Consider the following 218702-nt stretch of genomic DNA (forward strand, 5'->3'; position numbering starts at 1 on the left):
TTTGGAAGAGAGAGTTTCAAGTGGCAGAAGCAGTAGTTACTCCTTAGACTGAACAGGAACTGATTTTTCTCTTGATCTTCCAAATTGATGTTGACTGTTTGATGTTGACTATTGAACTCAGCTTAATGCACTGATGATGTTTACTGTCTTAGCAAATAACATCTGTCCACCTGTAATGGACATGAAATACTCTGTGTGTTACGTGACCAAACTTTATAACACTGATGCTCTTAGTTCTAACATTTGGGCTTTTTTTCCTGAAATTCAGTATATTGTTACAGATAGATAACGACACTGTGACTGAAAAATAGCAGTTGACTTGTAAAACTCAGCTGCATTGAGCAATGTTTATTGACAATTTTGATATACTGAACTGATTCTTCGTACCAAACCAGCTGGTAACTAACATTAAGCTTACATGTATCAGCGTATCTTGTTTTGCAAAGCACAGTAGCTTTGAAATATTTAATGTATTTCATTTGTTATTCATGCTGCAGTCAAGCACTAATTTGTGTCTTTATAGTTCAACTTATTAAAGAATTTTGGTTTAAATACAACTTTTCCCAGGCATTTCTTGGATTTTGTGTTGCAGAGGGCTGGCTGGTTCCTCCCGACGCTGTTCACTAGGTGGGTGGTTGTGTGTCTTAGCTCGTGGGTGCACAAGTAAACAGCAGGATTTGCATGACCTGCACTGATGGGGAGCTGCCTGCCTGCAACCACAACAGTCTGAGCCCCTGTGGTACTAGCACAGAGCTTGGTCATCTTGGCTTCTCGCCTGCAGCCACCCAGCAAACACAGAAACATTTTAAAATGAAGGGAGATGTGATGGCATTCATTTTGAACTCCAGTGCAAAGCTCTGGGGTTCCCCAATCTTTACAGCTTTGTGCTGGGGCCCTCTGACCACTGGACCTTGCTCCAAGGTGTAGTGCTGACTGCAAATAGTGCAGGATCTTCTCACCTTCAGAGGCCTTTCCCAGCACACACCAGTTAGAAGGGAATTCAGGTGTTTGGCGTTGGTGGGAGAGAAAAAGACAAGAGTCAAGTGAACGTGCTGTTAGCTTGGAGCGTGCAGCTTGCACACCCTTTGCCTCATCCTTTTCCTGTTTCTTTCAGTGAGAGAGGAGGATAATCACTGCAGGGCAGAACCTCTCCAGCCAAAAATCGTGGACCAGTAGGGACCTACTCAGCAAGTCTCATCACACCTCAGCACCCAGGGTCAGGTAGTGACCGTCGGGCATTTCCCCCACTTCCAGCAGCTCTTCCAGGTCCTACTCAGAGACACCATTTTTTCCTGCTTGTGTCTGTTGCAGCTGTGTCTCTGCAGGGACATCCTTGAACTAAATATTCAGGGGCCAAACCACAGGGCAGGAAACCTCATAGCCAGTGGTGTAAATGTCTGGGGGATCCAATGCCACCTTCCCTTGGTGCTCACTCGGTGGTGCTGCACACAGAGGCACATCCAAACTCCGCAGACAAGCATTGCCTTAATGCTGGGCTGAGTGAAATCCAGCTTTGCATTTTGAGCTTGCGGCTAGCCTGGAACTGAGTAATACTTTGAAATTTCCCTGGGGATAAAAACATTGCAGTTCTGCCAAAGACCTCCTCCCAGCCAAAAAATTAAATTTTGAGCTTGACAATTCCCTTTCAATACTGCCAATTTACTTGCAGCTTTATTAATTTCCCATTACTTCTTCCCCTGCCACTTCCCCCTTGTTTTTTCTTCTTTTAGCTTGTTCAAAGGCTAAAACTGAAGCTGTGTATTTGCAACACTTTAATCGCAGTGACTCTAACCAAAGACCTGGTTGTGCCCAGTGCTGTACCCGTAATGGGGACAGTTGCTACCAGTTTAGCAGAGGAACTGGTGATCCAGTCTGCACCTTTGGTGCTGCGTGCATGGAGATAATGTGAGTCACTAACGGAGCCATGATGGATCTGTCCCCTCTGTGGGTCAGTGGGTGACTCCTTTTTGCTGTGAATGTACCTCAGGCAGCCCAAGTGATTTTGACTTGGCTCTCACCCAGAGGCTCCAAGCAGTCAACATGATTCTGTTGAACACATTTAGGTTATCTCCTGACCTTACGGAAAAAAAGATGAACTGGCTGAAGGTGAGATTGGTGATTTGACACTACCCAGGAGAGCTCTGTGTCCTCAGAGAACATCTTCAGGGCCATCTGCCCTGTCTCTGCCTCCCTAAACAGCCCCTTCTCCAACAGCTAAGACAGGGCAAACTTGGGTTGCCTGATGGGGTAGGTCCAATACCAGACAGGTTCAGCAGGGCTCCTCTGGTGGGTTCCTGTGGGGACAGGACAGACAGACAACTCTACCACGGTTGTGCTGACACGGGAGGGAGAATCAACAGAGGCAGGGCAAGGAAAAATGTCTGGATTTGGCCTCAGTCGCCTGAGAACCCGTGAGGAGATGATGTGGTAAGACCTGGAGCTCGAGGAGGTCCCTGCACCCTGAGCAGGAACGAGCTGGGGTGATGTGACCATTCCGCTTGTGCACGTGCGGGACCCTGTGTCTGCCAACATGGAACCAACGTGTGGAGCACCATGTGTGATGGATAGAACATCCCAAGCTGCAAGCAGAAACTGCACAGGTTTACTTGAGACCTATTTTGCAATCTATAGTTAATTCAGCATGCTGGCTCCAAAATTCCTTACCAAGGTGAGATACCCCCAAGCTGAGTGGACTGTGCACCCACAGCAGGCAGTGATACCTTAAGACATCGAGGGCTGTGACTCAGTGGTTTCTCATTGCTGAGATCAGGTAGGTGAATGCTAATGAATAGCAGCTCTCATGATCCCACAGAAATTGAATTAATTGAGTTATTCCGCTGATGTAAACTGATGTCAAACCCCTAATATTTATAGGCTGGCTGAGCATCAGAGCTGCAGTGATTTATGGGGATGCCTAACCTTAGCACTGCTTCTTCCTCATAGCTGGTGTGTTGACTCACTGCCGAACAGTGGAATGGAGTAAATTTGTTAAAGTATTGCAGTATTGTAGAAGCCTGGGGACAAGTCCAATTTCTCAGGTAAGAGAAGTGATGAACAGGACAGGCAAATCCACTCTGCACCCAGGCAAACCTGTCCAGGCACTTGTGAGTCATTCCTTAACAGGATTGTGTTCATTTGGAGTCCTCCAAGGGTTTGGTGGTTTTATTTTTTTAGGGTTTTTTTTTTCTTCTATTTGTTTGTTTTTTTCTTTAATGTTCTTATTTTTAACATCTCACCTTGGCTGGAATGAAAATGAGATTAAGTGCTACTTACAAGATGAAAACCAGCAATGAACCCGCGAGCAACAGTGCCAAAGCGGAGCTGTTACAGAAGGGATATTTTTATACAGGTTATCTGAAAAGCAAACAAACCCCAGCTGTGTTTTCTTGCTGCTGGCATTAATTGAAGCAGGAGGGCAGATTAACATTGTGGACTTGTTTCTGCTGAAGATCTCTCTGCTACGTCCCCCCTGAATTTGACAGTTCACTATCAATTTGCTTTGCAGCCCATGCGTTCACGTGCGCTCCCCTGGAGCAGTTGTGGCTCTTCAGTAACACCCAAGACATCCGATACCTGGGTCTCTCCACATGCTCACATCACGTGGTGTTCATGTTCAGGATGGAGTAAATACCAGGTATGGTTCCCCTACCATGAGCTGTGTTACATCCCAGCAGACCTTCCTCTCCAGTAAGCATCACAGGGCACATCAGCAGCCCCACGTCGGGTTTCTACAGCCATCACAGTAACAACCACAGCCCAAACCCACGATGAGATCGTGGCACAGATCAGGCTTTAGGGGAAATCTGTGTTTAAACACCACTTAGAACATACTCTTTTAAAGACAGAACCCCAAATCAACATAAAAATCTGGCCATTCTTGCCTGAAGTAGATTTAAGCACTACACGGAGTGCTGGAGGTAATTAACTCCGGCACGGGTGGTGATGAGTATCTGGAGCAGAAGCATCCTCAGGTGGGAAGGTTGTAGGTGGAGAACATCCCTTTACAGCCTCTGATTTCAAATTAAACCCTGGTGTTTTCCTGCCTGAATTCATGCCCAGCTTGGCTATTTCTGCTTAGAGAGTTATATTTTAAATATATATACAGTCTGATAATACCAGAGATGGCTCCTGCAGCTTGAATTCAGAAGTCAGCAAATTAGCAAGAGCAGAAGGAGTCTCCAGTGTTATCCATTAAGGTGTGACAGTAGTTGTAAATCTCATACTTCGATCCCAGAAAGTAACATATATCTATATGAGCTGTGAAGGTATGGTCTATGTCAATGTGAAGAGTAAAATTCTACTGCACTTGCATTAAAGACCTCGTTTCTTTTTTTTTTTTTTTTTTTTGTTCTTGACTTGGCTAATGAGAAGTAGCCCACCTGGTCCTTCACAAGCGGCCGACCTGATTTCTGCAATCACTTGCACTGACCCGGATATGAACCAGTGGGATTTCTCCCAGCAGACCCCGGTTTGACAACATCAATCTGTGGGTACGACTGGAGCGACACCCCACTAAAGGTGCCCAGAGGAAGGGATGATGCCCCCTGTCCCTGGCTGAGCTATTTCACTGATTAACTCCCCCCCACTAGATAAAAACTGGCACGCAGCGATGCTGTGGCAGTGGGAGCTGTACCTGAAAGCACAGGGGTGCTTGTGCCTGGGGGTCACCCAGTTTCCCCTTGCTAACGGGGGGATGGGGTGAGCCAGTTAGGGTCAGCATGATGTCCCATCCCCCTGTTTCCCCCCCCAGCTGCCATGCCCTAGCACAGCACAGCCTTTCCAGGATGATGTTTGAAACCTCTAGGGACAGGGATGCTACAGCTTCTCCTGCCTGCCTGCTCCAAAGCTGGACTTGCAAAGTTTTCCCTAATACCTCAATTAGGTACAAGCCTTGGCCCTCCATTGGGCTTTTCTCCTAGTAAGAAGCTGAATGTGAGGGGGATTTCCATATTCCTTTGTTTTTTTTCTCTAAAATATCTGTCACTGAACCGGGATTTTTTTTTTTCCCCCGTCCTCAAAGTTGAAACAGAAACTTTTGAAGTTTGAAACCCTTTTTCCCCTCTATCTCTTTTTGACATCAATGCCCTCTTTTTGGCAAAGGCATTTTATTGACTGCGTATATCATTAGACTTATTAAAATATCATGTGCAAAGAGGTTGGATGCTTTGGGATGGGTTTATACCCTTGGGCAGTATGATTCTCCAGCCTCGTACATGGCGGTTGTTTTTTTTGTGCTGTATGACCACTGCTGTGTCTGGGTTTTCTCTTTTTTCCCCTTTAAAACACAGTGATACCCGTATGAGACGGCATCATCCCCCTGGGAACCAAAGACCAAAGGCTCCCGAAGGATACAGCACCCAGGTCAGGCATCGCAAGCCCATTCCAGTGGTTCCATGCAGCAGCAAATATCTCCTTCCACAGCCCAGACCACCTGAGGTTCACTGAAAGCACCACAGCCAGTCCCAGAACTGGATTTAGGCTGGAAACACTTGCCCAGAGGAAACGAGAGGATCCCCTGAGAGTTTAAGGCGAAGCTAACGATTTTGTCTTCGCTTTTCTTTACCAAATGCTTCACACAATGCACTTGTTTGCTAATTAATACAGCCCTTTCTTCACAACTGACAAGTAAGTGAGATTACTTGAGTTATTAAAAAATAAGGAGGACCTTGGCTTGTAAGGAGGACTGTATAATTATCTAGCTGGCTGCTGTCCCCTATTGCTAGCCTGAGATATTAATTATTTTCCTGCTGATTCAGAGGGAAGATAGCCAAGCTGTGAATCAGCCCTGCCACTTCTTGCAACACCTGTCTTTTCCCTAGATCTCCTCTCCAAATCCCAGCCAGCTCTGGCAGCGCTTTGTTAATGGGATCAGGCGTAATTGCAGCACAAGCCGGTCAGGTTGTTGAGTTGGGAGAGAATTGGAGTAGCTGCTCTTCCTTCCGCTTTGCAAAACAGAAAATGCTAACTGTGAGTTGGATATATTTTTCTCCGAAAGACAAACTGACGTTTGGGTTTTTTGCAGGATCAGGAGGTTCCTGGTTGCTTCTCCATTGCTCTTCCCATGGACTGCGCAACACTGACTCCTTTAAAAAAAACACTGAGAATGTGAAACACAAAAAAAGCCCAAATTCTCAACTTGTGTATGCTGCCCAGCAGCCAAGACGTGTATCCTTGTGTGAGTGAAAGTAGATATGAGACAGATTTAATGAGGCAACAACTTCTTGGCAGCACCATGGCTCTGCTCAGAAACTGTATTGTTATTCATTTCCTTGACTAATGCAGTTGTGTTGTGCAAAAGAGGGAGGAAGGATATCTGGAGGGCCAAGTAAATGAGGTTTAAAAAAACCAAACAATAGCATAGCTAACTCAGCAGGGTTTGATGAAGCTTTGGTGGGCCTTGGGCCTATTGTAGTTTTGGAGTCGGTGAAGAAGCCTTCCTGGGAAGCCTCTGAAGATTTAGGAAGCCTCAGCACCATGTATGCAATGCCTGAGCCTGCTCTGGCTACACAGAGCTTTTAAAATTAGTGTCACATTTTCCTCAAGATTTCTGACTGAGACATCCCTGTTCTCTAAAACTTGGAAAAGGAGGGGAATCAAGGCACACAAGATGCCACTGGTATCGTTGTCTTCTGTATTACTGGTGTGTGAGGGGGGAGTATCTGCACAATGCAGGTGGTAACCAGCAGTCGTATCATCAGTGCTGAATAATTGCTGCTTTTCCAAGTATATGACAAAAAGGTCTATCCAGGGCTTTTAAAACTATGGTTGAGTCTACTTCACAAACTGACAGCAATGAATAACTACTGGTGTCAGAGATCTCTTGGAAAAAAGTACATTTGGGAACATCTTCTCCTGCACACTCATTTTGGCTACAGTACAGTATTTTCCCCTAAAAAATATAAAACCTGCAGAGGAGGAAGGGGCAGAAGCCAATCGCTAGACACTGCAAGAATGGAGGATGATTTCTGAGCATGCATTGAGGGGCTGCACGCAAGTCAAGGCGCTTGTGGACTCTCAAACATGGCAGCTGAATTACGGTTGGGGGGTTAGACAAGGATGCTGAGCAGTGCCTTGCTGCTGGGGTTTACACGAAGAATTACCTCGCTGTTTTTTCCACACCCTCGGCTCCACCTTTCCAGTCAGTCTGTACTGCAGCAAATAAATCTTGATTGCGTTAATGGTTTTATGCTTCCATAGTGCTTGAAGCTAAGCCCAGACGAAGCTGAAATGTAGAGGTGACCTCTCTAATTAATACTCAGGCAACTTCCCCGAGCTCTGTAATCGAAGACAGTCCGGGAGCAGAAGTTGGAGTTGGCTTCCTCACCAACTGCAGGAGTCAGCACAAGTGCTGGAGTTACTGCCTGCTGATGTTGGGGTCAAGGTTAGGCTAATAAGCAATACGTAGAACAAAATACCATAGAAGCCTGCAGGACATGTCCTAGAGATGTTCCTTTCAGGAGAGTAGGTTGTAGAGTGAAAATACCTGCCTTGGAGATGGTGGGGAAATTCCCATATGACAATTTCTCAGTGGGTGAGAGTGATGGAAACATGGGTGGATCGTTCCTGGTGCAGGGGGATGAAAGGACAGTTGGGACACGTGGCCACCATGGCAAATTATCAGCCCCTCTGAAATCTCTGTTTCCTTGAAATGCAATGGATGAGAGTGGCCAACCCACAGGTCCTGGTGGGTGTTGGAGGCAGCTCTGTCAGAAATCTATTGCACAAAATAAGTAAATCCCTGGAGAAATTTGTCCTTTCAGATCCACTGGCTATTCCTGTTACTGTCTTGTCTTGCAGGGAATCATCTGAGTCATTTTTTCTTCTGGGAGCTTTGCTTTACATATGTAGTAGCGAGGACTTGGTCAAGGGTGTTCCCATGAGGTCCAACATCTGCCTGCTCCTCCTCCTCAGAGTTGGCCGCTCCAAAAGCTAAGGAGGGCAGTCCAAAAGTGACATCTGGGGATCAACAGCTGGAAGGACAAAGTCTTTTCTGAAACAGGAACCAGGTGGTGCATTGATGTATCTACACATTCTAAATAGACAGTATTGTTAGGCAACTGGGAAACAAGGATCAAAACACAGCAAAATTCTAATTTATTTTTTTCTTAGGAAAAGAAAGTCCTGCCTTTCTGTGAGTCCTTCATAAACCAGCCACCAGTTTGCAGAGTGAGCATGACTGGAATGAGAGGGAAGCTGTTACCAAGGAAATCTCGGTCTCAGTTACACCAGTGTAAACCCAAAGTCATTCCACTGATCCAGCGTTGATTTAGGCTTGTGAAGCCAAGATCAGAATTTGTCCTGTTATCACAACAAGGAGCTTATCTGCAAGAAGAGTTGTGTGGAAGGGCCTTGATGTGCGGCTCTGCCTTGACCAGCTCGCAGTGTTCTTGGGGGCTGCTGGAAATGGGAGCTTCAGATGTCTTTCTGTTGGGAGCTGAAGGCAGAAATGGTGACATTTTTTTTTTTTTTTTGTCTCTGGGGTGAAGAGAATCAGCAGTAAAATTGCCTAAAAAGCTCTTGGCAGGACTGTTTGGAGTCAACATTTGTTAGGGTGGCTCCTGACCCATCATAAATAAAGAGCAGCTGAGATGACAGTGGTGCCATTTGCTCCTTTCCTTCCTCTCTGCTCCAGGGAACATGGGATTGCTGGCAACCTGCTTGTTTTCCAAACCATGTTGCTTCTCACTGTGGAAAACCCCATGGAAAAATCAGGTTCATCGACTGAACTCCTGTAACGCTGCCTGCTCCCAAGCAGAGGTGTGTCCCTGCCAAAGCAGCTGAGCTCTGGTCCCCTCCAGCTGGGTGGTTGTGGCTGAATGATGACCAAAGTCCTGGAGGGTTTGTGGCCAGGAGATGTTATCGACTTCCAAGCTCTCCAGTGCTGCTTGTGCCATGAGAAACCCTGGCGAGGTGGGAGCTCTTGGCCAGCGCCTTTATCTGCTGCTGTCTCGAGGCTTTGGCAGAGGGCAGCACCTGTAGGTTGTTATCTCCTTGTTTTCTATATTACTCCAGCAAAATGATGGATGGCAGGTAAGATGCAGGTTCACCACTGGCTGTTACTCAGTTCTCTGCTATTCCTGGGTCCATCAAATTATGTCTGGAAGCCTTTAAAATTTTAGAGTTTCTCTGCTTTGTTGGGAAGATGGGTTGAGACTCTTTGAAAGCCCAGGAATAGAGGGGCCACATCACAGTCAGCTCCTGGAACCCAGAAGGAATTACAGTGGGTTAAGAGGGTGGGAAATGTTCACATCTGATTCCTCGAAGCTGCCCTTTAGGTGGTAGCTCCCCATTCTGCACAGCAATTTAGCGGTTCAGCCACCCAGCTGCAATCCCAGCTGGGGTTTAGCCAGGATGCTTGCTCCAACCTCATCTCCTGAAGTGCAGATTACCCCAAAGTGCTGCAGGGTGGGGCTGGCACATTTGACTTTAATATTGCAGCGCATCCCTAGACCAGGCTTTGCAACGTCATCTTTTTTTCAGCACTTGGGCATATTCTTCTGAAGTCGCTTATTCATAAGCAGGCGAGTACTTGCGTAGGAGAGCAGATCGATGTGGGGTAGGAAAGCTGTTAGAGAAGCCCAGCTCTCCTCTAATTATACGCTGCTGAACAAAAGGCTGCTCAGGTGGCCAAGGACCTGAGCCCCATTTCCCACACTTGTGTCACCTGGTGTCACCCCCGAGGAGGAGAATTCAAGGAAGGGTCAGGATGAAGGAGAAGATTAAATGCTCAAGCAACCCTGTGCTGCCAGAGCTTGATTTGTGATACCCGAGTTACCTTCTGTAGATACAATCATGGATAACCTTTCTTTTGCTGATTTATGTTGATAGCTTTTCAGGGAAAGGCCAATTTCTTAGCATCTCTCTGGGCCATGGCTCTCACCCTAATCTCAGCTCCAACATCAACTCTCCTGCAGTATAAACCCCGATATCATGTTTTCATTCCTCTTCAAGCAAGCTTCTTGCTGGTTGACTTTTGTCTTGCTTAATAGCAGCTGGCCCATTAAAAAGCTGCCCGATTTGTGACTGTGCAGAAGCAAGCGCTGATACAGACAATTAAGTGGAGAATTTAATGGTATGGATTTCCCAGCAGAGTTATCAATTAGCGTAAGCTGTTTGCCAGCTGGCTGCTGTGTGGATCACGGCGTGGGCACAACCCGAACCGTGGCTGATGTGTTCAGCTGAGGCAGAGGGTAGGTTTCATCAGGGCTTATGGTTTCCACCTTGCATTTTACACAGAAACAGGGGAAAAATGGGCCTTTTCATGATGAAAGGTTATGATATTGATCTTTGGATGGAAACGTCTCTTCTGGCCAGGCACTGCTATCATTAAAGACCTGGTTGACAGGATCATGCTGCTCTCCTGTGGAAGGTCATGAAATAAGCTACAAGGTGTGGATTTATTGGCTCCCAGTGACTTCAGGTCATACCTGCCTAGTTTACTTACTGATTTTCCTGGTCCATGGTAGTGTGTGGTAGAAGAGAATGGAAAGAGAGATGTTGCCTGATACTAGGGAGCTCTTAAACTAGGAGGAAAAGGATACTGCAAGGGCTAATAGCTGCAAGAAGATGCTGGTGAAGTTCAAATGGGAAATGAAACACAAGTATTAACAGAGAGCAGCTACTAGACCATCTGCCAAGAGACATGGCAACATCTCGGACAAGGCAAGGACCTCTCTGCGTGAGTGACCAAAGTATCTCAGATGCCCTCTGAGACCTCCATCCCTGCCAAGCATCTCCCCAGCCGCTACCCAAGGGTCTTTGTGGAAGAAGCATCACCAAGTTCAGCCCCAAGCTGGACTCTGCAAGGGGGAACTCCCTGGTCCGTGCCTTGCGGGGCTCCACAGGGTCTCCATCAGCATCACAACGCTGCCCTTCGATAGCCTTAACTTCTCCATCGTGGTCAAAGGCACCAATTTGGCTTCTCATCTAAGAGCTGCTTCTGCCAAAAAACAAGAAGAGTTGCTATAGTTTCCCTTTTCATTACCAACTTTGGTCACGATGACCCCAATAAATAAAACAGCTAATTAACGCCCTTCTCCTCCCATCAGTGATTGACTCTGACCTTGAACAACCTTGCTTAATTTAACTTTCTCAACCAGCTATTTTTGACAGTGAATAATTTAACGTCCTTGTGACCCCAGTCTTGTCTCTCTCCTGCCAACTGGCTCTGCAGTTTAAATGAACAGCAATAAATAAATACATATCTGCAGAGGGACCTAAATGACTCCCATTACTGGAGCATCTGAAGGCCTGCTTAAATAAATCAAGTGAGTAGGAGATTATGCTGCAATCATGTGGAGAGGGAAAGGAGAGAATACATTACTGGTATTCCAAAGCCAGCAACCGGGGTGAACAAGTTTGTAGAATTCAGAAAAATGACATTTAATTCAAGTGCAGATGGACGTCCAGAGGAATTGTAGTAGGCTTGTTTCTTGATATCTTCAAAGAGGAGCAGAAGACTGCAACTTGATGGGATCAGCAGTGCCCAGCTTTCCCTCACCAGGCGGCTCCTGAATTGGGGATGGGGCCATCAGAGGTTGCTCCCTGCATCTCCAGGGTGTGGAAATGGGGATACAGGCACCAGCCACCCACCTTTTCTCACTTTTCTCCCTCAAAGGGGAGAGATGGCCCTGTACGAGTGGGCAGTTTTTCACCTCCCACTGCCCTGGGCAGGCAGACCCTCACCTTGACCCATCCACGACCAAACCTCACCTTGGGGGTCCCCTGCATTAGCAAGAACAACAATTTTTTCCTGGGAGGAAGGAAAATGTCACTAAGTCACCTGCTTTGAAATCCCAGAAGGAATAATGAAATCCCATTTGTTGGAGGAATCACCGGCTGCAATTTTCCTCCTCCACTTTGCCTTTTACCTTATTCCTACTTATTTTTGGGGTCCAATTTTAAGGCGTTGCTATTTCTTCCTTCCCCCCCGCGCAGCCCTCGCATCACCCCCGACACCGCGGCTTAATTTGCATCACGCTGAGGAGCAACGAAGTGTCGTTATAAATCGCATTTACATATTTTTCCTTCCCCTGCTGAGGCTGAAATCGAAAATGCAACTAAGTTAATCAGCAAGATCTGGGCCTGTGACAAGAGCAGGCTTGGGCTCCACGGCCCTGCGGGGAGATGGGAGCTGCTGGGACCCGCTCGCTGCCTTAATTCAGTGAAGCAGCTTTTCCCTAATGCTTTCCAGCCCGTTAACAAAATAAAATCCAGGCTCCTGCTGCTGATTCGTCTCAAGGGTAAGCCCATTTCCTCCTGATTTTTGTTTTTCCTTCCTCCTCCTTTTCATCCCACAGCATCACCCATCACCCCTGCGGGTGACAATCTCCCGCCCCGTCCCCCGTGTCCCCAGCAGCGAGATGTTTCCCCTTAACATCTTTGGGGTCAAATAGGTGAAACAGCACAGTAGGAATTTACTTATTTGCCTCCATTGCCGTTAAAGCAAGCCCATGGTGGCTAACTGGGTGGGAGGAGTCTGTACTGGTGGGAGGAATGATGGATGATGATATTAATTAATTAACGCTGATGGAGCGTCTCTCCAATTAAGGACATTGCAAATCAAAACAGTCTCTGTGCTCTCCCTGCCTTCCCAGGGAACAGCAGCAGCATCCGTCCCTGCCCTAGCCTGCCTCGTGGCTGGTTTTAGGGCTGTTACTGATGATTTGGGGCTTGGAGATCTGTGTAGGATCTCCTCTTCCCCTTTATAAACATCCAGAAACTGAGGGTTTGTCTAGTTTTTCGGAGTGGGTTTTTTTTTGGTTTCTTTTTTTTCTTTTTTTTCCCTTCAGTCTTTGCCATCTGCTGCTGGAGTTTCCCACCAGGGTTAGGGTGATGGTCAGCACTGCGCACCGACGGGCACCACACCTAATATAGGGTCCTAAATATGGGCTATTAGAAATACCCCTAAATATTAGGGATATTTTCCTAGGTCATTTTTGATAAGGGGAGAAAAAAGCAGGGCACGAAACACGACCCTTGCACTGACCTGGTTTTGAGCACAACCAGATCACAGCAGCCCCAAGCTCCATGGGGGAGTGGGGAAAAGAAGCAAAGAGAAGGAAAATATTTGAAAATTACTTTTGCTGCCACAGAATTCGTGGAACTAGTTGGCTTTCCTATTCTTTTAATTGATAAATGAATTAAAATAATTGTAACACAAACACTGCATGAATTGAGTAAGTAATGAAATTATCATATTAACAGGAAAATACCAAGAACCTTCATATGAAAAGTCCAAAAGGGTTTCAGATAATAAGAAACCAGAGGCAGTGGCAAGCCCAGAGGGGGTGATTCACCCACATGATTCGTGGTGACCACATATTCACAGGTGACACCTCGGTGGAACCAGGAGCTTGTGCCAGGCCGATGCTGGTCCAGGCACAGCCCCCTTTCTAATTTTCTCACCAAAATTTCACTGCATTACCATAAATGTGCCAAGCAGATGTCCTTCAGCATTCACTCTGTCAGTGGCAGGCAGCTAAGCCTTAGCCCGGATTTTTTTGGTTGTCTAAAAGAGTTGGATGGCTCGTCATTTTGAATATGAAAAGTTTATTCCCATCACTTACAACCGTTTTCTTTAACTGTTCTTCCCTTGATGTCTCTTTTTGGCCTAATTTACGCTAAACCCTGGATACTGCCCGTAAAGCTTGTGCATCAAGTCAGAGCATCAGCTCCGAACTGCCCACGACACGGGGTCTGTAAAACCCCACCGGCTCCTTCTCGCCGTAGGGGATGCGTTTTCGGTTGAGTCAAGTTTATTTTGCCACTTTTGGATGTATTGTTGGGGGCTCGGAGTGTGAGTTTTCCACCACGGGGACACAGCCGGTCCGGCCACCTCAGCCCCATCGCCAGTCCCGTGACACCCGTTGCGTGTCCACCTCTGTGGATGCGTGGGGGGGGCCAAGCGCCTGCCCAGCCTTTGACCCCCTCTCTCCAGTGCCTCAGTTTCCCTCTTGCAAAACAGAAAAGCAGAATAACTTTGCCCTTGGGCTGGAAAACACGTCTCCTTTAGCCCCCGTGATCCTGCCCCACACCATTCCTGATGGGGTGAGGGTGTCCCCTTCGCACCCAAATCCTGCAACCCCTGATGATTCTCCCCCCACATCCTCCACAGGTGATGTCCTCACGCACCCCAGCTGCCTGGAGCCTGGGTGGCCCTGGCAGGCAGTGCCCAGCTGGTGTTGGTGCATGGTGCTCCAGTTTGCCCAGTTCCCAGTCCCAGTGCAAGTTCATGGGCAGAGCCAGCGGGACCTTGTCCCAGTACCCAGTGCCAGGTCAACGCTGGTCCACATGCCAGTGCCTGGGAGGCCCCAGTGGCTGGTGCCCAGGTGATCCAGGCACTGATCCCAGTACCCAGCCGGTGATGCCGGTGCCTGGGCAGCCCCCAGTTCCCCGTTTCCCACCGAGGATCCCAGATCCCGATTCCCAGTTCACCACGCCGGTTCCCCCCAGTGTCCCGCTGGCAGATCCTGGACCAACCCGCTCCCATTATCCCGCTGCCGGGCGGTGCCAAAGCCTCGGTTTCCCAGCGGTGGGGAGCGCCCGTTCCCAGCCCCGCTGCCCGGTTCCCAGCTGGCGGCCCCGGTTCCCGGTGCGGTCCCAGCGCAGGCGCGGCGGCGGCGGCCGCTGCCCGCCCCGTCGGGGCGGTGCTTTTTGGGGGGAGGGCGGGGGGGGGGGGGGGGAGGCGAAACGCTGCGGGCAGCGGCCGCACCGATCACCGGCATCGGGCGACGGCACCGGGTAGGTGAGGGGACCCCCCAGTCCCGGGGAGTTGGAGGGGTGGGGGGGATGTGGGGGGTGTCCCTGAAGTGCTCCCTCACCCGCCCCCCCCCCCCCCCCCATCCCCTTCCGCGGGGACGCAGCGCCGCGGGTCCAGCCTCCCCCTCGGGGGATGCTCAGGGCACCTGTGGCTTTGGGAAGCAGGGGGGGGGGACACACACGTGCGATGTGTGTGTGTGTGTGGGGGGGTGTGTATGGGCTTATTTGGGGAAAAAAAAAAAAAAAAAAAAAAGAGCGAAAAGCCGGCATTCGCTTGCTCCCTTGCGTGGAGCGCGTTGCTGCCCTTGCCTTGAGTAAGCGCTGGTGGGAAGATTTAATTTGGGGGGGTTCTGGAAGTCAGGGTGCTTGAAGGTATCTGAAAGCAGCACCCCGGATGGTTAAAACCCCGCAGCTGCTCCCAGTCTGTTTTTTTTTTCTGCTGGCGGAGCCAAGCTGGACAGAAACTTTGAGCGGGGAGGCCTCAGGGCTGGCTGGAGAGCAGGATTTCTGTGCCGGGGGGGAAAAAAATGTGGAGGTTTCAATATTGTTCTTTGTTCCATTTTTCTGGGACAAACCCAAGGGCTTTTAGTAAATTGCAGGGAAAGTTGAGTCGAGGGAGAGCTCCTGCCCCCGGGGCAGGCCAGGCTGCTGCGGGGGTGAAGGGAACTGATGGCTCTTGGATCCCTTCTAGGCAGGGATATGAATCTGGATTTCACTTATCCCCTGGGGTAAGAAGCACCATCTCTTTCTCCCTTTCTTCCTGCCCTGAAAATGTTATTTTGGACCTAAGAAGCCAGCCTGGTGCTTTCTAACGGCGGGTGTCTCATCAGAAGTGGCTCCGGTCCTCTGTCCCTCGCCTCCCACTCCAGTAGCTGCCAGGTGAGCCCAGGCTGCTTGCCTGGCCCTGCAGATCTACCCGTGAGCAATGCTTGGCTGTATTACCAATTATTTATTACCAATTACCATTACGTTTCTGCCTGGAAGCTGCCTTTGCTCTGAGCTTGGTGGGGAGTGCGGGCAGACATGGCAAATGGAGACGAAAGCAGAGCAGTGAGCGCGGCGGGTAGCGGAGGATGCTGTTAAATCCTCAGCTGCTTTTCTTGCTGCCGCCAACAAGGACCGTGCTGCTGACTTTCCCTGGGGTGCCTTTCATCTCCATCCCTCTCACGTTTTAGGGGGGATTGGATCCCCCTTCCAGGCTCAGCCTGGTGTGTTGAACTGGTGTTCTACTGGTGTGAGGGCAGCACAGGGTCCCTGCAGCTGCACCTCCCGCGCCGCACTCTGCGCATGGGTGGTGGGTAGCCCAAGGCAGATGCAGAGAGCCTGGCTGGCCATGCTGCTCAGGGTAGCAGTGAATTGAGGAGGGACAAGCTTACGGAGGGAGGGGAGAGCAGCTATCACCTGTTGGGAGCATTATTGGGGCTGCAAGAACCAGGGAGGGGGAAAAGCAGCAAAGCCAAGCATGGGTGGAGGAACGGTGCGTGGTCTGGGTGCTCACCACTTTGCTCCTGCTCATCGTGCTATAGGCACATCTGTCTTGGTATGATCTACTTTTCTCCCTGCCCTTTCCCGAAACATCATCTGCCTCCTAGTTAGTTAAGTAATTCTTTAACATGAATTGCCTGGAGCTCAGTTCCAGCCCCTGAGCCAGGCAGCAGGGTTGTAAAACCCAAGAGGGAGCGATGGCTGCTCTCTGAGAGACCCTCCACCTTTGGGAGCTGGATGTGAGGTCTCAATCCTCCCCTGCAACAGGTACATGTGTACAAATGCTGCTGCATGCGTGGGGGCTGGCTTGCTCAGCGCCTGGTGCTTGTTAGGAGCCCTGTGCCAGAATTGGCTGGGAAAAACTTTATCGTTGGCATCAGAGTTGAGGATCAAGTGATTAGTGAGAAGAAAAAGAGGTGCTGAGGAAGGCAGGGAGGCTTGCTGTAGGAGCCCTGCTCAGAGCAGAAATCGAGCCCCTTTGTCATGTTCTAGGGACACCTCGTGGGACATGCAGAAGTAATAATCCCGTCTGCAAAGCGGTGACGCATAAAAAAAGGGGGCAGAAGTGACACAACTAAGGCACTTGGAAGGCTCGTGGCAGAGTCAAGTCCAACCCTGCTCCCTACCACCAGCCCCCCATCCTTGCTTGTTCTGGGAAGAAATTATTTAGGTGAGGTTTTGATATGGTCGCAAGCCCGGCAAAATCCCTGCTCGGCTGCTGTCTCCCCCACTGTGTTATCTGTTCAAGAGAGCTCTATCAGGTGGTGATGGAGGCCCATGGAGAATTACTGTGGCCATCCGCAAGCCCCCAGTATGGAAACCCAGGACTGTTACCGAAGGGGCCGGTGTTGGACTGACCTGTAGTTTCGATCTCGTTTTTAAGCAGAGAAGATGTTACAGGTCCCCTTTACCTGGTCTTGATAGGGCTTTACACACTTAGTGCATGTGGGAATATGTCAGTGGAGAAGACTTCTGCTGGGGGCTAGGGGAGGTGGCGAAGGGCACGTTAGCCCCACGCAGGAGAGCTTAAATCTGCTTAAAGCCTTTAAGGGAAGATCTGAGCCCATTTTCATTTTTCATGCCAAGATTCGCCTGCAAAACCAAGCTGAGAGGCATCATCTGTACGGGGTGGATGAGATGCTCGGCCAAAGGGAATCAGCTGACCTCGAGGATGAGTTGCAGGGTGTGGGGAGGTCCCTTAGGCCATAGAGCATACAGTGGAGTGCTGTATGGCTGGGGTTTGTGCCATGTTGGGAGGTTCAATCATGTTGGGACGGCTGAGAATGGGGTTTCGGGGCTGTTTTAGTCGTGGGTGCCTCTGGGAGGGTTGTGAAAAAGCGAAGGGAACCAGGCAAAGGGTGTTGGTGGGACAAGGGTAGGGAAGAGTTAACGTGGAAGGATGGGGCTCTGAGATATCTTGTGCTTGAGAGGGATTAACTCAGCCTGGAGCAGGTGCAGGGAAACAGGGCTCTGAGGCTGATCGGAGGGATGGAGAGCTATTATACGAGGCTATAAAAGCCCAGCGAAACAAAGGCGGAGAGGGGATGTGCTTGCTGCCTATAAATACATCTAAGGGGTGAGCACCGGGGAGGCAGAAGAGCTATTTAAACTGGAGGACAGTGCTGACGTGGGGACGAATTCATGTGAATTCATTCATTTTAGCTTGGGAGGTTTATCTAGAGGCTCTGCAACTGCACCCCATCAGAGGAGGGAAGGAGAGTGGGAATTGGGGCACATCACCCCTCTTCTAAGGTGCTTGACTGTGATATAAAGAAGATTTAGGGCTTGTTGAGGTAGGAGGCTGGGACTGTCTGGTCCAGCCACCCTGTCCTGGTATCTCCTTTGGGAAGGGCTGTGTTAGCCAAGCAGGTCTGTCTACCACACCAGGCATGAAGTCGATGAAGTCCAGCCATGTCACCAAGCTAATTTTTTCTCTTTAATTACACCTCAGGAAAAAAAAAAAAAAATTAAAATCCAGCTCTCCTTCCCTGGCCGCTTCACAGATTAGTAATGAAGCATCGATGCTTTAAGGCGGCTTTGGATCTGATCCCAAGAGCAGATTTAGACAGCGTTTGTGCTGAGGTATGATGTTACTAAGAACGGGTGCATCCTCTAAATCTGCTTCTGCTTGTGCATTCATTACCAGATAATTTTGGCTGGTCCAGAGGTGCCAAACCCCTTCTCCTAACGCTTACTCCAAGCAGGGCAGCAGCAGGTTAATATGTGGAGAATGAGAAGGATGCAGCTGTGCCTTGAAGGCCGGGATCAGGCACGGTCCCTCCTCCTCCTCCTCACTAGTCGGTAGAAGTGTCAGCTCCTTTCTCTGCAGATTTCCAGAGGTGAAACCTCTTCCATACCTGCAGGAAGGTTTCAGCCCGTACAGAGCCATCCATCATCCCTTGCTCACACCGTGGTGCCATGGGGCACACTCAGGCACCGTTTATTTGCTGAGATCTTCATGCCTGAGCCTTCACCTGCTTTTCTGAGCTGCTTGTGGAGCACAAAGGCTTGCGTTGACCTGCTTCAGGCCAGGCGGTGCTCCTCCATCTCCTGACCCTGCGGGATGGGGAGCGAGGTGCGAGCGATTACTCTGGCTCTGCTCCCTTCCAGTTGATTACCCAGGAAGAAAGGGCCAGGCTCCGGGCGCTGCAGAAAGTGGACACAGGCCCACTGGCTTCATGGGGGCTGCTTTTTTCACCAGTCGGGCATCTGTCTGGATGCAACATTAACCCTCCCCCTGCTCTTTGCTCCCCGCTTCGCACCGTGGAGCCTCTTCATCCACGGGTTAATTCCTGCTATATTGGCTTATGCTGTAGGTGAGAACCCCATTCTGGTGCCTCAACAGAGGGGTAACTTCTTGAGGTCATGGTGGAAATAGGAATGGTTGCCATTGAGTTTTACTACCCCTCTGGGAAAAAAATCCTTTCCGCTCCACACTCTGCAACTGGGGAGGCTTCAACAGCTTTTGCATTTCTGCATGATGTAGTAATTTTTATCCGGTATTGCAGATCTTTATGCTTTGGGGATCCTCCTGTGCTGGAGACATGACAGATGATACCCCTGCAAAGCCGTGCTGGGAGCCCGCAGGGTTTGCAGCATGTAGGTCAGAGAACCAGCTCCTTTGGGCCTGATCCAGCCCTTCAGAGGGGGCTGGGCTGAGCTCCTCAACCTGGTTGAACTGAGCTCCTCACCCCCCGCCTGCTCCTGCATCCCCTAGGCAGCTTTCATGTGCTCTAGGGGGTATGTCCCAATTCAATAACGTTTTGACACATTTTACCTTAAAATACTCTTCCGGAACAGAAAAGGGCTCTCTGCCCCTTGGTTTGCCCTTGTGCAAAAACGACCAGTTTTAGTCCATCGTCCATGTGAGCATCATCTCTGCTCTCCCATATCCTGCGATTGAACACAGGTTAAGAGGAGAGGGGACTGTAAAGCATCCCAACCACCTTGGCACTGGGAGGCTGGAAAACCCGAGTGAGGAGCTCAGAAATGATACGTGGGAGAGGGTTTCATCTCCCCACTGTACAGGGACCTCCTTAGCGTATCAGGCAAATTGTCTCCTTGGCTGGCTGCAGCCCTCGTTTATTCGAGGTTTATCCTGTAATCTGGCCATAACTAATCAAACAAGACTGCAGCAGCCCAGGGCAGGGCTGTGCTTTTACCATCAGGGAAAGGGACAGGTAATACAGCTTTCCACGGAGTTACACCATGACAGGCAGCAGGTCCCTCTGATCACCGGGTGAAAAGGGCAAGGCTCCAGCTCTGCTCCTGCCTGGAACCAAGGTGCTTTTCCCCCCACTACGCTTTTCTTGTCGTTGCTGGGTTTTTTGTTATATCTCCAGATAATTCACACAGTGAATTTCCTGGGTGGGAAAACACATCCCGCCCTTGCAGTGAGCACCCTCCGTCCCAGTTTACATTGCATTTCTGCTTCTTTGAGGTTCCCTGGCTCAGTGGTGTGGGATGCAGATGGCTCTGGTTGACTCCATCTCCTCCCAGCCTGTCCTGAGCTGTTCCACCATTGCCCCCACTCCCCTTACAAAGTAGAAGGAAGCATGCCTGTTTGTTGCTCAGTTTGGGGTTGGTTGGTTTTACTTTTTTTGCAAGCCACACCCTGGTAGGCAAGAGCTCCCTACAAAGTATTTGCAGGCTTGCTGCTCTGAAAGCCTTGCAGAGCTGGTTCTACCGGTTGTCTGAGCATGTGTAAATACTGTCAGGATTGCTCCTGCGTGATTACGGCAGGTGATTTTTCAGCCAAGCAAAGGGAAGTCTTGCACTGGTAAAAGATGCAGCTGCAAACTCTGCTTTTGCAAGGAGCCAGGCCACCCGCTGCTGCGTGGGTGTGTTGGATGGGGATGGTGTCTGCTGGCTGCTTGCCCGGCAAGTCTTGCCTTCAGCTGCCCGGCAGGTCTTGGTGCAAGAGCAGGAGAGCAGTGATTTATTGCATCTAACACAGGGGCTGTGACCAGGGCTGCGGCAGGTTTCTGTCCCATGTGGGGAGGTGAAACTCTTCCCCATGTCATGGGATACGTCTTGTACGTACCCTATGACTCGTTGCTCCAGCCCAGGGCTGCTGCAGCACGATATCTGAAGAGATACGGCGCAAGGGCTTCCAGCAGGATGCTTGTTGGGAGAGGATGCAGGGATTTAATTCCACCCCAGAGCCCTGTGCTCAAGCCGCGCTCTCCCACTCACCGTGGACCATGCGGTAATGACCTGCCCTGAGCCACCTCCTGCAGACAAGCCAGTGCCTAGTCCAGCTTCGGGGCAGAGTTTCCCGACAGACATCGGAGTGGTGAGAGGTATTTTTGCTAGGATGAGAGCAGGGATGATGAATCCAGCTGCCAGCCATGGCAGCAAGAGCAAGCAGCAGCCATGCAGGGCTGCAGCAAAGCAAGAGGTCTTCAAGAGAGGAGAAGAATCTCATGTGGAAGAGATCTTTTGACCTGGGTGGACGGCTGCTGTTTATCCTATATGTGTAGGGTGTCCCCCAATGCTGCTGCCTGTAATCCCAGCCTCGGAGGTTGTCCTTTAGTGGCAGCCCCAGGAGGATGAGTGCCACAGGGCAGTGGATGCTCTCAGAGGAGTGGGGATTTGGGATTTTTGCCCCCAAACATGAGGTTGGCGTTGCAGCATGAGGAGCAGGGTTTTGGTCTCACCATTCCTGTTTGTGGCTTGGTGATGGGTTCATTTGACTCGGGGAGCCTGCCTGAGGGCACAGCTTGGGATATTAAGGGCTAGGAAGGGTCAGGGTCTTCTTTTGGGTTACCACAGGAAGGGCCCCAGAGGATCCTGTGGAGCCCCATGGGTTCAGAGGTCCTACCTTGCCCACTGGACTATATTGAGCAGCATGACATGGGGAATCATCACATTCTGTTGGCTGATCCCGTTACAGAGTGTGGGGAAACAAAAGCGAACAAAGTTGAGCGCCGCACCGGAGCATGACCCCCTACCAAAGGTCATATTGTGTTGGTGCATGGAGACCTCCTACACTTTCTGGAGCTCACCGTCCCTTGTAAAATGGATCGGTCCCTTCTTGAGTATTTCTGCTATGCACAAAGAGCAGAAAGCATCTCCATGGCTGGAGGTGGCCCATCCCTGCCCCAGCGAACACTGCGATGCCTCGGTGCGTGTCAGCCACGGCGCACAGCAGCAGCTCTTGTGGTGCTGATTGGCTTTGACCATCCGTGTAGGTCATGGACCAGTTGCAGTCCATGGGAGGTGTCCATCCAACATCCAACGTCCTGCTACTTGAAAGGCAAGATGCTTGATAGGGATGTGAGGCTGAATGGAGATAACCTGTGATACTCAGCATCGTGGCCGTGGGGAAGGAAAGCTGGTGTCTAGTCCCTGCCTGGTTAAAGGCTGCAGCCTTTCAGCTCTGAGACAAACTCTTGCCTCTCTATTAGAAAAGACCATTGCTGCTGAAATGAAGGAATAAGGGGGAAATAGTTGGCTGGGAGGTGGGGGAGTTGCAGCATCCAAGGCAGAAACACAACTTGGAGAGCTCAAACTGGGACAGCAGGAATTTAGGTTCAGGCCTTTCAGCTTGCAAGAGCCAGATGGATCCAGTAATAAAGATTTCTAATAAACCTCACCATCTTGAGGTGGTCCAATCTACCTAAAAGAGGCTTTCCTCTTCAAAAGCACTAGCAACTTGAGTTGGTACAGGCCTTTAAATATGACATCTGTACTCATGATGCTTTAGAAGAGTCACAGAAAGAAAAGCTCATTAAACACAGGGAGGAGGATGGAGGTAAATGAGGAAAAAAAAATAAACAAACCTCAATTTAAGGCAGATCTTGCTGGCCCATCCTGAAGGTTTTGCAGATAAGGGGAATGCTCTTCTGAAGTCAGACAGTACCCAGGTGTGGTCTGGATATTTGCTGTTGTGGCTATGGGATTTATAGGATGTGCAGCTCAGCAAGGGGTTACAGGCCTATCAAAGGGGAAAACTGAAAACGGAGGACCCAAGCTGGAGGAAGGCAAGGAGCAGTGCACCTCAGTGCTTTTATTCAGGTCTAGGTCAAGCAGAGAAAATACTGTTTATTAGGCAAAGCTAGGAGATGTTGTCTTGGCAGAGGTTTGAGTCCTGACTGTGGACCAGGAGCTTTAGGGTTGGGGCAAAGCCTGGCGCCCATCGCCAGAGGCAGTGGGGAGCTGTCGTTGTCTGAAATTGCAGGTGGTGTTTGGATCCCACTCGTTTTGAACTGGAGCAGGTCAAGGGACACATTCCTGGTATGGCCAGGAGTCTCTCATGGGGAGATCTGAAGGACTTGATTGTATCTCCAGGCCTCCAAAGGGACGGAGTTTTGGGTTCTGCCTGTCCCAGGGGGTGAAGGTGAGGGAGAGAGAAGAAACCCGAAGCCCTGGGGACAGCATCGGTGCTATGATGTGATCTGGGCTGAAGCTGCAGGAGGGATGCTTTGGATCAGCCAGGGGGACGAGCCGCACAGCTAGTCTGGGAAGGACGAGCTTGTAGGATCCAGCTGCCTCCATTCAGTCTCCTACAGAGTAGCTGCAGCCCCATTATCTCTTCTGCTCCTCCGGCATGCTTCTCCACATCTTTTGAAGTTCAATTGCTTTAATTATCCCAGAGGCTGCAGAAGCTATTGAAGGCAGAGCATTTGCATGGAGACGTGCTGCATTTTATCAGTGCTAATGATGAGTTTTCTGAATGACTTTGCCAGTTACCCAAACTTCCTAAGGAAGCAGCTCTGTGACCTGTAATGCCCAAGAAAAAGGCTCTCCAGGGCACCTCAAGCAATGCCCTGTGACCCTTCTGTCCTTCCCTCTAGCCACATCACATAGGTACAGGTCTGTCTTTAGACGATAATATTTTTGTGCAGCTGGCAAGAAAACCAGTGCAAGTATACTGATGTGGTGCAAGGCTTTCACTGGAGCCAGGGTGACTGGATTTAAAAGAAGTTGGTCCAGATGTTCAATTAGAAGTCCTGAATAAAAACCAGAAATATATGTTCAGTACACTCCTACAATGATAGCATAATTAAAAAAAAAATATTTTAAATACAAAAAGTGATCAAAATAGATGCTGAGAAGGGCACAGAACTCCTGTTACCTCTTGAGGTGGGTGGTCTGTGTTCAACGCCGATGCACCTGTAGGGTGACAGCCCTCTTGGGATAAGGAAGGCTGGACAACCACAGCTGGAAGTGCCTCGGTTCTGCATGTGCAACTCTGCTGTTCTAGGCTGTATTTCTCCAATGCCTGAAAACCTGCTCTGTGTGAGCAATGCCATGTTTAAACATCAGCCTTGCTAGATGATACCAACCCCACGTCCCTGTTTACTTCATCCCGGTTCTGGCTGCCATATATAAACCCAGGGGAACCCTGGAGAAGGTTCCTGCTGTCAACAAGGTTTTGTTGGGAAGCCCCAGGGCTCCTTAGTGAGCTTGGGAATGCTTTGCTGTTGCTGGTGCTCTGTGCTTCTCCTTTGCAATTATTAACCAGGGTCACGGTCAGGGTGCTGGGGCAGTGGAGGGTTAGAGAAGCAATGGCTGCCTCCAAGAGCTGGTGGGCATTGGCAAAGCCGGTTAATTCAGTGCTTGTCCTGCAACTTCTGCTGATCTGCAAGGGTTTTTAATGCTGCTGTGGCCTGGGGAATGAGCCTAAAGTAACCACTTACGTCTGCCACAGTAAGGCTGGCTCAGGGCTTGAACAGCAACCGGGGACGTGTCGCGGGGTACCCAGAACTCTGTTCTCCCCAAACCTTGCGGGGGGTTGGCATGAGTTAGACACAGAGTGGTGAACATCCCCAGGTCCCCTCTGCTTCCCTTAGCCAAGGCTGGCTGCCCGGTGGGATGTTACAGCCTTCTTCTTCCCACTGCTTTTGGGTCTGTCCTTCTGCCATCTCCTTTTGCTGTTCGTCCGCCCCCGCCCCTGCTAGTCCTGCGTCTCTCCAGCCTCCTGCATTTGCTGGTCGGGTGGAGGATGCTGCCACCAGCTTTGCTTTGAGCTTGTTACTCCTGCCTGTGCCAGGATGCCTTCAGACATATGTCCTGGTCCCATCTGACCTTAACGTCAGTGCTGAGCAGAAGGGCCAGGCTGGCTGCTGCCACAAACCCATTCTGTGTGCAACGCTCTTGCCAGGCATTGCTTGCCGCCAGGGCAGGGTTATTATGGTGTTTACAGTGCAGGGCTGCCCTCTCTTCCTCCAGCTCCAACAACTCTGCAAATGGTGACTCGTCTCCAAGGAATGAGGAACTCCTGAGGCCAAAGGTGTCCCCGGTGTGAGTTATCCAAGTGAAAGGGAGCTCCTGGCTATGGAACCTAGCTGGCTCCTGCAGGAGATGGATGTCCAAAAATGTCCAGACCCTCCTGTTAACCTCAGCTTTCCCAGGAAAAAAACATCCTAATGCTGCACCCCCGTGCAAACCCACTGGGTCTCTCCCTGTGCCTCCTTCTTGCCGTTAAGCAGCAAAGGAGCGATGTCTGGGAGGAAAAAAACAGAGAGAATAAAGCAAGCATGATAAAAATCACAGTGCTTTGCTGGAAACAGCCTCCAAATGTGACACCTGACCTTGACTGTTGATTTTGTGGCAGATATTGCCAGCCGGTCTCTATTTGGTGATACAGAGTCACTTGCAGTAGTTTTCTGCCAGGCTGAGTGACCCTGGCCATTTCCCTGGCTGTGCTGCAAATGCACTTTTTAATGACAGATCACTTTTTTCTTGAGGTTTTTGCAGTAATAGCCAGCTGTTAGACAGCACCTTTCTCTGTAGGTCTCAGATTGCTTTGCAGAAGGGACCAGGATCCCTGCAGATGGAGAGCAATGCTTTTTCCCACTCCACAGAGGAGCAGGGGATATCATCAGGGAACATTTGCCATATTTACATGCTTGCAAAAAGCCATGTCAATGCAGCAGGTTTACTCACTCAGAACAAACAGCCCTTAACCCATCAGGATTTTTTTAAGACTAAATCCACTCCATCTACACCAAGTTTTTGAAGGGGGACAGCTTATCCCTGTGTGTGTGCAGGCAAGATTAACCCTCTGGCTGAAAGATGCTGTGTTCAGGTGTCTGGATTCAGACCCCAGCTGTGCTGCAGCAAATCACTGACAAACATCAGAGCTTGATATAAATATAATTAAGAACAAAAACTGTTGTTTCACCTTTGGCCTACATGGAGTTTATAGCTCTTAGATGAGAACAGAGATACTCCCAGATAAAGCGGAGAGATAAAGGCCAGAAAGGAACATTCAGTCTTCCATTCTTCAGCAGTTTTATTTCAGCAAGTAACCGCTGTAAATGCTCAGTAATTTGCATTTTGGCTAAAGCAGCTACTCTGGAAAGACATCCAACTCTGCTCAGAAACACCTGGAGATGAACTACCTATGACTTCCCATAGGAATTAGCTCCCGTGGTTAACCGCAGTCAATTTCAGAAGAAATGATGCCTTGTTTACTAGTTTTCTATCAGTGTGGCTTCACCTTCCAGTCCTTGCAGACATTGCTGATGCAGGATGCTATGCAGTGCTGCTGTCTCTGGGCCGTGCCACTTCAAGTCCCAAGCAAATCTATGGTAGATGCAGCTCAGACCTGCTGTGGACCATGTGCTGCTGGTCCTGATGGCCTTTCAAAGGGACTGTCACGTTGTAGCCCATGACTCAAGGCTTTTTTGTTCGTAAAGATGTTGTCTAAGAGGTGTGGAGTGCTTATCTCATGTTCAGTGTAGATAGTGATTTGTGGTTCAACTGCACCTTCTCTGGGTCCTGAAGAAAGGGTATAAAGCTGTCCTTGTGTCGGCAGCATTTCCTCTGCTGAGCTGGACTTTTGTGTTGGCGGGTGGAAGGGCAACCCCAGTGTTGTCCCATGTCTGTCAATAGAAGCACCAAAGGACGCTGGAAGAAGTTATTTAAATAACATTTTTAGGAAGACCCTGGCTGTTCTGAACACCTTGGTACTGGGCTGCAGTGTTGTAGGTTGCCCCGGGTCTTGGCCAACCACATGCTTCATCTTCTCCTTGGCTGATCCTACGCCTTTGTAATGTGATACTGAAGATATCTCCTGTTTAGTGAGAACAGAGCTGGATAACATGAGCCAGCAGATCCTGTCCTCTAAGGACAAAGTGTTTTGTCTGACCTAGAGACAGACAACTGTAGGATGTACAAGCAAGGAGCCCTTTGCTCCTGGATGGGGTGCAGCCTTGCAATAACGCAAGCGTGGCGAGCCCCTGCCAGCTAGCCGTGGTACAGGAGCCTCTGAGCTGGAAGAGAAGGAGAGGAAGCGGTTTATGGGGGAGGAAGGAAGAGCCTTTCAGCAAGTGCTTGGAGCTGGCCAACTCAAGCACTTTCAATCCTTCTCCCAGCTGCAGTGCTCGGAGCCGTGATCGTTAGCAGCTGGCAGGAGCTGGAACGTCTGGACGATGCTGTAGGTGAAAAGGGGGAGTCCACAACACCCTTGAGTCATAAGACTGGCTGGGTCCTCCAAGAAAATAATTTCCTGTTTAACTCCTTCGTGGCTGCACTGAAGTTGGGCTCAGAGCTCTCTTGCCAAAAATTCAGCTCTGCTAAGAGTTGGGAGTGCAAATACCTCTCCCTGCTCACACACAAAGGCATACACGTGAAAGTGTAGGGTTGTTAACTGGGACCAGGCATGAAAATGCCCAGTTCTTGTGCTCCTGGAGTGTCCTAGCTTAGTGCAAGAAGGCGAAGAGTAATTAGGCAGCCCTTGAGCATTTTAATGTGGCAGATCTGAAGTTCAGCCTGGTAAGCATGAAATGCTGCAAATTAGAGAGTAATGAATTTTAACACTGCCCCAAGAACATTCCCTCCACCCCTTCCTTTTAATTATTTTGCAAGTTTGTGTTTTGGTTTTTTTTTTTTTTTTTAAATGATCCTGAACAGTGTGCCTTCTCATTCTGCTTGGCACTTACTTTGCAACTCAAATCCATCTCCACCCTCTCATGTGAGAGCAGCCCCGCAGTGAGGACAGATGGCTGTCGAGGTGACAGTCACCGTGAGGTGGGATAGCAGGGCAAGGAGTTGGCCCTTTTCCCCCAGGCAAATTTGGGTGTCAAAAAGGCTGGAGCTGCTTGGCCGAGAGGACCGCGGTCCTGTTCTCATAGGGATGGACGTTGCCCCGGGTGGCTCGTGGGAGTCGGTGTTGCAAGGGTCATTGGAAAACACAGCTCCAAGCTGTTGTTGCAGAGCTGCCTGGGGAGGAGCAGTAATTTTATGAATGAGCAGCCAAGTGCCAGCCCTCGGCCACGGGACAGGCTGCGGAGCAGCGTCCAGCATCTCCCGTGTCAAACCCGTAACTCCTGCCTTGACTTGAGCGTGGCTTTTAGAAAGACACCAGACCTCCCTCCCCTCCTCTCCAAGCTCTTTTCCTAAATCTTGCTGGTTCTTTCTGCACAACTTCCCATGGAAATGTCCTTCCCCATCTGTCAGCCCAGCTCATGCCCCAGTCCAAGCAATTCATCTTGTATCTCAGTGAACAGCAGCATCCTTCTCTCTCAGCCTGTTGTATTCGTGCAGAAGGCAGCTGCCAGCCATCCCTTCCCAGCACTGCTGCTTTGCCTGTGTCCCTCTGTGGCAGTGAGTGCTGTCACTGTGAAAGTCCTGCCTGATTGTCACTCAAAAGGAGTTCGTTCACTGCCAAGATGTCCCCACAACCTCCCTAGGGACATCTCCCCTGCCCTTCACCCCCTTCCTCTGCTGGAGGTCCGGAGGCTAGCTCATTCTGTCTCTCTTAGCTCTCTTAGTGGATGCATGTTTTGACTACTCGGTGTATTCCCTGACTGCTCGGTGAGGCCGTCTGCTTTCCTACAACAAGTAAATCTGGTGTATTATTCAGGTTTTGATATTGGGCCATTTATTTTTAAGGGTTTCTTGAGGGCAGGTGATGCACTTGGGCCTCTTTGTAGCATCTGAGAACTGGTCCTGACGCCATGGAGAAAATCCCCTGAGCATCTCTATAAGCCCGTTATACCACAGCACCTCAGAGCATTGCTGAGCTGCCTTCAGAGGCTTCTGTGTGAATTAATACTCTTGTAACTGGCCCTATGCAGGCAAGGTCCTAGCCTTGGTTTCCAAGTAGAGCAAGTCATGCAGCGCAGTGAAGGCAGACCTGCTCTCCCTGAGTTTGCCCTGCAAGCTAAGATGTTAGAAATTCAGAATCCTGGAGGATTATCGCTAAATGCTCACGATGTTTTTCCTCCACATCGCGGACATGGGAGTAGAGAGACGTCAGGGTAGGTGGGTTGTTGGTTGTCCAGTGCCAATGGTCTCCTCATGGGAGATGCATCTACCTGTTGCCCCATTCCATCCTATGCAGTCCACCCAAGGTGGTGCCTCTCTTGCAGTTCAGATCGTGTTTAATTAAAGGCCTAATTTCCCCTTTGCATGGTTATTTGCCGTCACTGCATCTCAAGGCACAGGGCTGGGACATGTTAGGTGGTTTGGAGAATGGTGGCTGGCTGGCACAAAGCTCCCCACAGGCTGCTTTAGCAACTGATCCTCAGCAGCAGAGAACTGTGGAGCAGCCAACAAGGGGGTTATTTTGGGTTCACTTAAGCTCTGAGTGATAAGCACTTGTGCTGCTAATCAGGCTGATAAATACTGTCGATTAAAACTTCTGCTTTGCACTTCTGCTTTGCTCTTCTGCTTTGCAAAAGTGAAGTATTTTCATCTCTCCCAGATGAGAGGAGGCTGGCTGGGTGGGTGATGCTCTGAAAGGATTGCTCTGATCAGCACGGGCTTTGGTTTAGCTCTCAAACACCTACTTTCCTCCAACTAATCCTAGCAATTCATTAACAAGGGATGTGGCACTGCCCCTAAATTGATGCCTAACTGTAAGTGATTCTGTAATTCCTGGGATTTTGGATGTTTATAGATTAGCTGCTTCCAGGTAGCCTTTATTGCAACTTCCTTGTCCCACTTCATGTGATGATACCACAATAAGGATATGGTTTCTGTATGACTCACAGGGAGCAATGAGTTAAGTCAGCTTGCTGGATGCATCTGCCTGCTGGATGGGGCACCCTTAATTTTACCATGGATGGTGTTGAAGACCACAGATGAGATTACATGGCACACAAAACCCCATTTCTTTAGGAAACCAGACGAGATGTTTCCAGACTAGGGTCACTAATGGTCAACATTTGGAAAAGGACATCCCATTTTGGGGAGAGAGAAGGATTGTACGTGGCTGTTATAAATAAATACAGAGAAACTTTAGGAAAGGAGCTTTGGAAGAAGGTCTGTGATTTAGTAAGGGGGAAACAACAGAGAGCACCCCATTCCCTCATGCCTGCTGTGGGACTAAGGTGACTTGACCTGTGCGGTGGAGGGATGAGGACCTGACCGAAGTGGTTGGTACCCAGTGACCAAATGACAGGGGTGATGGAGAGGTGCTGCTCTCTCTCTGGGGGCATTTGGGCAACAGTTTCCTGTTCATGTCTCTGCCCTGGAAGCTAGATGCTTGTCAAGACAGAATAATTAATCCAGAAATCCGTGGAACTCTGCCAGGAGGCCTTTTTTAATTAAAAACAGATCTGATAAAGTCTACTGAGAAACTGGCGTCTCTGATGAAATCATGCAATGTCTGTCTGTAATTCGGGGCTGTGTGGTGGGGGTGGTCTGGGTAGGGCTCAGCCCCCATAAAACCTGCACACACCCATTTCGCAGGGGATGTCTTCTCTTCCTTTCCCTCCGAAGGCTGTGTTTTTCTGAAACGAGTTACAAATTCACTAAAAGACAGGACACCAGGTATTGTCTCCTACTGTTCCTGTTTGTTGGTGTTTGGCTAGCTCTGGGGGAAATGGGAATCCCATGTCCAGGGGATCTGCGAGATATGCTTGAGCTTTGAGGAATCATCTATCTTTCCTCATCTGGATGCAGGATTTTCCCTGCCTGTTTAAACTGGTGATGGAGCATGCGGATACCTCCTGAGGTGAGCCAGAGGTTATTCATGGGCCTGTAAATGCGGGGTCTAATGACATAGGACATCCAGATCTGGATCCAGGCAGAGACAGAGGGTGGGTGCTTGTTTCCAGCCACAACATTTTGGTCCTGCCACCCAGATGCTGCAGAGGAGGATTGGGTGTCCCTGGCCAGACCCTGCCCCATTTCACTCCCGCTCTGCCTGTCCTCCCAGGCCCAGTGGGGAAGGATGTTTTCCTCGGTGAAGCCATACGAGAACCAGCGCTACGCCTCCCTGAAGAAGGAGTGTCAGAGGCGGAAGCAGCTCTTTGAGGACCCACTTTTCCCTGCCAACGACGACTCACTCTTCTACAAGTCAAGGATCCAGGGCATCCAGTGGAAGCGGCCAAAAGTAAGTGCGCTTGTCCCCTTGCACCTCGACACTGCTTTACACCATCTCTGCCCTCAGGCAACCCTGAAAATGCACAGTGAATCCACCACCAAAGGGTGCCAAGCCCCAGCCAACATCTCCTCTCCCCAGGCTCAGCATCATGAGCCTCTGGGGTGCCAGGGGGGGCCTGCTGCACCCAGGTCCAGGTTGTTCTGCCCCCAGTGAGGCCCAAGAGCAAAGGAGGCTTCTCTGTGACTCAGTTTCCCCATGCATAAAACAGAGAGATGGTTTGGAGGCCAGGTTGGTGTTGACTATTCTTGTTAAGCCTGGTGGGTCCAGAAGGGCAGAGTGTTATATCTGAATACTCTTGGTGGTCCATTTGGAAAGGGAAAAGAAGATAAGCTTTGGGTAGGTGAGGTGGTTTTGGGGTCTTTGGGAGGTAGATGGTCTAACCCGTCCTTCCTCTCCTATGCAAAACCAGTGTCTGCTGTACGTCCTCTGCAAAAAGCACTCTGTGTGTCCTCCCTGTTGCTGTGTCTGGCATGGAGGCAGGTTGTGGGAGGCTGGGGGTAATGGTGCCTGTCCCCCTTCTGCTGTCCTCAGTGCCTGCCCAACAGTTGCACATCAGGACCTGAGGGCACTATGTCTTGAGGAATTTGTATGCCTTGGGGTGACCATCTGCTTGGGGTTGCCCATGAAGCCAATTCTCTGAGTCACATTAAATACAAGGCATCCCAGGGAGCAACAATAATTGCAGTTGGGGAGAGACAATATCACAGCACCTAACACACCTGGGTTTCCTTCCTTGCCTGTGGGGAGAAGCAGCCCTCCCTGCCCAGCCCGTGCTGTTTTCACACGCAGGTTGGTGACATTTCAGCATGGCAGGGTCGCCTGAGCTGTCATTTGTCCTCTTTGTCCCCGCCAGCAGCCCAGAAAATCAGCTGGCCTTTTGCAAGACAGTGCTGCATCTGTCTGGGTGAGGGCAGTCCGGGGGGGTGGACAACAAGGCTTTGTGTGAAGGGAGGGATGGAGCTGAACTGACTCTTGTGTGGCAGGAGGGACTGAACCCTCCAGCATTCCACTGGGCTCCTTGTTGGAGGTCTCGCTTCCCTCTACTTTGTCTTGGGTTCTTCCATACCAGCTCTGTCTAGGCACAGGGTTTGTGCAGAGCTCTGTGTGTGTTTTAGTTTATTCCCCTTGTTCACTGGAGTGGAAAGATGCTCTGTGCACAGCTGCCTTCTGAAGACAGGGCCCACCACGGTTTGGTCTTGTTGTGGGGGACAACATGAACACACATTGCATATTCCATTTATATATCAGATAGGCAATCCCTGAGACTTTCTAAACATCTTTCTCTGGGACTGAAGGGTAGGGATGTATTTGACACCCCCTTGCTGGATTACATTCAGAGACACGCATTAATTCAGCCACATGTGTAATGACAGAGGGTTGGATCCAGTTGTAGAGGAGCAATGTTTGCTCATCTTCTGCTGGGCACACCTCAGAGCTTTTTTCCATCTGCTTTTCTGGCTTTCAACTCACTTGCAGCCCTTGGTGTTCAGGCATGTAGCATCCACTCTTGCTTAGAAGAACTTGAGGTCAGCCAGCTAGGTATCATTCTCTTGCTGCTTTGCTCCAGAAAGCATGAGGTCTTTCTAAAAATGCTTTTTGGACCTTCTGGTCTTCACCTGCAGGGTGGCATGCCTATCTAGTCCAAGCCCATCCTCGCTGAAGCATGGAGTGAATTCAAGCTCCTTCCAACCAGCCAGCTCTGCAGTTTCATATAGTCATAGAATAGTTTGGGTTGCAAGGGACCTCTAAAGTGTAGGAATTAGCAGAGGATGGTTAAAGAGGGGCTCCTTCTGGCATGAGCCAGCAGTGGGAATGGATGCTGGAAGTGGGTCCCACATGCAAGCAAGGTTCTGTGTGCTTAACTAGATGTGGAGATGGTCCCTCTTTCACTTCTTCTGAGCTAGATGAGGGGAACTTTGCCAGCAATTTCGGCACCAGTAGGAGTCCATGCTGAGCAACAGCAGGCTCCTTGATGCCACTGTCTGGTAGGATCATTTGATCAGACCTGTCTAGCTTCCTTGACAACAAAATCACCACAAAAAAGAAATTTGAGCTCACATCTGCCCTGGTTACTGCTGGCGTTTCCAGAATCCTCTTTCTCTGCAGGACTTCTCCAGGTTCTTTCTTTCAGTTGTTCATTTTGGCAAAAATGACTGAATTTCACAAGGACAAGAACTGCTTTGTGCCAGCCAGCCAATGCAAAGTGACATTTTTAGTTGCTGGACCCAATTCTGCCTGAATTCATACCAGGTCTCTAAGTAACAGAGCCCAGAAAAAGGTCTAAGCATCTTCTGCGAGAAAGCAAATGCATCTGGGTGTTAGGGATCTTGATATCTATCTCACCACTTTACTGTCTGCAACATAGCTGGGAAACACCATCGGCTTCTCCAATTCAGTGCAGTATTCAGCTGGGTCCAAAATGTCTACAAAGTTCAAATCAGCTGCTCTGCTTATGTGGTAATTGCACTGTGCATTCAGCCACACTAAGACCCTACAGCATCCTCTTTCTACTACAACCAAGAAATCTTTCCTTAGGCAATCACATTTTATTCTTGTTTAGAAAAAACAAAGAGAGTGATACTCCCAGCTTTTAGCACATGGTGTTTTGGGGTCTTCCTGACCCAGAAATGGAGTCTGCCAGTCCTGGGGATGCTGTCTGCAGGGAGGGGATGGTGTGTACACATCTCCGTTATCTCTCAGGGCCATGGCCATGGTTTGTTTTGTAGAGTTTCAGCTGAAACTGCATGATAAAACCCAAGAGCTCATCACGCCTCAAGCCCTGCTGTGAGAGCAGAGTGGGTGGGGAGTGGAAATAAAAGGCATCAGCTATTAAAAACAACTGTTTTCTGTCTCAGAAAGGCTGCCTTTTGTGATCTATGCAGAGAAGTGATATGAAGGAGCTAACTTTTTCAGACATGTGAGAATTAGCTGTAGTGAACTCACTGGGGTAGTGGGAATGAGTTTTGGCAGTGGCAAAAATCATTCTCATATATTTACATGGCATTAGTACAAATTTAAACAGCCCACTTCTCGTGTGTGCATCTCTTCCTTCCCAGCCAGGACCTGCTTCATCCTTTCTGCTCCTCCACGTGCTCCCAAAGCCTGAGGTTGCTTTGGGGAAAAAAAAAAAAAAAAAAAAAAAAAAAAAAGCAATCTCTGCAGTACTCACCTCTTGCTTGCTTGAGGTTTTTCTGAGCAGGGGGGAAAAGACAGACCTGAAGGGCTTTGCTGGAACAGCTCATGAATAACCCTTCCCAGGTCAGGCTATTTTGCTTCTACTTCCTCCTGCATCTGGCGTTGCAGCGTTTCCTGGAACGGGCTCAGCCTTATTCTTTTCAGAGGGGTGTCCTCCCTCCCTCCCTTCCTCCTTGCTTTCCCCTGGCCTCGAGCCCTGCTCTGGATGCCAGATCTTTGCAGAGGGAGCCGCTGTTTGAGCCCTCTGATCAGGCTTTGCCTTCGGCTGTTGTTTGCCGGACGTCTTGGTGATGCAGCACGGCAAAGCCAGAAAGCGAATTGCTCGAGCGTATCAAAGGGAAGCCATAGCATCAGCCTGAGCTGGGAAGAGGGTCCTGAAGATCTTTGTTTTAGTGCATCCACTTTAAAATGAGACTGGGTGCTCATTGCTGAGCCAAAGCAGACTTTGGAGCTGGTTAGGGGAGCATCAGCAGCTCTTTCTGGCAGCAACACTTGGCTGTTGCGTTAGAAATTAAACCTAGTGTTTTGGCCTAAGCCCAAATCCTAGTTCCTTGCTTGAAACTTCTTCCTTCCTTGCATTCTGCCTGCTGCTGTATGAAGGCGAGGGAGATCTCTGTATTCAGGCAAGTAGTACCAGACATAGAGAAAATCTTAGCCTGATCCTCAAGCTCTGGGTTTTGCCCTCCCCGTTTGAGACAGGAACTCTGGCAGGGCAACAGGGGAGCAGGAGTTTTAGTCTGTGCATTGGTGAGCTGGTCTGGGCGTTTGGGAGCTAAACAAATGGGGAAGGGTGGTACTGAGAAGGGGAGGGGATGGATGAGATGCAGGCTGAGAGGCAGAAATAAGGGGGGGATCTGTGACACTCGGCTGTGTCTGTTGATCCCCTGGGAAAAAAAACAGTGATGGCCCAGGCTGGAAGAGGCTCATCTACCCTGTGGGAAAACAGTTAATTTCTTCTAATTATCACTGTCCCAAACTCTCTTCTTGGTTACAGGCCACTTCCAGTGATGCCATGGGATTGGTACAGGGTTAAATTAGGGTCGTTAGTACTCCTGGGTCTTAGCAAGGGCTTGCTTTCTCTGTGGCAAGGAGGGCCACATGGTTCAGGGTCAGTCCACCAAGCGATGACCTGCTGCTGAGGCTGGTCACTAGCCAGGACAAATCTGGGCATCACTGTGTTCCTGTGGGAAGCAAATGAAGCCTGGTGGAAGGCTTACGCTGTGCACAGATGTGACGTTGAACCAGGTGAACCCCATGCTCTGGTCCTTCTGCAATTCCCAGGGAACAAGGTTAAACCTGGAGAAGGTTTTTTCCTCCCTGTCTGGAGAGGCAGACCAGGCCGCTGTGTGCTGGGTGTTCCTCTGTCCACAGGCAGTGTCCGGCAGGACCTTGCAGAAGCACCTCATGGCCTCCCATCAGATGCAGAGTGGTTGGGGCAGGAGATCCCAAAAATGCTTGAGGGGGACACGCTGAGCTGCACTGAAGTTGGTGTAACGAGAGAGGCTGTGACAAAGCACGAGGGTTTCCAAGCAGGCTGTTGTCACAGTGACTGGGTGGCTCAAGGTGACGTGTGGGGATGGTTGAACCTGAGCTGCACCTCTGCACTGTGAGTTCAAGCCTGGCTGGTTGCAACCACCAGAGAAAACTCTCTTGGGTGAAGTCTACACCCTCCAGTCTCCAGGGGAAGAGTTTTGCCCTCCAACCCTGCTTCTCAGTATTTTTATATCTCTCCAGCGTTTGCTTGCAAGCGCCGAGTTATCTCTGCAGGAATTGTCAAGGGAGGTTGTCGCTGATTAAACAGCACAGAGGTAGATTCTTGCTAAATGGCAGTATTACTTTATCTGAGCGCAGAAGCAATGTCATTTGGAGGGGGAAGTATGAGAATTGGAGTTGTTTTGGGGGACACAGAGAGGTGAGGCATTTTGGGAAGGGTTGTGGGAAGCAGAAGGTCTTAGGACAGTAGAGCCATGGCATTTTCAGCCCTACTGTGGCACTGGGGAGAGATGCTCTCATTCACAGCCATGAGGTTTTTTTTTTTTTTTTTTTTTTTTTTTTTTTTTTTTTCCATCCAGACAAGATGAATCTTATTCTAGAAACTGAGAAAATATCATTTTTCAGTAGCCACTTTCTGTCAACCTAACATATATCTAACCTAACTTGTGTATAGGGGTTTTGTCCATTATACCCATTGTCTCCTGAATTCGATGCTATTTGTTTGGAGGATGAGATGTTGCAAGATGGACGAGCATCTTTCAGAACCTCTTTTTCTTGCGTTATTAAGCACTTAGCTTCTTTCACTTGCTGAACGAGGGTTATACAATCAATCCCCGTGGGGTTTTCCTGGAAGGGGAAAGGAGTCAATGAACTAATTCACTAAAAGCAGGACCAGCGTTTGTCTGCCCACAAGTTTCTGCATTTAAAGGTCTTTTTCCCCAGGGTATAGCGCAGGCTGGGAAGCTGGCAAAAACACAAGGGTGAAGATAATGGGGAAGACAAAGGTTAAGTTCTTGCAGTTCTTTGCTTCTGAGAGCTCACCCAAAGCAGGAGACAATTAAAATGTCAATGGTCAAGGAGCAATAACCTTCTGCTGCCCCTGTGTCCCTCTTGGACCTTCTTCTGCCAGAAATTCTAACCTCTACCACCCGTGTTCCAGGGATGTCTTTGCTCAGCTTTTTGCAGCTTTTTGGCCTGTCTCGCTCAGTTTTGGTCCTGCTCAGAGGATGCTCGTGGTTGACATTGATGCTGTGGCTCCTCTGTGTTGCTGGATGGACTGAGGGACCATCTCCTCCGAGCAGCATCTGTCATCTGTCTGCGATCCATCACGGGAGTCGGAGTCCTTCCAGACTTTTGCATTTCTCAGCTTTGGGATTTATGAGCCGCTCGCCTGTTAATTTATCTGACGTTTTCAGTAAAGCCTGGAACTGATTGCCAGTCTGGTTGCTCCTTGCTGGGAAAGGATTTGGTCACCATTTAATGCAGTCTCTGGATTGACCTTGCTTTTACATTTTTAAGCCATTCACAGCCCCCTCCCCCCCAACCTTTCCCCTCAAGGATGGACAAGAGAAATTTTTAAATAATTTATGCTTATTTTAAAAGGTCTCTCCTCTCATTAAACATGATGCTGACCCTGACTGCATTCCCGCAGATCTCGCCAGATCCTCCCAGGGCCATGGCCCCATGGTGCCAGGCAAACACACTCTCCTTTGCCCCACTGAGGATGGGGTGTGATAAGCTGCCCAGTGTGGGTATGTCTCACTGCAGCCTTTGATAAGAAATTAGCCTGCCAGTCTGCTCCATCCTCAGCGTCAGGAGGACACAGCATTAAATGCAAAACCAGCGGTAGAATCAGTGGTTTAGATTCATTGCCTGCTTCTTAATGCAACCGTGTGTCGGTGTCTGGAAATAATTGTACTGGTAATGGGGAAGAGCATAACAGTAGCAGAGGGCGTTGAAGAAAGGAGCCCTGAGCATCTGCTGCCCTCTGAGCTCCGTGGGAGGGAATGGTGCAAATCCTCCTGGATTTGGGGTACCAGAGGGGCACATTCAGCCTGCAGAACAGGTACAGAGCTATTTATGCCCTGGATCAGCCCTTTTAATCTTGGTGCAAAATGGGAGATGCTGCACTGCCTGTGAGCTCTAACTTTTTGAGCCCTCAGAGAGGATGGGCTTTTGGGGTGATTTGCCTGTGTTAAGGGCAGGCTCAGTCCTGCTGGAACAAGTGCCTTTTGCCGAAGCCCTTGCAAAGACTCTTATCAGGCACAGTGATCCCTCTTGCAGAAGGAAAATAAAACATGAAATGAAGTAAAACTGAGGGCTGATTCTGGCTGTTTCAAGAAGTAGTTAAAGAAAGAATTAAATAGGAAGAAGCGTTGGTGGGAGGGCAGCAGCCAGAGCCATGCCTGCCCTGCAGTTGGAGCAGAAAAGGAGCCATTTCCTTGGTCTGGCAAATTCGAAGCCAAAGGGGACCACTGCTGACGTGTCGGCTGATTTCTACTTGAGAGGTCATGGCACTTCCTTGAATTAATTCCCCATTGAACTAAATTTGACCTGCTTCCTCTAAGCACCATCCAGTTTAGTTTTTCCAGGAGAGGAAAATCCACCACAGCTCTGGGCCACTTGTTCTGAAGACCAGTCCCTGCCTCAGATTATTATTTTTTTTTTTTTTTTTAGTGTGAATTGGCTTAAATTTAGCATATGCCACTTGGATCCTGTGTGCACGCTTGCTTCTGCATTTCTATTCCCTTTAAATATATGGTAACCCTGTAATTCATATGTGGTCAGGGCAGAGGGATACCTACACCTGTAAAGAAACAGGTACAAACCTTCTCTCCATCCTCTTTCATTCTTGCCCCATTCAGCAGAGCCTGGACTCCTGTCCAGTCCAGGAACATCGATGGGTTGACTGGGGATGAATAAATGCAGCTAGCGTCTGTTTTTGTAAACACCCCAGGGCAAGGGCTTGTCCTTTCCTCACTGCCAAACGACTGACACCATCTGAATTATTTGTACAGAGCATTAAATACTCCAAGTCTTCCCTTTTTAAAATAAAACCCCAATGCAATTTGACAGTAAGTGGAATGGCATTGTTTCTCCTCTGATAGATATAATTTAACACAGAGACTGTGCAAATACTGCCCCAGAGCCCTGCAAAGATTAAAAACCTGTTTATGAGGCAAACTGCAATGTGCAGTGCAGGGAAGCATGGTAGGGTGGGATTTTTGTCCTACGTGAAGGCACTTTTCCCAATGCAATCGTTTGGACCTGTGTGTGCTGAAACACTGTGCAATGGGGGGGTGAATTCCTTGGGGTGGTCCTGCCCTGCTTGACCATCCTGCCCACGCTCATGGCCATCTGTCCTCAGCCTGCATGCTGTCTCGCTGCCATGTGCAGTGGTAGAGACCTGGTGCTCAGCTCCCCCAGGCACCCCTAGACAAGACAGTCTTGAACTGGGGCACTTGGAGAAGTGGAGGAGAATGAAAAGCATCCTTGAGAAAGGAAAGAGCCTTGAGGTGTTGGCAGTGGCCTGGAGCACAGCACGGGCGCTTGGCAGTTGAGCACGCCAGGACCAAGCCTGCAGAGCAGAGTGCCAACCTGTATCATCTGCTGACCCCTTCACATCCTCATCTGGATGCTCATCTCTCTGAAAACCCCCCAACAGGTCCCTTTTAGTCTAACCTTCTGCACAGAACATGCAGCCAAAAGGAGCACACCAGAGTGATGCTCTCACAAGAGTTTGACAAATGCTCTGGCTTCACCCCCTTTTTGGCCCTGGCTTCTCCTAAAGGCGATCAGTGCTTCAGCCACTGTTCCCAGTTCCTGTTGTGCAGGGGCAAGCTGGCACCACTTCTTCAGCCCTTGAGGTGTCTTTATCAAATCTCACAAGAAGAAATCAGGTTCCCAAGGGCAATTTGAAGCATCTGTCCCCTTCAGGTGATAGCTGGAGCTAGCAGGAACTGTGTTGACCAACAAGGCAAGAGAGTGCAGTTTGGGAGGGGTGACCTGTGTGTTCACATAGAGACAAAACAAAACATCCCACATCTTTGATATTTATAGATATTTGAGAAGAAACCACTGCTCAGTGATGCATTCCTCCCAGTTCCCCTCCAAGAAGGAAAAGGGATAAACCATCTTAGAAGAGAGTGGTCATGGATGGTTAAAGCTTGACTTATCACTGATAGAGTTGAGTAAGAATTAATGATGGAAAACATAAACAGAGTGCTTAGTAACTAGAGAAACTGCCTAAAAGTCTAGTCATATGCATGTTTAGCTTGTATACACCCCATGTAAACCATGTAGTGAGTTTGTGTGGAGACCCTGTGCTACTTATTGCTGGCAGAGCTTGTGCATGTTCCTGTCCCGGAGCTGCTGCTGTTGTATCTGCATTGTTGTGTCTCTCAGCAAATTGAGCATGAGTTGAAGGCTTCAAAGTCTTGCCTAGAAATTCTGTGTATTGCCTGTGTTCCTGGGAAAGTTGAGCAGGTTAGGAGGAAGTCACCACGGGGGAAAGTGATGTTACCACAGAGAGATGACGTTTGCTTGAGTTTGACATCTTTGTGAACCCCTGCAGTTTCATGACTCGAGGCCATGGCCTCATGAGAAGATCCCTGCTGGTTGTTAAATACAGGCTTCATCATTTTTGGTGAACACTCCCTTGGAGGTGCCACTCGGTACCAGTTAACACTGGGTCCTTACAGCCAACCCTGATGCCAAATTCCTCTCTACTTCCTTCTCTCAACGGTGGCAGGAGCTCAGCCTTTTCCTGGTGGTTGAATATTGAATCATTTCCTCTAAATAATGCCCCTTTTTGTCCCTTCTCCCACCTAACAGAAGCTCACAAGCCGACATTTCTAGAGGGTGGTTTTCTCATAAAGCAGGTCTCTCTGTAAAGCTACACCCAGAGTATGAATAACTAGAATAGGTGTGGGCTGGAAGTCATTGCTTTAAATGGCTTAAACTCATGATGACCTTTTCATCATCATTGCAAAGTCAGGGATTAATTTGGACTGTGGTGGGGTCAAGTCCTGATCTTGGATCAAGGTGCTGCTGTGCTATAAATATGACACAATCACAAACCAACAGGCAGTATGGCTCGAAGCTGTGTGGGAGGTATCCCCATGGAAAGGCAGTTAAGAAGTTTTGATCCGAGATATGCACAGTGGAGGGTGGAGGTAATTTTCCTTTGCAGCTTCAGGTTCTTTTTTTTGCCATCAATAACTTGGTTCTTAGGATAATTAAACCAAACCAAACCAAAACAAACAAACAAACAAAAAACAAAAACAAAACAACAACAACAAAAACAAACAAACAAAACAAAAACAAAAAACAAAAAAACCCCACTGCATGATTTAGATTCCTAAATCCTGTTTTAGAAGCTTGGCTTTCGCTGAGACACAGGAATTGGGATTTAGGCAGGGCAGCGTTCAGCAGGCACGAGTGCCAAACCTGAATTATGTCACTTGGAGGCATAAACAGTGCAGCCAAGCGTGTGGCCACATCAGCTTGCTCCAGGATTTCACAATAGCTCTATGATGAGTGGGTGGTTTTGGACCATTCCTCGTGAAATGCTGTGGTTTCTCACAGCAGGGATTACTTGAATAGGTTCCTCCCTCCTTGCCACCAATGCGTCCCCACCACCATGTCCTCCGAGGTGAGGACTGATGGCTCAAAAGTATTGCAAGCTTTGGAACGTCCTCGTTCACAGTCCCCCACTTGTACCAACATGACTGTGAACCTCCCCAAGAACAAGTTTTGGGCCTGGTGCAGATAATTTCAAGCCAAAGCAGTTCCTATGGTTGAGGTTAGACCCCACAACTAGAAGTGCTGGTGCAACTAAGGATGCAGAGTGCCATGGTGAGACAGGATTTGGAGGGTGGGTGTATTTTAAACCCATGATGCTGCCAAACCAGGGTTGTTCCTCACCTTGCAAGGCCTTAGGACCGTCCCAAGGGAGCTTGGCTGAAGGAGATCTGTAGGAAAGCTCAAGACTGGGATATGATGGAGGATGGGGGGACTTGGGAGAACGTGGCCAGCAGCACTGTGGTGAATCAGGTTATAGGGTGTTAAAGTTAAAACAGCCATGGGAGCTTATTTTTGTTTCTCCTCTTCCACCTCTCTGGTGTAGCTCCCTAGAGCCCATGCCTACATGTACTAAGATTTAAGTGAAGGAGATCGAGGTGCAGCCATCTCTGAGAGCTGCTCTGTTTTCTCACTGTCCTCTTCTTCACTTCTCAGGACTGTAGTTGTGTGCACTCATAAGGGTCAGGCTGGCTTAGGCAACACAGCATGAAAAGGAGCCAGGTCACATCATTTCCATAAAAGAACAATGGCTTGTGAGGTGACCAGACAGTGCTGGGGCTTGAAACCAAGAGGGACCACCTCTGCCTCTGGATGGGGTAACGTGGGGCATGTCATCTCACTGCTCTGAGCATCCCACCCCACAGTTAGTCCGCAAGGCGTGTGAAGACTTTCCCACTTCGGCGCTGAAAGCTGTAGGTCTCAGGGCTGTCAGAAGCCACGGAGTATTTTTTTCTTAGCGGGTCTGCAACCAGACACATCAAAACAGCTCGCTGTAGGAGAGGAAATCTGGAGAGGGCTATGTCTGAATGTGTGGAGATGCGAAAAGCCAGGCTGTGGTGGCCTCTGCATTGGTCTTGGCTGGGTAGAGACTGAAGAAGTCCTGGGCTGAATAATGGTGAAGCTTTCCAGGAGTGCATCCCTGGAGACCTCAGGTGGGAGGAACGGGAATGATGGGTCTGAGATTTCTGTACTAGTCCCAGTCCCCTTCCCATCCTTCTCCCTCTCGGTCTGCTCCGGGGAGGTGCAGCATTCTTACAGCATGTTGCGTCTCTCCACATCTTATTGCTTTAACAGAAACTTCTATGTGCCTTTGTACTTTGGATATCCGGAAGATAAAACCGCAGAGAGACCTGTCAAGGCTGCTAAGCCTGCAGATTGACCTTTAATTCTTGTTTGCCACCATCCCCACTCCTCCTGGTTCCAAAACAAACAGTACAGCATGGTGCTGAAGTACACAAGGAGAGTCATGGGGTTGATGAAGAGTATATTTTTTTGATGCCTCCTTTTACAAGCAAGTCCTGTTTTCTGTGGGTGGAGTGTCCAACGCCTTTTACATGGCGTGAGAACTGATAAGAGATACAAATGTGTATGCGTTGAGATACTCTGTGTGGATTAGCATTAGGGATATCTGACTGAGGCAATACAAACCCCCACAAACAGTTTTATAGGGTATAGATATTACTAATCAAACCTACTCTTCAATGTGTGTGAAGCCAAGACACCGGGGATATAATTGTTAGTATGGCCTGTTGCGATGGGACAAAGGGGTAATGGTTTTAAAATAAAAGAGGGTAGACTCAGAATAGATATAAGGAAGAAATTTTTTACGATGAGGGTGGTGAAACACTGGCACAGGTTGCCCAGAGGTGGTAGATGCCTCATCCCTGAAAACATTCAAGGTCAGGTTCGACGGGGCTTTGAGCAACCTGATCTGGTTGAAGATGCCCCTGCTCGTTGACTAGATATTCTTTAAAGGTCCCTTCCAACCCAAACCATTCTGTGATTCTGTGGTTCTATGAATCTATAATAATCCATCTGAATACAAACCCCTGTTTTTCTAAACTCACCCTATTTCCCTTCCCTATGTCACCCTGGTGCAAATATTTTAATTGCCCTTTTTGCAAAATCTCATTACCAATGCAGGTACCTGCAGCAAGGCAGCACAGGGACCTTTGTGTCAGCTGCGTCACCAGTGCTCGCTGTGCTTGGATGCCTCTTCTCTCTTGGCTGTGTGAGTGGCATTTAAGACACAGGATCCTTTTGGTTCCCCATTGCCCGGGAGAGGAGAAGCGCAACCGTGCTAATAGATTATCTTGCTGATTTTGCAAGTCTGAGTGAAAGCATTGTTCCTGAAACATCCAGGCTCTGCAATACAATTAGACTAGTCTGCTCCTTGCAAAATCTTGTTAGCAAAAAACGATCCTGGCATGCAGCAGATGTTGTATCTCACATGCTTATTTTCCCCCTTAGCTTTTTCCCTCCTGCAGCTGGCTTGACAGTATCCAGATCCCCGGTGAATCTAAAGCTGAGAGATCTGCACTGGGAAACATTTATGATAAGACAGTCACCAATTATAAAGCCAATTAGAGGGTGATTTGCTCATTACTACCCGGTGCAGAATTGGACTAGCTGTGGAAGACGAGGGTGATATTTTCTGGTTTAAATGCATTTGGAAGGAAAATGTATGTATTGGGGGAAAGAGTACCGAAGGGGAGAGCAGAGGAAAAGCCCACATGCTTTTTTGTGGGAAGCAAAATCATATCACTAAGTGCAAGGTAATTGGACTGATGAGGTCTTCTTTTCCTTAATGGACTTCAATAACCCAAAGCCAGAGGGAGCAAACTGGCCCATTCTGGGCTCCCATAATCCAGGTCTGGTACCTCTCCAATCAGCTCTCATCAACAGGGACCTCAAAGTCCTCTCCCAGCCCTGGCTCAGACTTCCACCTCTGTCCCACATCCCTTGCAGGAAGAAGGATGTGGGGAGGAGTATATGAATCACCAGAACTTTGACTCACTAGTTTGGCCCTCCCTGTGTTATCAGGCTGTATCTTTCCATAGGACCATCCACACAGTATTTCCCTAAATTGTATTTTGTTGCCTGGAGCTCAATGGCCGTTTCAGCAGGCACTTTTAGGGAGATCACATCATCTCTGATGATGCTTAGAATCCTTGGGATCCTCCAAGACAGGTTCTCCTTGGGGATGAAGAGGCACGGATGGCTCTCTTGGCCAAGGTGGAGTTAAGAGCAACACACTGATGGCATAGCTTCCCTGCAGCCATAGCTTTTGTATTTCCACTGCTATTTCTTGTTGTTCGCCATCTGTGTCCAGACTAGGAGCAGCCGTGATCCAGGATCTGGCTGTGATGAGATGAAGGACAGGATGGACCCACTGTTTGCTGAAGCCATGGGTGCCACGGGTCAGCTTGAGCAGGTTCTGTGGTGGCTAATGCCTGAACACACACAGTCCCTGGGGTGTGTGTGGGTGTGCACATTTGTGTGCTGCCCTCTTCTCTCAGGGTCATGGTGTTGAGAGGGTGACGTGGTGTTTGCCTTTTGGAGAAATGCCCACCTGGGGAAATGGTATTGCTCACCTGGTTTCTGTCTGCTGCACGGGAGGGAGGGGAGGAAACCAAGGTGATGACCTTCAATGATCAGAGCATCTCTGCTTCTCTCCTCCCCTTGCACTTGCAAACCCCAGGCCCTGTAGTTCAGTTGAGCCTCAAAACAAGCTCTTTTTCTCTTTCAGCTCTGTTCTCAGGAAAAAGGAAATGCTTTTCTTGGCTCTTTTTGACCTAGTTTCCTCTGATCTCTAGTTCATCACCCACCATGTGGGCATGGTGCTTCATGGATCTGAGTGTGCTTTGTACCTGGAAGGTGCTGCTTCACACACCGGGGTCCCGCTGCGCTCCGTGCAATCCTGGGGGCATTGCAGCCTTGCTGAAGCAGCGCCTTCATCCCTTGCTCCCACCTCAGTACAGGCAGAGCACCCAGGGAATGTCATCCCTGAGGACTGAAGGCCACGCAGTCTAGAGCGGGTCCAAAATGTGTGAGTGGGAGCTCAGCAGCTTCAGTGAGGACTGAAGGATCCAAATAATTTAATATTGGGAAGCTTCAGTCTAAGGGATTTTGGAAACCTTGTCAAGAGGTTTTGACGGGGAGACTGACCCGTGGATGAGTCTTACCCTGATGGGATCAGCTCTGCAATGTTAGAGCAAGGAGTCAATGCTGCCTTCCCCCCTGCGAGTGCAGCAAAGGGCCATTAAGGGACTGGAGCATCTGAAACAAGGAGAGGCTGAAAGAACTGGGACTCTTCAGCCTGGAAAAGAGAAGGCTCAAGGGGAAATTAAGCCAGACTTCTTAGTGGTGTCCAATGACAGAATAAAAGACACTGACAATGAATTGAAAAACAGGAAATGCCATTTAAACATGAGAAAAGATTTTTTTACTGTGAGGGTGGTCCAGACACTGGCGCAGGTTGCCCAGAGAGGTTGTGGAATCTCCATCCCTGGAGATACTCAAAACCTGTCTGAACATGCTTCTGGGCAACCTGGTCTGGCTGACCCTGCTTTGAGTAGGTGGGATGGACAGTGTGATCTCCAGAAGTTCCTTCTAACTGCATTGATTTGGTGATTCTGTGCTTAGGGTCACTGGGAGGCCACTGAGTCAGAGCTCAGTTCTAGGGCTTGAGGGTGCTGCGTGGTCTTTCTGCAAGGGAGCATGGCAGCCCCTCTCTGCATTTCAGAGTAGACTCCTGAGAAGACTCCCTGAGCAATTTGGGATTTGCACAAGTTTTGTGCAGCGCTCACGTGGTGTTTCCTTCCAGCCAGGCCTGTGTATTGTGCTGGGCTGATGCTTGTGCAAAGCATCACTCCTTCTCCAAGGCTTGATGCATCTCCAGGCAGCAGGAGCGCAAAATCCTGGGTCAAGGGAGAGGCTGTCACCCCCTGCCGCAGCAAAGGATTGTGTCATTTAGCAACCTTCGTGCTCCTAGGAAACTTCCAATTCAGCTGCCAACTGCCATGGGGTTTTGTACATTATGAGGGAAGGAGGTTAAAGAGTGCACAGGCTGCTAAGTGTGTGCTGTCAGCCACAACCATGCTGGACCAAAAGCACCTTAAAACGCCACATCCAGCTGTGCACCCGAATGGGAAATGCCTACTTCAGCATCTGAAGAGCTGCCTAAATGAATCCTTCAAGAACACTATGCTCTTAGGGACCCATCTGCATTAGTGGGAAGAGAAGATGAGTCAAATGAGAATTGTGTTTTGCGGAGAGAGCCTGCCCTGGCATGAGCCTTTCCAGCCGTGACACCTTCGTTGCTGCCATGGGTCCAAGAGTGGGGTCCAATAAGCTGCACCACTTGTCTCTGCCAGGCCAGGCTTCTCTTTTGACGAGTACACAGGGCTTTTCTCTATTAAAATCAGCAACCATGGGGTTTTGATTGGCAAACTCTTTCCTGGTGATGGGGAAATCACAGCTAACTGACTGCTCTGCTCTTAGGAAAGGTCCCTGAGCATCTGACAGCTTCTACCCTGTGCTAATTTCTGCCAAGCAGGATATGTTTTTCATGCTTTCATGTTCTCCCTTGTCTACATAATACCAAGCGACTCCTTTTCTGTGCACTGCAGATTCACCCACAGGCAGAAAGGACAGCTGTGGTCCTCAAATGGGGCAAACACAATGCCTCTGCCCCCCAGAGCAGGATCACTAAGACCTGATCTTGCAGACATCCCCATCACCAACGGACAGGATGGATGCACCCCCTGCTCCTGGGTGCTTCCTTGGCAGTATGGAGCAGGAATTAAACCCCACTGCTCCTCTCCCAGTGCTGTCTGCACTCAGCGATGCTGAGAAGCTCAGGTGGCTCTTGCCTTTGGTAGCTGTCAGTTTGCCTCCCTCTAGCGCTTAGCCCAACCTCCTGCAATGCCTGCAGCTGAAAGGGGATTAGTTCTCTCCTTTGGGTTTCATCCCTGCCGAGTTTGTGTCTGGATGGAGCTCAGGTGATTTTTAAGGTGTACAGTGCTGGCTGGGTTAGGTGGGAATAGCAGGACGTGCTTACAAATTCCTTTTCCTCTCCACGATGGGCAGAGGCAATGCAAATCCTCATGTGCAAAGTTTTGGGGGAACATGTTATTCTGGGTGCAGCCAGCCTGGAAAACTAGGAGGGAAGGAAAATCTGCTTTTCCTTTCCCCACTTCCAATTAAACGTAGTAACAAAGGGGAAAGGACTTTTTCAGCTCTTTTTCAGTCCCATCTGCTCCTAGCCTCCAGCTGGACGTGACCTTCCAAACTGGATTGATCAGGAGAAAAAATTAAAAAAAAAAAAACAAAAAACCACAAAAAGCAGTATGTCACACAAAGCTTGCTCAACACCCTCTGTTATTTAAGTGCTTTCTTGGCCAGGCTGTAAGTGGGAGTGGAAAGAAGGGAGGGCAGCCTGGCAGGAGCCAGGCAGAGGAAAGGCGATGTGGTTGGTGCCACATCGATGTGGATGAGCTCACCTCCTAGGTGCCTTCTACCCACATTTCTCTGTTCATGGTACATGTGCACAGTCCACCATGCTGATTTTGGTGTCAGAATAAGCATTCAACTCTCCTGGCCCAGCTGCAAAGCGTTTGGCTCACTGAATTTTCTCCATCTGCTGTGCTGATATCTGGAAGGACAGACCTCCTGGGTGAGGACACTTGGCTTGTTGCAACCATGGCTGAGCCCTCAATCTGCACCGAGCTTTCCTGGGTGAACTTTCTGATTTAGGCACTGCAATTCCTCATCTAAATGACTGGCTCTGCCCTGCTCCTGCAGGGTTTTATGTTTGGATAGATTCACAAGTTCCAGTATGGGAGACAGTGGGTTTAGGTGGTGCTGTCACACTCTCCAGAGCAAAATAAGAGAGGGAGAAGCTGGTAAAGCAGTCATGGAGTTGAAAGAGCTGAAAGGCTTATGAGAAATAACAAAGAGTGGACTTAGAAGAGGGGATGGGTCACTAAGGCTGTAATGGTGTGAAAACGTACCATTATCACCAGGGATAATTATAGCAAAGCTGTGATGACGCTGGAACAGAATAGGGAATAGGTCTGGTATCGCTTTGGCAGTGATGCTGCCCATGTCCTGATGAGAGTCAAAGGCAGGACAAGGTCTTCCTGCCACCAACATGATGAGCGAGGCCAGCAAAAAGCTGCGGGTGGGATTTAAATGGAGCCCGAAGAAGAGAGAAAGAGATTTTCCTTTGAGAAGAAGCCCTGCTCCTGATTTCCCTGTCTCCTCGCTTACCCAACGTGTCTGTTTTCCTCTTGTCCCACAGGAAATCTGTGATGATCCACATCTCTTTGTGGACGGGATCAGCTCCCATGATTTACACCAGGGCCAAGTGGGGAACTGCTGGTTCGTGGCTGCCTGCTCCTCCCTGGCATCACGGGAGTCTCTGTGGCAGAAGGTAAGCAGGTTCCCATGCCTGTGGAAAGCCTGTTTTCAACATCTTGGCTTCACTTGTGTTTGTCTTGCTCAAAAACTGGTTCTTCGGGGATGCCTCAGGCCCAGAAAAATGTTCATGTGCAAAAACCTTCCTTAAAGGACTATCTTTCAAAGGGAATTAGTCACTGTGACTAGAGTCACATCACACTCAAACCAAACCCATGACCAGTTTCTCCTTAATCAAGTCAATCAAGTCCCATCCTGTACTCCAGATCCCAAATCTGACTCTCCACACTCCAAAATAACCTAAAGAAAACAACAAGAACAAAATTCAGGATGCTCATCTGCAGTGTTTGGTCCTGTTTCCCTCTTTCCCATGGTGCCACCTCTCTGGCTGTCCAGTGTGTGCCCACCTTGGCAATGAGACACCTTGTGCTGGGGCAGGTAGGGCGATTTGAGGGTATTAGTATTTCTCCCAAGCCGCTGCTTCCCCACAGCATCCATCCCTGGCGTGTCCCATGGCTGGACTGCTCCTTGGAGTGTGGGCTACAAAGGGACTGTGTTGTGGGCCAGAAAGTCACCAAGGAGCTGCAGCAGAGCAAGGGGCTGCAGACCCAGGGAGCAGCCACAGAGGTACAGGGAGGGGAGGAGATGTTCAGTGCCACATCCTTGGACAGTCTGTGCCCATCTCCATCATGTCCTCAGCCCCAGAAGAAGTCAGTCCTGTGAAAGTTGTTGCTGGTGTCTGGGTGAGCAGCAAGTTTTCCTCCCATCATGGCTGTGGTGACTGTTGTGGCTCTCGTTACAGGCATGGTGCAAGGGGTTGTTTAGCTTGTTCCTCAGTGTTGATCTCTCCCAGGGGTGAGCAGGCGAGTTGTCTTCCCTCCTCACCATTCACTTGCAGCCCTGCCCTGGGAAATACCAACTGAACAGAAGCCGGGTCCCTGTGGACACCTCCTTATTTCAGTTTGCCAATGGCATCGCTTTTCCTCCCTTGGCAATTTGGCTGTGGGTGTTTGTGACTTCTCATTTTCCATGCCCTTAACTCTCAGAGGCTCTTCTTTACCCGCCTCCTCTTTCTTTCAGAAGGGTTTGTTTTCTGACAAAAGCACAAGCTGCAGACCTATCCCCAAGTCTTCCCTCCCAGTGATGTTCAGTTTGCTGTGGTGTTCACTTCAGGGCTCTGGCCAGACATTCTTCAGCACACCCCTGCTTTTGGAGACCTTTGAATTAGATGGGACCTTTGCTCCCTTTTTCCAAGGTGCTTTGAGAGCGTGTGATGAACTGCAAGAAGTAAGCATGGCTATAAACCGCAGCAGCAACTTTTAAAGCAAAATGGGAGACATTGAGTGCACAGATTAACCCCTTGGTCCAAAGAGACACCAGCTCTGCTGGGTGTGCTAGGATTAGAGCACGGTCCTTCCCTAAGATCCCAGAGCCCTTCATTGGTCCAGAAATAGTGGACCTCTTGGTCCCTGGTACAGTTGCACAGGCAATTGTGATAACATTGCACATCGGACCTAATGCCTGCAGGGCAAACCTCTAGTCCTGACTGTTCAATATGCTGATACAAGCAACAGTTGAGAGGACAGACAAGGCAGCAAGACACTAGATTCTTAAACCTGGTTTAAAACCTAGTTTTATTGTCATTAGACACCAAAACATCTCTGATTCAGGCCCTAGGAGGAGCTGAAAGATGCTGAGGGAGGTGTTCATATCACAGAACTATGCGTACAGGGATCTTGTCCCAGGTTTCCCATTGCTCCTAGAAAATGTAACACTGATTTACACCAGGATGTAACTTAGACTCTGTGTGTCCCTTGCTCCACACTGTGAAACTGTCTCTCTCAAGTGTGGGGAGGGGGAATACCTTCAAGGGAATAAGATGAGCGAGCACATCCCTGTATATCCCAAGAGATTATTTTATTCACACACTCTCTTCTACTTCACCCCAAGGCTCCCTCCATGTCCCTACTTCCCATTAAGCCTGTGTTGGTTGAGTCACTGAGTGGGAATGGGGTACTGGAGTTTAATCTAGAGCTGTTTTCTAAATTCCCGAGACTTGGCTGACCCTACATGGCTTTAGGTGTGATCTGGCTCTATAACACCCTTTCTGTGACCCTTCTGAGGTGTCTAGCTCTTATGAAAAGACATTAAGGTCTTGAAATGGAGGCATTTAAATAATTTCCAGCAGTACTTTGTCCTAAACAGTTGTCTGGATTTATATCTGTTCTTCCAGAGGTTGCACTGGTATTGCTCAACAAATGAGGGACAGGGGCCAGGCTCTGAAGCCAAGTGGTTCAGACAACCCTGCACCTCCGTCACCTAGCCTGGTCTCCTTCCTCCTCAGTTGCTTCAAGAGCACAGGGCAGTCTTGGATGGGATGCTCTCACGGACGAGTCTTTTAGATCACTTAGAGAATTTGTAAAAGTGTGACTTAACAGAGTTCAGTGTCAAGGTTCACTCTATTACTTACTACATAGGAGAAACATACAAAGGAAAATTGAGTTAGAATTGATTTAGAATGATTCACACAGAGATCAGAGATATGAAAAGGTAAGGGAGACCCTCCTGTTGAGTCACAAGATTCAGAATGGACACCCTTGCTTTCTAAACTCCTTCTCAGAGAGGAGTATAGATGCAGCTGGATCCAATCTTAGTCCAAAACTTGGTCAACAGTTTATGTCTAGGAGATACAAAGGGTAAGGAAACCCTCCTGTTGAGTCACAAGGTTTAGAATGGACCCCCTTGCTCAGGGGAGGAGCTTAGGTACGGATGGATCCAGACTTAGTCCCAGACTTGGTCAGCGGTTTATGCCTGAAGGATTATGTGTGCACAATCAATCTTTTATATCACTTAGGATTTTAAGGTTTAGCATACTACTAATCACTTAGCTTGTGTCCAGGCACAACTTGAGCTGGGTGCCTCCGGAGAGGGAGGGAGAAGAATGGGGGGGACCTGAACAAAGAAATCCCTGAGCAATTATACCCTTACAGACTATTCACCTGCCTCTCATACATTCTTCACACCCCAACAGTGATTCTGGTCTGAGATCTTCTCACCTTGTATTGGATTCCTTCACTGTCTTCAGACAGACTGCTATCTTGTCTAGTTGCAGCTTCTGTTGATGGTTGTAGCTTTGAAACCTCCTTATCTTCTGTTTTGACTAAGTAGGTGCATGTTCAGTAAGCCTAGGTGAAAGTTTAGAGCTTGTGACCTAAAGCTTCAGCAAATCTGGCTACTTGTGCTGAGTAAATCAAAGTAAACAGCATACTAAATCACACAACATTATAACTCCAAGTGATTAATTTAAAAATTTCTTCTTTAAGCTAAATGACTAATATCTCTTAACATTGAGAGTCATCCCTGCCTAAGGGGTGAGTTGTCCGCTGTGCAGTCCGATTGCTGTCCAGGGAGAACTCAAATTGGGCTCATCCAACATTCTTTTTCCATGTTAAACCTAAAACTGTGTCTGTGGTTTAGCTGTTGTGTCATGGGGCCACTTGGTAGAAGGTGTCATGGCTTGGCCTGGCACCTCTCTTCAGAGTCTGGAGCCTCATGTTGCCACCCAGCACCCCGCAAAGAGGAAAGTGTTCACCACTCCGCTTCATCCCACCCACTGTCCAGACAACCCACCAGCACAGTGCCAGTGCTCTGGATTTAATTGTGCCAAGCAATTGCTGGGAAATGAGTGGTTCCAGGTTGAGCATGATGGTCTTGCTGGTGCTCATGTGAGCTCAGAGCATCCATACAGTGCCCGGGAGGAGGTTGATTGCATCTTGGACCTGCTTCGCCACCCGGCCCAAAGAAAGAAGCGTTAAGGTGAAGACTGTACCCGAGTTCCCCTTTCCCAGGCACACTAAGGTGAAGCCCATGTGTGAACACCCTCTCCAACATCAGGCTGGTCCTTTTGAAGGCGGGCAGACCCATGTTGAGCTGCTGGTGCCCACCAACTGCTGCAGGAGCGGTGTGGAGCCTGACCCCTGCCAGCTGTGCCATCCAGGGAAGGACACAGGGTCCTCAGGGACAAGCTGACTAAGTCCAATATGCACCATTGCAGAGATGAAGGCCAAGCACACATGGGGCCAAACTAACATGAGTGCAGCCAGGAGGGTGAGGTAAAATATTCCTTCCCTCTGGTGTTTGTTAATCCCCATCTGGGCACTGTTTTGGGGTCCCCAGAAGAAGACAGTGACAGACTGAAGTGAGCCTGATGGAGGCCACCAAGATGGTCTGGAGCACATGACATAAATGGAGAGGCCGAGGGAAGCAAGTTTATGTACCCAGGAGAAGGGACGGTGAAGCGGGAGCTTATTGCTGCCTTCAGGGAGGACAAGACAGAGCCAGACTCTTGCTGGAGATGGAGAGTCGCAGGTTAAAAGACAACAACACAAGATGCAGCTTATCTTCAACATGAGCATGGTCAGACACTGTAACAGGGGCCCAAAGAAGCTGTGGGATTTCCATCCGTGGAAATACTTAAAGATGGACTGGACAAAGCCCCAAACAACCTGATTTAACCTTGAAGTAAGTCCTGCCTTGAGCGGCAGGTTGGACCAGACCCCCTCCAGAGTCTCCTTCCAACATGAATTACCCCATGAGCCTACACTCAGAGAAAGCCAGGGCAACCCAGATCTGTTGGGTGGCATCCCTGACTGCAGGCCTTCGTTTTGGGATAACGAGCCACGGTTGCCAGGGAGGTTGCCAGGGAGGCTGACATCAGACATCCTTCCCTATAGATTATTGTGCACAGCAGCACCATCAGTTCCTAATCTGCAAATGAAGCGGGAGGGCACCCAGAGGAAGCCCTGGAAGGTGTTTTGCGTCACTGGCCCGAGTTGCCTAGCACTGCTGGGACCGTAGAGAGGGGGCACCAGCTCCGGGGGCTTGGTGGCTTTTTCCCCTTGTGTGTCCTGTTTGAGAGCCAGACGTCGCTGAGGACCCAGCAGAGGAGCAGCTGAGGCGATGGCAGCCGAGGCAGGGATGCTCGAGCTGCCCTTCATCCGCGATGACCAGCTCACCCGGTGCATGCGGCTGCGATTCCAGAGCCTGCAGCAAAAAAACATGAGGCCCCAGGACGGCGAGAAGCTGCTGCGTCCCAACGAGCACGTCTACCGAGTGGATTTCATCCGGCAGCACAACCTGCGTTTCCTCCGCTGGAACATCCAGCTGGAGAAACCTGGGAAGGTCACAGTGACCGGCACCTCCCAGCACTGGACTCCTGATCTCACCCACCTTATGAACCGGCAGCTGCTAGAGCCGGTGGGCATCTTCTGGAAGAAGGCAGGGGCCAAGGAGGTGGAGTGCAATGAGGCAGATGCCCAGGAATTTGGGGAGCGGATAGCGGAGTTAGCCCAGATCCGCAAGGTGATGTATTTCCTCCTCACTTTCACCGACAGTCTCAAACCAGCTCAGCTGAAGGGCTCCATTGTTTTTAGAGCCTGATCCCCCTCCTGCTCAGCCCTTCTTGCTCCAGCTATGCTTTTGGTTTTGTTTTTCTTTCTCTCAGTTCAGTTCTTTGTTCAGTTTTTATGTGGTTTTTGGGTTGTGGGTTTTTTTTTTTTTTGAATGAGGGATGGCATCGCGAAAAAGTGGAGGACAGCTCAACGCTTTGGAGCCCCTCAGCCCTGCGAAATGGTCCATATACGTGCTGTCCTCTGAATGATGGGGAGGAGGGGGCCATGAGCTTGCGGCTGTATTTTCCTAGAGTACAATACTGCGTGCTTGTGAATTCAGCAGGGATTCAACAGGTTTGACTGGCACAGGGTCTTGCAGGCTTGGAAATACGAGGCTGCCCTAAGCCCTCCAGGTGTGGCAATGGCATACCAGAAGACTGAAGGAAAAATAAGATACTGCCATACTAGAAACAGGAGAGATAACCTGGAGAGAGCCCTGGCTTCCAGTTTCCGTCCTAATCATTAAAAAGGGAGGGTTTGTTTGTGATGGAGTGCTTCTCCCTGCAGGCTGCAGTGACTCCTGCTGTGACTGTGGCTGCTTGGTGTCTCTGAAGACCAGTCCCATGGAGAATCACCTTGCTGTGAAGCTGAAGTACATTTGGACATGCTGTTTTGCAGATGGCAAACCCACTGGACAAACTGGTGCAGGGAGGTTGGACCACCCTTTTCCTAGCAGCTGCCACCATTTCTTGCTGGGGGTCACTGTGGAGAGGTGTACTCCATCACGTTGCTCTCCTTGTGCTGCCTGGAGATTGTTGGTCCTCAGATGGCTTGGAGCAGATGTGCATGTGTGTGCAGAGCTGGGAAGGCAAGCCAGCAGCCAAGGGCAGGCTGTAGGTCTGAGCCAGCAATGAGTCCCCTGCAACAAAAGCAATCTGTGCATTGTCATGGCCTTAAAGCATGCATGAATATATTTATTCTGAAACATCTGTAGAGAGCCATGAGGTTGCAGAGCACTTTGCAAACCACAGAGAAAGAACCTACTGCTGCTGTCCCCAAAAAGCAGTATCTCCTACCCTCTATAAATGCCGAGGCAGGGAGCAGTGTCTGGGTGGCTGTGGGAGCAGAGGAGAGATGGTACCTTTGCCAGTTTAGGAGCAGGAGGATGTTTTGTGCCTGGCTTGTCCCGTGACTGTGAATAAACTACTAACTTCAGATGTTCCCTTTTCCTCCACCAAAAATTGGAGGGTACTTTGGTGAAGCTTCTTGAGACCCACAGCCAGAAATGTCCTTTGAAAGAGCCAAGTATTATTGCAGTTGGTCCCTTGCTATGATTGCACTCAAACGTGGGTGCAAGGTATGGCCTGAGATTTTCATGAGTTGTGTAGGGGGAAGGCAGTGATGGGAGAGCCAGGTGATTTTGTACCCGTGGCTTGCTGACTTGTGCAGACCATCCCCAAAAGAGTCCAACCTCTTCTTCAAAGCCTCCAGAGATGCAGACTCCATGCCCTGCTCAGCCCAACAACAGTGTATAACATGATATGCACAAGATCCACCAAACACAGAGGAGAAGGAAAGCAGGAAGATCAGCTACTAGCTGGAGAGATGGTGGGAGTTTTGGGTCTTGCCCACAACCAAAGCTCAGCAACAATCATACAGCCATGCCATGGGCATTTCCAAAGAAGTTACGTCTTTGTTTATATCCCAAGAAATGCTGGACTCAGTGAGGAGAGATAAGAGTGGATGCATCCCTGCTTGGACATAGTGTGGACCCACTGTGGTTCAAACCCACTTCTAGGGTCCTGGCAGACTTTCCCGTAGGAGACCACTCCTTGTACAACCCCAAGCAGAGCTCCTGACTACCAACCAGATTAGACCAAATAACAGGAGCCACTGCTAACATCCAAAGGGGTTTTTGCATGCCGGGTCTCACAGTATGCCATTGCTACGTTGCTCGTTGCTGGGGTGGAGTTCTTGCTGCAGATACCTCGCTGAGTATTGATGTATCACAGTAAATAAAATCCTAGTTAACAGGGTTCCCCTTAACGACTGAGGCTGTGCGTGTCTTCTTCATGCTCTTTTTGGAAGCTGCCCCAGTCCTGCATGCAATAAAGCAGCACCCACCACTTTTCAACTCACTGTTGGTATTTTTGAGCACCTCTTTATCTCCTGTAAAAAGTAAAATGAACATTTACCTTCTCTTCTCTTGGTGTGAAAGGCTTAATAGAAATTTTTGCAGTTTTGTGTGGTTTGGGGTGGGGGGATGGGTTTGGAGCTTATCAGAGAAGGGGAAACAATCCTCAGGTGGATCCTTCTTCCCATCAGACCTGGGGGTGGGGAGTGGGGCGGTGTGATCTCTCTCTGCCACAAGGAAGATGAGCCTCTTTATACCAGTCACTGAAATTCTCCCTACACGGTTTCAGCATCCCATGAAGGCTTTAAGATACACCACTCTGTCTCATCTGCCAGGGGAATTTCATCCTGGTTTGTACCATGGTTCAGCAGATTGGCATAGCGGGGTTTCTCCCTCCCCTTCCTGAGCTGACAAGTTCCTAGCAGAAGAGCCCCTGCTTGGAAGAATCAGCGTTTACCAATTCCTCCTTCTAATCAGGTACATTTCTCCAGGGTCACATGTGCCTTTCCTCTTAATTAGGCACTCTTAAGAAAAATGAGAAAAGCCCTAAATCAGCTTAGGGAAACGAACCTGGTGTTCCTGGGCTCCCAGTTTACCTGTCTCTGAGCCTTTTCACTGTAAATTTGTCCCACTAAAGGGTGTTACAACTTCAGATTTTGGGAGCCCCTAAGCGAAAAGCAGCACAGTTGGGTGAATGAGGAGACATGGTCTCCACTGCCTCAGTGTCACACAGTAAGGTTGAGTCCAGGAGTCAGTGGTATTCTGGGATGGGTGGTGTGTGACATGCTCTCCAGCATCGACTGAGAAGGGAGATGTCTGGGGAGGTTTCCCAGGAGTGGGTGGGAGCCGTGGACCTCAGTCGCACGATGATCTCCTGGAGAGATCTGGGCTCCAGCTACTGCTGGGGTTTGTAGATATGCCCCAGGTTAATCCTTTAGGTAATATGCAGCATCAGGTCACAGCAGGGGTTGTGCTGTATGCCCTGAAGTGTGGTGTCCTGGCAGGCACCACATCTAGAGCTGCCACCTCTCCCCTGCATCCAGGGGAGTCACAGACACCTTGGCCAGGGAGTGAAGCAGATGGAGAGGGATCCTTGGCCTGGGTGGGATGCTGTGCTCTGGGAGGAGCTGGGGGGGAAGGAGCTGGAGGGAAGAACCTGGTGTTTGAGCTCACACCTTGAGGACAGATTGGGCTCCAGAGATCAGGCTCCTCTCACTTCCCCTTGGGTCACTGTAGAAGCACAACCAGTTCTTCCTCCTGGGTCCTGTTCTGCATGGAGGCTGATGGGTTTTGCTACCTTCAGCAGTTGAGGGTGCTTTCAGCGCTGTCCCCAAATGAAGGGACAGAGGAGGATGCTGGGGACCGGTATCTCCTGCCACCACTGACAGTAATGACAAGTCTCAGAACCAGCCAGCTGGAAGCTGTCTCTACCAGCTCTGGCTGACAAGCTGCCTCTAATCAATGCCGTAATAATTTCTAAGCCCGCATTAATAGCAAGTTGATTAGCACAATGGTCCTCTATGACAATTCATTAGGATGAGCTCCAGTCAGGAGGGAATCGATGAGGACTGATGGAGGGCTGTCTGACCTTTTCTGGCGCTTTCCCAGAGGGAGTCTGGGGCATGGTTGTTAGCACTCCTGGAAAACACCAAACCTTCCAAAAGCAGCTCTTTTTCATGGCTCTGCTCTGCTCTTATTGATCCAGACAACTCAAGAGTGCCAGTGAGCTCACAGGGCTGATGGCATCATTAATATTTCAGTATAGGAGCAATAAAAGCCCTGGGCTGGATCGTTGCTGGCAGGTAAGGATTCGGGGGGCTCTCAAGAGAGAAGTCTTTCTGCAGGGTTATGGCTTCATGACAGCAGCCAAAAAAAAAAACCTCCAGAAGGCTCCAGCAGCTGGACAAAGGCCAAGTCATGGTGCAGGGGGTCTCACATGGCCTGGGACTTCCTGAAGAGCCTCTTTCCTTTCAATGTAGCCGTGTCCTATCCCATCCCACCCCAACACTCACAGCTGTCTCCACAGGAGAGTGATTATTTGGTGCATTGGAGCATAATTTTCCTTGCATGCACAATGGGATTTTTCCTGTCCTAGGTCATGCTGCTTTGGGAGCAGCTAAGAAGTAAAGGTGTGGACAGTCGATCACAATACTGCAGCTAAATCAGTCAGTACTTGTCACCTATCAACTACATTAACTACACGTGGCCTCACAGCCCACCCTGGCCATGAAGTAAAGCCATGTTGCCTTCACCTTCAACAAAAGCTAAGCTGTGGTGGGGCAGTTCTTTGCTGTGTGTCTCTATGTCATGGTTCTAAATAAAATGCAGATCCTCCTAGATGTAGCATCTGTGCATGGTTGTGCCCATTTCTGTCCCAACAGTGGGGTGGATTTTCCATTCAAAGCAAAGCTGGTGATGCCCACAGTCATGAAGGACTGTGGACTTTGACAGTTACCCTTTGCTTGTGCCTGTCTCATTGCCAGTGCAGATGGCAGTGACACCAAACCTGCGCTCTCTCATCCCCTCAGCTGCTCTAGGGTTTCTTTCACCTCAGGCCCTCTTTTCCTTCTTTCAACAAGCCACCTCCCCATGTTTGCTTGGATGAGTATGGTAGCTCTTGACAGGGAAGAATGGAGACCTTGTGGGGATGGGGATCGCACTTTTCCCACTTTCATTTAGCAGAGTAGGTGTATACACAGTGTCTGGTCCCTGTTCATTGCCACCAGGTAGATAAACACTTTCTCTTGGGCTGGTCAAGTCACACCAGAATGAGGTAAGAGAACCAAAGAAGGTGCCTTCTCTTATTGGTACCCTACTGACACTGAAATGAACAAAAATGTTATAAAAATAGCCATCCCTGATCAGACCAAGGACTCTTCTGCTCCAATAGCCTATCTACAGCAGTAGATGGCAGCAGATGTCCAGGGTAGAATTATAAGAGGACAAGGATCTTTAGCTCCATCTTCCAAGGTGCAATGAAATCTAAACTATTCTAGTACACGTTAATCTAGTCTGCATTGGAGGAACCAGGTCCAAAATCTGGCCCTAACAGGCTGCAAGCAAGTCCATCCCCCTCATATTCTTCCCTGTCTTTGATACTGTTTGTTTTAGTTCCAGGATAAGAATCAAAACCAGCAAAAAAGGGAATAACCTAGGCACATATGCCTCCTCTTTTGCAGGTCATCCCGGATTGGAAAGAGCAGGAGTGGAATCCTGAGAAACCCGAGAGCTACATGGGAATCTTCCACTTCCAGTTCTGGCGTTTTGGTCAGTGGCTGGACGTGGTGATAGATGACCGTCTGCCCACACTCCACAACCAGCTCATCTACTGCCACTCCAACTCCAGGAACGAGTTCTGGTGTGCTTTGGTGGAAAAAGCTTATGCCAAGTAGGTACCCAGGCAGCTGCAGGAGAAACTGGGACCTGGGCACCCTGTTTTTCCTCTCTGTTCATTCATCAGTTGGTTTTCACCAGAGGAAACAACAGCTTTCCTGGGGAGGAGTAGGACATATGTCAGACAGACAGAACTGTAAGAAAGAAACCTGTTCAAGCCTTAATTTACCCTCAAGGCAAAATATCCTCCAACTCCACGTTTAAGTAACACCTATCCTGGAGATTTCAAGTTCCCTTTACGTTGTCCTATGACATCAAGACTGCTGCAAGCAGCATGGATCTTTTTTCACCCTAGTTTGCTGTTGTGACCCACTGAAAGTTTTATTACAAATCTCTGTTCTTCAGGCTGCCCAAGAACTTTCCCAGAACCCTTAAAACATCAAGCCAGTGTTGTTGTGCCATCCCTGTCATCTTCTTTCAGGTTGTCAGGTTGTTATGAGGCCCTGGATGGAGGCAACACAGCTGATGCCCTGGTAGACTTTACTGGTGGGGTCTCTGAACCTATTGACCTGACTGAAGGGGACTACATTGCGGATGAAGCCAAGCGAAACCTCCTCTTTGAGCGTGTGTTGAAGGTGCACAACCGGGGAGGCCTCATCAGCTGCTCCATCAAAGTAAGCAATGTTACCTGTATGGTCACAGTCTTATGGGAATAGGAATTTTAGGATGCGGTTGTCTTACACTGATGGAGCCCTCTAAGTTAGATCAGATAAATTGTGGTCAAGGCTTCCTACTTCTTCTTGTGGATGGCAAAAGGAGTCAAGCCTCGATGCCAGCCATCTTGCTATGTCCGAGAGCCCAGATTCATCCCACCACCCTTTAAATATTAGGAGAGGATTCACTTCCAGAAAAAGGCGTTTTGGTGTCTCCATGTGGACATCTATACAAACACTGGGTGCCAGACCTCCCATTATAACCAGTAGAATGATCTTTATTGGTTGACATTATGGGAGCTCAGAGACCTCATGTAGCAGATGAAGACCAGGAAGGATCTAACACCTAAAATGGCATCTGATGTATATGCCAAGGCAACTGACTTTCTCAGTGAGCATTGGTGCTCTTCTTTTTGACTCAGAGAAACCTGCAGGGAAATCTGAGCTCCTATTTTTCCCAGTCCCTGCAAAGACGGTCACGTCCCCCTGGTACGAGCACTGTCTGTGTCCCCCTGCCCAGGCCACATCAGCAGCTGACATGGAGGCCCGCCTGGCCTGCGGACTGGTGAAGGGCCACGCGTACGCAGTGACGGACGTGCGGAAGGTCCGCCTGGGCCATGGCCTGCTGTCCTTCTTCAAGTCAGAGAAGCTGGACATGATCCGCATGCGCAACCCGTGGGGCGAGCGGGAGTGGAATGGCCCATGGAGTGACACGTGAGTTAGGATGGGCAGCAGCAGCACCTTTTTTTGATGGGAACAGCTGGGTTGGAGCAAGCCTTGGGACATGAGACAATTTGACTACATCCACACCCATAGGATAACACTGTATGGGCAGTTGTGGGATGCTGCTTCAACCCATGTCTTAAACCTACTCTTTCATTCCTTGCCTTGGGGTCCCTGGAGGTCAGCAGGAGGGTGGCTGATCTTGGAAGACCTTCTCATTAAGGCTCTGGTGGGTGTTGTGGTGAAATTGTCAGCATGTTCACACTAGTGAAGGATGATTATAGCTCACCTTTCTGCTCCCAGTCTTGTTCCAGCAAAAATAGCACCCAACAGAATCAGCCTCTGCCACTACTGACTTCTGTGGTGTCTGTGGATGGGATAAAGAACCAAGGTCTGGTGTAACCAAAGCCTTTGGCCAGAGTCCATTTTGTTTTCTTCACTGATAGGGTTTTGATTATACTGGCCAAACAAAATCTTGCTTGGATTCAGCTCCACTGGTCAGGAAGGAAGTTGAAGCTCCAAGCCATGCTGCACTCCCCCTGTGTTTGGAAGATGAGCTAACCAGAGCAGTGTAGGGACTGGTTGCATAGCTGGAGCTTTATACAGGCCTTGTGCCCTTGACAGATTCTGCCAAGGCCAAGTAGCCTCTTGAATTCTTGTGTATTCCCTTGCCCTCACAGTAATGATCCTGTACTCTTCCCACAGGTCTGAGGAGTGGCAGAAAGTGAGTAAAAGTGAGAGAGAGAAGATGGGGATGACAGTGGAAGATGATGGAGAGTTCTGGTGAGTCCTTCATGGGATTGTCATCACAGGCTTTGCCAACAGATTCCTCCATGACGCATGTGAGTCATTTCCATGCATACAACTATCCAGAGCAAACGTCCTTCCAAGCCCTAGGATCTTTAGTGAAGCCTCCTCCTTGAGTCCACAGGTATTAGCTTTGGATGGCCATGACCCTAGGACTGCAAGCTGCTCTGTATCACACTGGGCCCAAACCATTTCACCAGGTTACTGGGAACCTGATATGAATATGCTGAATTTACCAGCCTCAGCAGGTACGTTTCAGTACAACATAGACCCATGTGTGGAGGAAGGACCACTACTCTGCCTCTCCCACTCCAAAACACATAGCTCTCTCTTGTTTAAACTGAAGAAGAAGTATTTACTGCATGCATGGAGAATGTTATCTCCATCTCCTTTGTTATTCATCAGCTGTTAGAGGCTACCCACACATGGTCTCTCACAGGTGGTAAAGAAAATTCCTGCAACATACTGTTCAGGGGAATGAAGCAGCATAACCCAGATCTCTCCTTTCCTGATTTAGGATGACCTTCGAAGATTTCTGCAAATACTTCACAGACATCATCAAGTGCCGTCTCATCAACACATCCTACCTGAGCATCCACAAGACCTGGGAGGAGGCAGTGCTACATGGGGCATGGACCAGAAACAATGACCCCTTGAAGAACCGCTGTGGAGGCTGTATCAACCACAAGGACACCTTTTTGCAGAATCCCCAAGTGAGTCATGGAGCAGAGGGCCTTCTGGAGCCTTCGCATGTTCTTCCAAGTGTTTAAATCTCCTGCAGGGACCTAGAAAGCCAAAATGGCTACCAGACCTCTAGTATATTAAATGTGCTCACAGCCATTCTCTGGCTGAGACTCTTGGCACAGCATGACTGGCATCCAGGCCAACTCTATTAACTTTATCCTTCTTACCAGAGAGACTGCACCCAAGTGCCTGGTGTACAGCATCTTGGCACAAGAAAACAGAAAACTGTGCCACAGGGTAGCAGTGTTAGCTGGTGCCAGTCAAACAGGACCAGGAACCAGACAATTTGGATGTCTGAATGATGAAATTCCAGATCTTTTGCCCAAATCTTGGCACTGTTAAGTTTACCAGGACAGGTGTAGTCTGTAGGGCCATTTCCTTCAAACTTGGCCTTCAGAAAAGGCTCTGCTCTGAAGTTCATCTCCTGGAACAAGTTCTTCTGTCCTGTCCTGTGAACTGGGATTCTGAGTAACATGAGACAAGCTCTTGTGAGTCCTTCATCTAACAAGCAGATGAAGGATTGTCTAGTCCATTGCAGGAGTTGTCATCAGGGCTGTTGCCTGCTTCCAGCTCTGTATTAGCCTTCATCTCAGGTGTCTGTGAACATCAGTTTCTCCTTCCATGCCTCATAGGAGGACTTGTGTCAGACTACAGGGGGTGAAAGTCTCTGGTATGAGACCGCATCTAGATTCCTTGGATTCTGCCAAGCAATTTGAAGACTGGATTTCCCAGTCTTTTTCTAAGATGAGCCAAAAAGGTCTCTGGATTGGCAAGATGTTGCCAGTTCCCAAGAGGAGTGGGTATGGACTCTCAATGCAGGTACTGAAACCAGGCTGTCCCTGCAGTGAGGTGGATGAGGAGAAGCTGAGGTTAACTCTGCTGTGTATCCACCCCCACCCATGCCCAGTGATTCTGTCGTAGTAGAAGTCCTTCCTTACCTTCCTCCCTTTGCTTCTAGTACGTGTTTGATGTGAAGAAGGCAGAAGATGAAGTGCTGATCTCCATCCAGCAGAAGCCAAAAAGGACCAGTCGCAAAGAGGGCAAAGGAGAGAACTTGGCCATAGGCTTTGATATCCATAAGGTAGACCATGCATGTTGGCCTGAATAACCCCATAAATTTGTTAGTGGTGGAGTGGTACATCAGTCCTGCGTGACGATTGGTAATGTTCATTTAAGCATTATCTGGGTGCTCTGGGGTGCTTTCAGCACAGCCTGCCCCCTCTAGAGATGACAAGAGATTTCAGAGGTCAACAGTGGCAGCATGGACAAGTTCTCCTTGCTAAAAGCACTGGTTAGTCTGTTATCTCCAGTCGTTGAAATCCATTAGACTGATCCTTATGTGTTGCTTGCTGGGCCCCCAGTGTCAAGCTGGGATGCAAGAGACAAGTCCCTGAGCCAACAGAGTTGGGAGAGCCACATCCACACTTGTTTACCATCCAGGCCAGTTGGGACCATTTTGCTGGTTCTCTTAACTCCAGCTCTCCCAGCACTGTGGGATCAGTCCTTGCAGTCTGGCCCCCCCAAGGTGGATACCAGTACACTGTCAGTCAGTGCTGTCCTGCTGACCATCCCGCTGTGGTCTCTGCCCAGGTGGAGTTGAACAGGAACTACCGGATGCACACCCTGCAGCAGAAGGTGGCCAGCTCCATTTACATCAACTCCCGCAGCGTTTTCCTGAGGACAGACCTGAAGGAAGGCCGCTACGTCATCATCCCCACCACCTTTGACCCTGGTCATGTAGGCGAGTTCCTTCTCAGGATTTTCACGGATGTGCCTTCAGATTGCCGGTAAGGAGCAAGAGCAGGGGTGGGGAGGACCTAGCTATTTGGAAGCAGCCCTGTGCTTTTGACATGTGGTTTTCATGATTGGAATTGGTCATAGCTTTGCCGGGAGCTGGTGTTTGACTTTCTTTTAAGGGTGGCCAAGAGACAGAGCATCTTTATAGGTTTCAGGACATGCAGAGAAGCTCCCACTCTGCTCCTAAGCATGACACAGGAGAGCATCCCAAACCCAGGTTGAGATCATCGGAGTGGGGAGCAGAGTCTGACAGTGGACAGTGCACAGTCCTTCCATCCTGCTAGAGCAAACTCTCTGGCCTTCTCATGGAGTAAGGCTGAGTACCTCTCAAAGGCCGTATGTTTTTCCTTGCAGAGAGCTGATGCTGGATGAGCCAGCACACACCTGCTGGAGTGGGATGTGTGGTTACCCACAAGTGGTATCCCAGATCCATGTCCTTGCTGCAGCCGGGCTCAAAAATCAGGACTCCCAAGGAGGTACTGGTCTTTCCCTGCTTGTTGTCTAGTCCCGGAGGAGTTGGGAGGTGGTTGTTCAGTGGGAAGAAAGTGAGGTGGTTTCATGGGGTGGGAGGTTGCTGGGATTTTCTATGTCCTCAGATATTTTTTTCAGTGAAGATGCCCGATTCAGACATCAAAGGAGGAGAAAGTCCATAGAGAATCAAACTCAATTCTGGGAGTTGTTATATTTAGGCTGTTGTCTAAGATTCTCAGGAGATCCTCCCAAATCTTCCCTAAAGCCCTTAGCAGTGGTCCTGTAACAATACAGGCTTTCCTCCTGAGTATGAGCAGCTGTAAAAGTCAGGAATCTTATTTAAAGTCCTGTTTGTATGAAGAACAGAGCAGCAATGGAACAGGCTGATGTGTTGGGGTACTGTTCATCACTGGAGTCTGAATAAATGTCTATCAGTAGAGGGTAGGTCAAATTTAGCTCATCTGGGGATAGTGTGGATTGAGAGCTTCTCCCTCTATTTCCTGTAAGTCCGGCTCCATGCTTGGCTCCTAGGAGCCCACTGACATGACCTGAGCCACCACCAGCACAGTGCACTGTGTTTCTGCTTCCTTGGTCCTCTAAAGGTTCATTTTCATGGTCCTACCATGCTCTAATGCAATTTTGACATCCAACACTTCTCTTGCATGAAAGACAGCATCAGCACCATGCCTCACCTTGTCCTCCAGCCACGCAGAAGCTCAGGGCAAGAGCACCATGTTTAGTCCTACTGGGGCATCTGGACCAAGAAACCTAGGGGTAGTGATGCCTTGTACTGGGAGATAGTTGAAACTGTCTTCAGACAACTTCAGTCAACTTCTAGAGGTTGCAATTAGAGAAGCAAATGCCTTTCCACCATGGGAAAGGACCAGATCCTAGCCTTTCCTGAGTCAAGGCCATGTTGAATTGGCAAGGTTTAGCCAGGCACTTTCAAGCCAAATTTGAAGTATAAAAATTGGAAACTTAAAAAGAATCTAAATAAAAAATTTACTTTTTTTTTTTTTTCCCACCCAAGCATTATTGTCAGGACTGCATATTGCTAGAGCTTGAAAGTAATGAAAGTAATTCTTCCTTAGGGCAAGGACTAGCCCAATTTGCTTATTTATCACATGCCACAAAGGGAGTCCTTCTGTTCTGTCTGGTGTTTGGCGAGGGAACTTTTCCTTAGGCAAGGTTGTTTTTTCTTGGGTTACTCACAATAGCTCAGTGTAACTGTAGCAATGCAGGGAAATCTGAAGCCAGAGGTCTCTGAACCGTTCATAGAAACAAGATTTGTCTCTCCTTCAGACAAGGATTCTGGAGCCATAAAACATTTTTTCAACAAGAGGCCCTTGGGAATGGCTTTTTTCCAGCTGTTTTCCAGCTGTTCACCTCCCACCACTAACAGCTTGCATGTCTGATGCTTTCCAATGCAATGGCATCTCTCGCATTTCCCAGCCCAGGCCTTCCACAATACTTTGGAAATAGTGATTTACAGATAGGAATTTGGCTCCAGCTGATGGAATATGACGATTTAATGGGACATCCCAAAAGACAAGGCTAGTTTGGAAAAACAGCTGTGAAATCCAGCAGCTGTGTCTCACCAGGGGAGCCAGATCCTTGCAAACAGAAAGCTAGCGAGGAGGTGATCTGGCAGTCAGAGATGTGGTTCTTAAATCCCTGGCCCTCACAGAGCGGGTGGTTTGTTCCTCCTTATTTCCACATTTCCCTTGGACAAGAAAATTCATCCACCTGGTCTATGTTTCCATCATAACCTCTAGAGCTCATGGTAAGAAAATGTATTCTGGCAGTTAAATTTCCATAGCAATAGATCATTCTCTACTGAAATTCCCTAAATGAGCACTTGTTTCCTAAGGGGAAAATGTTCACTATTGAGGGACTCTTTCCTTCTCCAGGTACTGTCCAGCTGTGGGCTGGTAGTCTGTGAAATTGGTAATTTTACTCTCCAGCTTTGTAGCCTGATTGTTCCCCATGACTGTCTTGTTCCATCTGGGATATTGCAATAACTTTCCCACTTTCTCCTCCACTTCCCACTCATTTCCCCTGATTGCCCCTCAATACCCCATCTTTCTCTTTCCCATGTTTCTCACTGCCACCAGTAATCCTTTTCAACATTTTGATCTTCTACCTGAATTCTTACAGCAAATACTCTAAGAATCATCTTCACCTCTTTAAAAGCCTTTAAAATATATTTCCATCCTAAGGTTCCCCATTCACTGGTTGCTCACCAAACCTTCCCAGTGCTCAAATGGGCGAATATTTTGATCTCATAAGTTAGCATATCTTGCCACTTAATTTTGGCTCAGCATTGTGACATCTCTTATCATCTTGACCACCAACATTTTTCTTACCCCAGTATTAGTCGTTATACTGACAACCCCTGCAGCATTTGAGTCTCACTAAGTCTAGGAGGAAGATGTGCCAATGATTTGTGCACAGGAGTGAAAAGAATATTCCTGCTGTTTTCTATCACCCTAAAGTAAAGCCAAGGTTAGCCTGGCTTGGGAGTAAATGAGCTCAGTGGAAGCAAGTGGGTTTTTTCAGCTTGAAGACCCTTGCCTTCTTGGTGTTTCCTTGTATGAAACAACCTCTGTGAGCCTGTTTCTATTCTCCATGGCTTTATTTCTGCCTTCCTTCAGCAGAGCAAATCCTGAAAGGAGAGTTGAGCAGGGCAGTGTCTTCCATGAAAGATTCATCTCAAAGCTCAGGAGGGTTTGGAGTGATGAAGGAGTGTTTATATAGAATATGGGGTCAAGGAAGAGGTGGCCATTTCATAACAGTCCATCATCACCTGCTGCCCAGGTGCAATGTCACCTAACAGAAGTAAGCCTGAGCCCAGCAGCTGAGCTTCATGGACATCATCTGGGGTGTGATGAACTATCTCCTCTGGTGGGGTATGGAGGAAAAGTGTTGCATGACACCCCTGGAAAAGGGCTCTGAGGAATTACAGGGGCTACAGGAAAGCAAAAATTTCCTTTTCTCTCCCCAGGAGCTGACCCTTACGTGATCATGAAGTGCGAAGGGCAAAAAGTTCGCTCTCCAGTGAAGAAGAACACAGTGTCTCCAGAATTTGACGTGAAAGGGCTCTTCTACCGCAAGAAGCCAGGACAACCCATCATTGTTCAGGTACTCATCAGGCGAGCAGTGAGGCGAGCGATGGAGACCCTCTCTCACTTGGGCCCCCCCACCACTGCCCTCTCCTCACACTGTCCACAGCAGGTCTGTTCCCCAGGGCTGAGCATCACCAGTTCACACAGCTCAACCTCTCACCGCCGCAGCTGAGCCGTGACATTTGGTGAATGCATGTTCTTCACCCCTCTCAGTAACAGGGTGAACCCCCCACACCTTGACCACCTTCACGGCTCCAGCTCAGAGCAGGTCCCCAATAACTTCTTCTCCTCTCCAGTGCTGCATCCTTTGAGGACCTGCCCTCACGTCTGTTTTGTTCCTCCAGATCTGGAACCACAACTTGATAAGTGATGAGTTCTTGGGCCAAGTGGTACTCACGGGGGATCCCAGTGACCGGCAGTCAGTGCACACACTGCACCTCCAGGACAAGGGGAACAGAAGATCAAACGATCTCTCTGGAACCATTGCCGTGAGGCTGCTCAGCAGTAACATCCTCACCAATGTCTAAATACTCAAAGACTGTTCTTCTGGTGCCACATATGTGTATATAAACATGCACACATACATAGATATATATATATATACACACAGAGCCTACTTACCATCTGCAAAGTGTATATGAACTATGCATGCATTCCACTCAAAGGAGCCAATCTTGTGTTTTCGATGTTAAAAAATGGTGCCTTTTTGGGGAACCGCAACGATCCTTCTGCTGGCATCCTCTGCAGCCCCCATTGCCGCCGTGTGTCCCATGGGATGGCTGAGAGCACGCTGTGCGTCCTGACAGCCAGAGCACAATGCCCTGATGCTGTTTGTTTACACGGGCTGGCACACACGTGCCACCACGCACACATGTGGCCACCACAGTCCCACCAGCCGCTTCAGTGCATCTTCAGTGTGTCTGCTTGGTTTTAGAGTAGTGTGCGTGGAGTCGTCTCCCGTGAAACTGCCAGTTAATCGCTTCTCTGTGGAGGCACCTCAGCAGAGGAGAAGTGGAAAAATAGATTGGGGCCTTTTGGATGTTTTCTGGGTATGGGTTTGCATACTGCAACTGGAAGGAGAGCGCACCAAGGCAGTCCTAAATCCCAAATCCACAGGGGCAACAAGATTAATGGCTCCATCATTTTAGGGTTGAGCTGTCTCCTCCCAAGTCTTGTTCAACCCCATGCAATTCTGAATGATACAAAGGTGCCAGTAACCAAGGTGGGACAACTGTTCTCTGGGGTCACGTTTCTGAATTAGTCTGGACTCAGCTCCTGCATGTGCCTCTCAAACTGCCATGGTGCCTGCTGTCTCCATGTCTTCATGCAGTCCCCATCCCAAGAACTCACACCAGTAGATGGGGTGGGTTGTCTGCTGGGGCCCTTACAGTGTTTAGATAAGAGGAGATCAGTTCCTCTGAAGGCCAAAGCGTCAGGTCCAAGGGATGAGGAGCTTTGCTCAATGGGCTCCATCTTTACTGCTGCATACAGTGCATCATTTCTCAGTGCCTCGCTTTCCCAAATTCTTTTTAAAAATAGTGGGATTTTAGCTTGTGCCAGAGAAGAGGAGCACTGCTCCCAGTGCAGCCTGAAAGTGCTGGGAATATTTAATTCACACCAGTGTCCATGTTTCACCTTTAATTTCCAGCCTACTGGCCTGGAGGATGAGTTGCACAGTGCTAGAGCCAGTCTCACAAGCACAACCCAAATGCATCCTTACGGCCATGCCTAGGGCCACTCTCTGCTCCCATTTGCCATGAAAATTGAGTTTATCTTCCTTATTCCACTGGGTGGCAGAATCTGGCTTCTTATAAACCATCCCAGATAAGTCAAACAACAAACCCTTGTCTGGCCTTTCAGCAGCTGATCAGGACAGGTTTCAAAGCAATTTTTCTTCCTGTTGTCTAGGTTTTTTTGTGTTGGTTTCTGGGTTCACGTTTTTGTTTGTTTTTTGTTTTTTGTTTTTTGTTTTTTTTTTTATTACTATTATTCATGTGCCTTTAAAAATGGTGCAAATTCAGGGATTTTTCTGTCAGATTTTCTAAAAAGCAAATCTTTTGCAGTCACCATGCAAGTGGAAATGAATACATATGATGTAATCTTAGTAAATTTTGGCCTGAGCAGAGTCCTCTGCCTGCAAGGACAAATGAACAGGAAAGCCTTCTTTTGCCATAGCAAGCAGGGTTTCTGCTTGTCCTACTAGATGTCCATGTTTGTGCTGCAAATCTGTTTTTTTTTTTTAAGTCCCTAAAGATCTGTGAAATCTGTAATGTGTTAAGATGTTCCCCAAACTCACATTACCTGCCAGCTCAATTCTTGGTGCATCCAGAAGCATACAGTACTACTTCATCAATTTTTGCAGGATGCTTTTCCCCTTTCCTCATCTTCAGAGTTTACCTCCTGTGGTTACGAATTAGGTTTTTGACCAAATTGCTTATTGTCTTGTTCTCTATGACTTAAAGGCAAGCAGTGGCTCATGGGATACTTTTTCCAGGTCTTAATTATTCCTGGCTTGCACCGAGCACCCTCCAACTCCTGGTGACATCACTGGGACCTAGTTTAGTTCAGTGTCTTGCAGAATTGACTCAAATGCTCTTAGTTTGTTAAAGTGATGTTTTGACCCCAAGGTCAAAGGAAATCCAGGAATTTGGGCAGGCCGATTCAGGGATATTTTGATTTTATTCGGGTTTACTTCATGGGTCTCATCACTGAAAATAAATGGAAGCAGCACTGTGGGGCCAGAAGGCGTAATTTAGGTTTTAGGAGAAGATCTCACAGGTGCATGTTCAGAATGGTATGTGAGAGGGACTGTAATGCCCAAAGATACCTCACCTGGCAGGGAGAAGAGCTGTTTAGCTAAGGGAGAACATCACAGGAGCTTTGCACCATCATCATCACCAGATGGGGGTAGCCAGCCTGCCTTCATTAGCCTTGTTTTCTCAGGAAATCAGGCTACTGATAGCTTCAGGAAACGAGAGCCATTTGGCCAGGAGTGCCCTGATGTGCCGAACCGCACCATGATCCCCAAGGAACAGCGCTGAAGCTTGCCGAGGACTAGCAGGGCCCTGGTACACATGGGCAGCCTCCTTCCTTCCTACAGAGATTCAAGCCATAAAGAGAGGAGAGGCAGCTTTTTAACAGCTTCTCTAAAAAAAAAAAAAAAAAATCATCACACTATATCAGGACCAAAATGTCTTAATGTCAGTAATATTTGTCCATTTTTTTTTTTTTTTTAACTTTTGAAAAGTTAGAGCTGAAGACTTCTTCCCCCTACAGTTCCAATGGAATAACAAAACTTACCTTTGTTGGGTTTTTTTTGGTCTGTTGTTTTTTGGGGTCTCATTTGTAGACCAGTTGAGGGAGGGCAGTTACTGAAACGCCATTGCTAATGTCGATGCCTTTTCTCTTTGAATGAAGTAAACAGAAATATTCAGGGTTTTTTGTCTGAGGGGAGGGCAGGTCTGATAAGCACTTTGCAGTCCCTCCCAGGTGCTGTAGGACATGTCTCTGATTTATTTTCCATTTCTTTTGTTAATCATTTCAATGGTTGCAAGTAACCTGCCATTAGACTCTGTGAAATCCGTTTCTTTTTCGTGTCTTCACGTTAAAACAGGCTAGGACTTGTCCTCATCTCCAAAGGCACTGACGTGTCAAGCTGCACAAGATTGGAGAGTGGTCCAAACAGAAAGCCAATATTGTACAGCTGTAAACCTCCTATAAATAAATTGTGTATATTTTATTCAGACTCCCTGCCTTTAAACCGCTGTGTTCTTTCAGAATGCTTTTGATGGGCACAAGGTGGCTCTGCAGAGCCTTTTTAATTTGCTTGATTCACTCAACTCCATTCAAATTATTTTCTCTGTGGACTTTGAGACTGAAGCAAGGCAATCTGCATGAAGGTTTCATGCAAGGCTACACTCACGTTCACCTAGAAAAGCTGCAGAGGAAAAGGGTAACCTCCTCTGACTGTAAAACCTTTGCATCCTGTGCCTTGGAGTCACCACAGTGCAGGGGACTGGATTCTTTTGAGCTTCACCTGCATCAGAAAAAGCTCTGAAGGTTGCTAAAAAGTAATAATAATAACAATAATAGCAATAACAATAACAATAATAATTTATAATAATATATTATAATAATAATTTATAATAATCATTATAAAATATGGGAGGATGTGATTTTTGGACGGCTTTCCCTCAAAGAATAAAAATGTAGATTGCATGTTGGGAGCATCTGAAAAGCAAAAAGCCTGTCTCTGCCCTCAGTCTTGGGACACACGGTCCCAAGGGTCTTGCTCCCATCTCAGATTCCAGCCGCCAGCTCCATTACCTGCCTGTGCTTGGGGTCTTTGTAGCATGGAGGAGCTGTGCCCTTCTGCAGCCTGTCCTCAAAAGCCTGGAGCAGGCATCTGGAAAAACCTTTTACATTGTGGGGTGGGGCACTGGTCCAGATCATCCTGCTCCTGGGATCATCCTCTGGGACAAAGTGTGTCACCAAACCCTAGACAGAGAAAGGAGCATCCTATTCCTCTGCCTCCATCACTGAAAAAGCTTGCAAGGACCATTCTTCAGGGGGGACCCTTACAAACATCTCAACCTCATAAACATCCTAATACAATCCCGGAGGATGTCCTGGGCAGTAGACATAGGTGCATGAGCACCTATGGGGCTGTCGTTGCAGGATATAGCACAAGAGCTTTGGTGTACATCAGGTGGCTTTACCGAGTCCTGCTTTGTGCACATTCAAAGAAAAGGTCTATGCAAGCCTGGATAAGCCACAACTCACTGTGTAGGCATGGAGGTCATGCTTCCCCAACAGCATCCACATCTCAGTTTTGCTGAGACTGGGACAGGGGGCTTGGAAGTGAAGGTGGCTTTGCAGCCCTGCCTGTCCCAGTGCTGGTGGTGCACACTGGCGTGTGGGCTGGCAATGCAAGGAAGGATGCTGGAAGTGGTGTGGGACTCCAGCACATCAGCGTGAGGATGTGAGGAGCTTGTGCACTTTCAGAGACCAGCAAGCAGGTAGCAGGGTGCACAGCTCCAAGCAGGATCCAGCCCAGAAACCTGCAGTATCTCCTCATCCCTCCAGCGCTGCCATCTGCCAGGGACTTCTGGTCACTAACATTAAACTCACTAAACCAACACTTCAGGGTCTGCTTTTGACATGCAAGAGCATCTTCATGGAAGAACAGACATCCTGCCGTGGTTACAAGGTGAGGCTGGAATATTTCTCCTTGGCACTGGCTTCCCTACAGCCTGCAGCTTCCCACCCTAATGCCTGTGTACATTCCCCTCCATATGCATATGAGCCTCCTGCTGCTCAAAAGGACCAGGGATATTACTAGCAAGAAGGGCTACAGTGGTAGCAGGGCTTTCATCAAGGGTTCATTGCCTGTCCCTCGGAGGTGCTCAGGTGCTACCACATCCTTGTCCAGTGTCCCAGGTATTGAATACTGAGGGATTAGCCCGCGACCCACAGCCGTGACAGTCTGCTGAGCAGGAGTCATCCAAAGGCTCCTCGCACTTTTCAAATCCCACTTCCAAAGACAGCAACACAGGCAGAGGACTGTGTCCAGCCCCGTGTCCCTGGCAGAGCCTCCCTCACTGCCTTCCCACACACCCGCAGGACACTGGCCACAAGAAGAGGCTACCCGAGGCTGGACACTTTCCAGGCACATCGGATGCAGTCCAGAGTGAAGCAATTCCCAGGCACAGCCAATATCTGCCCTCGCATCCACACAAACCGCATTGGCACAGCGAGTAGGGCTTGAGTGAAACCTGGCACGGCCCCAGGCGGTCGTAAATCATCTCTCTTGAGCTTAAATTCAACTGAGTTTTTTCACAGCTGGTTCCCACGAGAGGGCTGGGCAGCCGTGGGGAGTTTTGAAGGGCTGAGAAAGAAACAAGGTGGCTATGAAGTGACTTCTCCCACATTTTGAGCAGAGTTCCTGGTGTGGCTTTGGAAGAAGGAAGCTTTCTCTTACTGCTCCTTACTTCTGCAGTGTCACCAAAAATATTCAGCCATCCCAGTCCCCAGGAGGGGTTCAGGCCCCCTTGTCCACAGTGGGGCTTAGAAACACCTTGTGTGATAAGAGTGCAAATATAAAGGCATGTTTTGCATCATTTACTAGCTAAAATGCCATGCTTTATACCTAAGTAAGAAACTTCAGTGGTGTTTCACAGCACAATTAAAAGTCAACCTCACCTTTCCCAGCAGGAAGGAGAAAAGGCACTAGCCCAGATTCAGGGAGGGACTCACCAGGTCAGAGTTAAGCTTCTAGGCAATGCCTCAGCTCTGAGTTTCCCGGTTCTCAAGCATTTCCCCCAGTTTCCACATTTATAAGTGCTGGTTGGTGCGTTCAAACCAGAATGCCTGTCAGCTTGTGGCCCCATCCCACAGGACCTCAATATCATCCCTTGCACAGCCAAGACACAGCTTTGCATGGGGCAGAGATCCTCCCAGCTATCCCCCAGAATAAAGAAGGACATGGGCCTGCTCGAGCGGGGCCAGAGGAGGCCACGAAGATGCTCGGGGGACTGGAGCAGCTCCCCTGGGAGGTCAGGCTGAGAGAGTTGGGGGGATTCAGCCTGGAGAAGAGAAGGCTCCGGGGAGACCTTCGAGCGACCTCCCAGGGCTTAAAGGGGGGACAGGAGAGGTGGGGAGGGACTCTGGATCAGGGGGTGGGGGTAGGATGAGGGGTGACGGTTTTAAACTGACCGAGGGCAGATTTAGATGAGATCTAAGGCAGAAATTCTTCCCTGTGCAGGGGGTGAGACGCTGGCCCAGGGTGCCCAGAGCAGCTGTGGCTGCCCCCTCCCTGGAAGGGTTCAAGGGCAGGTTGGACGGGGCTGGGAGCACCCTGGGCTGGGGGAAGGGGGCCCTGCCCGGGGCAGGGGGTGGCACTGGGTGGGCTTTAAGGACCCTTTCAACCCAAACCATTCAGTGATTCTATGACTTGAAAATGCAGCTTAACTCGTAGCAGGGCTCGTCCCGGGTACCACGGTCTGGGGCAGACCCCAGGAATGCAGGGGGATGCATCTCTGGGGGTGTTGGGGCTGCTTTGGGGAGCGCGGTGCTGGCCGCGCCCCCGGGCTGGAGGTATCACACACCCACCCTCGCACCCCTCCACACCCCCCAGCACCCCCTCCCCTCCCCAGGGGCTGGCTGTATCCCGGCTCCTCCCCCGTTAAGAGGCTCAGCGGCGGGCAGGGCAGCCGCTGCCCTCGCTCGGTGCCGGAGGCAGCGGCTCCGCGCCGGGCACCAGCGCCCCGGTCCCCCTCCCCCGGCCCCGGCCATGCCCCGCTAAGGTAAGGCGGAGGGGGGGTGGGGGGGGTGGCAAGCTGCACCCTAGAGGGGAGGGGGGGGGGAAACGAGGCTTTTGAGAGCTGAGGATGCTCCGGATGGGCTGAGCAGTGGGGGTTGCCGTAGGGGTTGCAATGGGGTGCGGGGAGGTGGGATGGGTTGGGGGGGGGGGGTACCCCCCGCCAGGTTTACATGGCAGCGTGCCCGCTTCCAGCGCCCGGAGCAAACGTGGGGAAAGGGGCTGGGCTGGATGGGAGTGGGAGGGAGACGACATGACCGCAGACCTGACAGAAATGCCCAGCAGCCCCGTGCCAGCTCGGCTCCTGCAGCACGGATTAGCGTCTCGGTAATTTCTAGCTGCTGCTTAATTTAGCTTGGGTCACCTAGCAGTGAGCTGGGGTGGGCGGTGGGGGTCTTTCCCCTCCTGTGCTACGCTATGCAGCCCCCCACCCCTTTGCTCCACAGCCCTTTCATATTGAGGGGTACATCTGGAAGCGCTTAGGGATGGGGAGAGGCTATTGGGGTTGTGCCTGCTGCACAGACCCACTGGTGATTGCACAAAACCCATCGGTCCCGGGACCACCTCACCCTCTCCCTGCCCTGACCCAGCTCCAAATGCACCACCCAGGTGGTTAATGCACAACCTGCTCAGCAGGAGTTTGCTCTGGTTGTGGCGTAGCACGGCTTATATCCAGGCTGTGTTTTGGTGGTGTCCCCTGGGTCACACTGGTGCTGGTAAGCAGTGCCCAGGACCTTCCCAGGCTGTTTAAATTATTAGGACCATCCCTGGGCAAGGACTAAGACCCAGCGTGGGACAGGCAATTACCACAAAGCACTTTGCATCTTGCTGCCTGGTTTGGGAGTATGACATGCGTGGGCTGAGCTGGACCAGCTGAGCACCTCACCAAAGAACACTCCCAGGCTTTCATAGGATAGTTACAGTCCTGATATCCTAATGAAGGTGGAACTGGCACCTCTTGGTCACTTTGGGAAGGCTGGGGTGTACGCTGGAGGACCTGTCTTGTAGGTAGCATGGAGGGAGAGGTTGAATGGCAACAGGCCAGTAGGTCTAGGATTGACTGGTTGCCCCTGGCTGCTAAATCCCCCCTGCAGAAGGAGCTAGGAGGAGCTGGAGGTGGTCTTCCCACAGCCCCAGGCTGTTGTGGTGGTGTGAAAGTGCATCTCTCCATAGTCTGGGCAAAAGGATGCCCAAGAACCAACCCCATGGGGCTAACCTATGCTTTGTGTCAAAGATATCAAGGACATGGCTTGTGTTGCAAGCTGACTCCTTTCCCCTCCTTCACCACTGTATGATGCTATGGGTCCTATCTTTCTTTCCATGATGTGGGAGACCGCAAGGTCCCAACAGTGTTGATGTGAAGTTATGGGATGGTTTCACAGCTTTGGACTGAGTTTTGCCAATGCTTCAGTCAAAACCTGCATCCCTGTGAGACCCTGTACAAGTCTCGCCCCTGTCCTGTGTCTAAACTATCCCAGGGACATCAAAAGAGGGAAAAAGAAGGTCAAAACCAGGACAGAACTTCCCTCCCATTCATTGACACTTAAATTGTTTTCACCCATGGCTTTGCAATCTCTGAGCTTTGCCGATTTCCAAATACATTTGTCTAAATTGTATTTAATGTTTAAGTCATGGTAATGGGCCAGTGACAAACTTTCTTTTCTGCCTGACCTCGTTGAAAGCTTTGTGCTTCTGTAAAATCAATTTGTGGGGCCCAAGTCTATTCTTGGGCTTTTTGGGGTGAGACTGAAGTAACTTCATGAAGTTAAAGTATCTCCCCACTGACACCAACATTTATGCAATCTGACTCCAGCCCAGGGATGAACCCCTTTTCCAAGGCAGGATTATTTCTAACTCACTTCCCCTCCTCAGAGCAGTCGATTCATCTCTCTCACTATTAAGTTTCCATGGACCGGGGGATGCTGTACAGTGTTTCTGTCTTATGCTTGCTAACTTGTGACTTCGCAATCCTTGGGTTGCCATGGAAAGGATTATGCTGTGATTAATGAAGGCATTGTCAGCTCGTAGTTTTTTTTCAAAGCCTTTCCTGGAGCTGCAGAGAACAGCTTCCAAGCCTGGCAGCAAGGGGCTGGTGGGAGAGGTGGCTTCAGGCACTTAGTCCCAGGCACATTTTTGGTTATCTGTACCAACACTGTACTGTCAGGTAGTAGTTGCTGCCTCCAGTCACTGCCAGATCAGCTCTGCTGGTCCCTTTTGAGGAGAAACGGGGACTTTTATTGTTCTCTTGGGGCAGAGCCAGAGGTTTCTTGCTCCCAGAGTGGGACAAGTGTCACTGCACCAAGGGGCTGGCAGGATGTGGAGACAGTGTATCAGAGAGCTTTGCACCATGAAACGCTCCTCTCTGCTAGGCAACGTCTAAGGAGGACTTGATATGGGATGAGTGGTGTGTTTGTGATGGTCTGGTCCCCCAGCTGAGCTGCTATGTAGAGACAGAAGGCTTCTCAGGACAGGACTGCCCCGCAGTGTCCGTGTTTAGGCTGTCCATCCATCCCCAGGTAGCAGCCCCAAACCCCACTGTGCCCAGAGCCTGTGCACAAAGCCCCTGCTCTGAAAAGCTCTTGCTGTCAGGATACTGGGAGAGAGCAAAGTGCAGTCATTCCCACTTCGCAAGGGGAGTGCAGTGTGTGGAAAGCCAATGAAAAGCAGGCATTTGAAGTAGATTGAGTGTCAAAGAAATATACAAAAGTTCAAAATCCAAAGCCAAAAATCTCTGAGGACCCCTTCATTTCTTGGGACTGTTGGCTGAGCCCTCCCCAGAGCTGCCCAGCCTAAGCATCTAGGTACCAACTCCCATCTCAGCCCAGCTGGGATCCAAAAACTGGGTGCTTGATCCCATTGGCGGCCTTGGAGCAATTGCAGAAAAACATTGAGCTGCTCTTGGACCTCAGTCCTAACAAGTTCCTTTCACAGCATGTTGGTTCAGCTGCTGCCATCCCCTTTCCTAAATTTAACCTGGTATAATAACCCAGTGTTTGCCTGGGGCGCAAATGACCCGAATAGAGTATCCACATGCATGAAAGGAGTCAAAACTTATGCTTTAGGTTGATTATAGACTTACAGGCTGCCTTGGGTGGAGGTTTCCACTGCTGTTGTTTCTGCACAAGCAGCCTGGTCTCCAACATTAAGATGAGTGGAACAAGGAAGTCTTTCTTGCAAGAGGATGTGCCCGAGGTTGTGCTGAGTGCTGGGAGAACTGAGCCTTTGTGAATCCTGGTCTTGTACTCTCTTCCCACCTGACACTGGGTTGTATGGTGGGGAGGGGGGTTCACTCCAAGAGACAAAGCCACTCACTGCAGCAGTTCCTGACTTTGGAAATGGCAAGATAAATGTGGGATAGTGGCTGAGCTGGAGAGAGGATGGGCACAACATGGAGGCTGGCAAAAGAGGATAGATAGAAAATGTCAGGTATCTACTGTGCCTGGATAAAGGCAGCTGTCAACAGTACCATGTAAATGTAAAGACTTTTAGGAATATTATGATTTAGTCTCATAGGGCTTGCAGGTTGCAGATGTGAAATACCTTCCACCTGAAAGGGTTTTGCAAATGCTAAGCAGGACTCACCTGCCCAACACACTGGGGCATAGGGAAGAGGTGATCTGAGCCCTACCTGGACTGTACTAGACTTGGGACTAGGACCCATCTCTTGGGACCAAGCCCTTGCATGTTCCCCAAAGTATCTGTCATTGTCCAGAGAGCACATTTCACTCCTCTGTTGAATTAGCTCATTTCAAGTAATCCAAAACAAAAAAGACCAAACAGATGTCAGGAGGGGATTGAAGAATGAATCAGCATTACACCTCTGTGAGTCCATGGCATGCCTGCAACTGGACTACTGTGTGCCATTCTGGTTCCTCCATCCCCAAAATTATGTAGGTCAACTGGGGAGGAATCAGGGAAAAGAAAAACAATATAATATAAAAGAATATAAAAACTAGGGAGCATCTAACAGAGAACAGGTTCAAAGCAAAAAGAGTCCACACAACTGGCATCTGTGGTACTTCTTACTGCAGGATCCTGTAGATCTGAAAAGTATTGAAGGGTTTAAAAAGCACTCAGACAAATTAATTGATCAAAAGCCTCTCAGAAGCTATAAAATATAAATATTAAAGACAAAAGCTTCCCTTCTTTGCCTCTAGAAGTTCTTGAGCTGCAAATTATTAGTGTCTGGGGGAGTATTATGGAGTAGTGCCACTAAATCTTCACCCTGCTTTTATATGGCTTCCTAGGCATCCTCTGTTGTCCACTGTCAGAGAACTGCAGTAGATGGGGAGCCCACAAGCTGAATCCAATATGGGCTTTTTTATGTAGAGCTCATGCTTCCACTCACAAAGACTTGTTCACACTCCTGAGATCCTCCTTGAAATATTTCTTCTGAGGTATTTGCTTTGCTGCACTTAGTTGTCTGGGAGATGATAAGGTGTCAGCCTCATCAATTTAGTAACAATGCCATGTATCATGTGGGTCAAGGAAAATAAAGCCTGTTCTCTTCCTTTTTCATTGAAAATACTTTCACACTGGCAAATACGGAGAGGAGCTTAATAGGATTTCTTGCAGATTCTGTACCAGATACATTAGGGAACTAGGGAATTGCCACAAAGCTGGCGATCAGCTAGGTCACTGCTAGAGAGGCCGGGGTTTGCGGGTGGTTTCCTGTGAATCCCAGAGATGACCCATGCTGTTGTTAGGCTGAGGTTTGCTCTGCAAGTTAACAAGATGGTTTTCCACGAGCCCAGCATGTGTTGGTGTGGGGAAGTTTGAATTCATGCTGATGGGAAAGGCTAGAAGAAGAAAATGCTTTGCCTCTTGGTGGCACCGAGTTTCCAGTCTGGGCAAAAGTTCTTCTGAGCTCCTGTGGAACCAAAGAGCTTCACAATAACAGTGGGGCTGTTATTGTGAACCAAAGAGCTTCACAATAACAGTGGGGCTGAAAGGGAAGGGAGGGAGCACCCACAAATCATAATACCTCATATCAGCAGAGATAAAGTCCCCTTACCTGGCTGATGCTGTTGGGAGGACAGGCAAACCTCTTTCACAAGGACAGAGGGTTACAGCAAGTGGATGTTGTAATGAGTTGGAAGGAGCCCTGCAAGCCAAGCTAGAGTGCATCAAACTTCTGCCCGCTGTGTCTGAGCCTTTGGGTGTGTTTCCAGCATCAGTGGTGGTCACCATTACATTGTGCTGCTCCAGCTATTTCTGTCCTGCCTCCTCTCATCCCCCAGCTTTGTTGGACCAACACCATCAAGGCCAGCAGGTTTACTCTGAGCTGAGCTGAACTCCAGAAACCTCACACACACTGGGTTTGTCTCTCCTACAGCCTGCGGAAGGTTTAGGTCTAGAAAAATAAAAGGGGTGGTTATTTAACCTGTAACCTCCATGCAAGAGCCTTCCTCAAGCCCATTGCAAAAGTGCACTCAGAGGGTTGTCAGAGTGAGCAAGTCGATCTCTGTTTGCTCTTCAGCTCCTCTGCTCAGCTTCTTGGTTGCCTTTAATCCCTGTGGAGTGACAGAAACCAAGATAAAGTCCAGGAAAAGGTCAGGCATAGCTGCCTTTTTGTGGAGTTTTTTGTACTTGCTGGAGAGATGCAAGGGCCCAGAGTGGTCTTTGGCACAGACATGAGAAAACCTCGTATTGTTGGAATTACTGAAAGTCTCCATGACCTGCCAATGGTATTACTGATGTGCCCCCATGCCAGCCTGGTGGTGCTACCTCATTCTCGGTCCAAAGAAAGGATAGACAAAACTCTCCAACACTTCTTTAGGATTTCCTTTCATTTCTGCAAGCTTTCAGAGCTACCAACTATCTCAGAGCACTTGGGGTGCCACAACACAGCCCGCCCAGGGATCAGGATCCATAGCAGGAACTATTAGACCTTTCATGTAATTCAGTAAAGCGGTACACAGAGACTTATAAAGAATTAATGAGCAGGTCAGCCCAATCTGCTATTACGCCAGGGAAGTCTCTCAGAGCAGATATACTGCAAAGACACCATCGCTTCATGTAAGAAATTGCTCCTCTCCAGCACAATACAGAGGAAGGTTTACCTGATGGTACCACCAGTACTTGTGGGTGATGGAGCAGGTCCTTGTCCCATGGGGAGGAGACTTTCTGAGAGCACAGCTGTGTTACTCCAGCAAGGCATGGAGATGCTGTTTTTTCCACTTCTAAATGTCATTTCTGCATCCAAAGCATCATCAGGGAGACAAGAGAGCACCCAGTGATCTTGGCCAAAGTGCTGTGAGAGCCGTGCCAGCTTGCGATACCGTGTTGAAGCAAATCAGGACTACTGTTCATTCAGGTTAATCGTACCAGTACAGAACAGGGTGGTGGGTAGCAGAGGGTGAATGCTGTTTGTGCAACCTCATTGCTCTTCGAAATAGCCCTCTGGATCTACCCCCAGTGCCCTTTTATATCTGTGGTTTTGCACACAGCAGACTACTGTTTGGAGTAGCAAACCAGGTCCTGTCCTCCCAGCGCTGAGCTCAGCAGTCAGGGAAGATATTACATGAAAACACCTGGAACAAAAGTCAAGCTTTTCAGGTGAGCTGTGTTGTTGAACTCAGCTCAGGGAGTGAGACTTGTGTCCAGCAAACACCCACTTCTTATGTGTAGTTAAGAGCAAATCACAAATATTAACAGCCACCCCTTTCCTCAGAGGAGTATCTCAAAATACTGCAAACAAGGGTGGGAATGGATCAGCTTGTTAAAACTGGAATAAATGAAGTACCTGATTAAAGCTGGCTTGCTCGTCTAATCTAATTTCCATAGGAAACAAGGCCTGTGTGGTCACACTGCCTGTCTCTTTAGATGTGTCACCTAATCATGGTAGCTTGCTGACTAAGTTCACTCCAAATTTGACAGAGCTAAAGCAAGAAAATGAAGTTCCTAGGCACTTCGTAAAAATATGCACGTGAGCAATGGAGAAAACTAGTACCCTGCAGCATGACGCCAGATCCTGTCAGACACCAGAGAGCCCAGGTAGGGTGAGAAAGCTGTCCTGGATGGCCTACCTGCAGGAAAGGCTTCTTGGGACTATGCCCTACTGACTGTCAAGAAATCTTATTGTTTGGAGTTTCATGGTTGTAAATTAGGCTTTTGTAAGCTCTGCTGTTTTCAGAGGGACTTCTGTAATTATTGCTGGCTCTGCTCTTCATGAGGTGGGAATTTGGCATGGAGCAAAGTCATTTCACCTCCTGAAGCCTCCAGTTCTTCGCCCATCCAGGCTGCTTGGGGATGTGCTGACTTTTGCTTTATGCCTGTGCAACACCTAACATATCACAGAATAGTTGGGGTTGGAAGGGACCTTAAAGATCATCCAGTCCCACCCCCTGCCCCAGGCAGGGCCCCCTTCCCCCAGCCCAGGGTGCTCCCAGCCCCGTCCAACCTGCCCTTGAACCCTTCCAGGGAGGGGGCAGCCACAGCTGCTCTGGGCACCTTGGGCCAGTGCCTCACCCCCTGCACAGGGAAGGATTTCTGCCTTAGATCTAAATCTGCTCTCTCATATGTATTTTAGTCTAACTCTGTTTTGGCAAAGACCTATAAGCACAACTTCAGCTTAGCCAGATGATGCCCTTGAGGGCACAGAGCATCCCATGCACTGAAGCACACCTAGTGACTTGATGCGTCACCAAAATGTGAAGAGCAGCAGATGGAGCAGCAAACAGCCCCTGTGACTCAGTTTCCCCAGCTGCAGAATTAGTATAACATTTTGCATGTGCAGCCAATGAGTCAGGGAGCGTCTGTCCCCTTCTTGTCCAGGCTATTACAGAGCTGATGTTCCCCAGCACTGCCTCATGCTGCCCTGAGGGATGTAATGGTCAGTGTGCCAAAGGCACCCTGGAAGGGCAGAACAGAGTCTCTACTTAATTTGTACAGTCCCTGTTCAAGCAAAACCCCCTCTGGACTCATCAGGAATGTCAGCAGGATAAAACAAGGCTGGTATCTTCTGATTTGAACCTATTTAATTCTACTAGTCCCTGCATTTGGAGGCTGACCCCAGCCTCTTTGAAGGGCCGTCCTGAATTTCTCCAGGACCACAAGAGATAAGAGGGTAGTGTTGAGGCAGGCAGGGGGAGGATTTCAATGAAAATCCCAGCAAAGGGTTTCCTGCTGAGGAAAAACCTCCCAGGATTATAACAGCTTGCAGAAACCCTGCACCAGCCAGCACTAATAGCACTGAGAGAAACCATACAGCCAAGTCCAGACCATTGGGGACCAGCAAGAGTAGAGGGTAGAACAGCTGCTTATTAGGACAATTTAAGGACAGAGAAGAGCAGGGAAGCTGACTTTATTAAAGGTGTGTTGATGTGGAGTCATAGGCACAGACTCGAGTGTCTGCAAGAGCCACATTGCACCTTTGTGCTTCACCTGCCTGACCTTGGGGAGAGTCACATCCTCCCTCTGTGCCTCAGTTTTCCTCTGTATGAAATGAGGATAACATCATCCCTCCTTCATAAATAAGCTGGGATTTGTGAGGGAATAACACAGCCTCATAGTTCACTGAAGTGTTTACTAAAACAGTTACTGCAGTAAAGACTCTTTAACAAATCTTTCTATAGCAAAAAAAAAGTAGCAGTGGCTTAGTAATTAAATTATTGGACTGCTATTAGTCCATCATTCAGCTCTTACTTCTGCCATACATTGTCTGGGTGGTGTCAGATCATCTAGAGATTGTTTTAAAAGAGAGAACTTAATGGAACTTAGAAAGAGCCCAAGTACCTAAATCCCTCTGAAACCACTTCTGGAACAAGCTCCAGTGTGCCACGGGACAAATCACCTAACAGCCCATAAATTTATTTTTGGGGCCCTGATCCCAGCCTGCAATGGGTGCAGTGCTTCTTCTCTTGCCTTCTGTCTTGGAGCAAGACCTGTGGTCTTGTAGCTTCATGAGATAGAAAGTTGGGAGGGCCAAGAAGATGATCCAGTCCAAACTCCTTCATAACATGGCCCAGTTATTCCTAACTGGAACCAGTAATATATGATTGGCTAGAGTATATATCAAGGGGATATATATATATCTCTCATTCTATATAGGGTATACACACCTTCCCTCGGATCTTCATGGTGGTGTTCTCAGATTATAGACACAGTCTTTGTAGCTGTCTGAGCAATACAACCAAAGGATTAAACCTGCATCTGAGTTAAGAGCTAAAGGCTGCGGTTCAGCTGCAGGGCTGGCAGAGCCCAGATGTCTGAGAAGGTTGCTGCCTCCTGAACCTGGCCCAAAGCAGGACATACCACACATGAATCTCCTCCCAAATTCCTGCATTTATCATAAAACACATCAGCTTGAATTCAACCACCACATCTACATGTGTACCATGCTCTGTCAATGGCAGGGGTTGAGCAGCCTATGAAGGAGCAGGTCCATGGTCACCCCACTGGCACTTGTTGGTCTGCTCAGCCCAGTCTAGTTGGGGTTCCTGGAGCATGGGTGGGCAGGATCTGAGCTCTGATCTTGGCATAGTGCTGTGTGGACATCCCAGTGAGCTCAGGACCATCAAAGGGACTTCCAGTACAGCCCAACACTATGCAGGACAACCCTGTTCCAAGGAGAAGAGTCTTGAGAGCATGTTCATGTGCTAAGTCACCCTCAATTCCAAATATAGGCTGTACTCCTAATTTGTTCTTGTCATGTGTCAAGCCCCATATGTAGACCCTAGCAAGACTGGGAGTTCATCTATAGACAAAGAAGAGATGAAAACAGATTGCAAACACCATTTGGCCAATATGCAAGTGCAGCATTTTGCTTAGATCATTTCAGCCTGCTAGGTCTAGATTATGCTGAAATTACACCTGATCTCCTTGCAAAATGATACTTTATTTGATTAATTGTTGTGGCTGTTGAAAAATACTCAGTTGCCGGTAGAGGCTGGTGTACAAAAGGAAATTGCCCTCCTTGGGAAGCTGTGGCAACCGCTCTGCGGTGAGCTGGGATCGGATGCCACCATGGTCTATTGTTCTGCTCTGGCTATGTGAAAGCACAATGAGGGAGAAAAGGTCAGGTCTTTTGTTCAGCTTCTCTACCTGCCAGGCTTTTTGGGGGATTGAATGCAGGGCAAATCTATTGAACTTCCTGCTGGAGGCTTAAAAAATTGATGCCCGTTTCCTGACTACTCTCAGATGAACAGAGGATACATATTGATTCTCTGACTTTCCACAGGAGGGAGTTTTCTGGAGGTTTGTGCTCTAATGTAGCCTTTTTGTCTGGGACTCATTCAGATGAGGTGTCTCTCTTGGTTACACTGCTACCAACACACTTCAAATGGTGGTTTGAGGGCTGAACCAGTCCCACAGTCAGTTAAGTGGTCTTTTGACATATTCCCAGCTGCTCAGGGAGCACAGGGATGGGAGAGAGGAAGGGACATTGAAATGAAACCAGTCACCTCAGGCTTCCTTGATAGTCAATGGGGAGAAATAATGCTGATTTCTCCAACAGACTGAGTGAATTGGTTCTTGGAAGCACCTGTTTGTCCTCATAGCCATGGAAGTGATCTCTGTTGATTTGATCAAATGCCATGTTTGTATCTGAACAGCTCAGTCCCACTTTGGGTGTCAGATGGGACTTGGGGCACAAAAAAAAGGACCAAAAACCACGATGTCACAACACTATCACTGGTGAGAGGACAACGTGTGTCAATTTGGTTCAGAAAACCACAGCAGAGATGTGTAATAATGAATTCTCATTCTAAGATTTGCATACTTCTGTCTTACTCCATGGTCCCCAGGCTCATGTGTATAAATACAGGTGATGCTGATATTAGCTCCCAGCTCTCTTGTGATCTGTGCACATGGTCAGGAGGCAAGGAAACGCTCAGGCATTGCTTCACACCATTCCTAGGTAGTAGGTGCAACACAGGATGGGCTATTGCCTTTGTGGAAGTTCTAGCTTTTGTCCTGAGCTCTGTTTAAAATCACATTCTAATGCCTACAATGTTTTCTGGTTAGTTTTGTTTCTTTTAATACTGTGAGACGTCCTATGAAGACATAGTGTCAATTCAATGTTGCACTCTTGCATTCTCTATATAGCTAAACACACATGTGGTGTCAGCCTCACTGGGGAATTGTCCATCTTGTCCTAATGCAAAATAGGAAAGAATCTGAGAGATTGGTACTGGCATGTATAACACTAAACAAGCTCTGAGATCCTGCAGCTGGAGTTGAGTCTCCATGGTTCTCTAACTGACGGGTATGATGCTTTGCAAAGGCAAACAGGATGGCATAGCCTGGAGCTGTCATCGCAGGCTGTGATTAATGCCTGCAGCTCCTGGTGCAGGAAGGCACAGAGGATCACATTCCTTTCACTTGCTGTCTTTTAAAACCCTTCACACCCAGCCTCCAGAGAGGTCACCACCTTGGCATTTCATAGTGTCCTGATTCTCAGCTCATGGAAATCAGTGCAGTTGGACTGAAGTCAGTTATGTCTCAGACATTTCATACTGCTTAGGGTTTGTCCAGTGAGGGTTTTTTTTTTAGCTGGGTCAAAAGAAATAACAGTGTTCATATTTTCAGCTGATCCATAGTCAACCTGACCAATGAGGAGAGCTCAGGACATGGTTTAAGTGTTCAATTTTCAGGGAGAAGCCAGATTTTTTAGAAGCTTTCAGTTCTACATGAGGCCAGTTGAAAATAAGGCCCTGATTTTCAGGTACTGAAGTCTCTGAATGGAAACTCTACCTACTTCACAACCCCTGCCACCTCTCTGTCACTCATGTTGAGTAGATAATACTCTATTTATTGGTGGCTTCAGTTATGAGCATCATTTCACTGGGTTTCAGTTGCACTTGCAGAATGATTGCAGTGTGCATTAGTGCTGCACTTTCTTTTTTGAGCTATTTGCATGAAAAACACAGATACTTTGCATTTCTGAACATTAGGGTTTGTCTAAATGCATCAAGACTACTCCCACCCTGGGCAGTTTTAATGCAATAAGCCACCTTGACGCCTGCAGCCTTTTCTCCCTTTTGTTATTTGGCTAATTGATTAGCAGGCTGGCTATGTTCTTCTGTGTCAGAAAAGTTGTTTTCAATTCCAGTATCTGGAATTTTCTGTGTTTGGAGATCCCAGGTCTGCAGGATGACTGGACCATCCCATTTTCTAAAAAAAGCAACCAGCAAACTACCAGGTCTTCCCTGGGAACAGCATCCACCCACCAGAAAGAGAAGCCTGACAAGCAGTACCCTCAAATCTAATTAGTACCTAATCCTGTGGTTCTCATCACTGTAAGACTGAACACTGAGGGAATAGCTAGAGAAAAATCTGCATGTTCCCTAAAACAGCCCTTGCAGGCTGTTGTTTAGTTGCATGGTGTTGCATCCATGAGTAAACACCAAGGAACCTTGCTGAGGATCCAGGGTTTCACAATGGATCTTTATCTCCCACTATCACCTATACCTTTATGTGTTCAGCTTGCAGCTCTCTCTTTTTCCTTCAGTTGTCTAAACAGCTGGACCTGCAGCCAATGGGGAGGTAATTCTTTACACCAAAATACACCTCTTGTTCAAAGCAGCTATTCCTCTGTCTCCTGATACCAGCATTCACTAGAAATCTAGCAGCCACTCAAGGTCTGGTCCAAAGGCTATAGGAAAGGCTTTTCTTGACTTTCAGTGAACTTGGATGAGAGTTTTTCCAGGAAAACACACTCTGTGATGATCACCCCCCAGGGCATGCGGAGCCTGCAGGCAGGCTGTGTCACGGATGCACTGGTCACATGAGAAATGGTAATTCTACTGTTTTCTGAAGCTTATTGCTGTTGTGACCTGCCTTGCTGAGGTGACAGCTTCCTTGCATTCATCACACCACTTGTCATCACAACCTCAAGCTGATCTTCAATTAAGACATATCAAGGGAACTTTCTCAGCAAGGTGGCAGGCAGTGTGTCAGCCGGGAGGTGCTCACCATGTCCCCACATTTCCGTCACAAGAGTCTCATACTGTTTGCTCCCTTAAAAACTCAGGGAGTGCCATCCTGTGTGTAAAAAAATCAGCCAATACTTTGGGTGAATTCCCGTTGTCATTGCATCTGAGACAGTATTGTTGCTTTTAACAGGAACACATCTTTTCTCCGCATTAAAAAAGATGACAAGTAACAAAACCAGAAGACTGGATTTTACTCTTCATGTAATCTGCACTGGAGAAGTTAGAAATTATTATTTATTCTTGCAAGGATAAAGATATTTGTGCCACGGGAAGGGAAGGTGTAAGTGAATGGCCATTATGATGAATGTTTCAGTTCAAAGCCCAGACAGGGGAAATGGGAGATGATCACATTTTAAGCAACATCCCATTAGCTAAAGCACTAATCTAGCAAGACTGAAAGTCTGGGCTCTCCTCCAACAAGATGGGGGTTTGTCTCCAGTTACCCACCTCTCAGCAAGTCCTGGACAGCCAACCTTTACATAGGCTTTGAGGGCAAACCTGAGCAGATGGGACAACTCACTTTTTATGAAGAAAAGAAAACAAAATAGGAGGCTACAGCCTAAGGAGACAGGGATGTCCCAGGTGGAAATGGATGGCAGGAGATTGGAAGTATCGAAGATTTATCCAAGATGGGCTCAGAAACCATGGCAGATGGTCTTGAAATTCTTACTGTGAGAGCCCAAGCATTCAATTAATTGAAAATCAGAGTGATAACTGATGGAAGTAGTCTGTAAGTGCCTTCACAGGGAGCAGACATCAAACCATGAAATGTTGATGAACCAATAGACACAGGTCACAGCACAGAGGGCCCCACATGATATCAAAGCAAGGGCCCATGCCTCTTGGGAAGAGCTTCCCAGACATGGTGTATCATTCTGGCCTTCCTCCTCTCTGTGCCCTGGTCACCGTTCCAAGCCAAGGGGTGCATGAGGGCAGGAGGGAAATGGAGGTGCAGCAGTGGGGCAAAACCCTGCCATGTGGGCCCATCTGTGAGGTCTGCTGTGGTTAGTAAGATCTGACTAGCTTCAGTCAGGAAGCTGAAAGCAAATACTCATGAGAAAAAGATACTTCATTTTAAACACTAAGGATGATTTGACCTTTGGAAGCTAATCCTCTAGAGAAGTAATGGACTGTCTCTGTTGAGAGCTTGCTTGCTGATCAAGCTAGCAGGGAAGACATTTGTTAGCCAAGAAGAAGATGAATGGCTGCCATATTCAGAATACTATCTTCTGACCTCAAAGCCCTGGTTCTGACTCAAGGCTCTAGGAAGAATGCAAAAATACAGACTGTCATAACTTCCCAAGCATGCCAACTTCCAGCAGGACAAAGAGTAGGAGTGGTATGTAGTGACATTGCCTTCTTCCCTTCTGCTCGCTGTCATGCACATTCAATGGTTAGAGACCCCAAAGACTGGTGGGTTTGTCAGTTTAGCCTCATTCAAGAACCACTGGTTTTCTTCCTGATCTGAACCCTGCTTTTGGTAAGGACAAAGGCACTTGTCTCCAAGGGTGTAGGTCTGACCTCTTTATTCATTGTTTCTCAGATGAACAGTAAAATACATTCTCAGATCCCTTGCTGGAGGACAGGAGGTGAAAGCAGCAGTGTGCAGAGAGCATTGGTGTATTAAATCTCTTTGCTCAGCTAAGGTGATACATTACATTTCTGCCAGTTAAGTGAGGTAGATAGAAGGCAAACTAACTTCTCTTGTTTTTCACATTATTAAGTGCCCAGGGTGTTCTCCAAAAGACAGGCTCCACACCAAGCTAGGTGCAGAGGGGGACAGGCTGTCACTGAATGTGAATGCACACACTCTGTAAATTAATTATTCATTTTCTATGCTGCATTTGCAGACAGGAAAATCACGTGGGACATGGAACTTCAGGAGAAAGGAGACGAATTTACATTTAGAATGAAATATCTGAATTTCTCGCAGCCAATGCCTAATGAACATGTGCTCTGGAGGATTAGTGCTGTGGAGCGATCCCTCAGGAAGTATGGCCAGTCATGTGGTTGGACTCAGGTCCTGAAATGCCAACAAGGAGCACAGAAATGCTAGTTAAACAGATTAGAGTAGCAACACCCTTCTCTGCAATTGCAGGATAATGGCTTTGTCCAGGTTCCTCAGACTTTCTCCCTCCAGAGTCAAGCTGTATCAGGTTGCTTGTGCATTTGGGATCTCTTCAGAACGAAGAAACTCATGGCAGAGGTCACAGTGGTGGAGACCTTGTACTGAAGCGGTCCTTGGCTTCTATTGAGCACTGCTTGCAAGCAAGTGGCATGTATAGTTCCATGTCACACATCACCCTGCATCCAGAAGTAATTTAAAGTCACTTCAGTCTCAACCCGCTGACTCCCTCAGATGCTCTGTTCAGATGATGCTCAACTAGTGATGCCCAGAAAGTTGTAAAATGAACTAAATTTACAAAAAAATACACTTTCCAGAGGGGCGTCTTTATGCTCTTGTGTTATACATGAGTGATTTGGGAGAGGTGCTGCGTACATCTTGTTTAGTCCAGCTCATTTGCCACCACACAAGCAGCTGTAGATCTTCACATAGGAAATGAAGGTGGGATTGAAGGGCCCTACGCTCACCTGCCAGTGAGGGTTGGAGGGTCCAGATGGTCATTTTGTTCCACTGGAGCTCCCATGAATTAGCAGGCAGCTGATAATCCTGGTGCTCGGGCAAGCCAAATCCTTCTTACTGACCCCTGTGGGAAGAACAGGGAGGGCAGTCTGTTGCTCCCTCTGCCCTTCCCTTTCGGGGTTTCCCTGCTGAGCAAGCTGTGGGGAAAGCTGGCTCCCCGTTGTGTACAACTTTCCTTGCAAAAGTATTGTGATGGGGCTCAGAAAGCACTGAACAAAAGCAAACCTGATGTCTTGGGCTGAAGGCTAGACTTTCAGAAAAAAAAAAAAAAAAAAAAGAACACAACAGGCTCTGGGTACCAAAGTCCTGTTTAAAAGCAGACTATGTTGAGTACATAAATACTCTTCCAAATGTGGCACAACACTTATTCAGCATCACCAGAGGCCGGGCTGAGCAGGATGCCCATGTACAACATGGGGTTTATGCTGGGAGCCAGGGCAACCATGGGACAGTGCTTTGCTTCAGCAGCAGAAGGACAAACAACTGAAGGAGCAGTTCTGAGACCTGAACCTGTGGTTCGAGCCTAGCCTGTGGGAAGAGATCCCCCATGCACAGCTTTTGCAACACGGACAACAAATGAGGCAAACTCACTTAGGCCATTTGGTTGATTAGCATACAAATCAATAACAACTGAAATATTTAGGAACAGGCTCTACTGGGTGAGAACTTTTCAGAGAGGGAAACTGAGGCAAGAAACTATAAGATGACTTGTCCATATCAGGTGTCTTTCAAACAAGGAACTCAGGCTGTTACCCAACCCAGCGTTCAACACTGCCCCTTCGATCATCCTGTTAGAGAGCTGAGAAGGGCCTCTGAAGAACCTCACCCAGTGCCTGCTCAGAGCCACAAGATTTCACTGACTATTCCCAGTGGAGGAGACTCGTCAGCGCCCCTAGGCAGTCTGTCTCAGGGCTGACTACTTGGCAGTGTTAGAAAGTTATTTTCAAGCCATATGAATTAAGAAGAGAAATAATTTAATGTGCTACAGAGAAGATTGAAACTGAGAATTAGGAAAATTGCCTCACAACCTTTCAGATACTAAAGTGGACACATGATTTTCCACCAGTCATCTGTCTTCTAGAAATATGTTTTATGGCCAAAATTTGTCTAGTGAGTATTTCCTAATGAACAGTGATGCCTTGGCTGCTCTTAGAACACCAGTTCCTTCTCCAGGGAAAGGAGGGATGGGCAATGCAGAGGGATTATGCGGATGGTTTCAACAGCTGGATGTTTTCATTAAGGTGGTGAAGGCACTTAGATGGCACACTCCTACAACTTTCAGTGGGGTAGTTATCTGCCTTCAAATATGTGGTCAGTAAAAATATAGAGGTGGTGCAGGCAGCACGGTGAGGAAACAGGGAATCATTGGAAATGCTGTTGGGCCTTTGCAGTCCTTGCAGGAGGTAAATCCTGCCTTGCTAGCTAGGAAGGGAACATCCGTGTTTCCCAAAGCAGTTGAGAAGTTACAGAAAATTCAGCCAACAAGATCAGCACCAAAGACTAAATCCAACATTACTGAATGGGATGAGTGCAGTTGCTGCTGGTGGGGAAGAGAGATTGCTCTCCTTGCCATGAGGAAAGTGTGTTGGGACATTGGCACAAGGCATTATCACTCATTTTTTTTCAAGACTAAGTCTGTGCCATGTTGTGTCTCTTTAGGACATCTCGCATGGAGATGGTTGAGGGGAGGTGGAAAAACTTTACTATTTCCTCCCGTCCCCCCAAGAAATGTTCTCCTTTTAGTGGGGAAAGCACAGCAAAAAAAAAAAATATGGCTAGAGCCCGAAACAAAATACCTAGGTTTGTATGATGAATCTAGAACGCTTTGTCACTGTGAAAGGAAATGTCTTGTGCCCTGCAGGATCATCCTTCATCAGCATTCACATCCCTAGTGTCTCATGGGAGTTGTGTCTCTCAGGCCTTTTTGCCTGCTTTTTAAGGCATGAGGTTTTTTACCATACTGGAAAATGTTCCACATCGTACTGATTGTCATGTAACAATTCTGACTTGGAGATTAAAAACTGCAGAAATTAAATTCTTTGAAAACATTTTTCACTCATACACACCAAACCCATTTATTGCTGGGAGCACCGTGAAGTTGCACCACACACCAGCAAGCACAAACCTGGGAGCAGCATGGGACTTTCCCACATAAATCCCACAAAGGTACAATTTGCACAACAGGCAGGAGCGGAGTGTGGAGATACTCAGTCTGATCCAGGTACTAGTTGCAGGCTGTGGTGGAGGGCTTGGTATTTTTCTTTCCTCTCCTGAAAGCAGTTTTGATAGAAAGATGATAATCCATCTGGAATTGCAGGCTGTAAAGACAGGACTCCCCTTCTCTATGTGCTTTAATTCATACCATGGGATCTTGATGACACATGTAATAAATCAGTATCAGTCTGTTTGCTAGATTAATCTTTGGAAGACTTTCTAGGATTCAGTTTACAAAATATTACTTGCATAAGCAACCTCCAGTCCCAGTCTCATTCACCATAGTGCAGGCATTAATCTGGATGTATTAGAGGATTGTCTCTCTCTGTCTGGAATTAATATTATGAAAGTGTTGGGAGTTTAAGTTCTCCTAGCCCTCTTCCACACGTCTGGGCTCCATCTGTTCCTTTAGGGCTGGGACAGTCCCTGAGCTGGGGCCTATGAGTCAGGGTGCCAGTTCATTAATTGATGATTTCTTTTGGTTTAGGTCCTTTCATGGTAATTGCTGATGTGTTTATACAGGAACCATGGTCATTCTACGACAGGTAAGTGAAGCATTCCTCTCTTCAGCATTTCAGATTGTACTCCATCACCCCAAAGGCTAATCACTGTCGTCATCTATTTTTTTTTTTTGGGGGGGGGGGAGGGTGAAGTCAGACTATTTTTATCTTATTCTATTTCCCTAAAAGGACTGTTACAAGATGTAGAGATACTAATTAGCCTTAATCCTTGATTAGCTTAGAGGAAATCATTGCTCTGTGTGCGTAGTCCAGATTAACCTCATGCAATGCTCCACTTTTGTTTTCTCATCTGGGATGGCCCAGAAGCTGCATGCGAGTCCTGGATATACAGAAGAATAAAACAGTTTACTGCCTGTTTTGAAGAATGTTTTAGTCAAGAACTGGTTTTCAGTTTCCAGGAACAGTGCTGCTTTGACTGTGTAAAAATTGAGTCCTTTTACTCATTTAAAAAGAAATCAAATTGAAGAATTAAGTTGCATGGCAGGTCTCATGTAGATTCTGAAATAATTTAGGGCTTGAAATTGTAGTGTTTTCCCTGTGTCTAGGCATAACATGTCTCTCACTCTCGGCTTCTGAGGTATCTTATTGCCATGTCTCACCTGGGGAGCACTGACAGTACTGCTATGTGTCCTGGGTTGGGGCTGCAGATTGAGACTCCAATATGTCAACACAGTCAAACATTGAGGCAACGGAGCAAATCTACCCAACATTTTGATTCAACTCTGTGTCTGCCTTGGCAAATATGCTTTTGGCTGCAACTGGGCAGAAAGCACCAGACCTTTAAAGCTGCATGCAGGAACTCATATGGCATCAATTTATACCACTGACAAGGAGAGCTGAGGATACCTTTGGGGGTGGTAGGAATGCCAAAGATCTCATGGAGCAACTAAAATTCTCTTTACAGTGTTGTCCTAGTCGATTAGGAGCCGTGGCCCAACAGAAACAGGCTGCACTTCTGCAGGGGTGATTAAGAGCTCGGTCCTCCTTCCAAAAGGCTCAGAGGTGTTGGCCCCATGTCAAAAACTCTGACCGATGCAGTTTGCGATGCCAATGAAAATGGGTGTGGAAATTAAAACAAAGTTCATATACTAATTTGAAAGCTCAGAATAGCAGCTGTGGCTCTAAGTAGTACCCCATAACAACACTGTCTAGGGTGGTAACACTCCAGGCTGCCTGTAATGTCTCTCTGATGGACGGTGCCCATCTGTGGTTCAGCTGCTAGTTCATAGTCTGTTGTATTGGTCTGAATTCATCCTCTGCAGAGCTTTAATCAAATAGATCATCTTCCTAGTTATCTAAAAACAAGATGTCTTGTCTAGGCAGGGAGGTAGGGTGCTTCTGAAGTAATTTTCTACCCACCTGTCTTAGGGTAGGATGGATTTCCTTTCTGGAGATATATCTCTCCCTTGTCTACCTAAACCCTAAGCAGGACTATCATAGGCGTTTGACATTTAGATGGACCCAACTGTGAATGGAGACTTGTGGTGGAGGGACATAATTATTTTCTTCTGTCACCTCTGCTATCATAAAAGTAACTTACAGGAAAGGGGACAAGTAGATGGCTCCAATAACATCATCAAGGCACTTTATGCCATCCGTCTAGATACTAATTAGCCAGTCCCAGCATCCAGTCTGGGATTTGGATCCTCGTTAAAACTTCAGGATCTGGTTGGTCTGGTGTGAAAATGGGGCTGAATTCTTGGGCTTTTACCTCTCATGTCTGTAGTGTTACAGCAGTAAAGATGAAACAGATCAGGAGTGACACTGCCCTTATGTTAACAAATGAGGATTTATTTCGAGGATGTTACAATGGAAGGAAAAATGTGGTGGTATTTCTGTACTGAAAGCTGGATGCTGGAGAGTAAACCTGGAACCATTTGTGATTGATGTGTTCATATCACCCAGGTGTTCAAAGCCCATCACCTCCAGGCAGGTATTACAAGAACCCTTAACAGAGAAGCATGTTCAGTCTCTTATAGACTTTTTTTAGAGAAAATAGTCATTCTCCATACAAACATCTTTTAGTTCATAAGAATTGGGTGTCAAAAGTGTATGAGGAACACCCAAGTGGACTCCCAGAAGTTATAAACAATTTTTAATACATTACTTTAGGATTAAATCTTATTATTATTAAACAAGAAAAAGCCTAGTGCACTAAAAAAGCTTCAAAAACTTCAAAAAACTCTTCAATTTCTTGCTATTCTTGATAGCACTAAGACTTACTCTCCCTGTGGGTTCAGATGTTGAGCAGGTGGTGACAAATGTCAGGGAAATAGGTTTGTGCAGAACTTGTTGCTTACTGCAAACATTTCTCTGCAGCATGGATTAGGTGAGCAAGGACAGCTCCATAATGAAATAAGGTTAGCTTATACTGGCTTTTTCTGAGGTCACTTTATACCAGTTTTCCCCATCTAAAAGTCCGGTCTGAGTCACACTTGAACCACTTTGCTCTCTGTGGTCCAAAGAGCCGTTTTTTATGGTGGTGCTTAATTGCAAGTACCAGCAATATATCTATTTTGCTTCCTTCAGTTTTCCTGTAAGATTTTAAAAACATATATATACTGTTCCTGGTTGTTATGTCTTTCTAGGGAGCTTTCCCTCTGTCTTTTGGTTTGGTTTGGGTTTTTTTTTATTTTTGAATGTGCACAACATGCTTAATAGTCCTCCCCTTCCATCCCTTTTCCCCTGAGAACTTTCTCCAACAAGAAAAAACAAAAGACCAAAACCTGGGATAGAACAGTGCAGATCTTTGGCCACTACAGCTTGTTTTTTTGTGTCCTTACCCAACTATAAATCCAGGAATTTTGAAGATGAGCTATGACATTGCACTCACCCATCAGAACAGTTCCCAGTAGGATCTGCCTTAGATGTTGGCTCTGGGCAGCTGGGCTCTGAACAAGGAGAAAACACAGAGATCCTGTCCCATGTCTTCCACCCAGTAATTCAGAAGAAAAGCCAATATTGTTCCTCAGCAGGAGCCTGCAGGAAGCCAAACTTATCAGCTTTAGTTGCTAGCAAATTACTCATGGCAAGTCCATTTCCATGCACAAAGAAAGGGAAGATGAAAAAGGAGGGCTCCCTAAATTCCTTCCTTGGCAGCCTGACAAGTTCATTTGGCTCCACAGCACAGTGGCAGCTCATTCCCTCGTGTTTTGTTTCTTATTTAAAACAGAGATGTTTTTAGAGCTGGAGTGGAGACTGGGAGGGTGTGGTGGCCCCGGCCACAGATGACCACACAGCCTGTCAAGGGTCACATTGCTGCTCCAGGGAGAAGGGTTTGCTGAGGCCACCGCTGTCCTGGGGGCAAATAACAAATGTTTGCTGCTTGCCACATGGCTGTTTTTGCCAACTATGTCTTCTCGCTCATGTAGGCAGCACTCATATAACCTGATTTTAAATCCAGGTTTTCCCAGTGTTACAAATGCCCTGCTGCAGGGCTAGACCAATAGAAATCAAACCCACTTATCTGCTGGGGAATAAAGCATGTTAACAAAATTTCAGTATTTCATGTGGGACCAAGTTCAGCACCTCACAAAGCTCATCCGCTAAACTAGACTTGTCAGAGTATTATATCTGTATTGCTGTGGTCTCCTGACCATGTCCAGACCACATGAGGAACATTGCTGCTGTTGTGGGTTTCTCCTAGTCTTAGTGGCACCCCAACCTACTCCTGGAGTTATAGGGAGACAAGTAGAAATAGGAGTGAAAAGAAACAGTGGAGACCTAAGCTAAAAATATAAAGAAAACCAAAGCTCAGCCAGAAATTAAGGTCCTGAGGGGTCAAGCACTGTGGACACCTCATGCTATAAAGCTCTTTTTAGTTCAACACCACAGCAAGGAAGGTGTCTCCAACTAGTCTGGAGATTTGCAGGAGCCAAGGTTTGGTCAGAGATTTGAGCTCTGCTCTCCTGGCTCAGCAGTGCTCCCGGTGAGGTGACTCTTGGGGGCAATGCCAAAACTTCGCAGTTTCTCTGCAACCATCCATTCTGCAAAGTCTATGCCACCTGTGGCATTTCTTTGAGTGTAAAACCCTTAATATAGCTTTAAACCCCAGAAAACAAGTCGTACATGAATGAGACTGTCTTTGATATGTTCATGTCTGTGTTTTCTGAGGGTTTTTTGTGGCTTCCTGTTCTTGTGCCAGGACTGGTTTTTAGCTAAAATTGTCTTTTCCCCTTCTTGCCATTTCTCAGGTGTTTGTACAGAGAGCAATTGATTTCCTTCCTAGCATGGGAATTGATCAAAATCCAACAAAACCCTTTCCCCCCCCGCCATAAAACAAGCTCTGAATCCCTCTTATGACAGTTGCAGCCCTTTCTGCACCTGCTCCAGCTTAATTTCTTCTTTCTAGGACCAGAATTGCACATTGCACTGCAGGTAAAAGCAATTTGTGCAGTTCATTAATGAGCAGAAATAGATTTTGTGACTGCCGGCATTTTACAGAGGCTCGGTTTGATGCTTCAGGAGGTGTTTTCCCTTGCCGGGAGTAAGAATAGCAGAGACCAGATTTTGAAATCTTTCAGTTCATTCAGACTTCTCATCTGTGAGCACTGGTTTCACCTGGAGTTGACATACACTATTTTGGGTGTTATTGGATAATATGCATTCAGCTTTGCTAAGTGATTCATGTGCTATATATTTTGTTAGCAAGGAAGAAGGGGCGGAGGAGAAAACCAACATTATTGTAGGTCTTCTCAGGGCTGATCTGTAATCATGTTATTATAAAAACCAAAGTGTAAGTCCACTGTTTGGATTCTCTTTCTCATAAACACTGAATAATTTAAGTCTTCTCCCATTTATGCCTTGTATCTATCTGATTTATGAGTCTGAGGCTTCCCTGGATAGCTGTAATGCAGCAATGAAAAGTCCGGCACAAGCCAACCAAAGGGCACATTTACATATAGATTGAAACATGAATCGTTGGGAGCCATTCATTAGTTGCAGTGCTCAAGACATTTGGCATTTTAACAGCTCTCTGCATCAAATCCTTTCCATCAAATTTATGGGACAATTAAAGTACTGGGGTAGCTGTGTGCAGAAAATGAAGCTGCAGGCTAGGGAGATGTTGTTGCAGTGCTATGGCTGCAGAATATAAATTGCATGATGTCAGATAAAGGTAGAATGAACAATCTCAGCCCTGGTGTGTAGATGCTCTGCCTCGTAGAGAGCCTGTCTGAAATGCACTCATTCCTGCTTTTTGATACCTTAGACAAGCTCTCAGGATCTATCTTCCCCAGAGTATATGCACTGAAACCTTCATCTATTTGATCTCATGATAGAGAAGGCTTGGAGTGAGAGTTGTTATATGTGTGGGTGAGTTTAGTTTTGCTTTTTTAAAGAGGCAGTAACAAAATACCCAGCCAATGGGACATTCATTTGAGGATATAGGAAACTTCAAAGGACTCGATAACAAACTTTACTTTGAATTAATCCTGGAACCTTATGCTTCCCAGGGAAAATCTACAGCCTCAGGGACAACCCTTACACAGCAGCTCACATATCATCTTGTCTTCTTGACTATAACTTCTCTGTGTCTGCCAGAACCCTTAAAGATGGTTCCTGAGACCTGAAGTCTGGAGCAAGAATAGAGAAATTCAGCCACTCACACTGCCTCTTTCTCTTAAACCCTCCAACTCATCATGGCCTCAAGTTGCACCAGTGGACATTTACAAGAAAAATTTCTTCACCAAAAGGGTTGTCAGTCATTGGAACAGGCTGCCCAGGGAATTGGTTGAGTCACCATCCCTGAAGGTATTTAAAAGACGTGCAGATGTGGCACTTAGGGACATGGTTTAGTGGTGGACTTGGCAGCATTAGGTGAGCAGTTGGACTTGATGATGTTAAGGGTTCTTTCCAACCTAAACGAATGTATGATTCTATAACCTAATTATGAAGAAGTCTTGCTGTTTGTGTGTGCTTTCTGTAAAGAAAAAGCCTGTAATGACTCTTGAACCTCATGTGGTCATTGTGCACCAGCTGGTGGGGCTGGGGGCTGCTGTTTCCTCTAGCAACTCCATTGTAAGAGTAAGATTCAGGGAGGGAGGTCAGAAATCAATCCTTCATTCCCACCCATTCCACCCCACATTTTACCCTGCTGCTAGGGATCAACACAAGGGTTGATTTCCCTTGGTTCTCACTCCAGCCATGGAGCCTCTGAGTACTGTTCATAATGGGAGCAGAGCAGAGCAAAGGATATCCCATCCCATACCCACACCCACAGACCCACCTCCCTCCTTCTGTCCTCCACTTCCTCCCAGATGTGATACAGCTGTTGGCTGGACTACGTTGTCCATAATGTCACCAAAATCATTTTATTTACAAGTATTTTAAAAAAATCCTTGAACATGGTTTATTATTTCTTACTTATTGTTGTCATTTCTACTCAGATCACTTCTCAGATGGGATATAGGGATGGACAGTTGGAGGGATTTGGGTAAAAGGTAGACATTTAAACCAACGTGGATGCTGTAAGAAATGACTGTGATATGACATGCTAAATGGAGTGTGGGATCATGCTTTTCATCTGCTCCTTGTACAAATGGCTGTGCAGCAGGTAGGCGGCTCTCCCTGTTCGAGGTGACCTTCCTCTTCATCAAATTCCTATTGCAAAATTGGAAAACATTCAACAGCAAGGCATTAAAAAGGAAGCCCTCAACACCTCATCAAGAAGCTGTGTGCAGCTCGTGGGGTCCAGGGAAAGGAAAACAATAACAGACCTTTTCAGTAGTACAAATTGAAAAACGTCATTTATTTTTCAGGAGAAAGTTGAGCTGGGCGTACAGAGAATATCTGCTGAGATGTCATTGCCTGGTCAATAAATAAAATAATTTTATTGGAATTAGAAGCTGATTTTGAAGACAGAATTCAAACGGGAGTGTCAAAACGATATGCTCTATGTCAGTCTTTAGCCAAACTCATGTGTTTTAATGAAAAACTTTGTTTATATGTATTTCCTGTTACATTTTAGTTTTTGGTGAAATGGCATTCTCTAAGGAAGATTTGCAGTAAGAATTTTGAAGCAGTAAATCTATTTTTAGTTGGTTTATAAATGTAACCAAAACAGAATGAGGATTTGGATGTTTGCTAGAATACACATAAGGAGACTGTTCTGAAAAAAAAAAAAAAAAAGTCTGTTTAAGAGCAGAGAAAATTCAATACTGTGAGTGAAATAGCCTGAGGTACTCTGGTAAGCCAGCTGGCACTTTAGGTACCTATACTGGGGCTTTCAACTGTGGGGAAATTAGATGAATAAGTGTGGGCTGGGACATGGGAATTTGTACGCTGATGCTTTTGCATTTTCGTTTTGCCACTCCTTGGGTATATTTGCAGATTTTGCTCTAGTGGTCAGCAGTACTGACCAGCTCATGCCGGGGTTGTGCATTAGACTGTTGCAATGTAAGGGAATTGCCTTTTTCCTGTTGACCACATTCATGTGGATCTGAGTTTGACAAACATGAGAAGGTGATGCAGTGGATCAATCCTCCTCTCCTCTCCTTCCCACATAAGCCTTGCTGCTATCTGCACAAGGGAGGTGGCACTGGTGGAGGAATGCAGCTGCTTTCTTGCACTGGGGAAAGGTCGATCTTAAATGTTTACAAGGATTTCATCCTCCATCAGGCAACTTTGTGAAAGGAGAAAACTTCACCAGCTATAAATTATGAGGACTTATGTTCCTGAACAAAAATTATTATAAAATTCTGAACAGAGTTACAGTGTGCTGAAGTTGGGAACATATATAATATGACCATATTTGTTCAGACTCAGGTATGTCCCACCTGGTATTCTGTATCCAAACTGACTGTTGGTGAACACCAAGGGATAAGTAAGCATACAGTGTAATTTGCACACAATGTTTTCCTATCCTTCAGAAAATTTCTTGGCCTCCACCTATGAAATTTCAGCTTGGTGATTTCTCAAGCCTGATATGATTTATTTGGTTAGTGTTCCCTAATGCATCTCCCTTCCAAGCACTTGTCCAGCTTCCTTACTTCTCCAGGTGTGCCACCCACCTCCATTGCATTTTTCTGAACCTAGTCCCTACTGACTTCGGCTGATGTCCTGTTATTTTTGGACTGGAAGAGTATTTTAAAGAAGTAACTCTACAGACTTGTCCACTCTGACCTAAGCATCCACATGGGCCACTGGTGAAGATAGGATGCTACCTTAGAGAGTCTTTTTGTGGGTCGTAACCTTGCACACCCATTTTCATGTCCTGTCTGAGCAAACTCCACTTATATCCTGATAGTATTTCTCCCTCCCAACTCTTTTACCAAAAAGCAGAAGCCCTCCACTCTTACCCCAGTCACTTTAGCAGAACCCTGGAAAAAAAGAGGTTGGCTTATTTTTATGCTGAAGAAGAAAGAGCCAAATGCTGCTTGGTTTTAAGACTGGGAAGAATTCCTACCTGGGGCAGAGCCTTGCCAGTGATTTCACACACCACAACTTGGAAGCCTTTTGTGAAGCCAGTGTGAATGCAGTGTAAGCAATTTATGTGCATCTCCTACCACACAGACAGACATTTTATTGCCAGCACCCTTTCTGGCAAATGAGTCTTAAGGTCACACACTGCATTTTCATGATCTGCAAATCACTTTGTAAAGGCATTTTACTGCCCCTTAACCCCATAAAATAGCTAGATTCGGTGTGAGACAGACAGGCAGCTCTTTCCCATTAAGTAGATGCTTGAAGTTCAACAGCATTCGTATCCAGCAAAATGCAATGGAGGCATTAACCATATTTTCATCCTGATACCCTGTCAGCCCGTTCCTTACAGAAACATATGCATAATTACTATATCTATGTGATGATACTCTTGCAGTCTCACAATCAAGGCTGTATAGCAATTATTGAGTTTCTCAAAACAAGTATAAAACTGATGAGGATTCTTCACAAGAATTAATTTCCCTTTACTAGGTTTTCACATGAAAACCAACCAGCTGCCTGCTGCTGGACCAGGATCTCTGCCATGTTAAGCACCTTGAAAACCCACAACAAACCCAAAAGTTTTGTTCCAGGAGTAACATTTAACAAAACCGATGGGTAATGCACCCTTTCATTGTAAAGTGGATAAAATGTAAGACAAAACCCCTCTGGAAGCCTCATCCCCCTGTGCAGCATATGCAGAATGGACCATCCATGTAATAAAATATCCATGAGGAAAATAAGAAGTACCAACCTCTGCCAAAATCATGCAAAGCTTATTTCATTTATGGTTTTATTCTTCTAATTACTAGAGTTCAGGATGTCCATTTGGAAGTCTAATCCCACTGGCAATCTTACCAGCCATCATTCCTTGATAATTTCATGTAAGAAATAGGTCCAACTTGCCTTTTCAGGTTGTGGCTATTGCTTTGTTTTCAGTGGCTGGTGATTATTTGGTGGGCCTTGGATTTTGAAGAAGGTTTCTGGGTTTCTGTGTGTAAAAAGGACTGATGTTCAGGGTCTGGCTTCTGATTGCTTTCTGAAAGCCAGGTCTCTTCAATATATGCCCAACAAGCTATAAACCATTAACTGTTAAGCTGTCCCAAACTCACAGTTTGAAGGTATCCACAGTGCACATGTGTATGTGTCCTCATCCAACAAGACAACCATCTTGGCTGGATCTGCCAACCACAGCTGTGATTTGAATAGTGATGTTTGTCCCTATCTCTATCATCTCATAACAACCTAAAAACTCCATTCTTTGTCTGTTTTCAACCTCTAGGCTAGGGTTTGTCTAGGTGGATTTGATGACTGGTTCCTTCAGACCCTTAATTAACCTGGTTGTTCTCTGGGGTCCCTACTTTTTTCCAGAGCCTTGCAGAATTTCACACCTTCCACAGCCCAACAGTGATGGTGCGAAATTTGGGATTAAAATGCACACTCCGTCATTCCTCATTCTGCTTAGGGTACTAATAGCATGAAAGTTTAATTAAAACTCATGGAGAATCATCAGAAACAAACCTCCTGATGCACTTGGTAATTCCAGAGAGTTACAGCAGATGGGGCTGGTATTGTACTGCCTGGAGCCCACAACAGAGCTCTGTGGCTGGTCCACCTCCTCCCTCAGAGGGTCCCACCACCAGCAGTTTGGGAATTTTTCCAAACACAATTGGCAGAGGGGCTTAATGAATCCAGGTGAGTGGCTGCAATTACCAACCTGCTCTGGGTTTCCATTTCAAGGCTGGTCTTGCATGAAGCCAACCTTGGAGTCTTCAAACCCATGAAGCAAGCAATGAAATATGAATGATTTTGCTGGGTTTTAATAAACAATAGTAGGAGTCTTTTTGTTATGTTTCCTCATGACAAAAAAGTCCAGGTGCTTCACATTCTCAAGATTTTTTTTTACAACTGGGAGTATCTTTTCTCCTTTGAAAGGAAGATACTGGTATCGCAGCATCCTTCACCCTTGTGACTGGCACCTAAGGAACAAAAACCAGTATCAAGACATTTTGGGTTGCATCACAAGCATTACCAGTATGATTTTTTTTGTTTTTCATCATGCTTTCTCCTGGCATCCATTCGTCTCAGGAACTGGCTTCTCAAACACACCCCTGGAGCAGTTCACTTCATCCCTCAAGATGCTATTGACTGAGCTTCAAACTAACCTTCATCCAGACCCGCTCACTATCCTCAGTAACCAAGACAACCCTCAGTGGATAAGCAAAAGCAGTGTATAAAAAGGGCAGTGCTGCTCAGATCTGGCATGGCAGTGAAGGAAAAACAGCATCACCCCCCTTTTATTCGATATTTCTGAAGATGAGACATGCTATTTAAAGTGGTAGAGCTTGTCTAGACATATCAGTGCCACTTTGGCTAATGCAGACTCTTAGCACAGACACATTTCTACTGGGAAAACCTCATTAACACAAGTATAGATTACTACTATATGGGAAAATAATACATTTTTACGAGGATTAAGCACTTTGCTCTCTGTCTACATTTCTGTTTATGCAGGAATAGCTGTGCAGATTACAGTACACTCATGTCTATTTGGTACACAGGAACTAATTGCAGACTAGATCTCAGTGAGGTTGTGAAAAGGCAGGGAGGAGGGAGGGAGGAGCCTTAAGTAAGGAAATGAAGGAGAAAGGATCTTCCTAGAGCACGAAGGATGAAGCTGAAACTCTGAAAGATAATTTGACAGGTTGCCTATGAAAAGTAAAAGAGATTTTATAGCATACAATGGAAAAATCCTGTTTTGTTTCCCCAGGAATAATATCAGGTAAAACAATTGGATTCATGTGGTTGTTTTTAGGCTGCTTTGAACAGCCTTTCTGAGCCAGGATTAAAAACATCCCTTCCAATTTACATTTCTGTGAATAATATTTTTTTATTATTTTTCCCCTTCATCAGTACTGTACATTGGAATGCAAACTGTGTCCTTTTTGTGAATCATTGTGAACTTGAAAAGGCTGTATGCCTCAGAGGCAGAAAACTGTTGGGAGGAAATACCTGATTACCTCCATCTGTTGCATAGTTCTTGTAGCTCTTGTGCTCATCAGCTGGGACTCTTCTTTCATGAATCAAATCAAACAGCTCTCTGCCTTCACCCTGGGAATAAAGCTCATCCATGAGTGAGGCAAAACCTCCATCAGTGCTGCTCGGTGATGCCACAGCCGATACGTGCACAGGCAGCAGCTCTGCTCCGGCAGCCGTGCTGCACGTCTCTGCTGCTCTCCCCGCTCCTCCTCTGGGGCTTGGCAGATTGTCTGATTAGCCAGTTCAGGGGCTAAAGCAGCAAAACACTTTGCAAAAACACAGGAAAACATTGCTGCTGGGTTAAATCCATGAGCCAGTTCACCGTGGGTTGAAATCAAAGAGAGATGGGAGCACGCAGCTTAGCTGTATTGACCAGCCATAGGAACCTGCTGCAACCAGCATCCCTCCCAAACTGTGCTCAGAGAATGAGATGTCATTCCCTTAGTCCCATCTTCCTAAAGCTCAACATACAGAACAACATGCATTTAAAGGAAAATGTCCAAAATCTTTGCTTCTGGGTGGCTAAGGGCAAGGGGATTCCATATTATCTCCCATTGCAAACTAAGGAGCAATTAGCTGCACCAACCTTTGCTTGGGGGACGGGGGTGACCTTTGTTGGTCGATCTAGAGTGGATCTGAGAGCTCCCAGTGTAGTACCAGTGCAACCTCTCTGCTCCTAGGACCTGAATGTCTTGGTCTAACAGTACTAAATTACATGCTCCCATCCTAAAGTGCTCCCGCCTGGTTTTATTTTCCCTTCTCCGGTTTTCCAGATTTGAACGTCTTATGATTGCTCTGTGCTCTGTCATCGTCCTTTGGATTTCTTCCATTTGCATTTAGGACAGGACTCTGATAGGCAGTGCTCTGGCACGTCTTTTGGGTGGGTGATGCCTGGGGCCAGCCTAATCTGCTTGTAATGTCAACGGATTTCTGGATTCTCCCCTTCACCTGCAATGGTAATGCTGTAGGAGTCACGGATTAAATCTTCTATCTCTGTGTTTGTTTGTATGCTTAAACGCATTCCTGAGACGAGAAGTCCCAAACAGCCACAAATAAGCTCCTTGCCAAAACCCAGGGATGAGGTCAGACAGCACTGGGAGCTAAGCCTTGTTACACCACGCTGGATTGTGTCCCTGCAAACTTGATTAAATCCATCATTTTTGCTCACAGAGTCTTTGACTATCCCTCAGGACTAAATGGGAAAATGTTGGGAGGGGTGCCACGTTTGTGGGTTGTTTTTTTCCTCCTGTCAGTATCGAAGTTACAGGATGAGCGAGCGGTGCATTGATTATTGAATTATTTAACAATTCCTCTTGCATCCCTGCCTTTGCTTCAGAAAGCCTTTGTGTGTAGCATGTTACCTTGGCTGACAGCTGGTGCCTGATGTGCTACAAGAAATTGGGAAGAAAATCTTATTTATTTATTTATGAAGCAGCAAAATTATTAGGGTTACTGACTACCAGCATGTGTGTTTCTTGTGCTACGGTTCATTGTTAAGGAGAAATTAAATTTTTCTTCCTTTCCCAACTTTTCTTGATGCTGGTAGCAATTGCACAGCTAGAGATGAGTGCAAAGAATAGAGATGAGCAGTCCTAATTCTCCCATGGGTTGCACAGCTGTGGATCCAGGAGAAGCCCCATTAAACTGAGCAGGGTACACCCATGTAATCGAGAGCTGAATTGAATCAGACAGGTGATATCTAGAGGTGATGATATGTGTTTTAGTAGAGTACAGACATTATACTGCCCAAAGGATTCAGGTAGCTGTTGGAAGTCTGCACTAGCATAATATGCTGTGATGCACTAGCACTTTTAGATTTCAGTCTGCTGTCCAAAAGGTGTTGAAATTTGGAGCTGGGGGAATACCTATGTTTGCCCTTATGTCTGTGTGCACTAAGGGTTTTCTGCTTCAAAGATGAGCAGTGAGGAAGTAAAGGACTCGGCTTGGATATAGCTCTTTGGAGACCTGGGCTATGCGATTATGCTTGTTTCAAGAAAAAAAAAAAAAAAAAAGCTGCATAAACAGGTTGGTTTACATCAGTTGTCAGAGATTTTTCCCAAACAGTGTATCAACATCCATTCTGCAGAGAATCATCTTTCATATTTTAGAAAAGTAAATTTAATGTTGCAGGGAGTAATCGGTGCAGCACTGCTGCCCTGAATCCACTGACGGCCTCTGATAACCAGTGATTTTCCATACCCTATCAGCCCTCAGGACCTTTCAGCATCCATTCTGGGGGTAGGAGCCACCTTCACTAGCTTTGGACATCTGTACTGTGGATTTCTACCTCCAAACTGCCCTCTTCACACCCCCCCTTTAAGTCCTAGTTTAATTACCTGCATTATAAAGAGGTGACCATAGAAATGTCTCTTTCTTCCCCTTGAATGTAGAGCAGAATAGAATAAAATATTTTGGTTGGAAGGGACCTACAATGATCATCTAGAAAATATCTGGATGTCTTGCTCAGAGGTGAACATATGCACTGGGTTTCCCTGTCACTGTTGCCTGACTCCCACCTGACCTGTTCCACTGAATAACTCAGCTTTTCAGTGATAGCTACAAAATAACTGGTTCAAGAACACTTCCTCAGCCCTGGAGGTGTCTGATGGATTTTCTTTGGGTCTGAAAAACAGGCGGGGAAATCCTCCCCCCCAAGCTTTCATTAAATTAGGTAGTTCACATGCTGTGAGGGTTCTTCTTGCAGGTGGCATTTCCCCTTTTTCTACAGCAGTGAGGTCCACACCACCACAGTAGCACTTAATGAGAGATGAGGTCTCAGCAGCAGCCTAAACCTATTGCCTGGGTCACATTCATTCCTTAGGAGAAGCATTTGCCCCTTACTATGTGTGTGCACAAAGTGTGTCACAGCAGGATCTTGCTCTCAGCTGTGCCTACTGCTGCAGAGGTGTAATAAATCATCAGATCAGGGTCCAGCATGGCTCTTCGGGCTCATACTTCTACCTCTGCAGTGAAGAGTCTAATGTTACCCCAGGGAGCTGTAATCTAAACCGGATGGCATTGCTGACGGGCTGCCAGCCAGCTAAAGGTTTGTTTTCCTTCATCATGTCCCTCCCCTTATTGTTCTAAGTGTGTTTATTTTTTTTTTCCCACATAAGGCATAGCACATTCCCTTAGAAAGAGCATGCTGATAGGAGGCTTGATGCTGTTGCTCTGCCCCTTGATGTATGTGGAAAGGAGGCTGGTTTCCAAGCAGGGTCATCCCTTCAGAGGGATGGGATTTCCCATTTCCAGGAGCCAGCATGCTCGGGCCATTCAGACAGACAGCATTGCAAATGCCAAGTGCCTCTGGCTGACACACGTGACTGTCTAACAAGTGCCCAATAAACCTCCTGCTAGCAGAGTAGCAATGCAAAAAATATGGATTGGAGATGTGTGGAATTACAGACCTCCAGCAGCATCAGCATCAGGGAAAAAATAAGACACTCATGTAACAGAACTGCAGAGACTGGATTCATCCCTCTGGGCTTCCATCTCTTTGCTCCAAGCATAAGCTAGAGCAAATCATTCCACTCCTCTGCTCCTTAGTTTACTCTTTGGCAGTACAGGGAGATACACAGCTTTAGAAATATGGTATAGGGTGTATCTGAGCAGTGATCGTAATGTGGGCTCCAGTACAAAATGAGATAAATACATTTGCTGCTCTTTGTCAGATCTGCTGCTCCCACACTGCTCCAGTTACGGTGGTGTGGCAGTGAGGAAAGGTGTGCTGATGAGCAAAGAGCATCTGTGGGGCCCAACTCAAATCCAAAAAGCCAGTCTTATGGGTCCCTTTACATACATTTACTCACTCCTCCCTTCCATGTGCATCTTCTTATTGATTATTAACTTTGATTGGATATCTATCTTGTACTTTCTAGGGGAACAAAAATGCAGTTATTTACAACAGTAAATAAGAGGTAGACATCTCCCATGAGATTGCTACATTTGATATGTGACTCCTTCTTCCTACATTACTATTGCATTTTGCTTGCTCCTTTGGTGGACTGTAGACATCCATCTTACTAATCTCTAAACTTCCTTCTTATCCATGAGACTCAACCTCTTGCTTAAATCACCTGCACAGCTACAAGAATTAGATACTTTATTTTTTCAGGGCTTTGTAATATGGCTTAAGCATACAAAGTTATTAATCTATTATCTGCCCTTTGGGCAGGACTTGCCTCACTGTTTTCACTGCTGTTCCCTGATGAGCAGAAGTAGCTCTGTATGAGTTTGATGTACCCATCATGTATGGTTGTTATTGGTGATTGTGTCCCAGTGAGAGGATCTATGAAGCCTTTGTTCCTCTAGATAATTTTCCACCATGAATATGTCCTTTGCATCACGGACAAATGAAGTAAAACCCCTGTGGAAACAAGGCATCAGTAGAGTTCTGCACTAACATAGTGATAAATGAGAATGGCACAGAAAGCTTAGCAGCTGCACCACTATCTAGTCATGCCTTGCCCTGCTCTGTACAAATGGTGCTGAGTTAGAGTCAGAATTTCTGTGGAAGAGATTGTGGTCTGAAATTCTCTAAATGAGCACAATAACCTCTCCTAGATGAAAATGAGAAATCTCAAGTGTATCTAAGATAGGACAGGAAAAAGCAAACCTGGGGTGACTGTAAAATGTCTTGTGCTTTTCTGGTTGGGCCAGCAGTCCTGATTAGTCCTTACAGGAACAACCAGCCTCCCCTACATAGAAGGAGAGATTGTAGAAATGGGTCTGTAGAGCAGCCAGATGTAGAGTCAGTGCAATCTCGTTATCTCCGTTGTCCTCATGTTCAGCATATTTTCATCCACAGTCCAAGCACTTTTCTCACCTATAGGCACAGAGGCTGTGCTGCTCTGAACACCTTCTACTCAATTATTTAAAATTCAGTTGCTATGGATCTACTCAAGGCGATCAGTTTAAAGAAAATGCAGATGGCCTCTGGTTTTGAGTTCCCGCTGCGCTTTGGTTAATTTGGTATGTAAAGGTATTAGGTTGATTAAATGCCATGTGTTGCATGGGGACTGACTGCATTTGTGGATTAATAAGTACCTGAGTGTGTTCTGTGCTGAAAGTCCTCAAGCTGGCAGATGGTTATTTCACTAAGAAAGGACGGTAACAGAGAGAAGTCATGGGGAAATGAAGGGGTTTCCTGTTAATCCTACAGTCGTTTTTCCAGAACGGGTGGTTGCAGTGTCCTTCAAGTCTCCAACCAAGTATCACCCCTTGCTGGAGAGACTGGAAGAATTTAAGTGAAGAGAAGCAAAGTTGTTCAGTTTGGTTTGAGACTTCTGCAGTGCGAGTTGTATGGAGTGAGCATGCTAGCTGGCCAGTGGAGGACCATGGCTGGTGCATGGAAATTTTTCTGCTAGGAGAAGATCTTTACCAAGAGCTATATTGTGAATCAGGTCAGAGAGTGTCCCACAAGCAGCAGACATGGTCACACTGGAGGTCTAAAGCAAACTGGCCACAGCTCTTTGGCATTCATGGTGGAATACATGTAGAAAACAGAGAGAGGGACAAATATCACCGCAAGATTTTGGAGATGTTGAAGAAGAAGAAAGTCGTTTTCGTGCAGCCATGCCCTGAGGTGGTAGAAGATCAGGAGAGAGACCAGGGCAAATGGACACTACTCCGCAACGTCAACCAGGCCCTGAAGCCCACGACCATTTTAGCGGTAAGGTAGGGGGTCCCAAGCTCTGAGCATGGCTGGGAGCTTTCAGGCTACTTTGAAATTGGTCTCGCTGTCTGATGGGATCCTCATACTGTTTGTGCCAGCTTCTCTCACCTTTCTCCTGAGTCTTTGTTCCCCCCCAAGCACTGTAGCTCCCCTGTGGTACAATTTTCTTGCTCACTGCATTTGGACGCTCCTTCTAAAGATTCTCTTTATGAATTGTGTTCACCCATTGTGGTGGTTCCTCCTCTTGCACCCCTGCTGGGTTGTCACTGCCCATAACTTGTGATGTCCTGAGGGTCTGCCCCAGAGCATTTGGAAGGACACTAGCAAACAATGGCTGCATTGAGGAGAAAGAGTTGAGCCATGTTAATACTGTAAAGTGACTGGTGGTATTCTCACTTCTCCAGTACTCTGTCGTGTGTGTTGGAAAATAAACTGCATCAGTCTAGGCATGTGGCAGGTTATGCAACATATAAGCCAGTCTACCCAAGCTGGTAAATGCATGAATCACTCTAGTTTGCCCTGAAATCCCTAATGTATCTGTTGCTTTTTGGGCTGGTCTGAAGGTGATTGCATCAGAAGAAGGAATGTAACTGACTTCCATGAGTTTTATATCAAATTGATCAAAGTCAGGGAAGGAAATAGGTCACCACTCTTAATAAGTGATGTTATTTCTTAACCCTCCCAGATCTTTCTGAGCTTACCAGCTTACCCCATCCCATAAGCCTTGCTTTTTTTCACCAGTTTTAAGAACTGCACTCTAACATGTTTAGAAGGAGCATTTTGAGAGGATGAGCACTCTGTGCATTGGGCAGGCAAAGCACAGGAGTTGTCTTAGTGGTAGTATCGTATCAATTTACCTTAGGGAGAGCAGACTGCCATTTTATCTCAGCTGTGTGGTAACAAGACATGAAGCTTTTACAGCTATTCAAAATTAGAGATTTAAAAAACTCTCAGCATTACAGTTTTTGTTTTCTTGATTGAGAGCAATTTTTACACAGCTGCTGAGGTGTCAGAAGGGCATTTTGCTGAGCAGGGACTGAGCAACCTGGCTCTTCTCTTGCTGACACCCTGATCAAGTTACCCACCCTGTGCATGAATTTGCTCAGCTATGCAGCAAGGATAACAGTGCTGAACACTCTGAAATGCTTTTGAGAGCTTTGGATCAAAGGAGTGAAGAAATAAATATTAAGAGAAGTGAATTTATAATGTATCTGCACATGACTTACTGCAGTCATTAATTGTTCTTTTTTCCTTTTTAACTGAGTTATGAGATGTGAAGGTAAGGCAGTTAATGAGAAAAAGATCTGAATATTGTATTTTTATGAGCTGGGTAAAGATACTTGTAACAGTGCTGTAGCACAACTGCCTGAGGAAAAGAAAATCTAAACTAAGGGCTGGATTTTCAGCTCCATTTAAGCAGGATGATTGTTGACATCCTAGGTGAAACCTAGCAAGCAGCTGCCAAGGGTGGAATCTAACACAAAATGGCTGGGGACTCCTTGTGTGTAGTGTTTGTCCATGTCCCAGTGGCTCACACGTTAGTACCTCTCGGAAGTCCTGGTGAGCACTGACTTGGACGGTGAATGTTTCACCACATTTTATATTGCTCAATGTCTCCAGTTCCCGCCACCCAGAGTGGAGCTGAAGGTTGTTCAACAACCCATTAGGTCAAACCAAATCTATAAATACTCTGTCCACAGAAATGGTCGATAGTGGATGCTCAGGAAATAGCTTATATCAGAGAACACGCAAAATGATTCCTTCTGTTTTTCACTTTCCCTTCTCCCAGCAGTTTTTCAGGACTTCAGAAGGTAGATACTGCGTTTACATTTTGCTTAATAAGTGCAAGTAGAGCTTCCCCCAGGGATGTGGCATTAGGTGGGGCTACAGGTTCACAACATTAAGCTCAGATACATGAAAAAGTACATTTCAAACATGCCTGACTGATTTAACTAGGTGGCTCCCAATTTTAGCATCTCTTCGCACTGAAAATAAGGGGTGGAAAATAATTCTACCTTGTTTCATAAAGTGTGAGTCCTGGTTGGGAGTTCAGTTTTGCGTTATTTTGGGGTTTGCTTTTGTATTGAGGAAAACAGCTTCTTTAAAAGCCTGTTTGCATTTGAGTAATTTAATATCCACAGAGTTGATGAGCAGATAGGCCTTGCTCAGCAGGACTGACAAGAGGTCTATAGGATCACCAGTGACATGGAGCAAGTGGATAGGGGTCAACTGCTTGCTGTGTCTTTCAAAACGAAAACAAAGCTCTCAAATGAAAGAGGTGACACATTTGAAACATGTAAAAGGACACAGCTTTTCATGCTATGTGTATCTAAACTCTTCCTTTGAGATTATGGATGTTAAAACTTTGCACAGCTTCAGGAAACCACTGGACATGCTCACAGTAGAAAAAATCCACTGAGAAGTATTAAATGTAAACAGACCACCTACAAATCACTGCAGCTGGGAGACCTCCTGAAGAATTATATATATATATCCTCTGGTATGTTCTTAACCCTTTAGTCATCCCCTTTTCACCAGTTTCCAAGGTAGGGGAATGTATATTTGAAAGTGATTATCTGCAAGGAGAAAATGTGCTATAAGCCTTCAGGCAAGGCTTTCCAGAGCTCAGAACCATCTCCTAAGCTTGACTTTCTAGGTTTGTGCATTGCACAGAGGGAAACCCCTGCCTGGGTGGGTTTTTCTGTCTGTATCATTGCTCTGTAACCTGCTTGCTGGATGCAGTCTGTGACAACCAACCACTCATGAGCCCATGAAACATAATGCAGTGGGTGTATGCTGTATGGAGCATGCCCTGCTGCTATTACTTTGCATCTGTGAAAAAGGGAGTTTGTGGTTTACAAAGGAAGTAATTTGACTTGTAACAATTATTTGGGTACAAAACATCATCAACTTACATCCCAAGGGCTGCTGAACCTTCTGCAGCCCTGAGTGTAACTGTTCTCTCTTTCTTTCCAGGGGGATTATGTGTGGATGGACCTCAAAACTGGACGGGAATTCGACGTCCCCATTGGAGCAGTGGTTAAACTGTGTGACTCTGGACAGATCCAGGTTCTGGATGATGAAGGCAATGTACGTACAAAGGGCTGTCATGACCCTTCTTCAGCTCTATGGCCTGGCTAGGCCAGGGCTCATAGTGTCATGATAATTGTCACGGACTTCTCATATGCCCTTGGGAATCAATTATGCCATAGTTTTCTATTTGCAAAGACAAGACAATTTTGTGTATTTCCTATTGTGGCTGTACTGGGAGTGAAAGGTTGAGAAGGTTCTTGAGCACAATTATAACAGAGGGCTCAAAAGTACAGTTGGAGATTTGAGCAAACCCATAACGACCTGCTCTTCCTCTGCTGTTATCCAGTCCTGCCTGAGCTCCTACCAGTACAGGATGTGCCCAAACACTGGTTCTCCTTCAGTTTTCCAGCTCTACTTCTGTGCAGTGGTGGCTGTTCTAGAGTAACATCTATAACACAGGCAGAGAGTGATCTGGGGAAGTTCTCTGTCCTTTATAGTTTTTGGTTTGTTTGTTTGTTTGTTTGTTTGTTTTTTCCAGACTGATATAACTGTAAATGCTATCATTCCCGTCAAGGATGGTAGAAAGAGATTTGGTTCAGTAGGGTTCTTGTGTCCAATTTCTAGTGATTTCTGAAGCAGTATAGAAGTGATCAGTATAGAGAACACCCTGACAATAAAAGTGTGATTTTGCCACCCCTGTGCATCCCTCTTTCCTTTTCTAAATCATATTTTCTCTGCTCAACAGTATTTTGTGGCAGAGGGTTAACCAGTGATGTGAAAATGTGGTTGTGTGAAGGGAAAAACAAATCTGCCATTTGTTAAAAACTCCCCTGATGTGCTGGATGACCATGCTACCCTGGATCATGCTCCTGTCAGGATGGCTCATGTCTCATGTCTCTTGCTGTTCCAGTACACCAAAAGATATTTTCCTTCTTCTGTTCTGAATCTTTCAAATTAGTCACTGCCATGTCCCAGGAATAGAAGCTATGGCCTGTGTGCTAATGCTCTCCTGTATGAGTTTTTCCATCTGATCCTTCTGTCTAGGGTGAGTTGTTTCTGCCTCTCATCCCAGTGGTATCTCATTTGACTTATCTTTTTCTTCCCTTGCCCTCTTCCCAGGAGCACTGGATTTCCCCGCAGAACGCCGGCCATATCAAACCCATGCACCCCACCTCCATCCATGGAGTGGAGGACATGATCCGCCTGGGGGACCTGAACGAGGCAGGAATCCTCAGGAACCTGTTGATCCGCTATCGGGAGCACCTCATCTATGTGAGTGTCCTCCCCACCTCCACCTCTTGCTCTGAATGGCACCCCCTACTCTCCTTAGCATGGGGTGAAAACATGGGGTAAACCTTGATTGAACTGAGCACCTGGGTTTCTACCTTCACCTAGCCCCAGGTGGTGGAGGGGCTCTGCACTGTAGAGGACACATTGCAGAGCTTATGGGTGCCCCAGTGAAAGAGCCCGTGAGTCAGGTAATGAGCAAAGTCTGTGCCATGTCACTGTGTGGCCCCTGTAGAAGTTTTGGGGATGTGTGTTAACTTTCTACACACAAAATAACCAGTTCAACCCAGGCAATGTGCATGCTGTAGTAATCCTAGAGCAAAAGCAGCTGCATTCTGGATGTGGCTCTTCTGCATCCTCCCTCTGAACCATTAACTCATTCAGCCCAAGTAGGTGAAGAAAACAATTGCTGGAGCTACAAGGGGTGAAGGAAGGATGAGGAGGTGCATGCATGAAATAACTGGGAACAGTGAAGTGTGCAACTCCCAGAATAGCTCTAAAACATCTCCCCCATCCCCATCTGTGTTTATGACTTATGAGCTCTGGGTTGCCTGGGATGCTGACAGCTCATCTCTGGGGTCAACAGTGTCCTTCCTTAGATCAACTCATTCATGTCATGCCCAGAGGAACCAGTGCAGCCTTGCCAACCCAACCCGACATTCAGAAATTGAGGGTTTTACAGGGAACCCACCAGAACTGCATCTCTTTTCTGCAATAACATCTCAAAGGCCACCTCCTCAGCAGGACAAGAGACAGCATTCAGGTCTCTGTGCTAGTTTTACCAGTGTGCTATATGCTGTGTGGTCTGGTGCACATTCTTGGGGCAGAAGTGTGAAGTGTGCATGTGTAAGTTTGCCACTAGCTAATGTACTCAGCCTATGCAAATATGGAAAATTTGGTATTGCTCTCAAATCCTGCAATTTTCATATACTCAGGCAAGAGCCTGATGTGCCTTTGAAGGCCTTTTCAAAGCTACTGTCTAATTTTTAAAAGGGCCTAAATACTGCTAGATTTTCAGGCCAGAGAGAACTGCAGTAGAGTCTCACCTCTCAGCATAAACTAACAGACCATATCCAGGATTTTATCTATCAAGTCTGCTTGTTCTGCTTGATGTCCAGTGTCTTTTGACAGGATGTTTTGGGGTTAGAGCTGGGCAGTGATGGAGAACACACCACTGTGTGACATAGGCTGCCCATATTGTTGACAGCCTCCTGCCCCCAACTCTGGAAGATACTCATTGCTTCTTTCAGAGATGGATTTCAATCCTAGAGGTAGGGTATATTGCTGCTGAAAAAACACCTCTAATTTCCCAAAGCTTGGAGGATAATAGAGACCCCCAAATTAATCTCTCACCAAGGCACCTTATTTGTTATGTGTGATGCCTCAGTCCCCTGTACTGTCAGTTTAGAAAAAAAGGCATGATCAGAAACTTATTCACATGTTAGATTAACTGAGTTACTCTATGGAGCTCTCTTCAGGGAGCCACAGCCATTTATAATGTTAAACTGGCAAAAGTTAGCAGGCCAAAATCATATTTGTGGGGATGTCTCCATGTGCACCAGGCACCCAGGGCAGTCACCAGAGAGATCGGTAGAACCAAGAGAGCCATGGCCACCTTTCAGCTTTGCAAACATAGGTGCCTGACAGATGAGGTGATGGCTTTAGAGCTGGCTGGAGCTTAGGTATTGTAGAAGAGTTTATGCTGGAAGGAAAATTCAGGTTGAAGGTCTGCAGTCCAACCTCCTCTAGGTCAGAGCATGTCCATCTTCAAGGTTAGATGTAGTACTCATGTGGAAAGCTAAATTCAAGCAACCTGAATACCACCCGAGAAGTACAGATGATGATAGCAAATAATTTATAGCTCATTGACTCATTTAGGGAACATGTATTTATCCATCGAGCATGGCCCCTTTTTCTTCTGTTTGTGGGTACATGCTGTGGTGCAAAGTGGATTCCCACAGCTCTCTCTTGCTCTCTGAGAAAGCTGGGATCACGTTGGATATTTTTTCAGTGGTGCCCATGTGTCTCTCCCAGGGTCCCTGTGTCATCAGGCAAGCATCTGTTGCCTCAGTAAGTGAACAGAGGTCCTCAGATAAGATTTCATGTGTGCAGTATCAGATTGCCCATGAATAAAACCAGCACCTTCAGTAAAGCTCTGCCTCTGAGCTCCCTCACCAAGCTATTCACAGGCAGGGAGATTATGAACGCAGACGAGCACTGGGTAGAGAGTTGTTTGGAAGCATTATATTAATAAGGGTTAATGCAAACAGCAGCTTCTAACCTGGATGAGAGCATGGGTGGTGGCTTGGGCTGGAGTGACTCAGTAACCATGGGATTTCTCTGGGAGTACTTTGGTTCTGATGGTGACAGAGCCACGTGTCCTACAGAGCTACTGCATAAGGGATGGCCACATCCCACAAAGGGATTTGCATCTCAGAGGTTCCAGGTTACTGTGCCTTGATTGCTCCACACCACTAATGGCTTTGGAGTGGTAGCCCACGATCCTGGGCACAACGCAGCAATTAGTGCAGTCTCAAAAGCAGAATGACATTCTCATAATGACACAGAGTGCATAGCTTGATAGAAGGGCATGTAAATCAACTCTGTCCACACGTGTTTTTGGGGCCTCAGGAACCCAACTTTAGATCTCATCTTTTAAGAGTGGTGGCACTAGGAGGAACAGATTTGTGTCAAATGTGGGAAACACTGATGGCAGTTTTGCAAAGCCAGCGTACCATATGGATGCCCTGTAAGTAGGGGATATGGAGTCCCCTGGAGTGTTTTTTTTCTGGGGTATAATTTTCTCTATCTTAAAGATGGTGAAGGTTAGTGTGACTTTATCTTCACTGTTTGAAAGGATTTCTGAGCCTGCTGAGTAAAGGGTGACTTTTCCAATTGGACTTCAGTCCCTCTTGTTTCCTCATGTCCTTAGCTTTGTGGAGGGTGTAATTCTGCTCTAATAAAGCATAATTTTCCTTTTTCTCCCCCCTCACATTTTACTTTTAAGACAAACTGCGGCGGGAGGGTAAGTATGACTCTTGGTGCTGTCACTTGCAATCGCTGTCATGCTTTCCACTGGATCACTTGTTTCTGTTCACCATTGTGGCATTCTCCTTTATTTTGCACCACCATTGCTGCTGCTTCACAAATGCACTGAGAGCATCATCCCCTTTGCTGCAGAGCTTAGCTGTCACGGTGAAGTTGTGACACCTTCCCAGAGCTGGAAAGTCCCCAACCTGTGAATGTGGTTAAAGCTGTAAGTGCTTCTCAGTAATTACCTCAACTAGAAGGAAAGAAACTTCTGCAGCAAAATCAGAAAAACTTCAACAAGGGCTTGTTGCCCATAGTTTGTTTTCCATGTGCTAAGAGAAACTATGCAGAATATCAAGAGTGTCTGGTGGGAAGTCTGGACTCGTCATTAAGGTTAAATTTCTTTATCAGGAGATGAAAGCAATGCCACCTTCTTCTCCTTAAGGGTTGCTAAAATGTGGTAATGTTTGCTAGAGCTTTAATCCCATAAAAACCCAGATGAAGTCAGCCAAGGTGTTGTGGGTAGCGACGGAAGCAGGCTCAGAAAGGATTTGTTTGAGGCTAACTAAAGTGTTGGTCATGCAGTCAGTAATGAATTTGCACAGAGATTTGGTTCCTGTGGTCAGCTACAGCAGAGCCCCTGCCTATTAGTAAAACTTTATTTTCCCAAGGCAGGAGGGCTTTGCCTTCATGCAGCAATAGAAACCAGAGAGATAATATTTCTTTGGAGGTACCCTTTGGCCCCTGATCAGCAAAGTGGACAAAGGTTTGCATTCTGTCAACTGTGAGAACTGGGCATTTTGTGAGTGTTTATCAACTAAGAATGACCTACAAAAACAAGGAATAGTACAAGAGTTCATGCTGACAAGGTGTTCTGTGGATCATAAGGGAAGGGTCAGTGAGAGCACCCAGAAAGCATTCCTGCAAATAATGGTTAACTCCTTTCAAATTCTTGCTGGCTGAATTCAGGCAGGGCAGACCAGTGTGACTGAAATGCAGGAATTCAGAGACCTCTGAAAAGAGTCAGTCTTTTTGAAAAAAGTATCTAGAAAGATTAGAAGTGTCCCTAAAATTAACCTGGTAATAAATTATAAAGAGGAAAACAGTCTTCCAAGTATTTCACCCAGGACTGGAAAGAGTCTTTGGGTTCATTTGGGATGTGGGTGACATAATCCCATTCAGAAAATGAGCTCACTCCTTCTCGGAGCACTAAACTTACCCATTCTGCCCATGTGGAAGGCTGCTTTGGGACTTCTCTGCTCCCTTATTTCAATGACACCTTCTTCTAACATCCAGTCCACGTGTTTTCACAGCCAGTTTCTACCCTTTGGATTTGTGACAACTTTGTTCTTGAACATAAAGAGCTTTCTTTCCTTTATTGTTACATAACCCCCTATTACAGGGAGGACTATTGTATCCCTTCTCAGTTACCACTGTAAAGTCAAACCTCACCTGGGACTGAACAGAAAGTTTCTCTCTGATGTTGGCCATGAGGCTAGAAAGTGAGTTGTCCCTAAGGGCTTTCAGCATCCCTACTGTAGGACACAATTGCCACCTACTGGCTGCCTTTCAGGAAGCCTGAGCTAGTGGGAAGTGTTAGTACATGGTGGCAAACAAATTATCTCACTTCACTCAAGTCCTTTCCATCACGACCGAGGGATACTGGTCTTGATGGAAGAAACTTGAACTGGGGCTTGTGTCTTGAAGTCTCCCTTTCCACTCCTCTCACCAGCAATGGTAGTTATTTTGCTGCCTTCAGATGTGAAGAACAGCTCAGACTTGTGTTATTCATCAGCCAGTTTGCAATACACACAAAAATAGGAACAGCCAGCAGAGCACAGACAGATTTTTCTTGGTTCACAAGCATCCTTGCCTGTGCCACTTTACTGCTTCATGCCAAAGGCTTTTTGTTGGTTTTAGGCCACACAGATAAAAGCCCATAAGTATTATTATTACATTGAATTTTTTTTTTTTTCCCCCCTGGAAAGAATATATGCAGCAGAGGGGGCATTTTCACAGCTGGTCCCACCAGGAAAGAAAGGTGAGATTAACCTTGTAACTTTAGTTTCCAAAAGTTAACCTAGAGAAGGTGACGTGGCTCCTTTGAAGTCATGGAGTGAAAGTAGCCTTCTGCTCATGGCCCTTGGTTAGCCCGAGATGGAGCCCCATTGACTTGTTTACTCCAGACACTAACTTTCAGACAGCTGAAGTAGGGGAAGGAGAGCCTTATTCTCTGCCTTGAGCTTGGGATGTGGCCAGACCTCCTGACCTCAGAGCTTCATCTGAGAAAAAAGACAAAGGTCATGAGTCCTTTGGTGAGAGGCTTGAGAGAAACAGCTCCTGGAAGGGCAGAAGTGAAAGAGCAAGACACTACAAAGAGGTTTGCTGCCCAAGGTCCAGGACAGTTTTGCTTGTTCAGCTGCCACAGAGAGCATGGAATGGACCAAAAGCCATTTCCAAAATTTCAGACAGATCTGAGAAGGGGTATGTCAGGACTTTATGGGCTACATCCATGTGCACAGGACAAGGTTTAAACTGCAACACAGAGAGATTTGGCTAGGTAGAGATGGCAAAGAACATATTTCAGAAGGAGGCTTAGCAGCCCAGTTGTGGTTTTATAAAAACAAATTAGACAGATATCTGTCAGGAATGGTTTGGATCCAGCTGATCCTGCTTTGAGAAATAGCACTGGTCTTCAGGTTTCTTTCCTCTCTAGTTTCTCATAATTTGTTGCAATAGGTATGTGTGGATATGTGCTGGCTCTGGCAAAATTTTTTGAAATGTGAGCTTGACTTGAAATTCTGAATCTTAACTGAGGAGTATCCAAAATGTGCATTAAGGCTTGAATCCATACTATGCATGAGCAGGGCTAAGTATGAACTGATTTAGATAGTTTGGGACTTATGTTCCAATTTTGCTCCAGGATCCAACCTGCAAGCACCTTTGACTTGAACATCATCCTTCATCCAGCTTTTGAAAAACCTTGATTTTTCCAGACTCCATACTCCATCCAAGATGCCAAAGCCTCTCAGCTACATCTCACTGTCCCCATAAACCTCTATGTGCTTCTCCTCCAGACATACACTGGTTCAATATTGGTGGCAGTAAACCCCTACCAGCTCCTACCCATCTACTCACCTGAGCAGATACGTCTGTACACCAACAAAAAGATTGGCGAGATGCCACCACACATCTTCGCAATTGCTGACAACTGCTACTTCAACATGCAGCGCAACAACAAGGACCAGTGTTGTATCATAAGGTGAGTTGGTGCATTTCCAAACCAACCATACCCGGAAAATGGATGCTGAGCATCTGCAACATGGTTGAAAGGAACAGCTTATCAAATAGAATCAGAAATTTGAATGACCTATTAGATCTTCCATCCACATATTTCCAGTGGAGAAGTAGTCTCTGTTTGCAGTCACCACTCCTAGTAAAGGTGTTCTGTCAATAATTTGGTACTTAGCCTACAATCCAATAGATCTCATATTCATCTTTCACCTCCCCTTTTAGAATTAAACTCAGTACTTCTACAGAAATCAAAGATGCAAAGATCTATATACATTCTGCACAAGGAAAGGCCAGGGACAAGCTTGATCACTGGACCTGTGGTTGTTTACCCTGCTGAACTCGTGTCTCCCTGCATGGCTCTGCTCTGGACAGGTCAGCCTTGGGCACCAAGAAATGCCTGGTCACAGTTATGGATATAGTTCACTCCAGCGTCTCTCTCAAGTGGTGATATGAACCACATTTGGTTCCCTCAGCTCTCCAACACTGTCCTATCAAGTTTTGAACACTTGGATAGTCTCTATGTTTTCAGGGCCCCATCCCTCTCCAAAGCATGCATACCCTGAGTTGTTTTACATAAAAACAATAATTCTGAAGCATCTCATGCACAGTGTTTCAGATACTTGGGATTGAAAAGGCCATACAGTAATGATTACTTTGCCAGGCCAAAAAGCACTATATGGGCCCCAGAGGAGAGTCAAGGCCAGGCATGATGCAGTGTGCTAGTGGGCAGCCAACCCTGAGAAGCAAGACAATTTGGCCATGGGGCCAGGGCTGGTTACTGAACACCAGGACAGTCTGTTTCAATCACTTAGATTGCTTACCCCATATATCAGACAGGCCATAGCCTCACATCAAGGAATTTCTGCCCAGCCGTTCCTCTTGTACCATTGCAAAATAATTGAAGTTATCTTTCAGTGGAGAGAAAGCTTTGAGGACTAACTCTTGCTTCTTGCTGCATGATCTTCTCCTACCTGCCCTTGGGTAGGACAAGCCTAGAGTACTTGTGAAAGAGCCTGCCACTAAAAGGCAGTATTTCACAGTCTGTCTTCTAGTGCATTTTGGCAGCTCAAAATGGGTGATGAAGATGCCCTATGGGACCCAGCTAGCCCCTGGACCACGGGCGCGTGTTCTGGTGATCACACCTGGAAAAACACTGTCTGAAAGTGCTTTATGACCTCCTTAGTGTTCACTGAATGATGGTATTTGCTGGAGAGACCCAAGCCCAAGCAACAGCTTGGGCCAAATGGACTGTGAAGCAAATCTGGATCTTGGGTGGAAGCTGCCTGGTTCTGTGTCCTACCATTTGTCCTACCACCCATCCTTGGGATGCTGGACACCCATCCTTAGTGGCCTCATCCTACCTGTGCTAACAGAAGAGGCAGGGACATCAGTCCCTTTTGAGGGACATTGGCAGGGATGCAGCTGGGCTTTCACTCACCTCGATTCCTGTTGTCTTTGCAGCGGCGAATCCGGAGCAGGGAAGACAGAAAGCACAAAACTGATTCTGCAGTTCCTGGCAGCGATCAGCGGTCAGCACTCCTGGATTGAGCAACAGGTCCTGGAGGCAAATCCCATTTTGGAAGGTAAGGCCTTAGATAATGGAGGTGTTTTTTTGCTGGGAAAAAAAAAAATAAAATATCAGATTTGGGAAACACAAAATGTGGCCAACTCCAAGTCACTTCTGTTGCATTTTAAGTTTTAAAAAGTGACAAAATTAAAAAAAAAAAAAAAATCAATGATGTAAACATTTGTTAAACAGCATATTAAGTTTCTTTTTATATTAATTTATTTTTCACAATATTCTCTGATTTGGGCTCTCAAATTTTCCATTAATATTTTTGACAACTATTGCTGAAAGCAAAACATTGCAGCAGACCAGAAAATTTTTTCAGTTGCTTTATTCTCTTAAAAATAAAAAATGTGGGTTTTCCACTTGAATCAGTACTTTTTTTCCCAAAATTTCAAAACATAAACCTGAATTTTACCTAATTCTTTATATAGTCTGGGATTTCAAAAGTAATGATCACCAAATACACAAAGCTCTTTTGAAAAATCTCAGCACCTCTTCCAGTGCTGGAATTATAACTGTATGCAGAGCACCAATGTCCTGTAAATGCTGCATTCAAGTAACTAATTTTTTGCCTTATTTAACCATAGTTGCAAAAATCCTATCTCTATTATTTGCTGGCCCAGTATGACATAAGATTAATTTGACCATAGCTTCACAGATTAAACACCTTGTGCTGGCAATACACAATAACAAACCCCACCTTTTCTTTCCAAGATCAGTGAACAGCAGCAGAATGCAGAAAAAGAAATAAAGGCAGTTCAAGAAAGAATGAGATAATAAGAATCGGCTCGTGGCCTTAATAGGTTCATTGGCAAGCTGTTACTGTGATCAGCCCCACTGTTTTAATTGGATGTCTGTAAATTAAATAGGCCATCCGACCCTCTGGCCTTAAAGTGATGCCAGATGGACCTTTTACACTTATGCAGAAAAATAGCATTTTCCTTAAAGAATAATAATCTTACCTCCCCTGCTACTCACAGAGAACAGTGTTTTGCTTGGCAAACAGCCCCCTAGGAATCAATGAAAATGTGAATACCCTAACTGCTTTCCATGCATAATGTTAGCCGAGCAGACAAGAAAGGCTGAGCTTTCCTTCTCCGTGCTCTGTTGGAGCTTCCTTCAGTCGTGGCATGAAGATACAACGCGGCTCTCTGGGCACTGCAGGGCTGCCTGACCACTGGTGTTGTAAAGCATCACAGTGCATGGCAGGCACACAGGGTGATTTTGAACACACGCTTCATCACTGCTAGGATTGAGGGGAAGAGAGGCTCTGTGTTTCAAATGCACCTCCATCACCTGCCAGCAATCCTGGCCCATAAAGTCCAGGGCATGCTGGCCAGGGCGCTCATCCCAGCGGTCCACATCCACACAGAGGATGGTCATGTGTACCTTTCTTTGCACGCAGTCTGAGAAATCTCCCTCTGGAATTTGGTTCAATTCTCTGTATTTCCCTGAGGGATGAGATCTTTCCTTCCCCTCTCAGTCACCAAATCACTCAGCAGCAGCTCTGTCACTTCCCGTACAACGTCACCTTGCACACTGCAACATCTTCCTGCCAGCCTTGCTCAACCCTCCTGTATTTCATCAGCTGCTGCCAAAACCCTGCTGTCATAGCCCTTCTTCCTGGGTAAGGTCACCCCATTCCCATCCTCCTTCTCTGTGATCCTCTCCGTATTTGCAAGGACAGTCATCCACGGTATATCCTGTTTCCCCGCACTGAGATGAAATTGAGCCAGCTAAACTTAAGGGAAAGGATTTGCAGCTGGTTTTTACCCTCTCAGCCCCACTCCTTTGATTATTTTTTTTGCCCATGAGACCAGATCCATCAGCCTCCCTGTGTCAGGTCCTCTCTGACCCACTGCAATTCTTCCCTGCAGCTTTTGGGAATGCGAAGACCATTCGTAATGACAACTCCAGCAGATTCGGGAAGTACATCGACATCCACTTCAACAAAAGGGGAGCCATCGAGGGGGCAAAGATTGAGCAGTACCTGCTGGAGAAGTCCCGAGTCTGCAGGCAGGTAAGGCGATACACCTGCAAGGCGTGGGAGCTGGCACTTGGTCAGTCAATCTTTGCAGTGCCATTCTCCTCGCAGAGCTGACGCTTGCTCTTCTACTGCAGGCCCAGGATGAGAGGAATTACCACGTGTTTTACTGCATGCTGAGAGGGATGACGATGGAGCAGAAGAAGAAGCTGGGTCTTGGGAAAGCCACAGACTACAACTACCTTGCGATGGTGAGAGCGCAGCGAAGCAGAGGTTTGGTGAGGTGATGTGGAGAAAGCTTCTTAGCAAAGGAGAGAGAAGTGAGAGGTGCTTTCTTCAAAGCCCAAGAGTTGCTTTGCCGGTTATGACCTTCCTGAGTCTTAGCCACGGGGTTTGTGGGACTTCTTTGTCCTACCACCACAAGCCTCACAGTCTTAGTGCAAACCATTAACCCCTATGTATAAACCAGGTTATTTCTACTCGTCCTGTGGAGCAGGATATATACTTGGATGATTTTGGTGCTTGGTACCCAAACCACTTGTCTGGAAATAACCAGGGTGTCAGATATGACCTGATACTCTTGCAGCAGTGATGGATGAGTCAACGTGCATGGTTGGATGGTGCATCCTCAGAAACTGAACTGTGTCTGCTCCACGTGTCTGACAGAGCCAGCAATTTCCAGTCCCTCTCCCTATATGCCCATCTTGCAATCCAGAGGAGCTGGTAGAAGCAGGTGTAATTAAGGATGGAGCATCATCAGCAAGGCTGGGACCCAGCTTTCCAGCTGGATCTGTAGGAACCTCCAGCATGTTCCCTTCTCGCTCTGTATCCCCACCTCAGGGAGTTTTTTCTCCCCTGCTGATTGCAGCCAGACACAGGGTAGCTGAGGATAGCAGAGTAAGTCCAGCTCACAAAGCTGAGCACCGAATCATAGTACACACCAAAGGGCAGAGCCAGATCCGCAGGTTCAACATCATCTTCTGCTTATTCATCCCTTAAAATGTCTGCTGGTTTAGGGAGAAGCCCTAGATAGTTTAGGGTTACACCCACCCATGCCAGATGCTCTCTGTTTTACCCCATGCACTGTGAGACCTGTTCACCTCCCCAGGGTAACTGCACCACATGTGATGGCAGAGATGACAGCAAGGAGTACGCCAACATCCGCTCTGCAATGAAGGTCCTAATGTTCACCGACACGGAGAACTGGGAGATCTCCAAGCTGCTGGCTGCCATCCTGCACATGGGGAACCTGCAGTACGAAGGTAAAAGGACAAAATAGAGGGACACGGTCCAGTGCACTTCTACTCCTTATCCTGCATGGTGACAGGGAGCCAAGCTTAGGAACTTAGAGCTGTGTCCAGACCACCTGCCCTGGGGCCATGCCAGGGACTCAGGTGCTTACTGAAGTGTGTAAGGACAAGAAACGAGGAATATGCTCACTGCAGGGCTGCCAGACTCCAGTATGCTCGGTGACATCCACCTTTCCTGAATTTAGGGAGGTTGAATACGGCCACAGACCATTCAATAGACTCAGGTTTTGCCAGGAGAGACTGGTGAAGTGTTTGACAAGTGCCTCTGTGATTGGATATGCCTTTGTAAATGTACCAGACCACCCTACTTTCACAAACAACACGGTGATTTAAAAGCCTCTTTGGAAGACAGAAGCCTGAAGCACTTACATGCTGGAAACGTTTTTACCCCATCAGTCATTCAGGATGGCTGGCAGAGCAGAATACAGGTTCTTTGCAGACAGCAGCAGGACTCCAGCAGCCGCACGAAAATTTCTCTCCCTTCTGATGGCCAGGTTTTGCCTGGCCATCACACAGAGGCAGTGGAAAGACCCTTTCCCTCACTCCCACCCACCTCTGCAGAGCCATGTCCCTCGCTGACAGCTTTCCCTCTGTCTTTCTTCCCTCAGCTCGGACCTATGACAACCTGGATGCCTGTGAGGTTGTTCAGTCAGCATCATTAATCACTGCGGCATCGCTGCTGGAGGTCAGTGACTCTGGTGCTTCTGTCCCCTTTCTGGCTTGTTCCCATATTCGCAGTATTGCAGAAAAGCTTCATCTGAGTCAGGCTCTCCTTGCAGCACCAGCTCTAGGAGGCTAGAGAGGCCCAGGTAAGCCATACTTTGCCCTGCCCTGGTAGTGTGATGGTGGATACCTCCATTTGACCTGGGTATCTGAGCCAGTGGAAAGAAAGATATTTTGGTGACACTTCATCCTAAAAAGAACATCCAAAATATCTCAGTCCCTAAAATAGAGCATTTCCCTCACTGATATAAGGAGAGCTCATTACAGTAGGCGAGAGAGAGGTGTCACTTATACTGTGCATATCTAAAGTGGGGTGAGATGATTTTCACCCAAACCATCCATGCAGTGGCTGGAGCATTCTTCAGTGGCCTCCCCAGCAGGTAACAGTGCTCCCTCAGGGACTAGGTGGATGAATTCCATCTCATCTCCATAGGCACTGCTGGTCCCAGAGTGTGATCCACAGCTCTCTGCAGGTTGTTTTCATGTACTTTATGTGGTGGACATTTCCCTGGCTTGATCTCAGAAGTATGAAAAGGGGTCAAGGGGATGCAAGGATACATTCATGCTGGTAGCATACAGCTTTGCAGGCTTTGCTTCTTCATCTTCTCTCCCCACAACTCCTTAACATCTCACACGAAGTCACAAGAACACTTTCCATAGTAAAACACTGTATAAAAGTGTTAATTAGTTTCTCTGAAAATGCCTGCGACATCATTTGAGATATTTGCCCTCTACAGCTAAGAAAAGTCACTTACCTCCAGCCATGGGGGGCTGCACTGTTCTTCTCTGGCCATGCACATTCAGGCCAGTAGCCCAGGCCACTGAAAGGACACCTTGTGTTATAAAGTCAGCAGCTGTTTTTGGTGCTGCCTTTGCCAGGTTGACTCTCAGGACGTGATGAACTGCCTTACCAGCCGGACTATAATCACCAGGGGTGAGACGGTCTCCACCCCCCTCAGCATGGAGCAAGCACTGGATGTGAGGGATGCTTTTGTAAAGGTAAATCTTAGGGTATTCCCTTCTGCTCCTGTTGATAAGCTAAAGAAATCTGCCACTTTTGAGACCAGAGCATCAACTGCACAGGAAATGTGTCTCAGTACCTATGTGAACTCAGATCAGCAGATGGCCCTGAAACTGTGTTCTCACAGGGATGCACAAAGAGTTGAGGTGAAAGGAGTCTAGACAGGTTGGTTGGTCTTCACAGGATTTGCAGTCTGGACTTGAGACTGTCTATAGTCAAAGGTGACCTATGGAAGGAGTCAGCATTCTGAAATTAATTAATCTCAACTTCAGGAAAACATCCCAGTTTGATCCCTGGGGTTAGAGTCTCAGCTGTTATAAATCAGAGCAGCTCTAGCAACACCTGTAACACCCACACCTGAATTTCAGGATTTGAGCATGTCTGCAGCAGTAAATAAAGCCCAACATCACAGGAATAGAGCAGTTCAGCAGCCATCATAGAACTTAGAGGAAGTATCACCTGAGGCTTTGAGGTGATGAAGGTTGATAGGGTGGATGTGCATCACTGCTGTGTTGTTTACAGCCTCATGTAAGGTTGAAAAACAAGCATCAGTGGCATACTTTGGACAACTTGGGTCCCCCATTCTATCTGTGGGGAACTGGTAGATCAATCCAGCTAGTTTGATACCTAATTGGTTTGCAAATCCAGATAGTGACTTCTCCAGTGGTGATGGGCCTTTGAATCAGGCTTCCCTCCTAGTAGCACTGCTGTATCTTGTACAAAAGAAATTACTAACACTATAAAACATGAAATTCCTGAAGCAGTGACAGCTGCTTCATTAAATCAGCAGACTATTTAGCCAATGCTGCAACATTTAAGTCAGCACCTTGTCCAGGCAAGATGTCTTTGACTTGTCTAACAGTGTAACATTTCTCTGCTGATCTGTAGAGAAAGATGTTTAAACACCAAGAAAAGGACTGTCTGGCTTTGCAGCAAGCATATAGATCCAAAATTTAGGACTATCCAAATTTGGGATTTTGCTTTTTGTTGTCTTTTATCTAGGCTTTCAGGTCCATTATCCTTGACCTACATAATGGCTCTTGAAGCTTTAAACCATGGCAAGAGTCTGACATAAGTGTTGGTGAGCATGTCCTCATGGACTGTCCAGCTGCTGGCTATGCTTTAGGGGAGCCTGTGCCATCACAAGTGATGCCACCAACTATCAGAGTGAACTGCTAACCTGTTTGAGTGACCTTCATCCTTGGGATATTGCAGGGAATATATGGGCGGCTTTTCGTGTGGATTGTGGAGAAGATCAACGCTGCAATTTACAGACCTCCTTCTCAGGAACTCAAAAGTGTCAGGAGATCAATTGGCCTCCTTGACATCTTTGGCTTTGAGAACTTCACTGTGAACAGGTATGGAGCCTGCAAAAGGAGAACCAGGTCTTAACCCTCCTTCATGATCCCATGTTCAAAATCTTGCAGTTCTTTCACCTCTTCTGAGATGAACAGGACTGGGCTGGGCAAGCCTTTTTCTATGGGAGAGATTATCAGAGCTAACCATTTTTATATTTCAGTAGACGATGTATTTCATAAAATGATTGGTTTAGGTTACACATGTATAATGGCTATAACATTGCTTTGGGGGAGAAAAACTGTTTGTCTGAACCAATAAGGAAATTATCACCCAACAGCAACCCTACTGACTGGTTGGCATGATCTGAGAGTATTGCTTCAAGCACAGGGAGAGATGGAGAAAGACCATGGTGGATCTAAAGTGGCCTTTTCTTGACCTTCCCTCCACAGTTTTGAGCAGCTTTGCATTAACTTTGCAAACGAAAACCTGCAGCAGTTCTTTGTGCGCCATGTCTTCAAACTAGAGCAGGAGGAGTACAACCTGGAGAACATCAACTGGCAGCACATCGAGTTCACTGATAACCAGGATGCCTTGGACATGATTGCCATCAAGCCCATGAATATCATCTCCCTCATTGATGAAGAGAGCAAGTTCCCCAAGGTGTGTTTTGAGCCCAGCCCTGTTGCCAGTGACTCTCCTGTTTTTACCCTCTGTGAACTTGCATACTGGCACCCTATGAGAGGTCTGATCAGCCCCAAACACGCACTCTCCAGTGGGTTGTCCATCCATAGTTTTTATTGCTCTGTCACATTTTCTTCCATGAGTACCACAACAATGCTTAAAACAAATTAGTATTTCTGATGGAAGAGTATTCCTGCAAGAGGCTCAAGAATAGCCTTTGACAATGCTTAAGAGAAAATAATGTTAAATATATTCCCTTTGGAGCACTATGTTGAATATAGCACAACATGCCAGTGATAGTTGAGAAATTTCTTTAATTTCTGCACTTGAGATGTCCCCTCCAACACATCTTTTCTCAAAATAAATGTACACTGTCATCCAAGACAAAAAAGAAATGCAATATTTACTGGAAAATTATTTTAATAGGACAAACTTTGGTTAAATGTCAGATCTTTTTCTGCATGTACAGGGTACAGATACCACTATGTTACACAAGCTGAACTCCCAGCACAAGATTAACACCAACTATATTCCTCCAAAGAATAACTATGAAACCCAGTTTGGCATTAACCACTTTGCTGGAATCGTTTACTATGAAACAAAAGGTAAGGAGCAGCTCCTGGGGCAGTGCAGGTGTGAGGGGATGCTCGGGGGAAGGTGAGCTGCTGCTGCATTGGAGAAGAGCCCATAGTAGTGTCAGTGTATTTCTCTGGCTGCAGTGACTTGGCCCTTCAACGGTACTCATGAGCTGCAGAATTTGGTGCTGTTTCTTTCATGTGGTGCCCATGACAGAATCGCAGTGCTTTGTACCACATGCATTTTTGATCCAGGCTCAAGATGCGCCTCTTCTTCCTTCTCTTGGTCCCCCTTTCTCTGCCCACTCATTAGCCCTATTACCTCCCCAAAAATAGCCAGTAGTCCGGCAACCCCCAGGCTGCCTGCAGAGCACACCCTGACCATGTGGCACTGTATCATCTAAATATGTGTTGTCCTGTTATTCCTCTAGGTTTCTTGGAGAAAAACAGGGACACGCTGCATGGAGACATCATTCAGCTGGTGCATTCCTCAAAAAATAAATTCATCAAGCAGATCTTCCAAGCAGATGTGGCGATGGTAATGCAGGCGGGAGAAGACCTTTATTCATGGCGGGGGGCTGTTCCTGGAAGGGGCAGAAGATTTTCAAAAAGATCCACATTGCTCTGATGCTGTTTGGGGTGATTGAAACTTGTTAGTGTGAGCCAATCATCAGAAAGCATTAACGCAGTGTCACAGGTACCTCCACATTCACACCCCCAGTTCACTGCATTCAGTTCGTCAAATGTTATTTTGTGTTGTGATTACTCCTCTTAGAATTGTGTTGGAATGGGAATAATAAGGTTTGTGATTGTAGAAATCTGAAACAGATATCCCCCTTAAGTTGAGTAGTCTAGATCTGTGTGTAACAGAGTGAGAAGTGAAAAACAAATACTTGTAGACCAGAGCAGAAAAAAAGGGACAGTCTGGATGGCCTTTAAGCACTACGGCAGGACTGGAAGGGATCAGCCAACAGCCACGTTTAACTGTTACAACAGCAGAGAGAGGGGACACCAAGTATGAAAGCTGAACTTTAAATCTCCCCTTTCCACAATGCAGCCCTCCGGGAGGGCATGTGCTTACTCCATGTTTGGTGTGGGAGAAGACCATGTGCACTGAAGCTTTGGAAAAAGGCACAGTTATTGCTTTAATTCTTCCCACCCCATTTGAGCATTTATTACTAGGATACCATCTTAAAAGCTGAGATTAGTGACTATTTCACCATCAATAACACAAATATATGATGTTTTCTTGAGTAAGTTGAACATCTGCATCTCCCTACTAAGACATCATCAGCCCTTCTCCCAAAATTAAAGAAGAAACTTTTAAAATATCAACCTTCCAGAACCTGAAAGTCTACATAGGTCGTTATGGCCAAATCCCCCAGTCTTTCCCTAGGCAAAGCCATGGGACTGAAGATGGTGTGGGGATAAAATTTTCCTAAGCAACCAAGTTTTTTGTAAGTTGGAGTCCTATTTCCAAATGCCAGTCAATGCCACTGATGGTCCAAGTGACTTGGGGACTTTCAGGAGTTCCAAACAGATTTAAGTTCTGAATTCCTTTGCCTGAAAAGGGAAATATATGTTTAAATTCCTAAGAAATTTCTTTAAATAAGCTACAGGCACTTTTGTAGGCCTTGTTCATAACCTTTAGCCACTCTGTTTTGCTCCTGCTGAAATGAATGATCAATATCATTTTGACTTCATTAGGAGCAAGATGATAACATTTATCAGCCCAAATTAAGCTACCAATTGGCATGACACTCCTGATGTGTTCAGAGCTATCCACAGATGCAAGTATTCCTGCTGAACTAGGCGCTAATTCCCTTAGCATCAGTGCTGCCATTTACTTTGCTTTTTATTGCTTATTCCTCACTGCTTTTTTATTTTCAGCACAAGCTTTGTAGTTCACCTTGGAAATGATTTCTTGCTTGTTTGAGCAGAGATACACTCTCGGGAATTAATGAGAGCATCTTTAAAAGACGATGGAAATATAAGACAGTAAAATTGACATTTTTCACATGGGCATTGTCTAGGACCTGAGAACTGAGACCTTTTAAAGCATCAGAGCACTTTTTTTGAAACAAACTTTTTCTTTCATAGTTCTGTTAGACAACTTCAGAATCTATCATGAGTGGTAGCCCCTGTGTTTTGATACTTTAATGGTCTCTGGTTTTCTTTTTTGAATGAGAGATTTGTAGCTTGACTGCCACAGAACTGGAAGAGGAGCAAACGTTGTGTGTCAGCTCCCCTAATCATGCACAATGTTAAAGTGAACTGGGAGAGCACAAATCCCCTAAACACTACACAAACAAAACTGCTCAGACAAGCAGGATCCAACATGGGGTTGAGATGAATTTGCCATTGTTTTCCACCAAAATTCAATAACCTTTGCAGCCCCTTTCTTAAAGCACATTCCCCAAAAGAAGGAGTAGGTGAGCCTGGGTCATGAGACCTGACTACAGGTAGCAAAGACCTGGGGTGAAGGCTCTTCTTGGAAGTGTGCACCCCTTCCCCAAGCATCAGTGGGAAAATCCGTGGAGAAACCTTCCAGACACAGTCGGGCCAGGCCAATCAAATCTAACATCTTCCCTCAAAAAGAGACAAGTGGCTGCTCTGCTAAGGGCTAAAATGAATAATGAGTCATTTCACTCAACAGCTTCCAACCTTTGGTCCTCAGCAGCTTATCGATGAGTTTGTAGTATTTTGTGAGTCAGTGAAAAACAAGTCCATATCTGCTTTCCATTCAGTCTTTCAGATGGGATCCTTTTATGGCAGAAACTTGAGAAAGCCACAGATCGGAGAAGTTTGAAAACTAGTCAAGAGTGTATAATTTAATATTGTAGCAACTGTTTGGTCCCTGAAAGACCCAATATTTGTATGCAACGAAACCTGTGTGGTGAACTGGGTACTGCTGGAGTCCACAGGACTGTGAAGCCTGATTTATGCATGTCCTTCATGGAGGAGGTCTACCTGCATGTGTTTGCTGAATCAGAACATTGCTTTGAGTGGTGCCAGGTAAAATGATGGATTCAGTGGGAATCAGCCAGAATGGTCTGATGACGCTGCTTGCTCGAGGAACATGTAGAAAGAGCAGTGGAGGATGGAAACCGGTGAAGGGAAAAACAAATAGGACATTTGAGGTCTTTCCCCTTGGCAAAAATTTCAGTTCTGTAGAGAATATCTGATTTGTTGGATTAAATGAGGGAGGAAGGGAAGGATTTCTTTAGAATTTTTGTGAAAATTTGTTTTTCCCCTGGCATCTTCCCAACTGCTGTGTATTGAGAGCACAGGACACAAGAGAGCAGGGATGTGTGAGGGAGAGGAGTGGAGGTGGCTGAAACTGAATGGATAACGAGTGAGGTTAAAAGATGTAGAAGAGTTGTCTCCAAGAGGCACAAACTGTATGATGGCAGTTCCCTCAGCTTCAGGGATGGAGGTGAAGAGGGAAAGCCAACAGGGGGATAGACAAAAATCTAAGAATTAATGCATTTTGTTTGTGAGATATTTAAATAACTGGACCTCCAAGACTAACAATGTCAGGCTCCCATTTCAGTTATTCCTTCTTTTCACTATTTGCTCTTCTCTGTCTCTGTTTGTGTTTGGTTTTTGTTTTTGTTTTTTTCACCTGTGCTTCATGTAGTTTCTCTGTGGCTATGCATCCAGCACATTTGGCCAGTCGCCCACACCCACACCAAAGGTAAACTGAATACATGAGTTCCTCTGTTGTATATTCACTTCTTGGTAAGGATTGTGCTTTGCTTTTGTTGGTTTATTCCTCTTCCTGTGCTATCTATAAAGGATCAATTTCAAGTGATCGATATGACAGAGACCATTTTTGTGGCTATTTGAATAGATGAAGGAGTATGACTGTCATTTATTTCTAGGATTCAACTCTGAAGAGATTTGTAATAATGAGAATTTGGTTTGGATAAAATCAGAACCAGCCCGAGACAAAGTTTTGGGGGTTTTTTCCTAATATTTTAATCATTTAAATCAACTTCAGATGGACCATCTATGGGATTTGGTTGTTGTTTATCATGGTGCCACCATTGGCTTCAATGGGACATTATTCCTCCATGCAACTGAAAATCTGACCATGTTTTGCCATTTTTGGGATAGGAAGCTGGCACTTTAGCTGACACCAAAGAGAGACTACTAGATTGCATTTTTTGGGTCACCTGGAAATGCCATTATTCTCGGAGAGGTTTTAGGTCTTTTTAGGGGAGAAGTTCAGATCCAAGCCTTCAAAGACATACTTAATATTGAACCTTGCCATGATCATCCAAACAGGCTCTTGGCACCTTTTTTAGGTCTTTTCTGTTACATCTCATTTCCTGACTGGTTCTGATGGCTTTCCAAACCTTTCTTGATAGGTATTTGGTCATAGGATAACATACTGTGTGCTAAAGGTTTTGCAACGTTAACTTTGCAATTCTGCTCAAATCTCCATGACAATATTTGATAGGCAGAGAATTATGTTAGAGATAGACCTGACTTTCAAAATTCAAATCCTTGCATGGGGCTGAATTTCAACCCTTCTTACCTCTGCAGCGTCTCGGGGTGTTTGGACTTGGAATTCCAATGAGGGGGATGTGACCCAAAATGACCCAAAGTCATTCATTCCAGAGCTGGACTCCTTCCCCTCTGTACCATGACTGCAAACTGTTTGGATTGCAACATGTCATTGGGCCCTGCTCTAGAGTTGTAGCAATGCCACACACAAAAAAAAGAAAAACAATAAAAAAAAAAAAAACAAAACACAAAGAAAACAAACAAACAAAAAAACCCCAAAACCAAACAAACAAAAAAAACACCAAAAAAAAACCTTCCTGAGTTAGAATATGGTGGGATTAAATCCAGGAGAGAGTTGTACAAAATCTGTCAGAAATCAGAAATGCCCAGGCCAGTCTTTTTCTCTGAAGATAACAACAAGATATACAAGGAAATAGGAGATATAATTTTGATTATTTCTATTAGTTTTGTTGTTGTTATAGTTGTTGTCATGTTTTTTAGATTTTCTAATGAATAGTAATTGATCATATTTCTTAGGCACTGAGGCAAGGGTGGAACAGCCAAGCCAAAAAAGTTTTTACAAATATATCAATATCAGTGAGTTTTATAAAATGGGGTGTAGTTCAATATAGTGATACTCATCAATGTTACATAGCCCATGCCAACTTTGCATCAGAAGGCACTTTCCAGACTGCACAGCCTTTAGGAGAGAGACTGTCTCTTCACTATATGTCACCATAGAACCTTCTCTGAGGGGGTCTCAATTTTCAGTGGTCACCTGGAGGCCACCCCAGTGACACTTTATATAATAAAATATCAAACAAAAAGCATCATTTTTCTCAGACTTCAGAAAAAAAACCTGAGTAACAACATGTCATGTTGGCATGTCCCATTTTAGTGACCTTATAATCCTAAAGAGATGGAAGGACAGTCCTTTGTCCAGAACCTTTCCCCAGGGTATTGCTGGTGGCACATGCTTCTCTCTCCTTCCCTAACTCACCTTAAATAATTTGTCTTTCTGCATTTCCATCTCCCGCCATGCTAAGTGCTAAGTTCAGCAATGCTGCTGCGCCATGCAGCCTTCTCCTTAAAGTGGGAGGAGAAGGTGCAGAGAGACATCAGGAGTAACTCCTACCATTTCTAGCTCAGTTGGCATTTCTCCTTATACTTGCCTTTTTCCTTGCTTCTGTTTTCTTGGTTTGAATGTTACAAATTAAAAAACCTGGTGGTTGCCCTAGCTGGAGCTCTGGGTCTTTATTAAGACCATCTTATCTAATATAGCTTTGTGTCCACCTTAAGCTACTGAAGCCACAGGGTAATTGCTTTCTCAGCCCTGGACACATAAGTACCTAAATATGATCAAGACACCAAAGGAAGGAGTCTGAGTAGAGATTTTACAGCTTCAAAGAGATGCTGGGAAATGCCCATATTCTCCAGCTGTGCCACTTGGGATCTCAGACACCCCATGCTGGGGGATAATCCTCTTGTGTCCTGTTGATGATATTCTGCCTTGACTTTTGTCTTTATGTTGCTGCAAACAGCCACGCATATGTCTGTGACTCTAAAGTTCGGGCTGGCTTGAGATGGCAGAAAGAAGTGGCACTGAAACATGTCTGAGTGTCATGCTGGTCTGCACATCTTTCTGAGCTCTTTTCTGAGGTGGTGCTTCACTGTAAATCAAATAATTCTCTTATTTTTCTCTTCTGCTTTTTTAATCTTTGATGCCTAGCACAGGCTGAGTGATTACTCAGTGCCCCAGTCTGGGCTACAGCACCGTGAATCCTCCTCATCCTTCCCCAAGGCACACAGGTCACGTCCTCCTGTCTGCTAGACTCTGTATAGACACCAGTGAACAGACAGTCCATGTCCCAAAGATGCTACAGTCTCGAAGTTTGAAAGCTAAGACTTGTCTGGCCAGGAGAAAAGAAGAATGTGTTCAGCTCTTTCTGCTTCAGGCTATGGGGACTGGATCTTTTTTGAGCTAAAAAATGCTGTTCCTCTGCAGTAAAACCTGTATTTTCATTGCCTTGCTAGGCTGTGTTGGCAGGCTGCTCCACTCCTTTTTTTTTTGGCCATTTTGCTGGAATAAGGGAAGAGGTGTGATTCTCCCCATGCTGGTGTTGAGGTGAGGTGAGAGGAACCACAATTACTTCAGTGGTGTCACCCTGTCCCTGCAAGAGGAGGCTGATGCAAAGCACTCATCTGAGGTTTTGTTGTGTAGCTGAGATCCCGGTTAGTGCCCACGTGCCTGGTGCCCACCATCGAGAGGGGTCTGTGCCCAAATGTCGGGCCCAGGAAGCATGTGAATGGATGGGATGGTGCAGTCTTGACAGAAGGAGCCCAGACTGCTCTGACAATTTGGAGAGGAAGACAAGCTGCTTTCTGGCTGCTGTCCCTGCCCTCCAGCCCCTCCCAGCAAAATCTCTCAGGTGTAAGGGTGAAGATGGCACCACTGCTTTTTACCAGAGCTGGATGCATCCGAGGAAGAAATACAATGCATCAGCAATCTGGAGAGGCAGGCCTTGCTATGTGGGAGCAAGCCAGTCATGCATTCTCTCACAGACCCTTGCACAAAGTCTTCCACCCTTACTACTACCGTGGCTGAAAAATGACCTCTCCCAGCCAAGTCCTAATTGGCAAGCCTAGTTAACATGCAGTTGCTTCCAACTTCCAGCCCTGCTCCTGCATCTGTTGCTGCTTCTAACCCCTGTGTCTATCCTTTCACATTTCACAGAGGTGACCCCTTGTACATAATTAGCAAAGTAATAAGAGAACATTAAACAAAGCTATCCAAATCAGGATTCTTGCTGAAACAGCCTGTTCTGCATCAAATCTGTGACAGAATGTGAGCACCAGACTCTACAGTGCTCTGCGGGTAGCAGCTGCATCTATTAATTACTCTAGATTTGTTAACAGTTTGTCCTTTGGGGGAGGATTTTGCTGGGAGAGATCATTGATAACCCCCCCACGCTCTTCTTGACAAGCAGGCCAGGTTTTTCTGGTGTGTGTATGAGCCGGGTTTTCTCTTGTTGGAATTCCATGATGACTTTGCGTTTGTGTTGATTGGGTTTGTCTCAAGATCATATCCAACCTGAGCTGTGCAAATTCCCTGCCTATAACAAGGGGGTTGGAGTAGATGGCATTTATAGTCCCTTCCAACACAAACTGTTCTGTGATTCTATGAAATTCCTGTTTTTGAGGGTGGGAATGTTATCTGACAGATTATTAGTGCTATGCAATGAGGTGCACATAAAAATTTTAGCAAAAGTAGAAATAAAAATCACCATCTTGCAAAACATAGCAACCAGACCAGTGCAAATGGGGACTTTGTGACTTCACACATGGCTTGATCACCTGCAAAGAGGAGGATGTTTGGAGGAAAAATGCATTAATATCCCACTGGAATTGTCCCTTTGGGAAATCCCTGGCCATCAGGTCAGGTCAGTAGTCATGTCGCAGTTCGCCCTATTTTTTATTTGGAGGGAGTTCCATCCTGGTGTCCAACTCTTCCTCCAACCCACCAGCAGTACCTGCTGCCCCACAAAGCCTCCCTGAACACCAGACCCTACAAGACACACAGAACCACTGTTACTGATGTGTGATGAGCTCAGATAATAGTGACCGTCACATAAAATGAGCCAGGGGGTTCATTTAGTTTGGAGGTGGTTTAACAAGGTTCTCCCAGGGCAGGGAGAAGGGGCTATTAAGGGAAACATCTCCGTTCTGCTTTAGAAACACTTGCCCCCAAATGGAGAATGAATTATTAATTTAACCAAGAAAACTAAACCAAGCAAAATACTCAAAATCATCCTGATTCACCCTAAACACCCACCTCATTTAGTCTAGTTAATATTCTTTTCCAAACACAACTCAAATTTTCCCTGTAGTGCAGGCTGAGGAATATACACCTTTTCAGAAGTTTCCAGAGTTGTTGCAGAGTCACCCTGCAACAAAAGTGCCCCTGGCTTGGTTTTTTGCCCTACATGGGTCTCTCTCTGGTCCTACACCCCAGAGAGCAGAAGTTCAGCCTGACATGAGCGACCATGACAGAGGGATTGTCATGAACATGCTGCAACGCAGGGGGACAGGGAAGCCCAAGCCATTCCTGAGGAGCATCTCTGGGCAGATGCATCATCCCAAGCTGCAATACAGAGATTTTTGATAGCCCAGAAGAGGCTGTTTACACTCACAGGCAGATCTTCCTAATGGATCTGCATAGGGCAGGTGATATTGCCAGTCACACAGGGCAGTTTGTGCAGGAGAAATTAATTTTTGGCACTTTTCCTCCCTCGGTAGAGGTGTGTGGAGCAGGTTGCTAGTCTGGTCATTGCAAGCTCGCCGGCTCTGCCCTGCGCCTCTCCTGTCGCAATGCTCAACCATCTCTGGCCCTGCTCCCTCTCCAGCCCCAGCTGTTGCAGGAGGTTCCTGGGGATGTGGCCGGAGGGGAAAGGCACTGTTATCCTTTCATTTCCTGAGCCTGCTCTGCTGCGGTTTTGCAGGGAGCAGAGACGAGGAAGCGCTCGCCGACGCTCAGCAGCCAGTTCAAGCGGTCCCTGGAGCTGTTGATGAGGACTCTCAGTGTGTGCCAGCCCTTTTTTGTCCGCTGCATCAAGCCCAATGAGTACAAGAAGCCCATGGTAAGTCCTGCTTTTCTCTCCTGGTTGCTTTTTGTACAGGACTGCCCACAGGGTCAGTCTGCCCTGGAGCTAATGACAAAAATCCTTTGGGTGTCAGTGGAGTCATGACTGACCCCGGGTGCTTAGAAAACCAACCCACAACTATTCTGCAAGCAAAGGTTGGCAAAATCAGGTACTTGCTTTGTGATCCAACAGCACCCCAAAATATTTTGTGGAGGGGAACTCTTGCCCCTTCCTTTCTTCCCAAGGATGACCTCGAGGAATTCACCCTGTGGCCCTTTCTCCTATAGGAAACGCCTCTGAATTTCCATGGGGAGTAGGCACCTCCCTACCAGAGACTTAGGCTCAGCTGTAGGGCCCTGGGTTTAATCCTATGGCAGGGTTCAATGTTTCCTAAAAGTGATTGCCTTCCCATGGGTGTTTTCTACAAAATCTTTGCTTCCAAGGAATCTCATACTATTTCACTCCCATTAGATCCTTTCAACCATTTTTTAGCACTGATTGTGAAAGCACGGTTCTAAAAGCAGAGAAAAAAAAAGTGAAAAATACCACAGAGGAAAGGTGAAAGGAGTTATTTTGCTCTGATTCCCAGAAAGTTGCTTCAAAAGCGACAAATGTTCTGGGGACAAACATTAAGGAGCAAATGAAAGGGAAGGCAAGGGCTGTAAATCCCCCTGACCACAAACTGCTCACAGAGGGGATTCTGAGTTTTGCAGCGAAAGGCAGATGATAAGGCAGGTGCTGAACAACCTGATCTCACTGTCAGCACCTTGCAGGACTGGATCCTGCTGCTGTTAGCAATCATCGTTAGCTGCTCACCCTTATTAATAGAGATACCGCTTGGGGAGGAAGAGCTGTATTTAACCAGAATTTCAGCTATTTTTTTCTATGAATCATTTTGCCCACACCTTTGCACTTCAGTAGTGGTAAATCTAGCCAGAGCTGGAGCTTTATTTAAAGTCAGTGTCTGTTAGCAAAACTAAGCTGAGTGCAAAAAAAGCATAAAATACCAAATTTCAGAGCTGTTATGTACAAGCAGTGTTTGTTTGAAGCTTAGTCCTGCTCTTCATTGAACCTAATATGATGCAGAGCGAAACGTTTGGTGGCTGTCTCAGAGGAGTTTACTGTGTCCTTACCCTGGTCTTGGTGAGCATAAAAAGACAATAACATCTTAAAAAAATACTTTGGGTTAATATTTAACAATATGTCTGATCTGAGATTACCATCTGAGCTGAAATCAAAACATGACCTTCTTTAAGAGCATAGGTGACGTTGAGAAGTAGATGTACATCCTGAACTGATGTTGACAAGTTATTCCAAATGCCCTGACTTTAAGCTGCTATTACACTTGGATGTCTGGGATTCAATCTGGCATTTTGTGTCCTGCATAGGAAGTCTGTATTTCATCAGCTTTCACAAGTGCTAAGCCAGAAGTCTCTGTCCAACCCATTTGTCTACAGAACTTTCAGTGGGACACGAAAAAAGCTGTAAGTTTTAAAGAATTGGACAAAGAGAAATTAATCTCTCCATTAAACTAATGAGTGGATGAGCTAACATTAATCAGAGACTATAATGTTATAGGATATGAAATGTGATTTCTTGATAAATTTATTTTTGGCCTTGGTTTAATAATACAAAGGGAAAAAACCTCCCAGATAACAGTGCACAGAGTCGTGCAGAGTGACTGCAAAAGAGAACATTTTCTGGGAGTTCATTTTATGTCCCTGGCTTTTAAGGAAAGTGTACTGATAGTGATAGGAAATGGGATAGTGGGAAGTGAAGGGTCAGTGGAAAGTCCTGACTGTTTGTTACTTTATGTTATTTTAAAACTTTTGCTTCCTTCTAAAATGTGCTTTGAGGGATAAAAAAAAAATTGTTTGCACCGGGATGCTGGCTGGAGTTCTCTGGGTCTGTACATCATCCAACACTGCTGTTTTTGAGCATTGCTCTGTTGTTCTGGTTAGTCCAAGAGAAATGAGTGGGGTGAATTAGGTAACAAATCATGCAAAGAAAGCCAAAACTGTCTCCAGTGGTCTGTGCCTTATCAGGCCATGATGCCAGGAGTGCATAGTTACCCATATGTGCAATTAACTTGCCCTAAAAACTCTTGAGGGTTATTTGGAAGCCCACATACCCTTCTGCTTCATGGCAAGGGGAGACAGAGGAACACACCCCTCTTTCTTCCGCACCCTTCCTGTCCTCAATACCCACTTTAGATAGAGACAACTTGAGACCAAATCAGGATGATGCTACTTTCTGCCTTTTCCTCACTCATCCATGTTCTTCTCCTGGGATCAGGATCTGCCTCACTTCACTCCAGCCCTTTCATGGTTAAGTGGCCACCATGAACTCATCAAAAGGGTCCCTCCAGGGATGAGGAGATGGATGTATCCATAGGGCAGGTTCTTCTGTCCCAGAAGATGCATCTGAGATACAGGGATGTTTGAGATCCAGGCACAAACCTCTCTCTCCTCACACTTCAGGGAGAGCCTAGGTGTCTCACATTTTAGATGTTCATATCTGTACATACACAGATGCTCACATTTTAGATAGCTGAAGGAAAGGCAGGTGAATAACACCCTGGCAGTAACTCTTTTGCCCAGGCTGGCATTCCCTGTCATAACTTTCTGTGGTGTGCCAACACCACAACGCATCTGCCTTTATTTTGCACTTGGGTTGAAAACGTTTTGAATGCTCCCAGCAGACAACATCAGGCTGCAAGAGGGTGTTCTCAGGGGCTCCAGCATCCTCCTCAATGCACTAAAGCATGACAGAGATTTTCCTGAACCTCCCTTTGCTTCAGCAGATCTGCCCATCTAGCAACACCACTCATTATCCATCCTGAAGCAAGGGAGAGCAGCCAGATTTATTAGAAAACATCTGGAAGGACTGGGTTACCCATGTCTGCTGTCTGGACTTGAAACTGTCCATTGCTTGTCAGGAGCATCCGTGGATGCTGGTCTGAGATTTGTCCTTTCCCTAAAACTCCGAGCTGGTCTCAGTTCTGACCTGTTCATTTTAAGCTCCTCACATGTCCCTCTGAGTACAGGGTCCTTTGATGATAACGAGCTTATCTCAGGGCCTTGGCATCTCCAAGGCTGCACTCTTCCTTTGTGTGACTTTAGGGTGCCACCTATAGTAATATCAACCTGCATAGGCAACCTAAGACCTTTGAATGTCTTAACCTTTGCTGATACAATCATCTGCTGCCTCTGCCTGTGAAGCGGTACTGTCCTGCCTGTACAGGAGTGCTGTGATCATGTCAGTAAAGCTCAGAGTGGTGGTCAGAAGTTAGTGACCATGAGTGGTCATTGCAAGAGTGGACTGTACAATTTGACCCTTGTAGATGGCGCATCGCTGCTCATTTCCCAAAGCAACATTCACCATTGCATTGTGTTTTATGTAACGTGGATACATCCAGTCTTGCAAACAGGAATTAAAGAAATTGAGTGAGTCAATCCACACTCAGCAGTTCATAGGATCAGACCTGTGACAGCCAACAGTCCTACATCCTTCAGTCTACCAAGTGAAGGATTTAGGTGGATGCCTGACTTGCCCCACATATCTTCAGAGTCCCCACTCTCTTATGGCCAATCCAGGCCAAGATGTGTAATCCAACCACCATGTCCTCTAACTTCCCCAGCTGTTTGACCGGGAGCTGTGCGTCCGTCAGCTGAGATACTCAGGGATGATGGAGACCATCCGGATCCGCCGAGCTGGCTACCCCATCCGCTACACGTTTGTGGAGTTTGTGGACCGGTACCGGGTGCTCATGCCTGGAGTGAAGCCAGCATACAAGCAGGTGAGCATCTTCTTCCATGAGTAATGATTGCTCTCTGCTGGGATCTCCAGAGATATTTATCCTCTTCAAAAGCAATTATGCATCATTTGATCCCCAGATGTTACTGTAGTGATCTGGGCTTTCCAAGTGAAGGAAAATTTTTTATAGGACTGGCAAGGACAGGTAACCATATTCAGTCTGTCTGTTTCACTCTAAATGTGGTGACAATAAAGCCCTGGGAGCCTCATTAGGAGAAAACTGCTTGAATTGGGATCAGAAAAGGTCCCCACTGGGCTTGAGAAGAGTGATGGGTGAGGTTGGTCCTAGTGAATCCCACCCTCTCTCCTACAAGGGTGACCTACGTGGGACGTGCCAGCGCATTGCCGAAGCAGTGCTCGGGAAGGATGATGACTGGCAAATTGGCAAAACAAAGATATTCCTGAAGGTAGGTGGTTCTCCACATTCCCCCTACCTTCTGGGACCCCTGCCTGTGAAGGGGTGTCCTACCATTTCCTTTCCATCACAAGATGTGACCTGTTCCCATGGTGGCAGTGGGTAAAGCCCAGGCCAAAGCAGGATATTTGGGGCCAGTTTAGGAAGTGGTGGGAAGGAGGAATTCCTGACACTCTGCCAGCACTGATGCATGCACATACCCATACGAATGCAGAAATAGCCGCATACAGCGCATGGCCTTTTACCTCCTGGGCTGAGCCACTCAACCTCATCTCCTGCCTTTACCCAAAAAGCACAGCAGCACGAGAGATTTCCATGCAGAGCACAGCAGAGAGAGGGATCGAAAGCACAACAGGCTCACTTTGTTTTCATTGCATCCTTGTGCAACCCGAGATGTTCCTACAGCCTGCCTTTCTGCATCAGTCCAGCTGTCAGAGAGCAGCCCAACACTGCAGGTCCCCTGCAGCCCCATCTCTACTCATCTCTCTTTAAAAAACCATCCCTGTATTGCTCTAGGAAGGTGAAGCTGAGCTGGCCAGGAACCAGACTGGAAGCAAAATCTTCTTTCGAGTAAAAATCTCAGCGATAAACCCTGACCACTTATATCTAAATTCACCCCCAGCCCTATTGCCAGTGCAAACACCCCCCATCTCTTCCCTAGAAGCTGTTTCCACTAGTTGCTCTTTCCAGAGCCTGTTATCAAGATTTTGCAGCTGTCAGGGCAGGAAATGGAGAAACTGGGAGGCCCCAAGGGGCCATGGGAGGTCGAGAAAAGCAGGAAACAAGTGGAGCTGCCTCTGCTGCACCCAGCACAGCAAGGCTCAGCATGCCGCAACCAGGAAAGAAAAATGAGTTACAAATGGCATGGGGGGAAATCAATAGAAAGCTTGGACTGGTGCATCTGAAAGCCTTAGGGCAAGGAAATTCAGCGTTTCAGGAAGGTGTTTTGTCCTTAGGGTATGGCAGTGCTGCAGCCTTGGCTAGAGGGAGTGATGGGACCCAGGCAGTCTGGAGTTTGTTCCCAAAACTTTCCAGTGCTCCTGAGAACTTCTCTCATGGCTGACAGCACTAGCAGGTACATGGAAAGGCAACGTAATGTGGTTGTTTTCAGACTGTCTATTATTGTGTATGCAGCTTCTGGATGCACTGTTTCATTTGGAAATTAAGGCAGTAGATTGCTAGAGTTTATGTTAGGACTTCCCCAATGAGTAAGTGGGCTGATGATTGGGGTATAAGGTGTCCCAAGGCTTTATTTTGGATATTTCCTCAGGGGAAGGGCCTCATACCACCCCTCTTGCCACATATCAGGCAGATGGAAAGCTTGAGACATGGGTGCTGTGTCACTTCCCCCCACAGGACCACCATGACATGCTGCTGGAGATTGAGAGAGACAAGGCCATCACGGACAAAGTCATCCTCATCCAGAAGGTGGTCCGCGGTTTTAAAGACAGGTAGGTATGAGCCCCACTGCCAAATGGGAGGTGGGCTGTGTGGGATGGTTCACCCATCAAGTGGCTCCTGTGGGATGCATCACTTCCTCGGTGCCCCATCTGACCTGCCCTGACTGCAGCCGGGGAGAGGGCAGCCTTGATGTGTTGACACTCAGGTGCAGCAAGTATTGGAGGAAAACAGGAGGGCAAACAAGAGGAAAACTGTGTTATCTGGCTCAAACATGGACTGAATAGGACCTTCTGTCCCTGTTCAGTTCTGTCTTCAGGGGAGCTGATGTTTTCTATGATAATGCAGCACTGGGACTCAGCCTGCTGAAGGCAACGGTAGGCCTTTGGTCTATGGGGATGCCCACAAGACTGCAATGGGACCACTAGGTCACCCACTGTAACTAACGTTTCTCTCCCCAAGGCCCAAGGGGTTCAGGACTCTTACCTTTGTAGTCTGGTTGGCAGACCTGGGAGGAGGGCAGGTAGCCCATGGGGAGCTCACAGCACAGTTGTGGAAGAAGAGGGTGAGCCACAGCCAAGAACAAGCTTCACCCACGAAGGAGGGACAGTTATTGGGGATTTGTGCTCTTTGATTGTCCAAGTAGTGGCTGTGACTCAAGCTGTGCCTTAGGCTTTGCAGAAAGGGCACATGTTGAATAATTCAGCAATCTTTCCCACAGTAATCTTAACGAGACACCCAAGCCTTTCCAACACAATTGTCTCCAAGGTGTCTACAGGTAGAATTTAGGCCAAGCTAAGAAAGATGGGAGGAGCAGATGCAGGTAGCAGGGTGGTGTTGCTGAAGTTTTCTCTTGATCATTTGGGTGAGATTGAATCCATTCTCAGGTGCTGGGATTGAAGCGGGGAGAGCAGGCAGGGAAGAGATTTCAGATGCGAGGGGAGGGTGCAAGGCGTGAAGAAGGAGGGGACCATTCTCAGCATCTCCTGTTCTGCCTATTCCCATAGCCTGGCAGAATCTGCCTGCAGAGACCTATAAGAGAGAGCCCCTACAGGTCTTTTTATGAAAACAAGGAGGTGGGGGAGGTGAATTTTTCAGGCCAAAAAATGCACTGTTTACTCCATCTGACTGCTCAGTTTCAAATCTCCAAAGAATGAGGCCCAGGAGATAATGATAACTTGCAGCCAAACTACAGAGGCAAGTGATTGAAATGCCTTTGCAGGTCCAATTTCCTGAAAGTGAGAAATTCAGTCCTGATGATTCAGAGATACTGGCGTGGACATAACTGCAGGAAGAACTATGGTGCTGTAAGTACAGGGGCGCTTCCTCGTACCTCTGCCTTCCCTCATCTTTCAGCTTGGATATATGTACGAGTTTCCTGGCTCAAAATGCCCCACTGAGTATAGGAGGGAGTGGGGTTGGCTTTTATCAGTTGGAGTGATGAATGGAGGTTTGCTCTTGCTGCTTTGCCTTCTCACTGAAGAGAGCACCTGACCACCTTCTAGCTGTCCTTTTCCCCTTGAGTTAGAAGTCCATTGCACCAGCTGGTCACTTGGGGTTTTGAAAGTCTTTCCCTAGTTTATAGGTGACTGAAAACTCAAGAGCAGCTTCCTCTGAAAAACAGACTCTATCTCCATGTGCGACCATATCTGGGTTTCTCTCCAGTGCAGTCCATGGCCTTCTCTCCAAGTCCCAACTGGCTCTGACCCAACAGCAGGTCATTTGGGAAGTGTGCTGGTTGGTTTAAAGTGTCTCAATATCACTCCCCAAGCCTGCAACTTGATAGGAATAGCCCCTTCCAGGCTGATCAGGTTTATGCCTCCTGCCATGAAACAGCACCTTGGCTGTCAGGCAGTAGGTCTGCAGATGCTGGACCTCCATGAGAGCAATCCTTATAGCTTGTGGCTCACCTTGAGATGATCAACCAGACCTTCTGACACCTCTCAAGGGCAGAAGCTCTGTAGGATTTGGTGGGGAAGAAGATGCCTTTGTCCTTCCCGGGCTTTGAACCAATGCAACAGTCGGATTACTTAATTTCTCCACTCTCTCAGAGAACTTCCCAAAGCTTGTCCAGGTGGGGGCTGATTTCAGTGGCTCTGAAGCCATGCAAGAAGGAGATTAGTGATGGAAATCTGTTTGTGATGGGGTGGTCTCATCCTGCTCCCTCTTGCAGATGCGGATCGGCTTCCTGAGGCTGCAGGCCCTCTACCGATCCCGCAAGCTCCACAAGCAGTACCACATGGCTCGCCGGCGGATCATCGAGTTTCAGGCACGATGTCGGGGCTACCTAGTCCGTAGGGCTTTCCGTCACCGCCTCTGGGCTGTCCTCACCATCCAGGCATATGCCCGGGGCATGATTGCCCGAAGGCTGTATAAGCGTCTCCGGGGGGAAGTAAGTACCACAGAGGAGAGGTCAGTTGTGGGAAACAGAGGTGGGGAGAGGGGAAATAACCATTCTTCTGCACCGTGTGCTCATGGAATTGTTTTTTAAAGAGGAAAGAAGAATTTAAAAAATAAGTAGGTGCCTCTTCAGAAGGGCTCTTGTATTTAATCCCCCAGTATCATCGACGCCTGGAAGCAGAGAAACTTCGGCTGGCAGAGGAGGAACGACTCCGAAAGGAGATGAGTGCCAAAAAAGCCAAAGAGGAAGCAGAAAAGAAGCACCAAGTATGTGGGGACTTTCCACTTTCTGGGGCTCTGTCTCTCTTTTCCAGGGACTGTTTTTGCTCCTTTGATGGGGAATCCCAAAAATATCTGAGGGATTTCTTCCCTCCTTGATTGGTTTGTATTTAATTCACTAAAGTGCTCTGTGCTCTAACTATTTTGAAGCTGCTCCAGAGTTTCTGATCTGCTGCACGGGAATTATGGGGATTACAATTATTATTTACTTGCTTTTGCTATTGCATAAAGACTGAAGGGTGAACCGGGGCACTCTGTGTGTGCACATACATTGTTGCTGTATAAAAAGAAAAAAATGAGGACAGTGAGAGTCTCTGTTCATGGACCAGACCCTCTAAACAGGCACTAAGGAAGGAGAAAATGCTATTTCTTTGTCCTTCAGCAGTTAGTAAACTGAGACATGGACATGTCACTAATTTTCTCTGAGTCACATTGTTGGGATAGTGCCCCAAGCACTCTGCCTTTCTAAAACCAGGCCCTGCAGAATTTAGTGCCATCTCTTTGGAGGGAGCAGTTCAGTCATTGTATTTGTCCTCTTCCAGGTACGTTTGGCCCAGCTGGCACGGGAAGATGCAGAAAGAGAAGTAAAGGAGAAGGAGGAAGCACGTCGGAAGAAAGAGCTCTTAGAAAAAATGGAGAAAGCTCGCAACGAGCCAGTGAATGACTCAGATATGGTGGACAAAATGTTTGGATTCCTGGGGATGACCTCCTCCCTGCCTGGCCAGGAAGGACAGGCACCCAATGGCTTCGAGGTAGTGGAGACATACAGTAGCCTGGCTACCACATGAAAGGGTTTAGCAACACGTTAATGAATTGGGGGAGAGAACAGCAATACAAAAGTGGGTCTCTGAAGGCTTCATTCAAGACCAGGCTCTTCTGTGTGGCCTCAGAGGATTACTGTGCTGTGGCTGGGGACAGGCAGGCAGTCTACAAGGCTTTCTCTGGGACTATCAAATGGAGGAGAGCAATATCACTATAAGATCATTGAGGACCTGTGGCCTTTGAGATCTTTTTCTTCGTGGTTCCTCATGGCTCACGGCATGTAGCTCTTGGACACCCCTTCCCCATGCTAGGAGTGGGGTCATGCTTGTTGCTTCTCCTGTTGCTCTGGGCATAGTCCTGGTCACAGACATGTCTTTCAGGATCTGGGCTTTTCATGGGCTTCAGAGCTATATTTCATGGTTTTCCCTCTAGCTAGCATTTCCTTCTGGGATGGAAATCAAATAGACAGAAAAATCGGGCCCAAAGGGAAAGTGTAGTACAGTATCCAAAGCCATGCCTGACATGTCCTTCCCCACCAGGATCTTGAGCGAGCCCAGAAGGAGCTGGAGGAAGAGGATCTGGATGCAGCATTGCCTCTCCCTGAGGAAGAAGAGGAAGATCTCTCTGAGTACAAATTTGCCAAGTTTGCCGCCACGTATTTCCAGGGCACAACAACACACACTTACATCCGCCGGCCTCTCAAGCAGCCTCTCTTATACCATGAAGATGAAGGAGACCAGTTGGTGAGGCAGGCGATGAAAACCCTTGAGAGGGGCAGAGTGGGTTGGAGCAAGCCTGGGGAGCCCTTTTCCCAAAGAGCACTAGCAGTTTCCCTTTGGGATACACTGGTGTGGTCGTGGTTTGGTGGAGTAGGCACTGTCCCACCAGCATGCTTTGAGCACTGACAAGACAACGAGTGTTAGAAGAATGTAGTGGTGAGTCCACCTCTACCTGGATACTTGTGTTAGGACAGTTAAGGAAGTGCTCTGGGCTCAGGACATGGGCAATGCAAATTGTTGAGTGAATACCACTCAGAAAGCTGCTACAGCAGCTGGAAATGTTGCTTGTTACCTTACAAATGCAGAGCTAGCAGAGGAGAAACACTTGTTCTGTAGTCAGTAGAACCTTATTGAACTTGCATGGCTATAATGAACATTACATTGGCCATGAGCTTGTCTTCACTGTGGTTCTCCTTGCCCTCTGCAGTAGGTAGAAGCTGCCAGTCACTGCCTCTCTATAAGATTAACATCTCCTAGCCAAAAAGGAAACCTCTTGTAGGGTGCATAAACACACTCATGATGGCATGAACACAGAGACTGAATTTGTGGTCCCAGCCACCAGCCTGCTGGCTTGCTCAGGTGGGATGTATGCTGCAGGCAAAACTGTTATGTGTGACGCAGGAAATTTTTTTATCTCCTGCAGATGTACAGAGAGAACACAGTGGTGATCCTGATGGATTCAGCAAGGCTTGACCACCCTCTCCACTGCCCTGGTGCGAGCTAATGCAGTGTAATTTTCCTTTCAAATAGGCAGCCCTTGCTGTATGGATCACTATCCTCCGTTTCATGGGAGACCTCCCTGAGCCAAAATATCATACAGCCATGAGTGATGGTGGTGAGAAGATACCAGTGATGACAAAAATCTATGAGACTCTTGGGAAGAAGACATATAAGAAAGAACTGCAGGCTCTGCAGGGAGAAGGAGAGGTAACTGCTGTGGCTGTAAGAGATGCTATTATTAGATGTTGCTTACTGAAATGTGTTGCAAAGAAACAACTTGTGGGATTTGCTGCAGGGAATCAATTTGCCAATTTTATTTGCAGTGATGCTATGAAGGGAGAATTGCTCATGTGTCAGGTGTTGATCCTGTCCCTTCTTCACAGGGATAGCTGAATGTCCTGCAGCAGTACAGTAAGGGAAGCGCCCTGATATTTTTCATGGGGGTTTGATCTCTCTACCATGTAAGGCAGAAATACATGGGGGGGAAAGCAGTGTCCTGTGTCATCGGTCTCTCATTTGGGGATTTCTTTCTGATATGTCATGGATCAGAAGAGACTACATTAAAAATATGCCCTTAATCTGGGAGCAGGAAGTAAATAGTTACCAGGAAATTAAGCTGTGGAGATAAAAAAATCCCTATTGCATCCTCGGTGCATTCTGGAATGTCACTGGAGGGCTTCTTCATAGGACCCTTCCCAGATAAGACATTTCTCTGGATAAATCACCACCCATAGCACTGATATGCTTTTATCTTTGGCAATTGCTTTATTCAGTAGAACAGGCTATTACCTGATATTGGCATTTTCTAGATGGCACGGTTGCATTTTCAATAACTTTTCTGTACTATCTGGACAAGCCCCTGTGTCATTTGCAGATGTAAATGAACATATCTGCTAATTCATAGAGATGGTGATATCATCCAGCACTTTCAGTGAATTATCTGAGAAGGAGATTAGCCTCATTTGGATTGTAATTCTGCAAAAATATACACCAAGAATCACCTTTTATTCCTTCTACCCATCATTTCTTGCTTGCTTGTTTATTACAAAAAGGCATATTTTGGCCAATTGAGACATCAGGTAGTACAGAAGAGAACAAAAATTTAAGCTGTCATTTTTTGTCTGTGGTTGCATCTGCTCTGCAGAGTGCACAAGAGCACAGAGAGACATCTGAGCTGACTCTGGGTGTGTTGATATGCAAATCCAGGTTTACAGTACCAACTTGGCTTTATAATGGATATAATCCATCACAGCTGCAGTGATGATCAACACTGCTAAGTAAAATCTGGTGTAAAATCACAGTCTTTTCAAAGCTGTTTAAATGGGGAAAGGTTAACTGGGTCAAAAAATGAAGTGATTATCCATGCCATTTTAATCCCACAGCTGACATAAATTTGATATAAAAGTAGAAAGCCAACTTGCTGATATGTAGTCAGTGCCTGGATCTGTCCCACATCAAATTTATTCTTCTGGAAAATCAGTTAGAGCACAGAGCTAGCTAACAGTGATGAAACCATAATGTGTAACTACCTGTCCATGAATCTTCTCTGGCTAGATGACTTCCAGCTCACAAACCTGCTGAGCAAATGGCTCATCTCAGAGAGTGGCCTTGTGGTCTTGTTCATCTCATTTGCAGTGTAGGAACAAGCCCGAATGTCATACAGCAGAACTGGGTGGACCTAGGTTGACTAGGTGTCAGCCACGTATTCAACATAACTTTTTTCAGACGTTCCCAATGTGTAATTTTGTTCTGAGGGAGGCTTATTGATTAGAGAGTACCTACAAAATTCAGAGCCAGGTCTGGGTTATCAGGGGGCATGGGAACACGGGGCCACATTTCTGTTTCCCACCAGCCTCTGAAATATCTCACTCTCTGCCCAGGATTAATGGTCTTTTGCAGGAGCCCAGGGGAGGCAGAGAGAGCACGTACTTGGCAGAGCTCTGTGTCTCACTGTGTTGCATCCATGCCTCTTGCTTTGCAGAGTACTCACATTGACGGGCACAAGAAGAACAGTGTGCGGCACAAACTGGTCTCCTTAACACTCAAGAAGAAATCCAAACTGACGGAGGAGGTGAGAGGAGACGTTTGGCCGCCTGGCAGCACAAGTGCCGTTGGATTGTCTGCAGCCCTCTCTGACTCTCTTCTGCTTTTCCCTAGACAACATAGAACCAGCCCTGCTCTGGGTTTGGCGCTACCTGTCTCTCTGCCTGAAAGATTTAAGGAGTGTTTAAGGGGAAAGGTTGGCTTCCCGTGTCTCCTTGAGTCATTCTGCACCTCGCGCCGGCCTCCCCACGGCTCCTGTTCTCCATCCATCCAGCACTTCCCCTCCCCTCTTTCACAGCCCTCCATCCAGCTGCTGATACCTCTCACCACTCTCTGATGGTCTGAAAGTTATCCCTGCTTTTAGCTTCCTGCCCTCCACCATGGCCTAGATAGCAGAGGTGGGGTCTCCAAATGTGCTCACCCATCCTCTGCTCCTTTCCTATGCCAGGGACAAAACTCTCCATGGGAGTAGTTAGACTAAGCTGAGAGCTTTTGAAAATTCCATCTCAAAAAAGTGAGGAGAAGTAAATCTTTTGGGTGGGGGTGATGAAAACAATGCAAAGACATGGTTTCAGTCTTCATTTACACTCTTCCACATCCACTTCCAGAGCAGGCACCATCTTACCTGGCTATAGCTGCTTGAGGGCATGAAGATTGCTCTCTGAGATAGTCATCCTCCTTCCAGGGACAAATAGGAATCAACCCAGTTTACCTTAATGTGGCTCTGAACGTACTCTAGAAATGGCCATCTTTCTCTTATGGCTCCAAATGGAGACTGGGTCGACTAGGTAAGACAGAGAGCTGATAGGTGGACGAATGCCATTACTGTTTTCTCAAACAGCACCATGCTTATGGCTGCGTCATTGGCATGGGGAGCAGGTCCATTTTGTCAGTGTTTTATTAATTTTTTTAATATAGCTGAGTTATAGGGATAGGTCCTCCTTGGCAATAAGGTGGGGGTATTCAAAAGATCCTTGGTGGCCCTCTCCCAGCTGCAGGACCAGCTCAGAGCTGGAATGCAACTGTGCCATTATAGAAAGAGTGGGCAAAGACCAGGCAGGTGGGAGTGTGATGAGACAGGACCATTTTCAGCTTCAACTGTATGTGATTAAAGCCAACAAAGTTACACCTTCCCATTGCTGATAAAATGCTAGATTGAAGAACTTCTGAGACCCCTCCTGGCTGGTGGAGGAGTTCTTCTAGGGAAGCACCACACATTTGGGTTGGGGGTGGGAGGGACATAGTAACTGGCTGTACTGAAAGAGAGCAATGTATCTGGTTGGCAGGTGACAAAGAGACTTCATGATGGTGAGTCCACGCTCCAGGGTAATAGCATGCTCGAAGACCGACCCACCTCCAACCTGGAGAAGCTCCATTTCATTATTGGTAATGGCATCCTCAGGCCAGGCTTAAGGTTAGAAATCAAGACAAAGGCATAAACATGCCATTCTTTTAATTCCTTCTTCCCTGAGCTATTCTTGCCCAAATGATTTTGTTATTGTGTGCAGCTTTAGAAATCTCTCATATCATTTTTTCTGGTTGAGTTGTATAATACGGATTTGGCGGGATCATGTTCCTTACTGTCCATATCAGACCTGATGAAAAGACCATGCAGGAGGACTCAAATATTTCAGAAAGTGATAGTGCCCACTGGATTTTTTTTGAATGCTCACTCTTGTTGTTCACTACCTTTTGTTTTCTACTTGACCATTTAGATCTCTTTTGTTTGTGTGAATATTTTTAATGATATACTAATGAAAAACTCAAACTTATTCCAGTTTCTAAAATAAGTATTCAAAAATTGGAAAATGCCAAGTTAAGGCCAACTGCACATCTTTGCTTTAGCCCATTTATGTGTGTGTGTTCTAATACAGTCCTTGTTTATGTAATCTCATGTTCTTTTCACTCACACCTATCTGCTCACTCCAGAAACAGGATGGGCATCCTCATCTGATGACCAGCTTCTCTAATTTTCATTTTATCCTCCCAGTTCACCATGAAAACATTAGCCTTACTCTTCTGCACAGTCTGCTCTGAAGGCACACCTGGTATTGTTCCATGGGCTTTCCTATGGGGTTTGTCAGTGCAACATGTGGGCTAACATTTTTGTTGCCTTCCATGCAGATGGGGAAGTACTATTATCCCTCATTTGGCATGTAGAGAACTAAAGTTAAAGTCAAAAGTGGACATTAAATCCCAAATTGAGACACCTGTCAATGTACATGCCTGTTTGGACATAAGAGCTGGACAAACCTTGATCTCCTCTGGAGCTGACAGTTCTCAACACTTCCACAAAGCAAATTCAGGTGTCTCAAGAGGAACAGACAGCAAACGAAGACTCCCAGCTGATGGTCCTCTATGAAAGTTAGTTTAGGAGACTCTCTTGGTATTACTGGGAAATTTTTGTGAGAAACCAGAATAGACTCCATCATCTAGAGGTCACATTGATCTTCCTTGAACATTGAGACTCGCTTTTATTTCCCTCCTTCTCTAAGCAGTGTCAGTAAGCTGTGGGAAATCCCAGCTGAAGCATGGGGAAGACTCAGCAGACATTACAGGACTGGTGATGGGCAGCATCTGCAATGATCAGGGTGACCATCATTAGGCCAGTTAAATTAATATCCTTGTGATGCTAAAATGAACTTTTAACTATCAAACACATGCAGATAGTGCCTGTCTCTCTCTCTGTTCATGTTGAAAGTCACCACCTCATTAACTCTAATGCTGTATTCATTTCTATTGCAGGGATGAAATCTATTGTCAAATCTGCAAGCAGCTGACCCAGAACCCATCCAAAAGCAGCCACGCCAGGGGTTGGATCCTGATGTCCCTCTGTGTGGGATGTTTTGCTCCTTCTGAGAAGTTTGTGAAGGTAAACTATAGATTATATTTGTCTCATAAATTATCTTCCAGTACATTTTCTTTTCCATCCATGGGACCAGGTTTTCTCTAGGGTTTCCCAGTAGAGGGAATCCTGGTCTTTATCTTAGCCAGGAATGAAAATTACATAAAGTTCCTAAGAAAATTGTGCGTGGTCCCAAGCTCAATGTCTAAAGTGGATCAGATAAGTCACTCCTGAGAAGTGACTCTCTTTCCTGTGACTCTAAAAGGAGAATAGACAACCCGTTCAGATGATGCCTCCTGCACTGTAGATGTGTGAAGATGTGATTAAGCGAATTCTGGCAAGAAAGTTGATTGTGGGAGGCTCCAAGTGGAATTTGCACACCCAGAATATCCCACATTTCTCCCCTGTTTCTCACATCCAAAGGTCTGTGCATTCATTCAAGCATCTACTAGCTTTGACATTATGACTTCAGGCATGTACACTAACAAAATTGGCAAGGAATAGTACTACACAGCTAATTATAAATATAACTTAATATCAAAAAATTGCATGTAGAAATTAAAAGGTTTAATTTGCCTGGAAGTATGTCTGCATAGATGCTCTCTGCATGCTGCAACTTAACCTACCATGTGTCATATTGAAAATGTCCAATTCTAAACAGCTACATGAAGGATGACATGTATCTTCAAAAGCACTGTGGATCAGCAAGACTGAAGTCAGTGGGAGATGCTAAGTGGCTGACCCTTTTAAAAAGCAGGTTGTTCTTGACAATTTCCTTTTTTTCTGGACAAATTTTTGTTGCCTAGATTTGAACAGTCTGCCTTCCAAATGAGTTACACACCTAGAGTCTGACTAACACCCAATGGACTGCTCAAGTTAATCCCATGCCTAAATTTGGCTGGCTCAGGGCAAAGGGCTCAGCACTTTGTCTTTGCTTTTCTATGATATAAGGCCTCCTTTGTCCCTCTTTGATCTTTGAATGTTGGAGTCTAGACCTGCTCCCAAGCCTGCTGGAGATAAAGATATTTCATTAATTACCATAGATATCAGATCAGGTAGTGGGTCCTCAGCACTGAAAGAGCTGAAGCCAAGAATAGAAATGCCTCCTTCATCCCCAGGCCTTGCCACTATGAAATCTAATAAAGGAGATAAATCACTGGCAAAGTGGCAGAAAATTAAATTATGTCTGGAAATGAGATCTGAGAAAGTATGCCACAGGAGGTTGTGTGGGTTTAAATCTTTAATAGCGGAAGATTATTTTAGGTGAGTGAAGCACTTTTCAGAAATAATTTATTAGTAGCTCTGGAGACTCAGACATAGAATCATAAAATCATAGAATAGTTTGGGTTGGAAGGGACCTTTAAATATCATCTAGTCCAACTCCCCCTGCAACAATCAGGGACATCTTCAACCAGATCAGGTTGCTCAGAGCTCTGTCCAACCTGGCCTTGAATCTTTCCAGGGATGGGACATCTACCAGCTCCCTGGGCAACCTGTGCCAGTGTTTTGCATGTACCTCTGCCCAAAGTTATAGTCCATGCTGAAATACATGATGATATTCCTGACAGCTTCGGAGAGGGTTTATACTAATTCTGCCCCTACTCATCAACCTTTTGCACCTTGGGCTGTTGGAGATGACAGACAGTCTGTGGTGACTGAAACACCTCAAATATAAGTGCAAACAACACTTGCAGCAGCCCATGCTGTGGTTACCTTTCGAGGCCCCAGTCTTGCAAACAGCAACATGCAGGCAGTGACTTAGGCAATGTCTCATAGCTCCTCTGAAGCCACTGTAGTTATCCATGGAGACATCACTGACACCTTCCAGCTCATAATTTTATGTTTTGAGATAAAGTATTCTCGTGATGAAATGTTGGCTCTGCTCCCGAACTACATACATTCCCATCCAGACTCACTTTTTTGTTTTGTGAGAAGCAGAGGAATATTCACTTCATTGAAGTTCAGTGAACTCTTCTGTTTCAAAGCTACATTAACCCAAGCCGCCTGGTCCAGTCTGTTCTGAGTTGGGAGACAAACTCCATGTCGGTGTCAGACCTTATTCTCAGACTCTTAATCTATTAGTACCATGTTTTCAGGAGTTAGTAGTCAGCCAAAATGTGATTTACTATGGGTTCACTGACTGCTGCTTTAACCATGTTGAACATATGATAGCCATGCATAATCTATCAGCCAGTTAGCTAGATGACATTTTGTTAACCTCATGTCTTTTTCAATTGATGTCATAACTTCTCATTTACCAATAATTATCCACAATTTTAATAGGAGAAAAAGCATATAAGGGTAAATATCTCTTAGCATTTATTTCCTATACTATTCCATGAAGTCAATGTTGCATCAGACTCCTGGTTATTTTTCTCCTAAAACTTCTAGTCTCTAACTTTAATAGCAGAAATATTATGGAAAAATGATAAAGAATTTCAGGAAACTGTTGTGCCTGGAAGTTGTACCACAATCTTCAGAAGTGTCATTTAGGACTGAACATTTTGGGAAGGATTTAGCTAATAATGAGACAGTCTTCAATATGTTTTCCAGCTCCCAAATATGAAGGTCACACTTTGGGTCCTGTTAGACACCTTTATCACATCATATGCTAAACATGGGTCATTAACACTCCAACTCTTTGTACCTTTCTTTCAATTAATAATGGACTTTGCTGGGAAGATTCAGTCACAAGGAAAGATAAACTAATATATATATAATATTAAATAGTTCATTATTAACAGCATAATTAAGACTACACTTTTACATAACATTAGCTGCTCGTAATCATTTGCAACAGCACCCATCCATATAACCTGGCTATATTACCTAATTATTTCAGAGTGTGTCTATGAAGTTATGATTGTCAAAGATATCCGTCTCTCTACCCATGTTATTTATGGGCTGACAGTGTTATAGAGCAGTCTGTGTTACTGAAGGAACAGCTATGTGTTATCATTCTGAGAACTCTTTATCTACCTATAAGGTCTCTCTAAAAAATATGATTTTTAGAACTGTTAGTCTCATCAACCTTTTTGGACAAGATATTTTTATAATATTTTTAAGTGTATTATCTTTCATACTGTGGAAGTCACTTGATTTAATTTGCTCTACAATGGTGTAGCTGTATTTTTAACATACGGTGAAGTGCTTCAAATTCTAGTTTAGGCTCTTCTAAAATGCAATTTAAAATCTGACTAAAGAAACATCTGTTTACTGTAATTGTGAAAGATCTTTGTACTAGCAGCTAAGTGTTCTAAGTGACATTTGCTTACAATTCCCCTGGATCGTTACTTATACATATTTTTCATTCAATCCCATCTTTTTGGCCAATGCTCAATAACATTTTATAATACATCTTTAAAATAGAGATAGAAATCAGTGGCAGCAACAGCAGGAGCAGAAAAGCTGCTGCACTGGCTTTGACCAAAGGTTTGTCTAGGCTGGTATCTTATCTCCACCAAAGCCAGAAATTCACAGTATAAGAGCAAAGCAAGGGAACAGACTGTCCTACTCTCTCTCAGCTTTCAGCAATGTGACATAGAAACATCCTGAGCAGGAGCAGTATCACTGCTGTTAGTCCCAGAGGACTTTTCTCCAGTAATACATTGCTTTTTAACCTTTGAAAACACTTGGTCTCTAGAGCCAATGGTCTAACCAGTGTGTTCCCTGCTGCCAACAGTATTTAAGGAACTTTATCAATGGAGGCCCCCCCGGTTACGCTCCCTATTGCGAAGAGAGGCTGAGGCGCACGTTTGTCAATGGGACAAGGACACAGCCACCCAGTTGGCTGGAGCTGCAGGTATGACCTCCTCCATCCCCTCCCCAGGCATCTGGGGCTCAGGGTTTAAGCCTTTCACTATCACAGGAACTACATCTCTGGCAGGACATAAAGTAACATGAAAAAATATCTATTTCTCTCAAGAATTTTCATATTTTTCCAAGATAGTGCATTGCCTGAGCACCCTGGCTTTGCTCCAGACTATGCTGAAGATCAATCCCTTTAGATGCATCAATACTTGTAAATTAAATGTACTTGAGAGTGCTCTTGGGCATTGAAACCAGTTGGCACGGAGCAAGCCCCATGTATGCTAGGAAACTATCTTCCAGATGAAGGTGGCTGCAGGCAAACTGCCTACTGATAGTGGTCCCTGGGATTTGTTCAGGGATAGCCGTAGCTGGAACAGGCAGTTGGTGCAATAATTGCTCATTTTCTATGCTGGTTTACTAGCATTGACAGCTGTGCTCCAGTTCCCAGAAGCATTCCCAGGCATGCTTGGATTTACTGGATTAGGCACTTTGATGACTGAATGCATTAAATAAAAAATCTGGGACTTCTAAGTGCTTCCAGTGGCTGGCCATACATTATCCTGTTGAGAAGTGTGTTATGGCAGCATTGTAAAGCAGCCAGTCAGTGGGATCAGGAATTAGAAAATGGTTACCACAGTTGGGTGGAAGAGTATGTAGATAAATATTCTCAATGATATTAAAATACACATGCCTTAATAAAGTTTGACTTTAATCCATTAGGCAACCAAGTCCAAGAAACCGATCATGCTGCCTGTCACATTTATGGATGGGACAACAAAGACACTGTTGACCGACTCTGCAACAACCGCTAAAGAGCTCTGTAATTCTTTGGCAGACAAGATCAGCCTGAAGGACCGATTTGGCTTTTCGCTTTACATTGCACTTTTTGACAAGGTGTTGTGGTTTGCAAAAACTGTTGTGGTTTGGGCCTGATCGGCAACCAACCACCACAGCTAATTACCCTCCCTTCCCCCTCCCCACCTGGGAATGGGGGAGGGGATTAGAGGGGTGAGGGGAGACTCGCAGGCTGTGATAAGAACAGTTTAATAATGGCAATAAAACGAGAACAATAACAATGATGGGGGGAAAACAAAAAGAAATATATAAACAGGCAATGTACAGCGTAATTGCTCACCACCCGCTAACCAATATCCAGCCCATTCCCGGCCAGCAACCCCGAGATACCAAGATCCCACCGTCGCAATCCCGGAAGCGAGAGAGAGAGCTCCTTCCCAACCACCCCTTTATATAGTGAGCATGACGTTCCATGATATGGAATATTTCACTGGCCAGTTAGGGTCAGGTGCTGTGGCCGTGCTCCCTCCCTGCTCCCTGTGCCCTTGCGCACGGGCAGGACGTGGAGAGTCGGAGAGTCCTTGAAGTCTCGGTAGCAGCTGAAAACATCAGTGTGCTATCAGCACTTTTCCCATACCAAACCCAAAGCTAAACCCAAAACACAGCACTCATCTAGTCCCTGAAAAGGAATATTAACTCTATTTCAGCCCAAACCAAGACACAAGGTATATCTTAAGTTATAAGAGGGAAGTTCGCCTTGCTGTCACATACCTTCCAGAGGGTAGAAGGAGTGTGTGCTCTGAGCAGATGGCCAGCTTTGAGGTCAGGAAGGAAGATTTCTACAATGCAAGTGCCAGCATGATTTTCACATTCATCCAGGGATGTTGGCTCTGAGGAGATATAGTGCTTTAGGGCTTCATGCCAGACTACGGTGAGAAGACAGAGGTGATAAATCTTCTGTAACAGGACAGACTTTTTATTCTGGGTTTGTCTGATGCTTAGCATGGTTGGATCCAAGTCCATGGCTTTGAAACAGGGTGTTTCAAAGCACAGTATGGATAAACAATACTTTATAATGGGACCGTTGTCTTTGCTAATTCACATTGATGTTCTCCTTTCATTCTAGATAGGAAATTGGAGCTCAAAACAAAATGGGTGGCTAATCCAGCTATGCTGTAGACTTATACAATCTTGACTGGCTAGTAGAGATAGATACTTTGATTTGTTTTGATTATAAAGGAAGTCTGGATGAGTGATAGAAATCTCTACCTAGAAAGGTCAGCGTCTAGTCGGGTGAAGGTCACATTTCTCTCTGACCTGACTAGGTCTCCTCGCTGGGGAGTGGCAATGACCATGTAATGGATGCCGTGTCTCAGTGCGAGCAGTACGCCAAAGAGCAGGGAGCGCAGGAGCGCAACGCACCATGGCGGCTCTTCTTCAGGAAGGAGATCTTCACTCCTTGGCACAACCCAAGTGAGGACAACGTAGCCACCAACCTCATTTACCAACAGATTGTGCGAGGGGTGAAGTTTGGGGAGTACCGGTGTGACAAGGTATGTGACCTCAGCAGCTACTCATCTGGTCCAACATATATCCTCAACATAGTAAAACAGGTTTCACCAAAGAGGATGAGAAATCTTCCTCCTTGAACATGTTCTAGCTTGGGGATTATGGTACTCACTTGGGGAACAGTAGCTAGATTCTCTTGGCTGGGGAGAGACTGGACAATCCCATGTGCCCCATGAGCACTCTCTCCCAGTGAATTTTGGATGGGAGAGTGAACAGTCGCTTCATGCATCAGCCTCAGCTTGAAGGGCCACAGATAGTCTGTAACCAGATCATCAGATCAAGAGTAGACAGCAGGATATTGTTTGGTGGATCCTACTAAGTCTTAGACATGAGAGATGTTTTTCAGGATACAAAGACTTCTGCCATGTGACACAAACACAATAATGCTGTCATATATTGAAAGAACATTGGCAGCAGAAACCTATGCCTCTAGAGTCTCTGGGATTTTACAAAATTATTCCAGTGTCACTGAAATGAGCATCTCAAGAAACATCAAAATCTCTGATAATGTCCATCACACTTTTTTTGTTTGTGTTTAAAATCATCCAGGTGTTAAATTGAAGGTATCTCTTTCCCAATACCTAATCATTCTCCTGTTGTCCAGTAGAGTCCAGTCAGCTTGGGAACTAAATAATATTTTCCCATCTATATTGCATTAACTGCCGCTCTTATCCTATCAGAAGTCCTGCCCTTTTTTCCTCCTCTTCTCTTGCTCCTGGTCTCCTTGTGCTATCATCATCTCAACAGCTCTATTATTTCACCCCAAAGTTCTTGGAATGTTGCTGCACCAAAAGACATTTTAGCATTCTGCATTGTGCTCAGGTGTTTCAGTTTCTGGGCTTCTCATGCATGAGAAATGATGGATACATGCAGTTTTCAATCATTAAACTCTGTCTACTCTAGCAAAATCTCCTACTGCTGGCTGCAGACATCAGAAGACTGAACTGCAAACGTGTTCACACACAGTACAGGGTTGCGTGGTGCTGGTCACTGAACATGTTAAGGCTTAATCATAGCTTTTAGTGGTCAATCTCCTGAACTTTAGATGTACAAAAAGCACTGATGAAGTTTTGCTTAACAGAAACATCCCCGCACCATTCTGAAGCAGCAGTACATCCAGCCTCCACAAAGAGTTCCTTGAGTGATGGAGGATGGATGTTGAGGTGATGGCCTGGTAACAGTATTAGCTTGTCTTGTTTGGCTCCCACAGGAGGAAGATCTGGCAGATCTGGCTTCCCAGCAGTACTACGTGGACTACGGGTCAGAGATGGTACTGGAAAGGCTGCTAAATCTAATTCCATCCTACATCCCGGACAGAGAGATCACAGCTTCGAAAACAGTGGAGAAATGGGCTCAGCTCATTATTGCTGCACATAAAAAGGTGGGGACAACAGATCACCTGGCAAGGACCAAGGCATGCTCCAGTAGCTCCCTGTGCCTTTTAAACATATATCAGGCATCATAGCTCAGCTCTTAGCCTGGACTGAAGCTAAATCAAAGAATTTTGTACTAGTCATATTCAGCTTTACCACTGGTTTTGAAGCAAGATCTGACAGAAGACAACCTGAAGAGTTTCACTGTGAGAAGCAAAATGTTATCTCTGGGGTCTCATTCCTGTTACACAGGATTGTGGTGTTATTGGTTGTATTGCAGCAGTAGTTCATGTCTCCAGGCAATGTCAGGACCATATTGTGCCAGGCATTGTATAGAACCTCCCTGACTTCTATTAGAACATTTGTGACACCCTCCCACAGAAACATCTTCCATAACTCATTACCCATAACTCATGAACAGTCATGAGGATTGTTATTCATTTAACAGCAGGATCCTACTTCAGATTAAGACCCCTAAAATATAAGTATCTCCATGTGTGTTAGGAGTCTCACCTCCCATTACTGTCAATGGAGACCCAGGGATGCAATTCAGTTGGATCTTGCAGGTCCTCCATTAGCCTGTCAGCTACATACAGAAGTGTCAGGTATCTGAGGATGTCCTAAATAAAGCTAGATGTCTGTACTTAAGGGCTGTTGAATGTCCATTTCCAACTAAAGGACTATCAGACTGAAAGGTACATATACCTTAGGGAAAACCAAAGTTAGCTGAGATGAATCCCACCAAGACTGATCACTCTAGATGGTTGACCAGCCCTCAAAGGCAAATTATTCCCTGAAGTGGGAACCAAAGGTCAGGACTTTGTCCAAACTACCACTTGTTCCTGTAGGACTTTGTTTGGCCCTTAGCCACATTGAGACCTCAATTAATATTAATTCCAAGATCTTCAGGTGACATGAATTGGTTTTGCTTACTCTCTTCTTAGATGTAACTGTGTTTGTGCTTCATGTTGGTTGTGGTTCCCTTTGTCTGTAGGGAATTTATACTCAGAAGAGGACAGACCCCAAAAAAGTCAAGGAAGAGGTAGTGGATTTTGCACGTTTCAAGTGGCCTTTGCTGTTTTCTCGGTTTTATGAAGCCTTCAAATTCTCAGGTGAGTCAGCAGAGCACATCCCTGGAGAATGGGATGCTCCAAAGCAAAAGGAAGAAGAGATAGGGACTACACAGACTAGAAGACTTAATGGACCATCTAGCTGGTCTTTTTCAGATATGTTATTTTTTGGTGTATCCTGATTAGCAATGGCTCAAGCTATGAGTCTGCCACTATTTCTCTTACTAAAAATAACTCTGGGTTTCTTGATCATTACATCCTCCTTTGAAATGCACACATTTTCTATACCCTAAGACTCATGAACTGTTTGTATGTCTTGTCTTCAATCCAGGGCCAAGCCTGCCTAAAAATGATGTGATTGTAGCAGTCAACTGGACAGGGGTGTACTTTGTGGATGAACAGGAGCAGGTTCTCTTAGAGCTCTCTTTCCCAGAGATCACAGCTGTGTCAAGTAGCAGGTAAGGAGGAACAGACTTAGCTGATAATCTCACCATAAACCAGTCTTTTTCCAGGTTTTGCCTCTTGATGCTATCATGTTTCTTGTTTATGTCTCCTATAAAAATATATCCCAGAGGGGGAAAGCTTCAAGGGCAGAGTTTCACCTTGGCCACCATTAAAGGCGATGAATACACTTTCACCTCCAACAATGCAGAGGATATCCGGGACCTGGTGGTGACCTTCCTTGAAGGACTAAGGAAAAGATCCAAGTATGTGGTCACTCTCCAAGACAACCCAAACCCTGGTAAGTGAATGGCCCAGATCATAGGTAAACATATAGATAAATTAATTTCTCCCAAGGAATTTGGAAAAAAAAAAAATCAAACTAATGATTGTTTTTCTTGCAGTGGGAGAAGAATCTGGGTTCCTCAGATTCCTCAAAGGAGACCTCATAGTTCTGGACCAGGACACAGGAGAACAAGTGATGAACTCAGGGTGGGCTAACGGATTCAATGAACGGACCAAGAAGAGAGGAGATTTCCCAACTGATTCTGTCTATGTCTTGCCGACAGTCACCATGCCTCCACTGGAGATCGTGGTAAGCTTATTTACAGAATGACATAACTTGATACAAAGCCCAAGGAGGTCAAAGCCTTACTGAAGAGCTTAGATCTGACCAGACCCTTCCTGATAATAAGGTGGAAACCAAAGTGGCTGAGAGAGCTGACAAGTTGTCCAAGGCAGAAGTGATCTCAGCCTTTCTTCTGTTCTTGTCACTTTGAACACCACAGGCTTATGATTTGGAATATCCATGAATTGTGCTAATTACTTCCAGCTGGCCTGATTAAGGTGTATTTAGAGTTGGCGGGAACTGCTACGTTCATGTATGGAGCTGGAGGATCAAAAGCACATTATCTTCATTGGGAAATGATCCACAGTTTGGAAACATCTGTTATTCCTTGCTTTAGTGACTGAAAACGTCACAGAGAAATTACAATTGCACGGTTCCTACTGACTATTAACTGGAATTAATGCGTTTTTCTTATGCACTCACTACTGTTCTTTTCATTTTGTATCTGCTTCCTCTCTCTGATTACATCAGATATATATTATATCAAATATATCGGGTGACTGAGAGCTTTTCATCCCACAGGCACTGGTCACAATGACCCCTGATCAACGACAGGATGTTATCAGAGCTGCTCAGCTGGCTATTTCAGACAGTGAAGAGAGAGTAAAGCCATACACCTTGGAGGAATTTTCCTATGATTATTTTAGGTAATTTTTTAAACCATCCTCAAAATTATAAGAATAGGAATCCATCTCCAGGTGGCTTGGGAATCAGGAAATTATTGGCTACTGGAAAAGTCTCTGAATGACTTTGTACAACTGCAACCTCCAGTTTAGGTCATAGCATTTGAGCTGTAGGACTTCCACAGACAAGGTTTTTTGAAAGATATCTTCAGATTGGCTCAGCACAGGTGTAACTGTGTAAAATGTAGTATTATGTGGGAAGTTGTGCTCAGTGGTCTGATACTCCTTTCCTATGATCCTATACAGCGTCAAACCGTATAGGCAGCAGTTGAATTAGGTGTAGGCATTTTCATTTCAGCTATAAAGATTTAAATGTGCACCACTGCTGGATGCAGCTGACCAGGCTGATCCCAAAACTCCCATTCCTGTTCAGATGGGCTGGCAATCCAAACAGGAAGACCAAGTTCTCCTCTGGGATGTCTTCACCCTGGCAGTCTCGTTCTGCTAGGCAATACTCTTTCAGTGTTGCTGCCCTGACCATCCATTGCCATCACTTTTCCTCTTGTGGTTAGAAGCTTTTTGGGGTAGGGAAGGTTTTTTTGCTGTCACTACTTGGGTAGGGTCCTTAAGGGGCTTTTCTGAGCCCTAGGAAAGTACAAATGGTTATCTTTGGGCAGAACTGGAGCTGGATACTTGCTGAACTGTAAAGTCCCATTTGGTGTAAGAGTTCATTAGCCAGGTGCTGTGAGCAACCTTCCCAGGTGAAACACTGACCATAAACCGTCCCTTTTACCCCTGTAACCTCTCCACCTTTCCTCTTGCTTTGCTCTTGCCACCAGGCCACCTCCCAAGCACACCCTCAGCCGGGTCATGATCACCAAGAGCCGTGGGAAGGACAAACTGTGGTGTTACACCCGTGAGCCCATCAAACAGCCATTGCTGAAGAAGATCCTGGGCAGTGAAGAACTGTCCCAAGAAGCCTGCATGGCCTTCATTGATATCCTTCCACTGCCTGGGGGAGCCCTGGGGCAACAGGTCTGACAGACAAAGGGCTGAGCAGGCTCTTTAGGACCTCCTAGCAAAGCCCACAGAAAGGTTTGTGGTCCCTCCTATGGGCTTTGGGACAATATCACAGGCTTGGAGATGGGTCTGATCCTGAAATCTGTTCTCACGCACCCTCGAGATCTGAAGGGTGTCTAATTCTTAATAAATGAAGGCCAGGGAACAAGTTACTGAGTCTTGCTGGTCCACACTGCTTAGTGGTTGACTCACTGGCTCTGTTCTGGCTTGCTTCAGCTGTGTGTCTCCAAAATGCATCTGCTGTGGAAGGCTGTACCCCTAATGAGTGTGGACTCAAACCAGTCCACATGGCCTCGGGGTCAGGGCTTGATGCCTGAATATCCCTTATTTGGCAGAATGTACACAGCATGGGAAACATGATCTGACTGAAGACATAGGTACAATCTATTGAAGTAGTCTTTATTTTTTGGTGGGGCTTTGCTCCAGGATCCAAACTTCATGGTTTGGACAGTTCTGTTGGTATAAGCCTGTTACTGATTAATATTACACTACTGCTGCTACTACTGGCTTCCTCTTACTAGTAAATAATAACAGGAGGAGGAATTCAAAGAATTGCTGAAAAAAAATAAAAGGACATTTGCAATTTTATCCTTTTTCTCTTGCTGTGTCATACATATTAATTTGGAAAACTCTGGCTGCAAAATAGTTGCAATATGGCATGACGGTGAAGTTTGTAATTTGGTTTATGTTACTGCAGCTCCACTGATGTCTGACACTAACTGAAAATCTGGTCTTTTACAGTGGTACCTGTATGTGTGATCAGGTAACACATGATCACACTCCACTTTCTTAGATTGATATATCCTGACCCCAAAACAATTCTTTCAACCTGAGATGGTGTATGACAAAGAGAGAGAGCTTGCTGGACATCTCTTAAAGCAATTTAAAGCCTTTACCATGCACTGTCCCTTACACTTAATTGCAGCCACTTCTGTAATCATGTGTAGGATGTCTTTAATCACATCATCAACAGAAGGGCTTCCTTGAACATCCCAGTTAGCTGATCCTTGACTCTACATCTCACCAGTGCTGAAGTATATGGGTGACTACCCATCCAAAAGAACTCGCTCAGTTAATGAACTGACAGACCAAATATTTGAAGGTGCCTTGAAAGCCGAACCCCTGAAGGATGAAATTTACTGCCAGACCCTCAAGCAGCTCACGGACAACCACATCAAGTAAGAGTTGTTTGTTCCCCTTGGCCCAAGTGCACTAGCCTGTGCTGGGCAAAGCAGATCTAAAATATCCATGTTGTGGGTGATTTTTTTCCTCCTGGGTCTCTCCTTGTGTAGATACAGTGAAGAGAAAGGCTGGGAGCTGTTGTGGTTGTGTACAGGCCTTTTTCCTCCAAGTAACATCCTCCTGCCCCATGTCCAGAGGTTCCTGCAGTCCCGGAAACATCACCCCTTGGCAGCAGACTGCATCCAGAGACTCCAGAAAGCCCTGAGGTACGTCACCAAAAGACCTCCTAGTCCTGACCATGCCACAACATCCAAATATGTGTAAGAAAATACAAATAGGAGATATTTTGGTGGCTGGGGAGACAGTGGAATCTTACAGCCTCTCTCTGTGTTCAACCAAGCTGAACTAAAGGGACATTGGGTGGAGGACGTCACTGATAAACTGTGGGGGGAAAATAGAAATTAATTAAGTTGACTTTGTCCAGGTCCACTGAAGTCACCTACCACCTGAGCAAATACACATTGCCCATTACAATTTTCCTTTCTTCTTATTTGGAGGGAAAAATCTAATATTAAGAAAGTATCTGAAGTTACTCAAAAAAATAATATATATTAAAGTGGAAGATTTAAACAGAGGATTCTTGCCTTGATGATGTGGAACTTGCCACGTCCTGTTTTGCAGGAATGGATCCAGGAAATACCCACCCCATCTGGTAGAAGTGGAAGCCATTCAACACAAAACCACCCAAATATTCCACAAGGTTTACTTCCCTGATGACACCGATGAGGTAAATGGGGGAGAAGGAAATTCTTTTCTGTCAGGATGGCTGTCAATTTTCTTATTAAAACCTCAGAAGAGTCTAATATTGTTTCTTACCGAGAAAAACTCAGCCTTTCCAGAAGACTCTGGACCAGAGCAGTGTAAGAGAAACCCATCCTTATCTACCCTGACCAGCTTAGGGGTTTGATTTACTGCAATTCACTTCTTTCGAGGTGTGAGTTCTGTGCTGGTGTTCACTGGAGCATTTATAATATGACCCCAGAAAGAAAGAATTGTCCGCCCAACTGTACCCAGTGGGGCTCCATGATGGGGCTCCCTGGTGACTGGGCAGACTATAGCAGTACTGGCAAGTAGGAAGCCGAAATTATACCTTCTGACCTGAGATGACACAGAAATCATACCTGCACTCAGGAACCTCTCATTAAGCATCTTACATGCTAATAAGAAAGCTAGTTATATTGATGCCAGAGTAGATATGCATGTCCTTGCAGATACTGCTGTCTCATGCTACTGATTAGTCTCCCTGTGAGGCTCTCGTCTGTATCTCTTCTCATGCCCTTGGGCACTACTAAATTCCTGTGTTTCCAAGTGGATTTATGTGTAAAGCAGTGCACATACGGAAGGAAAGGGATGATTCCTCTCCAGCAGCTGTGCACATCCTTGTTTATCTGCAATGGAAGTTGAGAGAACTGCCGGGATTTCTCATCACTTTGAGTATTTTTTTCTACATGACCAGCAATAAGCTTGACACTGCTTTATACACATGCATCTGTGTGAGATCCAGGAGAAGGAGGCAGCAGGGACTTCTGCACTGGGACGGGTTTGCTGCTATCCTTTTGGCCATGGCACTCACCCAGAGGGACTGGCAAAGTAGCATCATTCCAGTACAACACGCATCTGCACTGAAGAGCTGCTGAACAGCAGCAGCACTGAGCTCCAGGCCGGTCTCTCATGGGATGTGGAACACAGGTCCTGGTGGTTTGGTGGTTCAAGCTAACAGCGTCATGCATGTGCTGGTCAGAAGCTTAAATTCCTTAAACTGCTACAAACTGAACCTCTTTAAGCATGCAGAGCAAAACTGAGGCAATGTAAATGTTGAGCACAGCTCAAAAGGCAAAATCAGGACTGGGACAGTCCATTACATATCCCATCCACACGTGAAGTGGGAGTCATCTCCCCTCTCTTCATCTATCTAGAAGTCTGGCATTTGGTCTAAGCCAGGCATCTGACCTCTTCATCGTCAGTGGAGAGACAGTTGGGACACTCAGCCTGGAGGTATCTTGCTCTGTTTCTCTACACCCCCTAGACAAATAGCTGAGACCTAACTGTTAGATCAGGAAAACCTCTTACGTTGACTGAGAAGCCCTGGGTAAGCCAACACAGGATATAGATAGAGCATCACAAAGCACAGTGGTACAGCAGTAGCATGGCTGAGCTTCTTCAAACATCCCTTCCCTTGCCCAGAGCCACAATCCTCAGTGTCACTGATTTCATTGGTGGTGACCACCTAAATCCCTTTGTGCATCTGTCCTGCAGTTCCTCAAAGAGACAATAAGGTGAAAATTAACCTTGAGGTAGCAGTGGTGAGGATCTTCCTTCCTTTGCAGGCATTTGAGGTGGAGTCTAGCACGAAAGCCAAGGACTTCTGCCAGAACATCTCCAACAGACTACTCCTAAAGACCTCTGAGGGCTTCAGCCTCTTTGTCAAAATCTCTGACAAGGTGAGTGATCCACCCAGAGGCTGGGGTAGCCCCAATGTTTTCAGGGTGACCCACCTGCCAGTGGGTACACATTGGTGGAGCCAGAGGGATCTGCACCATCACAGACAAGATGCATTTCTCTGCAAGCAGTGTGGTGTTTAAGTCAAGTCCAACCTGCTACAGGTGAGATTTGCAGTTCCACAGTCCCGACTTCCAGCAATCATCCCAAAGGGCTTAAAACACTGACAGGCAAAGCTCTCCTTGCCTATTGCTGAGTCAGATTTATAAGAAAGGACTAAGTAAGAAAACTGTGCAGCTTAGAGCTGCCTCAGGCAACTAGGAGAAATCTATGTAGCTAGTCATCATGAAGGGAAATTAATTTCTCTGGTGAAACAGGAAGCTGCAATTAGGACTAATGGGGGAAATTAGAGACAGAGCCAGCAGCAAGGTGCTGGCAGTGGCTTTCTCATGTCAGCAGTTTGTAACACATCAGTGTAACTGGGACAAAGCAGTGAGCAACAACTACAGGAGATGGGGCAATGGCCAACCCTGCCTGTGGCCTCTTGCCACTTGCTCAGCCTTTGTAACCATGTGCTGTGTCCCCCAGGTCATCAGTGTGCCCGAGGGAGATTTCTTCTTTGACTTTGTGAGACACCTGACGGACTGGATAAAGAAAGCAAGACCGGCAAAAGATGGTAACAGTGACTTTTCTCCATCGTGGGTCACACAGAGCCCTCCAGCCCTTCCAAACAAGATTGACCACACCGTCTGCCATGTCTGTTGGGCCCCACTACTGTGGGTGTGCTGTCTGTGCCAGCCCTGGGGACATCACCTGGGAGATGATCTGTCCAGGAGCAGCAAGATTTGTGCTCCAGCGCTAGACCTGGCCCTTATGAGGAGCATCTGCTGGTGGGCAGATGCCCAGGGCCTGAGAAGATTTCAGTGGTGGGATTCATCTCACCTCACTGCCCACATCCACAGCAGAGCTGGGTGCAGCTATGCTGAATACCTCAGTGGTTGCCAGACACAGGTGTCTCCAGGGTGCAATTCCTCTGTCCTGCATTAGGCATGAGGACTGTCATTGAAGTACAGTTGCACAAATGATTCCAGACCCTCTTTCTATTTTATTAAAGCCTTGCAAAGGAAAAATGTGGTTTTCTCTGCAAGGTCAGAGACCATTTGGCTTTGCAGGTGCCCCTTTCCCTGCAAGTTGTGATGGCACATGGGCAGTGCTGGCTTGCAAGGACACTGATTGCCAGCTGGTACTCACAGCATTGCTCTTAATTTACCTGCTTCTTCCTTCCCTTGCACAGGTATAGTGCCTTCCCTCACCTACCAAGTGTTCTTCATGAAAAAGCTGTGGACCAACACAACACCTGGAAAGGACTCGATGGCAGACTCAATCTTCCACTATTACCAGGTACTCCAGGAGCATGCAATAGAAATAGAGACTTGAGAGGAATTAGGAATGGGTTGCAAAGAATTCTTACATTAAATAGGAAGAACTTTTGCCTTAAATAGAGCATTACAAAGAGAACTGTTGAGTTGCATGGCAAGGAGCAGCCTTCGTGCACTTTAGGGCAACCAGCTCAGCTGGGATTTGAGGCAGCTGCTCTTTGGTGGGCAGCAAAACACACGAGAGAACTGGTCCTGCTGGCAGCCTCAGCATAGAGGCTGAATTCAGAAGCATCCTGAAGGTTTTCAGCCACCTCCATTCATGGAGATGAACTGTGATAGTCCCAGCAGCCAGGTAAAAAGTTATAGTTGTTCTGCTCTTATTTCTTCTGGGATGGAAGAGACACCTTCATGTCCCAGAGCGCTCTCTCACACAGACCTACTCTCCCTGTGTTCTTGCCTGGTTAAAGTGGTTATCCCAATATGACTGTATCCCTTAATGCTTGAGTTAGTCACCTGACACATCTTCAAACATTTGTGGTAATGAAGGAATAGATTTTTAAATAAAAAAAAAAAAAAAAAAAAAGCAGAAAACCCATTCGATTCCAGGTGGCTATTACTAGGGGTGGATTTCTTGGGATGAGGGAAGGTGAACAAGGCTGTAGGTTCACACACCTGACAGCTGGCATAGAGACCTCCCTTTTCCACAATAACAGGAGACTCTTTTAGACCAGAGAGGATCTTTAAACATTTAGTGTGGTCTCAGATGAGCAGTTGCCTCTCCACCACGCTCAACACAACTGCTATGAGGGCTCCCAGGGCACGGCCTCCTAACCAGGGGCTGGATATCTCCACAAACTCCATTTAACATCTGAGGGTGAAGGCCAACGGTTATCCCCTCTATTTCTGAATCATTCTTTCCTCCATGCAGGAGTTACCAAAATACCTGCGTGGCTACCACAAGTGCACACGGGAAGAGGTTTTGCAGCTGGCGGCTCTCATCTACCGGGTGAAGTTTGAGGATGACAAGTCTTATTTCCCCAGCATCCCCAAGATCCTGAAGGAGCTGGTGCCTCAGGACCTCATCCGTCAGATCTCTCCAGATGACTGGAAAAGGGTAAAACAGCAGCTTGAGTCATATGGCAGGTCTGGCTGGGGGAAGCCCAGCCTCTTGAGTGACTTGTCTGATGGTCACTGTTGAAGTGGCACTTCCAGAATGAGTGCCCCATTGTTTATCTTTAGCCTTAGCAATGCTTCAGCCTCCCCAGCATCACCAAGAGGAGGAATTGTAGATTCATACTCATACATGCATGCCTTGCAGTGGGTTTTCTTTGTGCTACATGTGACTGTGGTGGTAGCAGTGGATGCAATGCCATACAGACACATGCTGGGGGACAGCGTCATGTAAAGGTCTGTTGTTTAAGGCAGACTATGGAGTAGAGGGGGAATTTTCTCTGCTCTACACAGAGAGCTGTGGCACAGGTACAGACAGGTCTAGAGCCATAAAATAACATAGGTATTTCACTGCCAAGAAATAGTCTTACAAGTCCTTTCTGTTTCCTGGGGCTTGAACTCAGCCATGTGTCTAGCCAACAAGCTAGCAACTTCTCTGGGTTGAAAGTTTCTCAGTCTCCTCAGCTGCATACATTGAAGGATCAAAACTTATAATCCCTTTAATGGAGTCACCAGCACAGCTCATCTAAGAAAGAAGGACCTGCCTTGGTTCCAGGCCCTGCTCCATGATCAGCCAGTGCTTTTGTGAACTGTTCATTGGAGCAGAGACAAGAACAAACCATCTTTGTGGGACGGATGCTCTTTCCTTGCAAACATCCCTGGTGCTAGGTAGTGCAAACCCTTCAGCTCTGTTGTGTTCTCTGTTGCAGTCCATCGTGGCATACTACAATAAGCACGCGGGCAAAACAAGAGAAGAAGCCAAGCTTGCCTTCTTAAAGATTATCTTCAAGTGGCCTACATTTGGATCAGCATTCTTTGAAGTGAAGGTACCCATCCTGCTTAGGGTTTCTCTGGCAGGTTTTAGCCAAGGTCAGGAGCCCCATAACACAGAGGGATTCCAGGTATGCAGGGTTGTCCCTGTGTCTGGACCAGACTGGGATGACCCTGATGAAGCAGGGAAAGAGTGTGAGACTCCATCAGTAAAGGGCCAATGCACTCATTTATTGCTGCCCTGCCTATTTACAGATTGAGGCATTGTAGACCTTCAGCGTATCTCAGTCATTGCTGTGATACTCAACTCATATCTGTGTTGCTGAAGAGCCAATAGCCATTCTCTGTTTTGCCAAGGCAAAGGAGAATGTGTGGTTTTCCAAGGGACATGTGTGGACCCACCACGAACCAAATCCACACCACCCACAACACCAGACTCCCATGAAAAACAGTAGAGGCCAGTAGTCATAAAGTCTGTCCAAGTACTCTGGATACCTTATTGCAACTCCCTCTTCTCAATGACCACACAGTGAGCCTGGGCCAGAAATAAGTTGACAAAATTACTCATCAATTCCTTGAACTTGAGCATCCCATTTTCTGTTATGTCCGTCTTAGATGACATAAGGGATCTGAATATATCCTGTGATTTTTTTTTTTTTTTTTCTGGTATCCAAGAAACCTGTGGCAGGGCAGGAGCTGAGCTCCCATCCCCTGTGCTCTATCTATCTCATCAGTCAAATAAATTGAAGACCCTCATGGCACAGGGCTGGGAGTACAGTTTACCAGCAGGAACAAATCTGAATGTAGAGATCAGAAGGGGACAGAGTAGTGTAGTCTTGGCCTGGAGGTCCACAGCAGAAGACATGAGGAGGAGCAGAACACCAAGAGACTGGAAGGGGAAAGGAGGTGTCTGGGGTTTACCAGCCTGTCCCAGCTCTTCTTTGAATGGCAAAATGGTTTCACTTTTGGGAGGCCACCAAGGGGAGCAATGAACTTAATGCTGTCAGCAACTCACCCACTGGTTATCATGCATTTAGGAAACAGCCTTGACTATTGCTGATACCTTAATGAGCTCTATGTTTATCTTTAAAGGATAAACTGGATAGCAGTTAGTGGGACATCAAACGCTGGCAGGAGAAGACAGAGGGAGAGGAAATAGGAAGGCATCTGATTTTGCATGTCACATCCCCTAACCAGTTCATCCTATTTCCAACAGCAAACTACAGAGCCAAATTATCCAGAAATCCTTCTAATTGCCATCAATAAGCATGGAGTCAGTCTCATCGATCCCAAAACCAAGGTAAGCAAAACTGACCTCTTCATGAGATGGTCCTGAGCCCACTCCCCAAACTGCCACAGAAGGTCATCCCCAGAAGTGTGTTGTTCAGAACTTCAAGAGTTCTTATTAAGCATAGTTAGACAGGCTGGATAGACAGAAAAGTTTCTGAAGGCAGAAAGTCACTGTTTCACAAAGCCAGCACAACGTTTTTCAAAAGGAGATGGATTGGCAGAATCAACTGTTAGGGCTCTGTATCTGGAAGAAACACACGTTCCTTCCTTAATATTTTCACAGACATTAGGACAGGAGCTGAAGTAAATGAGCTCCTGCTGGTTACTTCCACCAGTTGCATGGTCATTCATGTACAGCAGTACTCTACAAGCACTGGAGGATCCAAAATCTTGCATCTCACTGTCTTTCCCATGAGGCTGTGGTACAGTCTCATCACAGTAGACATCCTTACTCTGCTTTGATGGGACGTGAGTGAGGGCATAAGAGGTCCCCACAGCCCTTCATGAAAGTTGAAGATCTCTCGTGTTGAGTGTCAGTCTTGTGTTCCCACCAGGATATTCTCATCACTCACCCCTTCACCAAGATCTCCAACTGGAGCAGTGGCAACACGTACTTCCATATAACCATTGGCAACCTGGTGAGAGGAAGCAAGCTGCTCTGCGAGACCTCCCTGGTAAGGAACGTTCAAGATTATTTGGCACAGTTAGATCAAATCCTGACTTTGGCAGGCAAAATTAAATCCTTCTAGAAAATTGTGTCTCGGGGATTCTCTGAACTGAAAGTGGTCTCTTAGAAGAGCCCTTAGTGTGTTTTTTTTCTTTTTGATTTTCCACGTTTCTGCTTAATGGATCAGGGCTCTCACTTCTGTCTGTTATCAAACTTACAAGTGAGCCTGTGGTGCTTAGAACATTGCCATCTCAGGAGCATGGAGCCTTGCTCCCTGTCACAGGACTGAAGAGCACATTAAAGACAATGTGGGCTCAGGGGGTACTCCTGAGCCCTTTTATCAAGTTTCTTTACCCAGCTTGTCCCTAGCAACAGTCACAGCAACAAACCTCCTCCTAGACTATCTTAAACAAAAAGCATGAAGGATAAACATTCCTGCTGGATTAATTTATATTAATCTGAGGCATTCAGTATTTTGTTGGCCATTTGAAAATCCAGATCCCATCCAAAGCTCCCTATGTCCTTAACCTCGACAGCATCCTGGGATGATGAGTTCCTCCATCTCAACACTGCAAATTATGTCTGAACTCTGTTCCTTGTAGTAGTGTCATTTCATTCAATGAGAATAGTGGAACAGGTCAAAATGTACCTGAAAACTTGAAAGTCAACAACTGGTAGCCAGTGTGTTCAGGAGGCACAAGCCAGAGACTGTAGACTGTGCCCTGAAGGCAGGTAACATCTTCTCTTTCCTCCTCAGGGGTATAAGATGGATGATCTTTTGACCTCATACATCAGCCAGATGCTAACAGCCATGAGCAAACAGCGGAGTGCAAAGGGTAGCAAGTGAACTGCAAGAAGCCACTGGCAGGCGGTCATGGGGCTAATTCACCAGCTGAGGTCTGTGGGATACCCATGCAGCTGGGGAAGAACCTTTGCCTCCCAGATGTGGAAGATGAGCCGAACACCATCAGGGAGTTCCCTGGACTCTGATCTTGAGGGCTCAAATCCCACCTCCCCTTCCAGTGAAGACGACTATCTCTGACCTCCCATTCTCTTTCTGCACCCTGCACCCTGACTCCATCTTACACCTCAAAGATTTGCAGGGGACACCACCACTCAGACAGTGACTGAACAAATATACCCTGGCAGGAGGTTTGCCTGAACCCAACAGTTGGCATCGCAAAGGCTCTTGGAAGAGGATTTCTCTGTGTGTGTGTGTGTGCGTGTGTGTGTGACATTTTGTTTTGTTTTGTTTTGTTTTGTTTTGTTTTGTTTTGTTTTTTCTTAAGTAAGAGAGAGCTATTGGGATGCTAACGGCTTTTTGGTGAGGTTATGGTCATTTCAGGTTTTAAGAGGAGTAACAGAGCCCTGACCCATGCTGGAAAGATGCCCAATGAACACTGCAGGGCTTGTTCTTTTGACATTATGAAAAAAAAAAAAAAATGTGCTTTTAAGAAGGACGGAAAGAAAAAGCAGCCTGGGAGGAGCACATTTTAACTAGGAATTGGAATAAACAAACTACTGATCGAACAGGCTAAAGTGCTGTCTGTGCAATGCTGGAAATATTTAAAGAACAGATTTTAAAGTTTTGTTTCTTCTTCTATTTATTTTTTAAAATATTAAAAAGGAAAAAAAAAAAATCCTGCATTTTGTGCTGATATCTGGACACTGACTTGGACCTGAGAGTGACCTGCAGGACAATCCCTCGCCCAGGGATTCCCCCAGAGCCACGATTGCTGGAGGCTAAGACACATCTTTCACAACTCATGTGCTCAGCTGAAAGTGAAGCTTACAAGACAAATTGTCTCCATTTTCCCCCTCTGCCCAGACAAATTAATCTTGAGAGGATATTTACTGCAAGCTTCAATATGGATGTAGGGGTTTTGAAGTCCCCATGCTTGGAAGACTGAGGCCAAGCCTGTGTTGAGCTGAAATTCAAACATGGACTTGGCCATCAGGGTTGGAAACAGCTAATGATTTTATTGTGCTTTTGTGTGTGTTGCTGTATAAAGCGGCTCTTTATGAGTCCCAGCTGGACCTGAACCACTCACAGAAAGATCAGGCCCTTGATTTTGGTGGGATTTTCTCCATCTTTGGTTGGCTGTACTAATTGGCTGGCGGGTTGTCCCGTCTTCCATCTGATGCCAGATAATGTGGACCAGCCTGCTTTGGAGCAGAAATGGGACCTGCCAGCAAAGAGGAGGCTGAAGCCATGTTGTGTTGAGGGAGGGGATGCAGGGGAAGGAGCCTGGGGTGCCTTTCCAAAATCCAGGCTTTGAAGGAGCACATGTCTGGGTGTGGGGCATCAAAGGGGGTGACAACCGTCCACCAAGACCTGGTGCTAGCAGCACTAATGCTGAGTGGATCTCAGTAGATGTGGGAGACCTCTCTTGGTCCTGTGCATTGGGCTGAGTTTGGCTGTTTTCAAAAAAGTCCTTATTGTAGGGTGGTGTGTGTTGTTCTGTTAAGCCCAGCTGTGCTCAATCCTCCAACATCAAAACACACCAGGCAGAGTCAGCAGCGCTGCTTACCAGACCTAAAGGTCCATGACATCCAACTGGGATTCAGCAGTGACTTTGAACCTCGGTTGCTCCACCAAATCAAATGAGATGCTCCATGAAGACACCCACCAGCCAGACAGGGCTGCTAGGAGGTCCCCTTCCTTCATCATCACCCTATCCAAGGCATCTCAGTGATGGGAGCATGGTTACACCAGCCAAGGCTACATTGGGAGACAAGCTGACTTCTCACCATTCATCTCTGATGTTTCTCTCCCCTCCCCAGCTGCCATGATCCAGCTGTCCCAGGGATCCCACCTGTCCTGAGACATATACCCATCATCCCCACCACCAAGGCTGCTTTTTGTGAGTCACCAGCCATCCTTGCCTCCCACAGCACACTCAATAGATGATGCAGCACAGCAATGTTTCCCAGTGCCGTCCTGGGCCAGCTTTCCCCTGCCACCTTCATCCTGCCATTTACAGCTCTTTTGGCCTCCCATGCACCCCACCATTTTGGGAGGTGCTGGGACTCTGTGTGCGTGTGCCTGTGTGTCATATGTATTAGCATCTGCTGGCCTCTTTGTATTCACATCAAGCAATGTAACATGAAAAACATATGTCCAAGCAAAATACTCTCATTAAAAAGCATCAAGTGGCTTGCAGGAGGCTGTTCTGCACTGCGCGGTTCCGGTGGCATCTCCCACAGGGAAGGGTGGGTTCAGGGGTCCCAGGTCCTCATTGGGAAAAAGACTTCTCCTCACAGAGTGGGACTCCTGATGAGAGTATCCAGCAATGAGAAGAAAATCATCAGTGTGCCTGGACTGGAAATTCAATTAAATCTTTTCTTTTGGGGTAAAAAAAAAACACTGGAGACCAGGGCATCTCCTTTGTTTGTCATCTAAGACAAGGTCTGGTTCTTCCACAAAGGCCAGTTTTGAGCTGAATCACTGGATGTAGGAGGCACTGGCTGAAAAGTCTCCATGTGGGAGTCAGACTACCAGCCACCTGCTTAACGGTGTTGCCAGACCCTTCATTGAAGTGGCTTTTTCTAATATGTATTGAAAGCAATGGCTGAGGGACCACAGCCAAGCCCATCATCTGGACACCAGGGGACAGGCTGAGGACCCCGTGGTGCACATCACCACTCAACCCACATACTCGTCACCTCCTGGTTTTGCTGCTCACATATCTTCACATGAATGGTACCCACAAAAAATTATGAACCAGCTATGGATGCGGAGCATGGGGAGGGAGTTTAACACCATCAGTAGCCTCCTCTCCCCAGGTTTCATAGATCTGGATCTGCTCAACACCAACCCACCAGGCTGTTAGCCCCTTTCCAAAGGAGGATGCTGCCTTTTTGCATTTCTAGCCTCTAAAATACTCTAAAATACCCTGTCACAATTCACCTGTGATAGCTTTATTTATCAAAACCACCAAGCTGTGTGAGGGTCATGTATGAGAAAATGTCTATAGCCTGATTCAGGTAAAGACTACTATTTTCTTCTCCTTCCCCAGTTTGACTAAATAAGAACAAAACAGGATAGGAGAGCTAAAATGTATTTGAAACAGCACTTGCAATTTACAAACAAACAAAAAAAAAAAAGTGTTCTTATTATCTGTTCAAGTAGAAATTTATGGCTTAAACCTGGGAGATGCTTGCATCTCCCTTGCAGAGCAGGGCATAAACCCCCTCCCTGCTCTGTGCCAGCAGCCACTGGGAGAAATGAAAACCGGAACAAATCCCAGGGTGCAGCACATGTATACAGACCTTTTAAGCAAAAAGCAAACAGGACACTTGGTGGGACCGGTTCACATGCAGCTTAATCCTTCTGAAGAAAAGTGGTGTACTCGTGGTCATAGTTCCAGTAGCTAGATGGTCAAGGCACCAAAAAGTCCTTCAACACCCATGGGAAGATACACCCTTGCCCGCAGCCAAAGGGAAGAGGCTGTCCTGTTAGGGTCTATGGCAGGGCAAGAGTGGGGAAAATAAAAACCTAATCTGCCCCTGTCTGGGTTATAGAAAGTTACGGATCCTAGTGATCCAGCCAGCAGCACTTGACCATCATGGTGGGGCTAGTGTGCTCTTGGGAATGGAGACCTGCAAGGAGGGAGGGAGGAGAGGCTCATCTGACAGGAGAAACATGGGCAACTGAGAATGAGGAGGACTGGGGGATGCTCGGATGTTTGCAACACGTGTAAAACACAGATGTGGAAACAGAGGGTTTCCGCACTGCAGGAGGGATTACAGGATGACTGCCCTGTGGGATGCCAATGGTCTCAGAGGAAAATGGTGACTCCCATGTAGCTGTTGCATCTCATCATGGTGCACAGCTTCTTCATGGCTGCAACTCCATCTGTGCTCCCCTACACTCCAGGGATCCCCGCCAGGCACAGGCTTGAGAGAAAAAGTGTAGAAGAGGAACCTCAGTGCTCATCTCCAGCAGGATCACGAAGACAAATGACTCCTCACCATCAGGCAGATCTGAGACCCACCCCAGCTGGCCCCCATGGCAGATTGGTGTTTGCATTGCAGGAAGGGGCAGCAGGGGAGGGTCTGCTCTCCAGTCCTCATTAAGATGGTAGGTCCACGTCCCCTCCCTGCCCGTGTCAGGGCGTGATGGAAGGCATGTCGCTGAGCTCTGGAAAAGGAGACGCATAATGAGCTACTGAAATATCTGCAGTTGCTCTGACAGCCATCATGAGCAAACAGAACCTGGCTGGAAATGCACACAGCCCAGGTTGGGTCATGTTATCTGGATGATAGCTCCATGGGTGCAGAAACCTGGTGCATGGGAGGGTCCCCAGCCAATCCCACCCTGCCCTGCCAACTCAAAAGTGCTCAGCACCTCTGGCCTCTCTTTTCACAGCATGCAATGCTATTGGAGTAGATGTCTGAAGATCTCTGCCCCAACCTTTGCTTGAAACTGGGCCAATTAGATTGGACTGCTCAGGGATTTGAACATCTCTGAGGGTGGATATTCCCCACCTGTCTGAGCATCTGGTTCCCCTTTCATGGGGAAGATTTCTTTTTTCTCTTTATATCTAGCCAAAATTTCCAAGGTTGCAGCTTGTGATATTGTCACTGCACATCCAAGAAACATCTGGCTCTGTCTTCTCTACACCCTCCCATTGGATGGGATAAGGTGTACCTTGACCTTCTCTCCCACTGTGCAAACCCAGATCTCAGATGCCCCATCCTCCAGCTTAGTCGTCCCACTGAGCTTTCTGCCATTTGTCACAATATGCTTGGTACTGGAGAGCCTGAACTGGACCCAGTGTCTAGATGTGGCCTCACCAGTGCTGAAAAGAGGGGAGAAATCACTGCCACCTGCACCTGAGACTTGAGACAACCCTGGACACAACCGTCCTTCACCACAGCATGGGCACCCATCACCCACCCATCAGGACCCCGGTGCACCCATGGAGATGGCCCTGGGCAGGATGCAGGTCCTGGCTCTCCTTGCTCTGCTCACCTGTCCTGAACTTGTTGTAGGTGCCGCTCTCCAGCATCGGGCCACCGTCATGGGCACAGCAGGAGAAACTTCGCTCTCGCCACCTGCACGGGACAAAGCACCTGGGTCAGGCCAACACTTGCTCCTCACAGTGCCCTGGTGCTCTAGACAGCTTTTTTGTACTTTGTCAGGACGGGAACTGTCCTGGTATTTTGGGATATGCTCAGGTCTTTACCAAGAAGGGACTCCAGCGCATGGCTGATGTCTAAGCATCCACACTTCACACGTGCAACAACATTTTGAAGGCAACTTTGTAACTAAGCCCTGTTTTCTAAGAAATATTTGAGCTCAAAAGCCCCAGAAATGGTTGCTGTCTCTGGTTCTTAGGCAGCCAGGAAAATTTAAAAATTGTGATTTTGGTGCATTCATAAACCTGACAAACAAGACTATGCAGGGCTCTGAGGCACTGCTGATGGCCCTTTGCTCCCAGCAAGGCTGGGAATGTCCCTGCTGCAATGCCAACCCAGAAGAGGTTGTCATTTGGCTGGATCAGAAGCATCTTCAGGGCCCTGGGAAATGCACACACAATGTGAACATGAGCCTGAAGGAGAAGGGCATGGGAAGGTCTGACGGTGGTGGTGATGCTTTGCAGGGGTGACTGTGAACCACTCTGCAACTGCTAAAGCAGGACCTGAGGAGAGCAGGGCAGGGTGAGAGGGGGAAGGAAGGGAAGGAGCCACTTTGCTTTGGTAAGGGGAAAGCCTGCATGCCCAGCAAACGTGCCTGTACAGCTGCTAGTCCATCACCTGGCTGTACTGCTAATTCATTTCTCCACCATCCCAGAGCAAAATTAGAGATGTCACTCTTTCTTATGCCAAAGCAAGTCATGGTTACAAGCAATACAGACTGCTCACCCAGGAGCTTCCTGAACTTCCCCCTTGCTGTCACCTGCAACACAGTTGTGCTGCCAGCACTCCTGCAGAAAACCCCCCTGGGATGGCTAGTCTGGTCTTTCCACCCATCCATCGCTGGCCAGCTGAAGAGCTGTGCCCAACACCTCCTGCTTTCCTTGGGCACCACTGGGATAAGAGCACAGATAAGTTCTTCATCCAACCATGGCAGAGCAGAGCATCCAGGAGTGTGTCTGTCCCATGAACACCAGATTTCCCAATTATGGGAGGAAACAAAATGTGGTGTTTGTGACATACTCAGACATTTTCATCTTGGAGGATGGGTTTCCTCGGGGGCTCTGGCATACGCAGAGTCACAGGATGCTCAAATATTAATATTGAGAGCTTTCTTCCTAAGTTAGTCCAATGCAACAGTGTCTAAATAGTAATAGTAAAAAAATCAGTTCCTTTCTCAGTCCATGAGCTTTGATAACTGGTTTATGTTGTTACTGTAAATCCACCAGGTTTCCACTGAATCCTGAGGGTAGATGTTGCCTGAGCTGCCAAAATGGAAAGGGAAAATGAGAACAAGCAGGAGAAGCAGAGAGGTTTTTGGAGACATTCAGGGCTTTCTTCTAGCTCCTGAAGGGAAATGTAATGTTCTCAAGAGTAGTTTTAATCCTCCAGATCACCTGAAAGCATCCCTTGTTCCCTCCACCTGGCACAAAAGATCAGGTTAGGATGGCCATGAGCAACTTGGTAGTTACCAGTGCAGAGCAAAGATGAGTGAGATGAAGAGCGCAGAGGTCAGATCTGTCAGGATCCACATGATGTTGTACTGCTGCGGAGTCTGGAAGAGAACAGCAGAGGATGTGTCCACCACAAAATACCCTGAGATTTGCAAAAAAGTTGCCCAAGTTCCCTCATGCTGCTCGAATATGGACATTCAGCTGTAGGTTTGCATGTGGAATAACATCCCTCAGGTGTTTAAAGCATTTAGTGGCATTTCAAACTGTCCACTCACCAGTGGGTGTTGCTGTCAAATCACCATCCTTCATAAAAACAGGTCTGTTTTGTGGCCAAGAAGATTGTAGCGTATCACAGAGAATATAACAGGGACCTCTTGTTTGTACAGGCAGGCCCTATATATCTTTCTGCTTCCCTCCAACATTAACATCAACTGGTGACATTTCATTTTCTCTAGCAACATTGTCCTTTAGTGAACACCACAGAGGGTCCAGGGTGGCTCCTGATTTATGTCTAAGAGCATCTGAAGATTAATCCTTAGACTGGACCTCCACCCACCCTCAGAATGGACTGAAACACTACAATTGTCTGGATGGGAGCATCTTAAAGTCTACTTTAAGAGTGTGAAGCCAGTTAATCAAAGTAGTAACCTTTAGGCTGCAGGTACTCTGGTAGGACCAGTGCCTTAGGTGCTCCTTATCCCTATAGGTCGTCCAAGGCAAAATAGGGAATAGACAAAGTATGTGAAAAAAATTCCTTCCAGTAAGGAAGGGTTATTTCCACAGGTGTTTCCTTCGGACTTGTGGAACAAGAACAAGTTTGAGAAGGGCAGTGGGAAGCCCTGGGAAATGGAGGAGATTCTGACATCAGCAAAGTGCTTCAAAAGCTTAGAAATGGAAAACAACATGCATCGGATTGTGACCTCAAAGTCCCTTCCTTTCTCCCACTCAAGTCTCAATATGACTTCTTTTCCCTCACATCAAGGTCTAAGTTGCAAATTCTAACAAGCAGGGAGAAGGGTATGGTGATACCTGGAGTGGCTCAGAGGTTCCAGGTGAACCAAATTTCAATTCAAATCTTTTTCATGCAAAAGGCCCTTTATCTATGCATGAACAGGCCGTGGTATCCAAAGGCAATCATGAACATCCCAACCCTACTTCCTGCTCCTGAGAAGGGGAGGTTTTTTGCTTACCATGAGGAAGAGTGGCTGGCTGAGATTCTTCAGTGTGTGGACGGCATTGGTGGTCACAGAGTGTGCCCCAGAGCACCATGCCAGGGAGAAAAGCCATGGCTCATTGACCACGTAGAGGTTGGTGGTGATGTTTGCCTCAGCGTATTTCCTATAAAAGACCACAAGGCAATAGCCTTACTTAAGCAAGGAGATTAGTACTTCCTTTGGGCTGAACCAAGGAGAGACAGCAATTTTCTGTAGGAAACGCTTGCTTTAGGACCTAGATAAGGAACAGAAAAGAAAGCCAACCAGCCAATAATTAACCATTCACAATTGGTCAATACAGAATAGCTGATCTGCTGGAAGCAGTTAAAATGTCCAAAAGGTCAAAACTTTGCTTACCCTTCTGCCACATGAATCAATGTAACAATGTGTTTGTAATCTCTCAATAGCAAGTTCAAAAACTCCTCAAAGCTGGCTACTCATGTTTGGTACGTTTTCTGCATCAACTCATCATTTTTCAGGTTCTTATATATTATTGAATCTTAATATGAAGTAAGATCATACTCTTTATAGTGGTAAGGAATGTATCATCAATATCAGCATTTGTAAAGCTACCTAGGATCTATCCAGGGTTTATCCAAATAGAACTACCTAGGATTTTATACCCTGTGAAAATTATAATTGAGAAAACATGAACATTACTTTCATCCAAGGGATTAAGCTTGTTCTCTTTTCTCTTTTTCAATGTTTTTGTGCACTGGAAAGAACAAAAAGTCCTATTTATAAAAGGAGAGCTGGACAGGTAAGACTGGTTTTTTCTTTTTTTTTCTTTTTTTTTTTTTTTTTCATAGGAGAGAACTATTTTGAAAAGTCCTGCAATGAATGTGAAGCCTTCTGTCGGAGAGATGACATTTTCAGTGTGTCACAAGCAACAGAGTACTGGTAGTAACAGTGACAAGAAATTAAGTCTCCAAAACACAAGCTACAAGAGGGTTATGTTCTCTCACCACAGCATTATGTACTCACATTGAGGTTTGTGGAAGAGCCACGGGAGGTTAAATAATTGTTCATTCATGGGACTGAAGATGGCATGAATAGAAAGACAAGAAATCAGGACACAGCTGTGTTATTCTACCAGGAAGATCCTCAGATCCCTGTCAAATAAATACAGACTTGGGGTAGAGATGTGTGATTACATATGCCACCTCTTGGTCACACACAGGATCAACAGTAGGAGTGAACTAGGGTCCTTCACTCCCAAATTGCAAGAGGGCTGGCCAGTTGATCTAAAGGAGCTCTTCCCAAAATGCTGGAGCTGGTCACTGGAGGGAGACATTGCCACATGCATGAGGCAAACATAGTCTGGACGCAGTCCGCCAACTGTACTTGGGGCTGAAACTGCAACCTACCGGATATCTTCACTGGACATCTCAGTGTAGGCCAGATTGAGTTTGACAATATTGTCCATCAATAGGTCTTCAACTGGGGCCTTACTGCCAATTGTCTGCTGAAACCCAGGAGCAACAGATTGAACAAAGGATCTCATGTCATTCTCCAGCCACAGGACCTGCAGGCAACAAGAGGAACAAGTGAATTCACAGCAGACATGCTATTATGGCCTGCCCTTCACACAAACCCAGTAAAGATAATATCTTGAGGGGCTTAACCCAGCCTGCCAAATAACATGTTCCTTTCAGTGATCAAAGAACATTTGGGTGCAGGGTTAAAACTTGCAAGTCTCTTTCATCAAGAAATAAGTAATCACTGTTCCTTGCTTATCATCTTGAAATCAGTGAGTACGTTTCACACAGCCCAACAAAAGATGCTGTGTTTGAAAAGAATGAAAAGACAGCTTCAGTTTATGGGAAAGTCAACAAAAAATATGCTGTTCTCCCATTCTCCCCGCATGGGAGATCTTCTGCAGACACGGATCGGTGTAACTCCCCAGACATTGATGGGTACATAACCTGATCCACATGAGTTTAACATTCATCCATTGCCAGGAGAAGGAGGAAGGCAATGAAGGCTCCCAACTCTATGTATCTTAGTTAAAGATAGGAGTTTCTATGCAATATATAATGCAAGCATGGGTGGCAAGGAGTAGGTTGCCACTTATTACAGTGGTGGAAGTATGCTGTTTGGGGACTAAGGCATCAGCTGGTATATATGCTGGCTTATTTGCCTGTGCTGCTGTAGGGTTACACTATTTTGTACCTGCTGAGAAACCAATAGTAGGAATACACTCCAAATGATGTCTCTTAAAGCAAGTTAAATGCAAAGGGCTGGACTTTATGCAGGTGAAATCATGCAGGGTATGACCCCAAAGTTCCAATTCGAAGAGCAAGGAAAAAGGGATATGGAGGACTGAGGCCACCCTACCAGATTGGGTCTAATTCCTGACTCATTGAGGATGACTTCCAGGGTTCTGTTGATCCATGAGTTCCTGTAAGGATGTTTCTCTGGAGGGCGGTAGAGATCAAATATCACAAGTTTATTCTGACTGTCCGCAAGGCGCAAGAAATTACTTAGCTTGTAAATTGACTGATTCATTGCCTGGTTTTGATCTGCCCTTGACAGTGAGCCCATGCATGAAAATGGTTTGTCCTAGAAATAAACAGATATAAAAAAGGAAATCAATCAGGCAGTTGACTCTGGGAGTCAGATGCATGCAAAAAACTCATACCTCTGAGGGAAAAAGCTTTACATCATCCCTCAGTAAGTAAGGATATTTTACTTTGTTTAACTCTTCTACCTGAGAAACAGGGAAAATTAACCCAGGCTGTGACGACACTGCTTCTGGGACCTAAATCACATAGTTCACAGCTAAGCTCTGCTCTGCTTCTCTGTCCCACCATGTTAGCTGTGACTATTATCCACAACACCTTGCACAAGTAGCTCTTGTCTTCATCCCCCAGCCTATGTGTGCTGCTGCTGCCATGATAAGTAGCCACAAGAACACCCATCAGCCAGTTGTTATAGGTCTTCTAAGCCTTAAGTCCAACTGGACAAAGCAAGGAGACCCCAACTGAAGGATTTCTACTTCTTTGAATCTTGGCTCAACCTGTAGTTTCTCTCCTAATATTCATACTATTAAGTAGTAGCCAGCTGGTGTGTCTTCTACATCCAGTTGATGATAGTCCTATATGGCACTTACCTTAAGGAACCACATTCCAGCATTCAACTCCTGCAGGGTATCCCAGGAGAACAATGCCGCATTTTGAGCAGTGTGATTGGGATAGACCTCCTTGATGTTAGTTGTCCTCCTCAAGGTGCTGTCATGCATGAGGAAAGGAACCCCATCATAGCTGTTGGAAAGCAACAATTAAGGTCACCTGGGGTGCAGGTTTGTTCATGGCTTAAGCAGATTCATGCTAGATCAGAATAATATGTCGGCCACTGTGAATGCAGCAGTATGGCCTCCATCAGTGCAGAGGGTGGGATAGGGAAGAAGGCTGAGGCTCAAGATATCAGGTTATTTCCAGCTTAAATACTGCTGTGTGACCTTGGAGAATTCATGCCTGTCTGTGCCTGTTTCCTCAGGGGCAAAGTGGAGATAGTGCCTGCTAGGCCCCCCAAAAATGGATAATAACTTATAGCTGAAACCTCTTTTTGCTGACACTGAAGTGTTTCTATGGTTTTCAGAGGACTGAAGTCTAAATAGACAGTGATGGAAAGGCAAAATATTCTCATAGGAAGGTCTACATTAGTAGAACATCTAAGCATCAGTATTTTTCTCATTCAGTGCCTGGAAACTGCTCGTTCTGCACAATATGTTAGCAATTCATGGTAATAGGTTCCCCAAACAAAAGCAATTAAAGATCTAATAATTAGGGCAGTGCTGTCGCAAGCCTGAACACAATTTTCTCTTGGTTTGTAGGCCTGATACAACCCTCACTGTGGCCTGGAAGTCATACTAGCATAGGCACTTGTCTTTATACTCTGCAAAGCATTTAAAATATACTGTAGAAATGATTGCTAAATCAATAGCTACAGCTTATCGACTTGCCCAAGAATAGCCATGCTCTACAGGCCCTGTAATCACATGCCAGCTGAGGGACTCTGTCCCAGCCATCGGTAAAACCCAATTGCCTCGAGTTGCATGTCTCCAAAGACAACTCTTAGAAGCAGCAGTGTATATTCTGTGAGACGTGATGTTTTCCCCTTACCTAATGGTGACATCTGTTTCAAGACCATCCCCACCATGTTCAATTGTTTTCTGAAATGACATCTCAGTATTTTCTGGTGCCAGCTGAAAAAAAAAAGGCGCATGAACAGACTATTTTCAAACACAGTCTGAAGGACTCCGTAAGTACTTTCTGTCTCTTTGCAACACCCCTGGTTTTTATTGAAGGAACATCATTATCCTGTTAAAGTCTACTGTTTGTTTTCTTCCACTCTAGCCACCAAGCCCATCTTGTCTCTCAGGAACGGTGTTATTCTTGTTAGCAAACCCATGCAGTGATGCCTTTAGCATGTAGTTACATATGGAAATTTCTCCCCTTCCACCCTCCACAGATTTAATGGAAAAAAAAAACAGATGATGATGATGATGATGAAGGTAGCAAAACATAGGATGAAGAAATTATGTAAAATAAGTTCTCCAGACCTACCATTGGTGCTCCACGGTGTCCAATGAGGGCTGGCTTTGGTCCAAGTGTCCCCATCTCTCTGATGCAGGGAGAGTACATCCCCAGAGGTATCAAGAAAAGAAAGAGAAGGATAGCCAGGTATGGACCAACAATTATCACCTGAACAACTGAAAGAATTTGAAGGAGGAAGGCTAGAGTTAATCCATGTGGTAATGTACAGGTTTGCCTTGCGGCTTGACTTTCAATAGAGCCCTGAAGCTAAGTAGCTGCTGGGTTTTGTCCCATCCCTTTTTTCATCCCTCCTTCCCCTAATTTTCACTTTCTCTCCAAACAATGCAACCCAGGAAAACAAACTGGTCAAAACAAGGATGTGGGCTAAGTCAGGACTGCAGCTTTTGTGCTTTAATTACATCTCACTATGCCTTACAACAAGACATGTCTTTAATTTCTTTTCATTTAGAGGTGGTGTAATGAAATATCCCTCATCTATAGAAAAACAATCCTCACCAGGAGGATGCTGGGGTTTTTTTCTTATTCAGACAAGAACAAGCAACATTTTGAAGATTCATCCACAGTGAAGAAGAGGAGGAACTTTTCCCCTTCAGCCATGTTATGTCCCCTTAAGGTGAATACTTCCCTGGTTCATACAGATTGCTGTCAGTGACCTTGTGTGTGTGACCTACAGTATCCTACGGACTCTGACTGCATGGGCACTGTATCTCAGAAACTCACCAACTCATTACCTACAGTCTACAGTCTTCTCTGCAGTCTGTTGACACATTGCCCAAGAGGCCCAGTGATCCTTCACCCCAGGGAACAAAACAGTTCCTCTGAGAAATAAGCACCTATGCACCAACATCTCTTTCTTGAATGGGTACAACCACCGCTCAGCACATTGTGGCAGTGGCTCTGAAGGAACCTGGGCTTACATCAAGCTGATGTATTGAGCTGAGAGTCCATTAGGCATGGTGGACTGTAATATCTAGAGTCTCAGCATATGCCCGCCCCCAACCTCCACAGCTTTAGTTCAATAAGAAAAATCCTGGCCAGGAAATAAATGCCTTCACCAGTCCATTCTGTCTGTGATTTTTATTACAAATCAACATTTGTAGATGGGTGTCATGTAGATAATTTTGGCTATATGGAGAGACTAGGTCAGAGAAAAACAGCCAGTCCCAGAGCCAGACTCTTTTGCAGTTATTCCTGGAATCTGACTGTGTCCTTAGACTACTTGGTCACATTTCTGGGAACTGGACAGCAACTTCCTGTGGGATAACACTAGGAGATGACAAAAAAACACTCCCCCCACTATCTCTGGCTCCTATCAGTGGTCAACTGTCACTGGCTGCTTTCTCCCACAGAGGGCTGAGCAAATTTCCATGCATGACTCAGAACATGAGTGCTTCTGCTGATCTCCTCCATCTAAAGGCAGGTCAATGCCTTGGTATAGGTCAAAACTGTGCAAGGGATCATGCAAACCAGTAACGCACCTGGACAGCCACAAGACAGTACACAGCCCAAGCTCCAGCCCTGCTAATTTCCCTGGGATACACAGAATTTAAAAGTCTCCTCCAGCTGTAGTGCAGGTGTGGGAGGAAAGGGTTCCTGCACACCTGTTCTCCCACACTAATATACATCTGTCATACAAGGAACAGGAAGCAGAGCTACTGTACCTTTCTTATCTGCTCTGATGGTATGAAGAGCCACGGGCCAGGAGAGGAGGACCATGATGGTTATTGCTCCTATGTGGAGATAGGGAGCTGTGATCTAGCAAAGAGAGAAAAGGATTTTAGTCAAAGGATGAAGTGTGATAGATGGAAACAAACCCCAACACAGCCACAGCCTTCCACCTGGATGGGCTCCTACTGCAGATACCAGCACTTCAACCTCTCTCCTGCACTTGTGTTGGATCCACCAAACAATTCTGGAGTTGGAGGAGAGAGATGTGCCCCCAGCCAGGACAGTTCCCCAGGCAGAGGAGTGCTCCTCATTGTGCTACACAGCTATCCTTTCTCCTAAATCAAGCGAAAGAGACATGGTTGCCCTCATCCATGAGGACATAACTGCCATTACTGCTATGCCATAATCTGTCAGTATCTTCCAGGGAGCAGCCAGTTTAATCCAACCTAGCCCAATCCAATCCCATCCAGGTAACAGTCATCTCCGTACCACGCTGCAGCTAAATCATTTAACTGATGTCAACAGATCTGAGTGATAAAATGTGGTATTTATATCTGTATAGAATTAACTATTGTGATATAAGAGAAGTAGTTAATCTGGTATGTTTTATCATGGACTTTATTAGACTCCTATACACCTTGCTGTACCTAGTTTCACATATTAAAAAAATAATAATTAATTTCAAAGCATTTAATTCACTTGCATTAATTACATTTTTTCTCATAACTTTTAACTCAATGTGTAGATATTGTTCTTGATTTACTAACACAAAACAATATATTCATCTACTGCTTATGATATATTAGATAATACCTATTGCTGGGCATATATAGTAATTGGACTTGATTTCTTTTATCCTAAAGATTAAATAAGAAGATCAGAAGCTAAGAATCTCTTCTGTGCTCATCGTGAATGCATGAGCAGAGCTGGAAACCAAGCAGAAATATTTTGTTACTTGTATAGACACTGAATGACACACGTTCCATAAAACTAGGCAAATCTGTCAAAGAAACCAGTCCACCACTTTCTCACGATTGTCAGACCCCCGTGGTTTCTGTTCCATCTAGGACTGGGAGTTATTAAGGTATATGCTAGGAAAAAAAAAAAAAAAAAAACAAAACAAAACAAAACCAAAAACCTATCCAGGTGCAAGCCTTTCTTACTGCTTAGCCCATGCATGATTCTCTAAACTGGAAGGGTTGAAGAAAGCAGCAATCATTGAGAGATGTTACTGCATGTGATACTCTCTGTCCCAGTCACTTGATACCAACAGCTTTTGATCAGAGGCAGGGTTCAGTTGCATAAACAGAGGTGCCATGTGAGATGTCCAGGCTATTTGAGATAGCTTCACAGGGCTAATGGACATGACACAGGATCTACAAGAGATTCATGTCTTTTGGGAACAGCAGTGGGAGGCCATGTGAAGCATCTCAAAGGGCATGAACAACCAAAATAAACAGCACCTGTGGGGAATCCAAAGGCTCTTCTGTCTCCTCCCTTACCTCCCCTGGAGTCTGTAAGGGGGAGCAGAAGCTGGTGATTTCTCATTACATTTGCCAGTGCATAGCCCAATGGTTATCAAACTCTGTAGAGCACAAATGTGCAATTAATCACACCCTACAAACACCACATCTGTGATTCCTCTTCCATTCCATATGCATTGATCTCCCAACATTCACAAGCAGTAAGCCACATGGGAGAGAGGTGATAGGCCCAAGTAACATCTGCATGGCAGCAGTGGAGTCAAAGGCTACATACTTCTTCCTTCCCAATATGTTTGGAGACCTGGGTGCTCTAACACTAAACAGCACTGGGCAGCTCTTGCCTCCATCTTCAGTTCTGGTGAGAGTTGAGGAGGCCATCAGACCGTGCACTGTGACCTCCTGCATCCAGCATGTTGTCCCACCTGACACCAGCATTCCCTACCTGGTCCCCAAAAACTCAGCTGTATCCTGCCCTCAGGAGATTAAGCTCTTCTGAATCACAAAAGACTGAAGTTGTGCTAATGCTGAAGTTGCTGAACTGGCAGAGCTGATTAGGGAGCAAGTTCTTGCTCTAGCAACCCTACCCCCTAAGGGGTCTGCTTTACCGGCCCTGAGCACCTGCAAATTAACACCTACAACAAATGAGCACCTACAGTATTTTTTTGGAAAAACAAACAAACAAAAAAAAAGGATATGACTTCCCAAACTGAGACATGCTATATCAGATATCTTGAAACTCAACCTCAGGTCTTGGCGTCCTTTCTCCCAGCAGGAAATGTTAAGTCATAATAAAAGTTTACCCAAAACCACACTCACTGCCAGGAAAACCCATGTGAAAAACATCCACCATAGCGAGTATTTTCTATCAATTACCACAAAATACTTCTATAAACAAGTTGTTCTTTCAAACAAACCTCCCAGCCACACTTACCTGGAATGACAGGCGGACAGTATTCCACTGATCTCCCCAGAGTACCGATAATATGAAGAGGGCTGTGATAGAGAAGCCAAGGACAAGAAAAGTCCCAATCTGAGGAGACAAAGGCATAAATCAGCGTCAGCATTTCTGCACAGGGTGTGTCATCCATTTGACTCATAGGCTTATTTAAGCAGCTTGGATTTGATAAATCTAGGATGCATGAGCTGGACTATGCCAGTTCAGAGATCAAGCAATCCAATGAGACTAAAACCCAGCCAACAGTGCTATCAATTGGCTTTCCTGTAAGCAAGAGTGATATTAAGAGTTGGGTACCCAACTAAGTCAGACCTCAGGGCTCCCTTTATAACCACTGGAGAAAGAGAGGAATTTCCAGAGGTGATCCATTCCTGCTTGATTTATGATGAAAGGTATCTCTCTCTCTCTCTCTTGATGTAGATGGAGCCTAGATGATCAGCTTACATTAAATCCCTAAACTGCAGATGGCTAAATTCAGAATTAGTGAATTCCACCCAAAAGAGACAGCAACACAACTTCCTTATGCTACGAGCTGCTTTGCCACAGGCTTCAGCAGCAGCAGTAAACACTTCCATAGTTGAGAGTTGAGTTCACTTTTTAACCAGAAAAGTGAAGAGGTAGCTCAAACTATTCTTCAGCTTCTTGCTCAGTTTGGTACCAGCACAGTAGTGTTGGCAGGCTCTTCTTGGTACATCATCAATCTGCTGAGAACTAAGTGCAAGTAGAAATAGGAGCAAGGCCCTAAACATTCTTCAGGGGAATCCTACAGATCAACACCTTAATAATCCATCCCTAATCTCTTCCACCCAGGGATGCAGTCTTCATTGGTTTTTTTTAAATGTTTCTATGTCTTTCTGATTTTTCTGGAAGCCAATTTTCAGTAGCAAAGGTGATTGTGATTCCATTATTTAAATGAAGAAACACAGGATCGAGTATCTGCACATTCAGCTAGTCCCTTCCACCGCAAGATTTGCAATCATGTTGCATTCTCCCCTAAATTGCATGGCTAGATGTTTATTTGTTAGATGCCTCACATAGCCTCAAGAATTTATTAAGAAAGGTGATTCTAATGCATCATTTTGCAGCAACAGCTCTCCGAGGATTTGTTTCTGCACCTTCAAAACTCCAGGTGGCATTTCCCAAATCCCCCCAAAGACCAAAAGGCATAAGACACCGGGATGCCTTGGAAAAGCCAGCTTTCTCTTCCTCAGAGATAGCAGCCACTTTTTCCACTGCTGCTGGAGCCTGCTGCAGAACATTATGTTGTGCTTGTCATGAAAACTTTGCTTTTGTTTTCATGTTACCACATGTAGACATGTCAAATATAGACACCTTCACCTGAATGAGTCACTGCAGGCTCCGTTTAGAGTCAGTGGGGAAAAAAAGTACTTTAAGTGTGATTCATCTCATCTTAATTTAGATGTCCATGACCAGCTGGACGAATTGCAACCTCAGAGGATTCATTTCCCTTCACTGACTGCGAAGGGAGATCAGGTGATCAGCTCAGGTGGAGATATCAGTCTTAGGGGTATCTGAAGTCTCCTAAAATTAACCTCTTCCCTTGCTTCCTCCTCTCCCATAATCTAAGATGCTTTTCATGCAGAGAAACACCACAGACTCGATTGTTTTAAAGCGTGGATTAGAGTTACCAAAAAGCCCCTACTCTCCTCACCTTGTGACTCCAGTGTAGGTACAGCTGCTGACCTTCTGCAAGCAAGCACATCGCTAGGACCTGGGAAATCAAGAAGAGATTGTTTGCATCTTGGAAGAAGACGATTAAATGTGTTCAGTGAGGTACTTCCGAAATTATTTTTGCATTGGGAAGCCACTTTACATTAGGTATTCCTGCACAATGTCAAGGCTGTTAGCAGGACAAGTGTATGGAGACAAGTGTTTATTTCTACAGTAAAAGTGCTTCTGAAATGGCCAAGCACAGACAAAGGCTGCCCTGCAGGATCAAAGCCCTTTCATGGGTAACAGATAATTTGGCACTTTGGAATACACACTTTCAATGACTTTTCTTTGTGAGTACGAATTCTGAAAGAGGAATGATGACCAGGGTCAACTGCTATGGTATGAACCAATACAGCACTAACCTTGCCTATTTTCTGTGCATTTGTGTGATTAGAGGCATATCAAGCATGGGAGAGAGGTCAGGGAATAAAAAATGATTCCAAGGCACCACAAAAATACAGAGCAGACAGCAAAGGAGACAACACTTCCACCATAATCACAGGAAATGCAAGAGAAAGGCACATCTCAGAACAGGTCAAACTGTCTTGGAGATTAAAAGACTAGTTTTTGGTGGCTTGCACATTCCTTCCCTCCAAAGGCAAGCTGGAGCCCTTGGGGACGGTTCCTGTGAGGCATAGTGCAAACCCCAGCCAGGGCAGGGGACAACCCAAGAAGCCTTGAACACCAAGAAAAAAAGAAGGAAAAACAGTCCATAGCTCTGATGAAGAGTTTCTTCAAGTTGTTCCAGATCTAAGCAACCAATGAACCTGGTGATGAACGTCACCAAGAGAAATATCTTGCTGCTATGAAAACGCTCAGGAATCTGACTGCATGGGGCAAGCTTCCCAACCACTGTAAGGGACAATTTGGGAAGAAGTATCACAAGATATCTGGGTTTAAAGAAAGGTATCTGTTACTAGACATCAGTGTTCCACTGAGCAGAATCATTTATGATTCTGGTTGCTTCAGACTGTAGCACAGTGGGATTGTATGAAAACAGGACATATAGTTGTAGGGGAAGAAGCTCTTCTCTCCCAAAACACAACTACAAAAAATGTAAGCTCTTGCCCATCCAGCTCCAAATACACTCTCTTTCCAGGATCACACTGATTTGATGCATGATATAAACACAGCAGAGTATTCAGATCAGCATTTAAGTGCTTATTGACATGTTAGCCTCCTTTAATCAAACCCTATACCTAGTGCATGATGAGTAACCATAGGAGCAGTTCAGAGAGGATTGAATTACTGCTAAATACCTTAAACCAGCCCCATTTAAATAAGCTATTTCAGAAAAAGGAAGATAAAAGACACTTTGCCTCTTTTCTGCAAGCAATGTTATACAAAGACCTGGTCCTTGCCTAAAGTACAGCCAAATACTTATTTCACAGGCCATGCTCAGCCAGACTCTCACCTACTACTGTAGTACAGCCTTTGTATGAATGATGCATCACATCTCTGAATGACATCGGAAGTGAGCTCATTTTCATGGATGGAAACAACATCTCCTTATCAGTTTACAAGAATAATCACCAGGTTTCATCCTCAGAGGGTGAAAAGGAACTCTTGCAGTTGTACCGCTGGTTACTGTAGGAGAAAACATCTTGCTGGACCAGTGAGCTGATGTCATGTGCACCCCTGAAGCTTAACATCTCAAGCCACAATCATCTAGTTTCATCCTACACCTCAAAAGCTGCCTCGGGACTTGTCCAACATGCTCTTCCACAGAGAGCAGCTGCCTTTAGCAATGTCCCACATGCTTGCACCTAGAACTGCTTCCTCAGGCAAAGGGACAACCAGCATCAGTAGGTCTGTCTCCTCCAAACTGCTTCCACATATATCCTGGGTTTACCTATTACAAGTAATCAAACATGGGCTTAGGTGACCAGTATGTTTCTGACTAGTATTGCTAAGGCTAGAGCCAAGGTCCTTCTTGCCAGCCCTGTCATTTCTCTGAATCTTACAGCCTCCAACACTTGCATTCTTCTCTTCTTTAGTATGAGGTGTGGAAGTGTCTCCCCTCCACCATTTACTTGCAAAGTGGCAATTAAGGGATGCTTCCCAATGGCAAGACAGATGGATTCACTGCACGGAGGATTGCACCTCTGTCTCCCTCTTTCTGAGTGGATGCACTTGCCACAAGGTTATGCTGTAAAAGGATGAAAGGATGGACAATAGATGCTTCGCCCCACTCTACTTCAGCATGGGAATGACCTTGTACTTGTTTCAATATTGCTGGTGAGGCTTAGGCAGTCTCTGAGCCTACCACCACAAGGATGTGAAAGCAGGAACTTAGACACCCAGGTCACCTGAAACATCTGCTCACTTACATGTTCATAACAGCAGAATTCAGGTCCTTACATTCACTGTCTGGAAAAAGTACAGCGATTCAGAACTTGTCTGGTAGAATAGTCTCTTAGGGATGGAGGTTTGAGATGACTTTTTGAACTTCAGTGCCAATGTACTATTTTGAGTTTGCTCTTAGGCTATGAATGGAGAGGACACAACACATCTGAACCTCTTTACTTTGTACAGTCATGAGTCACCTCCCAAAAAGCCTTAGAACAAACATGGTTGAACTGCAGAGGAGAAAATATTATCTGTTTGAAAGGCTGAACAAAAAAAGGTTTTTCTTCTCCACTGAGCATGAACAGTCCTGCAATTAGACCCATCAGCTTAACCTTTTAGATCTAATGGGAATGAGAAAATTGTCTTGGAGAGTGATAACAATTGAATTAATTGAAACTGATTGTCTGAAAAAATTACAATGATACATGTGGACGGCAAGCGTCTTTGTACAGACAGCAGCTGCTTTTTTGTGCAGCATTTTGTTCAGCCACTGGTGGATGGTGGTCAAGAGAGTGTTTGCTTCAGTGGTTCACAATAAGGTCATGGAAACAGGCTTGCAAGCTCCAGTTGGGTGCCATCATTAAGAAAGAGAGCATGGTGTTTACAAACAAAACCAGACCAGCCACTGATTGCTATAAAATCTTTCTTTTCCAACAAGCGCATCAGGGTGCTCAGTTTTCTGATGTGGTGGGCTGCTGATGCAAAACATCACAAGGAAACATTGCCTGGGTGAAGGTCTCTAGTCCTTCCTGCAATATGTGTGGAGACAGTCTCCATCCAACACTGTTCAGCTGGAACACAGGATGTAATTCATCATGGAGGCAAACAGTTTGGCCATCAGTTGTCTGAAATGTGTTAGAACAACCCAGCTTCCATATAGTACCCATACTGGTAGATCTATTTAGATGTGGAAGGGCTGATTTGCACTTCTTAACCTGTAAGGCTCTTAGTGTTTTGTTGAATGGTTCATCAAAATCTACGGTGAAAAGCCAGATGCTGTGACAGGGAAGGTCTGCAAACAGCAATGGTGGGGTGATTCAGGGTAGAGTCCTTCTCTGAAAGAAGCCCTGCTGGAATGAGCATTGCCAAGCCACAGTTGTTGTCACAAGACCCTGCATGCAGGCATGTGACCGTCGTGTGACCCTGCATGTTTTGAGATAGTGAGAGCATGAATAGTGGCGGTGATTACTTTTCTTGCTACTCTTTACTTCAAGACCTAATCCTATTTATGTAACAGCTCTGACGGTGTGGGGCCTCATGTCCCCCAACACCCACTGCTCAACATAGATGCATGCAGCAGTCTTGCCAAATGAGACAAGATGACACGGTGATGCAATCAAAGAGGGCATGTGCCCTTAGAAATACCCAACAGCTTTGAGTGAGTTGCTTAACAGCTTCATGAAAGCAAGGAACAAATGGACCCTCTCTGCAGGGGCTGTCACTAGAGCAGAGGAATCTCTGAAGTATTTCTCTTGTAAGAGCTGTCTGATAGCATCCAGACTACTTGTATTCTTCCAGGTTTAACCATGCCCACTCTCCTGAGGAAAGCAAATGTTGTTAGCCTCATTAGACAGAACTGAGCTGCTGAGGGGAGGAGGAGGATGTGTCTACACAATGAAGAGTGGGACCAAGTCTGAACTGAATCATGTAGGACACCAGTTTCACTTCATATTTTCCATCTTCCTTTCAGGTTTTACTATACCCGTTGCCTGCCCTGATAGCTTGCGATCATCACATTCATGTTGCCACAGATATGAAACTCCCCTAAGAAAGTCCACTGATTGGACACTGGTTGATATTTGGATCCAGACATAGCATGACCAAGATGAAACACCAGCCTCAGGGATCTTCAGGCTCCTCAAGACCAGGAAATCCTGTAAAGCCTATTTCTACCATGTGTTATGATGGATTAGTTTGTTCTTGAGGTTGACTTCAGATCCACAGCCTGCTGAGGTATGATCTCAGAGGTACCCATGTCACATGAACATCTCTGGCAAAACTCTGAGTTGCCCAAAGTAGCATTGTAATCACCAAACCACTCACACTATTCCATGGCCATTGGGAAAGCCAGGCAGGCTTTGCAGAATATTACATGTTGAGCCCTAGAGCCACCAAGGTGTCACAAAATCCTTGTAATTAAATATTGTTATTTATTTTACTCAGAGCTCAGTTAGTCCACAGCTTTTACTATGCTATTAATCACAGTGGGCATGGCCAAGTAGCAGTCCTATTTCTCACTTTGTTTTTTTCTTGCTAGCACTAGAATAAAATCATTATTTATTTGTATTTCAGCGAGGACAAAGGACCCCAGAAACCTATTATGTTAGGCACTGCATGAAAAAAGCAAAAAGACATTCCCTGCCATGAGCATTTTAAAAACTGACTATATGATGACACACCAGGGAATGGGTAAGAACAGCAGGAATTGATGATAAAAGCTGGTTGTCTTGGTCACAGAGGTGAGTTAAAGCCACAACCTCGCCATCAGCACCTGGTGTTTAAAAATGAAGGTTGGAGCAGGCAGGAGACTGAACGTGGACTCCAGTCCCTGGAGTTAAAATGATTTCTTAGCCTATAACTCTCGATGCAAAAGGTGGAAACACAGATACAGATCTGCCTTTATTCAAGGGGTTCACTATGAAGGAAAGTACAGAAAAGAAGGATGAATAGGTAGAAATTTTAGGAAATGCTTGCTTTTGATATGTTTCCAGTAACCAAAGCAGACAGCAGATCAGAAACCTAGAGAAAATTTCACAGGATTTGGAAAAGTGAAGATTTCAGGAACACTGCCTCTTTGGGCATATACTTCAGTAGCGTTTTGTGACCACGTCTGTACTGTCTAACTGGAGAAAAACCCTCCAGCAGAGTGAGTCGAGGCAACTTCAGTGATAATGTTCCCCTTCTTCTAATGAGCCTTTTTATTCAGGATTAGAGGAATAACTCAGCTTTGATGACATATCACCACAGTTACATGACTCAGAGCCCTATACTAGCCCACTGTCAGAGCAACAATCTTTAGCTTCCTCTAAATCTAAATCCAGCCACTGCTGGCTCGGCTTTCCTTGGGCTCAAGGAGAGACTGGACACATTCATGGATGGGAAATCATTGAGGGAAATTACAGAAACTACATATAGCTCAAAGCCCCTCAAAGCTGAAATTGGTCATCCACTTGTGGACATGGGGAGAAAGTACTATAAACACTCGTTGTGTTCCCAATCTTCCCAAGATATCCACTGTCTAAGGATCATATGTGGGGCTAGGCTGAGCTTTGGTCTGACACATTAAAGCCATCCCTATGTTTACTTCTTAGGACTATAAATCATGGTGAGCTTACAAGGAGTATTACTTACCAATAAGATTGTGATGTACATGAACAAGATTGCAGCCACAATCAGGAGAACAAGAGACCAGAGAAACCAGAAGCCCAGGTTCCCATAGTTATACCTAAAAGACAATAAAATATTATAATAGTAGTTGTGTTTAACATGGGGACTGGAGGGGAACAACAGCCCTGTTCCTTGAAATTTTGAAATTTTCAAAGCAGTAAAACAAAGAGGAAAGGAAAAATAACATGCCCTGAAATATGAAAAAGTGGTTAAGAGCCTCCTTCCCCAAATCCATTATTATATTAACCACCAGACTAACACTCCAATGTGCTGGGGTAGTAAAATACAGGACCAAACTGATGGCCTTGCTCCAGAGAGCTCCCAGTCTGCCTGCAAGACACAGCACCTTGCTGCAGGCAAGACAGCCTGGGGAAACAGTAAGATGACATGGCTCAGGCCAACAACCCACCTTGTCTGCCTGCAGTTGTGTAGGGCACCACAGAAAAAGGAGATTTAAGTCAGGTTTTGAAGCATTAAACACCAGAAAGCTGGAGGAGCTGCACAGGGATTGCCCAAAGAGAGAAGGAAGCTTTGCTTTTTACTCATAGGCTCAGTGAGGAGGAATAACATTATTACACCTTTCCTCCCCATAATATTATTTGAGCTATTTTAATTTAATTTTAGGGGACAGATTTGCATAACTGTTACCTACATACTGCAGAAGAAAAGGATGTGCATAAATTCCTGCCAGTTATTTCTTACTTTTGAGCCTGGGATCATGCAATTCTCTTCGCAGTGAGATAGCTAGTGCAATGCCTCTGATACCAGCCACTACATTTATTCAGAGTGAACAGAGATGGGGGAAAAGGCTTGGAGAAGGAAAGGAAACAGCTATTTAGTCCCTTTTCACAATTTTTGTGATGATGATTCTTCCCTTTCTCCCTGGGGACCTGCCTGAGGAGTGGGAAAGGAGAAAAAAATGGTACTCACCAGTCAAAGTTATTGTAGTCATTTTTTGCTTCACCCCACATGTACAGAAAGACCAGAGAAAAGCAGAAAGCTCCAACAAGCAATGGGAAAAACACACATTCCCGCTGGAGAGGGAGAGGAAGGACAAGTGGTCAGAGACTTGTTTACCACAAAGCAATCACAGCAAACCATAGATACTTTTAGTCTGTCCCTAATGCACGTGGCTTGATGTTGGACTTCTTGAAGTAAATATGAAGAGGATTTCCCTCCCTGTCCCCTGTGACCAGGGGAATGTCCTCAAAAGTGAACTCTGCAGTATTTCTTTTCAGGGAAAACAGATCTCATGACTTCACAAATGAACAGGATTTTAACCACTTCACATGAGGGGGAATTGCACTATGCAGCAACCCTCTTTGTAATTCTTATGGCACACCCATCCTCAATTTTACTTTAATTTGATCCTCTGGCTTTGAGACGTTTCACTGACTGGGAGGATTTGGTGCAAGGTCCTTTCCTGCCACCACACATTTGTTAGCTACGCGATAGCACAGACAAACTGAGCTTGCCACGGAAACACAGCACTACATCAAGCACTTAGAGCAAAATCCAACAACCCAACAGATCTCAGTGGGCTCCAAATGATGATGGGCAGGGATGCTTTTAGCCAAAGACATCAACCACTTGTCAGCTTGGACTGACTTGTCCCTACACAGAAATCAAATTAGCTGATTTTGAGCTAATTTACCGTCTTGCAGCAGCATTTCCCAGGCTCGGTCCTTCTGCGCTGGTACCGCTTCCATCGGCAGCTGTAAAAACCAGCCAGGCAGGAGATGAAGGGCTGGTGCTCATACCTCTGTAACAAGCGCCGACGTACCACCTTCAGCTTCCCAAACTTGAGCCTCTTGAGGCTGGTGGAACTCGCCTCCATCTGAGTGGCTTTATCTCATCTTCCTCCTGAAACAAGACCACAAGTTTTATGGGGAGACTGTAACCCTCCTTTCCTTTTGAGTTATCTTTTAATATCAGAAAGAAGAGAGGAAGTTTTCCGAAGAAGATGCTGAGACCAGCAGGAAAGGGTGCTGAAGACACCCCACCTAATTTTACAAACTTAAGTGAGATGTCTAACAGAAAAACTTGGCCATTGCAAGTACCCACAGCAGTCAGTGGTGCTCCTGGTTGTAACTTAGGTGCTTTGAATCAACTCGGAGAGAACCTCCACCTTCTTTAGACCATACAGGGAGCTTTGGAAAATGAAATCACAAACTTAAGCACTCCTTGTAGATTCCAAAATTATGTCAGATGAAGCTGAGCCTTGGCTTAGCCATGGGAATTAATTCAACATCACTGTGACCCACCTGCAACCTGCTACCAGTTTAACTAGTTCAGGTAGGAAAGGGATGAACACTCTCGAGGTAAATGTCTCTCTTATCCTGGAAAAACTACAGCACTTCAGAGACTGATCCCTTAAGAAAAAGATATTTCTTGCCTTAAATAGCTTTACTTGGCACAGTTTTTCAAGGGTAGAAAGAGTAGCTGTAAAGATGCACACATGGGACATCTCTTCATAATCAAGATTTTAAACAAAGATCTTGGTGGTAGCTTGCAACTGATGTAGTTAACATAGAAGCAAATAGCACAGGAGTTTGTACCAGCAAAGATCAGTTCACCCAGCAGGGCGTTATCAAGACTGCAAGGAAAGATTTACAAAAGCCTTGTGTGGGCACAGAAAGAAGCACTGTTATGCAGTCCTTCTTTAGAGTATAGAGATATCCAGAGATGTTTTTTTCTGTTGCATTAAAAAGTGCCATCTTATCCTTGAGCCTGTACCAACCATGTTCATACCCAGGCATGTCTGCATCAAATCCCAGTTTGGCACTCCGATTTCCCTGTTTTATCTGATGCAATAACAGTCATTTAAGAACAAAAATGATCAGTTTGCTGCACTGTAGACATGGATGAAACATACACGAATATTTTTTGTGAATAACTTGGAGCCCAGTGTGTCTTTGCAGAAATCAGTGCATAAATCCTTGCAAATTGACACTCCCAAAAAGCTGATCAGTTTACAGAAAATACAAATAAAACAGAGACATGAGACACAAGTTAAAACTGAAATGATGCATTCCTGGTACCCTTTCCAAGTGTCTATTGGCAGTTGGGGTGGAAGGAGAGAGGATAGAAATGAAACAAAAGTGGTTTCTGTTTGGACCACTATTAATTGAGCAGAGCCAAAGCATGCCATGCCCTGAATGCCTTCCTGAGACAGACATGTCTGCCCATCCCAGGCAGTTGCAGGGAATCACATGCTCTTCAATATTGTGGGGTCAAGCCACCCCTAGAAGCTCAGCAGTATCGGATATGGGCACTGGGAGGTCACCTCATAGTAAAAAATTGATGCCAATCTCATGTGGCAAGATGGTGATCCTGCTCTTGAATTACTCAGAGCAAAGACCAGGGTGTGGGCATTATGCCACCTGTGAGTAGTGCAGACGACAGCTGATCCTGATGCCTTCATCAGCTGCCCTTGAGTAAACCTGGCATAAACCCAGCAATTACCAAGTTAGCCCAGCCACGTTGCTGAATATATTTGAACCTTCAGAGCTCTTACCAGAAGGGTGTCACGTGCCATGGGGTTGAAGTATTTATTACCTCCTAGGAGGTAGGATCCCTAGGAGAATCCATAAACCATGAGTTCCCCTATCATTGGACCACAGCACCTGTTCCAACCCTTCTCCTTCAGAAACAGGAGTTAAGGACACTGGACCAGACCCATCGGTTTTGCTGACAGAGGGCCATGAGGTTTGTTTCTCACATTCCTGGTCTAGGCATGAGGCTTACACATCAATATTTACCTATGAGCACATAGGTTATGACAGGAAAACAGAGATAACAGAGACCTCAAAACACTGATCGCTCCATCTGGAAGGTTGCAGCATCGTGTCAGGTGTTAAATCTAAAGGTTAGTCTTCCCCCCTCAAAAATTGCCAGTGATGGAGATCCAACCATCTTCCAAGTCAGGTTAATTCAGCCCAAACTAGTTTCAACATTAAAGTTTTTTCCCAATGTTTAGTCTCCTGTGACACAGTTTAAGTCCACTATCTTCATGCCCTGTTCATGGTGGATATAAAGAATACCTTAAGCCTTTTCTCTGTTATGTATTTCACAACGGTTTGGATGTCTTCCCCTAAGCCCTCTCTAGCCTGAACAACCCCAGGTTTTCTAGTCTTTCCCTGTAGTTCACATTTTCTCCTCCTCAGAGCATCCTTCTATGGGGTCCATAGTCACCTATTTGGGATTTTCCTTGCATTCCCCACGTTTTTCAGCACATAGTAGCCATAACAGGATGTGGTGAACAACTCACAGCCCCTCCAGGGCAGACATGTTCACCCAGAGCACAGGCTACTTGACACTTGCAGCATCCAGTTTCTCTCATGTATCAAACACAACCTTGGCCTTGGTCATCTGAATGCTTAAATAATTCACACTGGACTCACGCCCAGTGGCAAGGGAAAGTTGTTTTCAGCCTTATGCACCAGAGCACTTAAGGGTATCTCTATAATGAAGAATTTAATAAACTTATGACTTGGTCTTCCCATGCAAGTCATCTCTCCAAGCTTGGGGGTTGTTGGAAAAGGGACCCTTCATTCCAGGGGAGGCTGAGGAGGAAAGAAGAGGAACACAGCCTCCTTTCCACAACCACCTCCACCAAACTTTGACCCTCCCAGACTAGCCAGACAAGCAAAAATCTTAATGTCTCATCCCCTGAAGCCCCATATGATCATGTTGGCCAAGATGTTTAGAGTACCACAGCAATAAGCAGCTTCATAAAACCTTCCATATCAAGAAACAAAGAGCATAACCTGTCTCCTGCTTTAGGATCTGGCTTCTACTGTCAAAACATCCATCCACCCCTCTTCCTTGCCCTGCATCTTCTCTTTCTTTGCCCGAAGACCACATCCCTCCTTTCCTAGGTCTCAACAGACAGAGCTCCCTTGCCCAGATGCTCCTCTGCAGCCTGCAAAGTGCCAAAGCATTCCATGAAGGCAGTAAACCTAGACTGAACTTTTATCTTGTTGAACACAGTTGCTTTCTGACATATCTCCACTCGAGTAAATGGAGATATATCATCCTACACGGGACAATCTGGTCTGCTAAGAAGATATGTGGTCCCCACAGGCCAATTATGCTTAGCTACTCAGTGATGATAGGCTGAAGTTACAAAGTGTTTTTGCTACAGACACATTTCAGGAGCTTGGGGTTTTGAAGGCTGTTTGCACCAGGAGAAAAAGGTATGGTTGGGGTACAGGAGCTCTCTGATGCAGTGCAGTATCTGAACGTACAGGGGACAGTACAGCGGAAACTGCAAACAACAGAAGGAATAACATGGTACAACCTCTTTCCTCTTCTTTCAGATGCCAGTCCATGGCTAGGTATCCATCATGGGCTCAGACCTCAAAGAGCTGAATCCAGACAAAGTCCTCAGGGCATGGTGGCACCCAACTCTTGACAAACCTTGGGAAATGGCACTTATGAGGCCTAAGTTCAGGCATCTGAGTTCACAGATTTTACACCCAGGAAACTGATTCTTTGGAGCTGTTTATAAAAAGGAGCCCATCATTCTCTCCGATCCTTTACCAGCTTCTGCTCTTCCTCTCCAACATGAGCTGACTAGGGAATGAACGCTACTGTGGCTGAAGTCCTCCTCTGCTCAAAAGAGAAATAGCTATGCACAAAAGACCTTGCAGTCACCTGCCAGACCCATCCAGAAATACATCCAGAGACCAACAGAGGCTAGAGACAAGGGAAGACAATAAACCCATTGTACCACATCCACTGGGATCAGCAAGCTCTTATCCAAAGCAGAAACCACCCTGCCAAGCCCCAGATCACAACTTGACCCAAGGCTGCTCCTGCTCCCTCTGAACATACAGGGCTCACGTAGGAAATGGAAGACTTTGAGCCACTCTGCCCCACAGTTGTAGGGGACTTCTGGATCTCTGCTGAGGAACAAAGCACAAGACATGGTTGAGGCACTAGACAAAAGGCAGTGCTTGTGTATAGATGCAAAGCAAAGAGTTGGCAGGGATCAGGAAAACCAGGGACAGCTCATCAAATATTTGGGCTACTTCACTCTGAAGTCAGTGAGTCCTAGGAAGAAGTCATCTCCCTCTGCAGCTCTGCAAGATGCAAGTGTCTGTGATGCATTTACACTATGCTGTTGCTGGTATCAGCAAACATTCCAGTGGCCACTCCAGGAGAAGTCCAGGAGAAACCTCTCTTAGCGGTGACAAATCCCATGTGAGGATGAAGAAGACAAACACAAGGGCAGCCAGAAAGGTCCTTCTCAGATCAAAATGCACTAAAATCTCCAGGCACTCCTTTCTTCTCTTCATCTGTGTCCTTCTCACACAGGCATCACTCCTTCCCTTTTACCTTCATGTCTCCTCCCAGGTTCTTGCCCTCAGGTGCACCTCCATGTGTTCAGATAATTGTGTTTAATTTAATGCAAGCTCCCTCCTTACACCTCAGTCACCCTTCAGGTTGTCCATGACCTTCCATCCCATGGTTTCATCCTTGCTCATAAATTACTAGCCTGCTGTTACAGCTGTGATGGCGCATTCAGAAGCCATAACATCTCTCCCGAGGTCTGGCTGAATCTGCAATGCCTCAGACCACAGCAAACATTGCAACATTTGAATTCACAAGAATCTGATCCTAACAAAAGATAATATCTCAACATCTGGACCCAGCAACAACCTAAGGGGCAAACAGCACTGCAATATATGATAGATGCAGAGGCCAAAAGACAGGAGGTCTGCGTTAAGATTTGGAGCAGTTCAGTCATTGTCAGGACATAGCAAGAGGCCTTACACCACAGGAGCAAAGAGCAAGCAGGAAAACATGAATCAGTAGGAGAGCAAAGTTTAGGACTCCTTAGCAAGCGAGCCATGAAAGCAGTAACATATGTTTTTCAGCTCGGTAAACCCAAGAGACCTCAGGTCTTTCCCTTGCAAACAGAGACTTTGTCTGCTCGCAGATAAGAGTCCCCACAATTGAGGGCAGCTGGACAGGGCTGCTCTTTTCCCACTGCTTGACAGTGAGGAGAAGCATGAGAAATAGCCTGGGGGGATGATGGAGGAAGGAGCAGGAGAGAAAAAGCAGGAAATATATTCAGCCACACTGCCTGAATGCAGAAGATACTGCAAGAGGAGTTTGCTTGATATGCCAGTGCACAAGAAAGGAGAAAAAGCCCTTGTCTTTTTTGGTACTGTAGAGCTGGGATGTTAATCTTGCAAAGGCACAGCAGACAAATTTGCCATTGCCCTATAGCTTTTTCCTTGGGCCTTTGAAGTAATTTTTTCTTTTTCCCTGCATCTACTCAGCTTTCTCCAACACAATATCCTACAAGTGGGCAGGTCGGTGCAGGGATCTTTCCAGATATTACAAACATACTTCCCAGTCCGCTGAAAGAAGACAGTTGGAAAAAAAAAAAAAATTATATGGGTACCAGGAGCCATGTGAGGGACATGGAGATGGTCATTTCTCAGCACCTGAACATGGCCATCTTGCCTTGAGCATCCTGATGGTGTAAGGAAGGCAGGGGATAGGACTGATTCCCACTTTGCTTGTACCACCATTTCTGAGAGATTTGGAGAGAAAGTGACATGACAGGGAAGTGAGATGCCTTGAGTCTGAGATGAGCCCCCCTGGCACCCACAGCTCCCTTGCGTGGGGTCTTCTGGTACCCTTCCACCACCCTCTGGGGCATCGTTTCCTGCCTTTCCACCTGGGAGTCTTCCACAGCATCATACCAACAGACACAAAGGAATAAAATCAACCTCCCAGCAAGCCACTGGTTGATCACCATCATCACGAGCTGCACACAGACTTTTCTACCAGCCAGAGAAGCTCATCATGGAGCATCACTTAAACCTGCATTTCTGCCCAAGGCTCTGGATCACAGCCTAGGATCCCTTTTATTTTGCCATCATCCGCTTTCCGTTTCTTTTCAGGGAATTAATGAGGTTTAACACAGGAAAGGAACAAGGATCAAAGAAAATAAAGCTAGTCATAATCTCCCTATGTAATGGCATATACTCTATATCCTTTCCTTTCCCTGGCAGATGATAATTATAATCTATCACTAAGACTTTCAACAGTTCCTTTATAAGCCCTAATTATACCTTACTTCTGCGTGGGATCCCAGGGAGTATGTGCAGCTCAAGACAAACATGTGCAAAATACATTTCATTAATTAATTAGCTGTTGGCTTTGAGGTGCCATTAGTGCAAAGAAACAACAGGTTTTAACACATGAAATAATGAACGAAAGTGGAAGTAGAAGGGTTTAACAAGAAATAACTGTTCCTGCAACTGCAGGGAATATATTTATCCATTTTATTTGTTGTAGTACACGTCCAACATTCAATGGCTGTGGTTTTCAAAGCTGTGGGGAGGTTTCCACCAAGGTTAATGCCCTGTATTTTGTAATATGTCACCACATTTTGAACAGATACAAGTAATCAAACACATTTCTATCAAATTAACCTACAAATACAGCCAAAATCCTGTATCTGTTAGGATTGCACAGGGATTTATCCCCACCACAGAGGACTTTTTGCATTACAGTCCAAAGGTCACACACCCAGCAGCAGCTGTGCTGGAAATGGTTGGTGTGGCCTGCTCAATTTTCAGTCCCAGTGCCTGCTGAGACCAGGATTCATCTGTGGTCTCATGCAAATGCTTTAAGGGAAGATCTTCTGAGGCAACCAATCAATTTTGTGTAGTGAATTTGACAAGCCCTCGAGGAACCCCCATTCCTGGGGATGAGTGATACGGGTTTGGTAACACCACTGCCAGCCCCAGGTTTCTACACATACCCCTGCATGGAGAAGTAATCCTCACTCCAAGGTGGGATCTATTCACCTTAAAAAAATCATACATTAGCCATGAGAATTTAGGGTAGAAAATGTACCCTAATCTCTGGCTTTATTCCAGAGTGACGGTCATAGGATACAAAGCTCCAAAGTTGAACCACATTTCCGCATAGATTACTTTTTCCTGTACCCCAACCCTCCCCCAAAACTGTTCAGTGTCTCTTTACTCCTTCAAGGTACCTCTTTTAATAGTGTCTCAGTTTTTGAGCATGTTTGTCCCCAGTGTCCAGTCCTTAGGGATGAGTCACTATCCACAACCACTTGCAGAAACCTCTTTTAAATGTAATCATGGTCATTAGAAATTACAGCTGTTTTTCTTCATCTTCAAAGCACTTTGCAGGTTATGTTAACAAATGTGTGCCCAGGAAATTACTGGCCAAACCTCAGCGTGTTTACAAAGGGTTTTATACAAATGCTTTCAGCTTCATGTGGAAACAGGCAGAGGGAAATCATCATGTTTGTAAAAGGGTCTCACAGTGTACAATAGCTTTTCCGTCTCGCCTGCTAGGAGAAAAATGAGTGTTTTGAATAAAGCTGATGAATAGTAATGTAAAAAAAAAAAAAAAAAAAAAAAAAAAGTAAGAAAAAGAAGGGGTGGAGAAAGACTTTGCACAAATGCCACATCTGTAACTGGACTCAGGCATATTCCCGTTCATTATTATTACTCAGAAACCTCCCAAAAGGGCCGGGTGGTTTCATTTCTGCAGAGGTTTGTGCACCACTGGCATCCCTCCATTGCAAGGAGCAGAAGGATGGATCTGACATAGACTGGGATGATTTTGCTTAGGAAACTTTCCTTTGAGGGGGATCGGGAGGTTATTCCCAGCACAGCTGTTCAGTGGGGTCTGGCTTTAAATTATTTTTGACTGAGAACTTCCTTCTACAGAGATCCACCACACCTACCTTCTGCAGAGGTCCTCCCAGCCCACTCTGCTTTTCTTCTGGAATGTTTTGCCCTCCCAACCTTCCTTGTGAAATGTTGCACTTGCCCTTCTTTCTAGAAAGTTCCAACATCCCCAGCTGTCCTTCTAGAAACTTACACTGTGCCACTTGAGCAAAGGTGGCTACCCATAGCCACCAGCCCAGTGTGCTCAGTGGCCAGGAGGCCACACCAGCCCTGGGTCTCCCTGGTCCCAAGGACTAAAACTGCAGCTGCTCCATCATGGTGGGTCCAGGTGATGAGTGGGCAGGAAGGTCAACAACCCTCACTGCTCTGGGGAGGGAACGCTCCAGGCCCAAGGGAAGGAAAGGGTGGCCCACATCCAACCCAAGGTGCTTTCCTAGCCCCAGGTGGCAGCTTTATTGATAGTAATTCAGGAGTGGGGATTTTGACTGAGAATAGCAAAGAAGTCCCAAAGTCCAGCAGCAAATACTGATGCAAACACAGCAGAATTTTGTAATTTCATGTCTGTTTTCCATATTTTCCTCTGTACTAAAATGTGGATTTGGCCCGGTTTGGCTATGACAGGGCCTGAAAAATTCACCTATATGAAATGGCTTGGATGATGTGTTTTTCAGGAATGGCTTTCCCAGGGTGTATTCACATGGTTCCTGGTATAAGAAAGCTCTGATCTGAGAACAGGGTCTACGGGCACTTTCCCAGCATCACAGAAATGGGCACGATGCACAAGCAGGTTTGGCCCTGTTGATGCCAGACCCATCAGCAGTGCCTTCTCTCTTTGACCCTGAGCTCCTTCATATAGCTGATATATAACCCAAAAACTTGTTACAGTCCTCCTTAGCTCAGTCTTGGGGGTCCCCTCTAGAAGGATGGTCAGACCTTTGGGGAAGCTGGCATCCCTCCTCTGGGCAGTACAGGTGGGAAAAGGTAAAAATTAGCCCTAAAAGTGGTCAAGAACAGCAACCTTCCAGCTGTGACCACAGGGAAACTTTCTACCACTCAACCAGATGTTGGTCCCAGCTGGCAGCAGAGAGATGTCCATGCCTAGGTGTCATTTTGCTCAACTGAAGAGGGAAACAGGAGCATCAGTGAGCTCATACCTTCAGGTCAAGACTCAAAATGGAGACTCAGAGTGACCAAATTGAGGTGAAATGCTGCTCCCCACTTTTCAGTGTGGTCAACGGGAGAAGGGAAGAGTTTTGTCCTCACTGTGCTTGTAGCCATACGACATCACCAGCAGAAATGTGCGCAGCCCAGGCCTGTGCAGCACATGGGGCACAGCCCCGGGCTTTGCCCCTGGGTGGCCCGCGGCTTTCTAAGAAGTTGCTCTCCCACAATAGAAAAGCCATCGTGAGGAGGCAAAAAAAAAATGTTTCCATGGCTCAAAGCCTGCCTTGGGGGGAAGAAGAAGAATTAATCCCTTGGGGGAAAAAAAAAAAAAAAAAATAAAAGTGAAAACAACAAAAAAAAAGCACTCAGAAAGGGAGGAAATATTTCTTGCAAGATAAATCCTACTTTGTGTAATTCACCATGCCCTGGCTTGGGTCCCTCTCTGCTCTGGTGAATGCCTAAATGTTTTTTTGTGCCCTGCTGTTAAGGGGAGACAAGAAGATTGGGACGCAGCATGGGGGACCCCTTCTAGCCCCAAAGCCCCACTGAGGGCAACACACCACAGCAAACACCGTCTCCAAGGGAAGACTCTGTCCGTCAGCCAAGAGAGGGGAAGAAAAGAGGTTTGCAGATCACATACCTCTGCCCAGCAGCTCTGCAGAGTGCTATTCAGCCCGGACAAAGGATGGGGGCCCTAGACGGCCATCACGCCAAAGCCCCCAGCGCTGGCCCTCCCCCAAGCTGCGGGTGTTAAAGTTCAAAACTTGGAGCAAAACAGCCCAGCAAGGAGGGGAGGAAAAGGGAAAAAAGGATGCTTTCCGTGCCGCCAGCCAGAGGTTTCTCTGTTTAGTTATGTACAGCATCCAAATGTATCAGGGCTGGCCCATTTTTGCGCTTAAGAATGTGGTTCTGCTGTTCCCAGAGGAAAATCCTTTCTGGCTAATTAAACACTGCCACATTTCTGCATAATCCATCTCAGAAAACTTTTGAATCCACTTCAGAGTGAAGGGATAGTCTGACACACAAGATCCATGCTCAAATCCCCTGTTTTAACACCAGGGGAGCCGTCACCCAGCGCCTCAGTTTCCCCACTTAGGGTTGCACCAACAGCACAACAAGAGCAGCACGAGGTCTGTACAGCTCATTTGATTTTCATCCGTGAGCCATGGAGTCTGCTTAGCTAGGCAGGAAGACCAGTGCAGACAACTCATGGGCAGAACCTTGATGAACCTCCTCGGGGACCAGGACACCCAGCACAGTCAGCTCTGCCGGATCACCACCCAGCAGCACTCACAATCCAGCAGCCTGGAGGAAGGGAACAATTTATTTAACAGTAGAACTGTGACTGGGTGTTTACACTCCTCCCTTGGTCTTCCTGGAAGAGCCATTGGACTCAACTCCTCTGTGTTTGAGCAGTCACCCTGAGCTCCTGGTACAGCCAGCAAAGAGAAAGAGGCACAACTCAACTCATCCAAGGGCAGATGAACTGTCCCACACATATCCAGAGTGCCAGGGCACAAACCCAGCCCAAGACAAAGGGGCGTTCATCACTCAAACCCAGTGAGCCCAGCTCAGCTCTGTAACCCTTCCAGCTCCCCCCCAAAAAATCTCTGCATCCTCGGCTTCACAAGCTGCCTTGGTACGGGCACCAAAGCCCATGGCTACCTGGAAGACACCCCCCATAGAAAAGCTCAGACCAGGCAGATGTCAGATAATGGGATGAGGAAAACATTTTTCAGGATCAGGGAGAGCCAGGCACCACCAAGCACACGATGGACCTTGCCCTGCTCAGTTTTTCTCTGCTTGGTTTAGCTCCTCCAGTGCTGAGATCCAACCCTGGATGTCTGTGCCTGGGTCAAGGCACAAGGACTCTGTGGTTACGGCCGGCAGTGACAAAAATGCACCGGTTTCGTGCCAGGAGCCAGCCAGAAAGCCTCTGACATCCCATACAGGCTCTCCTGACGCACCAGCCCTGGTGGCACTTTCAGATGATAATGTTTTCTGGATCTTTGTTGAATCCCTTCTCACCTATAGATTGTGTTTCACTTCATTCCAGCCCAACAAGCGCCTCTCTCCAAAAAGCTCTTTCTACCACGTGCATCTCATCCCTCACTCCACAAGGACAGAGGGGGTCAGGGCCACTTGTTGTCACCCAGCCAGCAGCATGGAGAGGCCAAGGTCACCACATCCAGGGAGTTGTCTCCCCCATGGCTGTGGGTCTATCCCTGCTGCCATACAAAGGACAGCCACAGAAATTCTCCATGCGGGGTTAAATGAAGCAGTCAGGGGGACCACGGATGGTTTGATGGGTGGGACTACATGGAAGACAACAGGCTTACTGAGGGCAGTAGTTCCCAACCTTATAGTGCCTCATTCTGACAGAAGGACGAAAAAAATCATCCCCCAAAATCATCATTCACCGTGAATTGCAGAGGAATATGGGACAGGCTCAGCTTGGTAACAGGTTGACAACTGTCAGCAGAGAGGGAAGAAAGAGGTCGCAGTGGTAAAGCACTAAGATGGGGGCTGGATAATCCAGGGGATGGAGAAGGTAAAAGGGTTGGTGTTATTCACCTGCTTTTCTTGCAAAAAATGGGGTTTACTCAACCAAAAGTTCTTAAAAGCTATGCAGGGAAAGCAAGCACTTAGGAGAGAGCTATCATAACCCCACAGAACCTTTCTGACTGCTTTAAGGCATGAATCAATTAAAGCAATCAGAGAGCAAAGGATAATCAGTACATCTTAAGAAATAAGTAGTCTTTTAAAAAGCAATCATTCTTGCCAATTCCACACACACACACACCTCCCCCCTTTTCTAAAGTGTCTTTTATTCCTCCAACTCTGGAGACCTTCCAAAATAAGTTCAGCGATTAAGAGCAGCTGCCGAAAGGACTGGGCTGAATCAGTGGCAGCAGCCAGGGCTGCGGGAGCAGAGGGGACTGGATCCATAATTGTCACAGAAACTCAGTGCTGTACGAACGTCTCAGGGATTGAAAACCCTCCAGGGGCTTCCAGCCTAATTAGAGCTGATGGAGGCTGGAGAAACAAGGAATTTCTCACTGTTGCATTGGAGAATGGAGGAAAGTGGGAGGGTAAGGAAGGGACTGACTCCGAAGCTTTTCTACACAAGCTATGAGACTCCAGCCTGAGTTGTGCTTCGAGCTGCTCCCGTGCTGTTTCCTGCTTGCAGATAATGTTCTTCTTTCTTTTTGCACCCAACAGTGGGGTTGACATCAAAAATGCCCCCATGGGCAGCAGCCACAACCTCAGTCACACAGGTACACATTCCCCCCACCGAACCCTGCCCTATCTCCCTGCCTGCTGCTATTATAGTGCACCACCATCACGGTTAACTTCTTGCCCTTGTCACCTTTCCTTGGAAGTGTTAACTAAAGAAAAGCTCTGGCATGCTGTGGTGGCCCCAAGAGCCTTCCCTCGGCGCCAGATGTGCAGAGGATGAGTCCCAGGACATGATTCCTCTTCTCTCCCTCATGTGTGCTCACATAGACTACAGCTGCCCAGCCACCAGAAAGGACCTGGGCAGGGTGCATAGAGAGTCCATCCTGACCCTGAGAACAGCTCCTCATCATGCTTAATGCAGGACCTTCCCTGGGAACACCACAAAGTCCTGCAAGGCAAACAATGACAGGAGAATAGGACCACTATGAGACCAGGACATGGGCATGTTCAATCTGTTCAACCCTCTAAAGTATCGCTGTTTCTTCTTCCCTCCTTTTTTATGGAGAGGACAAGAAATGGAAAAGATGCCAGTGTCCTGCTGGTGGGGAGAGTCACAGGCAACATGAGCCAAGTCCACCCTCCGTTTACTGGGATCTTATAAAATGCCAGCCCCTGAGCCACCAAAAAGCAGTCAGCCATGTGTCCTCCTGGAACGTTGCTGGGAGAGCAGTGTCCAGCACATGAAGAACGGGTTGAGGACAAGACGCTGAAGAGATGAGCACCTCCAGGCATCCTGCTCAGCTCCCTTGCCTGTACCTAGAGTAGAGGTCACAACGTGGACACAAGCCCATGCTGCTCTCAGGGCTCATCCTGCCATGAAGACACGGTCTAGGGTGCATCACAGGTCATGTCTCCAAGCTGCTCTTCCCACACCAGCTCCCTTTCTTTCCTTCCAGTAAGGGTCTTCCCAACTTCTTATCCTATCTGCTCTTCTAAAAAGTACCCCAAGACCCTCATTTATGGCACACCGCAGAGGTCTCTGGGGAAGTCCTACAAGCCAAACCATAGGTGATCACTCTAAGACAAGGCACAAACCTCCTCCTTCAAAAAATATCCTAAGGAGTTAGGTTTGGGCAAAAGCCAGGCTGTTGCTGCATGCGTGCACAGCGTTGCAGTCCCCAGGGAGCAAAGATCGCAGAGCCCCCTCCAGCCTGTCCCCCATGCAAAGCCACCGAGCTGGGGCTTTGCCCCTGGGCAGGATCTGCTCCACGTTGCACGGAGGCAGGAGCACATGTGTCTCAGCTGATGGGTGTCAACTCCTGAAGCCATTTGCACGCAAGGGGAAATGTTTGCCTGAAGGAGGGCTTCTGGGCTCTCATACAGCAAGGAAATGAAGTATACATTGCCAAAGGGCCACAAACTTTAAAAAATAAATCTTTCTCTTAAATTTTGGCTGATATTTTATCACACTAAACACCACTGTATGGTGACAACTTGCACAGCGGCACTTTGTAAGCTCCAGGTCTTGTCTCACAACAAGCTACTACCACCAAAGTTAAAGAACTGCATCTTCATCACTAGAAATGACACATAAAGCTCAAAAGACACCACATCTGGTCACCTCCTCAGTGCAATGTCATAGCATAAGAAAGTCACAGGACTGGTCGTGAAACACATCTTTGTATTTCTCTGAAAAGATTTTGAATTGCCCTGGAAATCTTGCACACCTTTTAAATTTTTCTCAAGCAAAGTTGGAAAGGAAGCGACAGCTTTGGCTCCCTTCACATTCAGAACATTTTTTAAATTAAATTCCAGCAGGTCCCGTGGTACATTATGCTTTTTTTTTTGTTGTTGTTGTTAAATGCAGCTTAAAAGCTTTAAGCAGCTGTAGGAAATTATTTCCGTTCTGTCTTGCCCTTCCACCTGGTATCACGTGCTGGAGGATGAGTCCTGAGAGACACTATACTGTGAGACTAGGATTCCCAAAGAAAAGGCAGAAGTGAAGAGGAGGTGATGTACACCACGGGCTGGCCCTCCAGCTAATCAAAGTTTGCACAATCCCACCCAAAGTTGACCTGGTGCTGGTCCCCAGGTTCACGTCAGCTGAGCACCTGACCTTGAATGAAAATTCACTCGTTCCTAGATGTGAAAATGCACCCATTCCATTGTTATTTATGGTTATACCTACAAATAATGTAGAAGTATTCAAACAACAACAGCAGATCAAAGCCAGGGCCAAATCCTGCCTTCGGCTGCGAACCAAACTGCTCTCCAAAGAGTTGCCCATCAAAACTCCCAGGGTGACGTGCAACAGCGGGGCAAATGTCGGAGCAGAAGGTTGCTTCCAGCCTTTCCAACCAGGTCCTGATTATTTACAGCTGTTCCCAGATGTTACCCTTTCACGGGTTATTTGTTCATGAGTCGGCCTCCCTGTTCACACGCTAGGCGAGCTCAGGGGAAGAAAAAGAGAGGCTCCTTTCTCCCTTTTACTATGGAAACAGCCCTTTATCCCAAGCATTGCAAAGGCTCGGCCGCCGTTTCCCTCCCACCGCCGCCCCAGCTCCAGCGACCCCACCAGCCACCCGCCGCTCACATCTCACCCCAGCTCCCATTTCTCCCCTCAACAGGTCGCAGCCAACTGATCCAGGGCAGACCCCGAGAGTGAAGACGGAATGCTGAGCACCTTCTCCTCCCCCGACCAGCCATCAAACACCCCCCTGCTCACAAATCACCCCCTTCGCTCCCCTTTTGTTACCGGTTCTCCCCACTCTCTGGCTCTTCAGGCTTTGTTTCTCCCTGGGATCCGGGCAGCTCAATCACCCGCTGTCACATCCCAACTAACACACTCAAAAGTCCAAAGGAAAAAAAAAAAAAGGAAAAGTCAAAGAAATTCCCCCCACACACATGGTGCTAACTTTTAGGGCAGGCAGGAAAAAGCAGGCAGGGATGAATTTCACCGGGCAGGAGCATCTTTAAGAGTTAGGAGAGAAGAGGTGACTTACCTCGCTGGGACACACATGGAAGGGTTATTTTTGCTTTCTGCTGCACTTGGGTTGTTGTGTCCTTTGCTTGTGACACTCCGGGACCCGAATGGTGGCACCGCTGTGTGACACCCAGTATTAGAGAGGCTGCTGGAGCTGTCCCTCCCACGGTAGGAGGGGCCACGCAAGGCTTAATAAACTCAGTCCCCAAGGCTGGAAAAATTAAAATCTCATCATGGGACGCAGGCAGCTGCTCACCGCATGGCTCTGGGAGATGCCGGGGACTTGCGAGTGAAGCTGGGTTTGATTCATCCCTCGCCCAGGCAGAGCAGGAGTGGCTGGTATTCAAATCCTGCATTGGCAGAATGAGGCTTGCAGAGGATGGGGTCTGAGGAGATATCCCTAAGGGGATCTGGGCAAGATGTATCATCGCTGACCCTCAGAATTAAATCTCCCGAAACAGCTTCTGTGAAAACATTTCCCACGCTGCGAGCCCCATGCACCAGATTTCTGAGCCACTCTGGATGCAAAAGCTGCTTATTTTACTTATTTTCTTTGCAATGGTTTTGGGCTTTAATATCTAAATCCTATTAGAGACATAACTTCCTTCAGAGGGGGAGAGGAGGCAGGTCAGTACAATAAAAGCAGTTTGTGTGGTTTTATTCTGTAACCTCCAATGCACCCTGGACTTCCAGAGAGGTAAAATCCTACTGTAAAGTTTCTTGAGCTAGGAAGCTGTACAACCTCACGCAGCTCCTCCTGCTCCTAAGAAGCTCTTTGCTGCATGAGAGGCTAAAGAAACATCCCCTCCAGCCCCGGAGGGCTCTCTGAAACACCACCGGTGCAGTTTTTTCATTCCTGTGGTCTCTCACATTGGAATTTTTCTTGTTGGATAAAAGACAGATCAGAGGGTCCCTCAAAAGCAAAATCAGCAAGCTGTCCTTGCAAACAGAGAGAGGAAAAACAGGGCAGAAATGATGTCTCAGTGGTTTTGGGGCAGCTTGTATGACAAAGAGAAACTCTTCATTAGAAGATGAGTGACAGAGATGACAGGCTGGTTCACTCTGAAACCTAATGATTAGCAGAAAGCATATAAGAATTCCACTTCAAAAGCAGTATTGCTAATCTGTACATAGCACTAGGTCCAAAAATATCATCATCTATCTCCCTTTGGAATTGGAATATTGAATAAA

The 218702-nt window shown here is 46.5% G+C and overlaps 4 protein-coding genes across 16 annotated transcripts; 3 read left to right on the forward strand and 1 right to left on the reverse strand.

The window, feature by feature from the left end:
* Window positions 1-12132: 12132 nt before the first annotated feature.
* CAPN5 (calpain 5) lies at window positions 12133-71763 on the forward strand. 6 transcript variants are annotated; one of them, XM_042792813.1, is made up of 13 exons: window positions 12133-12242; window positions 30863-31039; window positions 48666-48797; window positions 59485-59693; window positions 60120-60312; window positions 60872-61065; window positions 61780-61857; window positions 62399-62594; window positions 63584-63706; window positions 64216-64412; window positions 64777-64898; window positions 67898-68034; window positions 68363-71763. In XM_042792813.1, the coding sequence occupies exons 2-13, from the start codon at window positions 30878-30880 to the stop codon at window positions 68543-68545; spliced, it is 1926 nt and encodes a 641-aa protein (XP_042648747.1). In that variant the 5' UTR covers window positions 12133-12242; window positions 30863-30877; the 3' UTR covers window positions 68546-71763. The 6 variants fall into 6 exon arrangements, with proteins under 6 accessions (XP_042648747.1, XP_032846922.1, XP_042648746.1 ...); XM_032991031.2 differs by lacking the exon at window positions 12133-12242 and adding an exon at window positions 13698-13745; XM_042792812.1 differs by lacking the exon at window positions 12133-12242 and adding an exon at window positions 14654-14742.
* LOC104361451 (olfactory marker protein) lies at window positions 53570-56195 on the forward strand. The gene has a single exon (XM_032991032.2). The coding sequence runs from the start codon at window positions 53741-53743 to the stop codon at window positions 54218-54220; it is 480 nt and encodes a 159-aa protein (XP_032846923.2). The 5' UTR covers window positions 53570-53740; the 3' UTR covers window positions 54221-56195.
* Window positions 71764-75218: 3455 nt separating the features above from the next.
* Window positions 75219-178704, forward strand: MYO7A (myosin VIIA). Of its 6 annotated transcripts, none has more exons than XM_042792839.1 (51): window positions 75219-75322; window positions 93617-93674; window positions 113761-113874; window positions 114937-115089; window positions 118112-118129; window positions 121212-121396; window positions 122890-123011; window positions 124876-125018; window positions 125120-125233; window positions 126091-126244; window positions 126901-126977; window positions 127895-128014; window positions 129252-129394; window positions 129785-129995; window positions 130486-130621; window positions 131023-131129; window positions 134232-134288; window positions 139603-139740; window positions 143384-143542; window positions 143874-143966; window positions 145331-145425; window positions 146595-146679; window positions 147546-147764; window positions 147932-148039; window positions 148594-148803; window positions 149353-149556; window positions 150343-150519; window positions 152294-152551; window positions 153642-153769; window positions 155101-155227; window positions 158883-159002; window positions 159731-159904; window positions 161131-161358; window positions 162585-162755; window positions 163742-163859; window positions 164149-164275; window positions 164390-164559; window positions 164663-164853; window positions 165409-165533; window positions 166349-166506; window positions 167614-167767; window positions 167882-168037; window positions 168453-168558; window positions 170159-170272; window positions 170859-170946; window positions 171565-171671; window positions 172578-172763; window positions 173530-173646; window positions 174807-174890; window positions 175435-175554; window positions 176305-178704. In XM_042792839.1, exons 2-51 carry the CDS (start codon window positions 93657-93659, stop codon window positions 176392-176394), a joined length of 6777 nt encoding a protein of 2258 aa, XP_042648773.1. In that variant the 5' UTR covers window positions 75219-75322; window positions 93617-93656; the 3' UTR covers window positions 176395-178704. The 6 variants fall into 6 exon arrangements, with proteins under 6 accessions (XP_042648773.1, XP_042648776.1, XP_042648775.1 ...); XM_042792842.1 differs by having other exon boundaries at window positions 152294-152383; XM_042792841.1 differs by lacking the exon at window positions 134232-134288.
* A 908-nt stretch (window positions 178705-179612) lies between these two features.
* Window positions 179613-217612, reverse strand: GDPD4 (glycerophosphodiester phosphodiesterase domain containing 4). 3 transcript variants are annotated; one of them, XM_009975582.3, is made up of 16 exons: window positions 217531-217612; window positions 202147-202354; window positions 201423-201526; window positions 200457-200550; window positions 194695-194754; window positions 192999-193097; window positions 190577-190670; window positions 188925-189070; window positions 188481-188563; window positions 187469-187619; window positions 186694-186918; window positions 185724-185881; window positions 184333-184480; window positions 183161-183243; window positions 181525-181607; window positions 179613-180690 (listed from the first exon to the last, which is right to left on the reverse strand). In XM_009975582.3, the coding sequence occupies exons 2-16, from the start codon at window positions 202327-202329 to the stop codon at window positions 180659-180661; spliced, it is 1743 nt and encodes a 580-aa protein (XP_009973884.2). In that variant the 5' UTR covers window positions 202330-202354; window positions 217531-217612; the 3' UTR covers window positions 179613-180658. The 3 variants fall into 3 exon arrangements, 2 of the variants coding, with proteins under 2 accessions (XP_009973884.2, XP_032847054.1); XM_032991163.2 differs by lacking the exons at window positions 179613-180690; window positions 181525-181607 and having other exon boundaries at window positions 181635-183243; window positions 202147-202355; XR_004406828.1 differs by lacking the exons at window positions 179613-180690; window positions 181525-181607; window positions 183161-183243 and adding an exon at window positions 185341-185468 and having other exon boundaries at window positions 184441-184480; window positions 202147-202355.
* Between the last annotated feature and the right edge of the window lie 1090 nt (window positions 217613-218702).

The sequence above is a fragment of the Tyto alba genome, unplaced genomic scaffold (genome assembly GCF_018691265.1).
Source record: "Tyto alba isolate M040663 unplaced genomic scaffold, T.alba_DEE_v4.0 Super-Scaffold_2, whole genome shotgun sequence".
Taxonomy (NCBI): Eukaryota; Metazoa; Chordata; class Aves; order Strigiformes; family Tytonidae; genus Tyto; species Tyto alba.

Bases quoted from the DNA above. Each gene is read 5' to 3' on its own strand.
- CAPN5 (XM_042792811.1), top strand. The intron at 61,858-62,398 runs GTGAGTCCTTCA...TTCCTGATTTAG, and splicing joins GAAGATGATGGAGAGTTCTG to GATGACCTTCGAAGATTTCT. The intron at 68,035-68,362 runs GTACTCATCAGG...TTGTTCCTCCAG, and splicing joins GACAACCCATCATTGTTCAG to ATCTGGAACCACAACTTGAT.
- LOC104361451 (XM_032991032.2), top strand. From the start codon at position 53,741: ATGGCAGCCGAGGCAGGGATGCTCGAGCTGCCCTTCATCCGCGATGAC.
- MYO7A (XM_042792839.1), top strand. The intron at 148,040-148,593 runs GTATGTGGGGAC...GTCCTCTTCCAG, and splicing joins AAGCAGAAAAGAAGCACCAA to GTACGTTTGGCCCAGCTGGC. The intron at 148,804-149,352 runs GTAGTGGAGACA...CTTCCCCACCAG, and splicing joins AGGCACCCAATGGCTTCGAG to GATCTTGAGCGAGCCCAGAA.
- GDPD4 (XM_009975582.3), bottom strand. From the start codon at position 202,329: ATGGAGGCGAGTTCCACCAGCCTCAAGAGGCTCAAGTTTGGGAAGCTG. The intron at 185,882-186,693 runs GTAGGGTGGCCT...TGTTGCCTGCAG, and splicing joins CAGGAATTAGACCCAATCTG to GTCCTGTGGCTGGAGAATGA. The intron at 183,244-184,332 runs GTAAGCAAAAAA...GTTCTCTTCCAG, and splicing joins GCCAGCCACTCTTCCTCATG to ACTCCGCAGCAGTACAACAT.